General features: G+C 41.2%; 3 protein-coding genes and 4 long non-coding RNA genes across 20 annotated transcripts; 3 read left to right on the top strand and 4 right to left on the bottom strand.

Annotated features, from left to right (window-relative positions):
- Positions 1 to 1,622: 1,622 nt before the first annotated feature.
- Positions 1,623 to 11,538, top strand: LOC311432382. Of its 2 annotated transcripts, XR_014690029.1 has the most exons (5): positions 1,623 to 1,865; positions 4,566 to 4,620; positions 6,250 to 6,410; positions 10,158 to 10,358; positions 10,445 to 11,538. It is a non-coding gene; the product is annotated as an uncharacterized lncRNA (long non-coding RNA). The 2 variants fall into 2 exon arrangements; XR_014690030.1 differs by lacking the exon at positions 4,566 to 4,620.
- Positions 11,539 to 16,424: 4,886 nt separating this feature from the next.
- On the top strand, positions 16,425 to 25,643 carry LOC311432383. Its single transcript, XR_014690031.1, has 4 exons — positions 16,425 to 16,538; positions 16,655 to 16,811; positions 24,639 to 24,709; positions 24,894 to 25,643. It is a non-coding gene; the product is annotated as an uncharacterized lncRNA (long non-coding RNA).
- On the bottom strand, positions 23,532 to 24,338 carry LOC311432384. Its single transcript, XR_014690032.1, has 2 exons — positions 24,020 to 24,338; positions 23,532 to 23,904 (listed from the first exon to the last, which is right to left on the bottom strand). It is a non-coding gene; the product is annotated as an uncharacterized lncRNA (long non-coding RNA).
- A 6,922-nt stretch (positions 25,644 to 32,565) lies between the features above and the next one.
- Positions 32,566 to 61,023, bottom strand: ABHD5 (abhydrolase domain containing 5, lysophosphatidic acid acyltransferase). 2 transcript variants are annotated; one of them, XM_084510791.1, is made up of 7 exons: positions 60,886 to 61,023; positions 44,116 to 44,201; positions 43,486 to 43,858; positions 40,365 to 40,519; positions 37,611 to 37,722; positions 36,873 to 37,059; positions 32,566 to 34,812 (listed from the first exon to the last, which is right to left on the bottom strand). In XM_084510791.1, the coding sequence occupies exons 1-7, from the start codon at positions 61,005 to 61,007 to the stop codon at positions 34,723 to 34,725; spliced, it is 1,125 nt and encodes a 374-aa protein (XP_084366917.1). In that variant the 5' UTR covers positions 61,008 to 61,023; the 3' UTR covers positions 32,566 to 34,722. The 2 variants fall into 2 exon arrangements, with proteins under 2 accessions (XP_084366917.1, XP_084366918.1); XM_084510792.1 differs by lacking the exon at positions 60,886 to 61,023 and adding an exon at positions 45,453 to 45,645.
- A 16,820-nt stretch (positions 61,024 to 77,843) lies between these two features.
- ANO10 (anoctamin 10) lies at positions 77,844 to 201,099 on the top strand. Of its 12 annotated transcripts, none has more exons than XR_014690484.1 (15): positions 77,844 to 77,907; positions 81,693 to 81,845; positions 82,882 to 83,064; positions 84,167 to 84,301; positions 85,685 to 85,804; positions 88,241 to 88,810; positions 90,499 to 90,554; positions 91,725 to 91,799; positions 93,087 to 93,269; positions 98,152 to 98,343; positions 100,510 to 100,638; positions 157,801 to 157,917; positions 194,321 to 194,457; positions 197,441 to 197,474; positions 197,708 to 201,099. XR_014690484.1 is itself a non-coding variant. In XM_084511685.1 (13 exons), the coding sequence occupies exons 2-13, from the start codon at positions 81,707 to 81,709 to the stop codon at positions 194,354 to 194,356; spliced, it is 1,935 nt and encodes a 644-aa protein (XP_084367811.1). In that variant the 5' UTR covers positions 77,844 to 77,907; positions 81,693 to 81,706; the 3' UTR covers positions 194,357 to 196,206. The 12 variants fall into 12 exon arrangements, 5 of the variants coding, with proteins under 5 accessions (XP_084367811.1, XP_084367810.1, XP_084367808.1 ...); XR_014690485.1 differs by lacking the exon at positions 197,441 to 197,474 and adding an exon at positions 197,517 to 197,598; XR_014690487.1 differs by lacking the exon at positions 197,441 to 197,474 and having other exon boundaries at positions 197,708 to 197,792; positions 197,941 to 201,099.
- SNRK (SNF related kinase) lies at positions 199,652 to 240,946 on the bottom strand. Its single transcript, XM_084511680.1, has 7 exons — positions 240,711 to 240,946; positions 228,223 to 228,321; positions 226,170 to 226,863; positions 211,246 to 211,387; positions 208,625 to 208,837; positions 207,508 to 207,642; positions 199,652 to 203,563 (listed from the first exon to the last, which is right to left on the bottom strand). The coding sequence occupies exons 3-7, from the start codon at positions 226,756 to 226,758 to the stop codon at positions 202,345 to 202,347; spliced, it is 2,298 nt and encodes a 765-aa protein (XP_084367806.1). The 5' UTR covers positions 226,759 to 226,863; positions 228,223 to 228,321; positions 240,711 to 240,946; the 3' UTR covers positions 199,652 to 202,344.
- Positions 240,947 to 265,936: 24,990 nt separating this feature from the next.
- Positions 265,937 to 268,663, bottom strand: LOC311431181. The gene is made up of 2 exons (XR_014689299.1): positions 268,423 to 268,663; positions 265,937 to 268,254 (listed from the first exon to the last, which is right to left on the bottom strand). It is a non-coding gene; the product is annotated as an uncharacterized lncRNA (long non-coding RNA).
- Between the last annotated feature and the right edge of the window lie 19,695 nt (positions 268,664 to 288,358).

Here is a 288,358-nt window from a genome sequence, read left to right on the forward strand (position 1 = left end):
ATTGCAGCTGGCCACGTAGCTCCAGTGGTTCCCATGTTCGGGGGGTGTCCCTGGGGTGCTGCTGCTCAGCGGGTGTGGGGAGGTCTCGGTGTGAGCTCCAGCATCCTGCACCTCCCATCCCTATAGCACGCTGCAAAGGTTGTAGAAACTGCTCTGATGGTGGGGATGACACACAATGGGTACAACCCCACAAAATCCCACAGCAACCCACCTGCTTAGCAGTGAGGGTTTCCTCCAGTATTTCATCCCCTGTGGGCTCCCCTGGCTGTTATTGCTGGGTTTTAGGTCAAGCTCGTGGTGGTGATGGGGCCATACAAAGAGGGGTGCTCTCGTTAATTGTTCCTGCGGGGATGGAGAAGGCACCTTGTGGGGTTATAACCTGTGGGGTTATCCTGGGGGATAACCACGCAGCTAACTCATCCCGGATGAGTTGCACGGGGTATGACTGAGGGCTCGGCGCAGCTCCTTGGCGTTAAGGCGTCCCCAGGAGCTGCTGTGCTGCCACAGCCAGGGGCTGGCACAGCCAGCAGGGCTGCCAGCTGCAGCAGAGGCTGGGATGAGCCCAGCGAAAAGGACGGTCTGTTTAACTGCATGCATTCTTCTCGTGGTAGGGAACAAGCACATGGAGGGATTTATGGTTTTGCTTGCTCCTCAGAACATGAGAAAAAAACAAAAACAAAAACAAAAAAAAACAACTCCGATCACTTTTCGCTACAAGTTGTGCCCCTGCAAGTGCCGTTCAGAGCTGCAGTGGATTTCAGTGTGCTTCTCCCCGGAAGGATTAGCTTAGATAAGGCTGTTCCTGAAAATCACTGTCCCGCAGTCTCCGGAAGCCCGCTGGTACAGCGTGTCCACACACACAAAGGGCGAGAGCCTGGCCCATTCACACAGCGAGATAAAGGTGATTCAGAGTAGCACTTCTAGAAAAACCATAAATACTACAGGCTTCAGGATGGTCTGGGTGGCCCTTGTGGCAGCTTAAAATAAGTGTTTCTGGGATCTCTTTTGCAGATAGATATAAGTGTTTCCACTCTCAGCTTTAAGCGGTGAGTTTGCTGTTTTGAAGCTGGGGGAATGCATACTGGTATTATCAGGAAACAGCTTCTGGAAAGCAGGTTTAACCCCTGTGGGCGCATAAACAGGGACGATCCTCAAATACAAACCCTATCATGTTTTCCTAACCCAAGAGAGACAGCCTATTAACAGATTGTTCCCATGTTTCCCGGGAAGCTGAGCAAACAAGTTGATATTTGGAGGAGGGAGACATTTCCTGAACTAGTGGAATTTGTCTCCCCAGTCAGCGTTCCAGATCCAGGCTACACATTTTGCTCTGAGAATAGATACCTCTTGTGCAGACAGAAGCAAACACTCCCTAGGACCGTCTAACGAGATGAGCACACACAATTCCTGCTGCTGCTCACGCCGAGAGGAGGCTCCGTGTACTTATCGGAGACCTTGGCCCCTGTGAGAACTGCGAAATGTTTAGTCATCGCCTGACTGTTGAGCACTCGGGAACACAAAGCCTACCAAAAGTTGTTGAAATAATTGTAACTGTTATTCACATCTTTGGATTTGGCTGCGTGTGAATGTGTTTGCTTTTCCTCCGGCAGCAACAGCAAACGTGGGAGAATTTCATACAGGAAACAACAGGTTTGGGGCTTGTGTTTCCCTCTAACACTGCACAGGCTTAGGAGGAAAACACCGTGAGCCCCCGTGGGCACCACTGCTCCCCCGACAGAGTAAGAGCCTGTTTTTTTTTCCAGTCATGTTTGACAAATGCAATGAGAACACTTTGCTTTCAATCTGCTCAAGCAAGCGATTGCTGCGGCAGTGAGAAGATCTCTTTTGATGGACACAGTTGAAAGGTTAGCAGTGTTTATTGATTTAATAATTCTCACATTCTTTCTTGACAGATTATCTTTCCAGAGACGTTAGCAGAGGCAGTGCCCAAAAATGCAGGAGAGCATCTCCAATACGTTAGGAAGGCAAAGGACAAGGGGGGAAAGTGATAAATCACCCTGGTCCTGACCTATTAAGCCTCCAGTGCAGATTGGGAGATGGAATAGGAAATCCATGTACCTATTTTCTATAGGGAATGTTTATAAGGATGCTGTTTGTGTCGACCTTTCCCACCGAGGCCGTGCATCACCTCGCATCGCGTGTTGGTCGGTCAATCAGCAGCGCGGGCAGCAGCTGGGGAGAGATCTCCTCCACTTACCACCTCCTCCTTTGGGAGCTCACCGACCTGGAGGAGCTGTTCGTTGCCCTTTTCTGAATCAGGGCTTTTCTAGAGGCTGAAGAGTGGGATTGCAACCCTGAAACACACTGGTCCTGAGCAGCAGCAGCTATGAGATGCCAGCAAACACACCGTGGATTTCCCCAAAACAGACCCAACGAGCCCACAAAAGAGATGAGAGCCTTGGCTCTGCCACATTGCTGTCCATTGACAGCTTCTTACCATTTTTTGATTGATTTCAGAGCATCAGAGGGAATTAATCAATGACCCCTCATAGCCCTTTACATTCTGTCAGCTCCTTCGCATCCAAAAAAAAAAAAAAGGTGGGGGTAGAAGTGGGGGGCTCGTACCTTACAGGAAGGAAGCTCCACACATCTGGGGAGCTGAGCAACCATTCTGGGAGCAGGCAAGGCTGCGTGCCCATCAAAGAAGATGCTCATGCCTTTGCAACACATGGGGCCTCATCCTGCTGTCACTGCAATCAACCTGAACAGGTGTACTGGTTTCAGTGGTTTCACTGGTTTGACCCAAAACCACCCAGGACCCTTTCCTGCTGTAGGTTTGCAGCCCGTCTCAACAATTTGTAGCTGACAGGTCTTCAGAACTGGACTGGGACTGCTCCTGAGATGCACACCGTGCCCTCATGGCCATGGGTGTGCCGAGACCTTTAATGGGTTGCTAATTGCTCTGATTGTAAATCAAGACTGAAGAGGAGGTGTTGGATTATGAGCTCCCTGGCAGACAAGAAGATACCAGTGGAACATTTTCGATGAATAATTCAGCAGGCAGGGATGGGAACAAGTCTTCTGTGTACTGGGGGGAAGAAAGCAAGACAAAAGACGAAGAGAAGGGACGACGCCTCCGACATGGGAGAGGCAGACCCTAGTGGGCTTGAGGTTCAGCCCGCGCGTGGTGGCACAGCCTGGCTTTGTACAGCAGCACCCGAGCTCCACGCCAGCCCTTTGCATGACTGCACCACACCTAGTTACAAAATAGTTGGCAAAGCGGAACAAAACCCTCTCTCTCTATAGTGATTGCTGTAACCAAGTGAAAGCTTGCGGGCCTAGATTCCCATGTGGTATAAAATCCTCCAAGTCTATTCAGTAGAAAGAGCATACACAGATCGCAAGCTAGCAAGAAGCCACAAAAGCTAGGACAAAGATCTCATTTGGGGGGAAGACATTAATAGTGTTGTTGTTGCTGTTGTTTTGTACATCGGTTTGGTTTTGTATCAGTAGAGTTGCAAGGCCTCTGCACAGATCTGTTTCTTCAGTGTGAAGAGGAGCCTTTTGCCAGTATGTTTATTTTTTTTTTCTGCTTCCAAACCAAAGGGGGATGTGCAAGTCTTTGTGCAAGGCAGGTGTATTTGCAATGAGGCTGCTCTGGTTTCATGCAGTTTCTTGAATGTGTTAATAATAATAGCTGCGCAAAGGTTTCTCTCCATTTGTCATGGGCAGACCCTGCTGGAGTTAAGATTTCTTTTTTCTTTATATATAAATTCCTCTTACCCCTTTCACCTCCCTTCTGCAGATACAAACAAACTTCACCTCTTCTTTGCCATTGAAAGTGTGCTGTCTTAATTCAATGTTAATAACAGCAAATATTTTTATTAAAAATGCATTCAACAAAGTAGCTCTTTTGATATACCATCTCCTTTCCTTTGCAAGAGAAGAAGTAATTGAGAACACCCATGAGAAGGACTTACATCCAGAAGCCTGCAAATAGAAATATGCTGGTTACTTTTCCAGCGGGGAGATGGGTGATTGCCTGAGCTATTAGAGCAAAGAGCCAAGGTATAAAGAAACAAATGGAAAAAAAACATGCCAGGAGTGAAAGGCTTCAGCCCAGTGTCCTGGACCATTGCTGGATCAATTCCAGGCAAATTTTCCATCCATGAGGGGGTTCAGTGATGCAGGCTGTGGAGGAGCAAACTTACCAGGCTGCTACAAAGCTCTCACAGGTAGGTGGGTCTGTGTGTATGAGCTTTGGCACCAAAGCCTGAGGAATCTGCCCATCACCTACTGCTGAAGGCTCCCACAGCTGGGGCGGAATAGTAAAACTTTTGTCTTCCGCTGTATTTTCTCTACCTATTCAAGTGTGTATCTCAGTTCATGGTCCTTTTCCTGGTTTGTTTCCTCCTCTGCAGTCAAATTCAGGTGTTTATTCATTTGTACAAAACTGTTGTGATATCATTTGACACTTGAGGTCTTAAATCCAGGACGTGGACTTTTTTTTGTTTAGCTCATGTGAGGAAATTGTCCTAAATTCCAAGTGATTTTACTCATAAGCAAGGGCAAAACAAAACCCCACTTCCCATCCTCATTTACAGATACTTCTAAAGAACTTAAAAGCCCAGTAAGACAGAGGCTGGATACCTCTCTCCTGTAAGTAAAGATCCATTTTATTTGGGGAGCCTTTTGAACCAGTGAATCACACCTTGAAATCTTTGCTCTTCTATTGAAAATCAGCCAAGTCGGCCATCGAGTGTTTTCTCCACACAAATTAATGGATTGCTGCAGCAAGATGCGTTGCAATCATTACTCTTTAGCAGAGTGGGCAGCACAGATCCCTACCTTGCAAGGCATGGATGCAGATGGTGGCTGGGGAAATGCAAAGCTTGTACTATGCGGTCATGGGACTTTCTTTGTCTTTGTCTGGAGGCTGATAGGCACCACAAACACTCTGAAAGGCTGCGGGTCAATTTACCATCTCTTTCTAGAGAGTTTTAAGCAGACTTCTTAAGAGGGTGAGGGATAAGCTGGTAAATGTGTGCAGCTGTTGATAGAGCTCACCTCTCTGTTGGTGTCTAGCATAATCTGAGAACCAGTAAGAAGAAGGAGAGGATTGAAATCCAAAGCTTTGGTGCCTACCTGCAGTAACACCATGGTTTTCAGAGGATGCAGGATTCTCACGTCTGCTCCATTTTCAAACACTGACACAACATCCTTTCTTCGTACAGCACTGAACGTTTCCAACATCCCTCATGCTCCTTCATAGATTCATAAAATATCCTGGGATATTTGTAATATGAGTTCCTGCACTGTCCTCAGAGGGTCTCCTGCAACTGAGCCACCACCACTTAACCTCTGTGCACTTGTCAACTCATCCATTATGGCAGGATATGATGCTTGTTAGTGAAGTGTTTGCAGCATGGGGGTCGTTGAGGAGGTCAGAGCGTACCCCCCATTTTCTAGAGCTGGACGTCCTGTTTTGGAGACTGATGTTACTAAGGAACATCATTCTGCTGATTCAACCTGAAAAAAGCACAGCAAAATGGCACCAGCAAAATGTTGCAGTACAGGTTTGAAGGCTTCTTTCAGGTGCTTCTTCATAGTTTCCATCTCCACAATGAGATACCATAGGTTCCATAACATTTTTCCATATGCCAAGTCTTTATTTTCTTATTTCTGTATTTTGAACAGGAAAAAATGCTTTTTTTCTGTGGACACAATGGCCATCCTCCCTTCCAAATGATATGGGACTGAAGCTTCAGCACCTAATTTTACTTCAGATATAAATAAACTGTAGAAAAAAAAAAAAAAAGGCAAAACAAACAAACAAAACCCAAAACAAGCAAGCAAACAAACAAACAAAACCAATATACCCCCTTATTAAATACATCCTGTGGGATATGGCCTAAGGCAATAGGGGACAATCACACACGCTGTCTCAAGCATCTTAAACATACAGAAAAACACGTCTTCGCTGTGGCTGCATCATCTTTCACTGGTTCTGAATTTGAGCTGTTAGAAAAGATTGCCTGTGTATGCATGTTTGCAGAAGGGATCACAGGGACAATTGTACAATAACGAAATATTAAAGAGAAGGCTTGTGTAAAATCTGGGCAATGCCAAAGTATTCATGATGCAAATGATCTTGCAAACAAAGCCCATCTGCTCTGCTTCAATACTTTTCTGACAATTGAGCGCATTATTTATCTGGTCAAATAGTTTTCTGACCTTCCTCTTGCCCCTTTTCCCTGAGGAAATAACCTTGACCTTTTTTCTTTGCAGAGAAATCCTGCAAAGTGGCTTCTGAGAGAAAACTCAGTGGAGTAAGAAGATACACCACACGTGCTGTAAAAGAAAGGTATGGCAAGAGGTGCCCAGGTCTTGCTAAGGATCGCAAAGAGCTCTTCCACTCCTGAGAAGAAATGGAGACGTATTTCTTCCAGGTAAGGCAGCAGGTGGGAAGCATTTAGTAAGAGGAGTAAAGCAATTCTTGTCTGTGTGGGACAGCCTGGGGAAGCAGGGCACAGACGGGGCGATGCTTGGCGTGTGACGTGGAGAGGAGGCAAAACTTGCCACCCTGGCGGAGACATTCATAGGAATATAAAAAGAAGGGGAAAAAAACAACACAACAACACAACACTTTTAGAAGTCTCACAGCTGTTAGCGCTGATCTTGTATGTGACTCAGAGGGTAGACTGTACACTATAAATGGAAATGGGTTACTTACAATTTGACTGATAATGTCTTAGTTTTTGTAATAAAAACGTCTTTTGAAGAAATACTATAGCAGGGTGGCAAGCTGTACCATATGTTCTTTGCTGCAGCTGACTTTACAATACGTCTCAGCTCCACTTTAAACTATATAGCGCTGATTGCATTGTAGCTCCCGTGTCCTCTGCAGATAAAGTTATGGAAATATAATGATTGCGCTTCAGATACAGCCCGGTGCTGCCTATAATATTTCAAATCAGCAGACGAGGGAAAAGCACCTGCTCGCCCAGGCTTTCCCCCTTGTTTACTGCCTTCGGCACCACGGCAAGGAGAGCTTGAAGGTTCCCCAGGGAGAGCAAGCACCAAAAATAAAATAAATAAATAAATAAACACGAGCTGTTTAGTACTTTGACTGTGTAGTACTTTGTGGAAAAGGATGGAGGCCTTGTGCCTTAACACAGGACAGGGACCATAATGAGCCCATGGGTGGAGAGGAGCTTAATGCAGTCATCCAGGTACCTCTTCAAACACGGAGCAGGCCCTGGAGAGTCAGTAGAAAGCACTCCAGCCCTCTTCAGGCAGTATCCTTTAAAGACAAGGGAACACCTTACTGCTAAATATCTAATATTACCCAGAGATAAGTATATATGAGCTTTGCTTAGCAACTGGATACCTGTCAGTCTCTCACTATGGAAATACCAAGGGTCCCCCAACATTTTGACACAACTAGAAAGCCCATCAGGACTTCATTAGGATCTACTCATGGAGTCCTGGGCCTTCCACCTTCACTGAAGACTGATGATTAACCATGAGCAACCACTTAATGAGCTGTTTGGACCCTTTGTGCAGAGGGGAAACTGGGGAGAGGACCGCAGGGAGAAAACCCAGACAGTGCCCTCCACCCTCAAGGAAACCAGGTCTGGAAATGATGGTTGTTGCATCCCAGCTTCATCTCGAAATGGCTTATCCTTTGGGAAATTCCTTGGAAGATCTCCTGCTGCATTTATGGGAATGCTGACACCATTCACAAGAGCTATGGGCTGGCCAGCCCCACCATAATTATTGCCCCATTAAACTTTGATGTTGAGAGAAGGCAGAAGCCATCCCAAATGCTGTGGTGATGTCTCCCAGCAGTGGCTTGCAGGGCCTGGGCTGGCTGAGCCTGCCTCTGCCCGTCTCTGGGCAAACAATCTGACAAGATATCTATCTGCACTTGAAAGGCTGGCTACTTACTGACAATTTCAGGAAAAACAATTTGTTATTTTAAAGCTGTCTGGATGGGGTGAGCCATAGAAAATGGTTGAAAACCAGCTTTTTCCCTGAAGATTTTGATGCAGTGTCTCTGGTGGCTATTTGACCAGCAGGGCTTCCTCACCACTGCTTTGCAAATTATTTTTTAACGTAGAGCTGGGCTGAAGGGTTGTCAGTGCAGAAAGCCTGTTTGTGGAATACAAATGACTCAGTCCTGGGCTGCTCAGGAGCCCCAGAGGCTTTACCAGCCCCATGCCAGGCAAGGGAGCACCATGAGATCAGTGGGGAGCACCAGACATTGCTCTCCAGCAGCGTCAGGAGTCCCCACATTCCCATGCCTTATCCTCTGCACCTTCCTCCAGCACTCACTGCTGCCCCTGTGCCACCTTCTGAGCCAGATCTGGGTAAGTATTCCCCCTGCTGCCTCCACACTTGCTCTGATTTTGTGCAATTTGTCATTTATTTTTTGTGATATTGTAGCCTGGGGATCACGCTAACCTGTGCCAGCCAGGACTGATCAAAACCCCAGGCAGGACAGGGGCTCGTGCCATGTTTTTCCAGAGTTGGCCAAGATTTCCTAATGCCCCAGCTGCAGAGGCCATGTGCCTCCAGAAGGTGCCTGGATGATGTCCCCGCACATTTGCTTAAGGCGTTAGGCACGAATTACCTCAGGTATTCAAAAAGAGATTGCACCAAGGCAGAGGACTTGATCTTTCCGCGTCCTTCTGAGCGAGGCTGCCTTGAAAGGTTATCGTTTAACCCCCACGCTGATTGCAAATCATTTCATATAAAACTAACGGTGAACAAGCAGGAAAAAATGCTGCGAGAGGCACTGAGAGGTAATGGCTTATGCATCGCAATGCTGTGAGCTTCATTCATATACATACACATCAGCCCAAATGCCTTGTACCTACTGAATGCTTTATGGGGTGAGGAACGCACAAGCTAAAGGTTGAAAGGAAAATGTAATACCACATTTAAACAGTGACTTGGGGACTTGTGGAGATAATCCTCAACACTCTGGATGAGAGAGCACAGGAGGGGGTGACTCAGATGTTTGGGGCACTGGTGAGGGGTTGGGAAGGGCAGGGCTCGAAGAGGCAGCAGGAGGAGATGGGTTTGAGGTTGGGCAGGCAGCCCGTGGAGCCAGGCTGTGGAAGGATGTTATAGGAAGAAGATGAGGGGCAGGAGCGCCACCAGCTGTAGCAGTGGGTGGTGAGGAGACCTCTCCTGTCCTCAGTTAAGGAAGCTCTCAGGAGCTCCTAAAACACAGGGAAATGACTTTGGGAGCAAAAGAAAAACAAAGTGTGTAGGGGATAACGCAGCGTGTGTAGGATGTGGTGGGAAGTCATTGCCTTGTCCATGGTTTGCGGAGCCTGTGGGTCAGGAAGGGGACAGGAAGGGGGATGCTCCTCCAGAGTAGGACCACAATGTCCTGGACATAGTCTTGGTGCTGTCCTGGTAAGGCAGAAGTAAAGAGGAAGCCTGTGGAGAGCCCAGTCCTTGAAATGCCTTTAAAATGTAAGACCAAGACCTGAACTGGAAATTACAATGTCAGCAGAGCAGCCAACCCTGGGAGATATTGAGGCTGGTGTCAGCCATGAGAAGGGAGGGACCCAGACCAAGAGAAAATTTCTCTATGGGATCAGGAATGAGGCTGGGCACTCATCCCTCTAGCACATGGCTTCATCCTTCTGCAGCACAAAAAGGAGAGAGTGGGTAGGAATGGCACTCATCATCCAACAACTATCCAATGCTCCCAGCAACACGGAAAACGCAGCTCGTCCAAAGTGCCTGTGGGATCCCAAGCCCTCAGCAGTGAGGAGAAGTGACCACAAGGCCACTTTGTGAGGATGATGCTTTCATTTGCAAAGTAAACTTGTAAATATTTAACAATTAATCTGTTTTCTGGCAATGGCAAAAATGCCCTCTGAAAGAATGAATGCCCATCTTCTAGAGAAGATAAAATAGTTTAGGGACCTACTTACTCTAAGCAGTGAGTCGTTTCTGTCTGTTGTGAGATAATTAGCTGTGATCCACTCTTGATGTGCAGTAGATGTGATTTTATTGCAGTTTGCAAGTAATTAATGCCCATTGCTCACTGCTTTACACAACTAGGTGCACACATTTGTTCTAATATACCTCAGATGAACTATGGTAGGGAGAATAGTCCCTACCATATCAGTATTCATCAGCGTAGTTACATTCCTCCCCAATTTCTTTGACAGGCACACAGGAACCTGCCTAGGCTGGGAAAACAACTCCTGCAGGATACAAATGCTGTTCCAGGCTGCTGTACATTATTATCCAAACACCATTTCTCTCCTCGAGGCTTGTGCCAGCAGCCATGTCTCACCAGCATTGATGGAGCAGCCTCTGGGATGGATGGTTCGGGTCAGCAGAGAGGTTTTGCAGCCACACTGCCAAAGGTGTTTTCCCTGTTCCTTATCCTCAAAGGGAAGGCTCAGTCTGGAACTGACTCTTTTTGGTTAACCACTGCCTTGTGTCTCCCCAGAAAACTTGAGTATCGGGAGGATGGGAGCCTCGTCTTGCATCGCTACCCTCCGAGCTCATCCCTTACAAGCCCTGCCCTCCCGCTCTGCGACAGCACAATGCAGATGCATGTTTTTTGCTCGCTTTCCCATCATTGAGACATCATTTAGTATTAAGACGCAGAGGACCAGGGGCCTCAGAAGCGGCAAGGGAAGATTTACAGCGCAGTTGCTGTCAGTTGCTTTGCTCTAATTAAGTGGCTCCTGCCTCCCTGATGCGGCTCCAGTGCGGTGGAGCTTGACTTGCTGGGCATTAGGGAAGCCTCCCAGCCACTCACTGTTACTAATACCTCTACCCCACTGAAATAAGGCTGAAATAAGCTGTAAAAGCCTGTCATTGAGCTCTCACCCCTTTGTCAGTAGACAGGTGCCTCCTTCCTTGGGTGCCCGTGTCTAGGATAGCACCAACACATCCCATGGGGTGAGGGCATCCGTGAGGAGCAGGATGTGGTACCAGATGCTGTTCCTGTGGGGCCACCACCAACCTCAGGCTTTTCCTTGGAGATGCAGGCACTTCTCTGACTCCTTATCAGAGGGGAAAGCAGGATGCTGGTGGTAGAAGAGAGCTCTGGAGGAGAAGACCAAGGCAGCCATACACCTAAGAGGTCTTCTCCCCATGGCCCCACCTTTCTGGGGCAAGGGCTCCCTCCCCAGTTTGCCTGGAGCCACTCTGCCTCTCTCTGGATTTCCAACACCTGGAACCAGAGCAGTTTGCAATAAGCAATTCATACAACAAGCTCAGCCTGTTTTCTCACGTCAGAGAAATAAGGAACAGGTCATGGTTTAAGTAAACGTGTCTATTAGCCTCAGTTGTCTGAATTATTTTTGATTACGGCTTATTATTTGCTTCTTGTTAACAAATTGGCTGGTGTTAGTCATCAGTGCACATGCCACCTAATTGGCTGTTTGCATCATATGTTGTTCTCCCTGTTCCTTCATTGGGTAAATTAAATTTTATTAAACAGCAGCCTTCTTCCTCTCTGCAGATGATGCATGAACATTTGTAGCTACTTGGCAATTCTGTCGCGAGATAATAAAAGAGCTTTTCAAAATGCCAGGAGAGGAAATCCAGTGTGAATGCTCACACAAATATTTACTTGTGCTCGTGTTTGCGATGTTTTATTGTGTAATGGGTTTAATGATGCTATTTATCAAATAATTGTGATTGCTCTGTTTAATGATTTCAAATTTAACTGAGTAATTTCCAGAAATATCTATCAAAATTAAAAGAAAATTCCAGATTACTAAATGCGTAAGATAGTAGAAATCCTTACAAATAGCTAGAGCTATACGGTGCTCGGACAGCACCTAAATGTGTGTTTGACCAGTACCTGAGAGGAGTGAAAACAAGCTTGGAGGTGCCTCAGAGACAACCAGGAGTTAGTTATAACAAATCTCCACCTCAGCTTGGCAGCTGGGATGCAGTGAAGTGGCTGGCCCTTCTCCAGGTGAGCTGAGCAAAGGCAAGTGCACGTGAGGGCCTGCTGCTCTGGGGCTTTACTGCTCTGAGGCTCTACATCAGGACAAGGCTGTGATACCAGCTATGTTTTAGAAACTGGAAACATTTTCAGGGTTTGGAGATGCAATCATGCAGTTCCCTTGAACCAGAGCTTCAGATCATATGGCAGAAAAACATTCTACTTTAAAAAAGAAAAGTTGCTTTTCCAAACCACAGCAATGGTTCCCATGGGTTTCTCCAGCCACAGAGCTCAGCTTGTGCCACCACTGATGGCTGCACAGGTGTGGCTGTCTCATCCCAGCCCTGCCCTATGGACATAGCCCTAATGTCACCCTAATGTCAGCTAAAGGAAGAGGATACAACACCTGGTGGTGTTGGGGACATCTAAGATACCTCAGGCTTAATGGATGGGCCACTCCAACCCCTCTTTACTCTGTTGAGATCAAGGGTCATGGAGACACTATCTCTCCCACTTCTTTTCTGCTGTGCATTTCACACTTGAGATTCCAGCATACACAGAGGTGATTTCTCACTGCTGGTGTTACTTTTTTTTTTTTTTTCAAAACAAGAGCTACAAGAAAACCCTTAATTCGAGAAGTATTCAAGACCACACAAATGAGCATAGTGAAGCCTTCCTGAGGTGGGCAGCAGCCGTGCTTATCTTGCTTTTCTTAGGAGGGCCTTCAAGGAGGTGTTCCCAACATAGCGAGGATGAAATCAAGTCTCTATGCTCAGTCCCTTTCCCTGGCAGCAGAGGGCTGGACTTCTTCCAGTGGCAATGACTTGAAAAGCTCCATCCATATTAAGTCACTAGGCTGAGAGTGAGGGACTGCCAAAGTCTCCCAAAATCTGTGGGATCTAACCTAGGTCTGTGCAAAAGAAGCAATGAGGACACGTACCTAGCCAAGTCCGAAGGGATGCTTGAGGAGCCTCAGAGCAAGAGACCATCTCCAAAACACCGGAGTCTCACTGAAATCAAGCACACTCAGGTGTTGCAGGATCACAGTCTAAAAATTCTTCATCTGATTAAAATGGAGGTGCTGCCTTCTTCCAAATTGCCATTTTGACTCATACACCAGTTGAACGTGCTACACCAGCCTGTATTTCCAAGCAAGGCAGCAAATGGGCATTCTCAGGCAGTCAAATTCCCCCTCGCTACTTCTGAAGCACCCAAATCTTCGAAGCAAGAAATATTTCTTCCAGCTGTCCATGCATGAAGTTGATTTATGACTAGTTTTCTGTTCAAACCACTGTAATTTTGTGAAATGATAGCAGTATTGATTCTAGCAAGAGTTTCACTTTGCTGAAACTACCAGGGCAGAGGGACTAAATGGAACCTTGGAGTGAATAATATAGCTTTCCACTTTATCAATTTCACCTGTTTTGCTCCCCACCTTCACTTAACAACCTACATCTCTTCTTTCCTTCCTTCTTTTTCCTTTAAGGCACTCGTCTTTTGCTGTGGCTCACAGCTGTACGTGATGGAGTGTATTGTCTTACCTGGGAACTCTAAGCACCAGCAAATACAGTCTGAGCAAGGAACAGATTGCCCGAAATCGCAGAGCTGTTTGTGTTGCTGCATCATGGGAAGCTGGGAAATGGATTTGGGATAGCTTAATTCTGGCCCTGAAAGATGCTAAATTATGGACGTGAATAATGAATTATTATTATTATTATTTTCAGAAGGAAGAAAATATTTCTGACTCAGTTTTTCTTAAGTAACAAGTGAACAAAAGTGTTTGCTGAGGTGAGTGAGAAAGTGTAGGCTAGATTCTGCTCTCAGTTAACCCTGATAGGAGTTAAGACAAACTTTACAGAAGACAATGAAAATACCTGGGCACAAATCTGGTCTGCAGTCAGCAATAAAACTTCTACTAATAGGCAAACACTTGCCTATGTAGGAGAGAAACACAGAGGAGTTTGATGACATTTTTGGACCAGTAACCTCAACAATCCCTTATTTTAGAGAATAAATAAAAATTATAGATTAAATACATGCACATGTCATCCATACTCCTTCTGTGCAGGTGTTGCTATTTTTCCAATTCCAAAGTCAGAATGAAAAAAGCAGGGGATACAGATGCTTCAGTGGCACTATTAATTCAGCCATAGGCACAACGTGTACGTCAGCATAAATCTTCAGTCACCCAGCCAGTTACCAAACTGCTGCTTCTGCATTTGCTTTCTATGCAGTTACTTAGAGAAAGAAATTTCAGAAGACCAGAGGGATGTAAAGGTGTTAGGAATAAATGCCACTCAGAAAAATTAACAACAAGCTAAATAAGACATTTTTCTGGGCACACACTCAGCACAGATTTTATTTTTTGTAAATACCTTCAAGCTCTTGGTATCGAGTCTGTAAATGGACCAGTCGAGGCTCTGCAAGCACATTAAAAGTTTGAGGACTTAAAGGCAAATAGTCAGAAAAAAAAAATGTGACAAGTAATATAAATGGATTTTAATGCATTCAAGCATTAGTTTGAACTCTAACACAGAAAAACCCAGTGTGTGCTTACAATAAGGTTTGCATCTACAGCAGCATGCAAGTCCAGGACGCATGGGTTGAAGTGGGCACATGCTGCATTTCTCCTGAAAAGGAAGAAGGTTCAAGAGCCATTTAAAGACCTAGTTTTACCCATTTTTTGTTGGACTTTAGATTTTTTTTTTTATTAGTGGAAGACTGGGTGTTTCTCATCTCTTTGTTTCATGCCATTTATGACAGGAAAACCACTAATTGAAACTTTCTGAGATCCCACCTGTGAAGGGTAAGCCTGGGAAGGTCACTGATAAGGAACATCCTTGTTAAGGAACCCATAAGGAACATCCCCCAAACCACCCCAAATACCTGGCTGCAGGGGATGTTGGGGGATGCTCAATGAGCACAGCTGCCTCCTCAAAAGCCACACACTTGGAAAATTCACCCCTCCAAAATAAAGCACGTGGTGGGGATGCTCTAGCAAGGGGATGAGACCACCACCAGGCCAGGCGGGGAGGTGGAGGTGGGTTGGTGCCCCCGTGAGGGTGCCCTGTGGTCCCTCAGAGCCGTGGTGGCTGTGAAGCTGCCCTGGGGAAAGGCAGCCCCTCAGCTCCTGGCATGGAGGGAAAACCACATCGTGGTGCAGGAGGGAAAAGACTTCTTGAGAGCCAAGCCAAGCATGAAATTAATATTTCCTTTACATTTTTTTTTTTTTTAAAGGCCTGTAACATGGGAATAAATGTATACTTGAGGTGGAAGCAGGCTTTGAATCTCCTGCCAAGAACAGGAGTGCTTCGGCTGGTCTATGCCTGGCCATGTTAAATAGCACACTACCATAAACACGCCTATTTATAAAGCAAAAAAATGTTGTTTTTTTCCCCCTTCAGCTCCTGCTTCAGAGCCAGCAAGGTTTGTGGGACAGGACATGGACTCTCATTCCTCTCATTTACCCCTGTGCAGGCGAGGAGGGTGAAGCTGTCACATGAGCTCTGCTGGCCTTGTGGGATGGAGCCTAGCAAGATGCCTCCTTCTGGGAGAGAGGTTTCAAGACTAACCAGAGCGTGATGCTCTGCAGTGTCTACTTTTCCAGAAAATGCCATGTTGGGGAACTGGCAGGAGAGGGCAGGTGGGGTGAGGAGTCACCCCATGTGCCTGGAGTCCCATCACACTTTGGTCCCTTTCCCTAGCAGGCTGCTGTTCCCCAGCCCTCCTTCTTTCAGTGCACCCCAGGGCCTTTAAATTCCATGAAAGCTCTTTGGTTTTGGAGAAAATAACAATTAGCAAACAAACAAACAAACAAAAAAGTAGAAAAAGTGAAGGAAAAATTATCTTTGATTGCTGACGTGGTGACGGCAGGACCCCTCCCCTGCAGCAGCACTTAATCAGCCTGCCACTCCTGCCCCCAGCATCCTGTCCCTCCATGCAGCAGCTGCCAGACAAACCAGCCTCCCCAAATCCCCTCATCACCAGCAAATGGCTCTGATGATGGCATAGTGGGTGCTGAGCGAGGCTGGCCCCTAATGAGGGTAGGCAGCCCCACAGGCAGCGCTGGGGATGCTCGGCTCTCGGGCAGTGGTGGCAGCATGCTGCCTGCCCCCTCGTAGCTGCTGGTGGTCTGAGGATGGGGACAAACAGCAGGAGATCAGGGGAAAGGAGGTGTCCAGCAGCACCTGCTAACGGGAAGCTGGGCTTTGAGGTATCATGTCCATACAAGGCCCTATTCCCAATCTGAACCAACTTTTCCAACTTATGGTAGGAAGGCACAACCCTAATGCTTTCCCCTTGGCTGCTGCACCACAAACACCAGCGTTTTCCAGCGACTTGTGGGCACTGCCAGGGTTAGGTGGCTGCCCTCTCAACTTCCCTCGAGGCTACGTGATTATGGTCCCTCAGGATAAACGCCTCCAGTTGCTCAGCAACCCGCACACCAAGATTCAATTAACTCTGATTACAATCACAGGCGGCGCAGATCAGGCCGCAGATCAGCACCCTTGGAAGCACACTGAGCAGCTCTTGGTCCTCCAGAGGAGGATGAGGATGAGGCAGAGGCAGAGGCAGGCAAGAGCTGCAGCTTTCTTCTCCCCTCAATCCCCCGGCCAGGAGACTTTTGCCAGCTCAGGAGGTAGGAGCATCTTTTATGGCAGGAATTGGCCCGCAGCAAATGATTGCTCCCACTTGGGAGCAGGGAAGGAAGTGTGGAGACTCATTACATTTAATGTGATTACTCTGGACTTACAGCAGGGTATGCGACAAAGGAATTTGGCCTTCTCTCTTTTCTCCCTCCCTGCTTTGGCCTTCAATGATTCAAGGACCTGACTGGACCAGCCCATAATCCAAAGGAGCTCTCAGCAGTTCTTTCTTCATCAGGGACACTCCTGGTCTTGTGCAGGCAGAGGTAACATGGCAGAACATTTATAAATCAGCCCCAAATATGGCCAAGTGTGCTGCTTGGGACTGTGGATGTTATGTGAGTATGCAAACCTTGATGGCTAGCAAAGCTTTCCCTTTGTCCGGGACCCACCAGCACACCTGGACCACCTGTAAGATAGCCCCGTGGCACCCCTGTCCCAGCACAGAGCACCCAGGTGCCAGGCACTGACTTTTAGGTCCCACAGCTGGGGCAACCTCCTGCTGGATGTGGCGATGGGTTACGCAGGCCGATCTCCTGGGTGGTGGTGGTGGGTGGCCACCTGGCTTCAGGGGAAGCACGTGGTCCTCACCCATCACTGCTCACAGCTGCTTTTTAGCGTCTGTTTTCTCTCTGTCATGAGTGCCTTGATGTTTCCTGACAATTTCACCTTCCTCTTCCTTGTGCGTACCCAAGGGACAGCGCCTTTGACTCACACTCCCGCTTTGTGATGACGCATCTCAGCTCTGCTGCAGGCTGCTCTGACCACGCGCCTCAGCATCGCATGTCAGATACGCCAGAGCTTGCAAGGATTTGTCTTTCCTTGCCATATTCCTCCTGAGAGGTGCCTTTGCACAGTCCGCCTCTCAGACAGGCTGCTGTGATCTTGCTGTCCTCATAAAGAAGCTGCAAGTCCCCGCTAGCCTTTTCTTAGGATTCCCACAGCTTAAATTTGACTTTCTCTTGTCCCTTGTTGTACTTTCTGCAAACATCTCATAACCCTGTTGGGCATTTTTTCCACAGGAAATATTCTCTGGGGCTTACCTGGAGCTGACCCGTCTCCAGAAGTGCAGTGTTTGGTGCTGCCAGCTCTTTGGTTTGCTCACACCCCTGAGCAGCCTGCTTTAACCAAAGTCCTGCTCTGTGTCTGCTGCTTGTTTTCTGATGATGGAGGCAGCACAGAGGATGCTTGGTCCTTGCAGTCTGGCCATGGCTGATTTGCCTCCTCCAATCCACCCTGTGACTGACCCTGCTCTGTGCTTGTCTTGGAGTGTCTGGAGCCTCCCACCAGGGAGGTCAGGGCACATAGCAAGGGTGGTAGGGTCAAGCTCTTCTTCCACGGAGCTGTCTATCTTGTACCCCATGTGTTGCACTTATCTGGGAGGTACCTCCTGCTCCATGTATGCACAGCCCCCCCATCACAGCATTTTACAGCCACCCAGTGCAGCAGCTGTGGCTCCTTCCTGGTGCTTCCTCCCAGCTGGTTATCAGGCTGCGCATCCTGCTGGCACCCAAAGGTGCCCAACCATAACCAGCCATCTCCTCCCTGCACCTCCGGGCTCAGTCAGGGCACACAGAGCGAGATGCCTCAGGTGTGAGATGCCACCCACGTGTGTCAGCCATCAGCCTGTGTCAAGCCTGTCCTCTGCTTCCCTTTCAGGATTGAGCATCCTCGGCATCTCCGATGCAGATAAACCCAACTTGCAGAATATGAAGGACTTTAGGTCCATTTAAATACTTATTTGCTAACACAAAAGCGAGTGCCCCCGTAATTTAATATGCTTCTGGAAGTAATTGGATAGAAGTCCTTTGTTTCTTTTCCTCCTGTCAGATTCCATTTGTTTAATTTGGCTGTCGTGACACAAAATGACAGAGCCCATGCTCCATTTCTACAGATAGCAAAACTCTGGGATTCTTCTTCCTGTATTGCTAGAAATTTATGTATTCTCCCCATTCACTCGTACATCACTACTGTGGCAGATTACTGACCCCCTTAAGAATAAATGCATTTTAATACAGCTGACCCAGAAACCTCCCAAAGGGGAGATAAAGCGCAGCTCCGAGAACCAGCTGAATTTGCTGTAGCTTAGAGAAGAATCAGAGGAGGGTCTGGAGCTGGCACTGGCTCAGTGCCACGCCGTTTCCTATTAACAAGCCTCCCTCCATGTCAACATTTCCTGCTGCTCAAAGCCATCTCGTCCTAGGCCTGTACCCACTCCTCTCTGGGGGAAAGGAGACTTTTTCACAGGGCTTTCTGCAATATTTTTCTGGAGGCAGAGAGGTAGGGCAAGACCAGGCTGCATCCCTCTGCAGAGCAAGCAGTGGGGCTGTCCCAGAGACCGGGCACGGCAAAATTCAAGGACAGGCACCACTTCAAGCTCAGCGTCTGCAGGGGTGAGAAGGGGAGGGACAGAGCTGTCTGCAGGGGTCGGGGAGGTGTACGGCACGTGGTGCCTCCCGTTGCGTTAGCCTGGCTGGCAACGTTCCTGGCACTTCTCTTTAAAGATCATTTCTCAGAAGAAAGGAAAGACACCATGAAATTGCAGATTCAAGCCTGTTTGGAAATGTGAAGCTGCAGAATGCAGAAAAAAAAAAAAAAAAAAAAAAAATCTTTCTCTTTATGGAAGTCTTTAGATATTTCTCTCAAATTTCATACAGCAAATCTCACTCAATGTTTCAACAGGCTTTTCTGAGTGATTTCTGTAAAATGCAGTCAAGGCCTGAAGGACCTGTTCAGCTCTAAGGACCCTGGGCCAGCCATGCTTGTCTTGCTTAAAGGTTTCCAAGTGGCGCAGTTGGGTTCCTGTGGGTGTCTTCAGTTCAGAGGCAAAATCTTCAGATTATGGCAAGTTGCTGGGCAGAAATTTGTTGCACGAGATGACTCCAGCTACTCATCATATTATTCTAACACCTTCCCCAAGTACCAAAGGCCTTAGGTGCCTCATCTCTGTGCATAACAGAGCTGTCGCTGATGAACTTTCCAGGCGGTGCTGCTGAGGTCCCTGGGAGCTCACCCCAGCAAAGTGCTCTCCATCCACCCTAAGAGGGAACTGGTCTCCCAGGCCAGGCAGTGAAGACTGGGTAGGCTCCTCTAAACCATGATTCCCATCCCTGCTAGGGGGTGAAAGCCAAAAAGGGGAAAAAGAGCTGAGCTTTCAGATCTCAGGTTGATTTTGCAGCATGGGCAAAAAAATGCAAGCAAGCTTGTCTTGTTTGTAGCTGAAGAGCTGCTCTGGCAGCCCTTGAAAGAAAATAAACACGGAGCAATATGGTGTTGTTTGTACAATCAGTTTTCTATGAAATACTTCACTTTAAATGGTTGTGGAGACCTGGATAGTGTTGATCGTGCATGTGAATTCAGGGACTATGCAACAACCAGGGTAATATTTCTGCGAATGCCTCATCAGGGAATAAATCAGGCTACAGAGGAAGATGCATTTCTGAGGGCCGCTATCCTTCTCTCCCGTACAAACAGGCTCACATGTACGCATACATATACATATAAATATGAGAGTTTATTTAGATCCGAGGCCCATTAAACAACCTGGCTTTGAGACTCATGATGAGATTAATCGGGCACGTTAATTACACGTGCCTGAAAATTACTTAGCAATTATACTTGAAGTTACCAAGAATTTCTATGATGAATTACCTTTGGATTTTAATTCTGAAAGAGGCAAGGACAAGGTTAACAGAGGTCTAGTTGGAAGACAGTTGAGCACTAGATAATTATCCCGTGCTTGTATGGGAGCTGCTGTGTATTTCCAACATGTACTGCTGCCATGAATCTTCAGACCTGTTGCGATGTAATTATTTTTGTTTTCTATAATATGAAATTAATTCTGCTTGATGGTTTAGGAAGAAACCATGGATTTGCTCATGGAATCCTAAACCTTTGCAGAAAGGTTTAGGATTCCCTGCTCAAATCCATGGTTTCTTTTTTAATGAGTAGTCCAGAGAGGGACGAAAGTTTCTGAGGTCCTGTCAGTCCCTTGGGTCACTGCAGGTGGCTTGTCCAACTCTCTTTTGCTTAGGCACCAAGAAGTGCATAAAGATTCCAGATGTCAGGCACCTATTTGGGGAATTTCCATGGAACAGGATTAAAACAAATCTGTTTTCAGAAACCGAAGTATTTAAGATCTTCAAGGATGCAGTGTAGAGGGCTGCCACTTGCTCACAATAGCTGAAGTAAGGAGAAGATGGAGGGTTGGCCACCATTTCCCTTGGTTGCCCTCATGAAGGCCAACATGGAGAAGGGATCTCAGCCCTTTGTGCAGTGGTTTCAGTGCTTGCCCTAGGTCTGCAGAGCCTGTCTGGAGGTCTCCTGGTGCTCAGACTGGACCAGCACCCTCCTCACAGCAAGGGACAGGCAGATCTGGGCCTTCGCTGGAGGTACAGCAGGATGGGTTTTGTCTTCAGTGCCCATGCGACGGGAGCGGAGGAGAGGTGGGGCTGGATATAATCTCTGCAGCACTTAAGTTCCCAAGCAAATATCTAATTAGAGAAATGTTTGGCTTCAATAATAAATGAGCAGAATATCAGGAGGCACAAGTACTGGTGAAGTAGCTCTATGGCAAGGTCTTTACAGTGGGGGCATTTTGGGGCCTGCCCTCCAATTTAGGATCTTCATGTGAGTGGAAAAAACATGTGTGCAGCTGCTAAGGGTAGGGCACGACTTTCTTCGCTCTTGCTCTAACAATTTGGATGCACCCATCGGCAAACCTACCCTCATCAATTCTGCATCTTCCTGAAAATGTACTTTTAAGCACCTTAATTGCATTTCAGAGATAACCCTGCAGGCAAAGTGACAGGAAGAGAAACCATATGGAGCAGTTTGGCGGTCGGGCTCTTTGTTTTAAATCAATCAAACATCTGCGGCTAATGTAGCTTTGGGCTGCTCCTCAGGAAACATTAGCCCTATTAGTCTGGGCTGGCAGGAACACAAAATAATATATTTATGGACAAAGCACATGTGCATTACTGCTGGAGAGCAAGCAGAGGAGGAGGAAGAGAAGAACTGTGGTCAGCACTTTGCCTCCTCGGGAGGTCAGCCATGATGTACACCGAGCAGGTACATGGGGGTGTTTCTCGGCCGTGTAATGCCCACCTCCCTGCCTGATGCACCCTCAGAGCCTGCTACACCAAGACAGAAGGGGAAACGCCACCAAAAAGCAGCTGTGCTGCTTCCTTGCTTAAAGGAAATGAGGTGGGATGGCATGGTTGGGTGTGTTGACTCTGCATGGGCAGCAGTGGTTGAGGAGCCCTGAGCAGTGGGGCTGGCCATGGGGTAGTGTCTGGCTCCCCACTGCTTTCCCCACAAGACTGATTTACCCCACCAAGCACTGCTCATCTCTCACAGGACCATGTAACATACAGTGTTCCCTTTCAAATCTAGACAGCCTCCAGGTGGTTCATATCCACATATAATATCCACATCAGTAATTTAAGGAAAAGTATGTCATTGGCATGCTTTGATTATGCCAAAACAAAATGCTGTAAACCCTGGATTCATGGAAATACCTGTTAAGAAGAAAACACAATTATTTGGAGTAAGGAGTTGTGTATTTGGTACTGTTAGACAAACCTTAACTCTGCCCCTTAGTGACACTGAAGCAGTCCTGTAACTATGATATTTTGACCAATATTTTAGTCTGACGGTAGATGATCCTGTTTTCCAAAAAACAGGATCATCTAGTTAATCCCTTTTTATTTTATTTTCTTATATTAACAACACCGGATAGACTTGGGGGTTTGGGAATGCCCTAATAGTGACTTTCCAATCGTTACTAATGTTTTATTCTATCTTTGCCTCGCTTCAGATTGTAATGGCAGATGCATTTAGTATTAGTGCATATGTGTTAGTATGTTGAAAATGTCAGATTTGTACAGCAACTGTGACATGCAAAGGGAATACTACAGTATGAAAGAAACGAATGACCGAGATATGGAGAATACCAGTTGTACTTAGGTCTCTGGTCTTTCGTGACCATGCTCATTTGTAAGCCTTGGCTTTCTTGCAGAGATGCAGAGAACCTGAGCTCCTGGAGCAGGTAACTCATCCCACCCCACAGACCTGCCTGCTGCCCCTCCAGGTTGTGCCGCCTCACATGTCCCTGTGTCCTCTTCCCACCCACATCCCTCCCCGCTACCACTGCACACACATTCCCCATGCAGGTGCCTCCACACCCCCATTGTCCTGCTCCTTTTGCAGCCCTTGTGCTGTTCTGAAACATGTGTCAGCTCCCAGTATTTCCAGTTGCAATGAGGTCGTTCCTACTCCATCAAATACCTGCTTTTTGGGGCAGACGCATACTTCCACCTTCCTCTCCTCTCAGGGATCCATGAGTTGTGCCAGCTTATGCCCCCAGTCATCCCAGGAGGGAGCTTGGTCCCTCATGAAATGGGGCAATCTCTGGGACAGCAGTTATCGCCTGTCCCCTGCCAAAAGCTGACAAAGCTTTAGTTCTCAACAGGGGGGGGGAGGAACACACCCACAGACCTCTGAAAGCCCATAAATACCGCCTGTGAGAAACACTTTGTCTGTAAGGGAAGGCTGGAGAAAAGTCTACACATTTCTTCTGGTGCATTTGTGGGAAGAAAGAAGCCTGAAGACTGCTGCTAAATTTGTCAAAGGATGTATTTTTCAAAGTACTTCTAACACAGGCAAATTATCCAATTTATTTGCAAATTATTAGAAAATTCATCCCCTACTCAACAGAGTAAGTGCTGCAATTCTACCAGAGATCCACTGTATCCATACCAGTCCCTCACTACCTTCTCTAAGCACAGAGAAATACATGTATTGTAGTCACCATCAGCATCTCCATCATGAAAAACACATTGGTTTGGTTTGAACTTGTCCCAGCACCACAAGTGAAGGGTTTCCAGAGGTCATCCAGGTGATTTGGGAAGAAAATGAGGGTCAGTCTGTCCTGAGGCCTGGCTGAGAGGACAGGGAAATCCCTGCCCACTGAGCTTCCTAATGTCATTGAGTGCCTCCTGGGAGGGTGGGAAGAACAAACAGGATGTGTTACTGGGAGGGAAACATGCAAAGGCAATACCCATTTAATATTTATACATTATAAAATATAATCATCAACTCTAACAAAGGGCAGGTTTTTCTTTCATAGTCTGTACTTTGCAGGATCTCCTTTTTCAAGGAAAGGGTGTGGGAGCTTCTCATTGGTGATGAACACAATTCAGAGCAAGGACGACAGTCCTTCTCCATGTCACTGCTTGGCCTCTCCTGACCCCAGTGAGGTGATACTGCAAAAAGGGATTTGGAGATGAGTCGGTGTAACTCCAAGTTTAGTTTGTCCTGTTGCCAGCTGCTTGAAAGACTTCAGTGCTGGACCAGTGTCTGAAATGAAGGGCATGGAAAGATAATTACGCAAGTCCCTAACGGTGAGGAGAAACCAAACCCTTTGGAGTAAACGGCACTGTTTGTTGCTGTTGGAAGGGGAGGTTGTGGTTACCTTTGAGATGTGTGCACCTTACAATTAAAAGTGGTGAAATGGTGGGAAATGTGGTGACCACACGTACTTTTGAAGAAAGCCTCATAAAAGTCCAGTCGATAAATTAGGTGTTGGGCAGACCAGGGGAGGGATGCAGTACTTATGAGTAGAGGGGGTCCAGCTTTTCCAAATATTGAGCCTGTTTTTGGCCAGTCCTGAATGCAAGGAGGACCTCAAGGGGATGTCCCACCACCTTCAGACCTTGTTGGACAAAAACTGTGCTTTTCTCCCTCACAAGGAAAAAGGATGCACAGGGCCCATACCGAGTGACCTTTGGCATGCGGCCTCCTGGCTGGGCCCCCTTTAACTCCTGCCCCTTCGTTAGCATTTCATTGATGAGGCTGTGCTTGGGCTGGCTGTGGCAGCCCTTCTCAAACAGGCGGTGAGGAGCCATGCCCAAATCCTGTGGTGGCTCTCCAGATAAGGTTGCTGATAGTGGCTCTTTGCATCTTCACCCCCACAAAATGGCTCTGCCCCTGCGCGCTTTGCAAAGCCCATTGTCTGGGAGCACAAAGAGCGGCCCTAACCTTCCCCTTTGGTACAGGATCAAATGGCATTTGTTTTCGTTTGCTTTCATTAGGTTCTGTAATTATTAACCTCTCAAAAGGGCTTAGTGAGTACTGGTATGCGACCACGGAGCCCCTCGCTCAGGTAAGGAGCTCCTCACGTGCCAGGGCCTTGTTTGCTCTGTGGCTCCCCTGCCAGATAAGAGACACCCTGGACAATGGGGACCCACTAATCCTCCTCACACCCCTCTCCCTGCCCCCGATAAATTTGATTTGTGCTGCTTTTTGTTTGCCTCTCAGGAGTAATGAGCTCTTTTGTCTTCACTCAGATCCAGGCGGCAGTGATAGGACCCCCGTCTCTCAACAACAGCACGTGCCTTTGGAATAGTGCTGTGGCAGCAGAGAGGAGTATTCCTTTTTAAGCTACCTTTGATTAGGAACACACATTTTCGGAGTGTCGGCCTGCCAGAAATACCGTGTTACACAAGCTCTCCTCACCCAGCCCAGCATCCTTGAGTCTTGTTTTTCCCTCTCAAGGTCATCCTGTTATTATGCAATTGCACAGCCACGGCAGGGACTGAAGGGGTAGAAAGACAGGGGCATTTTGAAGCTCTCCCAAGTGTGCAAGACCTTTGGGACCGTCCTCTTAACTACATTCATTTCAAATAATCTCCACGTTTTGCCTCAATTTGGTCACTTTTTGGGCAGCCCATATCCAGCGTGGGGCACCCAACCCCAGGTGCTTGCAAGCTGGGGCTGTGCCAGGGGGATGCTGTGCTGCTCCCTGAGCCCACATCCCACACACACACACACTACACAGGGCACTGCTTCAGTCTCAGCCTGTGTGCCAACAGGATACATGCGTAGGGATTAATAGCAGGGCTGAAATGGTGATGGTTTTACAGGGCCCTCCACTGACTCACAGGGCAGAGCTGAGCCAGAGATGATGGGGGATAGAAATCAAGGCCCTGACGAGCTCCCCCGCCAATTATCTATTTATTCTATGCACCATATTCTTCTCCTGCCTGTTGGCAACGTGGAGGATTCGTAAATGATGGTAATAAATGCAAAATGACAGCTAATCTTAATTGACCAAAGCTTCCCTCAAAAGCCTGGGTCTCGCTGGCTGTAATGCGCTCTAAATGTAAAAATGTAAGAGAGGAAATTACTTTGGTGCTTTTACTCGCCTTTAATTGCACGGTGTCTGTGCTGCCAAGCAACAAAATCAAAGAGGACCCAGTGACGAGGGGGATTTCTCCCCTGGAGCAGGACCCCTGTGGGGATGGGGCACTGGGGGGGCACAGCCCCGGCTGCCTCCAGCCCTCACGGCTCTGCCTCACAGCACCCAGGAGCAGGGAATTAAGGATGGAGCTGTGCCCCAGGGAGATCCTCTCACCACCCCGGGCTCACAGCACGATCAGACCCCAGGGCCCCAAATTTTTTGTTTCTTGAGTGGGTGGCACCCAGGGCAGTGAAGGATGGGGACACGTGAAGGTGAAGGGTGGGGGGCACACAAGGGTGAGAAGGGAAACAGGGAGGGGACAGCAGTGTTTTTGCAGATCCCCCTGCGCTCGTATCTCCCCTGCCACCTCCCCGCCTGCCGCGCCAGCGGGGCTGGGTTTGCACTGCGGCACTTTCCTTAGAGCATCCCAGAGACTTGAAGCCTCCTCCTCCTCCTCAGTCCTGGCAGCATGACTTGCAGCTTTTCCTAAAACTGGCAGGCAGCCTCAGTGCTTTAAGACGGAAAGAGCATTAACCCCTTCCCACCTTTTCTCCTTCCGTTCCCCCACCCAGAGCATCGCCCCTTTGATTCACCTGGGCTCCGGCAGGTAGGAAGGGCAGGGGAGGAAACAAAATTAATAGGATCCTGCCCTGGCAGCCCCATGGCTCGGGGTGATGGGGCGCAGCCTCATGCCGACAGACTCAAGTTTCCTTGGTCTGCGGTCACAGGACAAAATTTTTGGCATCTGGTTCCCCAAAAGGGCAGTTATTGAGGGGTTTGGGCCGGTTGGCTGGGGGAGGTGTGAAACAGTGGGGAGAAAAGGTTTGTTCTTCATGCGCTGCAGGGAGGAGATGGAAGCAGATCAAAGGGCTGCAGGCTCTGGAGGTGTATTGGGAAGTTTTGATATTTTCTGGCTCTGCATATGGGCACCCTACAGGAGTTGTGCAGCAGGGATCCTGGGTCCCCTTCCTATTTTGCCTGGGGTTTGCAGCGTGAGCATCTTCAAGAACACCGCATTTCTCCATTAACTTTCAGAAATAGACATAAATTATTTCCCCCTGGAAGCTTTGCAGGTACAACAAGCTTCAGGGCGAAATGCATTGCATTTGCAAACCCACCCATCAGCCCGTCTCCCCGTTTTGTACCCATGGTGGTTTGTCTGGGGTGGGGATGAGCCCCTTTCCCTGTCTGGGGGATGCGTCGCAGAGAGGTGGTGGGTGAGGAGCAGGAGGGATTGCAGTGGGGAGGCGAGGCCTGAGCCACCGTGCCATGCTTTCAGCTGCTGCTTCTGCAGACGTGAATCCCACTGCCGCGATTCGAAGACTTCGGATTATTGGGAGATAAATTTAGAATAGATCTGAAAAGTAATTGAGAGCCCTAAAAATATCCCTCCATCCAGAGACTGCAAAACCAGGAGGGAGGAGGAAGGAGAAAAAGTGACTGTGGGCTGGGGGGAAAACAGGAACAAGCAATTATCGGGTCTGGCAGCCACAACAGAGAGCAACCCCACAGCCCCAGGGCACGGTGAGCCTGGTCTTTGCCTGTCCCTCCGAGCTGCCCCTGGTCCCCACTGTGATCGCGGAGCCACCAGGAGGGACCGATGGCAGCAGGAGGAGGGGGACATGCGCTGGCACTGCAGATGTTTGCTGAGTGTGAGCGGCAGGGAGAAGATAAATGCCGGCACTGCCTCGCCTTGTGCCGAGCCCTGCTTTCATAATCTCTGCTTTTTAATATCCTGTTGAGACAGGCTGCCCCTGCATGAGCACCGGGCGGACCTGCCGAGCTGCCATCGGCATGGCCTAACCACGGGGATGGGCACCGGGGAAACATTTGTAGGAGCTTCCCAGCCAGCTACACCCCACAAAACTGCCCTCCCCTGCTCTTGGGATCTCCACCGGCTGTCCCTATTCCTCAGGTGGGACGGGCACCCCCAAGGCATCCCCCTCCTGACGAGACCTGATGCAGCAGAGAGGGTGCGACTTGGCGCGCAGGATGGATGGGGTGCCCTGGGCATCTCCCGTGGGACTGGCACAGCAAATTCCTTTGAAATACCACCACTGTGATTCTCCCTGGGCACTGCAGTGCTTCCTCCTCGGCAAAAATCCCTGTTCTGGAGGGAGTCAGATGTCTGGCAGCATGTGGGAGTGAGGAGACAGCGAGCGAGAGTCTCTCATTTATTTACAGCAGAGTCCCCGACGATTAATACTCAGGACACGGCGCGTTTTCAGCTTTCCCCTTGAACCACGAATCACGCCCTGCTTCTGTAACACGCTGTTTTTTTGGCAGACACTTCCTCCCTCGTGCTGTCTGCTGCCGTGCTCCCACTCTCTAGCCAGAGGAGGGACGCAGGGGACAGCCACCCAGCCCGAGCTAGGCAAGGGGACAGGGGAGGCCACCCTTGCCTGCACCATGGGTACCCTGTCACGCCGGTGGGGCTCCCTCGACCCCAGTTAAAAAATAAAATAAAATAAAATAAAAAATAAAAAATGAATATTCTTAATTAAGCATATAACTCAGACTCTTTGTTTCTGTCACTTTGGGCACAACCACTTTGGGGAGCACTTTTTTTTTTTGTCCTCCCCTCCTGTGTTGGGGATCACCTTGCTGCAGCCGTGGCCCTTCCCTCGGGGGCAGCGGGGTCTGTCCCCACCAGAGCTGCACCAGCTTCCCCGAATCCCTCCTCTGTGGCTCTGTCCTAACAGTGACATGCAGTGGCGGCACGCCGCAATGGAGGGTTGAGGTGCCACTGCGCTCTGGAGCAAGTTGGGAGTAACTCACATCACTCTTGCTGCCTTCGTCTGCCTTCGTGCTACACCCTGCGCCTCACTTCTCCCCATCTTTGGGGTCTCGACACCTGCCTGTGACACATTCCCAAGCAGGAGGGATGAAATCCCTCGTCTTGGCAGGACACGGCGCCCTGTTAGCCCCGAAAGCGTGGGTGCAGCCGTGCCCTGCGCACATGATGGCACGCAGGGCGCGTGCCTCCGCGCTGCTCACCTGCTGCCAGATCGAGCGGCTGGTGTCTAAGCAGCCCCATTGAAACCCGCAATCAAATTACAGGAACAAAACTGGAAGCCAGACTGGAGCCACTTTCGAAGTTGCCCCTTATTTAATAATTCCGTCGCAGCTATTTTTCCTCTTATCACCATTTATTCTCCTTCTGGGGCCGGTCTGTAATAACACAGGAGGTTCATTTGCACTTTCCCCCCCCCTCCAGCTAGTCTTTTTGCGTGGGCTTCATCTCTGCCTTGTGAAAGGGCATCAGGGTAAATAAAGCAATGGCACAGGACTACGGAGCTCCATGCTGATGGCACCACGCTGTACCCTCCTGCTCCACAGCCCTCCCTTTCCCATATGAAAGGGGGCATAAAATCCCCAAAATTCCTCTTCCACCTTCATCTTCTCCCCTGCCAATCCTATAGGCATCCATACCTATAGGGCTGACTTCAGGGGACTGGGGTCTCAGGGGTGAGGGGACGCACGGCCCCAGCTAGGAGCTGGCTTGTGCTCCTGGAGCTGCTGGAAATGGTTTTGTAATCATCTGCCTATTAATTAAAGATGTGACTCGATCCGAGTTCAGATTCATTCACCTGGCTGCATGTTCATCTCTTTCCGGATATTGCCAGGGAGAGAAATAAATGCAGCTCCTCACTAACCTTTTAGCATCTAACTCCATACTGGGTTTAAATCCCCTTAGAAAAAATAAAACTGTAGTCAGCCCGCAACAGGCAAACGCTGCCGTGTGGTTAAGAGTGGCTGTCCCCTAATTACCGCTGAAATCTGTCAGATTTTTTTTTTTTTTTTAATAAAAAAACATAAGTTTATGCAACGTTATGGTGATTCTGCCTGCATGTCACACCTGAATTATTATTATTATTTTTTTTCCCTATACAAAGTGTAGCCCTTCTATACACAAGTGGCCCTAGTGTGGTCAAATACAGCAGCTCGGTGCCCAGCTCCCTGAGTCCCATCTCCCTCCTGGCAGGCACCAACTGGGGGGAGATGAACCCCAGGTAGCTGCAGGCAGTAATCTCCTTGTCAGAGGGGGCTCTCTGCGTGTGGGATTTGCATCCACTGAGCTCTTCAGCCTCGCTTTTACATTTCAGCTTTGAGCGAACGCAAATTTTGCCTTTAAACGAAGGCAAAGCAGAAAGGCAGCTGGATATCAGGCAGGTATTAAAACATCACAAAGCTGGGAAGTGATGGTCCCACCTTGCTCCACATACAGCTCTAGTGATTTACACATGAATGAGGGGAATTCAGAAGCACAGGAATAGATCTGCTAATGCAAAACATGAAATATATGCGCACCATGGGCCTAGCCTTCACTGCCACCACTTCCACCTCTCTGCTAATTACTACCACAGATTATGTAGATATCAAAAGTATAATTTTCTGTACAGTGCCATGTTCTTAAACTACGTAGCAAATGTTTCTAGATCTTCTATTTCTATTGAACAAATATTTTACTGAAATATTTCTGAATTTTAGCTGGTGCTGCAGGCCTTCTTATCTCATTAATGCTCATTATTGTGTGGCAGTCTTGGCAGGTGCAAATAAAAGTGGAGAGAAGGGAGCTTGGAGACAGAAGTAGTAAATGCTAGCTTGCTGCCTGGTCCCAGTGGCCAGAGAGAAAGCTCTGGTGAAGACAAAGATTCATTGTTGTAGGGCAGCAAGGAGGAATTAATTATCTGAGGAGGTACTGCAGCACTTAACTGGATTGCAGATGTTGGCAGCCCAGGGCTTTGCCACCTCCTCGCAGGGGCTCCTATGGCAGCCACAGGCTCTCCCCTGCTCCAGCTCATCATCTCTCACCCACCTGCCCACAGGGATGCCAGCCAGCCTCCCCTCCACCTTGTCAGCTCTTTCCAGCGCTGTCTGTGCCCTGGGCACCTTCCCTGGCCATGCCCCTCACATTTGTTGCCTTCCCAAAAGCCTGAGGTCCCCACCAGTTTTCTTCTCCCGTATCACAAAGCACTACTGCACACACCCGTGTCCTCTTCCAAGCTCACCCACCCCACCACCACCTCTCTCCAGTCACCTTTGCTCACCCCTGGACACGTCCCACTTGTGTTACCTACAAAATTTCCTAGATGAAGCCTTGAAACTTACCTGCCGTGCTCAGAAATAGCAGAATTGGGCTGAGGCTGAACTGGACCATGTAAAAGAACCCAATAAAATGACAGATGCTTTGATGAGCCCCAAGAAACTACCCATGTAAATCCTCATCCAATATCTAGAGCAGAAAACAGTGCACACTAAGGCTATCAGCTGGCATTTGGACTAGCAAAATCCCTGTAGTTACTTCTCTTTACTGCTCTATTGAAAGGTGAATAGGGCTTTTCGTATTTTCTACAGCTACCTCCTCTTTTTCCAGTTAATTTTTGAATAAACCTGACACTGGTGAAGGGGAAGTCCCAGGCATGAATGGCGTACCAAACTCAGAGTTATGCAGAGATGACAGGGAGAAATACCCTGAACACACTCCATACCTCATACCAGTTTGGTCGATGCAGTCTTGTTAAAAGCAAAGGGCTAGAAAAGTGACGTGATGAACAAAGAAACCCTAACCCGTTTCATTCTGCTGACATTTATGGGGAAAACGCATCGAGGAGCTGCCCATTAGCCCTATGCTTCTGGCGGCTCCTGTTGAAATGAATGTTCACAAGAGAGGCACTCCTGAATATGCCTGCCCACATACTGATTCCAGGGGGGGTTATTTATATTTCTTAAAACAGAAGCCTTACAAAGATAAGGTTTGGAAAGAAATGCCAGCACAGTTTTAGTCCAGGTGAAACCAGATGATGCCAACGTTTCTCCTGTTTGGACCCATTTCCAAGCTAACTGCCTACAAATCCACGTTCTCCAGTGGCACTTTACAATCAGGTGCAACAGGGACTTTCTTGTGCTGGTTGTGAATGTTTTACTATTGAGCCTTATCAATAAATTACTTCTCTGAAAATCAGGTTTTTTAGAACTAAAATCTAATCTGGCAGGGTTCAATAAGTAACGAGATGAACTCAGCCATGCAAACAAAATATCACTAAGTTACTTTAATAAATTTTTATCTCAACAACGTTAGGAAGAGCATGTCCTGGAAATTTAGTTAATCTTGGATTTTTATTAATATTTTGGATTCTTTTTGTTATGCCCTGGCCTCTGACACAAAGCTGTCTTCATTGTGATGCTAGAACAGGACAGATCTTTGGGTGTGCTTACGCCAGTGATTCTTGTCTTATTTGACAGCACTCTAATAAAAATAGCACCACCAGCTGACGGTATTCTCCGCAGAACATTTAAGAAAGTGGTCATCACACTGAATCAGAGTGTCTGGAGAAGCCAAGCTTATTACCAGGCAGTAATTCAATGCTCTAGCTTCCAGGTCTTTTCATCATATGCATCATTCTCTGTTCAGCACCTTTTACGATGCTTGTTGCAGTAACTTTATTAGGTTATGCTGCATACAGTAGGATATTCAGAAATTCCACCTTGACTGTCACAGGGGTATCTAATACTGCCTGGAAGATAACCAACAACCTTTTTCTTTATGTATATGATCAGTATTTTGAACGTGCAGCCACTGGTACACCAGTACTTACCTCTTCAGTTAAATATAAGAAACCCTAAGAACATCGAGACATTAGAAGAGAAAGCTTTACTATATTTTAAATGTATTTTGGATGGTTCAGCTTAATGCATTCATTACCCGTCAATTCCAGAGCTTAATTACACATTTTTACAAAAGCAACATCCTACCTTAACATTAACCAAACACAACATTTTAGAGGTGTTTTTATTTTTTTTATTGTGCAAAACTTAAGCAACAAGTAAGTCCTACTAGTACAATGAGCTGAAAAAGCAAGGGATATTCAAAAGAATATTCACATTCAATGTGCAATTTTTATCCCTACTTCCATCTCTTGATGCGGAATCTAGAATTCCCATCAGTAAGTGCTATCTGAAAATGCCAATATCTCACTTCACCTTTTATTATTTGGAAGACATGCAAAACGTATTTTTCCATCAGGCCTTTACATACAATTAGAACAACTGTTCAAGTTGATAAATACAAATTAGACATCGAAAAGGGTGAAAAAAATACATACCAAAGGAATCCACCTAAATGGTGGCATGACTGATAATTTATAGCATACATTAAATAAATTGTTATTCTGATTTTCCATTTGAACTCAAGAATTTAGCAAATAACATAGAATTTTGTTTAAAAATCTGGCATCTTCTAAAGTGAAAAAGTAATTTAATTCAATAATTTATTTTAATTAAAATCTTTAGCTTGTTAGACATCAAGTGCTAGCAGTCGAGGCAGTACAAAGACTTTGATGTTTACATAGCACCATATAGATATACATCTCCTTCAGAAAGAGAGATTATGTTCAGCTGGGAACATAACGTGAGTATTTCCTGAAGATTTTAGGTATCTTTGCCTTCTTTATCATCAATGTGTGCCACAATTAACGTGAGCAAAACTGCACAGAATTCCACTCAAGCCTGAAGACGGTGCTATCGTTAATTCAATTCGCTGTATACAAAAGTATCAGGAATTCTTCAGTAGTCAATTTAACATTCAAAAGCAAATCAATAGTTCCATGTAAACTCTTGGTTAAAAAACAAACCACCACATAATTTGGCTTTAAAGTGACAAAGTATTTTGCTTAATTTAATTTACTAAGCTGGTAAAGAATTAATATCAAACTACATTTTCAAAGAGATGCGGAGGCTGGATTATCTCCAATTTCAAAATACACAAAATATATAACTATATAAAGAAATCTCCAAAACATACAACTATAATTTGTTACAGTGGTATTGTTTGTTCCAGTAATAATCCTTCCTATAAGGAGGTTGCATGCTAACTACAATACACTAACCTGCTGAGTTGCCAATTAGAAAATATCCCTCTGCACCCACCCCACACCCCACCCCAAATTTACTAGAAAGCAGACTAGAAGTTCTAGCTAAAGGAAAAGGGAATTATGCTCACTATCCAGATGAGCATTCCCTAGCCCTAATCAAAATCTTCTTGCCAACTTCTCTACAACTGTTAGATTTAGGCAAGTAACAAATCTTGCAATGATCATAAAGAGTTAAAAATTGACAGAATAACTAACAAGCTATTTTCTGTACTTTAAATCACTGAAATCTACGTATCAAAATATTTATGGAAGCATGAGCATTGGTGTCATCACTGACTCTTACAAACTGCAGCTTCTGTAAAAGTTGCACACATGGAAAAAGATGCCTTGAGATAAACAGAAGTAAAACCCAGCAGAAGAAAGATTTCCCAATATCGAGCCCTGATTCCTTACAAAGTAACACATTTTTCAGTGATAAAGACTGCTCATTATTTTGGCCCTGTCTCTCTCCCAGAATCAGCTTCATAAGCTGTTATCACTTCAATTAAAAAAAAAAAAAAAAAACCACAACCCTGTTAAAATATTGTATATGGAGTTCTGAATTCCATAAATAAAATATATAAGCAATTTCATATTCTCGCTATGAAACATCAACTAGAAAATATGAATGTTTATGAAGAAACAAAATCACATTTTATGTGTTACGTCTATACTGGTATAGATCCCTGTGTTAATGGAGAATTCAGCATCTTTATAGAGTTCAACACACGAACAAAATTCAATTCCATTTTTGAAGAAAATTCCAGTTTAAAAAGTTGTAAGTAATTTCATGTACGGCAGGCCAACGATCTAAAAACAAACCTCAAAGCTGTACAAAGTTTGCTTCAAAATTCCCCATTCCCCAAAAAGGCACTAAGTGGTTTAAGTGTGCAAATGGCTTCTTAGAAGAAGCAGTGTGCAAACAGAGCCTGTTCCATTAGCTCCGCGTTCTTTAATGATTTCCTAGAAAGTATTGCTATTAAATGTTATCTACGGTATGAGTTTCTGAAGAACAGAAGACAGTCAGTCCACGGAATCACAGATATCTTTCACTCTCTGATTGAAGTCTTCAGGCTGATCAGCGTACACGTAATGGCCTGCGCCAAGGATAGCCTAGAGGACAAAGGTGAACAAACAGGTCAAAAGGACAAGCAAGTAATAAATTAATAAATACTGGGATAGGTGGAGAATATCACCACAAAAACAAAACCACTATTACTTGAAAGGAAAAGTTTCTAAACTGAGACTGATCTATTGCACCCGGTGTGTGTTAATGAAGCTAGCAAAATTTCTGCCAGGAGGTGGTATCCTACATCCTAAAAAAGACTGTAAATATAAGGCAAACTGAAAGTCTGTTTCACCTGTTTAATGAACTGTGCTAAACAAGAAGGAAGGACAAAACCACTACTTTTTCAATTGCGCACCTTTCTGAAAAAAAGATTCAGGTAAAACAAACTGCAAAACAAACTTAGAAGAACATGTCAAACCTCTGATTAACGTTCACCCCTTTCATTCTCTGCTCAAACAATTCTGCAAAGTAGTTCTTTAGTTCTTTAAGTGTTTGCATGACATATAATCATTTCTATTCCCTTATTATGAAAATTATATGGAACAGACTAAAGAAGGTACTAGGATAAATGATTAACAACTCAGAGACTTAAATTGCTAAGGATTTCCTAGCCTTTTGGAAGCAGATTTCAGTCCTCCCAATTAACTATTACTGTGTTAAGCAGGGAAAAGTCAAATCCAAATGATGCAACATATGGGGAAAAAAAAAAAAAAAAGAAAAAAAGAATTCTGGCCTATATCATTCCACTGCAACTATGTATAAAACATTAGGGGCTTAAGTAACCACTCACGTGGTGGTTACTGCATTTCTATAATTCATCATTCTCTGACAGAACTGGTATGAAGCAAGCCATAGCCATCCTGCATGGCACTTGATGAGTGTACTACGTACTTAAGCACTAGGTACGTGAGTATTTTAATCTTACAGTCAATCCAAGGTTAAATTTGTATTTAAATCTATTTTTCCTCTCCCCCCATTTAAACACTTCCTCTTAAGTCTTTAAATTGAAACACGCTGCCTTAATTATAGCTAAATGTCCTTCACTTGGAGTACTGCCTTCAAGTCTGGGGCCCCCAGCACAAGAAGGAGCAAGTCCAGAGGCCATGAGGATGCTCAGAGGGCTGGAGCTCCTCTCCTATGAAGACAGGCTGAGGGAGTTGGGGTTGTTCAGCCTGGAGAAGAGAAGGCTCCGGGGAGACCTTATAGCGGCCTTCCAGTGCCTGAAGGGGGCCTGCAGGAAAGCTGGAGAGGGACTCGTTATCAGGGGGTGTAGGCTATTATGTGCTTCTTAATAGTGATTTTTTGTTGTAATATAACTCCTGGGTTAAGCAGCAGTGTGATACTTTCAGATCTGGATATCTGCATTTATGACATGTATCTGTGCTCTTTAACATGTGTAAACAGTTCAGTAACAATGTTTTCTCCAAGTTCCTGCTCTGATGTCAGCTATATCAAGATTATAAAATCTTATTTCAATGACTTGTCGAAATATACCATCAGCATCACATATACATTTCTGCCCGGTTAGGACGAGACATCAGTAAGAAGGCAGCTGACACACAGGAACATTTTATCACCTCATAGCATTGTAATATTCAGTTATCACATCTGACAGATCTGACAATGCTCGAGTTTACTTTAAAACAAATACAAAATAGATATAATATAAATATAAGAAATAAAATAAAATAAAATAAAATAAAATAAAATAAAATAAAATAAAATAAAATAAAATAAAATAAAATAAAATAAAATAAAAGACAAAACTTCAGGTGCTTACCACTGACCACAAAAATTATGTGTATTAGTACACTACAGAAAAAAAACAACCTGTAAAGCAGAGAAGTGACCTTGTTCAAAGATATGATTCAGTTTCCAGTGCTACAGTAAGTTTCTTTCTTCCTCTGGGAAATATTATTTTTTCTGGGTTTTCTTTGACACGCTAACACTTGTTTTCTGTCTCTCCATTAAAGAAATCAGAAGTTATTACCCTGGTCTTTAAATCAAAGTGCCCTCATTTTCACCGTTGGTAGAAAAAACACGCTGATATGATTTAAACAAATCCACACAACGAACTAAACAGCTGCTTAGAAATTGAACTTACAATTGTCTTCACATATGAATTTGGTCTCAGAGACTGGATAGTGCTGCCAGAATTGCCATCTATACATGAACGTGCTCCGTAGACCACCGTGATAGGAATGTCTTGGTCCATTTGTGGAATCCGTTGCAGCATCGGCCTTTTTGCCCATCCGTAAGGAATAGTCATGTTCTTGAAAGCTGTTTCACCACTTCAAGCCATTCAAAAAGGGTAAGAGTAATTAAATTTCCAATGTATTTGCCTTTTCTCTTCTTTCCCCATACCTACCTAGGAATTGGGAGTATCTGTGCCTTTTGGTAATATAGATAAAAGAATGCATGAGGATGGGATTTTTAACTGTTAAGAAACATAGATTTTCAAGCAGTTTTCAACAGCCTTTTTTTTTTTTTTTTTTTTTTTTAAAAAAGAATAAGATACCAAATTCATTATTTTTTTAAAGAAAATCTTTACAATTTAAACCACGATAACAACTTTAGGATTAAAAATAAGTGTCCCATCTCTCAGAATTAAGACATGGGTAATTTAAAAGAAATAACAAATTAGGATAGCTTCTACATCTACTTTCTGAAATCCATAAAAAGTGCAATGCTATTTTTTGTTCAATTAATACAGTAAATATTATAATAATAAAACAAAACAAAAAACACATGCAGACTGTGGCCATGACCATTGGAGGGAGCAGCAGGCCATCAGTAAACAAAAGGCTGACTTCAAAACACACACTAGGAAACTCACACTCACCTGGGTGACTGTACATTGCAGTGATAGATATATTCAGTCACTGTGTTATCATCAAACATCGATGCATATTTTCGCTTGAAATCTGGTCTTAAACGCTGAACAAGGCTTAGTCCTGTCAAAACAGAAAATTAGAGAAATGTTAGAAGAGACAACTTTATCAGACTGCCTAACACTTTTCATTAAAACCCTCCAAACATGCTCCCATGAAACTCGTGGCTAACTTTGATGACTTCTGAACCAATGCTTTGTTACACCACTTACAAGTCTTAGGAAAACACAATAGCAAACAGGAGCTAAACACAGTAATTCTGAAAGACTTTACGTTGTACCAGAAGAGGGGCAATTTAATCCTTTCTGAATATAGGAAATGTTTGCAGAGGGCCACTGCGAAAACAAAAGAAACAAGCAAAGGAAACCAGTGAAAGGACTAAGCAGATATTTTGCCAAAAATTTAGTCTTGCACGATAGCAACACTTTCCTTCTTGCTCTGGCAGCACTGGGTGTGCCAAAAGCATCCAACCTTTTAGAATCAGAAGGCACTGATGAAAAAGCGGGGCTGTTTTTTTCTTTACATGTAAGTTTGTACTCCTCCTACTTATACAACAGTCTCCTTCTTAAGTTAATTAATCTGGGAATTCTAATTTCACCCTCTTCTAATTGACCAGGTGGATCTTTGGGACAAAAGCCTCATGAACGGGCAATCTTAGTCTGAGAATATTATTCACCTCTGAAGACATTTACATCACCATTTACTACTCAAGTTTATAAACTGCAAATACTGTTGTTAATCGGTGCAATCACGATGATGTCACTTCTGTCACCTGTTGCTGACCAAAGGCCTGGCACTATTTATGCAGACCTTGTTACAGTGAGCTATGCTTTTGTAACCTTGAGATTAGACTATTGCAACATGCCCTTCTGTATGCTTTAAGTCAATTTAGAACACGAATACAGTGAAAGAGAAAACAATTTGCTTATGAAACAGAGATTTAAGTCCCAAAATGATGAAGATTTTGCAAACTTTCTGCAATGTGCTCTGCCACCTATATTTTCTCTATACAGATTTCAGTTGCCAGACTTCTGTCTTTTTCTGAAAATCAACTAACTGGAACCCACTCAAACAAAAAAGATCTCAATTCTGCTTCTCTCCCAGGTTTAGGTATCTGCCTGCAGGTTTGATTAGATATCCATGTGACACCACCGTGGTACCCCAAAGAACCCTGTCCGCATTTAAATGTTGAACTTATACCTTTGAACAAGAGCAAGAGGCCTTCTGTTGAGGATCACACAGTCATGCCTGCCCAGCAGTTCAAGCACAAGTGTATGTAGAAGGAAACCTGGGTTTGGTTCAGTGCCTTCATCAGGTTGGGTCTGATGCCTGCACTGCTTAAACTTACCCTTCTCTAAGAACTACGCCTCACCTGTCAAGAATTGCACAGTAAGTTGATGATGAGAAACGTTTTGAACATCTGGAGTGAGAAACTGATGAAAAATTTTGAAAAGCAGTGCCCTCAACTTCAACCTACAGGCAAGCCTAGTTTGGGGATACCTGGACAAGACAGGGTCTGTTTCCACAGCACATTTCTGACTGCATTTACTTGCTATGGGAGACACAACTTCAGCTTTGAACTCTTCCAGCTGGATTGATTTATGCATACATTTGTTATTGGATAAAATGCATTAAATCAGTGCTTATCACTCAATATGCTTCAAGTTGTTTTGTCAACCAGATTAGAAAGCATTTTACTTAAAAAGAAAATCTGTTTGTACAAAACACTGCTTGTCTGAAAAGCTCATTTTGTCATCCTTCTGAAAACAATCGAATATATTAGCATGTTAAAATACACATTCTATAGGAAGAGAGTTAAGAAACAGATGTGGTTTATACAAAGCCTAGAAATGCCACTAGTTCCTTTCAGACTGAACACTAAAAATGATGGAGAGGTAAACAGAAAGTTATAAATAACTTCTAAGGGGTCTGAAGGATGTATTTTTTCAAGCCTCCCCAACAGATACTCCAGTAATACAAACAGTAATAAACAGATTACCTCTTGTCTTCTAGAAGGAATACGTATGATGAATTTAAGATTTGACCATGAACTTCTCCCCACTCCCCGTTATCAACTAAAACTGCAGTATTGTGGTCATCTCTACCTAGTTCCAGTGTTAGGGTATATAGAATTTATCTCTATCTCAGCAGTGCTTTTGAAGAGATGTAGAAATATGAATGACAGACTGCTGCTGAAATGCAGGACACTGCTGAGGCTCACAAAATTGCTCCAGTAACAGGAAAATGGCCGATGGAAAGAACAGAGTTTCAGTTTCTTTAAGCTCTAGCAAAAGACAAATGTACTTACGAGAGACTGCGTTCTAATGTTAAACAAAATTGGAAATCTTGTTTGTCAATCAAACTGCAATTGGAAGGGAAACTAAACGGACTGTGACCGGAGGCAACCAGACAACCTTTTCACAGCAATGCCTCTTTGTCAGGCTTCACCAGCAGATGTCCACATAATCTGTGTCATCGTAGCTGTAGCCTACAATACGTGCTATAAACTGTCACACTAGTATTTCACACAGAAAGATCTTGCCCTCTTGTCCTCAAGAGTTCATCTTTCCTCAAGCCCTCCCACCTTCTCCTCAAACTATATTCTCTGGGGGTGATGCGGGCTTGCAACAAAGCATGTGTTAATGTGGTACCTGCTCCTTGCTCACACTTAAAGCAAACAGTTTTTAGGAGTAGCTAAAACTCACCAAAGGGTCCTGCTATCCTCAGCCCAGCTAATGGGTTAAATGGACTCAGTATAGCTCCTAGTGCTTTGATCCAGATCGGAATTGGTCTTTCGTGTTCAGCATTGTCAGGCCTCTCTGGAAAACCCCATGGCTCCACTAAGATAAGGTGTTTGACCCTGTTGGCAGAAAAGGTTCAGAGGTTGAGAGTACAGTAACTTTCCTTTGACCGAGCCATAAAATTGCTATCTGAGGATGACGCAATCTGTTTTAGTCACTTCTGTCATAGCGGCCTTATTACGTTTCTGGTCCCTTGATGATTTTGCATTTGAATGCTAATTATAAAAGATGAATTTCAACTAATCATATGTAGGAATACCAGAAGCTTGGAAGCTCACGTCACAAAGAGAAATTCAGCATTCAATAGATACCTACTGTCATACACATCTGAGAAAACAGTGAGCCCTTTTTCTATTTTAAAAAAATGACCAAATCCACATCCTTGGTTTATGAAGGAGCAGTTTAATTTGAGAGAAAAAAAGGGGAATTGCACTTGTTTCATTTAAGTAAACATTTAAAAATCTGTCACTCTTTTCCAAGCCATCTCAGATCTCCATTCTAGGAAGGGATACAATTTATCTGAAAAATGAACTTATCAAAGTGAAACTTGATCTGAGCAAAGCAGATCAAAATTAGCAGATGTTTTCTAAATTTATTGATTTGGGTTGATAAAAGCAATGCCTGAGAGACAACTTATAAAATTATCACTCAAAGGAATCTCAGTACAGAGGGTACAGTAGAAGTCTCCCGAACATGTAACAAATCAATCACTTCATGCTGCACGTCCCCCTCAAGCAAAAAACTTATTTCATCTTGATGGATTGGAATCATCCATTTGTTTAATCCCATAATAACACCCACTCTGACAGGACTGTGCTAGATACTGCTGATACCCGGAAAAGTGACTCAAATAAAGTTTTGCATATTTAAGGTGATTTTGCTTGCAAGCTTCAACACTTTACTTTCTTCTTCATGTCTTCCTTCTCTTTCAAAGCCAGGAGATTAGGTATTTAATACAGCAGAGTTCTTAGTGGCTAAAACGATTTTAGAAGTGATTCTGCAGGCTATTTCTGGACCATAATCGTTTGGGAAACCCAAAATCTGTGCTTGAAATAAGGGGCTGAAAAGGATTAAGCTCACAAAGATGTTTCTTGGCTGTCAGCTCAGCCATGAGCGTATTTGCACACAGCAGCAAACAAGAATGGTAACAGAGGATGGGGCAGAATTTAACTATACAAACCCAGCAGGGGAGATTAGAGGCTAAGGAGTGTAAGCCATGAGGGGCTGTTCGGGACAACTAAATATTCTGTGCATAAAGAGTGCCATTAAACACAGCATACACATAAATAAAAACAGAGCAAGCTTTTTTGTCTTGTAATGTTTCTGAATATTTTCCTTCCTTTTTTGCATTCTTCCTTTTGGTAATCAAATCTAAAGCATAAGCTGAGATAAAAGGAGGCTGGCCATGAAAATCATTCCAAAAGGGATAGTCCAGAAGCTGCAGTATTTGAAAATCATAACGCCACGACCATGCAGGAATACTCTAAATGGGAATCTTTTTGAATTTACAATCTCAGATGTCCCACGTACAAATTTGGTACAACACAGTAAATTAATGGATCATGTAAGCCTGGAGAAACAGATCTACTTTCATAACAATATGGATCCAGAATCCCTTAAGCCTCTAATGAATTGTTAGATAATCTGTTTGGAAGCTGTACTATTTTTATCACTTGATTCAGCACTGTCCTAAGATCCTATCAGTCAGTGTGATAACTTGATGGTGTTATTTTCATTTCAGAGAAACATTGGTAATGTGAGAGCACAAACTAAAACGCCCCCAAATTAACTGACCTCAACTTAAGCAGAGTGAAGCATGAAAACAGAAGAGTCACTTTCAATGTAAAACAGCAGAAAGTAGAAACACAGAACCACTTGTAGATATTTCAGAAGAAAGGGTAAGAAACTTGTAAGTGATCCCTAGAAGCAACAACCTGCAGTCAGCTACAAGTTGCTTTACACCCAAATGGATAAGAGCTTTACATCCCTAAGGCAGAGGACCGTATTCATTCAAATTCGGGATTTAGACACAAGCCTGCTTTCATACCTCACTTCTAGCAGCATGTGCCAGCTGTCAACCAGTTGACAGAGAAAGAGACTAAGCGTTTTAGGAAAAAACAGATGTATGGGTTTATTCCATAATCTCCAAGTGAGAGAGCAAGGTATGCATATGGTATCAATTGATGCTAATATAAAGTAAGCTACTTGTTCTGTATAGTATAGAATCTCCCATATGATGTGGAAATCTGGACTTACATTCACATCTTTTAACAGGGGTCCACTATGACTATTAAGACAAAATTAAGGTCATTTCTTGATACAGAACAACCTCAGCTGGTGGGATCCTCACTCAACAGGGCCTATGTAACTAGGCTACATTGAAAAAGAGACAAATTATTAATTTAGAGTAAAAAATGGATTGGCTGTCAACCATGATGTGGTGCAGAAAATGTTGAGGAGATGTGGTTACAGCACTGCTACAGCTGGATTGTTTTTCAAAGGAGAAATATGAAGTGGCACGGAGATAATTTAAATCAAGCAGCCACTAAAACTCTTTTTACATCATCATGCTTGCACAAGGCTGACTGCTAACATATAGGCATAAACTATTTAGGGAAATTAAATTCAGAAGTTTGCCTGTTAGCCGTAACAATGGGACAGTTGACAGAAATATGCCTATTTTTGTCTTAAAATAATAAGTTTGAACAGAGATGTCTCAAACATTCACGAATAAATATGATCCTTGCTATTTAGCCTTGTAACATGGCAAGGGGTACTGAACAAAAACAGTAAAGAAAAGTACATGGAACAAAACGCGCTTACCGTATCTACTTATTTCTACTCTTCTGAAAACAAACCACACAATTAATACTTGGGGCTTAAAATTCATTATCAAGTTCTTTTAAATCAACACAGTCATTTCCTTAAAGATCATCTATAAAGAGACTGATAAAATAAAAACCTGTGCTAACATCACTAGTCAAAAAAAGATAAGGAGTTTCTTCATTCCTTTATTTTTACATACCTCGATGGGTACTTTAGTGAGTAAGCAGCAGCCAGGAATCCACCTAGGTTGTGTCCAAGTAAAATCATTTTTTCTAACCCCATCTCTTTTCTCCATTGTTCTATGGATTCCACAAACTGATTTTCTGCTTCCCGAGCATCAGCGTCGAAGTGGGGTCTACTGCTACGTCCAAATCCCAAGAGGTCGAAGGCATGAACGGTCCTGTTTTCACAGAGCTCTTCAAAATTGAGAGCCCACATTCCAACACCTCCTCCAAAACCATGGAGGAGGACAAGTGGAGTTTTACGTGTGAGGTCTGGAGAGAATGTCAGCGTCCATATTTTATTTCCATTGGCTATATACACATACCGCTTATTGTATGTGCTTGTAATGCCTGAAAAAAGAGTGGGAAAAAATGATATTGCTAGACTGATAAAATATAAAGGACATTTTATAGAAACTACTGTTTGGAATAGGACTTCCATTTCAAAGCTGAGCCTACAGGCAAATATCATAAATAAGGGAACAATGAAAACAGTTCTAAACCTGGTTATTTCATCAATGTAGAAGCTGTATTAAAAAAAATTCCTGATTATGGAAATTGATAGAAAAATTTGTTAAATCTATAAATCTTATTAAAAACAGACTTACATTTTAGCATTTTGTCCTCAGCCTCTTTAAGGTGTAGCAGCGATGTGGGACACCAAGCAGGAAGCCAGCTGAACAGCCATCCTAACCTGCAACAGCAATACAGAATATAAAGTTCCTGAGCAAGACGATCCCATTCTGCAGCATTTGATGTTTTGAAGGAGTTCCTTCTGCTGATCTTAAAAGACCCCATGTATACCACACGTCCTGCAGGACAGGAGTGAGCAGTAGGAAGAAATCCACCTTCCCCTGTCTTTTATGAGGTGGTGTAAGGCTCAGGGGTGTTGTTCAAACAGCACGCTGTCCCTCCGCTGCCTGTCCCTTATCAGGGTGTACCGATGTATCTCCGTCAGAGCAGGCTTCTTCTGGGAACCCGGAGACATGAGTCCTCACCGCGACCCGAGAAGCTTGGCAGGAAATAAAACACAATCGTGGGGGTGTCCAGGCCCCTCTCAGGTTCCCCTGGAAGCCTGCCTGCACATACACCACCCTGCATGAACCCTCTGCTTCCAGAAAAGCAACAAGCCTCGTGCCTGCCAGCCTAACCCGAACTAAGATGCACACACCAAATACATTCAAAAAGTGGAAAATAAGCAGGTTTATTCGAGCAAAGCAAAGCACCAGGGACTTCATTACAGGCTTAGAAACAAAGTCACAGCAGAAAATCTAACGGCAACCTCAAGCCCCCCTAGCAGAAGCTACTTTTCAGCTGTCACTTGCTATCTTTATAGTACCCTCTTGACCATGAGAGCAGGGGAATGACTCAGCTAGCAGCACAGCCTCAGGGACATCAAAGGACACAGCAATTAGGTGCAGCTCTTCCTAGGTGCTATTTTTCCCCCTTTTTCAACAAGGAATACCCTTCTCCCTCCCTTGCCTGTTTTTGAAGCAGCTCAGACTTACTTGCTGTGCAAAGGTTGCTACTGTAGGACCTCAAACCACTCCTCGTGGAGAAGAGCATGAAGACACCAAACTCACGATCAATTTTCTTTCTTTAAAGCTTTTTTTTCCTACCCTGAATTCCTTTCCAATTCATTACAGTATTTTCAGGATTGAATGCTGCAAGCATCAGTCGGACAAAAATTGATCTTAAAAGATTACTAGCGTCCAATTTTTCGGAGCTTGCACAACCCATCAAAAACAAATTTATGATTTTTCCTTCCAAGTTCTTTATCCAAAGGACATTCTCCCCACCCTTCTCAGGGGCTGAGCTATCCCAGCTGCACAGCTATTTACGTTTATGATACAACACAGCAGGGTGTTTGGGAAGGCACAATGCAATCGCAAGCTGTGCTGCATTTAGGGAACATCAGAAAAAAAAGAAATCAAACATAACCTACTTGGTCAAGAAAGGATTCATCATCCAATCACCCATGGCCACTGTTACTCAACGTTATTTACTTTCCTGAGAAACACACGGATGTCTGGCTGGTCTGTAAATAACCTTCCTAAACCCCCGAACGTGGGAAGCACGCTGATGGTGTGTGGACTGAGAGCTGGGCAGCTGAATGCTGTACGCTTGCCCAGATGCCTCCTGCAATCCGAGACCTGAAGAAACTCAGCATCCTCCAGGAACGGTATTCAACTGATTGGCTTCCACATTAAAATAGATATCCTAAAGGGTTAGAAAAGGTATCTTTGAGGTTAAAGCGGGAACCTGCCAAAAGCAACATCACCAGCAAATAACTGTTGAATCTGGGTTTAACAATATCAACGTGTCTGATGTTATGAATTACTCTGGTGGATTACTAAACAATAGTTATGCCACCACCCTTTTAAGCCAAACTTTCTGCTAGTTAGGTGCTGAAATACCCATTTGTATTCATAATTCTTAAGTCAGAAGCATAAAATCCAGTCTCTGTTTTCCTCAAGCTAAAACTGTATGAAATATTTGTTCTTAGGGAAACCACTGATTTAGCAAAGGAATTGTATGTCTGTAACATGTCAACATGAAGACAGTGCAGAGATATGACCACAATGAAATAAAAATGAAATCTACAGCTCACAACCTCTGAATTTAATTTCCCAGTACTAGGGAGCCACCTGAATACCCAAGAAAAATATTTAGAGAATTGTATCAGAATCAGGAAATTTTGGCCTAAGTGTTCACTCTTTCCTTTTGCTAATTATCAGTACTGTTTATAAATACAGAAAGGTTCATTCAGAAGAGACATCACACACATGTGAACCTTGACAAATAAAGTCAGCAAGCTGAAATGCTTAGAATAAAAATCGTGTATGTGTTTCAGTCATTCTGTACTTGCTGAACTAAAAGAGCAAATGAAGATGACTTTCCGTCAAAAAAGCGATTAAGAATTTAGGAAAATATTTAATCATTTATATTCAAGACTTAATCCTTTGTTTTCCCCCCTCCTTCCAACAAATTGCCTGATGTTCTCCACATGCAGAGAACAATGAACTACTTAATTTATTTAATCATATCCCTGCTATAGGCAGCCTGTAGCCTTCCAGAGGTATCATTTATTCTGTACATCTGTGCTAAATGTGTCCTCTAAATGCACACAAGAATGTCAATTGCTTACATGACCTATCATTTTTATTACTGTGATATTAAGTTAAAATAGCTATGTAGCATCAAAAAAGAAGCAATGGCTCTTTCAAGACCATTTGTTCACCAGCAATGTAGATAAGACATGAAAGAAAACTAAGGATTTCAGCTGGAGTTTCACGTTGTTTCCTCACATCTGTTTGGGGGCAGTTGAGCTTTCACAGCCACCTGAACAAGCCTGGAGCACTGGAGCCAGGAAAAATTGGGGGTCAGGAATGGGGTTGATGCCCTGCTAGGGGCTCAATTAACACACGAGTCTGTAAGATGTAACTGACCTCCAGACTTCTTGTACGTATTTGAGGCAGGAGGCCAGAAGGGATGGGGAAGTCCCAGAGACAAGTGTTACATGGCCTTAGCCAAGGTGACCGGCATGAGGCTAAATTAGCGAGACCATCGGTAGTTTATGCTGACAAATATGGTAACAAATACTGAAAATAGCAGCCCCTGGGGGAAATACACACAGATCTTTGATGCCTTGTAGAAGCTGGAGCCACAATCACTCTGCACAGGGGCCAGGCCCCAACTGGTAGTCCTGCTTCTCCGGGTCCATGTGGTGCTGGTCTAAACCAGACTGGGAGGGCTGGAGCTTTGTGTGTGATGTGTGTTTGTGTTGTAGAACAGAAAAATTATAATTTCAGTCACTATCCACTTGCCGTATCTATCCTGCTTACTAAATACATTTCAGATTGTACCTCACTGGGGAGCATGGTGCTGTGTTGCAGCCGTCTCACCCAATTCCCCCATGACAGTCTGCTGTTGGCTTATTTTAATAACAGACAGCCCCAATCACATCCTTATTTGCTATGCAATCAAAAGCAAACAACGGGAAACCATAGCATGAAGTTTAATTAACGAGAAACCCTGCTCAATCAAGCACAACCTTCCTACTTTTAGTGGCAGGCCTGGGTGTCTGTGAACCACTCAGAACAGAAGATTGTTGTGAAGTTACATAAGAGGAAAGAGATCTCTCAAACTAATCTAATTTTTCACTGTTAGGCAACTTGTGGATGTATAGCAGTCCTGCTTTGCCTCACATGGTGTGATGCTAATTGTCTATGCTATAAGTTGACTGATTTCCATGTATTTTGCCAGACTATTTTTTACCAAGCAGATGCTGAGTTAAAGATCTGAAGTAGGCAGCCCTTATCGTGCCACTCCGGTCACCAGACAAGTCAGTGAAGGCCTTCCTCTGGAGATACACACGGATGTTATGGGACATGATGGTCTCAGGGAAGGCCTTCCCAAACACAGCAAGTCATGGCAGGCTCCCAAATATACCACCCTCATGGGAGAAGTTAGATGGAAGCTCCTAACCTACAAGTAGCACACCTGGTGAATTTTGTTGGCATGGAGAGGCACAACCTCCAATACCCAAAGTCAGAAAATGAGACTTAATTTTACAGCTCTTAGCTCCTCCTTCATGTAGGAAATTCTTAAAGCTGAGGGGTGTTTATTTGAAATTGTTCTATACAAGTCTTGGTTGTATTTCTGCTTCCTTGCTCATGAACTGATCACTCTTGATAGTCTGAAAGGGCTTAAGACTTCAAGAGTTCCCAGCTACATAAAAACAATAATAAAAAAGAATTAAAAAAAAACAATTGAGAGGTAATAACTGTACTTCTGCTGTTCCTTCTACTAAGCCTTACAAGCCATGATGGGGAATGTTACTACATTTTCCCAGCTCCAACTCAATATATTATATGACAATGTTCATATTGCACTTTTTGAAAAGAGATGAAAAAGCCTATTCACCCAAACAAGGTAAATCTAACTTGAGAAAATTGTAAAAATCTTATTCCACTCAATGAAGACATATACTGTAGACAAATTTTAGACTTACCTGTCAACTGCAGTGCGCTTGACTGAGTGAATCTCATATGTAAGCATGCTCAAAGTGAAAGTATTAGGATTTAGAGGGTACTGGATGTCAGAGCTAAGGAGGCAATTTTTCATTTATAATACATACTCTGCGTGTACAAGCATAGGAAAGGAAACAGATATTAAAAATAAGTAATGATTACTGTCTGCAGAAATCTAAGGGGTAAAAAATTATTGAATATTGTGTAAAGGGTAATACTTCTTTTTCTTAGCTGCTCAAACATTAATTTGAAACAAGTATTTGCTGTCACAGCTCAACTTAAATTGCCCGAGGGTAACTTTCAAAAGAACTGAGCATCAAGTAGAGGCAGAGGCACAGCGAATGCGACCCACCCATCCACCTCCACGAACTAGGTCAAATCAGATGAAGAATGTGGCAAATAGGTTAACTCAGATAACTATCATTCTGACAGCTAGATTAAACCTATTTAGCTCGGTGAGAGTCGATTATGTGCAAGACCACTGATGGATTTGTGGCCACTTACAAATTTGGCATGCTCCAAAAAAAGCTCATGCAAGCTTCGGTAATACTGAAGGACAGTAAACACTTCTTGTTATGTTGAGGCATGCACTCAGACAGCTGACAGTCTACCTGATTTCTGGCCTGTAAGGCTGGTTTCAAAAATGAAGCTCTACCATATCAAGATGTTCAACTGAATGTTCAACAGAAGTTGGTTGTAACTCTATATAGGAGATATAAATATACGGACAGTCTTCACATGCTCTTCAAGCTCACAATGTAATTACTCCTGTTAGAGTTGTATGAATGTGTGACTTTGAAGGTGTATTAAGCTTAAAATCAGAGGTATTTTCCCCATGCATAATACTGTTGTAGAGTTAGCTGCCATAATCTATGGAAAGCTTGGGTGTCAAAAAAAGGAAAACACAAAATCTGTAAGTGACAGAACTCCACTATATCAGAGTAAAGGAAAGCAATGTCATTTGCTATGTGGTGACTTGTCAAAAATTACTGACCTTCTGAGAGAATATATGCAGAGATCTTTCTACAGTGTTTACGATAAACTTTACTTTTGACTACAAATTTTGAAATTAGTAAGGAAATTAGAACTCCCAGTACTAATCAAAAAAGAGACACCGAAATGTATCAGTGACAGAAGCGTGGAAAATAGTTTCTCATCACAAATATTATCTGGACTTAAAAATTCCACCAGTAGGAAAATCAGACCTCAGCATTTACAACAATTACACAATAACTCACAAAGGACTGAGGGAATGTAAATACCCGAGCAACACAGCTGCATATCTGCTTTTGTCCTGCTCTCAACAAATGAACATATTTAATATTTTTAATTGAATTTCTGCTTAAAAAGCTAAAACACTGAGTGAACTCACTGGTAAATCATTTCAAGCTTTACCCTTAAAGCTTATTAGAATCAAGCTGATCTTTCAAAAACCCTAAACCTCTCCTCTCTCAGAATTAATTCTAGCTATTTGTAAGGAAGAGAGTAACATCAACTAAATGCATAGACTTTGTTATATTGTTTCTGCATAACACTAAGAGGAATGGCATTCTGATTTACAGGCCATCCAGCCAGCAAGATCATTATGAATATCAGCTGATTTGAGCCAGTCCCAAAGTAAGGAGAAGTTTGCACTATAACAGAAAAACATGTGTAAGGTAATGGAAAAACAGCTCAGATTCTCACATTTTTTCTGTATAAAGTATTTTTGAAGTACTGTGCTAGCAAAGGAATTTAGAACTGTTTATTTTATTTTTTTAATCAAAAAATCAAAATTTGGAAAACACCATAACTACTCCCAAGGTTTTAAGTAATTTCTTCACATGAAAATATTTAAGCACTGTCCTTCAATAAAACTAGTCATATATTTAAGTGTCCTGCTGAATTGAGGCTACAGTGTTCAGTGTTTTATGGGAAGAAACCCTAAATATTTGTATATTATCATTAATGCATAAGTGACAGTCAAAATACATCGATAATTAAAAGAACGGGACAGCTACTGTTATGGCAGGTTTCAATATCATTTAAAACTGCAAGGAAAAGCAACCCAGCCAGCCCTTTCAATTTCTATAAAAATACCAAGAACAGGCAAAACAGGAGTGAAAAGGAGCTCCTCATATTCACAATGGGGCAAAAGTTCAATATATCAAATTTAGGGCAAAATGTCAATTGTAAAAGTAAAACAGTGTTTTACTATAATGCTCTAAAAACACGCTGTAATGTGGATTTCATAGGTGCTTAAGTGAAAACACCGAGACTTGGTCTTATTTTTTTTTCCAGGGGAACAGCAGAAATAAGTCTGTTTAACTAAATGTTTTCTGCATTTTCATCAGCATCAGTTGTAGCTGATACAGAATCTAAGAGGTGAATAGCATGTGGCTTCTTGCCTCTTCAACAACAAGTTTTTAGAGCCAATTCCATTTGGGGCTATTAAATTTCAAGCTTACGGGCAATGACCTGAAGCAATACAAAGCAAAAGAAACTGTCGAGGATGACAAAATCAAATATGACTTCATGTGTCAAAATACCAGAGAGAAGCAGGTTTACATCTGGCTAATTTGTGTCTAAGAGTTAAATTATAACACACTCTTACTTTCTCATTTCATTAATTATTATATATAATAAGAGTTTCTTCCTAATATCTAAACCTACCCTCTCTTAGCTTAAAGGCATTGTTTAAGATGGTTTAAAGCCATTCACTATATTCAAGTTCTATCTCGTTCTCTACTTACACCTTGGAGAATGTGCCTTTGATATAAGTTGTGTAACAAATCAGTGAACAAAAATACTTTGGAGAAAAACGTAATAACCTATTTCAAGCTAGTATGTGAAAGAACAGAGAAACATGTTTTTAAAACCACAGTAAACTGAAAAGTGAACTTGAGGACATACAGAACCAGCAACTATTTCCAATTCAAGAAAGTTTTTAATTATGTATTGGAACTGCACATTTCTGGATCATACTTGATAACATTTTTCTGTTTGTAACACAGTACTAAATGACTAATAGTGATATGAAATGTAAAATGCATCAGGCACTACCACTAAAATTAGGATGTCACTTAATCGCTGCAGATTTAATTTTGTGAACACATTCAAGTTCTCCAATATAGCTTCAGTCAAGCCGACCTCCTTTAGCATTTCAACAGCTGTAACCATTCAAAATCCAAGAAAATTATACATGCAACCTAGGTACCAGTATAGGCAGAGCTTAAATCTTGCTTTGAATGACAGCTAGGATGAAGAAAGGTTAAATACGGAGAAGTAAATAAAAAACATTATTAAAGACCAAGATAAATCTTCCTTCTGTTCAAAGGATATGTAAGAATGTAACTGGGAGATACTGATTTTAAAATAAAGGTATAAAGAAAAGGACATTGAACTGACAATAAGAGAAAGTATTACTGATTAGCATGAAAGAAAACTCCAGTTTCCCAATTAAATTTTACAAATTTTAGGAAATTAGGACAATACATTTATCATGTGAAAGCAACATGCTCTGCATGAAACTGAGAATAGGGTGAAGCAAATAATATATATTAGACTTAAACCTTTACCAGATAAAGTTAACTGCAGTTAATCTTCATTGTCAGTCTGTTAAGTAACAAAAGCCCATTTCTAAAATGGGCTTTTTTTCTAAATTGTTTTTTGTTTTTTGTGTTTTTTTTTTTTTTTTTCTAAAAGAAAGACAAAATGCATAGAGGAGTCCACGTGTTAGTCCATCTCTGAGAAGCACCCTGCTCTTGCATTTTCATTCCTGCTGGTGTCAGTAGGAGGTGAAATGGGCGACCTGATGCCTGAATCTCAGGCAATCACCACTACTAGATCAGATATAAAAACTTAGTATTCCTTCCATTTTCTTCAACTATTTTTGTGGCTTCTCTCTCTGTCAGGTTTGTGGAAAGATTCGTCTTTAAAAGAAACTGTATTTTAAGCGAACTAATTATAGAGACCCAGCTGACAGAGAAGCGAGGCAGTTAACCAGTAGATCTATGGGCTAATAATGTGGAAAAAAAGACTAGTGGGGCACGCTGGAGGCTGGCAAGCTTTAAAGTCAGAGGTGCCACTGACAGTAAGATATAATCATGACCTCGGTCGGTTTGGATTTAACTGGGCAGGGATATCTCCGGAACAGGGCTGAGGATAGGGTTTCATGAGTGCGTAACCAATTTTAGGACTCCCTCTTGCAGCCTTTCCTTCCTGTCCCCCAAGTGCAGTATGTTCTTCAGGACTTTAATTTTCTGCGGATGATGCATGCAGTCAGAATCATTCAATCACACCATCATAAATGTATCATCAGTCATACACAATCTATGCACAGTAACTGTTATTGCAAGGGCTGCCTAACCAGGGCAGAGCTTCTGCACATACAGTAGGAGCTAGGTGTAGTGGCCATCACAGCAATTTGAATGGGATGTTCCAAGGACAAAAATTAACTTCTGGCAACTGCAAACATCAGAAGAAAAATATTCCATGGTCCACTTTACAGTCATCGCATGAAAAGACCAAAAAATGTTGCAATCATCAGGGAGAGACCTTGAAGAGCATACTATGATGGCAAGACTCAGGAGCAAGAATTAGGAACATGATAGGGGAACAAGACACCAACTCCTGTAACAAATGTCTATTTACCATTTTGCAGAGATGACAAAAAGACCATATGAAAGTGCCGTGAGTGGGTTAAAAAGGAAAGCTTTTTTTTTTCCCAGATGACATAAGCCTGCCTATGAAGTTCTGTTTAGATGAATGTCAAGCCAAGACATTCCATGCAATTAGATGTTGTGAAACTCCTGGATACTTCACTAACATTAAAATAGAATGTTTTGAAAACCTCTGCATAATATTTCTAGGAAGTGTAATGTACCTCAGGTCCATTTCAACAAGAAGCCCATGGTATCTGGTTATTGCAGAATATTGCTACACTGGGCCAGAGGTAAAAACAATGCATTCCTCATGTACTTACTGCATCTTGAACTCTGTATTCAGAACATTCAACATCAAGATCGCTGTAAAAATTCACAAGGAAATTTTATTACCATTTCTATTTATATCAACAGTGCTACACAGGACTACTGCGTACCGGAATTAACCTGAGAATGTAGATGAGGTAAATCCATAAACAATGAGCATTTGATGGCTATTTTATTGCTTCTGAAGTTTACCACGGTGTTTGAACTCATTTGAGCAACCTGAGCATTCAGGCAGTAGGGTATATCCACAGTTTGCTCTCTACCATGCTGAAATTCAGCCACAGCCTTGCTGTATACCTTACATCACTGTGCCTCCCTCTTCCCCATTTTCCTCTCTGTCTCCCAGTACTGCCTTTCCATTTGTTTATCCATACCACTAACAGTAACCAAGTAATCAAGCCCTCAGTTATTTCCTGCCTCATTTTCTAAGGAGTCGGTATTTTATATTTTAATTTAAAAGCCAAAATCAAACTCAACCTAGAGGAAAATCCTGTCGGCAGCTATAGACCAGGTAGGAAAGAATTCAGGACGCAGAGACAAAGATGCAGATGTGGTGGAGAGGAAAGGGGGGAGCTGCAGTCATGGTAAAGCTGTGACAGGGACCATACATGTAACACAGCTTACCTACCAGACAGTCCCTACACCACTTTGCCTCCTCCTCAGCAAATTCACATCTGATGGAACTCGGCATTGCCACAGTTGTTAAGTGTTTTCATAGACATTGCACGACGCACTGCATTGAGAATTTAGGAAGAAACGTATAAATGAACTGAAGAAAATGAAAACTCTCCCCTGGTGTCCTTCAGATATACGTAACTTTCTATTACTTTCGTTTCATCCATCCACTTACTGATGTACCCATGTTGCCCTTCAGATATTGCATAACCTCACCCTTTATGTACTGTTTAAACCCTACCTGTCAGCCTTCTAACACCCAGCATGCCAGAGGCCCACATTTCAGACCGTCCCCAACTTCCATCACACAGAACAATAACAGAATCTGCAAATAACAACCGCCTGTTACAAATATACACCACTGCCCATCCACGCTCTACCCTATCTTTTGTTTATATCCCATACTGTATCATCCATAATTTAGATAGGAGATGGGTTTGTTTATTTTTCTGTAAAGAGCCATAAAAGAAACACCTATAAAAGACTACCTAAAGCACATCATTATTCCCTTAGCTCCAAGCACACTACACGCAAACCACACTCCTATCATCCAACCTGTCTCTACGTGAGTGTAAATACACACTGAAGATGCACTGCTTTGCTGCTTGCCATTCGAACAGCTACTACGATGTGTTCCTTATCATAGTCACCTACAGTGACTGACTCTGTCAAACTTCAAGAATTGGTATTTGAACTCTGGGCTACCTAGCCTCATTTCTACTCCTTGTAAAACTCTTGGGCACAACCCCTCCCTTCATCCTCAAACTAGAAGATGCTTTTGTTTATGTGACTACACGTCAAATGTTTAATGTGTCAGAAAGACACGTAAGTAACCTCAGAAAGAGGTAAGAATCATCATCATAGAATGGTTTGGATAGGAAAGGACCCTAATAACCATCTAATTCCAACCCCCTGCCATGGGCAGGGACACCTCCCACCAGACCAGGTTGCTCAAAGCCCCATCCAACCTGGCCTTGAACACCTCCAGGGATGGGGCATCCACAGCTTCTCCGGGCAACCTGTTCCTGTGCCTCGCCCTCAGGGTAAATAATTTCTTCCTAATATCTAATCTAAATCCAGCCTTTTTTAGTTTCAGAACTTTATTCCTTGTCCTGTCACTACACTCCCTGATAAAGAATCCCTCTCCTGCTTTCTTGTAGGTTTCCTTTAGGATTTGGAAGGCTGCAAAAAGCCATTGCATCAAATATCCCCTTTTGGACAAGTGCAGAATAATTAATATGCCTTTAGGATCAGTATAACGTACTAAATGCAATGAAGAAAAAAGTTTCTAGAATAGCCTGCCAGCACCAACCTACCCCATTTTTTTTCCTCCTCATTGCTGTATCTTTCTCTTCCTCATTCCAGTACATGGGTGGACTTCCTCAGTGGCAATAGGCACCTGTGCATCTTTTATTACAGAAAAGATTTTGGGGGGTTTATTTTCCTCTCCTTTTTGTCACCTCGTATGATCCTTGGTTTTCTATTACAAGTCATTCAGAGCTCCTTCCTACTCCGGCATTCCTCACCGTATTTTCTCAGTGTCATTCAAGGTTTTACCCTTAAAATCCCCCTCTTTTACCCTCTTAACCTTATTCTAGAGTGACCTCATTTCGTTACACAGCTTCACGGACTCACAAATCTCTCTTCTCCACTGACCTCTCCCTTGCTGTTCAGCTTCTCATCTGGATCTTTCAGCTTCAGCGCCAACGTCAACTCACTCACCTTTCCTCTCATGCCCTCTTCTCTCTGGCTCTCAAGACAAATTATGGACAAAAACCTATCCTGGAAGATCAGAGTTGCAAGAAAACACTCAAGTTATGAAATAAGCTAATTGAAATTTCCTCAACAAACAATTTTAATAAACCACTAAATATGAGGGGGGAAAATGAAGATGCTTTCATAATTTATGAGTGGGGAAAGTGGTTCAGATTCTCTCAATAATGTGCAGAAAAACTGCAGGTTGTGCAGATTCTCCTGGCACAGACAAGATTATTTTCAGAGGGCTAAGCTCTAACTGGGCCTACGAGGCACAGCCCAATTGGCCCAAATAAAATACAGAGCCCAGGGGCAGCACTTCTAACAGACTCTATAAAAACTTAAGAGGATGCCCCAAACCATGCAACCCTGGCAAAAGGATCGCTAATCCTGGCACTTCTCATTTTCATCCTCAGATGTAAGGACTTGAGCCAGGTGACTAATCGACCTAGTAAGACATTTTATAGGGGATTTCTGTCATAACAGATGACTCAGCCAGATAATCAGGGAAGGAGAACGGGATCTTCTACCAGAGGCAATGGAAAGCTCCAGGTGAGCCATTAGAAGTGCATGTTCTTTAGTAATGGGACATCCACATATTATATAAATGAAGCATGAAGTACGTGTAACACACTCTGGGATTGTGTTTGGGCCTGGTGGTGACAGTGGAAACAAGGCACCTGAATGCTGCTTCACCAGTGCTCCCACATGCAACTGGAGGGGAGCCACTGAAAGGATTTTTTCCCTGCTGCTTGGAAAGAGGGGAAAAGACCTTCTGCAGCTCTCTGGAGTCAGCTGGTGGTACCTTTCCTCATGTTGTCTAATACAAGAACAAGTTGCAGAAAGAGTGGGGGAGAAAACCTTTAGCACAGCAGCGTCTAACCTGTGCCATTCAAACCTCTCCATGATGATTCCTGAGGCGATCTCCCTTAAGAATCGTAAAGAAATAAAAACTGGTCTGAAAAGTCACAAATGTATTTCCTGAATTATAAATAGGATGCCCTAAACTTAATATTTTTTAATTGTTAAACCGTGAAAGACAATTCAGCGACCTGGCTGTACCTTGGTGAAAAGGTCCTGACCAAGGCTGTGGTTCCCCAGCAGCCCCATCATCTGCTTTCCCACTAAGCTGAGGGCGCTTGAAAGGCAGTGGGTTAAGTTATAAATGGACCTACCTGAAAAGCCACATCACCACGGCAAGTCCATTACAAGTAACTACTGAGGACCGATGTGAAAAAAACATAAAGAAAATTGAAAAATAAGAAATTATTCCCTAAATGTCTGTCCTAAACACGAGCCAAAGAATCTCTGATAAACAAGGGGCTCCAAAGAGTAGTCAATACCCAATACCAAGTAAAAGAGATGAACAAATCGTCTACTTCTATATTCTCACTGCAAATATATATATATTTTTAAACCTTTTTCCATAACGCTTGCAGGTGCTAGACTTGAAAAGCAGAGCATTACTGTACTGACTTTTAGGTGAGTTTCTTCCCTGTACAAGGACAGTGCACAGACTGCCAAGATCATTTTGCTGCTGTTGCTGGAAGGAGAAGATAGCCCTTACTGTATTTTGCCATCCTTCCCTTTCTCAAGTCTGTGTTGGGGGAGAAGAGATCTTCCTGACCACTGCAGACCTTTCCTTCCCAAACTCATACAAGGACAGGAAAACTAAAACAATCTTACAAATGCCTGAAAACCTGCTCATACACTACATGCACTTTCAGATGAGCACACAAACGCAGTGCAAAAGGCACCAAGCACTGAAGTCATGACTGATAAAACAGTGAAGAAGACAAAACCAGAAGAGGAAGGAAACATCCCTTAACCTCTTCCTGCACACACTTCTCACAGTGCACTTATGTTTTCAGTGTCTCTTCAAAGATGGAAGCTGTAGGTCCCAAACCTGCTGTTACCTGTGTATGCCACAGGACAGGCTGTTAGAAATAGTCTTCTTTCACCAAGAAAGGTAAGAACCACCTGGCTTTCATCAGTCTACCTCTATTTAGCTTGCTTTAGAACCTAAATGATGTAACCAGCAGAAAAATAAAGCAAGACTGAATTGAGAGTAATGTTATGCTTTATGCTTTCATATTACTCTTTAATATATTGGTGTGGTATCACTGTGAACTGTCTTACTAAGAGTCAGAGCTCTATTAAGCTCGATGAATTATTCCTCTTTTATTTCAAACATCTCACTTCAAAACTATAAAAATAATTCTGTAGCATTTTAAATCACATACCGAAAGAATCAAAATGCAAACAAGCTTGAATGGTATTGCAAAAATAATTGTGGTTACTGGTGTTGCAGTGGAACTTACAGCGTATGTTCTTACATATTTCTCCAAGCTGTTATTTTGTGAGGCTAGAGGTCAGAAGCAAGCAAACTGATGTAAGCTCACAAGTGCAGTTGCCCTAAAATTTTTGTTTTAAAGGAAGTTATTCCACTTTTCACAGGGGGCAAAGGGGGAATTTTTGAGATTTTTTTTCCAGATACGTACATATATTTAGTAGCTGCTATTACTAGATATATTACAAGCCATAAACAGTCCTGTTGAATTCAGAGTGAGTGTAAGTGAACCAAACATAAGCAAAAAGGTTGTGGTAGGCTGTTTGCCTCACAGGCAGAAGTCTACTTCTACAGCTTATACAGAGAAGGTTCAGGGCTTCGAAGAAGTTTGGGCATCGTTAGCAGGTGATGTGTTTAAACAAGCGATCACTTCCTTGATAGAGACCAAAATATTTGTTTAGTTCACCTTCTCATTCTAGGTTAGGACAAGGCCGTGAGTATCTTTCAGTCGAAATTTCCTACAAAGGAACGTGTCGCTGCTTTTCTGTTTTCACCCTACTTAGGCAGTTACTAGATTTCAACAAACCAGTTGTTTGCATACGTTGCATAACAAGGTGAGTCACACTATTTTCTCTAGGCAGATAAAATAAACTCTGTATTTATTCTTTGTATACACCTATCGCTAGCAATTTAATTTAGGGCTCTAATGCCATAGAGTAAGCCTCCCTCTCACTGCTACAAAGTTTTTAATCCAAAAGTACTTAACACATTTCACTCATGAATTTCTTCCAGGTCCTGGGTTTTGCTCTCTGCTTGAAAAGTTGAAGAAATGCTGATCGTTAGAAACAGCCCCCCCCAAAAAAAGTGCTAACAACCTGGAGTACTAACATTTCATCACAGCTAATGCACTTTCCGAATTCAAGGAAAAGCATGAGATTTTGTTCTTAGAAGTCTAAGAAGACTTAGAAGTCTTTAATGAACTGGGGGCTTACTCTGAAAGGCTTCACATTAAATGGCCTGATTGTTCAGAAGGGTGACACGGACAACTTCCTGAAAATCAAGTCCCTTTAGAAGCTATCCAGCGGAGTAAGCCATGACAAGAAATTTCTCGTAATCCTCTTTGAAAAATTTAGCCTATGACTCCTTACCCTATGTCCTGATCATCTAATGTTAACAACCCCACAGCCCTGGCGGGCTACTGAAGTTGAGGGCATTTGGCACCACCTAAGCAGCGCTCAGTACCCTGTGTGATCGAATCAGGCAGCTAATACAGTTCAAGCTAATGTGCTGAATGAACACATAAACAAAACAGGTTGAGGCAGAGCTATTTTAAGACTCCTGCTTAGAAAATCTGTAAATCATCGAGAAGAGGCTTTGCAAATGAGATGTATTTTATGGATGCGAATGGATGAGAAAGAACACGGACCCAAGAAGGGAACTGTGGTTACAAATGTACAGTGCTGCAGAAGGTGTAAAAAAACCACAACTGTATGATTAAAAAAAAAGCCATTCTAAGTTTGAGGAAAGGAGGAAAGAGCAGTTACAGGTTGGACTGGATTGCACATTGAAAGAAAAGCCTGCGATGTTTATACTTGGAGAGAGAACAGCGTGCGTATACAGTTGTAAAGGTGAAACGGGGAACCTGGAAAAGATGGATAGTCCAGTTCTGGTCCATCCAGATTGAGTTGGCAGCAGCAAGTCATCTAAGATGAAATATAAACCCACAAAAAAAAAAAAATCAAAAAAGGTCTGCACAGAGAAGAAAACTGAGCACACAGATAGTTTTGGAAGATAAGAGAACAGATGTATCGTATGACAACATGCAAATAGCATCCTGGATATAAAGTTATGAAAGCAGTGTGATTTTCATGTAAGTTTTTAAAGAATTTTAAGTGGAATTCCTCAAAAAAAAAAAACACGTAATTATGAAAGAAGGGAGAAGGAAAAGGCAAGAAGTGAGTTTGGGGTGGACAGGCAATCGGCAGTATGAGCAATACAATACAACACTTGATATTTAAAGGATGGAGAAGGAAAAAAAATGATGTAAACAGCGCATTTAGAGCACATTTAAACATCGGATAGCGGGGGATACAGCACACGCATGACTGGAGCAAAGCCAGATACAGTCTGATCGGGCACTTTCGGGGCTAGAACCGCAAGCTGTGACAGCACAAACTCAGAGCGAGCAGCTCGGGTGTCGTGTTTGCACACAGACTGGGAGCCAGGGCATTTTGTGGTGGGCTCGGGGAGGCAGGGGATGTGTACTGGGACGGGGCAGCCGAGGCGCCGCGGGGCCGGCAGCCCCCTGAGGTACTCCGCGGGTGCGCGCCCCCGCTGCGGGGCAGGGCGGCGGCCGCAGGCGCGTCCCCGCCGCGCCGGGCGCGACCAAGCCGGGCGCACCGCGGGGGGGGGGGGGCGCGGGGCGGGCGCTGCTCACGGGCGGCCGGCGGTGAGGCACGGCGGAACCCTGCTACCGGCAGCGGGCAGCGGGCACACACCGCGGCCGCCGATGGTAGGGAAGGGGCCGGGAGGCTCGCAGAGCCGGGCAGGGCCGCCCACAAACCGCGCTGTCCCCCCCTCCCTCCCTCCCTCCCCGTGCAGGCGCCGCTGTCCCCGGTCCCGCAATGGCGGCGGGGCCGCTCCCGCCGCGCTCACCCGTCGCTGGCGGTCTCCTCCTCGTCCATGGCGGCGGGGCGGCAGCCGGCTGCTGGCGGTGGCGGAGCGGCGGCGGAGGGCAGCGCGGAAAGGGACAGCGCGACGGCGGCGGCCCCGGCCATCACGGGCCCCTCCCTCCTCCTCCTCCTCCGCGCTGCGTCATCGCCGCCGCCGCCACCCCCACCACAGCGCCGCCCCCGCCGCCATGGCGGGCGGGAGCCGTGAGGGGATGCCGTGAGGGGCGTCCCTCTGCCGCTGTCACACTCCTAAATCGCGTCCCCAAGCACCGTGTCCCCAAGCACCATGTCCCCAAGCACCGTGTCCCCAAGCACCATCTCCCCAATTTCAGCCCCTCACACAAAGACAGGAGCCAGCCGCCCCGCTTTGCACAGCCCTGGGTTCTCAGGGGGGTAGTTTGTGGTTGTTGGTACGGATTAAAAAAAGGATGCGCTCCTCAGCAGCATCCAAACCCATGCCATGGGTTGCTTAATTATTCAGCAGTGTGTGAACTACATTCACATTTAACAATCAGCGAACCCCGATTGAAATAAAACAGAGATGCAGCGAGTGGAAGCACTGTTGAGGCGTTTTTAAGCCTCACGTTCTTCCCAAATTTTGCTGCGGACCTCAGGCACTTCAGAAAAAACAGACAGAGCGATCGCTGTTCCTTCAGGTTTCTGAAATCCCGTGAGCGAAGCTGTCACGTTAATTTGGTAACACAAAAGCCGTTCTGCAATTTTAACGCCAGCGATCGTCAAGGTTACACAATCTCAGCTAAAGTTTGTTTGGCTGTGTCACAATGCTGTGGCAATCTAACATTTTTCTCTAGAGAGGTGGGTTTTGTTTTGTTTTGTTTCGTTTTTCCACTTATTCTCTGAAATATCCTACTTACCGAAAATACAAATATCTGTGAATGCAGAACTATATGATTACCACCAACATTTGCAGTGATGCTCCATGGAATTTGTGAAGAGCCTGAAATAATAGCCCTGAATGCTGTTACTTCTTCTTAACTCCAGTGAAATAATATGTTTAAAACCTCGTGAGTAAGATTTAAGCCCTACTCGTGGAACACGCAGGTGTTAGACATGGCTATTTTTGTGATTTCAGTTCAGTTGTGTTTACACAAGCAGTCATTGGTTACACGTATTTAAGAATGTAAATACACAAATAATGCACTTCCACTCATCAGTCTCTTTCTCTTATTTCCTTTCTTGATAGAAATAGCTCAGTTTCTTTTGAGTTGACTTGAATACGTGGATAAATCAGCTGTATTTCTGTGCATGAAGAAATGACTGCACTAAAGCCAATGGAAGAGGGTCAGTCACACGTCAGGTGGCTGATGTGGTGGTGTAGAAGAACGAAGGATAGCTAGATCATGATGAGAAGCAAAGAGTTCAGGTGAGGTTTTCCGTTTTGGTATTTCAGAGAATTTTCTGGACACTGAAAATATCCCTCGGATTCTGAAGGGATGGCTCTTGCCACTGTTTTACTCTCTCACTTCAGTAATAAGCCCCAATGTTCATTTTTAATAGCACTTATATTTGGTCCTTTTTATTGAATTAGTTTGTTGGCCTTCTCTTTAAGAAGAACTATGCTACCCAATGTTGCTATTATAAGCCAGAATTTTATTTTCAGACCCCATCTTGTAACACAGGTGAGATTCCTTTGTTATACACTTTTCAGGGCAAAAGTCTTTTCCTGCTAACATCAGAGCAAAAAAAAACAAGTTCTCTTAGCTGTGAGAAGAAAAGCAATCCATCTGACCTCACAAAGCCTCATTGTCCTGGACTGAGATAAAAGTATCAATCTCCATGCTAGAGAAAGACTCCAGGTGACATTATAGAAGCCAGAGTGTCAAAGCCATCTTGCTTACTCTGGATTTCGAACAGTAACTTTGAGACCATCTATATTAGAGGTTAGTTCACAGTAACTGTCATTGTTCTTAGCTATTTCAGACTTGAGGTTGTACTATTTTCTATGTCAATACACCTCAAACACAAAAAAAATCTGTATTATATATACTACACTTCCAGTCCTACTTTTGATCTAATAGAAGTAGCTGCTTGTCAGCTAGAGCTGACTGTGACAATGAAACATGAAAAGAGTGCAAGTGTTTATCACCCACGATTTTTACAATGACCCACTTAGTATCTGACTTTTCCAAAGAGCATCACAAATAGCTCACTAAAACCTATCTGATCAAAAACCATAAAGAAGGCTGAACAGGCCAAGCATGTACACATGAAGGAAAAAAAATATTGCTTATGCTTGTTTTCTATATGAAAGTGATAAAAACAGCAGCTTGATAAAAGGAACATCATACACTATACCTATTCTGATTTGGTAGCAACAACTACTATGGCAGCCCAGCTCACACCTGAAGGAGTTCCCATCAGTTGCATCCTTGTGGTGGTTCAGCAAATACATAATTTGCTTCCATAAAGCCTCTGCAGGCCCTTTGTTTCTTGCACCCACAGGTGCTTCTTCTCTGAGTGTCCACCCTACATGTTGTCCATGTAGTAGTTCAGGCATGACTTCCAGCTGAAAGTTTGAGCCTTGCATCCCAGGTAGCCCAGGTTGAAAAGGAGCTATGTTTGCATTCAGAGCCCCTGTAGCACCAGTCTGTAACTATGCCCACAGCAGTTGTGGTAGGAAGTTGTGTAACTGTGTGCAGGAGTCAGCTGTGGGGAGGTCAAGAGAAGTTTAAGTGCTTCAAGAAGCAAGCATACTGCAAAGAGGGGTGATGATGAGATTTGTCCTTATTGTTATATTCAGTATCAGCGACAGCTGGGGCCATGACATGCTGTGCTGCTAGCCAGAACTCCCCTCTTGTCACACTTAGCTATGCCAGCATGTGTCACTCACACATGGTTAACCTGAAAATTCCCTCCTGGATACAGGAGTGGCTGGGAAGAGACAAGGTTTCATGTTTTCTGGTGGGTGGAAGGGTGCTGCCATTAGTAGACTGTGTCTACTTGGGTCTGTGTGCTAGCTCTGAGAGCACATGTTGAGACATTTTCAGCTGCATGAGACAGGGTGTGTAATCTAGACAACGCCACAACCTTATTTTATATTCTTCACCTTTGAAAGTGGATACCTGCATGAACACAAACTGGAACCCTCCAGGGCTGCTGGAAAAGTCTGCACCTAGCAAGAGGCTAGTTTTGATTAAAACCAGTAAGAAGCAACTAACTGAAAAAGTCAGGGTGGACATTAGTTGAGGCTGTCCATGAAACAGCAGATCTAGTGATCTGAAGAGTATGAAGAGTAGGATTAATATAAAATCCATGGCATTCAGAAAGGCAGACTTGAATGAACTTGGAGAACTGGACATTAGGAATCCTCAGAAAAAACTTGTATAACAGGTAAAAAGAAAAGGAAGAGTGAATTCACAGGAGCAGCTAGTTATTTAAAGGAATGTTATTAAGGACAAACACAGGTTTTCATTGTGAAGGAAAGTCAGCAAGTATAGTTAACGAACCAGTTTGGCTAAATTACTCAAGAAATAAATGTATAGGGATGGAAAAAAAAAAGTAGGTTAGGATATTAAGGCTGAGAATTAAAGTATAACTGAAGTATGTAGAAACAAAATTCAAAAAACACAAGTATAAAATGGCACGCAACTAGCAAGCAAAATAATAATAATTAAAAAAATCACTCTAGAAACATGCTAACTGTATGAGGTAGAAATGGTTCTCTAACTACCAAGTGAGAAAACTAAAGGTGTCAGAAGGGCAGTGCCTTCTAAGCCTCACTAAATAGATCAGTAAAATCAGGAAACTGATGCAATAACAACAGAAGATAAGATTTTAGCTGCAGCTAAGAAAAGGGTAGAGTACTTAAGTCAGGTATTTTCAGGTTGACCTGAAGTTCCTCTTTTACTCCATCCTAGGGTATTTAAAGGTGTTGCTCACAGAATATCGGTGTCATTAATCAGTATCTTTGAGAAAGTGTGATTGTTGGGTAGCACAGAGGAAGGCTGTAAAGTGACAAGCACAGTGGAGGGGAGGGAAGAGAGAAAAGAGGAGGTATGAAATGGTAGATTAATAAAATTAATTTCAATCCTTAGAAAAACAGTGAAAGAAATAAATGTGCATCCATGAAAAACAGCATAGAGATTGGTAACTGTCAGCAAGAAATTATGTCTCAAACATCTGACTGACTTTATAACCAGATGACCTATCCTGTGGAAAGAGACAAGCTACAGATGCAATGCGTCTTGATTTTCAGGTAAATTTTCATTTGATTGCCTTCAACAAATTAATCGAGTGTGATTTACATTGATCTACAGCAAGGTGCATACAGAGCTATCTGGAAAACCAGAGTAACAGGATGGTGCTCTATCAAACTGGCAATGGGTATTTTAAGTGGGATTGCACAGATCCCACATCTGGTGCTAGTCATTACTGACCTGAAGGATGCTTATAAAAGGGAAAATGCTTATTGAATTCATAAGTGTATCAGGCAGGGAAGGAGTAAGTATGCAGGAGGACAGGGACAGAATATAAAATGATCTTCAATTAGAAATACAAAAAAGTGGGAAGCTATTCAACTGAAACAGCTGCAGACCTAAGCAGGAATAATCAGCTGGTAGGGAAAACTGGTTAGGTAGCAGTTTTGTACAATAGTAACTCTGGCTTTGAGTGGTCACAGACTGGGTGTGAGTCAACAATGGTGTGTTATTACAAAAAAAAAAGATAAGCGTTCTGCTGGGATCTATTATAAGGATTAGAGTTTGCAAGACTTGGCAAGTAATTCTGCTTTGCTAAGCAGTTGTAAAGCTAGTTTGGGGTGTTGTGTGTCAAGAAGGATGTGGACCACCTGAAGAGCGTCTAGATGGGAACAACCAGAATGTCAGGGGGCCTACTGGAAATACTGAATGGTTCTGGACTGGTTAATTACGGAAGAAAAAACTGAGTAGGAGGAATGAGAACAGTCTACAAATATGCGAGAATTTATGACTACGTGGGAATAACCTGTTTTCACTGCCCACCATAGGCAGAAATTGTAACCAGGGCATTTTAGGTTAACCATTAGGACAAATGTTCTTTAAGGGTATAGGTAATGGAAAAAAGATTGCCAGGGTATGGTCAGGGTCTGTAGGAACAGGCTACTTACACATCATGTCCTCCATAAACAGAGATGTCATAGGGGTAGGGGAGCTGCCTGGAGGCAGGGAGGCTGAGAACACGGCTTTCTGAGGACCTGTCAGCCCTATGTTTCAGTCCCTATGCTAACGTCATCAAGGCCAGCTGAGGTGGGCAGGAGTCCTGTCCTCCAGCACACTCACCATCCCACCACGTGTCCTGGCATCCATGCCACCCCAGCTGATAGTAGTTGGAGGGTTTCAGTCCCCTAAAATCCACATCATAATCCCGTTCCTAGTGAAGTTGTTAACTACGAAACGCAGCGCAACCTCTCTGGTGTAATCCTGATCTCATCGTAACCCTGTTGGTTGTAAATAAAAGCTTGTGCAATGTTTTTGGAGTTTTCTTTTTACACAAAGCGACGTTTCTTTTTTAACCTTACAGCTCATGTTGTAATACGTGATTGGTCAACAATCTTCAAACGTCTACCATAGGTAAAGAGAGGAAGTGTCTCGTGGGTGTTGTACGTCATATCTGGTAAGCTCCAAGCCTGAGAATTTCCAGTCATTACTCTTCAGAAATAATTCCATACTGCAGGAATTTTGGTAAAAAAAAAATATGATTTTGAATACTTCTCTGCGCTTGAAATAAAATAAAAAATTCCTAATGTTTTCAACCAGATTCATAAAAATAACAGTTTTCCAGCCCTGTTAAGTCCCAGTTATTTATGTATTCTATGTGAGTAAAAAACAATTACGTTAACTAGTAAATTTTTTTGCTTTATGTGTGTCAAGAAAATATTGAAAGCAATATTTAAAGTCAGTAAACATGTTTGGTTACAACTTTTTAATAGTTGTTTCTTCTTCTGAGGGAAATTGTTCTTTCTTTTTTTGTCCCTTTTTTTTTTTTAATAATAAGTCTTTGGCAAAAAGAAGTATTTCTATTTGTACTGATTCCAGCTGGTAGAAAATAGTAGTAAGTAGCAGTGTAATGGAAAATACTTATCTCCTTGGAGATTGGCTTTTTTAATATAAAGATCACTTTTGTAAGATTAGTAAATGCTTGAACTCAGTTTAAAAATACATTTTTTCCTACATGGTAGTCTCTGTTGCTGGCCAAATTCATCCTTGCAAGTATTATTTAAATTAGGAAACCCAGTGACAGGCAACCCAGTTATGTCTGTGGTGCGCTGTTTTTATTTACAAGGAATGTACATCAAGTCCTATTTCCCCGAAAAGAGGAAATACCAAACAACACGAGGAAGATTGTGTGCTTACAGTTTGTTATTTTGACTTTCTCTCGGTGTCATACAGATCTTGCTTCTCCCTGTGGCTTTTCTTTTTCTGCCTCTTTTTTTTTTTTTTTTCCTTTCTTTCTTCTGTTTGCTTGCTGGGTGCTCATGACACACAGACACATACTGCCCTTCCAAACAATACTCAACCTTTGCATTCACATTCAAACCACAGCGCTAACCTTTATGCCACATATCTCAGTTACTACCCCAGCCTTGTCAAACTTGTCTGGATTTCAGCCAGTGTTTTTAACTGTGAAAGTTATTGATAAAGAAAGACAAGTTTAGCATGATTAGGAAGATCTTTTCTGTCCATTATCTTCAGCAGTGCCCGCAGATCAAAGTCAATGGCTATTCCCAGAGATGGCAAATCTATGGAATGAAGTGATATAAAATATTAAATACATATTTATGTAATCTTAGTGTTCGAAGTGTTGCAGTACATGGCAGCATGAATGCTGCGTTTGTGTCTTTCTCCTGTGGCTGAAAACATGTTATCGCTTCTGAGGAAAAGTTCTTTGTTTCTCCCACTGGTATTTCCCCCAGGACTTCAGGAGCTGGTCAAAAGTAAAAGACTGGGCCATAATCTGCTCTGAGTTATTTTATGTTTCATCCAATTTAATTCTGTGTATTGCAATGGAATTTTTTATCAGTTTCACTGTTGCAACCAAGGAAAGTGCATTTGCCTCAGACGTCTTTCAACTTCAGAAAATGTTCTGATTGGGAATCTTATAATTTCTTTAATTTTTCTTGATGGTGAAGTTATTTCACTAATCTTTCTTTATCTTTGCTGCTGAATATACATTTGATTACTAAATTTAAGTGCTTCTCTTCACATGACCTATTTCTTTTGAGTCTTAATGCTATTTCTTGGATATACTTGCCTCTTCCCTCTTCTATGTCAAGTACTTGGTTTCATCTTGCTTTCTGGTAATTTGGATGATACAAATGGATTGTTATTGATTTTTTTTTTCAGGTTTTTAAAAGTATTTGGTTTGTCTGAAACTTTTGTTTCAGCAGAACTTTGATCTCTGCAGATCTGAACTGGCATTGTCTGCGACTTCATATATAGTATATTCTGTGTAACATAGCGCATATATATATATATTCTATATATTTATATACATATATATTTATGTATATTATGCATAACACAGAACAGCTTGCTGGTCTTGCTTTTCTTTACAATCAGTTACAAAATTAATACCAGTTAACATCAGTTACAAAACATACACCATTACACCAAGGAACGGCCAATCACTATGTAACTTATGGGAATACTAATATTTATAGATAACAAAATTGATATTCAATTTTCTTTCTGTATTTTAGTGTAGCTGCAAGATAATTCCTGGAGCATTGTGTATGGTTCACCTTCTTGTTTTAGTCCTGGGCTAATAAAAGTAGTTAACAAAAATAAACTAAAGCCTTTTAATTTGAGATGGTGTGTTCTTACTCCTGTATGCAGTTTTGCTTATATGAAAAATGTAGAGTAGAGCAAGAAAAAATTGAGGAAGGATGACAGAGGTAAATAATAGCTGCTGTATATGGAGAAGTTAAATAGGTTAGAGCTCTTGTCCTGGAAGAGGGAAAACAGAAAGCAACATAAGAGAGATCCTTAAAGTAATGGATGACATGGAAAAGTAAATAAGAAACAAGCACTCACATATTCTCACAATATAGGAATCAGAGGAATCCTGCGAATCACATAACAGTTGGAAAACAATCAGAAGGAAATATTTTCCATGTGATGGAAATAGCGCAACTTGATGCTGCTGGGGACCGAGGAGCCTGTATTATAAAAGAGGGAGTAGGTGGGGCAATGGAAGTTATCTGTTGGTGACCATCAAAGATAATGACCAGATTCAATCCCCAGCTCAAATAATCCTTCAGGCACTCCATTTATCAACAGCAGTATCACAAGTTACTTGTATGAAGAAGTTACTGAAGGCTGTGTGAAAGAAAACTAATGCATGTGTGTGTTAACAATCAAAATGAGAAACGTGTATACGATCATGTTCTTGATGGGTAGCTTCTTGTGCAAAGAACTATTGGTTTTTGAGGCTGATTCAGAGCATTGCTCTCCCAAGAAACAGGATAAAGTGCCAACCTAACAAGAGAAGCACAAAGCCAAATGAGCCATCTAAACATAGCTGCCTAGTACCATTTTAGTTGCTGTGTGATAGCTCCTGGCTTCCAGTTGTTGCTTCAGTAATCTGCAGATCCATCACCAGTCTTGCATTTTATCTGGCAGCCCTCTGCCAGACGGCTTTGATGTTTCAGGGTGTGTCAGGTGGCAGTCCGTGATGCAGATGATGCCTGTGAGTGCCAGCTGAAGCGTCAGCTGGGAGGGGGCTTTCCTTGACTGTCCTTCAGGTCACACTGTCAGGAGCGGAAGCGTGGAAGAAGCTGTTCCTCACCTAGATGTGTCAGAGCACTTACATGCAGCCCCATAAATATAAATGCTTATGTCCTAGTTACATGGGCTGAACTCAGGGGAAGTAATGCAAATAAATCACATTAAAAAATCAGGTGTGGATGAGTTATTCAAGAGCACGTACATGAGAGCAGATCACGTTGCGTATTTTCAGAGTGCTGTCTGGTTACACTAATCTGGTTAATTTTTACTTGATTTTGATATCTAGTATGGAAAAACTTGAAGAAAGGTAAGCTAAGTGCTAATGTATTATTTCTTCTTATCTTTTAAGGAACTATAATTTCTTTACCATTTTCCTCCTTGTTGATGTTTCCGTCTTATAAAGATGTTAAGATGCTGTTGGAATTATCCTGTATCAGATGTGCGCATTTAAAAGAGCAAATACATGTAAATTTTATTTATAAAAATAAAAAAGTGAGCTAGCTTTATTTTCCACTGCATCCCTCAGAGTTGAATAATCATACATAGTGAATAAATCAACGATTAATGTAACTACCCCATGACAGACAAGTATAAAAACAAACAACAGAACACAGCAACTACAGACCTAGATAACAAATGTCCAGAAATATATTAATATCTAGAATAATCTGAAAAATCTCCATCAATCCAAAAATCTCTAAGAGAACATTATACAAATAATACCATAAGAACTCTACATTTTATGTAACCAATGTTGTTATTATTATTTTATTTTATTTTTGCAAACTCATGACATTGGTTTTCTTAATAAATATCATACAACATTACCTTGATGATACAACAAAACCCCAGGAGTATGCTGAGGCCTCTTGAAGGACAATTTAACTAAATGGGGTACAGATGTCTGTCAAAGGCAAAATGCCATACACCTTTGAATCTTAAAGTCGTCTTTAAAGATGTCAGGTGAAAAGGGATGTGTTTTTGATTATGTTGCTAATGAATATGGAAAAACAAAAACAGTGTATGGGATAACTCAATATTGCTTCTTATTTAACAGTTGTTTAAGCAAGAGACATGGAAGATTTAAGTATACTCACAGCTTATGTTTTCTCTGGCTAGGTGATGCTGATACCCAGTTAACACTGTATCAGTGGTGCTGAGTGGATCGTTACCTTCAGAGTGAGGTACTTTGATTACATCATCTTAATTTTACCATTACTTATCCTAATTCTGCCATTTACCATTTTTTTCATTCTTTTCAGAAATGTTTCAGAGCCCAGAATGTTTTAAATGGGAGCATTTCAAATCTAGGTTAGCATAAATTTCAAACTACCCTGAACTGATAAAGCTCTGAAACCCGCTAAATTCTTGGTGGTTTCTGGGTGCAGCGACTACTTGTGGACATGTGAAGAAATCTCACTGTAGTCTAGAAGAGGGATTTCAGTTCAGAAGAGCTGGCTCAGCTGGGACCCAGACCAGCCCCTGGTACTCTCACTGGGGTTAGGAAGTTGCCAGCTTCGGGGTGACAACGCAAATTCATGCTGACAGTCACCCACTATCTCCCAGGCTTTCCAGCGTGTCTGGAAGAGCAGGCAAGCTCTGTCACAGTTAAGTAGTAAAGAATCATCGTTATTGTCACAGGTGTGGATTTAATAAAGGAAGTAATAGAGGATTTAATCATTCCGTGCCTCAACATTAGCATTCATTTCCTGGTTCTCTGCTGTTAGCATGGGGAAGTGCTGCCAGTAGTATGGTAGCATGGCTTGACTCAGTCTGCAGTCCCATGGGGCTGGGAAGAAGTTGTGGCTTCCTCTGACAGCCAAGAGGTGTACATCTTGCTGACAGTGCTGCTGGTCCACCCCACTGTGCATCCCAGCCCAGGGAGCATGCCTACCTTAGCTGAGCCATGAGGCAGAGGGTTCTTGTCACAGGGCCTGGTACGGCCAAGGTGTGTGCCTCCAATTCACAGCCCTGTGCAACAGAAAGAAGCCTCCATCCACCCCATTAACATATAGGGGATTATGGTCCCATGGGTTCTTGGGCCTTACAGGCAGTCCTAGTGGGATTGCTGCGACTCACACAGCTTTAAACACACCCACTTGTTCCCAGGCTGGACCAAGAAAGATGGTCTGTACCCAGACACCTGTCACTCTCACTGATCTGAACCGAAAACAGACTCTTGTTTATATAACATAACAGCAAAACACAGTTTTATTTCTCCTAAAAAACGAAAGAAACCTCAAATGGAACTTTTTATTCCAAGCTCTGTTCTCAGTACGTCTCCAGATCCACCAGGAAAAAGATTTTTAAGGGCAATATTAATTGTTAATCTTTTCTTGACTTTCACTTGACTTGACATTTGATTTTAAGAATGGAGGATCCTTTTTTAAATTTAATGTTTTGCCTTAGCTTATTTCACTGTAGTACTAGCAAGAAGGAGCAGTCCCTTCTGCAGCTTAAAATGGGGCGAGTACTATATTAGTCTGCAGTTCGATCTTGACAAACACTAGACATCTGCTTCAGAAGGAACTAAATGAGGAGAACAAAAATAGGATTCCTGTTTTCTATCACATTGAATTTCTAATTGCCGATTGGAGATGATTTTCACTAAAATAAAGACTTTTTAAAATTAGGTTTGATGGATCTGAGTGTGCTTCAAATCAGATTATAGAATTATGCACTACAGAAATAAAAGACAAATTAAATGACCTTGATGATAAAAATCAAAGTTTTTTTCTGTACAGACTTACAGTACTAAATTTTAAGTAGACCACTTGATGCTAATAAAGATAATAGGCTATTCTCTAATAAGGTAGAATATATGGGAAAAAAAAATCTTTAAATTTACAAATATTACATCTTTGGTATTTCTGAATGCATGACTGTAGCAGTCAGGTCAGATTAAACATTTATTTCATTTTTAATGAGTACCTAGTGCTCTCCTAAACTGACAGAATATACCATATATCTTTATTACCCCATGCTCGGTATGTTTGATGACACCACTGGGACCCATGGGACTCAGATGGTGAAAAACTGTGCCAGACTTTGTATTCCAGAAGAAACGAGCTAGATACCAAAAGTAGATCAGCAAGTGCACTCCTTTAACAATAGCATATGCACACCTCCTTGTTCTGTCAGTACTTTGCTTGCCAGCCCTGCAGAAGAGATCACAGGCAAAAGATTTTCTCTTTTGACTCATCCACTTTTTCTTGAACAGCTAGAATTACATTAGTGATTGCTTTGCAGTCTTTCACTGATTATGTCAAATGCCACTTTTTTTTCACGAGTTCAGTATTTTGTTCTTGGTGTTGATGGCTTCTAAGGGGAGTTCTGTAATTTTGAGAAGTCCAGTGACTAAGTCCACCTTTTTAGTTGAAAAGAGCGATTTATTCCAGGCTTGTGATTTTTATTTCTGTTTCAGAGTATCAGGGGTAAATGCCAATATGCATCCCCTTCTGAAAATGAAGGGGAAGCTGTGTTTCTGAGCATGTAGATGTAGCATGTAAACTGGACACAACAGTAATAATGACAAGCTTAGGTCATTAGAAATTGGAATTAATGGAAATGAGCTATCTGCAGTTTAACGGGTTTAACAAGTTTTGTTATTTTCCAAGCAATGGTGAGAACAGTCAAATGAACAGATGTACAACTGATACTAGTGGACAGTAAGTAAGAAGAGAAATTATATACAGACTCGCAAATGTATCATACAATGAAACCGTGTATGCTGTATGAAAGGAAAACAGAGTTCAGAGTCTTTAGATTTAAGCTGTTGGACAGCTGTCAAATCTGCAATAGTTTTGCTAGCAGTACACCAGTGCTACAGTCCTTGTCTCACTGGATAAGCCAATGCATCTCCCTGGAGAAATCAATTTATGATGGCTTGAAGGATCAGCTATAAAAACTCACACAACTCCTCTTTTCATAATCAAGAATTCCATAAAAGATCACTTCCCAACTTACACTTCAAGTTCCTTAAAAGTTAGAGTAAAACAGACCTTATACAGTGAAGATGTAGCATATGCATTTTATCTAGATACTTTCCTGAAGTTGTCTGCAAGAACACAAGAGATATTTCATGAAGTGCAATAAAAAAAACCCACGTGCACATCTGGCATAGTTTGGAGCACATCTGGTGTAGTTTGGAACAGCTGATGATATTACAGCTGTCTCATTTTGGTTTGCTTAAAGCCTTACACTGTGGTGGTTCAGCAGCTGACCAGCAGCTGAATTCAGGCACAAGGGGTGAAGGACAACTGGAATCATGAACAACTTCAGCCCTCCCAGGACCATTCATGATTCAGAGCCTGCAGAGTAGGGCTGTAAGGGAATTTATCACCTCGTTATCTTTGGCAAGCGTTACTTTGAAAGTAGTGGCTGGGAAGACTTTCACTAACACAGACTTCCTGAACTTGCTTCTTCCAAACTTCTTGCTTCTAGTGAAAGGCTGCATCAGGTGGTGAAGTCAAAGACTTCTCTGGGGCACGGTCACAGCAGGGCTACCAACAAGTCCAGTTTTCTTAAAGCACATTAAGTTCTGCCATCTGATAACTCATAGCAATTAATCAACTGACTCTTCAGAATTGTTCCCAGCCATGGACTAACAAATAAATCACGCACATTCTGTCCAGGAGGACCGAACTTTGAATCTTGATGACTTTTAATTCACTTTCCTTGAATTCATGTATAAAATATGATTAATATATAATGCAGATTTTTTTTTTTTTTTTTTTTTTTTTTTACCTGCTCTGCCTGGGTAATAATTTGAGAGTGGTTTCTCTCACCTCTTTTAAGCTTAGGCAGGCTGATTTTCTTCTTTTTATGCTATTTCCATTTGGCTTGACAGGACAAACTGTTTGGCAGGACAAACTTTCTGCTCTTTCATGACCTAGTTTGGGATTAGAAACCTGGAATAAAACTAGGTATTTCTAGTCAGCTAGAACCAGTGGGAAATGGAAGAGACGTATCTTTCTTGTACCTTGCAGATTATAATTGATCAGCTTAATTGCTCAGTGTTTATAAAACAAAGCTTCCACACTTTGACCCCAACAATGCTTGGGCTGCCTAAACATGTTTATGTGGAGACTCCTGGCAGGATGTAAAAAATGTGCCAGATATGACTTGAAAAATAATTTCCTCTCCATTTGCAGAAAGGTATAAACATATCATTTTAGTAATATTATATTACTGGAAAAAATCCCATATATTCCTGTATAATCTGACCAGAAAAACAACTGAGGATGCGTAAAATGGCACCAAATCTTACTGTAACAAATATATCAATTGAAACTCAATTAAAAAAAAAAAAAAAAAAAAAAAGTAATTACCATATTAACCCTAAACTTTAAAAGTCCAATAATCCATTTTACGCTCTAATCAATATGTCATTAGCTTGTGAATAGGAAGAATATTTTACTGTTAATTGATCCTTACTTGTTCCAGTATGCCTCTAACCCGAAGTAAAGTTAAATCTTCAGAGGATGATTATTCCTATGTGTGACTTCAGCTAAGAGCCAATATTCATCTCAGTTATGTGGCTGTATGAAGTATGGTTGCCATACCATACCTATGTCTATAGGTATTTGAATTACAAGGTTTGCTTTACAGAAAGGTGCTTACCTTGTGCCAGCTTTCGGTCTTACCCAGCCTTTCTTTGAGCCTATTTAAATCACTAAAATGGAAGAAAATAAAACCAGCCGAAGAGGTAGCTCCTGTGGAGCTGCTAAATTGAATGGGCTCAGAGAAAGATCTGATGGGTGCCTGAATTGGTGGAAGTATGGGGCAGAGCCTTGGAGCTGGCAATGAAGGCACAAATAGAAAGAAATATTAATGTTGGGTACAGATAGCTACTGAACTATACCCAAAATGTGATCACAGTTTCAACCAGGTATAAATGAGAATTTTACTTCACTGTGAATGGCTTCTTAATTTAGTTAAGTACTGTGTTAATTATTAGTCCAAGGTGAAGAGAGACAACCACAGAATAAAAATAAGCTCCTCTCTTGAAATTTTGATGGATTTTCTTTTGTCTCTCTCACTCTTTTTTCCTCTTTTTTTTTTTTTTTTTTAAAATTTTTAATTTTTTTCTACTTTACTACAGCTTATCCATTACACTGTGGCTATAGTCTGCTTTGTGCCTGACAGAGGCAGACCGTGAAAATGCTGTAATCAGCTAACAATCACAATACTGGACTACAGCAACTGATGGACGCAAGCTTGGGATTTGTATTTAACTCTAATTATAGTGCAGTTGGCAATTTAAGGTGGGCAAACCTGATCCATCTTTAAATTAACTAATCCTAATGGAAACAGCCTAGTTACTACAACACAATTTAGTTGGCACAAGGTAATTTGCTTTTGCCATCATGGTCAGTCTGTTTCCACTGCGTCAGCAGTGTACGTGTATGCAGATTACTATGCACATACAGGCACACCCACCATCTATTTATGAATCCTATTTTACTTTGGCGACCATCGGATTATGTGCTAACCTTTATGCATGGTTAGCAGAACGTGAACCTTTTAGAAAGAAACTGATAGTGTGCTAGCAAGAATTCATTGCATAGCAAGAATGTGACACCTAGTGGATAGATGGCATTTGAGAAATATGACAGACTGTCAAGGAATACTGACATTAAATGACCCGATCAAGTAGAACAATGACTTTGCTATCAGAAAATACATTGATTTTGAATGACTCTATGCACAGGGCCAAAGCAATTGGGTATTAGAAAGTCCTTACTGAAAGCTCAAAAGTGAAGAAGGTGTCAGAGAGCAGATGTCAAACCAAGAAGGCCAGAGATCCTTGAAGACAGAAATCAAAGCCTGCAAAGACATTGGTGGATACTGACAGGATGCAGTGGGACCAGAGATTTCCAACATGGAAAACTCAAGAATAAAGTGTTTTTTAAAGAATCCCTTTTGTTAAATCTATGTCCCTGTTATTGCTACATTATTTTTGCAGAAAGTGCGTTTTCATGGTCAGAGAAACTGAGTGGTGAATAAACTATATGGATAGGCCATTGAGAGCTGGACTAGACTGAGACATGGTTTAAAAGATCTGACTTTTAAACCATGTGCTTTATCATCCTGCCCAAATTAGCTGATACTAATTGTGTCTGTTACTGCTCCATGCGGTGTGTAATGCCTGGATTTCAAGTGTTCACATTCTCCATTTTCTGAGGTGCCTTGCTTCAAGGGCTATAAATAATAGAAAGCCTCAGTACCAGAGACATTTTATTCTGGCTACAGAGTATGACCCATACTTTTCATGGTAAAATGAAAACCATTACAAAATTTAAATGTGAATGTATTTCCAAATTTGCTGAAAAGTGTGTGTTCAATAATAGCCAGATGGTAGAAGAAGCTCCTCTGGCAGCTGTTACGTTCTGTGTTAGGTCTATACGCTGGCTCTAAAGAAACTCTAAAACCAGTGTCTTTTTCTTGCAGTGCCATTCTTGTGGACAAGTCCACATGAAGTCGCCTCACAGGCTGCTTTGTTCTGGTCTAATTTTACGCAATAAGCCATTATGAACGTACCCTTAGTAGCTTAGTGGCAGCTGCTATTAGGCAATGGAGTGTGCCCACATGGCATAAGCCACAAAGGCAAGCAACTTGAGGGCAGTGCTTTCTGGACTCTGGGAGACCATTTCTATAGTCATTCCAGATCTGTACATGCTGTACAAACCTGAAGGTATATCTAATTTGCAAAAAACATCAAAAGGCCTTAGTACTATCCAAAATAACAATAAAAAATATTCAGAGAGATGTATTTAAATGGCCTTGGCAAGCCCTGCAGGACAAGGGGCTGCCTATTCAACTGTCCCTGTTGTGCATTTTGTTCTCCTCTGCTACAAATGGCTGTGTTGGAAAGGATCTACATTCTCCCTACAAAAATCTTGGAATCAAAATGTAATGATGTGAGAGTCAGCCTCTTTGCACAGATAACTAGTGATGGGGCTAGAGGGAATGGCCTCAAGTTGCGCCAGGGGAGGTTCGGGTTGGAAATGAGGGGAAATTTCTTCTCAGGAAGAGCGGTCAGGGGTTGGGACGGGTTGCCCAGGGAGGTGGTGGAGTCACTGTCCCTGGGGGTGTTAAGGGGGTGCTTGGGGACACGGTTTTGATGGCGCCGCCTCAGCCCTCCCGCGCCTGCTCCCTGAGCCACAGCCGAGGCAGGGGTGGGCGGGGCCAGGGGGCGGGGCCACGGCTCGGGGGAGGGCGCTCGGCCCCGCCCCGCCCCGCCCCGCCCCGCCCCGCGGATGTGGCGCCGGCAGCCGGCGGTGAGTGGGGAGGGGGCGGCCGCCGCCGCCGCCCGGCGGGGACCGGGGAGGGGGAGGGCGAGGGGGAGGAGCCGCCCCCTGCCCGCCCACAGCGCGGCACCGGGGGGCACGGGGAGGGAGGGGAAGGGAAGGGAAGGGAAGGGAAGGGAAGGGAAGGGAAGGGAAGGGAAGGGAAGGGAAGGGAAGGGAAGGGAAGGGAAGGGAAGGGAAGGGAAGGGAAGGGAAGGGAAGGGAAGGGAAGGGAAGGGAAGGGAAGGGAAGGGAAGGGAAGGGAAGGGAAGGGAAGGGAAGGGGTCACGGCTCTCCCGGATCCAGCTGGCTGCGTCCCGCTGCTGAAACCCTAAATGCAGTGGTGGAAGAGGGCTTCGGCCGCCTTTCGGGCGTTGGTAGTAGGAAAGCTAAAAATAACGAGCGGCGTCCCGTAGCTGCTCGCCGCACCAAGCACGCTGATGCCAGCAATGCTTTGCAATTATCTAATGCTTTTCATTTTTAACACACAGACCTTAAAAAGCCCCTTCAGAAGCCGCGACGTGCACAATGTAGCAAACATTCGGGATAAAATTGATTATGGGAAGTGATACTGCAAGGCGGAACGGTTGTCAAAACGCAGTGAATCACTGCCATTGCGGTTGCAGTGCATTATTGCCAATAACGTTGTCCTTTCTCTGACTCATCCTGCTTGTGCAGATGTGCATCTGAAATGTTTTTAAAATTCTAGTGTATTTCCTTTAAATACCTGCATGCATGGGTTCAGAGCTCAAAATCTGAATGCTGCAGGATTCTGTATATATGAGCTAGAAGGTGAAACTAAGTGGAAGCCCTGTTAAAACTGGCCATGAAAGCATTTTTTGTCAGTCAGAGATGAATAGACAGGATTACTATGGTATGCAAAAGCTTACAGTATCACTACATTACATTATAGTATCACTATATATGGTATATTGCTCAGAAAAGAAAAGCCAAGGAGAGTGTTCCCCCTCTGATGAATCAGAAGGGCGAGCTGGTAACCACAGATGTGGGGAAGGCTGAGGGACTCAACCACTTCTTTGCCTCAGTTTTCACTGCCAGTCAGGCTTCCCAAGCCCTTCATTTCCCTGAACCTGTAGATGGAGGGTGGGGAGCAAAGTCCCACACACTGTAAGTAAAGAGCAGGTTCAAGACCACCTGCTGAAACTAAACAAGTACAGGTCTATGGGGCCTGATGGCACGCATCCCAGGGTCCTGAGGGAACTGGCTGATGTAGTTGCCAAGCCTCTCTCTGTCACATTTGAAAAGTCCTGGCAGTCAGGCAAAGTCCCTAGTGACTGGAAAAAAGGGAAAAAATATCACTCCCATTTTTAAAGAGGGTAGAAAGGAGGTCCCAGGGAACTACAGACTGGTGAGCCTCACCTCTGTGCCTGGGAAGATCATGGAAAAGATCCTTCTGGAAGCAGTGTCAAGGCACATGAAAGACAGAGGTGATCCAAGAAAGCCAGTGTGGCTTTACCAAGGAAAAATCATGCCTGGCCAATCTGGTGACTCACTTCTATGATGGAGTGAGTGACAGCATCAGTTGACAAGGGAAGATGACCAATGTCATCTACCTGGACTTCTGTAAGGCCTTTGCCACGGTCCCACATGACATCCTGATCTCCAAATTGGAGAGAGATGGATTTGAAGGGTGGCCCATTCAGTGGGTAAGGAGCTGGCTTGAAGCTTGCACCCAGAGAGGGCTGGTCAATGGCTCTATGTCTAAGTGGAGGCTGGTGATGAGTGGTGTCCCTCAGGGGATTCTTCTGGGACCGGTGCTGTTTACTGTCTTTATCAGCGTCATAGACAGTGGGTTTGAGTGCACCCTCAGCAAGTCTGCAGATGTCAATAAGATGAGTGGTACAGTTGATACACCAGAAGGAAGGGATGGCATCCAAAGGGACCTGGGCAAGCTGGAGAAGTGGGTCCATGTGAACCTAATGGGGTTCAGCAAGGCCAAGTGCAAGGTGCTGCACCTGCGTTGGGGCAATCCCAGACATGAGCACAGACTGGGAGAACTCGATGAGAGCAGCCCTGTAGAGAAGGATTTGGGGGCTCCGGTGGACAAAAGGCTTTACTTGAGCCCGCAGTGAGTGCTTGCAGCCCAGAAGGCCAACTGCATCCTGGGCTGCATCAACAGAGGGGTGGTGAGGGAGGTGATTGTCCCCCTCTGCCCTGCCCTTGTGAGGGCCTCACCTGGAGTGCTGCATCTAGGTCTGGGGTCCCTGGCACCAGAGGGCTGTGTGGCTGTTAGAGAGGGTCCAGAGGAGGGCCATGAGGATGATTAAGGAGCTGGAGCACCTCCTATGAAGAAAGGCTGAGAGAGATGGGGATGTTAAACCTAAAGAAGAGAAGGCTTCAGGCTGACCTAATGGTGGCTTTTCAATACTTAAAAGGGACTTATAGGATGGAGAGCGACTATTTGCTCAATCAGATAATGAAAAGAGAAGGGGGAATGGTTTTAAACTAAAAGTGGGGAGATTTAGATTAGAGGTTAGGAGGAAATTCTTCACTCAGAGGTGGTGAGGCCCTGGCACAGGTTGCTCAGAGAAGCTGTGGATGCCCCATCCCTGGAGGTGCTCAAGGCCAGGCTGGATGGGGCTTTGGGCAGCCTGGGCTGGTGGGAGGTGTCCCTGCCCATGACAGGGGGTTGGAACTGGGTGATCTTTAAGGTCCCTTCCAACCCAACCCATTCTGTGATTCAATAATCCGTAGTAAATTATGTGAAATACTTAATGAAATACCGAGGATCATGATTTCTCTATGGATCACACAAATAAAGCTGGGTTGTGAAAGCCAAGCTCTGTACTTTGGGGAACAGACTTGGAAATTACTTGATTTCACTCTTGGAACAGGAGAGAGAAAACTGCTTGATCAGAATAGGTAAATCCTTTCTTCAGTGAAATTAATAGCAGAAAAAAAAAAAAAAAGCAAAACTTCTCGCTCTGTTTTAAATTTAGTAAATTCAGTTTGTGGTATTATGGTTTTGTTCTTGTTGGTTTGTGGGTTATTTCTCCCTAAATGGAGTACGTTAATTACCAGATTAGTCTTTTTACACTTCTCCGTTGCTTTATGAAGTATCATATAACTATAATTGTAGAATTGTTTCTGTAAAAATTGCACAGTCAACATAATTGCTCAGTTAGATGATTTACATTATTCACATATAAAGCTGTGCTGGTGCCCAGCACTTTACAGCTGGACTTTGTCACAGAACCACTTGTCCTACAGCTTTCAGCAAGTCATTTAATTGCTCTGGGCGTAATCTATCTATCTGAATGGTAGGTGCCCTCATCCACTGAAGGTGTAAGTTTCCTTGGAATACTTGGTTAAAGTTTCACAAGCTTAACTGAGCAGGTACCTCTGTAAATGTATAATGTATTTCCATTCATAGCAGGAGAAGCTTACACTAGGTAGCTGTTTGGCTGTTGTTGCAAGCTGTTGTTTTTAATGATAGTTCTTCTTTATTACTTTGCTTTTGTTTATTTCTTTTCTTTCCCACCACCCATACTTTGCTATACACAGCAAAAAGTTTTCCTGCTTGGAGAGTGAGACATACATGCCACGAAAAACTGGCAGTATCTCCCCAAGCAACAATCTGAGAGTTACTCAAATGCCCTGTAGTACTATTTTTAGTAGGTCCACAGAAATGAGCATCTGCCACTCTGCTAAGCACAGACACCTGTATCTCACTATGGTAAAGTTTTGCATTCTTTAGGCTGACACCAAACAGTATATTTTTAATAATGGCATTCTTGTTTTGTTTTTGTACTCAGCAAGTTCTTAAAAGATGAAGGAAAGCTGGTCTTCCGTGGATACTCTTGAGACAAACTTCAGGCCTCTGGTAGTAATTGAGCTTGCAAAAGGCACCAAAGAGGAAACCATAGAATGGTTCACTAAAAGAATAGTGGACAAAAAGGCAAATGGAGGTGAGTACGACATGGTCTTGTAGAACACGTTGCAATGGATCGGCTGTCATAATATTAAGACAAGCAGAAAATTAGTTTTCAGGTAACTTGTGATATAAGTAATTACTATTTAGCCTGTCCTACTCCCTTTTGCATTTCTGAAGTTGCTTAATTGGATTTAAGAATAGAATATTGATTTAAGGTCACATGCCTGTTGAAGTTTAGAAGCCTTCCATTTTGGTTGTGAAACACTGGTAACCTCTTGTATTTTTTTTAATCAGTTTTTATATTCATCTTCTACAGTGTGTTTCTCATGTTGATTATGAGAAAGCTGTGAACCTCACCAAAATGAAGATGCATCCCATCTACTATCCTGTCCACCAGCCTTGGCACCATATTGTAGAATGAAATTGAATTAGCAGGAAGCAATTTAGTCTTGATAAATTTATGTTGGCTTTTAATTATCTTTTTGCTAGGTTGTAGATTCTTAGAATATTTCATTAGAATATTTCTTAGAATATTTCATTACTTGTTCCAATATGCTTCCAGGAATTAAAGTTAGGTTAATTTGTTTGTAATACCTCTAGATTTTTTTTCTTTTATAAAGGCATTTTTTATGACTGTTCTAGTTTATATCTGATGGTCGGTAAACTTTCTGTGGCTACAAACTTGCTTTCAGGCCTCTGTTAGGTAAGTCAAGGATGTGTCTATTTCAAAAGTCTCCTTGAAATGAGTGGGACTGTTTGCAGAAGCACTGATTGCTTATGTGACATAAGCTGTACAGGTATAGATCCAAACTGTCCTCATTCTTCCAATTCCTTGTCTGTGAGCACTCCACAGAAACAGTGCTAAAGCAGAGGGTGACCTGCAAGATTCGGAGCACCATTTGGGTGCTGAAAAAGCTTTAATTCTTCATGCCTTTGAAAAGATAAAGCTTCAGTGCTCCTGATGACTAGGTCCAGTATGATGTATGCTACGACACTGGGTTTTTAGATATACTCTTTGTCTAAAAATTATGTCACACTTATTTTTCTCACACTTATTTTTTACTTTAAAGGCGCACAACTTCTGATTAAACCATTGGTCACAGAAAATGGAGATGAAAATATTTATCTGGTTGGAGCTTCCCACTTAAGGCTCTTGCTGGGAGCTGAAAATGTGGGATTGGTGAAGGAATGTAATGATAACTCGATGAGAGCTTTTACATACAGCAGTAGGAAAACTTTCAAAGATTTTGCAGGTAAGTGTTTTAAGGCATCTAGTATCATTACAAAGCTGTGGCTAAAGATTATAATCAATTACACTGTTAAATCTTTAATGGTCTTTCTATTCCTTGGAATGGTGGGAGTAAACAGAAATTGGAAGAAACAAATTCAGAGCATTAGTGAAATTATTATTTTATTGTCCTTTCACGTGGCTTCTGTTTGTTTATTTCTTACTTTATGCTTTTGTGTGTTCCAAACAGTTTCTGATGTAGTATGAAAATTTTCTGCTGAAAGTAAGAAAAAATGGTTGATTAACTTGAGTGCAGAATTAACAAGCAATAGTATATATTAACATTACTTAATCTCTTATTAACACTTGTGAGCCAGTTTTGATGTTTATTGTATTATACCTAGCTGGAGAAAATAGAAATATTTTGTCTTAATATATTTATATATAAAACAAAATTGAATAACACTATAGAGTCATTCAATGGAATTGGGGCATGATTAGTGAAAAAAATAGTTACATTTTCCTCTTTTAATTTGAGGATGCACCAGCACAGAAACATTTCCCTTCAGATGTGCTACCTGCAAGGTGTTTAACCCTTCTCCAGTGCGGTAGTGGCAGAACTCATTTTGTTCTCCAGTTAAGCACTGGAATTCTGGGTTAGTCTTGCTAATACGTCATTGTCTGTTGTGTCTGTTTCAGCACATCTTCAATATAAAAGGTACTTGGATCTGTCTGAACAAATAGTTTTTTTTGGAAGTTGAATTGTTTCTTTGTTGCCTGTTTATTCAGCACTACAATCAAGAAGGCGGCAGTGTTGAATAATTTCTGCAGTATTATTTTTGTGGCTTTGCTTCACTGAAATTATAAAGCCTTGAGAAGTAACTTATTTTCTTTGTTCACTTGGGTCATCAAAAATGCAGTGGCCAGTGTGTGCCAGTTAGAGAAAATGTATTCCTAAGATGTTTATTTTAAAAACCAGAGGTTTTGCTAAAATATATTATTTGGCTGTAATTGTCATGTAATACACATGGATTTTTTTTCTGGTTCTGATCACTTTTGATAACTACTTGTTACAACGGTTGTCTTACTGTGTCGCACGATTTCTTACCACCATCCTTTTTGTTTAGATGACAATCAGAATTTCCTTACAATGTCAGAATGTCAGTATATCATTAAACATGAACTTGAAAATTTGAGAGCTAAGGATGAAAAAATGATCCCTGGATATCCCCAGGCAAAGCTGTATCCAGGAAAATCAATTGGTAAGTAAGGCGGTTTGTCTGTAACTCAATGTCTTGACTTAGGGCTCTATTCATAGCAGAAAAAAACTTACTTTTCCTGCAATTAAAAGAAATCTGTAAGGCATTAAATCACACTAATATTAATCAGCTTTGTTTTTTCAGAGTTCCACAGTGGTGGAACAAGGAGCAATGAATGTGCAGTGTAACAAGAGAAATTCCAAATAGATATTAGGGAAATGTTCTTTATAATGTGGGTAATCAAATATTGGAGAATTCTAGAGAGGTTGTAGAAAGTCTGTTCTGGGATATGTTTAGATCTTAACTGGACAAGCTCCTGAGCAGCCCAATTTAAGCTGAACCTGCTTTGAGCAGGAGGTTGGACCAGATGAATTCCAGAGGGTCATTACAACCTGAGACTGAGACTCCGGCCTTATGTTCTTTTCAGTTGGATAAATTTTAACATATATTGATGTCATCCATAATTTTTATAATTAGTACCCAAAATATTTGCCTTTAAAAAATAAACAAAAACCACCACCAAACTATTTTTAACAGAAGTTGTAAGGGAAGGCCACAAGATGTCATCAAACTAAGCATGTTCCCATTAATGAATAAGTAAGTTATCAGTGTTTCAAGAAACGTAACTAAACATATATGCCAGATGAATTTACACTGGTAATTTTGTATATAGCTGATGTGTTTTTCTGCTTATATCAAGTGGATGTCTATGAGAAAAGGGAAAAACTAATGCGTAACTTCCAGTGCACCCATACAAAAGAAAATTGATGTTCCTTTCAGTATATATCTCAATTGTTTGCTCATTTGTAATTTCCTGAGCAGTTTGCTAATGGTTTACCAACACAGGTAGATTGCTTTCCATAACAGAAATTAAATACAAAATTGTTAAATAAGTGGTTTGTTTGCAAGGGAGATGTGTTGTGATTTATTAATTAGTATAAATCGATCACTCAAAAATGTTTTTTTTTTTTTTGTATCTTTCCCATAAAATTAAAGTGGCTTCTTAAACATTCTCTTATTTTCATATTTTTATTTGACTTGTTATGCTTTTTGTTGCTGAAATGCAGCACCTAGACCTTTTCTGCACAAAGCTACACATCGTATTTCAGTTCTGACCTGTAATGCTTCTTGTTGCTCAAGCAGCAATTGGTAATAACTGCAAACTGATGGATTACTCTTTCTCTTCCAGTGGACAGCACAGTCTTTGTAGGAATAGTTGGAATGCATTCTCTCTATTTTAGATTATTGTTAGCTAACATGTAGGTGTATTTTACTTAGCTCAAATGTTAGATTTATTTCAAAGGAACTCTAGGCTTTATAAGCACATAACATAACCCATTTGTTCATATTAACTTTGTTGTCTTTGGAACTTCTTTTTCCTTCTAGTGAGAAGATTGTTGACCAATGGTATTCTAGTTCAGATTTTCCCGCTGCATGACAGAGAAGAGTTGAAAAAGCTCCGGCACACGTGGTATGGACAAGTCAAAATTGGCTATCAACCTCTAGGTATGTGAACACCCACTCAAGTGGGTGTTCTCCAAAAGAAACCCAAGTGCAGGGTTTCTTTTGGAGAAATTTTCTCCTCAGTTTGTGTGAGAATACCAAAGGTCCTTACCCACTTCTATTCCAGCATTTAGACTCTGTAGAAGTGATAATTGTGTGTGAAACGTAAGCACTGTACCAAGAAGTCAGTTGTTTATACCTTGTAACTTCCCCGTTTACTTGCTACAGTTCACCTCCTCTATTACCTTTCTGCCCAAGTTGCTTTGTTGGCTGATGTTGGAACTAACAAGGCACTTAGGTTCTGGGTAAAGAGCCATGTACATTTTCGGACTTGTTGACATGCACAGTTGATGTCTCTTCATCAAATCCTCCTTGATTCAAAGATAGCTGTAGGATAACCTTTTGCTATAACAACTAGCATTGCAACTTTTCTGGAGTGAAGCTGGAGCCTAAGAGGATATGCAGGCTGCTGTCTCTTGATTCTTAATGGTTTTATTTCTTGTGGCTGCAGGAGGTCTGTGCCATATAGGCCTTTGGTCATAGTTTTCAAGCTAGAGAGGAGGAGAGAGAGCAGGCAGTTCAAAGGCACTGTGATCATCTCTCACAGCACTGAGTTTGAAATTGGCCCATTTTTACTGGTTGGGCAGGTTTTTTTCCTCTTTCAGTGTTCCCTGAGTAGCTCCCTGAAGCAGTTCATGACTTGTGAAATTGGTGGCTTAGTGCCTGCAGGTTCAGTGTCACTAAGCTTCCATCTTAGCAACAGTCTGCATATGACTAAATCTCCCTACCCATCTCAGAGCAGCAAGGGACCAACCCAAAACTGTTCTCTCAAACTGACTCGTGGCAGGAAGGCTCCTCAATGCCTGAGATTCCTGAAGCTATTTTGATTTGTAGGCATGTCAAAAGTGTGTTTACAATTGCTTGATTTAAATTCATTGTCAGTATGAAGACTGTATGCTGTTGCTTGCCAGATTCACTTGAGCGTATTTTATACACTGAATAAGTTTAAAATGAAAATATTTATTAATCTCTTGGTCTGGCAGTTCCTTGAGATTCTTTCCTAAACTATAGAAAGTTAAGGATCTGTCTCGATAATGCCTGCCTCTGGGCTATGGTGTTAGAGGGTTTTCTTCTGTGCTTGTCTCTTGTTTATACAGGACAGGTTCTTCTTGACTGACATTAAATACACACAACATTTACAAGTAAATCCCATGAACTATATGGGATATGGTTACATATATACACCGGTTTAGGCGTCCCTTTCATGTTGTGCATTTTGAGTCTGAAATGATGCTAATGGTCTGCACTTGAGCTGATTTGATAATAATTTTTTGATTGAGAGCAACTTTGGAGCAGTGATTTGGATTCTGTTTATTTGCCTTTCCCTCTGTCTTTCAGAAGCTTATCTGATGGTAAGCTATAAATTTCCGCTGCAGTTTTCTGTAAACTGTATGCTGTAAGAATATTCTGGCATTGCAAGCGAGCTTTTGATGTACTAGTCTTTTATGGAGAGTGCACGTACAGTGTCAATTCAGAGGCCATGATGTCATGGTTCTTTTATTATGCTGGTGAGTACATAGCAGCAGCATACAAGCATAAAGGATCTGGTCTTCCGAGGAGGCAGAGATAAAACAGATTTCAGCATTCTAAACTTGGTTTGCTAGGCATTTCTATATGTTATTATGTGATGCCATTTCTAAATTATGATTGATAATACTCCTCCATTTTTTTGTTAGCAGTAAGTTCAGTGTTTTCCTTGGAGGTAATGTGTCTGTCATGAAATATATCCATTACTACCACACTTTCCAAGTCTTTAGAACACTTGAGCAGACAACCTCAGTGAGAACAACAATTGTGCATTTCATTTATCAGTTGTCTGCTGAAAGGAATGTCTCAGCCTGGTTGTACCTTCTGATGTGTTTAAGATTTCAATATGCCTTTCTATCTATTCCTTTAGTTCCTTGAGGTCTGGCAAAGCACAACTAGTTCTTTTGATGCTGAGCAGACTGAAACAAATTTGGTTCTCAAGCCTGTGTATACCACTAAGAAGCTTCAAAAGTCAGGCGTCACATACTTTTTTTATACCACATGACTTCTGTGCCATCCTAACCATTCATTCATAGATTCTGTTTTTAAGAATATTAGTGTTTCTTTTCCCCTGGATAACCAGTGTTGATACTGTAGGTATTGAGATATTCGACTTCCCTACTGTCTGAATATATGTAGCTACGTGTGTTTATTTAGATATGTCTGTGTTTATATAAGACAACTAATGTTCAAAGTCTTTTGGATGTGGGAGGAGGAGGAACAAAACAGCCATAATGTTCATTGTGTTATTTAGAAAACTGAAACTCGGGCCAAGGAGTTCATGTAAAGTAAGGTTTGATGTTATACTGACATGTATGTTAAGTGTCTTAATTGATTCATTTTCCTCTGCAGATGAGATACGCTGCTACTTTGGTGAGACCATTGCACTCTACTTCGGCTTCTTAGAGTACTTCACGTTTGCGTTGATTCCCATGGCTGTCATTGGGATCCCTTACTACGTGTTTGCGTGGGAGGACTATGACAAATACGTGATGTTTGCCACGTTCAATCTGCTCTGGTCCACTGTGATCCTGGAAGTTTGGAAACGGATTTGTGCCGTGATGACATACCGTTGGGGGACCCTGTTGATGAAACGACAGTTTGAAGAGCCAAGGCCAGGTTTCCACGGTGTTCTGGGTATCAATCCTGTCACTGGGCGAGAGGAACCAGTGTACTCAAGTATTAAGAGACAGTTACGGATTTATCTCGTGTCCGTACCATTTGTGTGCCTTTGCCTCTACTTCTCACTATACGTGATGATGATTTACTTTGACTTGGAACAGTGGGCTCTGGATTATCATGAGGAGAATAAGTCCCACTTTAGCAACCTGATGCTGTATGTGCCCAGTATCATATACGCTGTCGTGATTGAAATTATGAACCGTATCTATCGGTATGCTGCTGAATTCTTAACATCATGGGGTAAGAAAGTTGTTTATATTCTTCCTTTTGCATTGGAAGTGAGAGTTCCAAATGTTTAGGACTTTACAGTTGCAACTTACTTGCAACTGTTAAAGAGCTGGCCATTTTAAATTCTTAAATTTATTTAGTGTTATGAGACTGCAGTTTCGTGTTTGGTTAAATTTGCTTGCCGTCAAAAGGAATGACCCTGCCTTTCTCTTCAGCTTCTCTCTGACTTCAGTGCAGAAGACCCCCTCTCTGATTTAGCTATTTCTTTGGCTATATTAGCCATAGTGTTGGCAAAAGGGAAGAGATGAGATTGTCAGGACAGGAGCTGAGAGGCAGATGGCAGGAGAAACTGTCCTGAAATCTTTAATCCACAACCTGATGTTGTGCAGAGGACAAGGATGTTAAGATAATAGAACAAAATCTAAAAACACCAACTAAATTATCTGAAGAGAATGTTTGCATATAATATACATATGTACTAAAATAAATTTGTATACATTTATATAAAAATAGATGCTGAGATTTCATGTCTCTATCAAAATATTTTCCTCTGGACACTCTAACAAGAAGAACTCCTGGGGCCGCCCTACCTCCACTTTCACCTGGCATATTTTCAGCTGAGATCTCATTTAAGCAGCTGAGGCATAGGTAACAATCCAGGCATGGGAGCTGGTGACCAAAGAAGTTGCAGGGTCTGTGCATTGTGTCACAGCTGCTACTGAAGAAATGTTTGTAGAACCTCTGACGTGGAGTCTGAGGTGTTCAGGGTGTTTTTAAGCACACCTTTTACACCCATTTATCATGAGAACTGATAATTAAGTGAAAGCTAAAGTAAAAATCCTGTTCAGTCCCTTGAGTGCATCTTCCATTTGTCAGGCCCAATTTCATTCCTGCTGTTCTGTCCTTAACAAGGTCCATCGGTGACAGTCTCTCAATTTAGCTATGTTGAGACAGCTCCTGCTAATGTGTTGCCTCCTCATTTATTTACTGCTTATCCAGGACTGTAAAGATATTATCTGACAAAATAGCAAAAAGAAATGGAAAATCTCCCATTCACTTCCCTTTCCTTCCCACTTAACCACCCTTCCGCTAACATCAGCTTTTGTCAGATTATCGTGAATGAACTGAAAAATCTTCACTTTAGAATTAGTAATGCCATCTGTTGAAATTTTTGTACTTTAGACTTGATTTAGAGCTTAGGGTCTAATCTAAAGTCCCTGGAGATGGATAGACGTATTTCTGTGAGCTTTTACAGGTTTTAAATCAGATGCAGTGCTATTTTTCATAATGGACTCCAATTAGTTTTGAATTTTATTTCAGCCAAAGAAAAGTCACGAACTAGTTACATTTTATTAAATGTTAAGAAAAATTGATTTTTTTTTTCTGTTACAAAACAGCTCTACAGAGAAAGAAAGATATTGCAAAAGGTAAAACCTTTGCAGTAGGAAAAACATCAGAGTTGTAGCCAAAAATATGTAAGTCAACACTCTGCATCAGCTTGGCTTGATAATTTAAATGAGGAACTGGTACAATATAAATTGTTTTCCCATAAAACTTTGGAGAAACTATTCCCCTTATATAATTCCTTATATAATTTCTACATGGAGGAAAAAATACCTGTTTACATTTGTATAACAGTGTCTAGTATATGGTGTGTGCTTCTGCTGTTTACTAATGAATCATTTTGCTAATGTTTTTAGAAAATCACAGGCTGGAGTCTTCGTATCAGAATCACTTAATCCTGAAGGTTCTAGTGGTAAGTAGGTATTATAAGGAGTTATTTAAAAAGAGAACTGTTTTTTTTGTTTGTTTGTTTGTTTTTTTATTAGCACTTTCCTAGCATTCCCAGCCTGATTTACGGTTTTGTTCAGATATTTGCATAAATATCTGAGTAAATCAGAGGATTTCTGTTGTGGTTACAGTAACCTCTAGACTGTCCTAGATGTCCTGTTTTACAGTGGAGAGTTTGGTTTTTATTTTTATTGATTGTTTATTAGGATACCGGATACATAAGTTTGTTGTAATTGACATGGTTCTGGCTTCAACTGGGAACTATATATTTTTTTTTCAAGATTCTATGGTAAACGGCATTTTAAAAAGTTCATGCATTAACTTCCATCTGTACTAACATTCAGCCAACCAGTCAGAGGAGACTGGTATACATGTCTGTCATTCTGCTTACATACAGCTTACAGTATATACTGATATATTTACTTTTTGTCTCTGAACAAATTGCTTTTGTGTGTGTGTCTGTATATACTATAAACTGCATAGGAGCAGATTATGTACATAACCAAATGCAATATTGACTCTAAGGAACTGTACTGTAAATCTGGAGAGAAGTTTTATTCTTCTTCAGCACTTGATTAGGATTTTTCAGGTACAATACTGTGACTTATTTCTCATTTTAGAAGTAGGGAATATTTTTCTTGGTCATAAAACTTCTTGAAGTGGTTAAGCATAAAGCTTAATTAACATATATTGAGGAACAGATTACATATTTAGAGAGATGTCATCTGACACGTATTTTGTTAAAGTATTTTTTGGGAAAGGTCATCAGCCTAAAGTAAGATCAATGTGTCCCTTCCATAGCATTACCTGTGAGAAAGTGCCACATTACAATAGTTAGGTAGAAGATGACAGGTATTTCTAATATTCACATTTCGCAATTTGAATGTATTTATCTTTGCATACCATGCTTTAGGAAAGCATTAAGCTTATCTAATGAAAATCTGAATAGGATCAATACTGAAAATTATTGTTTCTGACCTAAATTTTAAAAATGGTAAAGAAATTTATTTTCATAGACAGCTTTTATCTACAGGGAAGCTATTTAGTCAAAGTAACTTTTAGATGATATTTTGTGTTTTTTTCTCAGGACATGAATTTCTGCTTGTGTAATAATAACAAATATTTTTATTTGCAGTTTAACTTCTTAAATTGTTTTGCATCTCTCTTCTACATCGCTTTTGTGCTGTTTGATATGAAACTTTTGAGACAGGTGAGTTCCATAAACATCTAAGAACACTGATTCATCTAGGAAAATAAAAGATAGATTGAAATAGGACTCAGTTTTTAAGTTGTTTTTCTAAATATATGTGTGTATATGGTCATTGTCAAATTTGTATTTTCTTACAAATATGGCTTCCATATTTCATCTGCTCTTGCATGATTGCAGAATCATAACAGAGTAACGTAGAACAATTCTTTCCCTCCTTATCAATGAGTAACTATTTTTAAAATAAATTGATTGCTTCCTCAAGCAGATGATGCTGAAGAATTTTCATTTCCCCTTCTTTTCCTTCATGTTAAAAAAGTGTTGCTCTTTGTAGTGTTCCTACTGAGAGATTCCTGAGGATAAGAGAATGATTAAGTTTGACTGCAATGAGGAATTGAGAATAAATAAAAGCAAAAATAATTTATGGTTGTTAGTTTAAATCATCTCCTGAATTAAAATACATTAAAATACATGAAAAGTAGGTAGAAGGAAAATATTTTTATTCTAAAAATATGAATAAAATAAGAACTTAAACTCTAGATCTCTGTTTCTTGTAAAGAGATCTCTAGCAAAATACCTGTTATGTCCTTAGCTGACATGACATTCATGGTATTTCTTAAAATTTAAAGTATTTTCTTCTTGCTTTTTGCCTTAAAAAGTAGTTGTTTTAAGCTTTTGTTTTGTATGTCCCACAGATCATCCTTTCCTTCCAAGAAACCTTAAAAACTCTTTTTCTTTTTTTTTTTTTTTACTTCTAATAGAACTGTCAGTCTTTTAAAAGAAAAGAACTGTTTCATGGATTGTGCTGTCTAAGCCTGTTTTCTCTTTGTTTTTCCTTTCATACTGGAGGTTTCTAAGCCTTTTGGAATTGCTAATAATCCTATTTTCCCCACTTATTTTCTAAAGCTCTAGAATGTTTATTCCTTTGACCGAAGAAACTTAATTTGTCTTCCTTTAAAGTTCACTGCTTAGCTCTGTTATTAATAAATGGTGTGTGTTAAGTGTGGATCTTTACCCTTCATTGGACTTTCTATACTGTTTCCAAGATACTTACACCAAGATCCACAAAATATTTACTCATCTAAGTCCTATTCAGTTATTTTCAGTACATGACCAAGAATGGGACCTAGAGCAGCTATACTTTTCATTTGCTATTGTTAGTTTTGTTATGCTAGCCTGTTTCTGTCATAGTATAACAACTTGCAGTGTTACTGGAACACACAAAATTGGAAATTATCATAGATTTATTACAGATCTATTAATTTTTATTTATTTATTTTTTTACTTAAGAGCTTGGCCACTTTGCTGATAACTTCGCAGATACTTAATCAGTTTGCAGAATCCCTGCTTCCTTACTGGCTCCAAAAGAGACACATGAAGAAGATGAAGGAACGCATGCATTCTCTGAAGATGGATACAGACCTGTCATTAGTCGAACAAGTCAACTCAGAAAAAGAAATGGGCACCTATTTGGTACGTTGAATGAATGTTGTTAGAATATGTAATTTTTTAGATTATAGGCTGCTGAAAAGCAGCCTCAGGTTAATTGTTAGCTGCAGCATGGCACGTTAGAGCAGAAATAACTGTTTTAATTTAAGAGGTTTGAATACAAGGTAAGAACAGTTTGGGCCCTGGGTGATAGTCATAACGTGCTCTTTAGAAACAAAGAGAGAACAGAGTAAGGAATTGCTTGATTCTCATTATAAAGTCTGATAGCAATTTTTGCTTTTGAAACATTAGATCATGTTCTGTCAGTTCCTTAGGGTAAGGTACTTTTGGAGACTCCCTAGTGCCCACATTCTCTCTTGCAAGTGAAAGCTTGGTGTCTTCTTATGAGTGGGACCTTGTGACTCTTGATACTTACTGACTTGATCTCTTTGTGGTACTTACTGACTTGATCTCCTCCAAATGCAACTTTTGTTGTTTACCAGGCACAGCAAGTTAGGGAAGAGAGAGTTTCCTTCCTATAATACATGAGCATTTACACACTTGCACAAAAGGAAATACATTCTGCTCTACTAAGCAGTATACGCTAGTTTACTAAGAGGTGTACACTAGCTGGGACAGTCTATTAAAATAGAGATCCATATTCCTATCAGTGGCACTACCCACCATTCTCAATGTAAAGATTACATAGCCATCTTATTCTTCTGTTGGAGACTAGGGGTATATTTTTTTATATGTATTTTTGGGTGGCAGTTCTAGTTTAGACATTCCCTTCATTTAGCTTTCACTCCTTTGCTTATGCTGTCTGTTGCTTGTGCTAAGCTATTCTTGCAGAGGTGTAGCGAATCAGGTCAGGGAACTGATCCAGCTGAAAAGTAACTGCCAAAATAAGCCAGCTGTTTCTACTGTGGGGGTGAGAACATAAGAGTGTGAAGGTCGTAATGGAAAGGAATGGGGACTGTTTAAAATTGTATTATAATTGAGGATGATGGGAGGACAGATGTGTAACCATTCCCTAAGTTACAGCATGTCTATTGCGGAAGCATACCTGATATCTTTCATCGTGCTTGAAATAGTCATCATATCCTTTTTCTAACATTTTTTTTTTTTTTTTTTTTTTTTTTTGTCCTAATAGTTTTGATTGTCATTCTGTTAGCTGCCTCTGCTTCTGTTTAACATCGTGTAGAGATTTCTTGTTCTTCAGAGCCTGTTCATGCTTTCTGGCTTTGTCCTAGAAATGTTTCTAGTGGCACAATAGAGGCTGCAGTCCTGGAGCAGCCCCAGTCTTCTGTATTTCTCTCCTATTCTTGATCCCAGCTATATTTCTGGCCATCTCTTGTGCTGGACTTTACAGTCACCTTAATGTTCACAAAGACAACACAAAAACAACTAGGAAACAGTTAAAAGTTTTCTGGGCTGTAGCTGATGTGGACATCAGGCAATGCAACCTAAATATATGGCTGGTTGGCCCAGCAAGTTATTTCCAGCCTCATCAGTTTTGCTGGTGCTGTTGTTTATGCACCTACATGGTCCCAGTTACATCGGCACAAAGGGGTGGGAGTGAACAGCTGTATCGGGAGCTACTTAAACAAGTATTATTGCTGAAAGAGGTATGTATGTAACAGGCCCCTAATCTCCAAGGCACAAGGAGGAGCAGTGTGACATGGAGAAAGGATGGCAAGAGAGGGTGGTTCTGTTTCAGTTTTCGTTTGGCTTTGCACTTAGGCTAGTTAAAACTGCCAATTAAATTAAATTTCTGGGGCCAGAAATGGAAGCAGGTAGAAGAGACCAACCCTTTAGTCCAGTACTACTGCTGGAAGTTCTTGCTTATTGAAAATACAGCTTTGGCATTTGTAGTCTGTCCTCCTAGTTTGGTTCATGATAGCCTCCGTCTGATTCAGCTCATGGCAAACAAGGCAGCCTCAGATTGTCACTGGTTTCCCTTAGTGGTTTTAAGACTTAGCAGTTGTAAGTTCAGTTTCCTCCTCGTCACCACCTGCAAAATTTTAAGATATATTTGTATTGCCTTATCAGCACTGGTAAGTTTTCTTGGAATATTATGATCCCCACTACACTTCTTGATTTAAATTTGTTTTATTGTATTTCACAGACTTGGTGCGGTTCATTACTTGGTGTTTTAAAGGAGTTGACAAAATAAACATTAGTGTGTATGTTAAGGCCTCACAGATTGGCTCACAACTTGCTTGATCAGCTGCTGCAAGCATAGTCACGAGAGCCTTAATGCTGTGTGGCTTATATTTTTACAGAGCAAGAATTATAAGTAGATCGTGTAACTTTTATGTAAACAGTAGAGAACAGCAGAGTTTGAAATCTGTTTTCAAATGTGGGAGTGCAGTGAAATGGGAAGTGGAAAAAATAAATCTTTGCAGTTGAAGAACTATATAAACAGTCCTTTGGGAGTGTTGGTATTTCTGAATTTATATGGGGGGATGGATTTAGAGATGGAGAGCTTGTCTGTCTTACAATGGAGAACACAGCAGAAATCCCTAAGGTAGTGATTTGAACAGGTAGATCAGTACAGTCCAGCACTGTGCCTGCAGATAATATGCCAGCACAGGTCCAAAGGCCATGAATGGCATCAGGCGTTGATATGCGTGAACAAATAAGCTCTATCTCCTGTCCCAGAACCAACTCCTTGGTCTGAGCTGGCAAATACAAAGCTGGTGTGGTGGTTTTGAGTCACATTGTCCAGTGCTTCTTGTGCAGAGCTGCATCTGCACTTGTTATGCTTGGAATAATTTTCCAAGGGGACACAATAGGTCAATTGCAGAATTATCACTTTGCCTTGGGGGTGTCTATTTGTAGCCTCAGTTTCAGCTCAATGCACCGTGTACTCAAAACTTTAAATTTTATTTTCAATATGAATATTTCAATTGTGCTGTACTTGTGAGTAAACAAGCACTAGACCACTGGTTTGTTTGCACGTGTTGAGCTGTCAGCAGGCAACAGTACTTCTAAAATTATGTCTGTCACAAGGGGGAAGCATTTGACTATGTTTTGTAACAGAGGGGCTTAGGAGTGTTGACAGAATGCTGTATTTCAGGCTCTTTGCTTTTCTTTTCCTTCTTTCACTTACTTTTTAATGTTTAATTTTAATTTTTATGTTTGTTTCCTCCCCCTCAAATCTCTCGAGACCTTAACCCGGTTTAAAATGTAAAAGCTTCATTCTGCAGTCTTTTTTTTTTTCCTGCTTCTCTCCTCTAGTTCAATTTTATTCCGAATTTCTTTGTTGATTCTGTTACCTTGATGCCATATTTTGTGCTGCTCCTGTGGCTGGAAGAAGGAGAGAACGGAAGGTTGATAATAGCACAGTTTGAAATTTGTCTTTGACATTGGATCAGACTTCTCTTTTCCTGCATAAAGTGTCATAAATTAAATAGGAGGAAAATACTCTTTTTTTTTTTTTTTTTTTTTTCTTCATGCTCTGTTGTGTTGATAGTCAATGGGTACTGGGCAAGGAAATGAGAAGGGAGCATGAGGAAGCAGAGGGGATATCGTGCAGTTACCAGGAAGAGGATTGTAAAGGGAATCATTGGTCTGCACCCTGCCTGCCTTAACTGGGAAACTGATAGCAGGGACAAATAAATACATGACCGTCACTCCGGTGAGTGATGCTGCCCAAGTGTCCCTCACAAAGACCTCACTAAAATTCAGAGTTCATCCACGAAATTTGTGAAAAAATCTCAATAATTTTAAGTTATGTAGCTCCTCAAGGTCTAGCCTGCACATCAGACCACTGGACCCAGCCGTACTGTGTGGTTTGAAAATGAGCTTGAGTGAGGAATGTAGGTAATGACTGGCTCATGTTGATTTCTGAGCTTGCAGGCTGCTAATGCATCTCTGTTTGCTGGAAGAAATCTCTAGTTGCTAGAGGTGGCATTCAGTTTAATTATCATCAGCAAAAAGATTAGAGAATTGTGTGTTTGCATGGAGACAAAACTAATTTTATATTTCTTGTAATAATCTGTTACTGTCAAGCCCTTATTTTGAATATTTCAAGGGAGAGGAAAATAGCCGTATGCCAATTTAGGTAGTTAATGATATTTCACTATCCTTTGTTCAATGAACAAACTGAACAGAATCCTTTTTAGAGATCAGTTGGTTTTGTTATTCATTTTTATAAATTATTGATGCAATCACAGAAAGCCATTATTGATACAACAAAACTAGTATGTAAATATGTATAATAACCTACATGTGACTACTTAGCATTTAAGTACCCACATTCTTGATTCAAAAATCAGGTGATAGATGCATTGCAAATTTGCCACAATAGGGCTTCTTGTTTGCATTAATTGTTCCTTTCAGACGTCAGTGCTACATCCTGTCATTTCAGCCTTTAAATAGGCAATTATTTCAGACCTACTCATTTTAAAATAGATAAACAATACTAGTGAAGAGTTGCTTATTTAATAACCTGTGTTTCTGGTTAGGTCTTTCACGAGCAGGCTGAAATACTAGGACATTTCTCGTCACAATGCTCTTACCAAAAATGTTCTGCCAGTTTAAATGCATGATGCTGTTTTCCTATCCAGTGCTGTTGCTTCAGTATCTGTTTCACTGAGATAGTCAGGACTGTAAATAGGGTGAAACTGTTTATACAGTTAATTCACATGCTTCACATAAGGGTAAGTAGTGTTACCATTGCAGAAACTGCATGAGGCAAGAGAAAAATCCTTGGCGTTCCCTTATCAAGAAGTTTTGAGTAATTAAGTATTTTCAAATTAACTAGAGGATTTTTGTTCGTTCATTTGTTTTGTACTGCCAGATATACCCAAACTACCTATTTAGCACGAGGAAGCATTTTTACAGTTGTATTGCTAATTCTGCTTTCATATTATTTTTTTTTTTTGTGGGTAAAAGTTGTTGTTTTTGCTCTGTTTTTCAGGGTACTTTTGATGATTACTTGGAGTTGTTTTTACAATTTGGCTATGTGAGTCTCTTCTCATGTGTTTATCCACTGGCAGCTGTCTTTGCAGTGTTAAACAACATCACAGAGATATATTCTGATGCCTTAAAAATGTGCAGAGTTTACAAGCGCCCATTTGCAGAACCCACAGCAAATATTGGTGTTTGGCAGGTAATCTTTCTGTTTCCTTTTTAATCATGTATTTTAAATGAAGTTCACCAAATTTATTTAAGCTGTGTTTGATCATCAGCCACTTCTGAAGTTTAATAAATATTTTGTCATCTTCAGTGCCTTAGGATACTATTGAACTGTGTTGCATTTTGTAGGGTTTTCAACCACACGTTATTTTCAGTTGCCTTTGAAAAGAAAAATCCTATCATTAGTCCCTGTGTGTGTGTGTATGCTGTAGTCCTGTTGCAATTCCAGCAAAGCAAAGCTGCCAGATCTGGTGCTCTACAGCAAATGTTTTTCAAAAATATTAACATCTGGTGCAATCTCAGAAGCATGTAGCTCATCCCATGCAGTTTGAGAAAATTGAGGAATGATAGGTAAATACTTGGATTCCTGAGCCATGCTTGTCTATGCGCTCTTGTGGGTACTGGTGCTCAGGCCTGACTGATTTTAAAATTTTTAGATTTATGTGCAGGAGTAGTACTTTACAGTAAAGTTGTACTCTATTTTAACAAATTAATAGTAGTACTTCTTGGGTTAAGAATTTTCTGTCCTCAGTTGTTTAGCCATACAATTTTGCTAGCACCAAGTAGTTTGGGGCCTGCCAAGTTGAGTACATCCATGAACTATTTCTAACTAAAAATAGCCCTGCAGAACTCCTCCAAAACCAGAGGTATTTCTGATAAAAAGGAAGAATATTTAGTCATATCCAGAGACATTGGCTGTAACAGCAGTAGCCTGATGAGTGTGAAGTAAGCTGGAGGAAATGTCTAGGGGATGATCTGTGGTTTAGTGTTGTTCAAGATTTCTGATAATACATAGTAAAGATGAAGGGTGCAATAAACTAATAGATAGTTTAAGTTAGAGATACTGTAAATGTTGAAACAAGTGGAAGATGAGAGATGAAATCGGGAAACATTGAATGAAATGTACTGTGAAAACATGCAAGCCAACTATTCTGAGCAGTGTTTGTTAGATGTGGACACAGAGAATAATGAAGTGAAATTATAGCAAAAGTCTTATAATACTAAGTCATAAAAATGTAATTTGTAATCTGATTGTGTTGTAACATTTAATGCATTTTCACAGTCCAGTTCTGTGCTGCCAACATCTTGATGGCATTGACCCAGAGGTGTGACCACCAGTTAAATGAGGCTATGGTCATTAAGTCCCAAGCATAGCTGCAGGTATAGCATTTAGTTTTGCTAGAATGGCTTGTTTCAGTCTAGCAAATAGGCTGAGAAATTCCAACGCTAATGCTACAGTCATGAGCTTTTTTTTTTTGGTAGTATAGGTTTTTAAGCAATAGTAGAAATGCAGTTGCTTTGTGAATGAAAAAAAAATGACTTAAGTTTTAGTCATCTGTTTTATGTGGGAAGTTAGAGCATTGGCTGAAAGATATCTGTTAAAGAAAAACTGGAATTATTTTGTCAGGTGAGCTGAACCAGCAGCTTGTTGTCAAAGAGAAAGTTACTGCTGCTAATTCGTTGTGACAATGCTACATTTCAGTATCAGTCTTGCTCATTCCAGAGAGGGCCTTGCAATAAGTAGCCATTATATTGCAAAAGTAATTGTCATGCTGTAGTAATATTTTCAGACGTTTTGTGGGAGCTCTGCTGGCAAGAGCTTCTCAGCCTTATGCAACTGCATGTGTTTAAATGTAAATCTTTCTTTCAACAAATTTCAGCTTGTATAACTGGTTGTGATTTAAGAAAGCTATTCTGAACCATCCTTGCATTTTCTCGTTACTTAACTTTCAGAAGAAACAAAAACAGAATGCTGGGACTATAGTTCCTCCAGGAGTTTTGTTGCCTTTTCCTTTATCTTGAAAGAAATACAGTATTAGGAGTGTAACTGTAGATGAATTCACCATCTTTCATGTGCTCAGATTATGAGTTGTGAAGATACTGCAGGCCTTGTTGTGGTCTTACTGTTGCGTGTTTTTAAGGCTGACAAAGTCTAGTTGACTTGCCAAAAAAAAATATTCTATATTATAGAAATCAAAAGATGAAGGAAAAAAACAAAACAAAACAAAAAAAAAAACACCACAAAATAATGGGTCTTCTGAGCATTTAATGAAGAGAGAGGGAATATCTAGCGCAGTTTGGAGACTGGTGAATTAGAGATAATGGCCATAACTATGAATATATTTGTGTTTTATTTCAGTTGGCTTTTGAAACCATGAGTGTAATATCAGTAGTTACTAATTGCATACTGATCGGAATGTCTCCACAAGTGAATGCCCTTTTCCCAGACTCAAAAATGGACCTCATTCTGACTGTGGCATTGGTAGAGGTAAGTCTGGCCTCAGATGACATTCAAACATTTTAGTAGCAAACAACATGGACGACTGTGGAAATGATGCCAGGAAGATTTTCTTCCCTTATTTTAAAAGGATTTTAGCATTTTCCCAACCAAAGAATTGTTTCAAAATACTGCTTTTTATTTTCTGTGTTTTCATGTATTGTGGATGATATGCCATGCTTTTTCTGTACATTCCCAAGATCCTGTTTATTTGTTGCTTCATGTCTTTAAAGAAGAATTTAATAGTACTGTTTCAAGAAGCAAAATAACCTTATTTTTGTGAAATGGATGTTTCTCTACCTGGTTTGTGACTCCAGCATATTTATAAAAATGTCCTGCATCATCTTTATAAATGTTTCCCATAATGGCTGATCTGAAACAAGTATGTATGATGACTATATGTATGCTTATAATAACATTTGGGCTTCATCTTTTCCTAATTTTATGGAGTAAACACTTGAGTGTCTTTCCTTTTCAGGCAAATGACTGGGCATTTTATATCATAACAAATTGTAGGACTTTGTCCTTATGTCTCTTTCTGTTCGAGTTTTCTTGTATTGCCTTGCTTCAACTTCAAAAAATTATGCTGTTTTAACTTTTAGGAATTCAATTATTTTTCTTGTGGCAAAAAATCTGTGTTGTTTATGTGTAGTTGTTCAACTGAAATGCTTTATAGAGGTGTAGCAGCAGCAGGTAGGTACTGCTGTGTTGTTCTTACAGGTGTTACAGGTTCTGCAATGACTTACGCGCTTGCTTGAAGTTTGCAGAGTTAACTCTAAATGTGAATCACTTGTCAACTGGTTTACTGAAGTTTGAGTCTACAGACAACGAGACAGATTTTTTTCTATCACGTGTGAACGTCTGCATTAACCTCAGTGAAATATTTTAATGTAAAATTAATTTGGCAATTTAAATGCAACGTTATAATTAGTTCATTGCTGGATAATGTATCCAGAGGTCATATCAAAACTGTGTGACTAAATGTAAGCAGAGTGAAGTTTTAATGTCAGGCTGGCTATCTGGTATCTGGGCAGGCCTCTGTTTCTTGGTAGGTATAGGAGAACACAAGTATTTTTCCTCCCCCAGTTTAAGTTCTGTTTGTATGTAATCCTTTACTGTGCTGCAATTCCTGTATTCTAACTTGGAAGCTCTTGGAGTTCCTTTTTAACAGTGCATTGCAAACAAATTATCTATAAATCCTATGGAAATGAGGATTTAAAAAATGACTAAAGGAAAGGAAGAAAGTGTGGAGGGCAAAGGTAAATTAGTACTGAGGGGAGAAAAGACAAGAATGTTGTTTTATATCAAGAAGCAACTTTGGCCAAGGCTACGAATCTAGAATTAACTACACTGTATGAAGGGGCAAGTAGAGACTAATGGTGGATGAGCCAGAGGAGAGGAAAGGCAGCTGTTTGGTTATAGAGCAGTCAACCTTTCTCTTAATTTTTCTGGTTAGTAAAAATAAGCCTCATAATGTTCTTGTCAGAAAAGGTATAGTTAAAAATAGCTTGAATCAAAAGTGTGCTTGATACTTGTATAAGTACTCTGTTATAATCTATCTACTGTTTCTGTGTTGTTATAAACTGTTTATTATCTGAGAAACAGAAGACAAAAAAATGAAACCAAACATAGAAGTCTTATAGTACCCTTTAAGGATGCACGTTTCTGCAGCATAACAAGCCATATGACTTTTGAAATATTGCTGCTTATAAACAATTACAAAACTCTTGAATGTGAAATTTAAAACTTCGGCAGTCTCCTGAGGGACAGACCTGCAGTGTATTTTAAACAATATTTAATACCTTCACAGGTTTCTTTTTGGGAGAATCAGAATAGCATGGGTCATATAATTTTGCAAGATATTTTATAACATAAAATATGAAGTTGCTGGAGTCTAGAAGAGTTCTCCAAAGTGAAACACATTTATATATAGTTTTTATTTCAAAAATCCATATGAAAGTGATTACAAGAAGCATGGCTTCCACTTCTGTTGAAGACAGTTCCATTGTGGTGACAGTTATACATATTCTCAGTTACAGTAAGGAGTTCTTTTTTATCAGTAGTTATGTTGTACATATTTCAGGTTAAAACACTGATTACAAAGGTAGAAGGAAGGAAAGATGAGTAGATGTTGTAGGACTGCAGCCAGTTTCAGCAGCAGCATGGATTTTTGGCAGCTTAAAGAGATGGGTCTATTTTTGCCTTCTTCCTGGGTATTTATTTCTATTTTATCTTTTACACTGGCGTTTTCTTTTATCTGGTACACGATGAATCAGATTAAGAAACTGATCTGGCAGAAGCTGTCTGACCCAGCTCACTGGTGAAAGGGAGAAGGGCAGAAACAACAGTGCGTGGAAGACAGGTTTGCCCTTTATAGTAGTGCTGCAGGTTTGTGCTGGATTTAAATTGTGGAACTTCAGCACCACAGCCTGTTCTTCCTTTAAGTATTGCTTCATGCCTAAAGTAGGAGAGGAGCACAAGTGTCATGCATTTGCGCTATTCCCATGCACCTTTACTAAGCTATATTAATGATTAAATTGTGCACTTTCAGAAAAAATGCAGGAACAGAATATATCACTCTCAGCCTTTAATACAAACCTGGTTCATCTAACGTGCGTCAGTGTCAAGGTAGGAAAAAAATCTGTCACATGTGCCAGGGTGTTGATAGAAGAACATTTCAGATCACCTAGTAGAGATTCTGCACAGAAACAGTACAGATGAGTTATTTTACTTTCTGGTGTTTGCTGCAGGTGGGTGTGAGAATTTTATGGTGTGTTTATGCTATGTTGACAATGGCTTGGCAGGCGGTGTGAAAATGTTAGGGAATAGAAGAAACTTAGCAAACTATATATTCTTTCACATGTTCAGTTGATGGGGTAGCCTACTTCAATCTTAGTTGTTGTTAAATATTTTAATCAGGTTTAAGTAATTGAGATTCCATTTGAATAATTATACCTCTGTTTGATGCAAAGCTAGACAGAAAAAGGACTGATCTTACCAAAGCCAAGCATAAGTAGTAGTAGCAATGTCCAGATTTTTTATTTTTAATTTTTTTATTAAGTACTTGGTAACGATGGTACTAATACTCTTTCAAATGGAAATGTGTTTATGTGGCAACGTCTGACACCGCTCACTACAGATCTAATGAAGAACATGTGGTATTCTTGTAAGCATTCTGTACCAAGCCCTTACAGATTTATGCAAAATAATTTTTCATTAACACCATTAAATCTACTGCTGCCTACACTCTTTGTGACAATACATGATCAAAGTAAGTGCTAATTAAATATAATAAAATATCACGCATTTTGTAATAAATAATAGCATCAAAATAATAACATTTAATAATAAAATAAAAAATAATAAAAACAGTGATCTTTTTTTCTGAACAGTTGACCTATTTTCATCAATCCAACATCTGCTTCCATGGCAACATGATTTTGAACCAGGAGCAGAATCATGAAACTCCCCTCTTTTACTTATGGGCGGGCACTAAATGAGTGAAGCAAGTGCTGTTTTCAAACAAAGAAGTAGGTGTATGTCCTTAAAGCAGCAAACAAGCCCTTATTAACATCCTGTTGAAGTGATTATGTCCCATAGTTGGTTTAGTTCAGGCTCAGCTGTATATGCACACTTTTGTTGTGAACCACAGGTGCAAGGTTGAGCATTCTGAGCAAGCAAATGCCTGTGCTCATGTGAGACTGTTTCCAGTCACCTCTCTCTTCTTGCGCTGATTTGTGGGGGGGAAAAAGATTCGTAAAGAAATTTGGTGAATAGTCAGGGTGTAGGTTAACATATGATATAACCTTAATTCTGCAGTGCTTTTTGCTTTTTTTGTTTCAAAAATTGTTAGTGCAGAACTTTGTTCTTGATAACCATTTCTTTTTAATTTAGAATCTCATAAATTTGAAGAATGTTAATTAATTCACTTTCAGTACTACTCTGAAAGCTGGGTTCCAGAGATCAGTTCCATGTACAACTCCTAGTTGTGTGTGTGTATATATATATATATAAATATATTTTTTAATGGTCCATTGATAGAGGTGCTTTGAAGCAGTAGCTATAAATTACAGGTTTATATCAATGTATCCTGAACTCCAAAAGTAACTCGTGTATTTAGCACTCAAATGTAGTAAACTAATGGAAAACTTACAGTCAGAGGTACATGCAGTTTGGATGCTTTACATCACATAAAGGCATTAGCTTGGAAATGCTGTGTAATAACAGAGGGCCCTTTTGATAGCTGTAGTATAAAACCTGATCTTACAGTCTACAAATAGAATCTACAAATGTGATTTTGGGAATAATGTATAATGCCATCAGGTCTCGTATAGATGAAAATGAGAACCCTAGCATAAGTACATGAATGGGATATTTGTGGCAAACATGGTTTAATAAACAGCCGGGCTATGTGAATTTGATTTGATGGAGTCCTCATAAAGTTTGAATTATTTGTTCATGAGCTTCGTGTGTGTGTCAGTTCTTTAAGAGGTAAGGAGTAGAATAAGAGAAGCAACCTGTTCTTAGGGTTTGTTTTTCTCAGTGAGGAAAAACCGACAGTCCATTTATCAAAGGGTTGAAAGCAGGAATCAGAGCTTGCTAATAAAGCAGAGAAGTTCGTGTTCTTTTTAAGAGTTATAGCTAATCCTAAATCAAAGTGGTTGAAGGGTGCCGCATACCTCAGCTATTCTCTAGCATTCAATTTTATTGTTTTTCTTCATCCTGGTGTACAGTAGAAGCTCTTTTGAGCACTCCTAATGTTACAGCCTCAACACTCAATCAGCCCAGCAGTAAACTTGGCAGTTGTTTCTGAAATAATATACCAAAGGATCTGGAAAACTCTATTAGAGCCAAGCAGTTTGGCTTGTAGAGAGTAGATGAAAAGGTATATTTATCATCTGGTTCTAGGTAGCATCGTTATCTGCTTTCAAGATAACCTTGGGAGTTATTAAACATAGCATCCAGAGTGGAACTGAAAATCTTTTGAATCCATTTCCTAAGCAAAAGCAGTTTTAGGTGTCTTGTTAGCTTCTAGTTTTCCCCTTATAGTCTTCAAAAAAAAAATCCTGAAATGTTGTGACAAACTTCAGTGATTTATGGTTCTTTTAGTGATAAAGCGTGTGTGTGTGTTTATTTTTAAGAAACAGTATGGGATGCCTGCATGAAGTTCAAAAAGGCCAAGTGCCGGGTCCTGCACCTGGGGCGCAATAACCCCAAGCAGAGCTACAGGCTGGGAGAGGAATGGTTGGAAAGCTGCCAGGCAGAGAAGGACCTGGGAGTGATGGTGGATAGTCGGCTGAATATGAGCCAGCAGTGTGCTCAGGTGGCCAAGAAGGCCAACGGCATCCTGGCTTGTATCAGGAACAGCGTGACCAGCAGGGCTAGGGAGGTGATAGTCCCCCTGTACTCAGCTCTGGTGAGGCCGCACCTCGAGTACTGTGTTCAGTTTTGGGCCCCTCACTACAAGAAGGACATGGAGGTGCTTGAGCGGGTGCAGAGAAGGGCGACGAAGCTGGTGAGGGGCCTGGAGAACAAGTCCTACGAGGAGCGGCTGAGGGAGCTGGGCTTGTTCAGCCTGGAGAAGAGGAGGCTCAGGGGTGACCTTATCGCTCTCTATAGGTACCTCAAGGGAGGCTGTAGCGAGGTGGGGGTTGGCCTGTTCTCCCACGTGCCTGGTGACAGGACGAGGGGGAATGGGCTTAAGTTGAGCCAGGGGAGTTTTAGGTTAGATGTTAGGAAGAACTTCTTCACTGAAAGGGTTGTGAGGCACTGGAACAGGCTGCCCAGGGAAGTGGTGGAGTCACCATCCCTGGAAGTCTTCAAAAGACGTTTAGATGTAGAGCTTAGGGATATGGTTTAGTGGAGGGCTGTTAGCGTTAGGTTGGAGGTTGGACTCGATGACCTTGAGGTCTCTTCCAACCTAGAAAATTCTGTGATTCTGTGATTCTGTGATTCTATGATCTATTTCTCAGAAATGACATACATGAATAGCATTATGACAGGGTGGGACTGAGGCGTGGTACCATATAGAAGCCTTCTGCATATGTGGAGCAAATAGCTTTGTCTAGGGTTCAAGAGATTGCAGTTCATCAGATATGCAAAGTACACGTATGTATTGGTAACTTCACGTGGCAAAGAAATAAAAAATGTAGAAAAATACATTAGTGTATTCAGGTATATGTCCATTGACACTAATGGAGTTCTAACAGTGCAAAGGGCAAATAAAACAGCTTAGCATAGAGCAATTTTTTGCTAAATTATTTCTGCATTTGTGACAGAAACTACTTTAAATGTATTAGTTGCATAGTTTCACATACAGAATTGTGTAGGCTGGAAAGGCCCCGTGGGGGTTATTTGGCACAACCTTCTGTTGAAAGCAGGACCCTCGATTAGGTTATCCAGGGCCTCACGAAGCTAACCTAAGGCTCATTGAACACTTCCAGTGAGGGAAAGTCCACCCCTTCTCTGGGCAACATCTTCCAGCATTTAATTGTTTTTATGGCAAAGAATTTACTTTTTTCTTACAGCAAGACAAAAAAACCTCTGAAGCATCTTGTGGCTCATGGCTTCTTGTCCTTGTGAAGAGAGCAGCTCTGTCCTCTCTGAAACTACCTGATAGGTATTGGTAGACTGTGATTAGATCCCCTGCACCCAGCCTGGTCTTTTCGGAGTCAGACAAACCCAGCTCCTTCAGCCTTTCTTTGTATGCCACATTCTTCAGCCCTCTAATCTTGGTGGCCCACCAGCAGGCTTCCTCCAGGTTTTCAGTCTTTGTTTTCCAAGTTGCCAGTGCCACTTGCAAAGAAACGAGAAGAGTGTTTTTCATGTGTGCTCATCTCCATGTATCTTTCTGTCAGTTGCAGTGTGTATTCTTTCTTTGTCCTTAATGTAATTCTTTAATTAGAGAAAATAATTGAAATAATTTATGGGAGCTGTTGGACAACTCTTAACTTCCCTACTGCTGAAATTTTTCATCAATAGTCTCCAGGTATTTGCCTTTCCATCTGCATCTAATTTTCTGGGGCATTGTAGCCTTTTAATACTGATAATGCTTATTTACATGCACGCATGTATGTGCCTCGAGGGCGTTTCATTTCTAGTGTCTGGTTGGAATGCTGCTACTTCGTGTGTATTATAAATAGTTTGTCATTTTTCAGGTACAAATGTAAATAGTGTTTACTGATAAATATTTGATGTGTGGGTTAGATTTCTGTCTGATAGCTTGATTTGACATAAAGAAGTTAACTATAGGAAAAAGCGATTAGCTCTGAAGAATAAATAATATCTGGGAAGCTATGCATATGGTTCTTCTGAAATGTTTAATGATAAGGTACAAATGTTACTGACAGCTTTACAAATCTTTTTTAAGAAAATACTTAGTAAGCATACTCGTCAGGTATATTATTCTAGTAACACAGATATCTTAGCCAAGACCCATCTATGCTTGCAATTGTGATGAAAATAGGCAAATGTAGAAAGATTAATGGAAAAATCTCCTTTATGTAAATTGAGTAATTATTTGGTTCACTGATGTATACATACATGAAATAATTCTGCATCATTTCTAATTCTGCATGTTAAAAAAGGTTAATCCAAGCCACTGGTGATTTCAATTAACATATTGTTTCCATTTACAAATACCTCTACCTCAGTTGGGAACAGCTTAATATACATAAGAAATCAAATCTAAAAGTCCCCCTTTAAACAAAAATATAAAAAATGATGTTTCCGTTTTTAATATTGTACAGAATGGTCATTTGATTTTTATATTTGATGCTAGACAGGTAAGCAACTGCAGTTCAATTTATTCCTTAATGCGCAATTGTGAGTGATTAAAAACAGTTTTTAATATTTTCAGATATTTTAATTTCAAGCTGAAGCCCTGTGAATAGTTATCAGAAGATGCTGGGTAGTGTTGCTGTAACACCTTGCTGGAAGTTTCTAAAGGTTGCTGCAGTATAAAAACTTGAAGTGTACTGGTTTTTCAGTTTGTTTGACAATATTTGAAGAATAAAAATGAGCTCAAATTTCTATGTATTTTATATATGCTGTGCTTAAATTGTAGGTTTAGTTTGAGTGTAAAGATGTCGGATATTTTAGATGTGTTAGCCTTCTTTGTAACAGGGGAACAGATTGCTTCTCAGAGTGTTTTTTTCTCACCTCAGTGAGAGGCTTCTCCTTTCAGACGGAAGGAGGATTTATAGATTTCTCTATTTAAAATTGTATAAAATGCTTGCTGTGAACCAAATTCTTGCGACCATAACAATGAGGTCAAAAAAATGTCAGTTTTGCTGGTTGTCTGTGAACAGGGAATATGTTTAGTTCTAAAATGAAGCTTTATCACAGATCTTTTTATTGCCACCTAGTGTCTTTTTTTTTTTTTTTTTTTTTTTTTTTTTTTAATACTCATTCTGATTTAGTATAAACTTGGTTTTGGTCATCTAGTGGCAAAAGCTTGTCAAAATGAAAACAAACATTAAAAAAAAATCAAAGGTCGGGGTAAGTTTGATGCTGGTTGCATTTCCTACAGAAATGTAAATGCATATTAACATCTATTTGTTCTTAAGTAGTCTGGTAGCTTTTACAAATACAGATTTTTTTTATTTTTTTTTAAATAAATAAATCAAAATGGGCTAGTAGTGTGCTCAAAGACATGGCAAAGCTAGGTCAGATCATAGGACTATCTAGGCCAAATTCTGGCAGAGGCCCAGGGAAGAGTATATTAGTATAGCTAAGTTTGTAGTCATTCTTCCTCAGAATTAATTCCCAGGCTTCAGTGATGTCAGCCTTTTTAAGGACCCGTTTCATTATTGAAAATGAACTGGCCAGAACTGCTTATGAAAGCATATAAGCATTTTTAGAATGGCATATCTACTGTTTCAAAAGACCTTTGATTATTTTATAGTAAAAGCTAGTTAAGTTAGGGAACTACTGTTGATGTACTCCCAGCATAATAAATAATTACCATGGATCTTGGTTCTACTGTTTTTTTCTAGCTTTTTTTCCAATTCTAGATGCTGTCAGGGTGATATAACAGTGGAGGTTAAGAAATCAGTGCCATAGGAAGCACTCTAACTGGAAATGAAATACAAGGACACTTCTCATAGAAGCAGAGGTAGCAAAAGGGGAACCCTCTTCTCTTGCCATCAGCCAGGTGGGAGCAGGAACTGGGAGCTACAAAAGGTATCAGGTTCTACTCAACTGGAAGACCTGAACTTTCAAGAAGGATCACAGCAATATTTTAGCTCATGTGGGGGTCCCTTCAGTAATTGCAGCAGAAATTATGGTCTTCTAGGCATGTACCATTCCTCATGAATCTAACATTAGCTGGTAGTTAGTACTGTATTTTTAAGCCATGGAAGGCTGGATGGGGAAAGATACCTTAGGAAGTCTTCCAGGAAGAGAAAATATTCCTTAACTACGCTAATAAATGCTTCAGAACTGTCAACCTGGAAAAATAGCAGGAAACGACTGGGTAGGAGTATATTTTTTATTTTTTTTCCCTTCTGGGATTGTATAAGGCTGCCAAAACGACAAAACTTCAAAAGGGAAGATGAATAGGGAGCGATTGAAGACGATTACAAGACATTTTAAAGAACCTTTAAGAATCAGACTTTCAGATTTCTTTAAAACCCACTTAGCATAATATTGCCCACAAAGAGGTTTCCTTTCATGGATAAATGTTTCTTTTTCAGCTCAGTCGTGATCAGTATATATGGCTTCCTTGCTGGCAGTTGGAAGTTGAACTATCAAACAAAAGACAAATTTGATACCTATTAATATTCATTATTTACCTTCTACTTGATTGTTTATTAATTGTTTAATGACAAGATGGAATATGAATATTCAAAGCTGCCTGCCTTCACAACTATTCCATAGGTTAGTTTAGCATTTCAGGAAACTGAATTATTTTGTAAATAATGTATTAGCTTATTCAGTTCTTATTCAGTTAAAGTATTTATTTATTTATTTTGCTACTGTGGTATTTATAGTTGTCAATGCAAGCCTGAATAGTGGATAGTGGCATTAGCTAGAGAATATGTATAGCTTATAGGATTCAGAAACCGTATTTCCATATATCTGTGATGTAGTTTGCAATCACATTTTTGGGGTATTGTTCTTACTAGATTTCCTTCTGAGGAATCGCAATGTTCTTCCCATTTCCAAAGTTTAACATAAAATCTTTGACCAGGGAAGTGTTTTTTTTTTTTTTTTGTTTTGTTTTGTTTTGTTTTGTAATTTGAGGATAAATCCAATTTGTTGTTTGTTTCCCTAGACCTCTGAGAGTGAAAATGAGCAGCTCTGAGCAGGTAAGGAAATCCAAAAGTAGAAAATGCAGGGTTTGCATCTGTAGTTAGAAAAGGAATGGAGAACAGAAGTTCAATAAAAATGTCTCAAAATATCAGGAGAAAACCAGTCATACCTGTGCTAGAGCCTCTGTATTGTCTGTTACATAAAAACATCTCTCTTCTGAGAGAGTTGTCATGATGTAATAGCATTGCTTGCATGTTTTCCAGTTTTAAAATTGGAGAATAATATTATTTTATTTATTATTATTTTTTTTGCAATGACTACTGACACTGTTTGGTCTTGGAGTCTTAATTACTTCTGGATCCACTTTTGTTTTCATTTTGCTAGCTGTATTATACACCTACTCAGTGTTGTAGATGCAATTAGTAGTCATTTATTGGGAACTTGCTGCATGAATTCTGGAGCCTTTTGTTAAAAATGAACTAAATTATTTGCTATACTTTTCCCCTTCCTGCCTCTCTTTAGAATAAGTTCCAGAGCATCATTTGCTTTTTAAAATCTGGAGTTATTAAAATAAATAAATAATCCATTATTATTATTATTTAAAGTGTTGAGAACCACCTGACACAGTTAACAGATTCTGGAACTTAAATTGTACAACAAAATGCCTAATTGGACTGAAAAGCTGTTTTACATATATATATTTACTGGGCTCTGAAAACGTTTTATTGATCACAGACTGAAGATGGTCATGAGTCATGGTGTAAAGTAAATGTCAAAGGAATTGGGCTTAATTACTTCATTTTGCACTGTCTTTATCTTATACTGGAAGGAAGTGTCAATCCAGAAAGTCACTCTTACGATCAGAAGAAATTAGTGGTGTGATCCATAAATTTTAGAGGGATTTTTCATTAACTGTGGCAGCGTGCAAGTAGCCTGGTATGTGCTATTTTCTATTCCAATACCTTGAACAGTGCTTTTGATGTCATGGGAGATTGGTAATGCATTGGTAATTGCTAAATTTCTACAGTGAATTTCTACAAAAGATGTAGTTAGAATCCACTGAGAATTCATAAACCGTAATAAGTTTGATCAAGGTTAGTTTTAGTCAGGATTTATCAGAAGATATAAAGTAAGCGTGTATGTCTGTGTGTGTGTGATGGGGATTACAGCTAAACCAATATCAAATACGAGGGCATCTTTTATTAAACTTGAAATATTATCATCATGTTTGCAATACTCGAGTTTCTCATCCCAGTATTTTGTTCTGAAGTTCATAACCATTGCGAATTATTGTGCGTGAAACTTGTTTCAAAATCTAGTGAAATAGGAATAAGCAGTTCATTTAAAAAAGTGTTTAAATTTTTACAATTATATCTTAGCAAATAAAGTTAGTGAGTTCAAGTACTTTCTCGTCCTAGCTTCTAAAAAGCTTAATTTTTAAAAAAAGATGACTACACCAGAAGTATTTTAGCAGATAAAGAATTCATGCATCGTGAAGAGCAGTATGTTGGAAAAATTGAAGTATTAGTTTAACACCAGTTGCATTTGGCAGTTCTGCTTTTCTTCCTGTGTAATTATAGGAACTAGAGGGGCAAGTAGGAGAAATTGAGTATTACAGTAATGTCTTTCCAATGGTTCTCATGCCAGTTCAACAAGTTTGGGGGAATCTCTATATCTATATCTATATATATTTAAAGCATACTAACATGTGTATGGAAAAGATTTGAAGGTTAACTCCTTAGGTGTGAATAGGGAATCCACTACGGATACTGTGAAGTGTTCCTGTTAGTCCTTGTGTTTCTGTTTCCCTCCATAATTACAGGAGACTAAAATTACTTTTAAATTTTGACTGCAAAGAGTACTTAAAAAGCACAGCAGGTAGTAAAAATGGTATGTGGCCATATTCTTCCCCCTGGAGACAGCAGATGGAAAAGTGACACTGGCATCGTAACATTAGTAAGTTTGTTAATTGAGCTTCCTAAGTTTGGGTACTATCATGACCACATAAAAACTGACTTTGGATACGTCAGCATGGATGGGTGGGTCTTCCTTTTTAGGACTTCTGCTCTGGGTTATTTAAGCAGATACTTTAAAGCTCCATGTAGCACAAAATGTAATTGCTGGTATCCTAAATAGTACGGAGTGCATGCTCTCGGGGACTGCACGGTTTTTGTGTCAGTATGGCTGAAATTGCAAGCTGCGAATTTGCTGAGTGGCAGTAGAGCTTTTTATCATTTTGTCTTTCTGTTTTTTATGAATCTCCTCTTCTCCCTGTTTCTGAAGGTGGAGTGAGTAACAGCGATGGCAGCCTGTTCTTCTCTGCCGCCCTCTCTGGTCATAGATTACACTTTGAGAGCTGTAGTTTTGCAGTTTAAGTTGAGAAAAGAAAAAAAAAAAAAAAAAAAAAAAAAAAAAAGTACAGCAATTTTTCAAAAGCCATATGTTGTAAGATATCTTCTCAAGTGTCAGAGTACATACAGCTGTATGATATATTTCTGAAAATTTTAGCTAGCAAAGCTATTTACTACAACTGCCTTTCAAATACAAACACTGTAGAAAAAGGGGGTAGGATTGCGGCTTCCCTTGCAGTGTCGGGTTGTATTAATAATTGCAGCTACATCTTTGCTCAGCTTCCCTCCGAAGACATCCGAACTGCAGAGATGCTGCAAGCGATAGGAGCATAATCTTAGAAGCCATAAAATGAGACAGATACTTCTTTTGGTCCCACAAAGGAATTGTGGCTAATGTGTAAAAAGTGTAAAAAGTTGCTTTGTGGCTCGTTAAAGTTTGGGAGAAGACTTACAATTTCACTGACTACTTCAAACAAAAGAAGCTTCCTGTCCTGTCATTTTCCATTAGTGCATTGTCTAGAGATTTTGCCTTGTATATATAGAATTTATAACACACAATGATAGCATAGTTGTTTTTTTTTTTTCCTTTTTTTTTTTGTTATAAAGTCAAGGCATAAAATGTAAATTCATATTAGATTCTTTGTACCTTACTAGGCACCATCTATATCTATGAAGCATCATTTTGTCATATGTACTCCTACAGCAGACTCCTTTTCCTATAGAAAAGTTCAAGTACATCCTATGTTGTGATGCTCTTTTTAGCATGCAAGAAGGTTTGTCTTATCTTCAGTAACGTGCTGATTCTTCTGACTTGGTGTACACATCTTTCAATGTGTAGCTGTTTGTTTTTCCTGAATCTCGGGTTTTTCAGTAAGCCTATTTCTTCAGTGTATCAGGATTGCTGAGTTCTATTCCTGCTCTTGAGAACACTCGGATTTCTCCTTGCTTGATGTCATCTGCACGTTTTTTAAGCGTGTTTTCCCTTTCAGTCACACAAATTGTTGATGAAACTATTAAACGAGGGTCTGATCCAGCACAGATCTTTGTAGGCCCCCCCAGGACAGTCCTTCCAGGTTGACAGTTGCTAATGATTACTGTTGGAGGATTTTTCTTTCCCAGTCAATTGTGTGCTTTCCTATTCAGCAGGTTGATTTAGACTGTTGTGACATTGAGACTACTATCAATCTTGTCAGACTACTTACATTTACTTTTATTGTTGCTTCTCAACCCACGTTTGAAGTTGTAAACACTTCAGCACTACAGTTTCCTTTGTGAATGGTTTTACAAGGAATTTCAGAAGTGTACGTTAATGTAAAAGATTGGTTTCTAGTTATCTAACAAATGACAACAAAGGATGTGTTATGAGTCCTCTGCCACTGTTTTATCTATGATAAACAATCAGTGTTACATCAAGTTATGTCTGTGTTAAAATGTGTGCGTGAAAGGTTAAAAATCACACAGAAAAGGTTTACAGAGGCCAAAAAGTTAATTATTGGCTCTTGTGTTTTGAGACAAGAACTGTTTCAATTTTAAAAGCTTTTTTTTTTTTCTTTTTGTATGTATGATGCCTTTGGACCATTGTTAATGGAATTAGAATTTGCTGGATTGTTGCATTAAAGGATGAAGGCAAGTATGTGTGTAGGAAGATTTACCCATATTTTCTTATCTAAAATCTATTTTATTTTATTTCAAAACTAGGTAGCATGCTAGTCATCTGTGGTAACATCATATTTAAGAATATTAGACAGTCAAAGGTCTGGCAGTGCTTGGAGCTGATGTACAATTTCAGATGAAATTTCTGATGTGCTCACAGTTGGTAGTGTTTCTGTTTTCAGGTCATATGCTAGAGTTTAAAACTAGAGAATAAATATACCTATGGAAGGGCAAGAAAATCCAGTGGCTTCCAATGAAAAGACCACAAAGCATTCACTTAGGATTCTGGTAATGCTAGTGTGGTGGAGTTTATTACTTATGTATTAGTATATTTCTTAAATTCTTAAAATCTGGAGAATTCTGTGGCATGATGTGAAATCTGTGGAATTATTTTTATATCTTTGTTGACAGTCCTGTTCTTTCTTGATTATGTTTCTGTCCCTGGATTTAGTGACTAAGCCATGCACTCAGGTGTAAGAAAAGTGAGCTTGTCACCTTGAATGGATAGATTTTATCTTGGGGAGTAGGAGGCTAAAAACTCCTGAGTATGGTAGTAGCTCTCGTGATTCTTCTGCCACTAGAGGTCTTATTTGTATAACACTGAAAAGTATGCTCGAGAAGATTGCCTTGAGACAGCTTTCTGGTGATTCGTGTGATCCAAGAAAAACAGAGAACACATATGGAAGTGTGTGACATTGAAGAAATGGGTATCAGATGATGAAGTTAAGAATGTTATGAATTAGCAATTTGATATTGCTGGTTCTTCTAAATTCGGAAAATGGAATGAGAGATTATATCTCAATCTACAATTAGATGTAGAGGCTGATTAGGAGTAAGAAACGATTGGAGAAAATAAATGAAAATATTCCATCCAATATGTTTTTAAAGAGGTTTGCCATGAATCTGAGCTGTGTTTAAAGGATCTCTTTACCAGAACCATGTATGTTTTGACATCAGTTGCATTATCTTGGTTTCTGCTTTTCTTTTGCTTTTCATCACAGATGAACGTTTATTTATTTTAACAGTTTGCACTAACATGGAAGATATTTCCTTGGGAATGTGCTTAATATGGAATGTGCCTCATTCACAGAGCCTATGATCCCAGTGCAAGTATTCTCTGTTTCCTGTTCATAAAGCCTGAATCATAACGGCAGCATATAGCATCTCTTTTGGCACTTTTCAAGAGCCTCTCTTTTGTTTTTAAACATTGTTTGGCAGTTGCTTGGCTTGTCAGTGCAGGATCTGTGCAGACAGCTTTCCTGAAAACTGCTACTAGCTTTGGGGTTTTGCATGCATATGCACTTAGAAGCAATTTTTGTAAAACTGAAGTTGTTGATTTGATTCTGTTCTTTTGTGTAGAAGTCCTGCAAATTTTGTTTAGTGAGTCTGAAGATGTGGAATGACATCTGCATGTTTTTAGTCTGTGATTAGCAGGTATGGAATAATGTAGGCGGTAGGGCTTCACGGTGTTTGAATACTCCTTAGATACAGTGTAAAAAATAAAGTGCATGTAACTTGGCAGCAAAATTGTTGGTTATGTACCAGAGTTTTACTGGTGCTGGTAGTAGTTACACAATGGGGAGTTTAAAGGGAAGTTTGGTGTAAGGAGGACAAGAATATTCCCTTTTAACCCCCCTCGCCCAAACAAAACCAAAAACCTTTGAAAGGCAAATTTGTATTTTGAAACACCCCCAAAAAAGACTAATTGTCTATTTTTTTGTTCATTGATACTTCTCTTCCAGAGGAAGCCACTTCCTTGGAGGTCTAACAGTCCATACTACTGCAAAGCTGTGTTTCTGTGCATATGATGCCCTTCTCATTTGGCATAGTGTCTTGGTGTTGCACTGCTGTGGCAAAACAAATGGTAGCATGTATCGCCTTTCAACACTGACTTGCTTTTAATTGCTGCAGATGATTTTTTTTTTTTCCTTCTTCCTGTTGTCCCAAGTGTCTGCAAAAACTGGACAACAGCGACTGCTCTCACTGAGTGTCTCTGACAGCTGTAAGACCCAGATGCCAAGTTCTGGCTCCCAAGCCTTGACCTCTTCTTTGGCTTCTTGTCTGGTCTTTTGGCTGGCTCCTCTGCCTGTTGCTGTGGCAGCTGCGGAGCTGTCTCTGGAGCCGATAGATGCAAAGCGAGCTCATTCAGATTCTGCTTCATTGTTGGCAGTGCCACTTCTCTTAGACTTAGCTCTGCGAGAAATATCTGTGTAAGTGTATTCTCAAAAAGAGAATTCTCAAATTGCTGCGATACAAATACCGATTTTTAATTTTCTTGCTCTAAATAGAAAGCGTTTGGCTCTGCATTACTCGGAAGTAAAAGTGCTCTTCATATAAACATATGGCACAAGGAATAGTGATTTTCCATCCCTGACATTTTTGTTTGGCACTAGCTTTCTGGATAAAAAGAATGGCAGCACATTCATTGTATTGGAATATTTCAGCAGCTTTGAAAGGAGCAAGTATGTCTGCGAATGTGGTTGAAGAGACTTGAAAGGGATGTGCTTATTAATTTGAAGACCAACATGTATTTAATGTGTTACCTGTTCATGCATTTGGTATGAGCACCTAAGCATGAAAGGAGACTAAGCTGGCTTGAAAGAGGTTCAGTAGTTTCTAGAGGGAGGGGAAAAGGCAAATGTGTGAATACAGACAGGCTGCAGGGCTGGGTAGTGAGCCTAAACCTTATTTCAAGTGACTGAAACTTGTAAAAAGAAAACACCAAGTACAATATTCTCTTTCTTTTATCTCAGCAAAAAGAGAAGTTTTAATGTCCAACAAAAGCGTCTATTGAAATGCAGGATCATTAGAGCCAGATTTACCAGTGAGAAAATACAAATAAAGGACTAATGATCTTAGAGGTGAAACACTGTCTATGACTTCAGCAAAACTAGAAAGCAGGACCAAAATACAATCCTTCAGTGAAGATTACATGGTTGCACTTCGGCAGAGGATGTGCAGGGTTTTAGGAAAAGCTGCTGTAACTAGATAACCTGTCAGTATGTTTATCTGCTTCTATTTCAGAGCGGAAGAGACGGTCATAAATACTGGGTAGAGGAATGTAAACTGTTTCAGAGCATTTCAATTAAAAAGATGAGGGGGGGAAAAACAGGTTTGACCCTAACTACTCGCAATATATTTGAACATAAACATTTGTCCTCAAACCACTCCAAAATAGCTGTGAAATAAACAAAAAGAGAGTTTCAGAAGGGCCAGTGTTCCATCTTGCTGGAGGAAACTGAAAAAAAACAGATACTCCTTATATCAACGAGCATCCATATACATGACAGTTTGGGTACAGATAAGTTGGATTTGGGTAGTTCCATATGCTCGTGTATTTTGGGGACTCAAGGCAATCTATATTATTGTATACAGAGTTAATGTTCTTTGCTCCTGTGAACTGGAGAGAGACAAAGTTTGCCATGTTCTCAGCCTCAGCAGTTTGGAGAGAGAGAGAGAATTAAATAAAATAATTAAAAATTTCAAGATGAAATGTGGATGAGTCATTTCAATACTTGGAGCTCTTCATAATTAGGGAGCATCAGGTGCATAACTGTACAGAGGCTTGGAGGAAGAAAGGGCTAGATCAAAGCTCTTCTGGTTGGAATTATTAAAGCATATTTGCATATCAGTTAATAATTTGCCATAATTTGTACGGGTTCTATTAATTTTCTAAATCCCTCCAGAAATACACACTGTAATTTAAACAAGTAACTCCATACTGTAGCAGCTTTCTAATTTTTACCATTTAGTTTAAACATTAGTAATAATAATAAGAGTACATTTAATACTGTAAATAGGAATGCTGAGATTTTTACTTTAAATGCAAAAACAGTCCCAAACAGATTTAATGTTAGTGATTCACGTCTCTTAACGAACATCAAAATTCTGAAGTTTTGCAGGACTTTGAATGTTATTTTCTAGCATATTTGGATAGTTTTCTTTTTATTGCCAGTTCCCAAAATAAAATTTCATCCAGACCCACCACCCGATCCAAGGTTCCAGACATTCCCTTAATAGCCTACGCATTGATCCACTGACTATTGGAAATCTTTTAATGTGATTCCAGGTTTTGAATCTGTGTTGGTGCATATTTAAATGTAGGTTTCAGTTTAGGTCCAGCTCTGTATATGAAGACACATAACAGAAAACTGCCTTTATTTTGCACAGGAGACATCTTTTTAATGCTGAATACCATAAATGCTGGGCATTCTTTTCAGATTTCTCTTGTATCTGAGATATGAGGGGAATGTATATTGCTTACAGAATTTCCTTTTTCTCTTGCTTTTTTATTACAGTGTTATTGTCTCCCGTTGCCTACCAGAGAGTGTTGGCAACCAATTCTAAATGTATGCTATCCTAATTGTATATAGTCTGTCTGCCACTGTTTTTGTTGCTGTGTTATTTTTTGTTTGCTTGATTTATTTTTTTTTTTGGTCAATCCTCATTCAAACCCTCATCTAGCTTGAAGCCATCCTGGCCTCTGCTAATCTATTTTTATCTGCTAATTGGTTTTCCTGCTGGAGGGAATCACACATTGTAAAGGGAGGTACTGATTTGTCTTGTCCGTGCATGATGTTTTTGTGGCTTGGTGAATTGCCACGTTGTTTGGTAAAAACTGGTTTATTTGAGAATATTAGCTGCAGATACCTTGGATCAACTAAAGTGTAACTGAAGGAAAAATTATAATGCAACACACTTTAAGAATTTCATAATCATGAAGTGAGATAATTGATTGCAGTATGCAGTCTTGTGCGGATACGGGGGAAAATTTTTAACAGAAGGATGTAGTTTTTTGTTTGTTTGTTTGTTTGTTTGTTTTTTAATCCAGAAGTATTTGATTGATACATGTATTCTTGAAATTGGTTGAAATTGGCACAGTCAAATTTCTGTATTTATGAATTAGGGAACTGCACTTGAGGAATGCTTTTTTTTTTTTTTTACCAGAGCCAAGCATGGGGAATTCAAATTCCTCATTTACATAACTTACATTATAGAATAAATATAAACATCTTACTTGGAATTTGATCAGCCTATTCTAGCCAATGTTGCCTTCTTCTCATAGATGCCCAAGGTGATCAGCAGTACTGATTTGTACTCACGCTCGCTTCTACCACCAAGAAGTTTATAGACAGAATTCATTTTTCTGGATCAAGTTGCATGTTTCCACTCCTTTGTCAGAGGCAGTATCACTACTAATCAGTTGTGAGAGCATTTCTATATCTGTAGCAGTCAAAATGAGTTACTTTATATATATTTGCTTATCTAACTTGAAATGGAACAAGGGCATATGACCTTCAAATTCTGTAAAGGTCATCTTGGAATAACTAACATAAAGATACCCCAGTACCCTTGGGAAATTACTGTAAGAAAAAGTAAAGAAAGGATAGAGTTCTGAAATACTTGGAAAATGTATAGTTATCATTAAATGAGGCCCAGTGCAGTGCATGATCCAGGTAATATACATTATGTTAACGACTGTAGGAGTTGCAGAACAGAAGCAATACAGTGAGTTTAGCTAGCTGATACATCTTTTAAATTAAATCTTGAGAGCTGAAGTTCGTTGTTGTATAGAAATAATTTATTACAGACCCTTTAATACACAAGATTATTTTGAAATTTTCTTTGTATTAGAGCCTCGTGTGCAAGCCCTTTTACAACGTATATCTTAGAGATCATGTATTTGAAATGGAAGCTCCATACATTCACCACAAAGTTAGTTATTTCAAATATTGGGTCAAATGCATATTTGACCACTAAAGCCTTCTGTACTTCCACTTTCATTATTGTGATGATATTGCAATTAATATAAATCTGTTTGTTAAAAGTTCTACACAGATAGTAAAGGGTCATGTATGTGGTGAACAGAAAAATGTTTGTAGGGAATTGTATATTGATGACTTTTCCACCTATTTTTCCCTAACTGATAAGCTTTTCTTTCTTTCCCATTTAAATGGGAAAAGAATTATGTTAATAATTCTTTTTGTTTTTTATGTTAATAATTCTAATAAAAGAATTATGTTAAAACTTTGGCTAGCTCAGTTGCATAATGATAGTTTATACTATTCCAAAGTGGTACACAAATGTTTGTTTAAACTGCAAAAAAGTCTGTAAGACAGATGTATAGATTGTCAAGCTGATGGTTAATTAGTCAAGGTTAATAAAAAGGAGAGGTAGTATGTTTACAGCCTGTTAGCAAAGAGAAAATACAGCAAGTGGGATTGCAGAGCCACTTTATAGGACAGAGCTAATTATGAAAATGGAGTTTATAATGAGAAAGATAATTTTATAGTCCAAGTGTGGGTTGTCTCACTAAGATATAAATTGGCAGCCTTTTTTTTTAACTGTATCTTTTATTTTCTGAAGGTGTATACTCCATAGGTCTTCTAGTACTTAATATTTTCTGACTTAAATGCAGTAATGGGTTTACATCAGTAACACTGTTTTGTGGAGTGGTGATTACCTGTGCAAACATAGGACATCTTCTCAAGAATAGGGTTCATGAAGAAAAAAAAGTTAAAGAAGTTAATGTATTCTTAATAGCAGCATGTTCTTTTGGGGCTACTAAAAAATAGTAACTCTATTTTTGTAAACATCTTTTTGAAGTCGTTTTGTCATTTCACACTGATAATTCCTTGTGAAAATCTTACCACGTGAAAAAATGAGTCGGGTTTCATTTGAATTGGACATTTCAAATATTTTATGAAGTACATTTTTGTATATGTTATTATGTTGTAGCAATTTGTTCTTTAACAGTTTCTCTTTTGAAAAACTCTTGAGTTCTTCCTGGAAGACTTTCATTTCTTACTGAGTGACCCCATGCACTTAGAGCTATAATCCCTGTTAACTAGAAGATGTATTGAGGAGTTAGTGACTTGGCTTTATGTTGTACGGGTTCCTCCAGGAATCCATCATTATCTTTACTTGCAAAGTTATGCTGCACAGGATTGTTCATAATCTTTGCTCGGTAGATGGCTGGTTTTGTCTTTCAGCTACAGTTAGCTCATAGTTCTTTTTCCAAAATAACTTTGAAAAGCAGGATGTATAAAATACATAGTGATTTTTAATTTTATAATAAGGACTTTAAAGTTTGTTACAATGCTGCTTTTTATATATCATTGTTCAACTTTTAGTATTGAATAAATCAGAATGTTACTTACATCAACTCCAAAAATAATCTTAAAATGAGAGAGAGACAAAGTTTATCTGGACAAATGCCATTACCTCAAAATTTAAACAGCGGTTTCATTTTTCTTTAGGTTGATCTGATTTGTTTCTGACTTTTAGTCTGAGGAAGCTACAATGATATCAGTATGATTCGGTGCAATGATTGTACCAGTGCACTGCATGGATAAACATTGTGACAGTCCTTCAAAGCAACATAGGAGTATCTCCAAAGAATTATACTGAAGTAACCCTAGCTGTATGAATTCATGCTTTATCCCATGTTAGTGTTACTTCTTGCTTAGACAAGCTCTGAACATTTCTAATGTTGCTTTGGAAGTTGACCTTCCTCCCTGCTGAATTACCAGGATGCTCAGAACTTCAAACAATTTATCCCTGTTTAGTGTTAAGTACTTTAAATTCTTTCTCCATCATCATTTTAACCATATTCAGCTACTTGATCAGTGTTAAAGTTCCTTAGCATTGTTTGGGAAGTGGAGATTTTAGTCCAGATCAGTGGACAAATGTACTTGCATTTGATACATTTATCTATAGGATAATTTTATGGAAGGTTTTTTGAAACAATAAAAGAAGGAAAAAATCCCAAAACGTTAAAACTTTAAAAAGAGAACTTTAAAGTGGTTCTGAAAACTAGTTCCAATTGTAGAGTTTTTGAAAAACAAAGGCAAATTCTTACACTTTTTGTTTTATACCTCCACAGACATAATTAATAATTTGCATTCCTTTCCACAGATGTTTCCCTAGTGACAGGATGTTTGGACTGCAAAAAATAAACTCAATGAAATTTGACCTAAAATAGTTTTAACAGGTAGATATTTATTGTCAACAACGACATAGGTATGGTGCTGGAATAAAGAAAATAATGATTTTGTACATTGGAGAAGACGGAGTCTGTAACAGCTTGAAATGAGTCATCTGAGCATTCAGCAGAGTTTTTCACTCAACATCGAAAGCTTTTTGAACAGTGCACACAGAACAAGATCTATTTTGTTGTTGTGTGGACACACTATGTTTGGCAAGACATGAAAACTAGGCTGCTTATCCTTTGAGTAAATAACACATTTTAAGCAAAGAAAAGTATTTTAATCATTTATGAAAGTAGGTAGTGATCCCACGTACATCACTGTGTTATCTCAGCAGTTGGGAAAATTGCCTAAACACAAATAAATGGTCTGACAAGGGCCAGTGCTCTGTTTCATTTTCCCTTTGCAGGCATGTTTTCTCCTGTGTTTAAAAGTACATGGAAAAATGTATGATGATGGGTTTAGAAGTTGATACAGGGGAATTAATTTATTCCTTCTGGTTATCTGATACGTACTCATTTTATGATAAATGATAAGGTTTTTGTGAACGCTTTTATAATGCAGCTGAGATGCTATTTTGGATCCCAACTGTGGGAAGCAAACTTTGGAAAAATCTTACATAAGCAGATGGGATGTCATTTGCTCTCCTTTTCCTCTGCTTGACACTGAACTGACTCTGTAAGTCTCCTGTGTATACTCAGGAGAGTTTTGAGCCAAATATTTCAATATTTATATCACATACAAGCAAACAAAGACAAACAAAACAAGCAAAACAACAGAGCTGGGAACCCCAATGGGGTTAATTTAGCTGCTCTCTTCCTCCGCAGTTCAGATTTAATGTATTTATATATTAAAACACAGATTAGCCCTTTTATCTCAACATCTAGAAGATACTTTGAGAACAAAATCATTATTGTGCAGGTTTGTCTATTTTTAAAGTAAGCTAATGATGAAACAGAAGTACTAGCTTTGATCAGGACTGTCAAAGTTGTTTTGCAATAGTTGCTTAAAGGTAAGATATATAGTTTTGGAATATGTTGTTAGGATGTGTCCCATGGTGGGGGATGTGCTTCATCCATGTATAGACCAAATGTGAGGGCTTAAAAAAAGTAATTTGATGAAAAGAAGCTTTTTTTGGTCTCTCTCTCTAGCAGTGCTGCACAGTGATCAGGCCTCGGGGAATAATGGATACATTTTCAGTTACGTTTTTCAAAATGTTATGTTTTTCAGAACATAACATTATGTTTTTCAGTCATGTTTTTCAAAATTTTTTCAAAAAAAACAAACGTAGATGAGTATTTCTATACAGTCTCTGGCTTGAGGAGTCCCGAAGCAGCAGTTTACTAGGAGGTGCGCTGGGGAAGCCATCATTATCCACGTGCCTTTTCTTCAGCTCTTTCTTCCAAAGGCAGGATGTCGGATGTTTATATGTTCTGTTCTTCAGTAACACAATAGCATTTATTTTCATAACCTTGGAAAAGCAGCTTTAACATTCTTCTGTTTTAAAACCCCGGTGAAGTGTGCAGGGCACAGGGAGAAGGCCTAGCTGGAGGTGACTTAGGAGGTGAGGGCTTCTCCCACACGGTTCTTGGTAGTCTGCAGTCCAACACAAACTTCTTCAGAGAGTTTTGTTTTAGGCAGGGCAAGCTTCTTTGGCTGAAGGCAGTAGAGGAAAGTTTTCCTGTTTCAGTGTATGGAGTCAAAAGAACTAATTTGGAGTGAAGGACAGGAGCTTGGGGAATGGCCATGCCTCTGCAGGAGTGGCTGTCTTACCCCAAGCAGTGCCATGAGTAGGGAAAGCACAGTGGGTTTGAGACAGTCTGGACACCAAAGCAAGGTACATGATGAGGAGGAAAGAAGAATAATACATAGCAAGGTGAATCTGAGCAGAGGTGAAGGCGTTTTGAGTTGGCTGGGGTGGTTGGAGGATGTGCATAGGATGATATACAGGAGTGTTGGGTTGGAGTTCTTCCCAAAAAGCTGGGGATTTTGTTTGCGTTTCTATACATTTAATAATGAACTCTTTGGAATGCATGAAGTTCCTCCCAAGATTTCAGAAAACAGGCTTTCAAGCCATTTTCTTGTCTCTGGCATCTTTTTGATTTTTCAAACTTTGTTGGAGTGGCAGCGCAGCTGTTTCTTGTCAGATAGTGACAAACTGATTATCCACCCTGTCCATGCAGTCAAAGGGATTAATTCAAGAATGGCTTGTAATAAAAGCTACACAAAGTGCTTAGGGGAATTACTAAAAAAGTGTGTTTTTTACTGTATCAGTGTGTGATCAGCAGTATGCATTGACTGCTTTTTTTGGTATACTTAAGAGCATAAGGGAATGGATGCTAAAAAACTCGACAAGGATACATAAATAGTGATTCAAACAGTTACATATTAGTGGTTGAAAGACCTCTGGTAGGCTCTCCTACTTGCCTGTCTGCAGGAATATTCAATAATAGCAAAACTCGTTCATGATTACATGTGATAACACAATTCCCTCCCACATCTCAAGCTTAAAAGCTGCTTGGTGTAAATATTTTGAAGCATCAAATTGTGCTAGATACTGTTGGATGCATAGCTTAGAATATGTTTTTCTTGTAGTTTGACAATGATCTTAGAGAAGGGGAAACAAAACACCTAGTGGTTATTAAGAAAAGCTGTTTTGGTGTAGGCAAATGCTTACTATGGCCCTCTTTGTTATCTTATAGATGCAAAAGGAGATGAGAAATAATCGCAGTGGAAAGTTTCTTCAGCCATTACTCGGTCACACATCACATGGTTAAATGAAGTTCCTGAGGCTGTGTTTTTCTTGTTTCTGACAACATAAACATGTTGGTCAGTGAGAAGTATACGTATAAGGGCAATCTTAGTTTGCTTTTGAAAGGAAAGGTCCCTTACGATAGTGATAGAAACAGCAAACTGTGCTTTAGAATGCTTGATCATTCCTCCTGTATCTGTAATATCCATATTGTGTAAGGGGAAATGTAAGGCAAGAAAATATATATGGCTTTCTTAGGAACACAGTGAAGAGAGAGGACTGGATCTGCATCAAGTGATACAGATAGGGCTTTGAAGAAAGTGCTGTAAAATGTTCCTAAACTAGAAACGTGGTGACCTTCTACAAGGTCTGGAAGGTGAGACTGTTACTGCTAAAACTTCTACTCAGATAAATATGCTGAAGTTCCAAAGAGAAACCTTTCACATCTTGTTCAGCTACCCAAAATACATTTTCTTTTAAGATAGGCACAAATCTTACAGTGTTTTCTTATATAAACTGAAAATTTCAAACTGCCTTCCTTGTAAACAGCCTTAAAATTAATTTCATGCTTGTCTATCTTTATCAAAACTTTGTGTACAGAGTAGTAACTGCCTCTAATTTTGATTCCTGAATTTTGTTGGGCTTGTGTTTACTTCTTTTTTCATGCTGGAGTTGGACTTCAAACCCCTCTGCTTTCCTTCCTTCCTCTGTTCCCCAAGCTGCCTTGTTTTTTGTGTTTATTTCTGTATACAGTTCTCATATCCTAGCCTTCAGACCTTACCTAACCTGACACACAAGCTCACTTTATGTAAATCTGCAAAGGTCCACTTCATGTGCTGGTTTCTTAGTATTAGGTTATTCTGGTTAGGACTCATTCTGCACGTAGAAAGTTAGAACAAGGCATGTGATAGTTGCCAAAGCTCTGCAGTAGCAGTGCTGACTATTGCTGTATCTTGCCTAAAATTCCTGTGATACTGTCACAGAACTAACTGCGAGTCTAGTCAATGATGATGGAGAAAGAGCATTTGGAGTGGAACTTACATGGTCCATGCTGAATACCTGAAAGGATCTAGGCATTATAAAAAGTGGCATAACTTACTGCTTTATGGTGCATTCCTTAGTTTTTGGTTTTTCTTTTGCAAATATACTACTACTGTACAGACCTTTCCACATTATATATCTACATGGGTACATATGAGTACTCTGAACTTCTATCCTCTGAAGGATAGTTTTTACCTCAGAGCTGTATTGTCTTATTTCTTTGGAAGCTAAAGATTAAGATCTGAGTGAAGTAATTACGACATCAGTTACTCAGGTAAGCAGGCACATGATGTAAGCCAGAGATTCTTGTCTGATATCTAGAACACACCACAAAATGAATTATTTGCTCTCTGAATATTGTGAACAGTGCATGGGCCAAGTAATAAAAATTGCTTGCTCACCTTCAAGCTACAAGTGAAATGGTTAAATGGTAACCATTAGAAATGAGAAACTCTGGATTTGTTATTTCATCGTCTCTTTTAATAGAAAAATAGCACTTTAATTTCCTTTTGTGTCGGTGTTCTGTTTTCAGTGTTGGGGTTTTGTTTTGAAAAAGAGATTGCCAGGCAGAAAGTTGAACAAGACTGAAGGTATTTGATTATTTTAATTTGTAGAAGCGTGTATGTGTTTCTTGCGAACACAATCCATGCTGTCAGCCTGGAACTTCTCTACCTTTTGAGATTTATTTAGACCACTGCAACTACTATGAAACTGCTGGATTGGCAGATGTGGACTTTTTTAGTTTATTTTACCAAAACAGAAGTAAAACTTGACTTTCAGTAATTGCAAATGCAGCTTAAACTTTATTCAGTGTGTTGGAATTATGCTTGTTCTGGGCTTCACAAGAAATTTGTTTTCGCAGATGACAGAACTAATTTTTGCTTTAACTGCCTATGCTATCGATTCAAGAAAAATTAAGAAAACAATTCATTATAGAATGTGTATCTTTAGCATGGGGTCAGTTAATTTAACATTCTTATCTAATATGCTATGAGTGCGTATTAAAATACAAAGTAATTTGGCATAACAGCTAACTTTTGCCTTATTAAGATCTCCGTGGTTATTTTGCAGCTAAGTATGATTGCTTTCTCCTTTTTAAGAAGATTATCTTTCTGTTTCTAAAACTGTATCATCTCTCCTAGCTAAAGATAGAAGGAGAACAATTTAAACTTCTGATGAGATCGTCTGAGGTCTGTTTGGAAGCTTAATAGAAATTCAGTTGATTTTAATTAAAAGTCGATAGAATCGAGTGCATTTACCCACTTTAATGTTACTTGTTTACCATAGGAGATAATTTGCAAGGTAATACCTACTAAGTAATTTAAAGGTGAATCTTGTTGTAGCTAAAAAAGCGACTAGTGGAGATGACAAGATCATCATGGATATTTTTTTAATGGATTCAGCTATGTTTCCAAGAATGAACCACTACTGTACCTGTCACTCACATACTTCTGTCTCAAAAAAAAGTTTGCATTGTAGTTAAATAGAATTCTTAAAGGTGAATAACAGTTAACAACCTTGGAAGGTATATAAATCAGCTTTACATATTTACTAAAATCATATATATCATGCATCCATTTTTGTTACTATTTGTTATTACCTATACATTTAGGGATGTTTTCCATAGGAAAGCTCAACCAAGGTTTTGTGATAAATTTTAAAGAAAGAATGAAGAGCATGGACAAATGTATAGGTTTCCTGATATGAAATTAGGGTCCTTCAGCAGAAAACAATTACTTTGTGTAGAATGATGTGAGCCAAGAGAATTTAAATTCTGATCGTATATTTGTGGTATGGTAACCTCTACGTTTATAAATGAGGATTTACAGACTGTTGATGGAATGGCCTCATAGTTAGTGTAGTTGCATAAATGATTTCTATATGTATAAAAAAGTTTTGCAAGCAAGTAGGAGAAAAACACTACATCTTTACCATAGTTTGTTGTCATTTGGGTTTCAGCTGTGTTTTTTTTAGTAGCATCGTATGTTGTTTTATACTGTGGAGAGTATTCATGTCATCTGTACCATCTGACTTTGTATTTGATGCTTAACTTACTTGTCTGTCCTAACAGTCAAAAGAAAGAGAGGTCCATATCCTGTGCAGTCCAGGTTCCATTGATTGCAAAGAGGGCATATTGAGTTAGGTGTTTATTTTTAGGTAATGCAGTGATTGATAACTATTGCGAATAGCAGTGCTTGCCTTCCTTCTTTTCCATTTGAATCAATATATAGAGATGAGACTTTTGAGATGCATGCATTTCTATTTTTGTACAACTCTGCAGTGCTGTGTGACATTAAAAGTACAGCTGAGCAGTTTGATTAATTGCCATTGCTATTGTTTTCCTAGATTTTGGTAGTTAATAAAATGTAATAGAAAATGTTGGTTGTAGGCGTTGTTGGTAAAAATACATTGCTTCAGGAGACCCCAAATTTCATTTGAAATGAGATTGGTAGAGACAGCAACTCCCAGCTTTGTGCTTGACTGATAACATGTTTTTCTTTAGCACTGGTAATGCATATGCCAGTGTTTAAGAGCCCATTCCTAAGTTCGTGGCTTAGAAGAGAGGAGAAATGGTTACTGGAAGATCTAGGTCCAGATGGGGACCTTCATGCTGCCCCAGAACCAAAGATACTCCAGTGCATAGCTGGTAGTTATCTTAGTCAAGAGAAAACAATTAATAAAATACCTTGCTTATCGAAATAAATGCATCTCCACATCTGCATCTGCACGTTGGCCATTTCTTGGAAGGAAATGATAGAGAAAATTCTGAAGTGTGTTATGTTTTGTGACTTCAGTGCATGTTTACAATGCTCTGCTGCTCCAGATAGCCCAGTGTAAACTGCTGGGGCTGTGTAGCAGGTAATTTATGTGTGTGTTAGATTGAATTTCTACATTACTAGTGGTTACAGTTTATGAAATGGTAGTAAAACAACCTAAGGATAAAATTAATGAACATATGGAAAATACATGTAAGAAAAAGTGAACAGATATTATCTTATTTTTTATAGTGGTATAAGAAAATGAGCCTGACTTTTAATCCAGATGGAAAAGTAATAATTCTAGTCTATTTAAATAGTGCATAATGATTACGTGGGCTAACTGCTGGAAATTTGCAATAAAAATATCTCCAAAGGATTGAATAGTTCCAGATGTTAAATCATTAAGTATGTGTCTCCTTTTATACTGTCATTTTTATGACCAATTTATTCCATAAACCTGTTCTTGAGTTCTGAGAGAAGCATAGACAAGAATAGCACAGACTGGCATGAACCTGAAATTGAGAGAATTTAGAGGGATCCTGTGGCACTTCATATATCAGATTCTTTTGAAATGTTTGAGTGATCCTCCTTCCATTACCCCAAGAAAAATGGAAGAGAGAGGCTAAAGCTATTCCTGAGTTAATTTACTCCCATGAAGGTTGTTCTTAGTTACTTTCCTGTTCTCAAAGTAAGCGTGGCAAGTCTTTTACAGTTGTGTAATGCCCCTTATAATATAGAATAGAATGGATGACTCAATCTCATTACCCACTTTTTTAAAAGGAAAAGATATTTCAGTTTCCCATAGGCATTTTAAGGAAGGTCAGTGATGTCTTTATGCAAATTCCAAGTCTTGTTTTCAATGAAAAGTTTCTATCTTCAGAAAAATCTGTTCATGGAAGCAGCTTTTAGAAATTATAATTTTCATTCACAGATGCTTTATTTCCTATTCTTGTTCACTGTCAGGATCTTCAGTTCATCCATGACAACAGAGTCACATTTCCCAGGTTAAAAATAAAATACCTTCACCAATTATAGCAGCATGTAATACCACCTGAATTCTGGTAGGGAGGTCCAATCTTTTCAGTCTGTCTTTTTTCCTCTCTGATTACATCTTGAGATACATTTTTGTTTGTCTCACAAGTTGTTTACTGTGATTCCAAGTTAAGGAGCTGTTTGCATTCTTTTCTTCTAACTGGTTATATTTATCTTATTTTGTTTTTCAAGTCCCTTAGGCAACTAGCTTGACCTGCTTGCCAGTTAATCCCTTAATTGGGGAACTGAAGAAAGAAAGGACATCTTGTTTATCTCATGTATTTTAAGGCATTTTGGGAACTAACATTAAAGGTGCTTATTCACTTGCATTTTCTTCCTCCTAAATATCCTTTATTGCCTATTTTACTAACAAATGTTCGGAAGTAAATTGGAAAATGTTGGTTCCCTTTGCTTGTTAAAATGCATTTGGGGTACACCTAAATATTTCTAATACAGTAGCATATCATCTGCATTAAGCTATGTGAAATGTCAAGTGTTTTCTCACGCTACCTAGCCCCCTTACACTCCACATGAGCACTCCTTGATATTGTGTGTGTATGTTAATGTTATATGAATAGGTGGAATTTGAGCCTGGACCATTTTCTAAATCCCTCCAAGGTAATTTCATCTCAGAAGGGCTGTAAGGTATCTTCAAGAGATTGGTATCTTTTAAAATGGTTTGATAAATGCACCTTTGTTTTGTTATTTTGCCTTTGTCTTGGTATTCAGCTCTTCAGTAAGGGGTGGCTATCTGTGCTTGAGTTCACAGTTCATTCTGTGAGGTGTTTTTATCTTCCACAGGAGTGCTCTCTGCAGGTTCCCTGTCCTTTTGTTGAAGATCTTTTCAGATACTGTGAGTGCCCTTGTTACTTGTAAGGGGAAATTAGAAGAAACAAAACTGGCCAAAAAAGCCCAAACCAACAAACAAATAAAAAACCACAAACCACACCACTTCCATTGCTTAATACTGCCAGTTTCAAAACAAATCTCTGAAATTTTGCCACTGAGTGCTAAAACCTACTTAAGAATTGATGTGACTGGACATACAACTCATCTAAAGAACTGACTTTTCCTGAATTGATGCAGCACAAGGTCAGCTGTTTTTATTCTCTGAACAGCAAACAAAATTCTGCATCATCAACTTAATTTGTGATAACAGGATTGTTAGGTCCTGCATCTTACTGAAAAACTAATTATGAAACATAAGTGAAGTATTAAACTTGTTTTGGAGCCATTTACTAGGAGACCATATGAATTCTTAGTCTGCTTGTTCATTCAGTGGCTCCTTCCTACTGTCATCCTTTTCAGTCTGTTTTCATTGTTTCCAATGTCAGAGAAAGGACAGTTTATTTCACTGTTAATTAGATGATTTAGGTGTCTTTTGAAATGTAAAGAGTCTGGTTTCAAAGGGTTCTTATTTATTTTTATGAGTCTTAATAGCTGTGGTTTTTTTCATTCTTCACTTTGAAGTTACAAAAACATATGTTTCATACTGATGGCTAATTCTTTTGTTAGCACCAAAATGCTACCCTGCCAGGACAGTTTCTGCTCTTAAAATGGAGGATATTTCCTTCACTATACTACAGTAAATGACAAAGGTTGTTTGAGAAGAGTTTGCAAGGAATTAGCATTTTTGCAACTTGCATTTTATGTTGCTGCTTTTTGAAGAGTGTACCTGCTAACGCTGGGAATGAGTGTGCAGGATTTGGTTTGTTGATATAATGGAGTTACAGTAGATTTCATATAAATTAGAAGTAAAATGAGATGACTAGAGAGGAAATTGAATGATCAGTGTTCTTCTTCTTGTAGTCTTCTGGGACTCAATTTGCCATGTAACACAACCTCTTAAATCTGACTGTCAGCTAAATAAAAATTCAGTGAATATGTGATACGTAGATGAATGTTTTACTGGATGTTTTCCAAAATATTAGTCCAGGTCTGCTAAAGATGGTGTTACTTTTCTGAGTTTTCTTTCGTGGTTTAAAATCAGTTCTCTGCCTTATGTTGGTCAGCTTCTGCAAAGTATTTTTTATAAGTATTTGTTTATACGGCAGTATAATACTTAATAGTTTGAACTACTTATCTATGGTATTTTGAACAGAGCAGGGTAAGAGACCATCAGTAATAACACCTTACATGATGCCAGGTTTCCTTCGTAGGCTTACAAGATTGCATGTTTTCAGTCCTTGCTTTTTAAAGATTTGGTAGCTGAACTTACAGCTTATAAGCATGTAGCACACTTGTACAGAAATTGTAAAAAATGTGATCCTTGGTACATTGTTTCCAGCATAAATAATTCTTTCTATTTAAGAAAAGGAAATCACCTATTTGGAATTTGACTTCCTACAATTTCTTGTCATTAGTTCTTTTTCTTTGCCTCTAAGTTCAAGAGCCTTCTTTTGCCTTTGATATCTCGTTTACATACTTTAATCAAATTACCCTTTAATTTTCTCCTAAATTAAAAAAGATGCTTCTTTACTTTGTCTCTCTGATCCTTTACTCATTCGTATGATTCTTCTGCAAGCTTTTCTCAGTTTTTCGGCATTGTTCCTAAAGCAAGGAACACTAAATGTGTTCCCCCCCTCCCTGAAGATTAAAGTATGTGGATGTTTGTTGTCCTGCAGTCTGCTATGTTTTCACTTGCAATTTTAGACATACTTAGCTAGCTTTATTGGTTTAAAACCTCCTGCACTGTGTATTATTTTCTAAATAGAGTAACTCTTGCAAATAAAGTACTTTCTAACACAAGCCTGAAAAAGATGTGGCTTTGCCAGTATGGGTCTCACAAGTACCAGAAGCAAAGTAATTTCACTTCTTCTCCAATTCCTCTGTTTACAAAGTACAAGATTAGCCTTGGTTCTCATGCTGTCCAGGGAATAATATTAAACTGATTACAAATCAGTACCCAAATCTCTCTTGAGTTACAGCTTCTGAGGACACTCATCCCTTTGTACCTGATCTCTTTGACCATTTCTAGGTACAGCATTTCACTTGGCTGCTCTGAAGTTTTATTTCTTGGCTGCATGCAGTAAATGAAGAGATGAAGTTCTGCACGAATGCCCAGTTTTCTTCATAATTTATCACTTGCTAGTCATCACAGGTTCTTTTTTTTTCTTTTTTTTCTTTTTTTTTTTTCCCAGAAATTATTTAACTTTTCTTTCAAATTATCATCAACTGAACATTCTCGTCAGTACTGTGCAGTCATGGTTCATGTAGTGCTGCAGACAAGGTACAACCATACTTGGATGATCTCTGAGCTGTATCACGTGTCTGACTTTTAAGCCTATCTAATTTATATCGTTCTGGTTTATTCTATTTAATCAAAAAGTTGTGTAAAAACAACTTTTTTATGCAAAATCAAGTAGTTCTTGATTTCAGTTCAGATGGTTCAGCCTCTTTTAATAAGCTATTGTATGATCTATGGCATTTTTCTTTTCATAATTTTGTATTTAACATTAACTTGGAAACTCATGTTTTCAGAAGGTATAGGTATTTTATGCTTTTTATCAACCAAGTTTTATGTTGTCCTCAAAAAACAATATCTAGTTCATATAATGCTTGTTACGGCAGTGCAGGTTGATTGGTACTAATTCTTAATTATTAGCATTGACAAGAATTTCTGACTCAGGCATAAAACAAACAGTAATGGTATAAACTTTCAGTGTTGGATTCTGTGTCTGTGTATCAAATCCTTCTTGGCTAGTATTATGTGTATATCCATTCCTTTTGCTCTTTTCTAGGTTGAATGATGTGCCATAAAACAAATGCATGACTTGGGAATTAAGTTATTCAGGAAACTGAGTTGTGACTGTAAATACATGGAAAAAAAATGAATATGTAGCAGAAACAATACCTGGCCTAAAAATAGAGACCATCCCAATAGAGACAATCTTCTAATCCTTCCCTTTGGCATTTAGGAATTTGCATACAAGGGGATGATGAGACTGAGAGTGGTATTGTAGAGTGATTCTCAGTGATTAGTAGCTCCTTCCTATTGTGCTGGCCACATCAAGTTTACCTTTATAACAACTGTGCCCTGCAGTGTAGGACTGTAGGACTCTGTTAAAATTTACTGATGTAGTCATCGAATGTAGAGTGCTATTGACAAGTAGTTCTTGATTTCAGTTCAGATGGTTCAGCCTCTTTTAATAAGCTATTGTATGATCTGTGGCATTTTTCCTTTTGTAATTTGGTACTTAATATTAACTTGGAAACTGCTAAAAAACAAGACTACACTTGTATTGAAGTAGATTATTGAAAAGTCAATAGAAACACAACAAAAACTGAAATGGCTGGTAATTGTCAGCGTAAATTTATCCATCATCTGGAGCCTGTTATTTTCTCAGAGATAATTGAAACAATTATACTGCAGTGTGGGGTAGGGAAAGCTTACCCCAAGCCCTAGAAAGCAAACAACCTCCCCCTCCTCAGTTTTATCAGTGTTCAACTACCAGAATGCCCACTGTGTCAATGAACAATAATTTTGAAACTCTATTTCTCTTCCATGTGAAAAAAAAATGAGTTTGATTTAATGTCAACACACTTCAAGAACACATTACTTAACTATGTGAAGCTACGTCCTTCAGACATGAATTAAATGAGCTTGTAGTATGCAGGTAAACTGTATCCTGTCCTTTTGACTTGTGTTTAGAAGAAGAAAAATAGTTCTTTTTTTTTTCTTTTTCTTCTTCTTCTTTTTTTTTTTTCTGCTCTCTGGTAAATAGCTTAAACCCTTTGCTCTTTGCTGTAGCAGATATATGTGCAAATATAAACAAATGGCTAGAAATGCAGCACAGTGAAGTATTGTTCAGAAGCTCCTGTATGGTATTAAAACTACTAAAAATTTTTAAAAATATGGTCAACTTCTTAGGAAAGCTATTCTTTATATTTTGTATTATAGGTACATTTGCATTCTTCACCACCATTTTTCATTAGAGTGATAACAAATATGGTTCTGTCAATAGCTCAATTTATTCTGTGCACGCAGAGCAGCTCTGTCTGGAGGTGGCTACTCGGTGTCCCAGTAGGCTCAGAAACCTTGGACTAGCCTTTTTTTTATGACAGTGAGATCAATGCTGTTGTTACAGCTGCCAAGTGTGTTTAATCTCTAATAATGGCAACTCCATTATTTACCAAAATAATTCCAGAAGCACACTGTTTAAGGTATTATTCGGTAAGACTTTAGAGGTTTGGTGGGTTGCTGAACTTAAGGGAAGAGGAGGAGGGTAGCACTTGCTAAATGAAATGTCTAGACTCCTGTCTGCAGGAATCAGTTGGCTCTCACCTATTTGTATATTCATAACACATATTTCAGCAGCATCATTTTTCTCAGTTGTCACTTCATGGTAACAAAGCAGCAGCAGTTCCTTAGACGTGGCATTTATAACTACCAGAGCAGCAAAGCAAAACAAGCAGGCATTCCCTATGGTACTGGGCTTCTTTTGCCTTTCTGAATGAAGATTGGGACCTTCAGCTTCTTAAATATATTCTCTAAGATTGAAGAGCAGAAACATCTACATACTTCAGTATATTTTCACTTACTATTTTAGACACTTCAGTTGCTTTATTGCTGCACTGTAATATTTCCTAAATACAGTAACTCTGTCCACGCTGCTTGGCTGTGCAACTCCTTTCATGACCTATATGGCTGCTAGTCAGCCTTGATGGGCTGTGTTTCCTCCTAGACATTATAGATGTTGATTCACAGGGGGCACTCTTACAAATACATTGAAAGCACCTTCTTCCCAATAGCGTTAATACTTCTTATGGTGAGGGGAAGTAAGACAAACTGTTTTGAAATGTGAACTGCTAAAATAATTTCAGGTGATTGATACCTGTATGCACAATGAATTCCAAAAATGCTCAGTGGGTTATATCCCATGCGTGTGTTTTGTGGGTTTTTTGTTTCTCCCTCTTTAATATTACAAAATTTGTGTCACGAAGTATCTGTGACACTTGAATAATACATAAAGATTATTCTCTGTTAATAGTGTGTCAAGGATTTCGTTTCAGAAAGGCCTAATTTGTATATTTACTCCTCTGTTACAAAACAATAGAGTAAAATGAAATGGTCGGTTCTAGTTCTTATCAGGAGCATTTTACTTTGCTGGTAAACACATGGTAATGATTGTAATGCAATATTCCACTGGAATAAAAGCTCCTTTCCCTGAATCTTCCCTGAGCAAAGCCCAGCCTCCTCTCTTTAAGTGTGACGGTTCCAGCAGATCATGATATTAAATTTGAATTGGCTTAAAAAAAAAAAAAAAAAAAAAGGAAACCTCTACTTTATGAAGAGAGGGTCAAACTTCCGTGGCCCCAATAATTCTGTTGTATGATTTCCCTTTTGTGAAAACCTATCAATTCCAGTTTCATTTCATTATGTGTGAAGATTTTGATTCCGCTACCAAAAATATCACTGCTGCATATAGATGTTTTTAATTTCAAGGGTCAGGTGTAAGATTAAACTTTCAGTAGTAGTTTGGGATTGCAGTAGAATATCAAATGCATTGTAAAGTTTGGAATTGCAAGTAGAATATCAAATGCATCAATTATATGGATGAGTATATGTGTATCAACATAGGGTGTTTTTATAGTTAGGAAATAAGTTGGTTTTGTTTCTTTCTTTTCATTTTCTTTTTTTAAATCCTTGAATTACAAAACTTCATAGAAATAGGACTGTAAAGTGGATGTGTCCTGCAAGGCAGTTATTTTGACCTGTGAGGGCAGAGAAGCAGAAGGTATAATTTGAAGCGAGAATTAAGCATTTCCCATAATCTATGTGCCACCTAACCTGAGTGCTGGCCAGAAGGGCCTGGACAGGTGACTTGTATTCAAATTGGTCAGTATTTCTCTTCATTTTAAAATAAAGTTAAAAATAAAAACATGAAATGGAAGTGTTGCTAACAAAATAAATAAATAAAATATTGTTTTGATCTACTGATCCACAGAACATCACAGAAATTTTGTAAAAGAGTACAAGTAAAAGTAAAGCAGCTAATGCAGTACAGATTCATTGCTTTCAGAAGTTTCTGAGAGCAACTAAGATCCCTGTGTTACAGCATGATGACAATTTTTGGTTTTCCCATAAGTTTTTCAGTTACAGAGTTCTTGGGAATCTTTATTTTGGATGCTTAGAGCCTCCTCTGTAGCTAGTAAATTTTTGACCAGAGGACCTTCAGATGATGAAATCTGTTTTTCACCTTTCATGTTCTGTAGAAACTATTTGACTCACGAATATCTCTATCTATTGTACTAGTTATAGCATTATTTACAGGGAATTGCAGCTGAACCATTAATTCAGCTTCAGACTAATCAAAAGAACCGGAGCCTTATGAGAATCAGAGCTTTTCCTTTTTCTGATTTTTTTTTCCTCTTTGTAATTTCTAGATTTTGGAGGGATGGCTCTTGAGGTACTGTTGAAACATGGCTGGGGCATTAACTTTTGTTTGGCTTTTCTAACCTGTAGTTTTGTAAAATTGATCTAATGAAGATGTAGTGTCTGTCAAATGGAGATTAGTCTTCAGCACATGCTGGGGTGGAGTGCTGACAGTTTAACTAGCCTGAGAGGAGTAGTGATTTATTCGTATGCTTCCAGAGATGGGAAGAAGACTTCACAAGAGGGACAGGAGGCAAATCTGGTAGTAGTATAGCAAATTAACATTTAGCAATGTTCATTTACTATAGTAGGCAACCTTAGGAGTCCAGGACTCTCATCTTTCTTGTTTGTTGTGTTCTTGGAAAATGTCTGCCCCATGTCTGCTCACTGCCTGAGTTTCTTGAACTGAAAGGTAGAGTTAATGGTTGTTAAATGTAGAAAGCAATAACATGCACATGCGGATGTGATACAGCATGTATGTATGTTGTCAACTTCAGCATGATTTCTCACCCACTCTTGAGAAGGTTTTAAGACAAGGCTCTGGTCCCTGCAAAATTCAGGTGAGCTCATTCATTTTATCCGAAATGACCAAGGACTAATTTGTTTTCAGTAGGATGTCACCTTAGATTTTCCTTGAGCACAGTACTGTTGTTTTTTTTTCCCCATCCATCAAGGACAAAGTCATGGAGTTAGAAGTGGCTTCTTGCCATGTTACCTGGTTCTGACTTCTGTAATATTTTTTAAGTGTTTGCTTTTGTGTGTGAGATAAATCAGACCATAAATATATGCAATTGTTTAAATAAGTAAAATGAAAATAAGAATAAAAATCCTCTCCTCAGTTTTTCTGGAAGAGGGTGAAAATATCTTTGCTGCATTCCCCCTAGATTGGCAGAATCTAGGGAGGAAGAAGTCCTTTAGCCCAAAAGAAGTCTTAAACAGGAGGAATGACTCAAGATTAAAATGAGCAGTAGACAAAATGCTTGGTTTTGTGATACACAGTTAAATAACTGGAGCAACATGCACTCCTCCCTCCACCCCCCATTTGTTTGAAAGGGGTGGAGGGAAGGGTTAGACAGTCCATGTGTTAGTGCTGTGGTATCCAGGTTACAATACGTTATTTTTAGCTGGGTTTAGAAGTTGCTTCCCCGTCCTAATATGCTTTCTTTTGTTAAGATTTGTCGCTGCTGATGGTACGTACGTGTTTAGCTGTATCGTTAAAGGAAATGTACCGCATAAACAAGCAGCTCAAAGGTTTTGTTATCCTTAAACATTTGCTGGGGCTGAACAACTACCTTGGAATTAATTCTAATAAGTTGTGTTTAAGTAATAAATTAATGCTTGAAAAATTTTGCAAGTGAGAGCTTAACTTACATTTAGTGAAGAAGTAAAAGCCTAGAGCAATATATTTCTGCATATTGTGCATGTATGAATTTTTAAAGCTCTAACTAGACTGTGTCCAGCAGAGAGAGTAGGCTTCTATCAAATTTTGCATGTAACTCCTGCCTGGAAAAACTGGCCATCGTCAGTTTGTTTCTTGTTGACTACATTTTTACTGTCAATATTCTTATTTGATAGATTTAATCGCACATCATATATTCAACATTTTCTTAAGTTCAACAACTAAGGAAACTTCTGAAGATGTTAAAGCAAGCAATCTTGAAAATTTCAGGATCATCAGTAAATTTTAAAGTAAAAATAATAAAATATATATATATCTTAAAAAAAAAAAAAAAAAACAAACAACACAACAGCTTCATTAAAACACTTTTAAAAACCTTGATAAGCAACACAACAAATACAACATAATGCTGTACATTGCTATAGTTCTGGTAAACCAGAAGATCCATGTGTGTTAAATCTGGATAGATGCAAACTGAATTTATATACACTTGAGTAGCTTATTTATTTTATTAGACTTGAGTGCTGTTTGTTCAGTATCAGGTAGTTAAGGTGGATAAAATATTTTTGATCATAGTTTACATGTTAGAGGCTTCATGTGTACCTCGTTGTGACTTAAGACTGGAAAAAAGATTTCATTTGCAATATAGGAGCCTTCTAACTGGATCCCACAGGAAGGTTGTTATTAGCCATTTGTTTTGCACCATCTTTTATTCTTTCGAAAGAATCACAGTTATCTTTTTGGAATTACATCTCAGTGTGGGGAGAGCCTAGACTTACGGACTGGTATTTACTGTAGAGATTAGGATAGACAGAAAGGAATTTACTCATTAGAAGAGCGGGATGGTTCACTGAGCTCCTGTCTCATAGGAATCCTATCGCACTTGGGTAAAGCTGTGGTTTGATTCATGTGAGGCGTGGTAAATAGCGTTATAGTCCCAGATTTTATCATTGCCTGATGATGTGCTCATACTCCTCTGAGATCTACTCGTGTGTAGACAAACTTAATATCACAGAAAAGTTTTAAGATTTTAAAGCGGCTTTGCACTTCTTAAGGGGAAATGCGTTCTGGATACTGTGTCCTCAAAGCTTGCATTGAAGTCAGGTGGAGTTACTTGTATAAGTCATCAGTGGTCCATGCATGCAAGGCTGTGGTTGCATTTGATTTTCTTATGGTAAAGATAGATTTTAAAAATCTGTGTTGGGGACTGTGCACGTCTGAGAAGGTGCATGGCAGAGAAGATGAGATGAGTACTTAAAAGGTTTATCTTGTATTTTTCTCTGTGCCTGTAGTTGAAAATTTATATATTTTTATTAGTTTTAGTATTTTCATCATACTGAAAAAGGCATACTGAAGTTTTAAAGTAACTTAACTAGAATTCAAATCTTCAAATATTTATTAAAATAAAAGTTGCAATTTTTTTCCCCTCTGATAATTCAGTGAAGAATTGTAGATATTTTTCTTTCCTTTGAACTTTCCTGGGCCATGAAATCTCTGTCTTTTCCTTGTTTAAAAATTCTCTCCAGCTACAAATTTTATATTGTTTAAGGTATAAATAACTTCTCAGCATCATATGAACTAGCTAGGAGCTCCATTTACAGAAGCAAATAATCTGTAATGTTTCCAAAATTTATGGAAACAGTTGAGCAGGCCAAGCCTAGAAGAAGTCTTAGCTTTGACTTTAAGACCCTTCTTCTTTTCTTTCTTCATCAAAGCATTTGTCCATTTAAGTACCTTACTGCCAATACTCAAAAAGGGATTTCCACTCGGTATTGATCTTTAATATAGACAATACTTGTAGCTGTCATTATTAATTCTGTTGTCCTATATTCATTTTCATATTTTTAGATATTTCTGTTTGAGCTCAAATCTAGCATTCTCCTAACAGGACCTAACAGGTCCTTCTGTAATTTTCCAGTGTTCATGACCTTGGTGCTCATATCAGAAACTGGGCTATGAGGAAGAGTGTGTCTGGCTGAAACACATGCTTCTGAAACTATTTGTGTGAGAAAATAATGAAACATGTAAATGAAAGCCAATTAAAACTATTTTCCTGTGTAGTGAATGCTGTCTTTAATTTTTGATATGGAAATTAATGTACTTCTAAATTAATTCAAATTGTTGCACTCGGCAAACAATAAGATGGCAATGTAGAAAGAATTTCATTTTACAGCTGGATGTGTGTTCAGATTTTTATTTGCATAGAGTCTCTTGGAACACCTTTTTTTTTTTTTTTGGTGGGATCTGCAGTATTAGGTAAGACAATAAGCATGACAGGAATAATTTAGTATTTCTGAAGTTATTGGTAAAACCTCAGGAGAACTCCTGGCCTCATTTAAAAGAGTGCAGTGGTATTGGCTTATTGACCTGAAGCACTTGAAATAACTGTCTTAAGCATCTCGTGCAGAGGCTGGATTCTCCAGCTGAACTATCTGGGCACTGGAGTAATAATGTTATGGCTAATAATATACAAATGTTAAAAAAAAAAAAAAAAAAAAAAAAAGGAAAAAAAAACCTCAGTCTCAAGAAATAGAAGAGTCCTAGAACTAAGGAATGTGACTAACACTGGCCTAATTGTACATCTGGGTTCTTGAAAAGGTAAGAGTTATCATGAAATGGGAAACTTTAGAGTTCAATGTTTTAATCTAGGCTGCTCTTCTGGTTTGCTGCACAGCGTTGAGGAAATCGATTAACCTCAATTCTTTTAGCAATAGAGTGGGGAGAAAAACATAGCTCTTCTATAATGGATGATGTGAATAGTTTATTTTATGATGCTAAGTGATGATACAATGCTAATTGCTCTTCCAGTTTGAGATGGCGTACAATCTAGTAGATAATGAAGAAATTGGGATTTGAGATTACTGAAGCCTAATGAAGTTTAAAATGTTCGTGTTTGACTTGTTGATGGAAAATACTACAATGAAAATATCTGAACATATTCTCAGTAGTTTCAGAATACCGCTTTAACCCCAAATTTCTTTCTCCATTGTGTAAAAATAGAAATAATTTATCATTTTATGAGCATTGGTCCTGCAAAGGTGAGCTTTTGTGTGTTTGCTCTCATGTAGTTTAAGGAGTGAGTTTTCTTGGCCATGTAACTGAGAGAACTATTCAATCAGGAAAACCAGGCTGGAAGAGTTTGTTGGTGTGGGGCTCACACTAGGGTGATGCAACTTCCTTTTTCAGCAAGCAAAGGCACGTATTTCTCCAGCAATAAAGTAGCCTGCATAGCTGGGTAGCGGTGAGGGAGATCCAGCAAGCCAAATGGTCTGTATATGTTGGGGAAGTGAATGAAGTCAGTAATTTTCCTGTATACAAATAAGGAATAACTTCAACCCAGATGCTTGGAAACGGTGCTTCATTCCTGAGTTCTCATTTGAGGTGCACATACAAATGTTTGCACTGTACCAGAAGGTGAGCTAGGATCTTGGTTTACAAAGCCACGACCAACATTTTCAAAAACAACATACGAATTCATTTAAAGACCTAGACTTCACAGTTAACCACTGGTGTCCAATTAGCATCACTCAGAAAGTGTCAGGAGTGGAAAGGCAGAACTGTGTGACACTTAGCCAAATGGAACCACAAGGTTACTGAGGTTACAGTGTTTCTGAATGATCTGTATGGCCTTTTGTTGCTGTTAACTATCCTTTCATTCCTAAGAGAGGCGTATTACTGCATGGGACACCATCCTATATCTTATAACCTAACAGTGTATTCAGAATCAAGTAACTCTTCTCTGGAGTTTTTGTGCATGCTGTTGGGCTGCCTCCATTCAGTGTCTGATATCTTACCTTTTTTTTCCCCTCTGTCATCTGGAGACTTCTCCAACTGTAAAGGATGCAATTAGCATTTTAATGGAGAAAAAAAAAAAAAAAACACGCTGTTTATTTTAGTGACTTTTTGTCTTCAGATTTAAAGTTGACTTTTTTCTTAGCAAATTTAGTTGTATGGAGAAGGATGTCTGAGTTAGTGAAAATAGAGAGGTTTGTGTGATGTTATTTTATTTTTTCCTTGGCAGAAGGTGGAAAATATGAAGGAGTTTGTAATTTTATCCCCTGGTAATGCAGTGGTCATTAATCAGAACAGAATAATTTCAGAATGACTGAGCACATCAGAACATGTATGAAAATCTTTCCTAAGACATTCTCCAGTCCTATAGTCTCAACATCCTTCATCTGTACGAAAGTAGTTCATAAAGCTTCTTGTCTTCCTGTCTTAAATCTGCTCTCACAGAGGTGCAAACAACATCACTTATTGGCTCAGCTCTGGTCAGCGGTGGGGCCCTTACCTAACATGGGGCAGCTTCTAGATTCTTCTCACAGAAGCCACCCCTATGGCCCCCCTGCTACCAAAACCTTGCCATGTAAACCCACTACACCTGCTGACCATCTGCAATCAGCAAGGGTCATTTGCACCGTGTAAGTAGAGCTAGTGAACAAGGGAGCCTAAGCCTACCCCATCAGGACTGGAAACTGTATTGGGAATCATTCCAGGTAAAAACAGAGCTAATCTTGAAAATGCTGTTGCTCTATTTTAAAACCTTGCTTTTATGGTAGAGTATTGCACTGTTGTAAATACTTTTATATACAAGAGATTACTTGTCTTTGTGGGTTAATAATATCACTTCATTTCCAGTGACGGAGTCTAACCAGTCTTACTTTCAGAGAACATATTTAAGTGTTGTATGAGAAAATACGTATTAGATTTGAAGGAAATGATGGTTGTCTTTCTTTTTATTCATTTCTCTTCATTTGAGAGGAGAGTACGTATTCTGAAAAAACAGATTCACACATGTAACGTTGCAAACATCTTCAGAAAAGTGTATGGTTTTAAATTAATATCTTTTTTAAATGCTCTTGCTGTGCAAATATCAAGAAAGAGAAGAGACACACCACACTTGAGAACAAAATGTGAGCCATCACCCTAGCCTAGCCAAAGCAGTGCTTCCTATTTCTAGAAATTCTTATGGTAAAGTAAGAATTAGAAAGTTTCAAGCATTATATTTGTAGTAATCCTAGATGCTAAGCTGTTAGTACCTGCTGGTTGGAATGGGCTGGGATATTGCTGTGTGGGATGCAAATGGGTGGTCTTGTCCATCAAGTAGATGCACAGATGGGTTACAGAGTGGTGCATTATTAACCAAAAATTTGGGAATTACCAGTGTGAATGGCTATACTCTTACTCTAACATCGGTTATGGAGTATAGAGTTGAGGGCTCTAGAGGCATAGCACCATAGGAATGTTGGCCCATAGCAAAAAGTATTACAGTGCATTTTTAAAGGCAACATGTTGAGAACTGGCTGTGCAAGTTCCAGATTGATGAGAGAAGCCCAGTTATTGATCCTATTAAGTATATCCTGTTGCTAAAAGCACACAAAAGACTTGCAGCAGCAAGTCCACCTAGAGATAACACGTTTGACAATATTCTAAAAGTATGAAGAATTTATATTAAAAATAAAAGTCAGTTATATATATTTAAGCTTTAAAAAAATAAATAAAAGGACAAAAAATTGAATAGGCCATGTGAAGCTAAGACTGCTGGCATGCTGGGGAATAAAAATAAGGGAAAGAGAGATTTGAACTTTTAACCCAACCATGGACAAATGAAATTTGTGTCCCTCTAAAAGCAAAACATTTTCATAAAGGTTACCAGTCCTAACAACCAAGCAAGTCCTTAATGAGATCAAAGAGTCAAACCTCATAACCAGGTAACAAAGTACCTCTGGTCAAGGTCACTGTATTGTGTTTGTATTGTAAAACTAACCTTCGTTGTATGTCACAGTGGAAAAAAAAAAATAAAGAGACCTTACTGTAATTATATTATCTCCTTTTAGAAATCTGATTTTAGATTTTTCAAGCATGTTTGTATTCACTTCAGGTGACCAAAATTACAACAAAAAAAATCTCAGTTTAAATGGTTTCAAAGTCTTAGTGGTCAACTTTGAAGAATAATGATGGTAAAGACTGACATATATCTTCAGAAGAATCTGGAGTGCTTCTGGCCCCCAGATGTTTTTGTTTTAAACCATGTTACTTAATGCCTTCTTGTGTGTGTGAGAAGTCAGGTAAAAATCAGTAAATGTAGGATGGAGAAATGCAAAGTTACTTAGATCAATTGAAAACATCCCCTCCCTCCAAGACAACAGGAGAAAACCTGCAAACTTCTAAAACCCTGACTCAAGATAAAATACGGTGATATACATGTGTAATGTGTGTAGTGATACAATATGTGAAATATATGAAAAAGTCAGGTAATAATAATAAAAACCAAAATGCATTAACATTTAAAAACAGAAGCAGTACAGAGTTTGACACCTCTGTAGTTTACATTTGGCATCCCTGCATTTCTGAGGAGGCTCTGGATGCTTTTCAGGTTTGAGGTGACAGGATAATATGCTTGTTCCCACTGAAAGTGAGCAAAATAGTGTAACTTCACCCTGTGTCTGCTGACTAATAAAAACATTGTTTCTGGCTTGAGAGCTAGGTATCTGTGATGCTAAAATGATTCATCATAGAAATTGATTTTAAATTGCTATTTATGGTGAAGACATCTTGTCTAACCTGTTCAGTACTATCAAAGAATGGTAATGTTCTTCTGGGTTGAAGGAAAAATATACTCTTTTTTTTTTTTTTTTTTTAAATACTTGTATGTCATGCTGGAAGGTCATACTTTTGAATATTGTTGAACTGAGAATTTTTTTTCCTGCTTATGTTTGATGCATGCTGATACTTCTCCCAGTAAACCTATGAGATGAGATGTAAGGAAAGAAGTGCCAAGTAGCAAAACTGATTTATGAGCCTGTTATCTGACAGGCGTTCAACCTTTTAGGATTTTGTGTGGCAATTTACTATGTTAGAAGATAATTCTTTAATCATTATATCACAGAAAAGCCGTACAACCTCAAGTACTGCCAGATCCCTCAGACATCCCAGGACAAGATCTTTTATTGTATTTTTTTAAACCTTCTGGAATATATGGGAAATATTTCTTTTACACAAAAGAATGTGTAAAGAACAATTGATCAAGGAGATATGTGTATACATAAAAGTTCAGGTGAGAGGTTTTAGGGATTTCTTTCTCAAATAACAGCTCTGAAAAGAAAGACAATTTTGTTCATGTTTTGGCTGTTTGCTGTGCTATTAGTTTGTTTCTAGCAAAGATTCCTGTGACTGAGGGAGTCTGTTTAGATAAAAGATTTGAATCGAAGGGCTATGATCTTCACTTCTCTAAACATTTAGACTTTTTTTAAGATAGGAATTGCATGACTTTATCAGGAGCATCTATTTTTAGAGGTGCTGACCAGCAGCTCGCCCCAGGAGTCACCTTGTCACCTCAGGAGGCAGCAGGCCTTGGGGCTGCTAAGCTGGCCTGCGTTGCAGGTTGGGGCCAGCAGAGCTGCTGGAGCAGTGGGGAGCATCACAGCCAGTTCCCCAGCACTCTTCTGTTCCCAACAACAGCCTCACCGCGTGCATCAGGCTTGCTCAGTCCTGTACATTTGCTCGCTTTCATCTTTCTCCGTATGCTCCTCTCATTTTTCCAGAACTCACCTTAACCAAACCCAGCACAAAAACGAACGGCGTTTTTGCTGCATCTAGAAGCGGACAGAAAGCCACTGTAAAATGCGTCTGGCATTTCCTTAACTCAGAGAAGAAAGAGGATGCCTTTTCAGTCTGGTTATAAGGAAAATGAGTAAACATGAGCAGGCCCCATATTCAGGAAATAAATATTTGCTTTTCATCATTCCATCTGCCCAGACCGAGGCCTGGTTCAGAACTGGAGGTCTGTAGGATGTGTGCTTCCATTGTGCCATCTTCCTGGCTTACAGCAGGGCCAAATCACCGAGACTAGGTTACTCCTGTCATAAAATCCTAGAATCATTTAGGTTGGAAAAAACCTCTAGGATCATCCGGTCCAACCTTTAACCATAGCCATGTCCACCATTAAACTATGTCTCTAAGCTCTACATCTACACTTCTTCACAGGTTTCTCTAATTTCCTGAATGACTTTTGAAAGTGAGACAAACAGCTGCTTTCAGTACCACGTTACCCAATACAGGTACAGATGGTTTCTTCCTTCAGTCCCTGGGCCCCTAAGATTGTGCAACATCACTGATCAGCTCTGTTAATATTTGTCTCTGAAAAGTCTCAGCTTTCTACCTTTCTCTGCTTGCACATTATGTTGTAGTAACTCAAGGACTTGTTCAAGTTTTAGCACTGGTCCAAGATCTTGTCTGGCATCTCAGGATTGCCTATTTGACATGCTTGAGGCTTCTTTTGGAGCCACGTTCAGGATTCCTACTTAATTCATTTCAAATTGAACATGGCCTCCTCAGCTGAGTTCATTTCAGCCAGAGGATGAGTCAGCTTCAAGTTTTTAGCACATAGGAATAATCAGCTGTGATGTTTCATAGCAACAAAGTGATGCTGAGCCCTTGCTGTAAGTTGACTCCCCAATGGCCTCACAATTCTAATTGAAGCTGTGAGTACTGCTGTTTTCTTTTTCTTTCAGCCTCCCGAGCTGTAGGGAGGTGAGAAGTTGTGCTTGCTGCATGTTGTCAGAGCTGTTACACCAATGAGATTAAACTTTGTTGGTTTTCTTCTCGTACATCAGAAATCAGAACTGAGATCAGAGCCTCTTGAGAGCCCCTTCCTGATTCAGATGTGATGGTTTTGGAGATGTCCTAGATGCCCACTGAATTTGTCAAGGAGTAATTGCTGGATTATCCCGATAGAAGTTGTCTGCTTTTGAATAACAATACTACATGGATGCAGCTGTATGTATCCGTCCCACTGTATAGGAGATTATTGCTTTCTAGCCCGTACGTGCGGTTTCACATTTTGACTTCTCAGCTGATGGAATGACTCGGTACCCAATAGCAGTACTTACTGCTGGTGAACACAGCTAGCTTTTCCTCTCTTCCACTCCCCATTTCCTCCCATTTTTCTTCTGGAGTCTACACCATAATATGAGCTTCATGTTCATTAAGAATTTAAGCAGTTCTGGAAGCATTTCATAGCCTGCTTTTATGGGAGTATATGAAGACCTACAGCTGTGAGATAGGTGACCACTGGAAAAGCTTGATTGTATGAGTATGACCTACAAAAGGGATCTGCTTTAGCAGCAATGATTCATCTCAAAGCAGATTTGGCTCATAGCTAAAGGTTCTCTCTTCATGAGCTTGAACAAACCAGGTATGTTTCCAAAAGTTCAAGCTGGTCAGCAGCTAAGGTTAAACTCAGGGCTGTGCTGTGCTGCACAGATCTGCTGTGGCCATGGAAGTTGACTTGAGAGCTGCATGGCTGCCTTCCAGCAGCTTTGATAAAGGACTCTTTTATAGCTAGGGCAGGTACTGGTGGTCCAAAAGAAACAAAATCTTGTGTAATTTTGTGAACACCCATTCATGGAACAGACAGATAAAGAGGGCTTCAGGACATAAAGGTTCGTTTTGTGTTTTTTTTTTTTAAAGATACGTTTTTTATGCAAGCTTTTCAGGAGTTGGCAGCATATCCAAACACCTGCTGCAATGTTTAATTAAAACACTTCAGCTGAATGGAAAGCTTCTCTTCTGACCTTTATTGAAAAGCAAAAGGATTATTTAACTGCATTGTTCTAAAAAGGAAAAAAAAAAAAAAAAGACAAACCAGAAACACAAAACCCCCAAACCTCTATTTTTTTATGGGAAAAATGCAAGTGATGAATTTCCAATATGAAAATTGTTAATTTAATTTTTCCCTACAGAATACCATTGTTTCAGATTAGCTAGTTTTATTGTACACATTTCAATTAATTTGATTTCATTAAAGTTGCACAGGAATAGAGAGTGTAATTAATCTGCAGCTTACTTTGTGATATATCACAATCCATTATTTTTATCTCATGACTCATGGCTATGACATTTTGTACATTATTTAGCATTGCATGATTCACCTTTTGGTCCAGATGAAAAAATGTGCTGTGTCCTGCTAAATTTACCTAGAGCTTCAAACAGAAGTAGAGTAAAATATGCCACTTAAAATAGGACGGAAACAGAGAAGAAAGCTGTGAATTACATTTAAATTATTAGTCACCCAGTGAAAATGTGTTTGCACTGTGGTTAAATACCGTGCTTTGCTTTAAATGTGTTTATTCAGATAAAATTCTTATCTTGGTGTTGTGAGGTGAGCAGATTTTTTTCAGGAGGAAGAATTTTCTTGTGAATCAGCTTTGAAAGCATCATAAGACAGTTGTATGGAAAGCCAGGTACTTGTGGGAGAAATAAGGAAATGTCTGTAAATAAGAAGAGATTCATTTAATCGGGTAACTTACTAGTCACAGTTAAAGGTAAAAACTTGAATGCACAGCATCTCTGAAAAACAGCTGGCTGAGATAACTTTTTTTTTTGTGCTACATACTCTCAAGGCAATTAACAATAGCATCAACTTCAATGTTTAAAATAATTTAAATTCCAATGTAGATGCAACAGCAACTTTTCCTAGCATAAATTGAAGAAAAATGTCCAATTGAAAAGTCTGTTAATTAACTCACAATATCCAGAACCAGCCTGCTTTTTTGGGAAAGCCATCTGTAAGGTTCATTAAATACTGTATTTACTTTCATATGTGTACAGTTTGATAACTTTGAGCTTGTCCAAAACTCAGCTGGGAGATACCTGTCCGCTTTGGCTTGGACTAAGGCAAAGGAGGCTTGAGGCAGGGCAAAAGAGTTTTCAAGGACCCTGGTGCCTACAACAGGTGACAATTTCTGTTTAGCACTGAATTGACTTACACTAGTTTTAAACCATTGGCAAAAGTAATGCTTTTTACCTCCTTATTGATGCCAGGTCATCCGCTTGTGCAATGGATAATGAATTTGAGTCCTGACAAACAGAAATCCTCTGAATTCTGACCATAACTTGCATTTTTTTCTTTTTCTTTTTCTTTTTTTCTTTTCTTTTTTTTTTTTTTTGGTGGAGAAAAATGTATGGCATAGAGGTAGAAAGAAGTATAAGTTTTGTAGATTAATAGAAAATAGCGAACTTTTTTTTTTTTTCTTCCTCAGTGTGGAACATTAGGGCATTTTGACAATAAACTATACCTGTCAGAGTGGGAGCCTATATGTAATGCTAGCAATCAGCTAAGAGGCACTTCATAAGGCTTGATATTAATCATACTGTCAATTTCAATTCCATGGGCATCCTTCTTTCCACTTTTTGCTTAGAATTTATTTCAGAGCACGATCAAAGCTCTGCTGTTCATTACATTCAGCATTAGCTAATTTGGCTTTTGGCAACTCTTATCCCAGTTCCTATTAAACACTATCCATAAATTGAGATAAGGGTTGTGCCAAAACATTTCAGGATTATCAAATGGTAGCACAGAGATGGGTGCATTATCATGCTGCTTTAAAGACTGTTGGGTTACTGTAAAATTAACCATTAGCAAATATTTAAAAGCTCCGAGACAAATTTACACCTACAGCATTTTTTCATGTCTTTGGAATTGATTCAGGATGAAAAAAATGGGAGAAAAATCATGTCTTAGAACATTTCTGAAAGGCTCATTTGTGTACTTTGTATTTTTATAGAGAGCTTGTAGGAAATAGTCTTGTAAGCGTGCTGTATCGTACTTTGCATCACAGAATATGCTGTGTTTATGAAACAAGATTATTAGTGTTTGAGCTTATGTACCTGTAAGTGTTTTTCCTAAGTCACAGTCAGTTGGAAGCCTTTGTATAAGGGTGATATCACAAGATCTTTTCTTTACAATCTTTTAGTATTTTAATTCAGCAGGTGTTTCCAGAACCTGCTTAATGTTTAATTTCTAGTGATAGATCCGAAAATGGCAATGTGCAAGGCTTACGTATATAAATAAAATTCCCATTTTACCAGCCTTTATTCTTCTTTTTTTCATGCTTCAGGGTCTTGGGAGGAAAAACAAACAAACAAAAAGTCTTCTGAAAGTAGGCTTAATGTTTTCAGTGTAAAAGATCTATAAAAAGGCTGATCAGCTATGTAAATACTGAGAAGTAAGGAACTAGTGGCTTTATTGCAGTGTCAAATAAGTCAGGGAGAAAACTCCTATAGATTTCAGTGGCAGAGGAAAGGGCCAGATCTGACTCCTCTTAAATGTCACTGCTGGAGAAAACTGTGGAGGATTGTTATGCATCTAAATCTTCCCAAACAGACCAATACAACTGGCTACCACTTCAGTTCATTAGTTAGACCAAATATGATGTAGAGCGGCTGTGGTTGAAAAGCTGGTAAGAAATAGTCTATAAATAAACAGGAAATTTTGTTTTTAAAAAAGACTGAATTGGTAGAAAATATAATGGTGCCATAAGAGGGGAAAAAAACTACCATGACTATCCAACTGATCAGATTGCGTGTACTTTTCAGCTTCACTTAGCATGTGCCTTGGTAGAATATACTTAACAGGTTGCCACTGATTTATGTTGGAAGTTGTGTCTGGCTTAAATTCTTCCTAAGGCTTTCAGAGAGCAGGACCAAGTTCCAGCAGGCATACTGGGTTGCTTTGTTTGCTTTCCAACTGGGCTCTCTTTTTAGAAAACAGGAACTCCAAAAATACCCAAGGGCAGAAGGGACCGTCCCTTGCTCACCAGCTCCCTCACCAAGGGATGACGCTTGAAATTTTTTTTTCGTTTTTCTTCCTTTTTTTTCCTGCTTTGTTTCACTTTTTGCTTTTGCTGTTACTTCCTGGAAACATGAATAGAGAAGGTTCCTTACAGATTATTTTTGAAATCTTTTATGTGGTCTTATCTGCTCAAGTCCCTCGCTGAGGAGCACTGGTCTGGAATTGGCTTATTTTCAGTAATGAGAGCTATGCAAAGCGATTGTAGTGTTTAGAATAAATTTGCTTCTTCTGAAAGAAACCAAATCAATAGTCTGGAGGCATAAGGCCAAGACTTGACTGGAAAAGGGTTGTGTATCAGTGCTGCTAGAGACCAGTGCTGCTGGTGTGTGTTTAACAGGAACAAAACAAAGCCTGGCTCCCGTGTTGTGTAGCTTAATACTTTTTACGTGATTGAAATATGCCTCAAAGCTGCATATTATGCCTGGTGCCTTTTTCAGTGTAGATTTCTACTTGTGATGTTTTATAGTGGATTGGTAATAAAGTACAGAGAAAGATTTCTGCACTAATTAAAGCAGTTGGAGAAATGTAAATGTGCGGACACAGTGCAAGCCAGCATTCATCTCTTAAGACAGGTGGATTTAGTACATGTTGCATGGTACCAGCTCCAGAAAAATGAAATACATGTTGTGATTCAGCTGTTGAATATTAACACCCAGATTCAGCAAATGACTATATTATTTATTAATCTTCCAATTTTAAGCACGTGCTTAAATGTGTTTTTCTGAACATAAATGTATTTACAGATATGCTTAAAGCTAAACATAAGCTTAAATACTCCGTTGAGCAGGACTCAATTTCAGAAATGTGCTGGTACAGATGGTAGAAGATGTCTGATCTGGTCTTACCTTTCTAATGGTCTGTCATAAATGTTGCCACCGAACTCTCCCTGCAGGATGCTTGTTTCAGTTTGGAGTTTATGCATTTTACACAAATGCCTAGTCCTGCTTACGAAAAGAGAAAATGCATATTTTTTTTTTTTAAATATAGATTACTGTTGTGCAGAAAAGATGCATTGCTTCTGTGCTTTGAAGTGGCAGCAAGCAGGCTGACAAAAGGCTTACTCTGATCTCAAGAATATGCTTTCTGATGCTCCTAGGAGAAAACTGCCCAAACATGGTGAAGATCTAAGCTGAAAATCATTGTTTTTCATCATCGTCTGAAATATCATTGTTTTATGTGCTATGTAGGGACTTAAAGGAGCTCATCAGGTGTAAGTGCATGAAAATTTCACCTGTGCTGAGCATATTCCAGGTGAGAGCAGAGATGGATGTCACCGTGTTAGTGCTAGAGTGGCAAGAGGAATTAAGTCTGAGGCAGGATGATTGCACTTTGTTCTTGGTGTTTCCCTTGAGTTTTGGCAGCAAGGAGGAGAAAGCTTACAGTCATGGAAATGCAGGAGAGACGGGTTTGCTGGTTTGGAGATAAAAGGGATAGATGCAACATGCGGATTGTGACAGGCATTTAGGTTGTAAATGTGTCCATGTGTACGTCTATGGGAGCAGAAGACAGTCTGAAAACTGAATGGGAGAGGTAAAGAAACCTTAAAATAGGACAAACATGAAATAATGACTTCCTTTTGTGTCATCCAAACCTCCCAGGAATTTGAACGTTTCTGTGGGTAAAATGAAATTTTGAAGGGAATTATCAGAGGTTTTTTTTTCCCCACTAAGATTCTGCGTACAATTTATTAAAGTTCCTTAATAATATGGGATGTGAGGTTTTAAAGCAGGATTTATCAGAGCAGCAGAAGAAAGGCCTTTCTTAAAGTCCCTCAGCTGTGATAATTCTATTCCACCAGTGGGACTCTAATAAAGCTAGCTCGGACTAAAAGTGGGAAGGAAAGTTTGCTCATGCTTTCTTTTTATGTATATTGCAGAAATATTTTCTCATAAATTTGTTTTATTGCTGTCTATTAAAGACAATTTAATTTAATAGGACTTCCTGAGCTCCGTGGAAATTTTTCTTTGCCTGTATTGCTCCCTTGACAGAATGATTTTTCACTTCCCTTCCTCATTTTTCCTGCTCTCAGAAGGATACAAGACTTTCAAAGCTAAACACTGTTGCCATAGAAAGAGGTAAATTTATTCTTTGGTCTCTTCCTAGTCTTTGATCTTGGCTTAGTTTAGTGTCAGCATACTGTGAACCAGAGTCCTAGCAAAAAATCTAATCATTTCCATGCATTCTGCTCTGACAATAGCACGGTCCTGCAGTGATACTTTCCTTCACGTTTGCAAAGGCTTTTTGTATAGAGTCATTCGGGTTGGAAAATACCTCGAAGATCATCAAGTCCAACCTCTAACCCAGTACTGAAGTCCACCACTAAACCATGCTATGAAGTTCTACGTGATTTCTTGAAGACCTCCAGGGATGGTGACTCCACCACCTCCCAGGGCAGCCTGTTCCAATGCCACACAACCCTTGCAGTGAAGAAATTTCTCCTAATATCCAATCTAAACCTCTCCTGGCACAGCTTGAGGCCATTTCCTTTTGTCTTACCACTTGGCTCCTGGGAGAAGAGCCCAATCCCTAACTCGCTACAACCTCCTTTAAGATAATTGTAAAGTACAATGAGGTCTCCCCTGAGCCTTCTCTGCTCCAGGCTAAACAACCTCAGCAGCTCTTCATAAGACTTGTTTTCTAGATCCTTCACCAGCTTCCTTGCCTTTCTTTGGATGTGAAATAGTCACATACCAGTAGAGGACAGAGGCTCAAAGTGATGTACCGTTCTCATATGTTGGCTCTCGTGTAGAGTTGCTTATCTATGTGGAGTTGAGTAACCACAGACCATCGCTTCATATTACATAGTTCTAGACTGGGCTGTGTCCAGATTTCTGATTTTAATTGATTTTTTTGGGGTAAATATTAGGTTGTAAAATAGGCTTTTCTTACAAAATGGTTTTGAAATCCTTCCCAGCTGACACTTGGCATGCGCTTTATTGACTAACCAGCAACGAAGCTACTGCTTTTGTTCTTTTTTTCCTTCTTTTTTTTTTTTCTTCAGTTGAGTAGATTTTGACAGGAGTTGCTGCAGTCAGACCACTGCAGAAATCAAATTAGCTGTTCAAAATTCCAGGAATTTAACCCTAATTTGCATTTTTTGTTTTAGAAGAGACGGGCTTGGGGACGCTGCTCCAAAACACAGCTGCTGCTTTTCCTCCTGTCAGTAGCTGCACAGAATAGAAAAGTTCCTCCAGCTCTCCGAGCACCTGGCACGAGACCACAGAGAGTTTGATAGTACCGAGCTTACCAAGGGGGGGACTTGTTGCTGTTTTTCTCTGTGCCCACTTGGCAGATTGAAAAACTGGAGGGGACTTTGCTGCTGGCATCAGGGAGCTTACAGCTTGTGTTAACGTTATCCTGGGTTTTGCTCACAGTGAAATACTCCTCTTGAAATTGTTTTGAGGGGCATGTTCTTGGAAACAACGCTGGGTTTTGATGGCTGCGGTTAGAACTAGTGGTTGTTTTTGTAACCTGCTTTAAACAAATGCCCAAACCAGCTCTGAAGAAGTTTTAGTATTGGACAAATACGTTTGCACTAGTTGTGTAACAAATTTGGACAAGCTTAAGTAGTTTCTTCTTGTAATATATTCATACTAGTATTAATGTAACTTTATGCTGTGAAGGAGAAATTTTTGTATATTCTGGCAACTTATACTGTACTTTTAAGACATTTATTTTTTTAAAGCAGATGGTTCCCTTTCCTGGATCTCATATACAGAAATGATACTAAAACAACATTAAGAAATCCGTACAGAATATGAATGATAAAATGAATACAACTACTCATCTCCTTACTTCTTTCCTCAAATTCTCTTGAATAACTGCTTACGTTTCCTTAGTCAAATGGCAGTTCCAAAATAAAATATGAACTGTTAATAAGTTAGATATATTCTCTTTTAAAGAGGTTGTATGAGTCATAGGGCAACCAAAAATAATGACTGTTCCCCATCTGTATTCTGTCCATCTAGCACTCTCTGGCATGAAGGCTTTCTGAATGGGAGGCTCTGCCCTCGTGTTATTTGTTTTTTAAGGCTACCAGTTGTGCTAGCATGAAAACAGACTTCTGGCAAACAGTGTCAAAAGCAGTTTTCATTATGTGTGGATACCAGGTCTGTTGACAAAACAAATGAAAAACCTTTGGAGTACTGCTTACTGGGCTTTGTTCAGGTGATAGGATGATAAAACTCTTCATTTGCTAAAGCAATTAAAACACATTAGTCTCCTAAATCTTCTATTAAAAAAATATATATATGTATATATTTTTTTTTTGAGGGTTAGCTGCTGCGTTTTTTGTTGGGACACCATTAAGTTGAGTGGGAAAAGAAAACTTTTATATGAGTAGGAGAACATTTTACTGTTATCATGCCTTTTTTTTAATAATATGGTATTGCACATCGCTTTACACAGCAGACGTGTTAATTGCTTCATTAACCTCTTCATCTGTATTCAGGTTCTCATCGATGATGTTTTACTGTCACATTAAGTTTCAGTCTTCCTCTCAGCTCTTCAAATTAGTATTCCTTGCACTATCCGTCTGTTTTCTGGGCCTGCTAACTTTTTTCTGTTATAGATTTTCAAAAATAATTTTATGTCTGGCTCTTCATTAATCTCTTTTTGTTCTCTTACTTTGTTCCTGTTATCTGATTTGTTATTGGAATTGACTAATTTAGAGTTTCACTACCACTGCTACTGGATCTGTAGTATTTTTGAAACTTTCTTGCTCGCCTAATTCGAGGATCTTGGGGATTTTTGGTGCATCAAGATCATATAATTAAGCAAAATATTTTTCGGAAAAGAAACAATAGTCTTTTCTATTTTATGAAAATTTGGGGCAATTTGATAATTAGCTCAGACATGCAGTCTACATTTAGGTGTGTCTGAGTACCATCATCATGTCAGCGGAGCCTAAGCCGCTCTTAAAATTAAGCATGTATGTTATATGTTGCCTTATGTTGCTCAGCATTTTCTCAACTAGGGGCAAGCTCCTGATTGCAAAAATGCATCATGCTGTTAGCTCAGCCATTGATAAAACAGGATTTAATCATTCTTGCTTAGGTAATAGTTAAATATAACACATGAAGAAACAGAACCATTGACTTGTATTCAGTGAGATAAGGGGAATGGTGCACATTGAAGTGAAATTTAAAGGCTGGTTGGGAAGCACTAGGTTCAACAGAAATTCATACACATTTTCTCATAAATAATCTTACAATATTTTGTGACAAATGATGACTAATATGGCATCTTAATTTCAGAACATTTCTCCATTTACTGGAAAGTTTCTGTTCATGACTTTGCCAAATACCAAATACTTTGCCAAATACTCAAATACCAATTTGAAGATGGTATTAATTTATTGTGTTTTATTCTAATCTGATCTTTAGGAGTGTTTTTAGATTTTAATAACTCTTTAAATGCAAAAATTCTGGGTTTGTTCAACATTTTTAGAAAACGTTTCTATCGTTTCTATTATGGCATGCACATGCATATACGTGTTGTTATAAATGTGTATAATTCTGTGTAATTATATGTGGTTTTGGTGTGTTTAAATGTTTATAAATGACTATGTGCTGGGTGCCATAATTCATGTTCTATGCATGAATAAAATGTTTAAAAAGCTGTTTATCTGGAATCAAACACAAATTTAAGTTGAAAAGTAAGAGTACATAGTGAAAATGGGATTTTTATGAAAATAAACTAAACAATATATGTGTATATTCAAATTATGGATGACAGTAAATAGAAAAATATGGAGTAACTGAGCCTAAATATTGTTATACTATGTTATCTGTGTACTTGTCACAATAAATCATTGTTTTTATATCTATTGCTAACACTTGGAAAAAGTATTATACTATTCTATCCATGCTTCAAACTCTATTGAATAATATTTTTCTTTTTACTTTTTTTTCCAGCACTTGCTGCTAGCAATAAAGTTTGTCATGGCATTTGTAATTCCCGATAAACCAAGAGACATCCAGATTAAACTGGCCAAGTTGGAATTTGAATCTCTAGAGGCTCTCAAACAACAGGTAAGGGTAACTGACTTGTACAGCAGTGAAAGGTTTTGATGGCCTGAAGGAAAAAATAAATTAGGAATATTCTGCTTTAGCTTTAAAGAATAAATACATAAATCCCCAGATGTTGAAATTCCTTTAACATTGTATAAAACATATCCTTTGTGTGCTCCAGGTGCAGCTGTTAACCTCCTCTATTCTGTGGTACTTGTGTGTAATTGGCAATTTATTTTTTTTTTTAAACATCTACCATAGCTTCTTGTGACAAAGTGATCTCTCAGTTCTGCACAAACCAAATCTGCAAAGAACATGCTGCCTTTTCTAGTTACACACACCCAAAGCCTCATGTGGTAGCAGAACATTACTATTGAGGTCAGCAATGTCTTCCGTAATCAGCCATAACAAATAAAACCCAAACTGAAATTGAATCTAATGCCTGATAGTTTTGTTTTGCCTTTCTCTAGTATTTTGGTGTGAAGTTACCAGGAGCTAGTCGTGGATCACATGTACTCTTTAGATGATATTAAAAGGAGCAGGGCTACAATTCAATTTTAGATGTTCCTTCTCTGTTTTCATTTTGTAAACAGGCAAAACTAGGTCATCCACAACAACCTTAAGCTCAAGTGAATACAGTCACCTTTGGTTATAGCATACCAACTGGAATATATACAGAGTCTCTTTTAATAAAGAAAATGTGTGTCAGCAGTTAGGACTTTGTCTCCTACCCTTGTATCTGTGCATTCATTGAACTAATGTATGCCTGATCCCAGGTTCTTCAGGGTTTTGTTAATCCAATAGCGAAAAGTTGGTCTCAATTTCAGTAAGAACCAGAAGCCTGCAAGAGCATTGACTCATTTTTAAGTTCCTTGGTAGGTACTTCAAACATGAGTATCTACCATCACATTTTTACATTTCCTGTAATTGATAACTGTTGTGTATTTCATAGAAATGTGAAGATTTGGGCTTTTCTTCTGTTGTCTGAATTTCAGTACAAAAATCCTGCATTTTAAAGTAATTTGTGGGCAGTGCAAAAAGCTACTGAACCATTTATTTTGGAAGCACATGTTCAGGTTCTTCCTCTTGGTACTGAGAGTCATCAAGGTAATCTAAAGCGTAAGTCTTTCTTTCAAGGAAAGACCTACAACAAACAAAAAAAAAATAGAAAAAGCTGTTTAAAAGAACAGGTATGGGGCAAATGTCTGGGGCAAATGTGTTGTGACATGCTAGAGAGAAACTGGCTCACATACTTTTATGTAAGTGTGAATTACAGCCCTCTTTTAATGCTATCCAGATATGCATGCCATGGTGTTAAAAGTGATGTGTACTTTTTCAAAGTGTTAGAATACCACTGTCTTGGGATGTAGCTATTAGAAGAGTATTAACAGTATCAGACAGTAAATCTCTAAGATGCTGAAGTAGATTATTAAGCTCCATATATAACGTGTAGAGAGAAAATCTCTTAATACTTTTGAACAGATGTATTGATTATGTTTGGGATCCTTACGTTTAGGCAGTGCAAGCACTGGTGAAAAATGCCATAATTAAAAACAAAACAAAAAAACCACGACATTTTATATTGGAATGAATGTCTACCATTTTGAAGTTCTCAAACTTTAGGTAAGGAGGGTTTTTAGGAAGTTCTGAAATGCTTCTTTTGAATATTTCTTTATGTAGTTTGTGTCGAGACTGTTGAAAGGGACTGGACTGTTGAATAGGTTGTAATAACTTGATCTCTTTTGACAATGTGATATACTGAATGTATGTGTTTGACTTAAGACAAAATGCTTTAACTTTTCTGAATCCAAACTGGGAAATGTGTGCTACATCTGTGGACTTTGTTTCAGATCTTCCTTTCGTCCTCTAGGGCAGGACTTGTTACAGGACTTGTTAGACTTCTTTTATTCTTTTTTTTTTTTTTTTTTTTTTTTTGGGTGGGGAGCAGTAAATAATGGGAGCATACTAACAGAGGGTTAAAGAGAATATGGTGAAAGATTATTGGAAAAAGAGCAGGAGCACTGTGATTCGCAATCCCTAAAGTTCTGTCTTCTGTGTTAAGACTCTTCTCCCCTTGCTTCATTGCAGTGCTTGTCTCTGTTGCAACTATTTCTTGCAAGTGCAGAAGCATGCCATGCTGTTTGGTCTAAATCCAATTTTAAGGAAGAGAGACCAAATATTGGTGTGCCTGCAAGCAGCAAGGGAACGCTCAGCTAATTCTCATGTGGTTCAGGAATGACCATGTGTGTAGGTGAATCCCAGTGCTGTAAAACCAGTGTGACGACGCTGCAGCTTTTCAGGGCAGTGTTCTAGTGACATTAAAAGCTACGTGGATAAGCAGTTTGGTTTCTGGACGCAGCTTGATGAATAGACAAAAGGGTCCAACCTCATGGTTGGAGATGGGTCAGCAATCTATCCTTACAAAAGATCAAGTTCCAGAAACACAAGTAAACCACACATTAAACAGCGTAGCTTTTATTTGGTGGGCTAGGTTACAGTAATGCTTTCAGGTACCATGAGACCTTCCCAATATTACTGTCTGCTGACAAAGACAAACATTAGAAGGAATACCTCCACTGAAACCGGACCCAGGGAAACCAAATGAGAAACAAATGGATGGAAAGTAATTATTCACGCAGTTGCATTCTGAGCATGAAATACTGAGAGAACTCTAACAGGTTTTATTATTGTTTTTCAGGAAAAAAGAAAGTTTTAAATAGTGGGGAATGGTGTATCTCTTCACAAAGTGCAACTACCTAGACAGAATCAGTATTCTGAAAACAAAAGCTTATTGATATCTAAAAGAAAAAAAGGAAAAAGAATTTTAAATGGTTCTTTTGCATTGAAAGTCTGAATTTTCTGAATTAGATAAAGAGGCTTTTCCTTACAGCATCTCTTTCACTATCTCATCAGAATAAACATAGCACTGATAGCAACAATAAAGGTAGATATAAATATTAGTAAAAGAGTTCACTTTATCAGAATAACTAGAGAAGAAAAACAAAAAAAAAAATCATTGATGAAGCTTGAGCAGAAATGCAGGTGTGGAGGGAGCCAATCTATGAAAAATTCTGTTATCTCTGTGCTCCAGCTTCCTTCCTCAAGGTGTTCTAGCACAGTGGCCAGCCTCTTTTAACAGGAATACCTTTTCCTTCTGCTGAGTGAAGTCTTTCAGCACCCCCCCTGAAGAAGTGTGTCCATCTGTTCACCTGTGTCCATCCTGCTGGCACTAATCATGTTGAGTATACACCAAGCTTGAGTCTGCTGGCCCATCTGGCCACTGTCCTGTGGGACTCCTTAGCTTCTTTGACAACACCCTTCTGTAGCTCAGAACAGAAATGCTTCTAACTTAGGGCTCTTCTGCATTGGGCAGCATCTTTGCTGCTGCTTGTACCACTGCAAGCTGTTCTTGCAGAGCTTTCCCGCTTCCATGTCATATGCCTCCGAATGTGACTGGGGGTGTGATGGCCAACATAGCTGCTTGAACCAGCAGTGAGCCTCAGAAATGTCTTTTTATAGTGGGAGGAGGAGGAGATCAAGATCCTTTTTTTTACTACTTAACACAGAACATGAGTTTTTAGTGCTTAACATCCTGCTTATTTATCTTGCAAAATGGGAACTCATTCAGTGTTATAATTACTAGAATTAGAGGGCTCAAAAAGGAGGATGCGTAGCTTCAGGACTACCCTCAAAACACTGCTGATACTAAAAGCAGAAGCTTATTCGGTGCTTGCTGGCAATGCTGAGCAAATGCAAGCCTGCAGGCAGTCAGGAGAGACAAAATAGCAGAGATGAAAAGAGTTCATCCAACTAGTCAAAGATGTGCAAGACAGCCAGTCAGAAAGCCTGGTGAAACTTGAGCTCAAACGATGAATTTCAGTTAAAACAGAATGAGATGAAATAAAACACCCACTTTGTTTTAACCTCCCAAAACCTTAAAATTATATTTTTGGGAGAAACATTGCTAATTTTAACGAAGTCTCATTTTTCCAGCAAAAATGTGTGGCTAGTTTACTGGTTTGTATAATCAGACACAACTCACAGATGATGTTAAAATAGCACCATTGCTAATAATCGTTTACTGGTTTGTTATTATAAGAGCCCAAACTTATTAATTTAGCTTTGCAAATGCAGCTTCTCCCCCACGAATAATCAGAATGCCTCCAAACATGTCTTACTGTGCCATTTGCATGCGGTTGGTAGCTGCAGGGATATAATACAAGTGTAATGCAAGATTCATTATATTTTCATAGCACATTTTTTTTAAACATAGGGAGACTTGCACCCTATAGGAGAACAAGCTGTCTTCACACATAGTTTTGCCAGTGTATTTTAAACACGAATTCCTTAATTCTGGTCCTTTCTTTGGAAATTCCATTTAATGCAAAAGTGTGGCAAAACCAAAATAAATGATGATCCTTCAAAAAAAAAAAAAAAAAAGAAAGAAAGAAAAAAGAAAACATAATTAATTTGATGGAGAAGGCTTTGTGTCCCCATTTGTGACTTTCCAGCTGACAGTGAGATGACACCGTGTCTGCCTGGTTTATAGATTAATTAAACTTTTGAGTATGTGGCCACTGAGAGTCAACTGTATCAGTACAGACTTTTAAATAAATATGAGAATAATCTGATGGTAACTGATACCTTTGCTGCTTTTGCCTTTGAGCGTGCAAACAGTACCCCTCCCGGGATGCTGGTGTAATTTCCTTTTCCAGCAATCCATTTGTTCTCTGTGACTGTTTCCAGGGTGAAATAGTCCATTCAGTTATGTTTCTGTAACAGCCAAGCCACCCTGGAAAGGTAACTGGTTTTGGCTTTCTCACGTCCTGAGCTGGAGCCTGCTGCTGGAATGAACATCAGTCAGTTTAGTCCTTGTTTTTTGCCTGACATCCCGGATCATTGACAAGGAGTGATCTCAAGAAGGAAACCTGGAGTAAGGGGATAGGATAAAACTAGGTTAAAGTTGTTCCTACTAGTACAGTGCTGCAGTTAGATCCGTTCTTCAGAGTTTCAGAACCTGTGGGGGACCCCAATTACGTATGAACTGGTTTGAATACAAGGGGAGAGGCTGTTTCACTTCCCATACAAATGAGAGTGAAATGCGTGGTGAGACCTGATTTCAGGAACTCTGTTAACCAGCTTTCAAAAGGACATTCGTGTGCCTGCACTTACAGACTTCTGCATAATGGCTGTGCCTATTGCTAAAAAGGTGAAGGAATAGAGCAAGAGACAAAATGAAATCTCATCTTGTCAAAATTACTTCAAAAGAAAAGAATTCCAAAAGATTGTACTTACCATGATTGGATAATGAAATTCTCTTTATAATACTCAAAAGAATTTGAGGTGATTTTTAAGCAAACAAAGGAGTATTGGTTGCAAAAACTGCTTCACACCCCCAGTAAAAAGAAAATCAACTCTTTGTTATATTTTTTTTTAAGGTGGCTTCTCTGTCATCCTGTCTACAGGGAAAACTCTGTCTGAGACCAGCTGGAGATCAAAAGCAGTACACAGAATTCCTGAAAGAGAGTCCAAAGAAATAAAAGAGGGGGTGATGTCCATGTGTTGCTAGTGATGATACTTGTTCCCTGACAGTCTCTGCAGATTCTGCACAGACTGATCATGGCAATTCTAAGAACAAGTTTCAAGCGTGATACATGTTGTGTCTCCAGCCACTGGGCTTTTATTCATCTTGAACATGGGAAGTCTCAATGCCTACGGGTGGTGCCGTGAATACTCATGCTTTTTATTGCATGAAGAATAGCACCCTGATCTGTATCTGCCACATCACTGGGGTGGTTTACAGGCACACCAATTAAACAAGTCTTTGCTATATATGTATTGGCAATTTTTTTCTGAAATGATGTGTAGTTTCTTGTCTGAATAGCACAAGAGGAGTAACGTTGTGTTTTATATGCATAAATTTTGTTTAAATTGCACAATGTCCATAAGTAATACACTGTACATAAGACTTAGTAGCACTTTTTTTTTAATGTTAGAGTAGTTCTTATACAGAGCTTTCAGACTTTGAAAGCTTCTGGCTCTTGAGGAGTCTTACTGGGACACCCACCTGGCAGGCAGTGCAGGTGACTGACTCTTAGTCAAATTACTGTCCTAAGCTGCTCAGGTCCCACAGCTGAATAACACACTGCATTTGGGCTTTTGCTTGGGGTTTAATGTTTTTGATAAGAGTATAACATGGCCCAGTGGCTGTAATTAGAAATTGTCTGCCTACATGAAGTAGGTATCATTTTGTATTTGTGAAAAGAGATGGATGCTGGACCAGACTAGAAATGGAGTGTATCAGGAACAGTTGTATTGGGTGGAAAAGAAACGTTTATCAATTATCAAAGATGGCATACAATATCTACCAGAAGCCACAAAAAATGTCAGGAAGGAGCAGAAAAACATGGCAAGTAGGTGTTGTGCATCCTCCTAAAATTCTTCTACTTTCCAGTGAATTTTCTTAGCTTTGATTTCTAAGCCAGGTGCAATTTGCTTGTATTCTTTAGTGGTCTCCTATTCCTAGAAAAATTCTTTAGCTTTTATATATGAGAGGAGGGGTTTGACTGAATTATCATTGAGATCCTTTTGGCTTCTGGAATCTGTGAATTTGAGTTTCCATAACTTTATTTCATGGGCTTTGTGGAAAATATGACTGCCTGATTTACTTTTATTAATGATACTTGCAAATTTCCTTTAAAACAATGAGTATACTTAAAACTTGTGCTTCAGGGTTTTAGATAATTCCTTTTTTTCCTATGCATAAATGGCCAAATAATGTGAAGTGGCTGAAGTCTTTCTTGGAAGCAAGGTTACCTTTCTAATAACAGTGCGGGAGCCAGACAGATGACTAGATTTGGGAAAATTAAAATTGGCAAGGTTCTTTTAGCTTTTGATCTTCCACTATGGCATGCTGCATGAATCACTTTTCCTACTCTGTTTCTTTCCACCACGGGGCTGTTGCCCTGAGCGTACTTTGGTCTCTCATTTTCTTTTGTGGTAGAGTTGTTTAATCTGCCAAAAAACTGAGAAGTCTGAGAACTTTCAAATAGGTAGTTATCTTTAGATGACATATGCAGAAGTTGGTGGTGATTAATCTCATAGCCTGTTTTGTTTTTGAAGAATGCAGATCCATTGTAGCACAGCATAACAAATAACATTTGGTTTCTTTTTAAAAACCAACCAACCAACCAACCTAAAGTCAGGTTTATCACATGGGACTGAAGCACTTGTAAGACCACCTTCCAAACTCTGGTGACTTTATAGTAGAAGGAAGTATTGTATTGATGAAGAAAAGTTTATGTCGCTTAATATATTTGGGTATCTTCACCTGTTACTCGTATAAAATATTATTTTACATCTAAAATATTAATGGGTTTATAAATATAAATTAATTATTCCATTATTAACTATATTGGCTTTTTAGGCAGTTACATGTAGAAGAGTCAGGCCTTTGTTTTATGACGGATGGACTCAAGTCCTAAGTGGTTGTGTCTTTCTTCTGTTTGGGATTTCTTGGGTTTCAAGGGGACATCTTGGTTATGGAGTTGTGGCAGCACCTCTGTAATCTACAGCCAGATTCCTGCAGCCCACGCTTTCTGCATAGGATTTGTTACATCTTTCCTTTGTAACTACTGCGTGCCCTTATTTTCTTAAAGGCATCTTTATAGTCACAATAGGCAATTTTTGAAAAGTTCAGCTAATTATAAGCAGCCACTTTTCCCTGGAGTAGATGCATTTAAAAGTTACCATCTGTTTACTCGTGTATTGTGTGCATCATGTTTTCCAGCAAGCATTAATCGCAGTGGGTAGCTCTGAGGGCAGAACTGTTGCACTAAGATAAACATTTGAGAGTCTGTTTTAATGCCCAAAGCCTCTTAGTTTTTTTAGGCCAAATTATCTTACATCCTCTGTCCAGTGTTTCTGGGCATGCTACAGTTAAATGCTACTTTCTGAATTCAAATTCTGTGTTGTGGTTTTGTTGATGAGTTTAAAGAGAGGTAATCTCACAATTAAGGCCCCAATTTAGATGACAAGATTAAGATAGTACTTCTACTTGCTTATAGCTGACACTTAAAGAAAATGCTAGTTGTATTATACTTACAATATTACTTAATACTTTTTGTTATAAGTCAGTGTAAATATAATAATACTGCTGCAAAAGGAGGATGTTTTGTTACATCAGTGTGCTTTTGCTAACCAGAATGTGTGATTTCAATTAATTTACATTTTTAGTTTTCTGAAAAAAAATTTTTTACAAATTCTGTTTTCTGCGAGCTGTAAATAATTATAAGCAAATATAGGAAAAAAAAAAAAAGTATTGTGTACTGTACAATTACTCTAGAAAAGACGAGTAGAACTTTCTGAAGAGCAAAGTGTCTTGTTTTTTTGCATTGATACCAGTCAGGAAACATAACTTGTGGTTTTCTAATGTTGGCTCTATTTGGAGGGGATATAGATGAAAATGTCAGAAAAGCAGAAGCTCTTCTGTTTCAGCTGTTAGTCAGTGCAATGCCATTAGTGTACGTAATCAAGGGAGGTCAGAGGTTGTTGGTAGTTTTTTTTTCTTCTGAATATCTCCTTAAAAGCCAGGTAGTGAGAGCTGGAAAGGAAGAGCTGTCGGCTCGTCAAATATCCCGGCGATCACTTGGCTGTCACAGTATATGGAAGTTACATAAGGTGCATAAGCACGTTACATAAGGGCTCCCTGGTGCTCGGGGTCACTGGCTGTTCTTCCAAAACCAGCCACCACTCGCCTGAAGCCAGCAGAGAAACAGAGAGCACGCTTCAGAAATGTGCATCGAAATTATTTCTACGCTAGTAGCAGCAGTTTTGCAGGAGGTGTACATACGACTATATTCAGCAGAAATAGAGTGACATGGAAGAACAACAAACTCAGATAAGAAAATAATTGAATTTTGTTTTGACAAAGTGAATATCAGTTTAAAAGAGCAGCTTAGATACCTTGTATTGCAGAGGTATATACTTTTAAATATATTTTTCAATATATATTTTCAATACTGTTTGAAATGGTCAGGAGGTTTTAGGCCCAGCCGGAGGGACTTGTTATTCACATACAGGCCAGTTAAGCATTTCTTTGCTTTTAATTTGGAAAAGAGAACTGCAGCTCAGCTTTTGTTAGCTTTTTTGATATTGCTAGTAAAATCTTCTAAAGATTTAACTGGACTTCTCTTGCAAAAAGAAGTATAGATATTTCTCTAGGGGGGGAAAAAAAAACTAAGGTGGGAAAAATCTGCAGAGGCCTTTTTAATTCATCACGGTTTAAGAGCAAGATCAAAAGGTGTTTAATAATGAACCTTTTCCACTTGGAGAAGCACATTTTAATGGTAGCAGTAAGAGCATGACTCTCATTCTTTGGTCAGATAGCAGTAGCACCTTCTTCATAATGTGCCAGATTTAATTTATATTACGAGTTAAATGGTTGAAATCACTGTATCCAGTAACTCTAACAAGTAAAACAGATGATAGCTCTACAAGGTGTTCTCCTCTCCTTAAGTTATTGGAAAGGTTTGATTCAGACGTGCAAGGAGTGCTCTCTTTCATCTCTTGGCCTATCCTCAAAATGTCTCTCAAAGGTGGGGGAGATTCAGTTCACAACCTTCTTGTCCATGAAACAAAGAACAAAATTTTATGGAGCCTGACTTGCTAAGTGAAATGCAGGCAATTCTGCCCGTTGGCAGTCTCATGTTAACCACTAGCTTCCTGTGAAAAGCACTTTCTGCTGGGTCAGCCTGTTGGCTGGTCCTGCAGCAAGCACGGCTTTCCATTACCTCTGTGAGGGAACATTTGGCCATAGGAAAGCAGCCCATTTTCCTGCATTAGTGCCACAAAACTTACAGGTTGTCACCTTGCTGTTGTTAGGATCTCATTTACTAGTTTGTGACTCCTTTTTTGATTTGCTAGGGTGGTGCAAACTGAGTGTTTTCCTTGAGGAAAATACACAAATCTGTTCTGACTTCCTGTGTCTAGGAAGATTGCCCCATGAAACCAACCTGCAGCCTCTGTTCTGCCTAAATATAACATTTCATGCACGCCTCCAGTGCACGTGATAACTGATGGCTGGTCACTGAGAGAGGGGTCTCTGTGGACAGTTAAAGAAGAATAATTATTTACCTGTTGTAATAAGTAATGGCTTGTTTTTCAAGGTGTGTAGTCTAAGTTCATCTTACAATGCACCCAAATTCTTAAACTTCAGAGTTTAAGGTCTTGCTGGTTCCTTATTGATACAGAAATGGGGAGCTGGTTGTTCCTTCTCCAGCTGGGACTCAAGGACAGCCATATCACATTATGGGTGTCAAGTGTATCGACAGCAAAATCCATGCAATATAAGTTAAAGAACCAGGTAAAGGAAAATATTGTGTCCTTGGTACTCAGTTTGTGGGTAAATAAGGGCCAAACAAGTTAAGTCCATGTTCTAGTTCTGTCCAATTTGCAGCCAGACTTACCTTTATCTGACAAAAAGAGTCCCCAACTATTAAATGTAATATATGGAGACTGTTTGGTTTAAAAATGGTCTCCTATTCATGCCCTAATCTGCCAATTTTTGTACCAGTTTTTCTTCTTATTCTGTCCAGTGTGCTTTATTCTGAAAGGATGTTTGTCTTTATTCATTGTGTGCGTAGACTCTATTGATATTTTCAGTTTTGCATTCCTTTGTTTTACTTAATGTTTATGACCTCCATGGGAAAAGACATTGTTAGGCTGTAACACAGTGGGTTTCATGACCCTGGTGTAATAAATGTACTCTTTGCCTCGTTGCAGTTCACCCTGAGCTCTAATTGGTTGTTAGGAATTTTTGAAGTCCCTATAGAGCAAGTGTTTTGAAAACATCCATTTATTTGCCACTATGAGTGGTCCACAGCTCTACACGCAGTGACAATGGAATTAATCCAGGGAAAGAAACGGTCTGAAAAAAAGTCATTTAAGTACCCATGCTAGCCTTGCTCCATCCACTAGGCAGTTTGTTTATATTGATTTTATTAGGAAACAAACAAAGAACTGTGGAATAAAAGAATCTGTTCTGAATTGCACTGTTCACTCATCACAATATTCAATATTTCAATAAAACGTTCGGGCCTCTCAGCTAGATTAAATTGTATTTACTTTACGCTCATTATACACACATTTTGGTTGTAGCTCTCAAAATACTCCCTTCTCAAGGCCTTCATTTCAATGAGAGCAGAATGTTCTGATGTGGAAAGAAAGCCTCCTGAAAACAAAATTGAGTGTTCAAACCTGAAATTCAAAGTGGAGGGAGGTGGAGGAGTGACAGGAAAGGTAGCTGCAAATGGCATGCTTCTAAGACATGCCTTCATTTGATTTTTAATTTTGCATTGATACCAAAATCAAGCAATTTCAGTGTCTTCCCAGTAGAAAAATTAACGAGCAATTCCTGCCATCATCTGCTGAAGTGTTAACTCTGAATTTTTTCATTTTTGTTTGAAGTGCATCTTTATTTTTCTCATGTGCTGACTCCTCTCTATGTATGCATGTCCTTGTACACCTGTGTGTGCTTATAGCTGTGTCCATAACCTTATGCCCTTTATTACTGTTTTATTGTTTTTTTTGTAATTCTGACTTAACCTGTCAGTAACAATTTTGATAGTAATTGTGATACTGAATCATTCTGCAGCTGTTTTATTCAAATACTATTTATAATTTCAGGCTTTCTTTAATATTTGTGAGTTGGTTTTTGTTTTGCTCCCCCCTTTGGGTATATATACAGCCTATGGTCTTGGTACTGCAAAGGTTTATGTGGAAACACAGCTTTATCTGCATGGGCTGTTCTGCCTCTTGTAAAATAACCTTCACTTGCATGTGGCTCTGAGACAGAAGTTCTGCAGTTTGACTAGAAAGGCTAGGCTGGTCATGTGAAATTTTTTTATTATATTTGGATAGATTAAGCCCTGGAATATTGTTACAGAGTCTGGTTTAATTTCAGTGGCTGAGAGTAGAGAATGCAGTTGTAAGAGGGCCAAGCCAGTGTCTTGTGTTTTCTTTCTATTTTTTTTTTTTTTTTCAGCTGAATGGAAACCACAGTTTCTGAAGCCTGGATGGATGATGAATGCTATGTGGTTGTGCTTTGTCACTATTAAAAGGGAAAAGAAAAATAACTTTACAGAAACATTGTGAATCTGTAAACCGTGTGAGGCAGTCCAATCTTATTTTCCAAACATGGCTCCAAAATAATAAGAGCATCATTGCACAAATGCAACGAGCTTGATACTTGTACTGCTTTGAGAAGATGCATGCTACTGGATTAAAATTCTTGCACTTCTGTATGGGAAAGTTGTTAGCTGCTTTGGCTGTTGGACAAAGAACAGCATTTCTGTACCATCTAAGGACAATCCTAATGCCTGCTGTATCCACGTGCAGATATTTGCCATACACCCTAATTTGTTGAGGTCAGCGGGTCGTTATACAATTCAGGAGCCTCTTGCTTGTGAAGAAGAAAAATTATTTTAACAGTGTAAAAGCGTTGTAACTACTTGGAAATATTTGCATAGCACTAGCATTTTGATACCGTGGCTAATATAATTAAAAGTAAACAGAAGCACAGTCTCTAGTGAAAGCAAAAATCCTCAGTGCTGTATCTGCACAGAATATCATATAGGCGTACTGGTAGAATTTGCTTTAGATATGCTAGTCTGTCCTGCTACTTGAAAAAGATAAGTTGAAAAGGTTTCGTCTGAAAGATAACTCAAGGTTAGGTTCCTGTTCTGAATTACAAGCCATCTATTCTGGCACCTACCCCCTCTCTGTTAACTGTACACGGAGAATCTAGAGACGAGTCTCCCTTAGGGTAAAGCATGAGTATCTGCACGGAGAGATGTTTGCTAAGAGCTTGGTCCATAATATAAATCCTGCTTGAAAATGAAAGCCTTTACATTTTGAGCAAATAAAGGACGAAATGAGATCTGTCATAATTTAATTAAGGGTGAATAATGGGGCGTATTAACACAAGGCTGAATTTAAGTTTCAGAAAACGTGAGTATCATCCCTATCAAAGGTCCTGCTTTATGGTGTCTGCTTGTGTCTTTCATTAAGCTGTATTTAAACAATGTGGCCTGACTGAAATAACTGACTGGAATGTCTCTTCAGGCGGTACTCCTCGTTTTTTTTGCATGCACTTTATCTAAACAAACACAAACACACAAACTGTATGCATTAAAATAGAGCATAGTTGGTGTTTTTTTTTGTGTGTTTTTTTTTTTTTTTTTTTTCTCCTTATCCTGTTTGTTTTATTTAGAAATATCTTGGTTCAGTTTACAGAATGCTAGGACCAGAATTATTTGTATCCACGTATTTGCTTGTTTATGCCTACGATCTTTTCATTTTCACTTTTGGGTTTGCTTCTTCTATTATCATAAACACCTTACACAGAAGGGAAGTAAGCAAGTGAATTTCATGCAGAGGAGCACACGAGAATGATGGAGTTTGACAAAGAGCAGTGGGGAAAAAAATACAGGTACACTCTTGTCAGAAGAACAAACTGGCAAAATAGATAACAGCTATTACAAGCAAACTCCTTCAGCTCTAATCTTAAGAACTTTTGTACCCATGGCAGGTATAAAATTAGCAATTGGGATTTTGTCTTCAAATTGACTGAATCCCCTTAAATGAACAGGGTAGAGAGCAGGCTTTGTTTCCAAGGCAACAATCGGCTGTCATCCTAAGGACAAGAAAGGTGCTTAAGTGACAAGGTTGGCTTCGGAGAACATCTTACTAAATGTAGATTTTTGCATTCATTCAAAGTACCTGGAGCTACAGAACTTTCCTGATGTGCTGTATAACTCTCAATACATCTTTGCTCGGTCACGAGAAGAGCTCACTCCTACAAAGTACGTACCCTACCCAACACCATATTCTAAATATGTTGCAGTTCGTGCTGTGTGTCTAATTTCTCACTGTGACTACTACAGAAGACAAGTAGTGATATCTATAGCTAAGATTATCTAACACTTATTACATTAAAGTACAGTATTAGAGCAAAAATTAGGCTCTGGAGGGTGTGGAGAAAAAATAACAGGTATTTCAACACATCTAATCACCATTCGTTCTAATGAACAGCTCTCAGTCGCCCCAGAAGATATGATCATGATGACTCACTAATGCCTGATCAGGGTTTTATGCAATGTCCTTTATACATCAGAAGTGATTTTTTTTTATTTTTTTTTTTTCCTGTGTACTTTACAGATGTTCACGGAGAGCTATTCATACCTGTGTGACGACATGAGAGAACAGTGATTTCTGAGAGAAAAGCATGCTAGCAAAGAAGCAAAGATAGCATTTCCTTGGTAAAGGGGTGAGAAGAGTTAGCTTCTCCATGCTATAATGGAGCAAGTGGATGAGGAGGACTTTATTACAAAAATTCTGAAAGTCAGAAGAAGTTAGTTTCACGCAAAGGAATAGTAAGCCAGAGAGAAAGATTGTAAAATCGAAGAGGCAAACTGGAAAGATTGTTTTAACAATGACATTTGTGTTTTTCCCTTCCTTTCCCGTCCCTTCCCACCCCTTCCCTTCGCTTTATAAGAGAAGGGGGGATGAATGCAGGCATAAAGACTCAGAAAAGATTCAGCTGATGGGGGGGACAAAGCAATATGTTATTGGGACAGGTTGCAAGTTTGTGAACGATTCTTTGCTCTTTATTTAGACATTTTATTTCATGAATGTGCACATTAAAATTCTTAACACGTTTTGGAGGTTGTCTAGCTTGTTTGTAAAGTGAATGGTAGATTTGGAAAATAATGATCTTGAGGCAGTTGAATTTGGAAGAAGTGGTTTACTAAATAATGTAAGTACTTCTGCAAATCCTTTGAGACAGATTTTTCAAATTACAGTTTCTAATTCCATGGAAATATTAACTTGAAATTGTAACCTATTTAATTCTCTTTATGCAGAAAAGATTGGTTTGTTTGGGAGGTTTATTAATCAGCAGATATACATCTCCGAGAGCTATCATTGTAATAATTTTGAAAGCCTCAATTGTTTTCTAAAATACAGGTATTAAAACCTGTGTAGCGTTCCCATTGAGCCTAAAGAAATGCACAAATCTGTTTCACTTCATTACTTTTTACAAGTTGAGAAGCACAAAAGTCTTCAGCTGCAATGAGCCTAACTCCATTAGATTCAAGAGCCTTGTCCTCCCAGGAGATCTAACCCACAGTTGCTTTTTTTTTTTTTTTTTTTTTTTTTTTTCTGTGATGTTTTTAAAGACCTAACACTGAGACAGTCTTAATTATCAAAACCAAAATGGGGACTGAAGGCTTGTAATGGGATACAGTCATTTTAAAGTGAGGCACAGGTGAGAAATAGTAAACCTAAGGGAACTTGCCAAAACACAGTTCTGCCCCTTGTGCTCTGGATCCTTATTTAGAGTTGCAGTCTGATCTTATTTTTATTCCTACCTCCATCTGTGATAAGTTAAATGATAGTGAGTGAGGCTGCTTTACCTACATTTGTTTTTATTTTTGCTGTTTCATGGCTAAGCAAATTCCTTCTGTTTAGAGCCTGACTGTTGCTCCTTGATTTACATGCTGTTTGCTATTCAGGATACACAGTTCCTTCTAGAGTACAGTCGATACTTAAGCAATGTAAATTAAGAATCACCTCATTTGCAAATAAATGGTAGTTCTCCGTAACTTGGATCTTCAGAATTGTAATTGTACTCACCAATTTTTGTTTCTGTGGTGACGCCCTGACGTATTCTGAGTTCTGAAGGTAGGGATTTTGCAGAAATAACATACAAGAATTAAATCAAAAACCCAACCAAGATTTTCAGAAATGGTCTAGCAGATTAAGTGTCTGACTTCCACTGTATGTCACTGAAAATTAGGTGTGGCCTTTGGAAACTATTGAGGAGTTCACCTTTCATTTCAAGGCTGCTTTAAAAATTGCATATAATAACTTTATTTTCCCCTGTTCTTAAGATTTTTCACTTTACAAATTTAGTATTTTACTCGTTGCATGATATCTTAAACGTTTCTCAACGGTAGTTAGCAATACTTACTAAATAATATACCATCTCTTTATAAGAATGTACTAGAGATTAGGAGAGGAGGCCTTCTGTATTCAGCCAGGAGCCTTTTATTGTTGCATCGAGTAATCTAGTGGCCAGATACAAAACAAAATCAATTATATTTGTTATCTTTAATCTTGAATAATTTAGATCAGACTGGTTAACACTGATTTTCAGGTGTATCTCTTCTGCGGCAGTCGATGCAATCCGGGTATTACTCATATCTGCAAAGAACTGGCAAGATATTCACTTAATATAGTAAGTGAAGTACTATGTCTTCAATGTTGCCAGAACAACAACTGCGGAGAAGAACTTATTATAGTGGTCTCAGAAGAGACAATGCATGCTTTTGCATTCCTAAAGCTAGCTGAATAGATCTTTTATGCTAGAATTGTTTGTAAGTGCATTCTCACTACAAATCTTCTTTTATTACAAATTTCTTCTATTTTGTAAGTCATACAGTGTGATTGTTTGTACTATAAGGAAATCAGTAAACAAAATACTGAACTACTTTAATCCTGGGAGGCTAAATTCCATAGTAATTTAGATTGTGATGAAGCAGCTAGATGTTTAATATACTCTTCTGAAATGTTCTGTAAAAGCTGCTTGTCCCCAGTGATCTGTCTGGCGCTCATCAGGTACTGCATTTGCTGAAAAAAATAAATGGTTTGAATAGGAAGATGCATAATTATTTATTGAGGTTTGCCATCACTTGAATTTACTATCTATGTGAAACATGAAATGCATAAAAAAAGACAATGCTCACTTCTGTGGCAGTCTTTCTGCTATGCATATACTATACTGTAAATTATTTTTGTAGCTTTTTATGCTTTTACATGTTTTCAGAAATTTCAAAGTTGTATAGTAAAAAGGTTTACAATAGCTTCTAAATATAAATAAGCTTAAAAATAAATCCTGCAAAACCGCAGCAATCCATTTAATAAAATACTCATTTTTGTAAATGCACCGAAAAGAGTGGGTGAAAATAGTGTGACACATCATGTGGGCTTAATCTATTTCGTATAAATTTGCTGTGAAAGCTCTAGTTCAATATAGATAATGTGCAATCTGTTCTAAACATCCAGTTGTACAATAAGGGTAATTTGTGGGAGACAGTTATGGATCTCAAGAGCCCTTTCATCATTCGGAGTATTGAATTAATCTCCTCCTAAATGCTCATTCAGAAGGTGCCAGAAGACTGCTCTGTTTGGTTGCCATGGCAGATATTATTCTCCTGGCTCCTTGGAGAGCTAAATTTCTATAAACTGTGAGTGTTCTCAAGTTTATCAAAGCAGTGAGCTGTAGTTACTCTGATTTCTGTTGTTGCTGTTGACAGTTTCCTTCTGTCGTATGCTTGCTTTAATTTTTTTAATGTTCTAAACTTTTTTTTTTTTTTTTACCTTGCTTGCTCTCCGATAGAGCAATAACTTTTGTTTAGAGACAAAAAGGGAGAAAACTTATTTTGCATGTAGCCTCACAGTCCAATAAATCAGATAAAGCTAAAAAGAAATCTGAAAATTCAATACCTGTGTGCTGAGAGACTAGTGAAAATAACAGAGCTCTCCGATAAACGCAGGTTGTAACCAGGGAAGGGAATGAAAGGATTTTTCTCAAGTGTGCATGGGGGCAGATACTGTGAAGGCAATTGGCCCGATTTCTTATACAATAAACTTCAGCTTCATGTACTCGTGTTACCACAGTCTGCTTTAGCAGAGCTAATGAAGCCCAATTTCCTCAGGATTTATGTTCTGTCTTTCCTGAGCCTACGTACAGCTGTGCATACAGCTTGATTAAACACCTGGCAGCCGCTTACTGCCTAGCAGAAGGGGTTGTGTTACAATTGTGCTCTCAATGACAGGGTGCTGATTTGGATTTCCCTTCCTCCCAAGTAACTAACTTTCAAAAATAAGGTCAAAAAAGGTATTTAATATCCTTCGGGCTTCTGCAAATTGATAACTTTTGCTGAAATTGGCTGCTAGCTGGAAAGTTACTTCATGGTCTCGCCATGGCCCCTGCCCTTTAAACACGTGAGCCAGGTAACTTTGGGGAGACAAACTGTCACCGTGAAAGCTGCGTCTTTTAGGACACAGTTGGCCACGACTGAAATTCAGACTCTATCTTGAGGTTTAAAGAATTACTTAATGTTTATTCTGTAGTAATGCATCCTGTCAATGCAAGTGCATCTTTGTGTCGTGTTGTTTGCTTGTCCAGATGGATGCACATGTGCTTGAAGTTCTTGGGCTCAATACTTTTTTTCTTTTTGATGTTTGGTTACTCAAGATAATTATACTCAATATAAGCCTGTCACGAAGGAGACTAACTGGATAGCAAGTGATCACAATTTGCAAAGAGCTACCTGTCGGTACTTACCCAGGTACACACATCAGTGTTCATTACAGTGTCACCCTCAGAAAATTCTGTAGTCCTGACATCTGAAAAGTAACCTTAGTGCTTGCTGCTGTGTTACCACACTCTTCAGCTTAAGAAACATCCAGAAGCAAAGCTGTTTGTGGCAGTCCTGCTGAAAGACTCGAATCTAACTCCTAGTCAACTGTGAATATGTGGGAGGAGACTGCTTCAAGTCAGTGGCAATGTGAATGATTGTATGGATGGGCATCGAAGGGAGAAAACCATTAATAATTGGAGTGTCAGAAATGTTTTGTCAGAATGCAGATTTATCATCTACCTTCTTCAAAGCCTGTTTTAGTCAAGCACGAGGAGACAGGGCATCTACAAGCTCTAAGGGGGCTGGATGAGCTAAAAAGTATTCGTGCTGTGCTTCTTGTTATGAATATGCATCCTCAGTGCAAAACTGCATAATGATAGCTGGTATTAGCCCTCCTGGAAGGTGGGATTTGTTGTGTGCACAATGTTAAGAAAATATTATAAACAAACCTGAGGGGAAGGCAAATATTTAGAACTCAAGAGTAGGATGATGCATCATAATGCACTCAAAATGGATCTATAAAATACGTTCATTACGGTTGCATTTCCTCTTTAAATCAGATTTGTTCCTGGAACAGGACTGGGGAGATGCCATTCTGAACAGAACCTACACGTAGTTCAGACTGCCAGCAAATCTGTCGTAGGCCATCTCATTGAAACAACAGCTGAACTATTGAGTGATGGAAGTGTGAAGTGATTAAACAAAGACAAATGAATAAAAGAAGGTTAGAGTGGCACTAATACGAGATTATTTCAGTGTGAAGCAAAAGAGGAAGTATGTTAACTGGATCAAATGTTGCGTGTCCATGAAGGATATTTTTTAACATGAACGTCTGTAAATGTCAGCGTACAAATAACCACACGTCCTTTTTCTCATTGTCCTGTAGTGCATCATGAATGCAGTATTTCTGCTGGATTTCAGGTCTCATGCTTCTGTAGAAAAGCGGGAAGACACTTGGGTAGTGCAGGAGGCTCTTTGTTCAGAGAAAGATGGCTGCGGTCAAAGAGCATGTCAGTGTTTAATTAGTACACAGCATCCTTATCAGTTAGCACAGAGAATATTTTAGATTCTTATTGCCTAGTGTGTGGTTAATTCAATGTATGCTGTGCTGTACAAGCAGCAGTAAACATATTTTTCCAATCTGAAAGTGGCCATTTTTGATTATCCATACAGAGGAAAGGATGTTCTGTTTTAAACAGATTATAAAGCACTAAAACATATTCTGAGGTGCTTTAGACAGTAGACATCAATGGAGTTCCCTTAACTTTCTCTTCCTGAAACATGTGTCAAACTGAAGTGTTTGATGTTTTATTTTTGTCAAATCAATGCACCGTTCTGCTGGGAAATTTTTAAAATCATGAGGTATGCTATAGTTTTCTACAGATGGGCATATATCTGCATCATTGCTTGCAGTATCGGACTCGATACTGTTCTGTTAAGGAAGCAGTATTATGTTGCTGTTCTGTGTTTACTTTGTTAGGTAAGAGACTGAAGTCTTCAGCACTTAGAGAAAAAATTTGTGAAAAACAAATTCATTTATGTGAACACAAAGTGTCATACCATTATATAAATAACTGGATGCTTACACAGAAGAGTGTGTCCTTCTGCATGTACCTCTCAGCCTTGTTTCTCTCTGCTGTGCAATTACGTGAACTACAGGTAGCATGGCATGTCGTGAGAGGTAGCTGATATGCAAAAGGGAGCCTTGCTCGGAGCAGGGCTTTTGGTGAGATAATGTCTGTGTGTTTCTGGGAGGCAGGCTGTCAGGAAGGTTCAATGGTACTGCTAGTCTCTGCATACCAAAGCATGCTTTTTGAGATGCCAGCTCACATAAAATGGCTTAGAGAAGCCAGGAGGAAACTACCTGACAAAAGAAATACGGACTCTTTTTAAAGCTTTATTGTATTTTAAAGTTTCAGTAAAATGCATTAAAATTAAATGGAAGAGCAGGACTGGAAATGAACAGAATGTTTTATAAGTTCAGGTAATACGTGATATTCTTCTGCTTGTTTCTATTGACAACAAGCAAACTTGAGAAATTTGTTTCAAACCATTATGCTCCTCTGTAGTTTCCTAGGTCATTCAACCAGTAATAGGTGTTCGTGGCTATATTTCCTATGAAATGGATTGCAAAAGGAAGATTTGCTTTCCTAGCAAGCATTCGGAGAATCTAAAATTTAGAGTTTAGTTGCCCTGTTTTTCATCTCTGTTTTATTTTTTAATATTGTTTTAATTCTTGAGCCTCTGTTTAGAACTGGATAACTGGATACCGAGTCTGTGAAATTTTGTTTTAAATTGTTTTTAGCATTGTCTTAAGGTGATGTGTTTTTTGTTTAAGATGGATCACTCCTGGTTATATATAAACGAAAGGAGAGGTAAATTTGCTAAATAGATGAGCTTCTTGCAGCTCCTTGTCCTTCCTGTTTTTTCTGATACATGCCATCAAATTAATCAGCCTGTCTCTTGAAAAAGGCTTGGTCCCCTTAGCTGACATTTGATAACTAGCAGTGAGGTGAAATCTTAATGAAATAAAAGATAGATGGGTTTGGGTTGATGGAAGAAGTACTATTGAGCAAAGCTAGAATATAGCTGATCTGCCAAGTTGAGAAATTGTGGGTAACTTATGCTCACATGCGGTAAGAAGACACCTTTCTTCTGCAAGTGGGGCACGCCCAGAGTTTCCCTTACTTGTTTTTGTCTTGGTGATGTTGAAATTATCAGACCGAACCATTAATTAGTTCATACACTTTCTTCTCTGGGAGCGATCATTCCTGTTGTTTGTGTAAGATGTGTAAGAAACTGAGGCGAACACAGTTAAAACTTTGGAATAACCATTAATAGGAGCGATTGCTTACTTTCTGTATCAGTTAGTAAGAATTAGGCTTATCTCATCAATCAGGAGAATTTGCATACCTGGTTCCAAAACAAGATGACCTTTAATGCCTCTGTGAAGGCTCCTGTTTGTCACATAGAAATCTCACACAAGAGCATTCATAGACATATTTAATTATGAGTTGGATTTTCTTGTCTTTCCCCTTTTTTCACTGATGAGCAGAAATCAAGAAGAGATTCACTCCTTCAGTAACATAAGCCAAAGACTTCTTTTTAGTGGAACTCCTGCAGGTTCCTTGAGAGAACGTTTAGTTAAGGTGTGACCAGCAGGGCTAGGGAGGTGATCGTCCCCCTGTACTCAGCTCTGGTGAGGCCGCACCTCGAGTACTGTGTTCAGTTTTGGGCCCCTCGCTACAAGAAGGACATCGAGGTGCTTGAGCGGGTGCAGAGAAGGGCGACGAAGCTGGTGAGGGGCCTGGAGAACAAGTCCTACGAGGAGCGGCTGAGGGAGCTGGGCTTGTTCAGCCTGGAGAAGAGGAGGCTCAGGGGTGACCTTATTGCTCTTTACAGATACCTTAAAGGAGGCTGTAGAGAGGTGGGGGTTGGCCTGTTCTCCCACGTGCCTGGTGACAGGACGAGGGGGAATGGGCTTAAGTTGAGCCAGGGGAGTTTTAGGTTAGATGTTAGGAAGAACTTCTTTACAGAAAGGGTTGTGAGGCATTGGAACAGGCTGCCCAGGGAAGTGGTGGAGTCACCATCCCTGGAAGTCTTCAAAAGACGCTTAGATGTACAGCTTAGGGATATGGTTTAGTGGAGGGCTGTTAGCGTTAGGTTGGAGGTTGGACTCGATGACCTTGAGGTCTCTTCCAACCTAGAAAATTCTGTGATTCTGTGATTCTGTGTTCTTCCAGCATTGTGCTTATTCCCATGTCACAGAAAGTTCAGTGCGAAATCAAGAAGCAAGTTCAGCAGACGGCAGTTTCAGTGGGATACATTTCTTTTATCAAAAGTTGATAAGGCTGCATCAGTCCACATGCTTGAGTGCCTGGGGTACTTACCAAAGAGGTTTTATCCTGTTTGGTTACGCAGACAGTCAGAACCACTGCTAAAAAATACCCTTTAACCTGGAGTTAAAGATGCACAAGAAGAATGAGGAGTATGGAGCAGTTAGCGTGGGATGTATGAAGGGAAGTTGTGATGTTGGCAGCATCCCTATTTCTCTTTTCTGTTAACTCAGAGGCTTCCAAAGGAGGAGTCTTGTCATCTGCATAGATAGCGTTAATTGTCCGTACGTGGGACAGGAGAAGGCCTGAGCTGCTGCTGCTTTGCTGGGCCAAAGGTGGTTTCTGCATTCTTGAGAAGAGTACAAGCACAAACTAGTAGAAAAGAACAGAAAAACTGGAAAATGCAGGTTTTGTTCTTGTATGCCTTCTACCTACAGTCTTGCAGCTAGAGAAGGACAAGGAACAATCATCATACGTAAATCTGGCAATTTTTCTGCTGCTCTCTTACAGTTTGCTGTTAGGAAACTCATACAGAATACCTGAATTGTTTTTTTTCAGTAATAAATAAGAGCTTATTTTTACTCTTAGCAAGAAAAGAAAAATACTAGGTTTTGAGGTATTAGGTTAGTGACCCAGTGGGTATACTGGTACATTAAAAAAGGCAAAATTTGCAATAAAATTACCAGAGTAAAAGTTGTTATTGAGTTGGGAAGACAATAATAGAAAACCAACAGCCTGTTACTGAGCTCTGTAGCTGTCTCCCTGTAAATAAGATTGAAAACACAAATTATGCTCCCCCAAAAATTAAAAACATGACTCAAATTAGATTTTAAATCACCATCTACCTCCAAAACGTCTTATATTTTTTTTTCTATTTCTCTTATTCTCCCAAATCTAATCTCTCTTTTCTGACAGGCTGTGACACATAATATTCTAATATCTTGTGACAAGGACAGTACAGACAGAGACTGAAATTGCTTACTCAATAATCTTAGGCTATTCCTTAAAAAGGGAACACTACCACAGGTGTTGGAAATGGAAGAAAAAAGAAATCTAAGTATACACAGAAATTACGGAGAGATTTATACTACAGAAAGGTAATCAGCCTGTAGTTGCAATGCAATTATATCAATGTGGCATCGATTTCTAGTGTAGTGTTTCAATAAGAATAGAAAGTCCTGAGGTGAGATCAGAAGGGAAATGTTGTTTGCGACCATGGCTGTCCTTAAAAATTGTTTGTATTGCCCCACAGGTTGTCTGTCCTGCCCAAAGTTATTTCTGTTTAAAGAGACTTTGGGTCATTTTGTATATACCAGGCCTATGCCGAATTTCTTTGTGTGCTAAGTCTTCAATTTTATTTGTCATTTTTTACTGGATGTCTCCCTTTTAATTTATCAATAATGAGTACATCTCCCTTCAGCTCAAACCCCTACACTCAGCTTCTAATATTGAAAAGATTTGACAGTTCATTTTCTCCCATGCATTTTGTTTTATAAATTTCATTTTGTGCAGTCATGCCTGCCTGAGTAAGGAATTACATGAGTTTTGAGACTCTTAACCTCTTGTTCCTCTAAAACAAGCCTGAGTGGACTGCCTGTGGAAGGGTTGCTGTAGAAAGTTGTGCAAGAATTCAGACGTAGCCCTTTTTATTCACATTGTAAGTATCAATAAAACAATTCAAACAGTAAACGTCAATAAAACAGTGACATGAATTCAAATGATGTGCAAATAGTTGCAAAAAAAAATCAGGTTGTACAGTTACATGCGATATTATGGGTAGAAAAAATGGACTATTCCAGAAAAATTTGCAAATTAATTTTCCTTTAGTCTGGAAAAAATATTGTTAGCAGGTTTGTTTCCAAATTTCCTTGAGTGTCAGAGCACTAAAAATAAAAGGCCATGTTTTCCTCTGGGATAAGCTTAATTTTATAACTTCCCATTTCTCAGTTTCGTGTTGAGCGTTTGTTTTTTTTTGTTTGTTTGTTTATTACTGGTGAGTAAGGAGAGAAGCAGAATAACCCTTTCCATATATGATAAGTTCCCTTTTTCTGGCAGTTTTTCTCCTTGCCACGCCTAGTTGTATGTATTTTTTGAAACTATTAGTAATATTTTTTAAATTTTCTTTTTGTCTAAATTAATATTGCTGAGAACATTGTATTTAATATCCCATTAATATTGTTGAGAACGCCCTTTTGCATATAAACATTTTACTGGAACTGCTCATAGTTGTGGACCTAGCATTGTTAAAGTCTTCTTTATTTGCTTCTATCTTTGCAAGTATGCTTTCTCCTCTTTTCCTTGTAGTATGTGTTGATGTGTACATATAGACAGTGTACAGGAAAACAGAATGAGATCTGTGTGTGCAGATGCTGTTGAGTTCCTTTTTGTAGATGCATTCTCGTTATGGTGTGTTGTAAACCACAGCCTACAATTCCATTTTTTTTTAATGGATATCCTCTTTTCTTTTGATATGGTCCCTTAAACCAGTAATAATTACTGTTATTTCCTATTAATAAGGAAAATGATGTGCTCTGTAGTGTGTGAGAGGTGTATGCTATAGATTCTTGAACAAATCTTTCAATGCAATTGTGAATTATTATTTTTTTTAGGAAAGGATGCAACTGGCTGCCATGCATTTTGCAATTCTGTTGATCCTGTATGGAATACAGAATTTTCACTCTGTTTGTACCAAAAAGGAAACATAAGCACACGAGCACTGACATATCAAGCTCAAAGTGCAGAAAATGGATTTCTCCGCCTTGTTAGTATTTTGTAATTATTTGTCCTGTCCCAGCTTGCTTTTTTGATTTGCCCTGAAGGATCTGCGGAAATGTGTGCTCACCACCCATCTTACACTATCACATAAATTCACAGCGAATTAACTAAGTGACTCAGTGGATAATATTAACTCACTTCAGTGATGCAAAAATCATATGATGCCTTAAACATTTGTTTAGAGTCCTTTGACAGCACTTACTGGAGTGTTTTCAAAATCTGATTTGTTTGACAGATGTAGCAACCTATTTTATACAGGTCATCTTACAAAATTTATAAGACAGAGTACATATTCTGACAAGTGGTAATGTTGTGCAGCGTTTCTATAGCAATAGGACACACTTGTAATGTATTACAACTAATGTGGTGAAGAGACATTATTCTAGATATTTGTGGTTGCATGCTAGAGAATATATTTGTTGTTGCGACAGGTCGAAATTGAGAAATAAGCATGTGATGGGACTGGTAACCCAGGATACCCATTAAAGCACTTTACAATGTATAAGAAACATTTCCAAGCAAAGCCTCGAGGTCAGATAGAATTAAATTAGTGTGGCAATTGAACATGAATCACAATAGTTAATCCCTCGGTGCATGCTGAAGCTGGCACCATTTGCTCTGATTTCCTCTGAAGCAAAAGCAGGTCGCTCTAGAGCAGAGGCTGGACTCAAGCACTACGTATCTGCCCACCACATCCATTTCTTGGCTTTGTTTCATCTCGTGGCTTTATCCAGCCCCCCAGCACAGCAAAGTGGGGCTGTGCTCACTTGTTCCTCCTCTCCTTCCCACTGCTCCTCAAAAGCAGGGTGGGAGCAACAGGAGGAGGCAGTTCTGCCTGCAAGCTTGGCCCTTACCTGCCGCAGGATTTAGATGCAGACGTGAGCAATTCTCAGTTGAAAGAAGTAAAAATCAAAGGAAGAGGGTGCAATTAGGACAGCAGAAAACGACAGGGAATCAGCAAGGGATATAGTGCTATATCCCTTAAATCCCTATAAATCAGCATATCTGCAGATCATTGTTTATCTTCCTGTTACAAAGCTGCTTAAATGCCCAAACTCTTCAACCTGGAAGTAGTAGCTATCATATATCTTTAATTTCCTATATCTCTTTATTGCAGAATTATTTCATAAATCCTTGCTTACAGATAAAGTGATTACTAACAGGCATAAATTTTGTTAGGGTCTCTAATAACTACACCAATAGCTCTGAAAAAGGGGCCTATGGAAAGAGTATCTAGGGCATTGCAGTACTGCACATAGGCACACTGAGGTAACTCACAGGGGAACACAGTTGTTGTAGTGAAAACTGCAAGCTTCTCCAGCAGAGCACTGCATCGCTTCTGAACAGAAAGGTCACCAACCTGTAGCAAACAGGCTTCCTTCCCACTGCTTTGGTGGAAAAAAAAAAAAAAAAAAAAAAGGAAAAGGGGTTTGCCCACTCATAACTTAGGAAGTGTAAGACTTGAAATTCTGAAGTAAATGAGAACTCTATCTTTTGCTAGGTTGTTTAAAATTGCTAGAGGTTAGCGAAGTCATTTTATAAATATTGTGCTATCTGTAATTTAGGACCATGTCAGCTGTTGTAGCTTAGGTTATTTGAAAGAAATGCAGAGTTATAAATTACCAAACCAACATCTTTTACTTCATTTTCAAACTGTCTGCAAGCTATTTCAGAGCTTATTCTGACTCTCACACACGCTTGCCAGGCAATCTAATGCAATTCTCTGCGAGTAATGGTTCATAACCAATTGTGCATCTTAAATGAAAATGGAAAGGTTGGCAAGCCATGTGTGTCCTGTGTGCAAGTGTTTGTGTCTGCATATGGGCTGTGAGATGAAGGGTGTCTCTAGGCCAGGCCCCAAAGTGGCAATAAGCAGGTGCCTAGGGTAGAGTGAAGCGCAGGGCAAATGTTTTTATTTCCCTGTAATATTTTCTGGTCCTCTGCCTGTGCTCAGTTCAAGAATTTCCTGAGCCAGATCAAGCCATAAACCTACCATAACAAATTCAAGTATTGACCTTATCTGGGTACGTGTATGGACTTATCTGGACAGATAGGTATTGGCATAAATATATTTTTTTAAACCAAAGTCAGTGCCTATAACTGATCAATACTTATGCTTAGCGTGGTGTTTAATTAATGGAAAACAACTTGCCTCTTTCTCCTTGTTTCCAAGGGATGGGTTGATTGGCAGACAAGGCACTTGCCTCATCGCAAGTATCTTTGGTGAAAAAATTAATTGTGTCAGTTGTGCTATTCTGAAAGTACTGGCAGAGGGACCTTTGATACACTCTAAATTTGTAGAACTGATTTCCTCATAGTAATAATAAAGCTATTGTAATTAGCAATTGGTTTCCAGCTTAACATTGACAATTTTTTTTACTGGGCTGTGCATAGATAATAGCAGAGATCCTGCAAGAAGAAAGCTTGTCTTTGAAGAGAAATACAAGAATGAAAATGCTGCTGGAAATGATACAGGCAGGACAAGAAGCTAGGGCACGGAGGAAAACCAAATTGGGTGACCTGGCAGATCCTTTCCCTTCCTGATCTTGGAAGAGATCTTATCTATCTCTTAGGCAGAACTGAGAGCAGTCCTTCTTCACCAAATAATTTAAATACTGAATAGTTTCTTTAAACTCACTTTTCATGCTGTTATGGCAGATAAACTGAAAGGCAAATTCCAGCTTCAAAAAGAACGCCTTAAAAAGAATGATTGCTTTTGCTACGTATCTACCCAGCACTTGGTGTGAAAACTGTATTTCTAAACACATGGTTTATAATTCAAGTATATTTTAATGTTTTGTGTTTATACTGCTGAGTTGTTCGTTTTCTCTAATATCATCTGACATGGGTCTCAGGCTGAAGTTTGCTGCCTGTTGCAGGAGAGATGGAAATTTTATACTTCTGGCATTTTGCTTTGTGTATGGCAGCACAATAGAGCACAGCCATGTGTCCTCCATATTACCTGCTTTTTATATCAAATTTGTCATAGAAATTTCCCAAACCAGTGCTGTAAGTTGGGTTGGAGTCCAATCTAGATTACTTAAGTAATTCCCTGTGTAGAGAAGCAAACTTTGTTGTTGTTGTTATTGCTCTTTTTTTTGGAAACTGAGTAGAGCTGTATACTGATACAGAAATTTACACATTTGGAAATAAATGTGGGCCCAGGTAGCCACCTGGGCAGGCTTGGGATAGGGACAGGCGTGCCCCTGTGCTCTCTGGGCCAGCTGCCGCTCCAGAGGGTGCACAGGGCCCCAGTGCTTTGGTGCCTCCCTGTTGGGCTTTGTGTGCCTGGGTTGAAATGTTTGCCATATCTGTGGTCAGAGAGCAATGGGGTTATAGAGTATTCTTTGCCTTTTTCCTTAGTGTGGGGCATAATTCATTGAGAGAGACTTTGAGGCTTTTCACACAACCTATTCCTTGCTGCAGCGAGGATTACAGAGGCGCATTAGTGCTCTTAATTTCTCCCGTGTTCTCTTTTGTGACATTAAATAGTTTAACTTTGTGCCTTTTGCCTCTGGTACAACAGAACTTGTTAAAGGCTGTTGGCAAAACTTGTGTGGGTTTTGGCTGCGTACCACTGGAATAGACGTTATGTGGAGTCCTCTGGGCCAAGCCCTTACTATGAGGTTTTATGCACCAGAGGGAGGCTTGTGTCTATAACCCAGCAGGTCCTTTCCAGTCTTCAGTCCCCAAAATGGAAGCACAGAGCTCACGTAGCTTTAGTCTGAAATTCATATTCTCTCGGCAAGCAGTGTAGTCCCAGCACCATCTGCGAACTTGCTCGCTGGAGCAGAAGCAGGGCCTGCAGGGTGCAGGCCACCATCACCTCTGCCGCCGGCCTTCCTGCAGACCCTGGGTTCACCGTGAGGCATGGCCAGCACAAAGCACGTCACGTATGAGGTAAATGAGGCTATGCTGAGCAGGCTGCTGCAGCTAGCAGAAAGCTAACTGAGCTGTCTGCAATAGCATTTCGGTCTCAGGCATGCCCACGGGTCAGGGCTTCGTGCACGGAGGCCTCGGTGAACTCTGCTGTCAGCAGGTGAGTCGGTGCTCGGGGCATCCATCCAGCTCAGCAGGTGAGATGGGCAGGCAGGGGGAATGGTTCGCTTCACCTATCTTCTCCGTTGTAACTAGCAACTGCAAACCGGTAATTAATGCTATCCAAAAGTCCCGAGAAACACAATTTTATCATAGCTCACTGCAGTAATCCAAACGCTGTTGACGTGCTATTAGCCCCGTGACAAACCTCGCCCTTAAGCTGTGGTGAAATCAGTTTGACACAGGTCACAACATTAATGAAACGTATGACTGACGGGCACGCTTCTCCAGTGACCGTGCAGGCCATCCCTCTGCACTGAGACACAATCAAGGTCACGTCGCTTTGGATGTTTTTGCATCATTGCTTTCTCAGCTGGTCAATAGTTTGACTCCAAAATCTATTGACTGGCAGCTTACTGGGCGAGAGGGGTAACTGCATAGCCTAAAGAAGAAGAGAGCACTTGTTGGGGTGTTGTCGTGCTGTGGGTACGTTCAGAGCACGTGCTCTTCTTGGGCGTTTAGTCGTAGTGGTTAGCGTTGTATATTTCTTTCACTTTGCAGCTGTGTAGTCAGAAATGGTGAAAGAAGTGAATTTTAAAAAGTATGAATTAAGATAAAAATAATTCAGGTGTTCTGAGGGTTGGAAGAATTCTTAAGATATACTTTTGAGGACACATTAGATAGTATCATAGTATTTTCTTCTACTACTATGTCTACGTTTTTGTACTACCTACTGAACTAAGATTCAGCAAAGGGTGACTAATGCAATAAGAATATTGTAATGAGGATTAATTAATACTTTGCAATTTAAATCAGAGACAAATATGAAGTAGATCAGAAAAAAATCTTGGAAAAATCTACTACAAATGGGGTTGCTTTGTCTGCTATGGCTCACAGTGCTATTAATCACACAGTACTCCAAAGCACATATTATGTGAATCTGCACATTTTCCCTGACTCTGCACTTACTAATTTTCCAAACTTGCTTCATTAACAGTAGCTTTTTGTACTTGGTATTCTGTTGTGAAATAGGCATGCATAAAAGGGAAGAAGAGAATTATTTTTGGCTCTTTGCTACTACCTGCCATTTGTCATAGCAGATTGCCACTCAAGATCTCTGGAGTGCAGACATACCCCTCTGTCATGAATCCTGTGGGAACAGCATGAAAATCTCTCAGCCTGGAAGGGACCTTGGGAGGCCTCAGGGCAGGGTTGGTGCTGAGTTGAGACCACGTGCTAGACCTCGTGCAGTCAATCAGTATCATTCATACATGGGGGTAAAGCCCGACACAGTATTCCAGATGCAGTTTAGAGGAGAATGGTATTTGCAGTGGTCAGCAACTTTTTGGTCCTCAGAGAGGATTTACAGGGTCCTTCTCATGAGAGCCACACAGCTCAGCATTTGTTTCTTTGCCTGTTAATCTTCCATTTAAAATTCTTCCACCTCCTTATCAAAAATCTGCATTTTGGTTGGTTAATGTGTATGCATTTTGTTGTTTTCACTAATTTGGAGCATCGCAGGGCCCTTGGTCTTGGCTCTGCTAAATAAGAAAGTTGTCAGATTGTTCCTAGAAGTCTCAAAGAACAAATCTTTCAAAATATTACCTAACCAGGGGGGAATTGTGTTCTGGAAATCTTTCAAGAAGACATCAGGGTTGTACTGGGTGAGTTGCTCAGAATAAGCATTCAGTGTTATATTGCAGCTCTGTGGTGTAACACAGAAGTCCTGGGACTTATACGTGGGAATTTCTATGCTATACTAGTGCAGAGGTGTTTTCTGCTACTCTAAACAAGCATCAGTTCTCATCTCCAGTTATGGCAATTGTACCTTAAGAAGTCACGGAAAAATGTGTCTGATTCAGAAATGAGGCACACAAGTTACCCAGACCTGATGCCCTTACGCTCTGTTCCCTGCAGTGTCAAATGCCATGTGCATAAACCTTGAGGGAAGGTCCATGCTTCTAGTAAGTAGTTACCACAACCTTCCAGCGTTATACTCAGCAATAACAAATTTCTACTATATGAGATTTTATACTTCCACACAGAGTAAATACTACACATGGAAGAGTTGGACTGAGTTTTAAAGTAGGTGTTAATTTGCCTTTTCTGTAATTGGCTGGCACTTAAATATTAATATTGATAATGTTCTTGCAGTTGTCATGAAACAACTCAAGACCCAAGAAACTGTCTTTGTTATGACTTTGTACTGTTAGGAAAGAATAATAAGAAAACGTGATGGATATAAAATAAAATTATAATTTGATAAAATGAGAAAGATATCCTGTAGCACCACACTTTCTTTAAGCAGTAAACTGCTGGTGAGCCATTTCACATGGTGAATACAGGCAAAGCAGAAGATGGAGTTGCTGATTTGATACATCTGCCTTTAGGTCTTCTTGCATTGAACTATAGGGCTACTTGTGTCTGTTCACATATACAAACGTGTATGTTGAGTATGCGTATGGAAAAGCACCATACTGGTGAGTCATTAAATACTGGTTTCGTTAATTTTTAATTTTTAAGTTGTTTTCCTTGAGTTTTGTTTGAATTTTCTGGTTTTTGTTTCCATACCCTGCAGAATAATTAAGAGTTGTTAGGGGATGGCTTGCCATGAACAAGCAGTACTCAAATGCAAGAAATCAACATTAAACAGCAATGAGGAATGTGAAGAATGTCAGCCTCCTGATAAACCTGTTTTTTTTTTTTTTTTGTCTGTTATTTTATATAAATGTGTGTGAAATGAGCACTGATAATGGAAGTGCAGGCTTATCTGTACCGTCCTCTAGCGTGGAAAGCGGAAAGAAGGTCACAGATGTACTTGTGAGATAGGGCTTGTGAAACGACACGTTGTGGCTTCGGATGTGCCCAGCACAGCCCTGCGAGGTGGGAAGCGCTGCGTACCAGGGCGTGCTGCCTGCAGGGTCTGCACGTAGGTGTTGGAAATGAAGGTGGGTTCCCGTAATGAGGATTGCTTCTGCCCAACATTTCCAGTGAGGCTGTGGCTGGAACAAAACGCAAGCACTGCCACTGCTGAAGCCCTCAGCATCTCGAGTGCTGTGGCTTTAGGAGATGTCTAAAGTGTCTTTGTGCATTTCTGTTAGTTTGCAGCTGGTTCTTGCACATAGCAGTAGTGTTCGTGGCACTAAGCCACACATTTAGGCTTCTGTAGACCCTCTAATGGGAGAGTGACCATCGCTGTTGTTGATCTACAACCAGGATTCTGTGCATTAAAATTTATTTTGTGTTTCTGGTTGTAAACACACAAAGAAAGTAGCCTGACCTACAGGCTTGGTGTGCAACTGTGGGAAAGTATCTGCTCTGTTTTATTAAAGTATTTTCAGAAAATTTGATGTTGAAATGTGGTGAAATCTAATTAATCGGTAAAGCCTATTTGTGAACCTGCATTGAAGAGCTTTTGCTGTTTCTACTAAAAGTACTGCTTAATTATGTTACACATCCTGTATGAAAAAAAAGAAAATTAAACCTAATTTAAACTTAATGAAATGGAAATAGCAAAGCTATTGGATTACAGCAGATAAATATTTTGAGCGATTCCGAACAGCAGAATGTTAGAATAAGCTACACCATAGCCCCCTACACACACAAATAAAGTAATATTAGTTTAAAGGTACTCCCAAATTATTGCATCTGTGCATGCACAGGCTGCTAAGAGTTTTGCTTAAAGCAGGGCACAAAGTTATTGCGGCTGCACCCGAGGGAGTCGTGTCGGTAGGTGCTGCGTGGCCAGCCCTCGTGCATCAGCTGCCTGCTCTGCAAGAGGAAAGCACGAACCTTTTGTGAGTAGCTCTCAGCTGGCGGTAAAGGAGGAGTTGTTCCCTGAGCTAACTCGTTCCTGAGCTGTGCAGCTGCAGGTGGTGGGGGTAGGTTTTGGATACTGCTCACCTGACGGGTGTTTTTTGGTGTCATTTCATATCCAGTAGGTTTAAACAATAGATGTAGAAGCTTTAAATTCCTCTTGCAAAACCCTTAAAATAATACTTACAGCTTAGAAAGGAATGTTTTTTTGATGGAGAAGTTGTAACTCGGTCCCACAGGCTTGTCAAAGAGCCTGTTGGGGCCATCGGGAGAAAGGTGACCATATTAAAAAAAAAAAAAAAAAAAAAAAAAAGTGCCCGGTGAGTTCCCTGTCCACTATCAGAAAAAAACACGCTCCCTTTCCTGGATGTCGTCCTAGAAAAATATTTTCCCAGCAAAAGAAAAAGGAGCGTTTCTTTTCACAGTGAAAGAGAAGAAAATTAAAAAATTCTTCAGCCTGAGCTTGGCAGAGAGTGCCATTGTCTAGCCGTGCCACCCCGCCTCGTTGCCACAGTGGTAGCTCTGAGGGAGCCCGGTGCTGCCAGGTATTGTGAAACAGGTCCTGGCATCGTGGCAGTGATTAAAGAAGAGATGAAATCGGCAGCTTTGGGGGCTCTCGCTTTGCTTGTGATTCATTTCCTGAAATATGGGAGCGATTGCACTTGGCCTGCTTTGGTCCGGGCTGTTTGTGCCATGGCAGCGTGTGAAGCTATTTTAGGAGCTTTTCTGCTCACTGAAGAATCTGGGAAATTTGTTTGTTCATCACGTGGATCTAAAATGTGCAAGCTGAAGATTACCAGGATAAAAGAATACCAGCATAAGATTAGTTCAGTTAAAACGAGGAGAGCCTTCAGAAATAAATGGCCGTAGTCCCACTTGCACAGGATCTTTGGACAGATTATCACCTAGTCCTCATTAATACTCATGTGCTGCTTGTTTTTTTTTTTTCCCCAGAATTTGTTGAACTGTGCAGAGAGTAAAAGTTGCAGTTTTCTGCATTACTCATCAATCCCCATGCAAGTCGAACAGCACTCAGAAATTAAGAAATCGTTTCCAAAAGAAGTGAATTAGGTTTGAATCTGATGAATCGTGAACTGAGTGAGGTTGTTGTGTCCTGCATCTCCCTGATGTTTTCACATCAGGGATAGAAGGCACTGTAATAATTAAAGGTGCTGTAGTTTTACACAGAGATTTATTCAAAGAAGTGAGCCCGGTCGCAGAGGAGGAATCTGTATTCCTGCATTTAGCCGTGTTTTTTTTCTGCCCTGTTGCCATGGAGAAGCATATAAATATTTGTATCACAAACTAATTTTACTTCTCTTATAGGTAGCATGGAAATGCAGATAAAAATGGTAAAGAACAGTAATTGCAGGTGGTTTTATCATGCAGAGCAGTGTTTTGGAATGGGTTCGAGCACGGACCCGCAGCAAGCGAAAGTTAGAAGGTGATGTGTTGAAATCTGACATCTGTATGCTTTGGGGTAGAAATTGAGTGAAAGCATCCATTGTATTTGCATTTTCCCCCCTTTTTCCAATTTTTTGGATAGTGTTATTAGGTGTTTGTCTTTCTGCTAGCCTGTTTACTAAGCCATTCATATAAAATCAAATACAAGAATGAAAGAAAGAACTTTATTTCTGAAGCGTGTGTCCCTAGCACCAGTGGGTGAAGGACACCGCTGCTCAGGAGAGAGAAGCTGCATAAAATCATTTACCCATACGATCACTGCACGTTTTTGTGTGTTTTTTCATTCCTGCCTGCCACAGCTCCTAGAAGAAGGCCGTGGTCTTGGACACCAGCCTAGGGACTCTGGATTGCAGCAGTGCTGTGCTTCTCCTTGTCTTCGCTCCTCACCTTGTCCTTGGGGTCGGTCCCTGTCTGGTCTCCTCCCTTTGACTTTATCTGACTATTGCCTCAGTCTTTCCCTTGGGGGAATTAAAGCCTCTGCAACTATTTCTTAGCATACCAGGTGGTTTCCAGCCTTCCAGCCATTGAAAGACCTTTAGCTGATAACCAGTGACGTCTGAGTGCCTTCTCTGGCAGGGTTTCAGCTCAGCTCTTCTTGCCGCTGCAAATCCTGCGTTGTGAAACCTCCTCCTTAACACGAAGCTTCAAAGAGCACCTTTGGTTTCTCTGCTCGGCAGTTATTTTCGATACCTGGAACTGTTACTCTGGCTTCTCGTACAAATCTCTCTGGTGACGTCCCAAGATAATGAAAACAAAACCAGTTAACAACAGGGCTGGAAACAACGCGTATCACCTGAGCAGTCCTCTACCCCTTTACTTGTACCACAGGATGTTTTCAGGCAATTCAGCAGCAAAAAGCTGGACAATACAGAAAAAACGAACAGCACTTAGAGCTGAACGTTCTTGCAGTGGGAAATTGGAGGCAGTGTTGTGTCAGTAGTTCATTGACCTTTTAAGATCCCTTAGGAAGTTAAATATTTAAGGCTAAATGACTACTATGATTGTTGTAAAAAAAAAAAAAAAAAAAAAAAAAAACTATTTCTACAATATTCAAGATTTCACAGTGAACTAACATTTTACATCGGTAAGAAATGTACCTTACAAATGTGCACACCGCGTGGCCAGTAGATAGATTAGCCCACTGACGAAAGAATATCTGCTGTAACAAGGAATAATTAACATATTTTTAATTCCTTTTGTGTCTGAGATTGTCATCGCAGCCCTTCATTGCCATGAGCGCTTTGCTCATCTGAAGTCATCTTAAGGAACTATCCTGTATTAAAACAATCAAAATAAAAAAATAACTGACAAAATAAAATAAAATCTGTGATTCCAGGGTAAGTTTTTGTAATTCCAGCTTGGTAGATTTCTTCCTAGAAGTAGGATATCAGTGGTCTGCTAGTCTACCTGTGCCTGGTGCCGTTGTTGCGGTAGCAGCCAGCGCTGCATACAGCGAGGGGATGCGATCATCGGCTACCCTGTGCGCAGGCATAACCGGGACAGGACTCAGGGGGCTGCAGAGCAGAGGTGGCAGTGCCAGCTTGTAGAGTTTCATGAGCATGGTTATTGCCTAGACTGGCAGAGAAGGGTTTCAGTACAACAGTAATGTCCCCTGGCTTTTCATTCTGCTGTTCTTAAAGCAATTCCCCCTGGCCAGGAGGAGAAGTTTTTTTCTGTATCTGTTGGGCTCATTAGTTTCAGCGTGAGGAGTTGTTATTCATCACGAAAAGAATTAATTAACACACAAATTGCATTATCATTTGCTGAATTTTTTGATGGGAAAAGCAATGCCTTTGTTAAAACTATTGTTTATCAAAGTCACGTGTGACAGACTCACGTTTTTATTTTTAGTTACCAAAGCTCAAATTATTTTTTTTTGTATAGCTTCATTATCTGGTTGTCTTCAGAACTGTCCTGCTTTCAAATTCCGCCGTTTCGTTTAATTCATCCTGCTACCACTCCATTTAATGTGCTTTTTTTTTTTTTTTTTCTTTCTTACTTCTCTCACAGCAAATGAAACTTGCGGCTGAGTCACTGAAGGAGTAAACACGAAGAAACGAAGATGACTGCAGCAGTCACATGGACGTGTGGGCACGTCGCGAGCATTTGTTTGTGATGATCACAGTGTGCACTCTACCATATATTCAGTAGGTGGCACCTGCTTGTGTGATACGTGGTAAATATTCGCTGCTTGATGCTGTAAAAAAAAAAAAAAAGGTAATTTATCCTATTCTCCTTGTTCCTTACGTACAAGGGTTTGTGAAGCTAACACTAAATAAAGCACTCCAGCTTATGCAAGGTCTGGCTGAAATCTGCCAGACTCACCATACTTGAAGTGATTGAAAACAGATCTGGTGAATAAGCATCCAAAAGCGAACTAGAGTTTTCAACTGTAACTTTGTAAAAGAAAACAGAAGTATAAAGGTAGGCTGGTGCTGTCCCTTGGGCTTACTGCCCCTTTCCTTCCTTTGTTATGATAGCTAAACCTCTCCTTTTTTCAAAGACTGCTTATTAGCTATTTTTTGCACATAGCAAATTAATTTAAATGTTTTATACACTACATAATGAAATACACGATTATTCCTTATAGGACCTGAGAAATATTAGAACATAAATATGATAAGGTATGCTTTATACAGTCCTGCGTGCTCGTTACCTAAGTAAACCTGACTTAAAGTCTTCTCAAAAGCTGGGTAAAAAGCATTCAGTGGGATACAGATTGCTGATCAGTGATTTATGAAGATGAAGTGGCAGATAATTGTATATTTATTTATTAATTTACGTTAGCTTTTGGTGTCACTTGAACTATGGCATTGTATTAATGGGTCTTCTGGTTAAATGAACTAACAGAGAAATTAAACTTGATACACTAGTACTCATATATGTAGCGAATAGCTCTTTTTTTTCCCTTGTGTTCCACAAAAAAAGGTAATTTTCCTAATATTTCATTGTTTTCTGGCAGTAATAGGACCAAAATCCCCCCAGCCTCGGACAGTTTATGTTCTCCAGCTGTGACCTTCATCTGTGGTAGATATAACTTAACTTTATATGATACTTGCTGGAATGGTGTGTGGAAAAATCTGTCACTTCAATTAAGGTATTTGCCTGCTTGGCACATTTCAGATTTCTGCCACAGGGCCCCCACAGAAGAACAATACAACTAAGCCAAAATAATGTATTTTGTCTGGAGTTTGAAATTAGCATTTATCAAAATCTGCAAGTGTGACCCAGTAAGAAATGGCTCGATTCCCTTGGGAAGAGGAGCAGAAACGTGCTACAGCTGCTGTCTCCCTGTACTTGCTTCTCCTACCATGCAGCCCCCACGCTGCTGCTATTTCGGAGCGAGCTCTGGGGCTGCTGCTCTTTCACAGCCTGTGCCTGAAGCTGTAGCAGGGCTGTGGCAGCACATAGGGAAGCTCTGCCCCGGGCAGCCAGCAGGGATCTCTGAGGGGTGCACAGCTCCCCATAGCACTGTAGAGATCCCCAAAAAGATGTATTTTGAGGAGGGGATGAGCATATTCTCTGGGAAAACTCCCTGGCTTTGCAGTTTGTTGCCCACTTTAATCTCAAGTAGCTCACATTTGTTAAAGTTATACTCTCGCTGCCTAGTCGGTGTGTTTGAGCATGTTCAGGAGAAGAATCTGTGGGATGGGTTCCTGCTGGAATATATCCTGGTGGGTTTGTGGCAGCTGTTTTGAGGGGATTCTGCTAGGACTGCATAATTTCTGTTAATTTGTGCTGGTTTAGGAGTGTGAAGTGGGCACGTTTTTGCTGGTAGCGACTGTATCAGGTATCTGGAACAACTTTCCAAGATGGGTTGGAAAAGGAATCAAGTCCTGTCTCAACTGTAATCACGTGGAAAAAAAAAAAAAAAAGTAATGACTTGTGCAAACTGACCTCGTGGCTGTCTGTGTGGCCGGTTCATTCTTCCCGTTTCCTGCAGACTCGTAGGAAAATCTGCAGTAAGGTTTAGTACCTGGTGATGTAAGAGACACTGAGCTGTTGCCCTTGCCTTGGGGAAATCCCTTCACTTCAGCTTAGTTTCTGTACCTACAAATGGAGATAATGGTGTGCCTCAGGTGGATCCTGCACCTAAAGCTAGGAAGTGTGGAGGAATTATGACCTTCCATAGTTTGCAGCGTAGTTCTCCTGTTTTAGCATCACAGCTACTCTACAAACATGGTAGAGCATTTCTGTCTTAAAGAGCAAACACTTAAGTTTGAGTAATATTACCTGTATAATGCAAAGTTATCTTTTGGCACCAAGCTGAAATTTAGCTCCTCTTTTTCTGCCCGATGCATTTTGTCCTTTTACTGGGGCTGTGCTGTGTTTCAGCCTGTTCAATAGATTTTTTTTTTTTTTTTTTTCCCATTCACGATGCCATGTTTTCATTTCTCATGTGAAAGGAAAAATGTTTCTGTCTGCGCTTCTGACTGTGTCTGTGTTATTTTCCTTCTCTGTGCTGGAGATGCATTTGTAAAAAAAAAAAAAAAAAAAAAAAAAAAAGTGGAGAAAATGGTAGGGATGAAAATTGCTGACAAAAATCTGCTGTCAAATGAAAATATGGGGAAAGAATAAATAAGATATTCACCAGTGACTGCCGTTTGCAAGCTGTGTAATCTGTTTCTCTGTCCCTAGTCTGGGTAGCTGCGTGTCCAAGGCAGGGGAAAAGGGGAATGCGCGCTGAGGTTCCTCACTTGCAGGCCTTGAAGACCTCCTTGCAGGCCTCCTGACTCGGAGAACGTCTCTCTCTGCGCCCCGCTGCTTGATATAAAACACGTCTGTCAGCAGAGGCGTGATGAGGGTGATCCCAGGCAGGGTGCGAGGCCTGTCAGCCCTTCCTCTGAGCTCCCAGGTCTTCAGCTGAGCCTCGCCCAGGCCTCGGGCTCTCAAGCTGAGTGTGTGTGGAGAGGGAAACAGATCCGTCTCTCCTCACCTCCTCCAGCCCCGCATTTCTCAAGAGGGAGTACCGAGAGGGAAGAAAGGGGAAGATGTTACACAAGAGCTCGCTGAAATTTACTGCTAGGGAGGGCTGACATGGCATGTCTGGAGAGCCTAGCGAAGTCCTTACAAAAGGCCCCTGCTTTTCAAGTCCTCTAAGGTGCCAAATCTACGTGCATTTTTCCACAGGACAATTCTTCTACCACCTGGGAAAGTAAGTAGGGTAGGTAGGAGTGCTGTGTTTTTGTTTGTTTTTCTCCTCTAGTGTAACAGGCTTCAATCTGTCAGTAATTCAGGGCTCTGGACTCCTAGAAATTGATATTTCCAATACATGCAGATAGGCCAAAGTGAGTTAACTTGTAATAAGCTGTAACAATTTTGGACTTAATGCACAGACTATGATTATCTTTTTTAAGAATGGGAAGGGTAAAACGTCCCCAAACCCTCTTTCCTAAGAAGGGTACCCGGCCCTCCCTCAGGACGGCGCACGGCGATGGCTGACGAGGGATCCCGCTGGCTCGAGCGGCAGGCAGCGGAACACGTGAGTCAGAGTTGTGCTTCCCCAAGTACGGGCACATCGAGATGTTGTTACTCAAACACTTCGTACTGAAAGCAAGTCATAATTCACAATTAGTGACAGACAGCTCGGCTCTGATTCATCCGTGTAAACTGACTTAACCATTAAACAGGGGATAGCAAGAGGCTTCTGTTGCAGCGTTCCTTGCTGATACGGTCCCACCACCGTTTGTACTGACCCGGTTGGATGCTCCCCAGCAAGGTAAGGTCTCAGCTACAGAAGCCTGCAGGTACATCGTCACGCAAGGAGCTGATCATAAAGCACCACAACATTAATTGCATGTAATTACACAGCCCGTTGAATGCTGTTAACCCCCGCTAATGTGTTCGACACCATGTGGCCGTACTGTCTCTGGTGAGGATTTGGGTTACAGGCGCAGTTAAGGATCAAGCTCTGAACTGCCCCAGCTCCAGGGCCCTCACCTTGAAATGCTTTTCGCTGTACCTTGAAAGCAAACAAACAAACAAAGTGTTAATCTGCGAGCTAGAGGTTAAGGCACAGATGTTTTCAAGCGATGACAGCGCCAGCCCGTGCCTGTATTTGAGTTTAGGTATTTCAGTTGTTCTCCCAGCTCTGCACTGACACACTTAATTTTAGCCCAAGCGTTCAGGAGCAGATGTTTTCCAGCACATGGCAGCCTAAACACTGCAATGTGGGCCTGGGCTGCACAGTGTACACTGTGAAGCAGTTGCAGTAAATAAGGGGAATTAACTCCTGGCATCCTGCTACGTTTGACAGCAGAAACGAAGCAGGAGTTTATGTTCAGAGAGCGCTACGTCTTACAGCCTGGTTGTGTGGGTTATGTGCTTTGGGTGCCAACAGCTTTGTTGTAAGGTGCTTACCTTTTGTGCCCAGCGCCAGCACGTCCTGCTGGTTAGCCCTGACGTGTTCCAGTGCTGATGTTAGCAGCTGCTTTTGTACTATTACCACGTTATGTTACAGAGAACAACAGTACCAGTCAAGGTTTGGATGAAAAACACGTTCTCTGCACTGGTGAAACATCAAATCCCATACTTCGTTACAGGAAAATCAGTTTACACACCACCTCCGCCCATGTGGCAAACTGGTACACAACCGTTTTGGCTAACAGGAAAAACCTGAGACCAGTGCAGCACCTCATTTTTCCCAAGTGACAGCAGCAGGGTGGGTGAGGTGGCCCTCCCATGACTTCATGGACGTGCACATGGCTAGGGCTGCTCCCGCTCACTTGGACAAACATGCAGTGAGGTATTTTAACTGAGATGTTGAAACCCAAGGTATTGTAAACTGCAGAGCTGCCAGACACGAGGCAGAGAAGCAGCAGCTAGCTGACCTAGGTTTGCTACGATGGGAAGCTGGACAAGTTTATCGTAAATGTTCTCTAGGTGCACAGTAGCTCATAGAGTTTACTAAACATTCAGCCCTTTAAATCCTTTTGAAGTTCTGCCTAAGAAATAGCTACCTTAACCTTTAAACAAAAAGCTAGTTTAGCAGATGCGAACCAAGACACCCTTTAAGCACAAATTAACAATTTTCAATTCACCTTTAAGCCCAAATTGACAATTTTTAACTATGCGAGAGAATAGTACCAGGTTAACCGAAAGTTTACAAATAAACATGCAACCACACATAAAGTTGTATTTTTTCCAAAGCAACTGCGCTCCCCTTTCTCCTATCCCCTATTTCAACGTATCGTTACGCGAGGCAGGGCTCAGCTATGTTCAAGTGACCACTCAGCATCAAGACCTCCTTCCCAGCCAACGCGTCTCCGGAGGTCCGGCCTCCGGTGCACTGCACCGTGCCCACCCGGAGTAACAAACCGCACGGACATGCGAACCGTAGGCTCTGCGTCAATCAAGGTATTACTTTTATTAACTGGATTTTCCATTTCTGTCACACACCGTGAGCTTTTGTACAATGAAAAGCCAAACACTGCCGGAAGCGATAAGATCAGCTGCTATTTCGGTACCCTTGTAACACACACACACGCACACACGGATTCTTTCTTGGTGAGAAATGTTTATATTTCTGTTCATTAATTCCGCTTATTTATACTGCTACTCTTAAAATTCTGTGTCAAGATTGTCACATCTTAAATACAGATGAAGTTGCTAGAGGTACATTTTTATATATTTATATATATATACACACATACAGAAAAATACAAGACTAATTGTTTTTCCACAATATTTAATTTATACACTACTGTAACTATATGCAACTTTTAAAGACACGTTAAGGGGTACAAGAAACTTGTTTACTTGCTCTAAATAATAGTTTGGTCCAATATTATCTTACTGTAGTGGTTATTCTCGCCCTTCCTTGTACAGGACAACATAATACAACGTACACCACATGCACAATCATTCACCTATCAACAACTGGATAAAGGACACCACTCAGACTAACATTTGTACACCCAAAGGTTCAACCAACCATACACAGCTAATAAGGCTATAATACAACTATGCAGCATAAATGGTCAACACTGCTGTTCTAAAGTGAGCACCATATATACATTTGTATATAAAAACATTGGAAACAAAATACACCTGGGGTTAGTTAAAAGGTGCCATTCCAAGGCTGTACATAATATCAGGAAAGAGTATTTACAATACTTGGAAAAAAAGCTGCAACAAATAAGTTTATTGCCAATGCCCTTTATAAACTTTTCTCCTACTTCGATGTTACGCTCACTGTCCGTGAACCACACATCTTATTTCTGGCCCTTTATAAGATCCCTGCTCAAAAAATTTCAAGCAAATATGTTCTATGGCTTCACCCACACGTCTATCCTTGCAGTTTTTGATTTATAAATATCACGCTGACTAAACTGCAACTAGCTCCTAAAACTAAAAGTAAAATGCTTATCATTTGCCTTGTTTAGGATGCAGGATGTAAAATCCCTGGCTAGGCTAGCCAGTAAGAATACCCCATGCAATTTAGACTTTTTTTTTCTTTCTTTCTTTTTTTTTTTTTTTATACTAATTAAGGAGAGCTGTCATGAACTGTAGAAATTAAGACCAAGCATAACGCAGTTCTTTGGTGCTCTACTCACTCTACAGTGGACGTGAAATGCGTCGTCTGTGACCATTCTGCAATGTGACAAGATGCTCAACAGTGTAAACTTCTCTCAGCCATCCGCTGTCTGGCCAGGGCGCTGCTACATAACACCACCAGTTTTACTAGCATTGCTCAGAAGACCCAGTGCACAGCATGAAAAAATAAAACATTCTTGCCCTTCCCAAAACTAGGAATCTGCAATATATTTCATTCTAGATAATAAAATTCCACAAGTTAATTTATCTGGTCAAAAGTATCCATTTGTACACAAATACTCTAAATCAAGACCTTGTCATGGCAATGGGAAATCCAACAGAAAGGCAAATAGCTGTAAAATAAATACTTTGCTCTAAGCTATTTTTACGGACTTTATGAAAAAAGCATGATTACTGAGGGAAAATAACTGGCGCATGTATGGGGAAACAGCAGTATTTTAAGAGTTAGACTTAATAATATGAAAAATGTAAATGGCAATAAACTTGAATCCAATTACTTAAAGGTTTTCCATCCCTTATTGCCTTTTGAAATCTCAGGGAGGCAGGGAGAGAGAGGGAGGAAGGCTTAAAAGGTAAAAAACTAAAATACTAAGTGTCGTGATATACTAATAACAAAAGTAATTCATACAAATACTTTATTCTCAGCATGTAAAAACTCAGAAGTAGACTTAATAATTTACCTTTGTTATATTAAAAAAGAAGATTGTCTGCTTGTAATATTAACATATTTCTATGGGAAAAAGCTGCCTTACAAATCTACTTGCTTTTTTTTTTTTCCTTAAAAGCAAAAACCAAAAAAACAAACCCAAACAACCAAATACAACTGCCTCTAGCAAAACAAGATCTTTTCAGTTTGATTTTTGAGCCACAACTTTATCCACATTATAGGTTAAGACAAATAGGTGTGGGTTTAAAATCATATTTCAAGATCACTAATTTTCAGTGCATCTTTGCTTTGTACAAGCCTTGGAACATCTGAAAGCTCCCAGAAGAGTTTTCAGCATCAAAACATTATTGCTTTGGTTCTGTTTCAGACACATAGAAGTATGCCACATATCACGTATTTTAGATATCACAGAAGGTCAGAACAAGAATTAACATTTCACAAGCAAACAAAAGCTTCTCTCTCTAGGTTAAGTGCAGAACATGAAACTTCTAAGTGCTCCATTTACATTAGGATCCAGATAGTCATTTTAATTTAATCCAGATCTTCCATAGTAAAATTATAAATGTAAAAATTACACAATAAAATATTCTGGTTTGTTGAAAAAGAAAAAACGTATTGGCTAGCAGCATGCAAGGACCATGCATTGTCATACCATCAAGCAAACACAAAATTAAAGTGTAATAAATAACTGCTCAAAGCCCACTTAAAAATCTTAAGACAACAAAAGGGGGTTCGGTGACAAGGTGTTCACAGCTCTGAACAGGAAGAATGATGCTGTCAAGTAGATCGAGCTATCAAAGTCAGGCCGCCGTCAAATGACATGACAGCAGCTGGTTTGACTGGAGGTACACAGCAGGCCCTCCTTTGGGTTCCGCTGAATATTCACAGATATCGTCTTTTCACAGAGAGGTAGTTGTAGCACGTTATTTTTCAAGTTCCTGTTCTTTATCCGTTCCAACTCATTTGCCGTGTCTGACATGTGGTCAGAAAAAAACTTGAGGCTGCCCAGCGACGAAGCCGGGTTTGCGCTCCCGCTGGAGCTTATACACATTTTCCACGTGGATTTCTCCTGCACTTTTACACTGGAAAAGGACAGAGCGTTTTGAGGATCAATAATGTATTTAGTGCTGCCGTGAATCTGTGAGCCGAGGCAAAGGCTCATTAGCTTCAGGCTTTCCACCAGTTCCCCTGCACTTCGAGACGACAACTGCAGCGAGTTCCCAGACCCAGCGCACCTGCGAGTGGAACCCGAAGTGTTGTTGGTGCTGCCGCCAGAGCCGCCGGAGGGACTTCCCCCGCCTTTGTTGTTATCCCCTGGGCTCGTTTTGTCTACTCCCCCGCTCCCGTTGCTTGGTTTGCTTTGCCCGCCGCCATCTCCTTGGCTGCCTGGCGGCCCTTCGCTGCTATCCCGCCTGTGCCAGGAGTAGGTGAAGCCGCTGTCCTTGTCTAGGCGCCTCCTGCTTTCTGAGTCGTCGTCGCTCGTTTCGGAGCTGCTGCAGCTGGAGCCCCGGCCCTGGCTTTTCCTCCTATGGTAGCGCTTGTGCACTGTGCTGGGCGAAGCAATGTTCATTTTTAACCTGCTGAGCTTTGGGGGTAAGTTCTCATCCATGTCGAACTCATCATCGGACTCGCCCTCCTCAAAGATCTGGTTGAGGACTGGCGCGCTCTTCCTTGAAGTGAGACGGTTTGTAACCGAAGGCTTGCGGCGCAGAACAACTTGAGTAGAAAGAGAAATCGGTTTCTTATCTTCCTCATCCTCCTCCTCATCTTCTTCTACTCTGAACAAGCACTTCCGGCCACTCGTAGTGGGTTTTAGGCTCACAGGTGGCACCACTGAAATTGCCGGTCCAGCTAACTCGGGGATGTCTTCTTTTTTTGCTGCGTCACCGAGGGCCTTGCTTCTGTGACCATTGAGGACATTTTCGGCCGTGCGAGCTGGAGACTGAGGAACAGTCGCGTGGGAGAGAGGCGAAGCCGTAAGGTCATCCTCCAGATCCTGGGGTACATCGATTTTCGTTGGCCAGGATTGCCTGCATAAACAAGTACAAAAGATAAAAGGAAAGTCAGATCGCGGTGAGCATGTAGGAACACGTAAGAAAATCTATGATCTATACAAGAAGAGCACAAGCACTGCCACACTGACTGGCCTGCTGAGTTACGTGTTTGTAAGGAGCAATACTGAGTTACTGAGAAGGAAACGTGCTCAAAGAATGTGCGTTCCTTTAGAAATGCTGCTATTTGAAAAGAACGTCGGAGGCAAAGTTTAGAAATTGTGTTGGTTACAGTCAAATGAAATCTTTAAAGAAATTACTGTTCAGAAAATGAATTAAGCAATAGAGAGCTTTAAATAATTGCCTTTCCAACAAAATGATCTGAAGCAGGTATAGATACAGGAAGATACAAGGTGATTAATGCACAGGTTGAATAAAAGTAGTTTGCAACACTACTACAGCCTGAGGTTTTTGTTATTTTTTCCCCAGTACTCTTAATATAAAGATCGGGTTAGAACTAACACAAGCGAAGGCAGAAGAAATATGTAAGTCAGAAGAAATATTCCCCTATTTTCATTGAATTTCATTCAGACTAAGCTCTGTTCTACAAAACCACCTTTGATTTCAAACACATGAATTGCGATCAAACATTTATTTAACCTTAACTCAGCAACTGGAGTAATCCATTAGCATGAATTCAGATCTTAAATTGCTCAAGACCATGACACTTGAATAAACACAGTTCAAAACGTATGGCTGTGTACTGAGCATTAGCCTCGAATCAAAATCATCAAACATCCTGAGCTGGAAGGGACCCACAAGCATCGTGGAGTCCAACTCCTGGCTCCACACAGGACCACCCAAAAAATCAGGCCGTGTCTGAGCGCTGTCCAAACACTCCTCGAACTCCAGCAGGCTCGGTGCCATGACCACTTCCTGGGCAGCCTGTTCCAGTGCCTGACCACCCTCCACGTGAAAAACCTTTTCCTGATACCCAGCCTGAAGCTTCCCTTCTGCAGCTTCATGCCGTTCCCTCAGGTGTTAGTAATGAATGTAACAAAGAGGTGACACTAGAGAGTAAATCAGTTTTACAGTTAGCAGCTGATGTCTTTTATCTTTAGTATCTAAGCCAGAATATAATGATTTATACTTTACTTTAAAACCTGAAATATACTGGAATTTTCACATCATACAGAATGAAGAACAGAGACTGATGGTCTTTCCTCTCTAGCTGTATTTTGAAAGCCTAGTCCGAAAGATGAGCACCTTTACACTGAATAATTCACTTACTTCATTCAGTGTAAGCTCCACATTTCTTATGGAGAACGAGAATTTTTTTCTAACCACTTAAGAGTTATCTTTAATTTTTTTTATGAAGTTTGCCAATCATCACATAACTTTGCATAACTAAAACAATCCAGCACAATGCATGAAAAGCTGTAGCAGGAGACTTCTCTTTACACGTGGTTAGCATACTACAAGACATTCCCAAGGCTCCCTCTGGGACTGCTGGATAGAAAATGATCCTGAAGTATGAGATGCCCGTCTGCAAAAGGTACCAAAATTTTGGGGTACAAAAATCCACCACCAGGGCCAGGAGCTGCTGGTATCCTCTCACCTATTTACCCCAGAGCGCAGCTTGGCCCTGAGGGAGACAACCCAGCTGGCACCTCTGTCCCAAGCTTTCCAGCACAAAGTGGAGCCTCAATTTGGGGTCCTCCTAGGTTTGAGAAGTTGGCATCCTTCCTGAGGCCCCAGCTGGCTCCAGGAGTGCTGGAAACCACCAGCCTGGGTTTCTGAGGACTTGTGCTGTGGTGGGTATTTGAAACACAAACAACTGGCAGTGATTAGCAAACAGGACTTAGGTAAATGAGAAGCGTAACTGCAGAAGCGACCAAAAATGAAGAACTGAATGTTTCGAGCACGTACAGTGCTTTAAGAACAGGCTGGTTTGTCAGCAAAAAGGCAGCGAGTTCTGCGGCTGTCACAATAAAGAGTAAATATAGTATCTAAGAGTGCTGCAGTTTCCAGGCAATAAACCTCCTCACTACAGTATGTGTATCACACAGCAGCCCCTGTTTGCCTCCCTGCTTTCCCCCACTGTTGTTCCCAGTAGGTCTGAGGGGAGAGCAGGCCAAAGGAAAGCTCCAGGTTGCAAGTCAGTTGCTTGTGTTGGTTTGGCTTTAAGCTCTCAAAATAAAAGAAATGCATTCCTTGTTATCTTTTCCATGAGGTCACCCTAGATAAATCCTTTGAATTTAGAACCATCCTGAAGACGAGTAGCCTGAGTGCTACCTGGGCCTATTAACAGCAAGAGTTCCTCATTTTTTGTGTATGGGCTTGTCAGGAAAAGAAAATTCGTTCTTGGGAGGCTGGCTTTAACCACTCCATTCAGTGTTACAAATTCATCTCAAGATTCAGATTCAACAGACTTATTTGTCCTACTTCCTGATATAACTAGAGCGGCTGTTTTACTGAAACAGTGACACCAAGACAGGAAAAAAAAAAAGAAACAAACACACAACACAATTTAGAAGCAGACTTTGCAGTTTTAGAACCCATTTGTAACAAGAGTTTGTTTTTTATAGATTAAAGGTAGTTGTACCTTTTATCAGTTAGGCCAAGTCAAACATGGATGTGCACCAGAAGGGAACCACAGCATTTATGGCCCCTCTGTCATTCCTATTATATGACTTCACGTGTGGCATGAAAGCTGCACAAAGAAATTTTGGGATGGATGAGCCGTCTTGTCTTTTTCTCTGCCACATCAGCAACGCTGAAGGTAGGCAGCGACTCTAAACATCAGCACAAGCACTTAGTATCCTCTCATTAAGAGATTAGCTGCCAGTGACTGTTACCATTGCTAATAACAGTTACCAGTAATATTTCAACAAAGCCTAAAAAGCAGCTTTTTGAAGAGATTGGAGGTTGAAAATTAATGGAAATGTCTCAGTACCACCTCCATCTTCACTGGAAAGATTGTCAAGACGGGCCAGTGAGGATTCTTCTCAACACCAGCAATTTCTGGTCCTAGTCTAATACTTACCCAGCAAATTAAAAACAAAGTATTTAAGAAAAATAACTGCTCTAAACCTGCCACCCCCTATATCTGTGTGCAAATAAACTATTCACCTTATGAGGCTTTTTGTTTTGTTTTTAAGCATATGCTTCTGTAACTGAAAGTACGTGATGCTTTGATAATGAATTGAACAGCAAATGGACTGGTTGAACATACCAATCACCAACTACGTGGCAGAATCGCTCTCTCCCCACTTTTGCTTTACTGTCTGCCACAAGCTGGAGCTTTGAAAATTCCAGGGACCTTTACTATAAGTGTTTTTAGCAATCCTTTTGTCAAACTAAAAATTCTATGGCAATATCTTTAAATGGATGATTAAAGCAATTATTTCAATGATTTTCCTTAGATAAGAAGCACATCGAACTACATTAAAAATAAAATAACACAACCTAAGGATGTTTGCTCTAAGCTTGATTTAGGGAGCGTTCAAGCCCATGAAGACCAAAGCTAACAACTAAACCTTAACATCAAGTTCAGCATGATTTCTCATCTATTCCTAATTCCTCATCACCACATTTAGGAATTATGCAACTGATTTTTTCCAGGAATATTGCACACACTATTTTTATGAGGAACTGAAGGTCAATGAACATGCCTCCTCCTAGCAGGTGGGAAAACTTACTACCTCAAATACAGACTTCAAATTCAAATCCTTTAGTCATATCCTGAAAATGGTAAAAAATTAAAATATTGGTAGCTGATTTCCAAACAAATTCGGAAGCACACAGAGCACTCTGAACACACTTAAAAGTGGCAATGAATAAGCATGTTGCAGTTTTTCAAGTAGTAGTGCTTGTGCAATTCAATAACAAACCAGCTTCAAAAAACAAAACAGAACAAACCCACCACCAAAAAAACATCATCACCAACACAGAAAAACACACTTAGATTCCTAAATTCTTACCTGAACTGAGCTTTGATGTTGCTAGGGCTTGCAGATCTGGTCTGAATTTCTTTCTCTTGTTTTTCTCGCAGGATCCTTTCAGCTAGTAAGAAGTAAGTAGCAGTGATGTGATTGTATTTGTTAGTTTCCAGTGCCCTAGGGAAAGTACAAAACAAAACATGAAACAAACCATACATCAGTGGCTTGCTGAAAACTGGACATGCAAGCTCACGTATCGCTGTACTTCTCATAGCAGGAACAGCACATGAAAACAGAACTGTGTGTTTTTGATGTTTTGACAAGAGTGGCTTGGTCTTACTAAAAAGTAAAGAGCCAACAAGCCTATTAATTTCACTGTGGCTGAATGGGGATATTTTTAGGTTATCATTCAAAAGAAAATCTTCCTTTATTGAACCCTTGAAATGATAAAATTGTATTTCATTAATGTTATGCACCAATAGTAGGCTTTCCCATTGGCACATACAACCAAAGTATTAACTTTTATGTAACTGGATGAAAAACCTAGGTTGTTTTAGGGTTTTCATATTAACTTTACAATAAAATTAAGTTTGTAGGCCAGGTTAAGCATGAACAAATAGAAAAAAAAAAAAAAAAAAAAACCAACAATTACTTATGGAATATTTTAGGGTTTTGCAGAAGAAACTATGCAGCTTTCTAGCAAGCTCACTCGGTGACAATGGCAATTTTGCAATATCCAGATAAAAGAAACAGTATTTTAAATTACAAAGTTTCAGGCATACCAGAAGAGCACTAAGGGAAAAAATGCTAGAATTTATCACCTCTAAATATGCATGAGAACAGACTTAACTAACTAGTCCAGATCAGAAGCACAAGTCAAAGCATGGATTTCAATGCAGTCAGGTTTGCTCGAGATTGCACACTACTACAGGAATCAAACACTACTCCAAAAGATTTTCTTCAAGTTTTGCCTAAGGGCAAACTGGGTCTACTTAAGTATTTCTCATCCTAGAATCCTCTTCGGAGGAGCAAGATTGTAATATTTTGTTAACTGAATGGCTTGGTATTTTAACACTGAAACACCCAGCCTCTAATGAAATCCTTTAATCAAATGCAGTGACAGATGCACAAAATAAACCATACAAGATCGAGAACTTACTCCACGATTGTATCTCTGTCTGCTATATCACCAAGAACCATGCGCTGTATTATGCTGTTGTGTTCCTCCTCAGACAGATTTTTGTATGACACTAGAGGAATATTGTACTTTGTTGCTGGAGAAGGGTCGACTCCTTGGAGCCACGCGTGGTTTTCAATCTCTTCCAAAGATGCCCTTCGCTTCGGATCTCTCTGCAACATCCGTGTAATCAGACTGTGAATAAAAAATAAAGCTAAACAAAATGCACTCACGTGTTTAAACAGCAGCCACTGTAAGAGCAACATTAAGAAGAAATTTTCTACTGTCAGTCCAGAAAGATCCTTAGAAATGTCTACAGTAAACAATGGGAAGAGAACTTTATTCTCAAAGACATTTCAAATATTTCTGAGCTGAAACTATTTATTGAAAACTATAAATAACATAAACACTATAGTTTTCATTTACTATGCTTAGATTCTTCCAATTATTTTTTAATAGGTTTATATGGCAACTGTGACAGATGGCCTACAGGCTGGTCTGCACAATAATAGAAATATAATTTTCTATTATTGCTGCTGTCAACAGGACTATAGAATGGCAAGATAAGTAGATATGTTTTGTTTTGAAATAGCTATCAGACACTCAATTCTTCAGAATCTGTGAAAGGACAGGGATCTGTTCCACACTTAGAGAAAAAAACACTCTCTGGGATGATGAAGTGACAAACTAATGGGTTGATATTGAGTGTTTACAAGTGTGGGTAGGGAAATGCATAAATTCCAAGAATAAACAGAGAAAGAAGACATGATTAGCACTACTAGCTCGCTATATGTGAAGTTTCAGTGTATATCATGAAAAAAAGCTTTGGGAAGGTATTTTTGGTGCTGAACAATGAACTGAACATGGATGTAACAGTTTTGATGCCAAGGTTTTGCTGGAACTTCATTGCTTCAAAACACAGAATGAAAGTTCAGCAGTTCTTACATATGGCTTTAGTTACTCCACTGACTACATTATACCATGCAACTTCAAAACTGCAAGGCCACACAAATCACAGAGGTAATTGCAATTTTATTTTATTTTGGTGTGAGATATAGGGAATTAAAAATGGAGGTTAATCTGAACTTCTTAAAACCTTACTGTAAAAAAACGAATGTCATGTATATAGTGTCTGTGATCTCTGCCTTTACCAGAAGGAAAGTTCAGGTGAGACAGGGGAGCCCATTTCCTTCAGTTTTATTAATATTGCAACAGATAGAGAACCAATTATGCACTTCATAAAACTTTTTGTTTTTAAACTACACCTGTACTAAAACACCTGTAGTAAAGTGCACCACAAATCCACCATGTGTGCCTCCTGCTATAGGCTTGCTTATGCGCCCCAAAACACCATGAATGTTTCCACACAAAGCAGCACATTTAGGCAGTCTGAGAGCCATTTCCCTATGAGAGCCTAACCCATCAAGCACTTTGGTAACTGGCAGTAATTGCTGATGTGCCACATATGGGGAGCAGATCTACTTGGGCCTTTAAGCAAATTAGTGTTAGCCAATATATTAAGCAAAAGGATACAAAACCCCAGTAATTTCTTGGCCCCAGCACCATATGCAGCATCTCAAGAGATTTGATAGAATTCACTAATGAGAGCTTTTAAAAGCCCTTCCTGTATTGTACTTTAAACCTATCCCTTTATGTAAACCTCCTCAAGCTGTCGAGAGCACTAATAGCAGCTTTACCATAATACCAGAAATGTCAGACACTACAAGACATGAAAACCAGCTATGGCATCATGTTATGTATTAGATTCCTGGACCACATAGATGACAGATGGAGAGGAATAGTCAGTATGATCAGTTGTAACATCCATTTCCTTCCACGCCGACTAACAGAATACTAGGTCCTGCTGTAGACTTTTGACTGGACAGAGATGCAGCTGGGATATATATTAAAAGGACTAACGACCTCATTAACCCATCATCCTATAGAACATATCAATACTGGACCATATCAAAAAAAAAGCTGCAGTGAACACTGCAGAAAAACATCGTATCAAAGTGAGTCATGATTCCCAAGTGGCATATGGTATTTGCAGACAGATTATTTTCCTCCCGTGATTGCCTAGAATGTTGACTTGGAGCTGCAATTTCAGTAGGAGATGTGCAAAACTTGCTGTGATATTCTCGGCTTTTGACAACTTGTATTTTGAACAGAAATCTACAGGAATCATTAACTTTGTCACCTCTGCCACAAAATTCTCCAAACAACACCTTGTCATTTGTCCAGCAGGAATGGTGGCCAAAGCCAGTCAGTGGTGAGTAGCTTCTCTGATCGTTTATAAAATGAATGACAACTGAGGGACATGAAAGAAACACTGGATAAAATCAAAATAAAGTTTCAGAAAAGTGTGGAAAAAAACCCTACTCTCAATAAGCATCATGGGATTAACCTTTAGTAAAAGCAGATGCAGGAAATAAAAAAGTTACACTGCTGCCCAAGAAGCTACTCAGTTGATATGAAGAAATACTAACAACTAAGCAAAAGCAGTAGGCACAGTAATTATTGTGGTAAAATTGTATGGGGACTCTCAAAGATAACGAAAATCCACTCCTATGAATGCTTAAGTTCTTTAGCACTCTACTTACTCTTTACATTCTTTGGACACATGAGGTGGCACGGTGTATTTGCAGTCCATTATCATAGTCAAAGTTTCACTGTCGTTTGCTTCTTGAAATGGTGGTTGTCCACACACCAACATAAAGAGGATGACCCCCAAACTCCATATATCTGTAAATACATAATTTAAAGTAACTGTTGAGAAAGCAGACATAACTACCATCAAAACTGTGAAGTATTATTAAGATACGAATATAAATAATACGACTAAGATAAGTAACTAATTAAACCATTTATGTAAAGCTATATTCTTACACATTAAGGGCCAATCATTAAAAGTGTGTTTTGGTCACTGTTTTTGTTGTTGTTGTTGGCTGTTTGCTTTTAGAAATCCATCAAGTCTTTAACAAAATTAACAGTGATCTCCATTAGACTCTTTTTTTCCTTCCAATTCCTGGTTTTGTAAAATAAAAAAACGTTTAACAACTTCCTTGGTCCCCACTGAAATGACATATGAAAAAGAAGCACTGTTGGGCACGAAGCAAGTTGGTTTCTACTTGCTGTAAAAGCTAACATTTAATTCAAATCTTTATTAAAAGTTTGCCTAGAAGAAAATATTTCAGAAGTCTCTTTGCATTCAGTACAGGAAGCTTAGATGTTGTCGCCTAAAATTTCATTAAAAAATATCAAATCAAATCTATGCTCTTAAACTTCAGATACAACTCCATGCTATGGCAATTTCAGCAGCAACTTTGAGTCTTAAAGCCTAGCGCTTCATAGATCTGTACACGGGAAACCAAACAGCTGAAGGAAGATAAATAAAAAAGCAGAAAGCTCCTGAGGGAAGGGCGGTGGTGGCTGGCAGTGGTCACAGGAAGCAGAGCACACCAGCTCTGGACTGCAAGCAGCTGAAGGGTGAACCGCACTGCTGGCCACCCAACTGCATCTTGCTTTCTGGGGCCTGCTCAAAGCACTTGACGTGCATTTAAAGCTGAAGGATGGCTACAGCTTTATTTAACAACGTAAATCACGCACATGCATCCATACAACACTTATTTTGCTGGCTACAACCCATACTTCCTATGGTTTAGCTGAGAGAGAAACAGGAACATTACCGGGTAATTTCCTCCAGAGCTCTGATTTGTACTAAAGGTAAACTCAAACAATTATTTGATTTCTGTTACACTGCTTTAGGATCTCAATCCTCAGCAGCCAAGAAGTTTTGGTGCATTATCTCTCACCACATAACAGATAACAAAACCTAGAAAACGCGCGTTCGTGCGTTTCTATAAGCAGTCATCTTTCGTGCAGCAACGCCCTTCCTAGATTTTTATCTTTCTCTGAGAAACCCATGTTGTGGCACAGCCCAGCCCATCTTCCAGCTTTCTGTTTAACACTACCCCCCCCCCAACTAAAATGCTTCGTGTTGCCTTTCTGCAGGAAGGATTTGAGGAGAGTCCACAGAGCATTCGTAATTACAGACAAATTATGTTTGCTATACTAAAAGTACGCTGGCTAAATTTAAGCCGGGAGAAAAATACTGGGGAGGGAAGCGAAATAATTAAAGCACAAATTCCAAGTCAGCACATAAAAAAGTTCAAACAGAAGGAAGAACGGAATAGTCAAAGAGACCAGCTTAAAATATCACAGGAGTCCCAAGAAAAGGAGAAGAATCGCGGTAAAACAACTACATTTCCATGAAATCGCCATATATAGGAAACTCCAGTAGGCCCTGAAGTGTTTCAGCCTCGCCGAGGAGGCACTGAGCATCCCTGCGCGCGTTCTTTTAGCTGGCAGCATCCATTCAGTGTTCTGGTTTGCACACAGAGCAGTGACACAGCGTACTACACACCAGCTGTGTGGTTGGCTTTTCTTGGAGAGACACATGCTGGGAGATTTCACTTCGGAAGGATCTGTGATGACAGCTACTGCTTAAATAACTTGGGGAGAACTACAACATGTATGTACAGTCACTTTGTAAAGAAACAAAACTTTGCAGGAGCAGAATCCAACTCATCCTCTGTATGCAAAGAAAGAGCTGTAGCTTGCCCTAATGTCACATCCAGTCAGCTATCAACCTGCTGTTTGCTTTAAAAAATAAGAGTAGTTACTGATTGTGCAGCACACAATGGAGAGCTCTGCATAATTTCTTCTATTAGTTGCTGTATCTTGCACTTCATATCCATAGGTCTTTCCAACCTGCTAATGGTGAGATGAAACATCCTACTATTTTTCATACCACTGCATGAAAAATGCAGATTCATCATCGTGAAATATCAATCCTGCAATGAACTGCTCCTGTGTTTCATTGCATCATGCATTTTGTGTTACTAAAAAGTCATCACGTGTATGCAGAGAAACATTTTGTTAAACTAAAAACGTGCTTAAGACCTTTTGTTTGATCTGGTCACACAATCCAAGTATTTTATACTCCCAGCGAAGAGTACCAGGTTGCCAACCACCTCTTATTCTCACACACTACAGGCAAATTCACTATTAGACTTTTTCCTGACAAAAAGTGCATTTTGTTAGCCTGAGAGCATAGCAGGCATTTTTCTGATGCGGCCAAGAAGTAGTACCACGCAGAACCAATTACATGGCTTTTATTTACACCCTATTTTTACAGCTGTGGCTGAAGGTCTTCAGCCTCATGGCATCTATGCTCATGGCTACTGAGATGACTCTGCTCACAGCATCACAGACAGTGGAGAAGTCTAAGCAGACCTGAAGTGTGCTAATAATTATGAAGCGAGACTGCAATGGAACAGCGTGCCTAAATCAGTCTAATCTGTGTGTGAAAACAAGAAGAAAACCACTGGAAGACTTAACGTGTTCCCTCCCTATTTTAGTGCAGACTGTACCAAGTCACAACAGATGTCATCTGGGAGTCATCTTTGCAAGCCCTCCAGAATCACATAATGGCAAGTGTCTCCTCGTATAGCCAAGCTAAGTGCTTGGATGGCTGCAGGTGTATAAAGAGGAGACATTCAAGACGTCTGTCCTGTCCCCTCATATGTAGCCTCACAAATCAAGGGACATCCTGACCTGTTCTCTGTACCAGTGTAACTACAGCCAATCACTTGTTTGAAACTCCAGGTGCAACTAAGCCAAACCCAATCAAACAACCCCTCAGAAGAATAAGGCAACATCTTTAATGAGGTTCTCTTTCTGACAAACTGCAAGCTGACACCTTGTTAGAGATGCAATGGGAAGCACGCAGCAGCTTTCATCCCACATGGAAATGAGTAACAGAGGATTGCAGAAATTTATTTGATACTCTTTTCTGAGTGGTGGTAGTAGTAGTGCTGTGTCCAGCTGTAGGCTCCCTGGTATGATGAAGGGACTGGAGCACCTCTCCTAGAGGAAGGACTGCCAGGCACTGGCACAGCTTGCCCAGGGAGGCTGGGGGATCTCCCTCCAGAAGCCACCTGGACACGGTCATGGGCAGAAGGCTGTAGGTAACCCTGCCTGAGCAGGGGGGTTGGACCACTTGAGCTATCCTGAGATTATGTGATTTCCAGGAGGCTTTTTGTAAGGTATAGGCTCAGGCTCAAAGTACCTCCTTGCAGTATTCAGCATCAACAGGAAAACGGAGCTTCTTTCTGCCCATCAGAACCAGCGCATCTGCAGGTGTTTGAGAAAACGGAAGGGTGAGGCAGCACAGGAAGCACCAAAATAGTGTCAATAATACGAATGCACAACTTGAACGCACCATTTAAACCAACATGGGGTAATTTTACTCAGCTATAAAAATCACATTTTTCACTCCTCGCACCAAACAGTGTAAAAAGGATGGCCCTAAGTGTAAAGGAAGTGGTTAAAAAAATGGGAGGGAAACATTAAGCAAGTTTTCAAAGTAAATTGACTAAAACCACACAAAACCTGCACGAACAATGGAAAAACAGAACTGGTTTGTAAGAACTGCATCATTCACTGGTGTTTCTATCACAATTACTCAGACAGCTACACGCAATCTTAAACAAGGATGTTGGCTTGCAGATTTCCAGCATCCAAATCCAAGATGCTGAAACCTTCAGAGCATATTTTCCAAAATAGGAGGTGATACTCACATATCATTTTGAAAGACTTAACAGACCAACAATTAAATGACTATATAGTATATGTAAGAAATGTTAATGTTTATACCTGGTTTATTAGTCCTAAGTCATTCTGTACATGTAAAAAACTCAATTCTGTCTCTGTGCTTTCCACTTTCCTCCACTGGAGATCCATAAATGTGTATTTTTCAAACAACTTCAGAAAAGTATACAGCAAAAAAGTTTGGAAAAAAAAGAAAGCACGTTCTTCCAATAAAGACACGGAGTTTGTTGTCCCTTTAATATAATAATAATACATTTTGAAAAACTCATGGTTTCCAGAATAGCACCGTTTGGCTAAGACAGAGGCAAAATTTAAGGTCTTGAAGAATAGCTGTCTTTGAGACATTAGTAAGAGTTGAATCTGAGATTATTTTTTTTATGGTGCTTGATTACAAAATTTTAGTGTTTCCCCAAATGATATACCAAGTCACACAGGAATGCTCTACCATACTGCTTTGTACTGCTATAATCAGAGCTCCTCTATTATTCATTCCTGTTAATTATGAGAGAAGTGTGTTCTCTGGATCCCAAGGAACCTAGGGAAGATGGAAGCTGTTTGAATGCAACTGATCAAGTGTTTCGATCAAAGTTACTACATTGTCCATTCTTGTGCTGGTACCCTGCTATTGTGAATTCCTGTTCACACAGGAGGTAGAGCAAAAGAAGAATAGGTCCTGTTGCTGGGGGGACCACTTTCACCAGCAGAACAGGCAACCTTGATCTTTTATTTCTGAATCCCAAAAAGCGCTCTTGCACTGCTACAAAGGGAGAAAACAATATCAAACAAAGTGAAAGCATCAGTCAAGACTTCATCAGTCAAGACCTACTGCTCTGATTTTGTCAAATGCACCAACTTTGCCAAGACAGTTGTGCATACAGATCAGAAAGATGTTGGGGCAGCAGCAAATTAGGAGCCCGACATCTCATCAAAGCAAGGTTTCCAGAAAGAACATCTGTTATTAGACCCACTAGTAACTTGGGAAAGAAGAATAATAACTCAAAGGTTTTAGGTATAGAAGCTTTTCTTTAGATCTCCACACACTTTTGAAAACATACTTCAAGGGTGGCCTTCACTTAAAGAAGAAAAATATTCTTAATTTTATATAACTTGGCTCAACTCAAAGGAAAAATCCCAGCTAAGACAGGTTACTGTTTGCACATTATTAGAAGCTGCAGAAATACATTTAAAAGCAGAGAAGAAAACACATCTCTAGGTAGAGTGGCACTAGTTCACCAAGGGCTTGCACAAGCAGAGTCAAAATACCCCAAGGAGAAGACAGAACTACATGGCAAGGATCTGCATGTAGAGCAACACTAGTTGTTTTTTTTTAAACCTGTTACATGAGTTACACCAGTAAAATAAAATCCACCTTCAGTTCAATGTAAATATAGTTTTTTAGTTTTATAGTTTTTAAATATAGGTATTGCAGTAAGTTTACTAACAGGTAACTTAACTAGATAATGGAGCAGGGTGGGGTTTTTTTGTAAGCACAACTTGGCTTTGGCTAAGTCAACAACATTTGTAGCTTACATTCCTTCATGCTCCCAGAGGTCACCTAATTTACTCTCTCCAGAAAATGGATGCAAAAAATAGAATTTATGCCTGAGGTGTTGCATGCCTTTAGCATATTTAGGTGTAAAACTTCAAGTGAGGGTGCTGAAGGAAGACACATGACTCTTGTGCACTGCAGTTGCCAAAATCAGGGTCTCTTTCAAAAGCACAGTGAAGATCTTCAGATATGAATTAGCCTTTAAAAATCAGGCACTGGGAGCTTGAAATTACCCTTGCCATGTCCTGAATGAAATGAGAGATTAGCCTTTAAAAGCATTAGCTAGCTAACTGCACTGGAGGATATCTGATTGTTTTGAAAGCTGCTAACTAATGTTGCTCAGGAAGGGGCTGTTGAAGCAGGATTCCCAGAACCATGACAACCAGGGCTGTGTACACGCAACTTCCTTACATAACACGAAGTCACTGCCATGGAAACCAAACCACGTCACCGGCTGCCTGTGCGACGCCTGTCCTCACCGCCGGGCAGGCAGGCAGCTGTTTTGTCCAACGAAGGATAGCCACGCTCATCTGCATAGCCACCGAGCAGGGCTTCAGCATTTCGGGCATTTGTTGCCTTCTGAAGTTCATGATTTAATCCTAAAATCAGCACTGTGGATTTCAGAAAGTTACAGTTTACAGAGGATCCTTACAGCTTCAGTCAGATGCTTGTCACTTTTTATGTATGCTCTGTGAATTTGTGATCGTCAGAAGCTAAATTTCCATGCCCCTTTTGGAACGGGCAGATTTGCATTTAGCTACAGAAACCGAGTCCATTTAATAAAGTTGTTTACTTCAGACCTGTAGTGGAACAAGTATTTTTTCCAGCTTACACAGCACATATTGTTCAGTTGCTGAAACAGACCTTTCTGCAGAAAGCCTGCTTCTTCAGAAATATGAAATATAGATTTAGTTGGCTGTTAAAATAAACACTCCAGTGACAGCTGAACATCATAGTTATCTTCCACGAGAAGCCACTTCATTCAGTAAACAAAGAAACTCAAAAACCAGCTTTTATGGAGAGGATACGAATGCTTACATGTTTATTTTGCCACTGCAAAGGTATCTACAGCCTGTGGACAAACAAAGGCTGGAAATGGGCCCAAGTGCCAGCATCAGGGACAATTCCTGGTGACATTAGTGTCCTCACCACTGCTGCTACAACCTCGTCAGAGGAGGTTTGTGGGAGAAAGCCCAGTCCGGGGAGACGTGTTGAAGATAAGCCTTGAATGCTGATAATTCGAGGCTCTTCCAGTACCATGTTTTTTTTTTTTCTGTGCAGCGCTAAATGTGAAAAACTAATGTAAAAACCACACACATCGTTGCACTCTAGGCATCTTCAGGGTTAGACAGCAACTGGGCAATTTCTGAAGCCTGTTGTTTTTAATGTGGACACAAACCCTCATCCTGAACTACTTTATTTGGGTTGGAATTTAGGAATGGAACTTCCAGTGGGCTCAGGAATAGGTCTAGACTAATAATTCACAAGGATAACAGTGGTAAGCGTGCTTGCTACAAACTGAAATTTAAGATTTTCACAGCACAGGCTATGGAAAACAGAATGGAAACTCACATTTGTTACAACTTCAGATCATTGCCTGAAAAGCCAAAACATAGCTTCAGAGTCAAAGTACACAACTAACACTGCAGATAGATTTTTATATGCTTAGTGATAAAAAATTACACACTATAATAAAGGGTAAAGCTTGGGATCATAATGCTAACTGGTTGAAGGGTGCCTGTTACATCAGTGATATACTTGTGCTTCAAAAGGATAAGAGAAGTATTTCCAGCCTATGATAAAAAGCTTAGAAGATTTGCAACACATCCATTAAAAGTCAGCAGGAAAACAGTACAGAATAATCCTATGTTAGCAATATCAACATTTCTGTGCACCACAAGTACTTCTACACTACTATATGCACAGGCAAATCTGGAAGATGATCAGACGGGACAAAATATAAATTTGAAGAGTGTGGGTAAGGAAGAAAGATTATATTTTCTGAGGATATTTAATTTTTAGTGTTTGAAGTATTCTCTAATTCTTTAACTTTTCATGAAAAAGACTCTGAATAAGCTCACACACTGACCTCTCCAGCTTCCAGAGATGCAACTGTCTGTGGCATCACCACAGCATTCAGCTATTTTTTCTTTAGTCTTTGTAAAATGGGATTTATTTCTCCCTTGCAAAAAGACCGAGGCAGAGATCATCTGCAATCAATGCCAACCTTTCCAAAATTTACAGGCAGAACTGTGTACTCTCCCTGTCTTAAAGCACTACAAATCCAATTAGTGCTATTAGAGCACAGAGCAGACAAGAGAATCAAGAGAAATCTTTTCCTTCCCCTATCCCTCAAACAAACAAACAAAAAAAAAAGAGCTTAAATACCAAATTGCATTTAGCAAATTATTTTCATAATTAGCTCATCTGTCTGATGAAACAGTCTGTTCTATATGTTATTTTATTTGACTAAGACATAATCATCAGTAACTGGTCTTATCTTTGGAAATGATTTTTATTTTCATTCAGCTTGGCAACTATTGCTTATTTTTTCCCCTCAAAATAATCATCTGCGTTTTGCTGATTGCATGAAACTATTGAAGACAAACTGTTGATGTTCTTCATTAACAAACCAAGGAAACCCACACGAACAGTAAAAGGTTTTACTGCACACACGTCACTGCCTTTACTCCAAAATAGCCTGTTTCACCGATTCATCAGTTCTGCATTTAGAAATGCATCCTCTCTTCTGGTTTCTGTTGCTTAGCCACATCTCTGAAGTTACTGAATCTACAGTAAAAAAAAAAAAAATTAAAACCAAAATCTGCTTGAACTTTCTAACACTACCACTCCAGAAGAAAGTTAGCCAGGGTAAAAAACCACAAGTATAAATAGTTAAGTCTATACTGAAGTCTATATAGCACATACAACTTATATACACATTTCACTGCATTGCTTTAGTACTTATATATCAAAAAACACAAAGACTTATGATGCCTATGATATCCTTCATACTTTCCAATCAACTGTACTATCTTTTCCTCAAGGTTTTAGCTGTACGTTGCATAATTTATGCTTTATTTACAAAAATGAACATCTTAGTACAGCTCGGCACATGAATGATTAAACAAGCAAAACTCGAGCATCTGGTTTGTAACTCAGTAGTACAGCACTGATTTAGGTCCCACCAGATCCGTGCTGCCAAATTAGTCAGTCATGGGCTGAACGTAAGTAATCTGAATCTTTGTTTGCAAGAGACATGAAGTGAAGCTTCCAGTCTTGTGGAGATCGTATTTGTCATAATGGATTCTTTCTCCACAACAGCAGTTTGAAATATTGTGAAAACAGTCCTCCTGTGAGCACGGGGAGATGACTAAGAAGCATCTCCTTACTCAAGCTGCAGTTTAGTTGAGGCTAGTAACCAAAGTCTATCTTGACAGCATCTCTGTACTTCCACTTGGGGAAGTTATTCTTTGCTTCATCCAGCAATTTGTGAATGCATTAAAGGACATACATTAAGTCATCCAGAATGGAATACAAATTTTATTTCATAAATATTAGGCAGCGTGAAAAATTGTAAGTCATATGGATTTACTGAGAAGTTATCATAACCACAGACTTGCACCCTTTATTATAGCTCTGTCACATCGTAACTTCACTTCTGAATACAAGGCTCCTCTACCTGTAGCATAACCCCCTGACTAATTTGAGGCACTGAAGTAATTTTCTTGTCAATAAAGCAATTAGATTGAGGGGAAAAAAAAAAGCAGAATCAAAGTTAGAATCAATGTATCACCTAAAAATTGGACTCCCCTTTCATTAAAAATAAAGGTTACTAGCTGCATGCTGGCATGGAACAAAAGTATATTCTTTGTTCACATGACACGAGCTTGCTAAAGATTTAAGCTTTCTAAACACACACTACAACCAATTCTCTAAATTAGCCCCTTCTGAGAAGTACAAAAAGCTCATTTCTGCTCATTTTTTCAAATTTGACTCATTTCTTCAGCAGTGCAGCATGAGGAGCACAGCACTGCAGGGAGAAGGTAGAGCAGCCCTGGCCACTAGCACAAGAAGAGCACAGACAGCAGCACTGCAACACACAAGGTGCTTGCATCAAGTCCTGTTTTGCTCCAAAAAGCATTTCAGCCTGAACACTTAGAACATGTTATTTTCCTGGAAAAAAAAAAAAAAAAAAAAAGCAATGGCAATACTGCTTGATGAATGACCCCCATTTTCAGTCAAATGAGTTTCTCTTGCCTGGAACGGGAAGATAAATGAGCTAGACTGAGCTGATCTAACCTAAACTTGCTTCACACTAAAAGGGGGCAGGTCCTATCACCTTCCCCCAGAACTCTGGATGCTCCCATCGCTTCCTTTGCGTCAGCTCTTCCACTCAGAACAAGTGAACAAGCCACTCCATTTGCTAACCTGGTAGAAGTTAAGCCTGCAGAAAAACGTAGTCTTCTGCCAAATTAGCTAACCAAATCAGCTCATCAAATGGTCAGCAACAGAGAGTGCAGCACATGAGGAGAGGCAGCTCTGCACTGATGCAAGCTGTACCAAAGGGGAAGCCCTCCTATGCTGGAAGCAGCTACTTACTATGGTATTTTAGCTTTCTGCACCATCAAACCTTCAACAAGCTCACTGTATAATGTATCCAACTACCAAAACACATTGCAGTGTTACATTAAAAAAGGGGGTTTCAAAACAAAACAATCAATGGAAAAGAGTTTTTGCTGCTTATTTCTGTAAAGCCTGGCTATGATCCAATTGTGAACATACTAAAATTCCAAAAAGCTGTCAAGTATGTGGAGTGATTCAATACCACGTACGGTTTACAAACCTCTTACTATTTTTTTTCCCCTTGAGTCAAGTCTGTCAAATCTTATATTCAGCATTTTTATAGGGTAAGAGGTCACTGTACACAGCCACTGGGCGTTATGCCTACATCAGCCATTCAGTTTGTGAATAAAGTGCTATATGCATGCAGAACCACCAGGACTAGCTCCATGAAGGCCAGATAAGGTCACCAGGATTAATTAGCAATGCTCAAGCACCACGTAAACCTGGCTGGAGCTCTGAAAGACCAAACACTCCGGGAAAATAAACTTGAAAGAAGGCAGCAAAGCAGATTTGGACTACAAAGTCAACTGGCACTGAGTTTGAGTAACTATAGTATTGTTAGCCACGTGTTTTTATGAAGAACTTCTTCCCCCATCCTCTTTGCATTGCTGTGAGGACAGGACAGCCTGCAGCACTGTAGGCACCATCATCAATTATTCACTGCTATTTGTGTACTGCAGCACCATTTTAGAGGCCTACGCTCAACTATGCTAAATAAACAGTCCCAGTCCTACCATCTGAATTTGCACATTTCTCATCCCCAGAAGGCTGAATTTACTCTGCAAACGTTGCCATGCGTCTACAAAATGAATACCTGGCTACAACAAAATCCTGCCAGAAGCCTCAGTGCCTTCCAGAATTACTGTAGCCTACACAGCACTTACCATTGGTAGAGAGTCCAGGCAGTTAAAGGAGATCTCGCTCTCCTCTGAAAGAACCAACTAAACTGAAAAGCTAATTGAACAACCACATGGAAAAGAGTCGATTTCTGCTTATTTAATGATCCGATCTTTGCTGATGCTGGTAGAGAAATTAAGTGGAAGTATTACCAGAGGAATGCCCTATTCTTCCTCATCTGTAGCTACTTTTCACCACTGCTGGGGTTTGCTGGATCGCCACTGCCCCAGACAGAATGGCAGTCTTATCTAAAGCAATCCATCTATTTGATTTATCAGATTAACTTTAGGGGCAACACGAGCCCTCTCACTTTTCCCTGACTAGAACAAATTTTAACCAAGTGTGAAAACAACATGGGAAACTACAAGCAACAGAACTTCTCATTATCTAACCGAGCTTTTTGGAAAGCCCTGAGAACATATGATCATTACCTAATACTCTTCTTGCATCACTTTAACTGCAGCCTTAAACACAAAAGGAAGTGACAGACCTAAATTACCTAGGCTCTTTTTCAAGTGTGAAAGCTTTTAAGTAGCTTCACAAAGGGGAGATTAATCTCTAAACTAGCTGAAACAGTTACTTTTCATAAAGCAAGCTTCTCCATAATATTAAGCGTATAGCTTAATAAAAGGATTGCCCTGAATATTTCAGCTCTCTGTAGCAACAAAGTGTAAACAGTTTTTTTTAGTCATTCTAATATTATCCAAGAGACATGAGAAAAGCCATTTTTGTCACAAAGTCTCTCGCAAGAAACCTACATACTATTTTTTCTTGATACATTTTTTTAATGACAATTTTACATAAATGCAAGTGTTTTTTTTTTTTTATTATTAAATAATTATCATGAATGGAAACATACCCAAAGATGAGCAGAGTATAAGCAATTTTTTTTATTATTAATACTTTGGCATTTTAGTAAATTGAGTTGGTTATCAAGTGTGCAGATGCTTGCAAAGAGGCAGGATCATTCGGTCACACTGAGAAAGCATGACCTCCTTTCTCATCAGCAGCCAGTTTTAGATTGGTCCAGCTATAATGTAATTTCGTTCTAACTGGCGAAATCACTTTGTTATTGTCAGTCATTATTCTTGAAATATGAATAGCCCAACAGCTGAACGAGTTCACAGCACTTTGACACTATTTCAAGCTATATAAACACACCTTGCAAACTACTACCTCAACAACTTGTAACTGATATAACTTCTTTTAAAAGAAGTGTCTAGTTCTGAATTTATACATACTTGTAGTCCTCTAGCAATGACCTCATCTTAGCATTACAGTTCATCTTTAAAAGTTAAAATAAAAGTTTGCACAAATTTATTTCTCAGTTGCAGGACTAGTAATAAATTCCCCAGACATGTATTCTTGTAAGATTCTCCAACTACAACTCTATTTGAACGAGAAAAAGAGGGGTTTAAAATTTGTTTTTGTTTTTCTCCACAATGTTTGCATTAAAAATATGCAAATAAGTCATATTTAGAAACCTTACATGGTGTATCTTACCTTGTCACCCATGGTTAGAGGGGAATATTCAGACCGTTCAAGGTCATTATCTTACTGGCAAATCAGAGTGAAAATATGAACTATCAAAGTTTACTGTAAATACTGCCCTGACAACCCTTTCGTAGCGCGTTACAAAGTGGTGAAAACTGCCTCTAAGAAAGTAAGAAGTACTGCAATCTGCTGACAAGGATATTTTAGTACCTAGTAACTGGGACTGTACACTGAGGAACAAACAAAAACTGCCCAATGCTAGGTATTTAAATATTCTGGGAATTAGAGCTTAACTAGCATTACTAAACATAAGCTAGAAGAAATTTGTTTTCAGTTAACTTCTTCTACTGTGCATATCAATCCATCATCTATAAGACAGAGGTGGATCCATCTACCAGTCTATCAACTGATTCAAATCATTTTCTTCTAGTACTATCACTTCGAAGTTTACCTAACTGCTTACAGATTCCTCTCAGAAACATTTTGTGTGATGTCACCATTCTTGCACTTATCATTAAGAGGTCCAAAGTGTGCTTCATTAACTACAGAATTCAATTTGGACCATCTGGTCAAAGCTTTTAGGCTCAAGGCAGATTTAAACTCTTCAATTTAGCTTTCCAAGATAAGGAGAAAATCTCTCAAAGCTAAGTATCAAAAAGATAGCTCTTCAGACAAACCCTAATGTTTCTGTATTTCAAGTAATGCCCTCAAATACAGAGCTGAATAGAGAGATTACACTACTTTACCATTTATTTCTAAAAGTAACCCTCACAAATGTCATATCTGCATTGCAGTTACCATTTATTCAATAACAACAACTTTTTATATGTAAAACTGTGCTAGGACAACAGATAATTTATCATCACGGAATACGTAATGCAGCATCAAAAGTTATAAACTTGAAAAAAATATCAGAAGATGACCACTTAAAGGTAGCATCCCAAGTTCCCATGTCTTGTTCAGACCTTCAAAAAACACAAACCTATTCTAAGTTCCTATTCCTCCCAAGTCCCCATCCTCCATGGATTAACTGTTCTCACCTACTGGCTACATGGTTTTAAGGAGCGAGGATACATTAACCTATGTATAACCCAATTCTTCCCAATGCCTCCAACCCTCCCCCAAATCCCCATACACCATTTTTCTTCTAAGCATTTTCAGTCAGGCAGGAATATCAGAATCTCAGGTTTTGGCTCATCTTCTGAAATTTGACTGCTACATTTTTCAAGAAATAATCCACAGAAGTATAGAATACATAGAATAGAGTATCTAAGAAATGCATTTTCCCCATCTAGTTTCAGAGGCCACTGCAATCAGTTACAATCACACTTCAGAAGATTCTTAAAAAGACCTAAAAACACTGAAGAACTCAGGAATTAGGATTTCTGTTTTGCCACTGATAAAACCAGAACCAACTCTTCTAAAACATTTGACTTCAAGTAGAAATAATTTTTCAACTGTAGCATCAACATGGATTTGCAAAACCACAAAGACATGTCACATTCCTAATTATAGCATATTTGAGAAAGTACTTTCAGGTCCAGAAATCCTATAGTAAAATATCTATTCAAAATTAGAAGCCATGAAATGGCATTCAAAAATTCAAGCAACAATGGTAAAATCTAATAACTAAAAAAAACGTTAAGTATAAGGCAAGAATGGTATTTCAACAGTGTGCAGGAACACCTTGTCAGCATATAAAATTATCTGACCCTTTATCAAGTAGCTTAACAAAAAAGCAACTGGAACTCACTCAGTATTTCCAGTTCTCAAGCAAGAAAAGGACAGAGGGAATCGGGTGTTAAAGCTCTTGTTAATTTCTTGTCTCCTCGTTTGAAAGCTAAGTCCTGCTTACTGCAAATAGATTCCTAGCACCTTACAGCAGAATATGTAAGCAGTAAGAATGTCATTCTTACATGGCTCACCTGAACGACAAACTTTGTCTGGGAGGATTTTTAAAAAATAAACACTTTTCAGAAAAGGAGATATGCCCTCTAACGAAGTACAAACATAAGCATTGCATTCACCTTGCTATAGAAGTCATTTCCAACAAACGCAATCGCATCAGTCCCTATAAAAAGAACTTCAAGCATTTTTTGAGAATTTTTGAGTATCTCCTCTAAATAGAATTAATCCAACACTAAGTCATCTGTAATTTGAGTGATAAAATATTAATTCTTGCTGATTAGCTGGCTTCCACATATGGCATTCTCTTGAAACAGGAAACAGAGTGGTACATGGTGGTACTTAAATTTAGATTAACAGTTGAATTCAAACAGGACATACCCACTGCTGGTGCGTCATACTCATCCCCAAGTAAAATTTCAGGCGCAGAATATGCAAGAGATCCACAGCTTGTGGTGAGCTTCTTTCCAGGCTGAAATTTGTTGCTGAAGCCAAAATCAGTTAATTTCACAAGTCCTTGTTTTTCAAAGAAGACCACATTCTCTGGTTTTAAGTCTCTATGAACTACATGCAGTTTGTGGCAGTACGATATAGCGTGAACTATTTGAGCAAAGTACTTTTTTGCCAGATCCTCATTCAGACCTTCTTCATGTTTCATGATGTAGTCAAACATATCTCCTCCATCGCCCAGCTCTAAGATAAGATAGAGCTTCGTCTGGGTGTCAATCACTTCATACAGCCGTACAATATTGGGATGCTGCACTAGTTTCATGCATCTAACTTCTTGAAAAAGATGTCCAGTAGCTAGAGTATCCAGCTTGGTCTTGTCAATTACTTTTACTGCTACTTTTTCACCTGTGAAGACATGTCGAGCAAGTTTGACCACAGCAAAATGGCCTCTGCCCAAAGTTTTATCCAAGTCATACAACCCTGCAATTTTTCCATCATATCCTCGTTTGAAGCCCGCCATTCTGTTTCAGAAGATGAAATAATGTTTAAGCTCTTTGGAACTGTGATCTTTTCATATAAGAGTATCTGATGCAAATAAATAGTCCATTGTCACTGCCAAGCACACCTGAAAAAAGAGACAAGATTATGTACAGGTATGAAAAAAAAGCAAAATTGTTATTCTGTAATTCTTTTAAAGTTACACTGGCATGTTATTAAAATTACTGTAATTATTATAGTTTACTTACAAAATTCTTCAGGAGTTTTTGCAAAGGGTTTGATAAGCCACACTGTGGTGACCAACAGATTTCTGAAGCCATACTATCAGTATGTTTGAAGAAAGTGAGTTTCAACAGTGCAATAATGAAAATTTCACCAAAGCTGGATGGCATTCATGTTCTTGAACGAGAAACCTTGCAAGCAACACTTAAAATCAGCACTATAAAGACAGAGCCAAAACCTACAACTTTTCTGGCTACTTTAGAAATCAGCTGGGCAGCACGGAATATTGACCAGAACATGCTTGATTTATTTTAGATTTTGGCATACTCTTTTGTGTTGCAGCATGAAACAATTCTCTCCAATACAATGTTCTGAGGGCATGACTTTGGACTTTCACCTTTTCCCTTTTAAACAACTTTCTGTTTAACAAAGCTCATACTGACATACAAGAGTAACAGAATGAAATCTTGTATGTAAGCTTAAACACTAACAATTTACACTGTAATTACTGCAAATGACCAAAGCTTTACAAGCTGAAATGAAACATTTGGGTTAAACACACTTTTAGTGCAAAATATATATATTTCATATTTTGACTAGAGTTATAAAAATTGGTGATAAGAAGGTTGTATATAGGCTGCCTATGTTCAGCACTCCTGGGAATGAATCAGGATGAGAGGAAAAAGAACAGGAACAAAGCAAAAACTCAGGAACTGAGTTTGTGCTGAACTCCTGCTTACTACTTGATCTGACAGTTAAGCAAGCAAGGTCCAATTTAAAAAACATTCACATTCAAACCCGTTTTAGAAGGTTTTATGTCTCTCTGACATTTTATTTCACACAGAACTTCCCCAAAACTTTTCTTACATCTTTAACTTAAATTCAAGTTTAACAATCTGTAGTTATCAAAAAGCTAACCATTCATCCCACATTGAGTACAAAGCAGCTAGAAATATGAAAATTACATGGCTTATTGCCAACTCAATAAAACACAGAAAACACAGCTCTTTATATTTTTTTTTTCTTTAGAATATATTTTCTCTGTTTCAAAATGGAACTTCAAAAAGAAAAGCTCTGAAAAGGAAGCTGGCAAGCCAACAGCCCCTGACATTAGCTATTCTCAAGTCAAAAATGTAAGCACTAGATTAAAAACACTCCCTGCTAAACAAGTTATTTCACAGGCAGTAAACTAATGAACCTGGTTTCATATGGATTCAATTACAAGGGGGTCCTGTGAGGATTCTCTGATGTTTAACAAGCTCACCTTACTGCTTCTCTCAGCTGGAGTCATGGTATAACCTCTTCTCTATCCAGCTGTCTATTTCCACAAAGTCCGTGGGAATTCAGTTCAGCACCTCCACCCCTGTAAAATTTGAATGAAATCAATCAACTTCTGAAACCTCACAACTGAAGCAAAGAACAGAGCAAGTGCAGCTATTACATAAACATTGCTGGTGGTTTGTTTTTGTTCCTTTTTTTTTTTTTTGGGGGGTGGGGGGGGAGAGGGGGAGAGGCAGATGAAGGGGAGAATATTAATCAAGCTTTAAAAAGAAAAAAACTTCATTGGCTTGTGTTACTGTAGCTTTCTACTCAGCTATTAAGCACCACGCTTCCAATGCTCCTACAAAAAACAATTTTATTTCACTTACAGATGCCATAGCATGAAAAGCTGGCACTGAAGTTACAAACGAGTTTTCTACACATTAATTTTTTCTATTGAAAAGTTGGTTTGGATTTGGCTTCGCAAGGTACATAAGGGCAATAGGCACCCATAAAACTAGAATGAGTGTCCAAAACTTAAGAGCAATAGTAAAAAAAAAATGAAGAGTTTCCTAGGACACTTGGGACACAGTCATTCAAATCTAGAGCCTCCCACTGGAAAACAAAAACAAAAGTCTATTTTTCAAGTCATGCACAAAACATTGTCTCTAAGACACACCAAGTTTATAATACGCTCTCTAACCCAAAGCAAACCTATCCTTATTCATGCAGAAAGGTGAAGTACTGCTTTGAAACACACACCACATATTGCAGCACATACCGCATACGTGAGCGATTAGAACGAAACCTCATAATACACTTGATAAGCATGCCTAGAGAACTCCCCTCAAAAATATTAGCCTTCCTGTAGCTGCCAACAAACATGGGCTTCTTCTCAGTCTACTTTATGACCACCTATTTGGGGGGGACTTAGATCAATGGGAAGGTAGAAAGGAAGCAAATGTAACCCAGAAGAAAAACTCTCCAGAAATACCTGAGGGGAGACTGAAGAGAAGAAACAAGAGAAGAAGGGGTTGTTCTGTTTTTGTTTTAAAGCTAATGCTCCAAACAACTCCTGCTCAATACCAGGGGAACCTCTAAACAGATGTTGTCGCAATACAGCAAAAGAATAACTGCACAGAATAGCCCCCACTGGTTGGGAAGTTGTGTATCAGGCTGAGATTACTGAGTCAGGGAGCTTGATTCTATACTTATTCAGAGAAAAACAACAACCTTTGTACTTTTCTAACTGCCCTTCGTGGTATTTAAATCACACACCAAGGGGTTTCTCTGCACACAAGGGCTTTAAAGGACTGAAGCTCCAGTATGGTTGGGGTATCTGCTTCCCAATACATCCCACATCACTAGCCTTACAGAATTTCCCCTACCAACTGAAGCGTATTATATCATCCCAGCTTTATTCCAGAAAGTACAAAGCTAGATGAGAATGTGCTACATTAGACCACACATTGAACAGTTTCCCATTAGAGAACGCACAGGGTAGAGCAGAGGACAAGAGCAAACGTAACAATGAATAATGAAACCCTACTTATCTTTATCAGATTCAGAAAGCTTCTTTACAGATGTTAATAATGCCTGATGGATTCCACCCCCACGCATACAGTGAAACCAGGCAGGTGCTTTATTAAAGCATGCAATTTCTTAGCATCAAGAACATCCTGCAGCAAGTTGTTTAATAACTTAACTATGGGCTTTGAGAAGAACCACTTCCTCTTGTTTGTTTTCAGTCTCCTGATAATTTGTGCATCTTCTCATTAACTGTCTGTCCCCAAACCAGAACTATCATATCCTTATTTACCTTGCCTGAAGCAACTCACAGGCTTAGCTTCCTTCCTAGCTTCAGTTCAACCTTGTCAAGTCCAAGTTTGTCATTCCTTTTGCAGAGGTCATTCCATAGGCTTTAGAGGAAGGTGAGAAGAACCCTAAACATTTTGTGTTTTGTTCAGTACTCCTTCCTTAGAATTTCTTGGGGTTTTTGGTTTTTGTTTACACTGCTGCTGAGTACTCACAATGTTTTCATACATAATGCTTTATTATAATTCTATCATATTCCATCATACTGACCTGACCCTCAAAACACAGGCTAAAATGAAATAGTCCATCAACACATGTAAACATCCTAATCTGTATGAAACAACTGGAAAACTCTGCCTCACCCCACTGGACAACTCCAGAGTCTCAATCCTAAACAGACTGCAAGTATTTTCAAAAAAGTAAAACTAAAATGTAAGAACCATCTCTACCACACCTTAATCCCTGCTTATAGATTAAAGAAAAGCAAAAAAGAAAATTACAGAGAATCTTTTTAACTGCCACTAGGACATCACCCGTCCCCACGCAAAGCTGTTTTTACCCATAATGAATCCTATACTCAATACCTTATGCTTAATTATTTAACAGTTTTAGAACCCTTAAATTAAAGAAGTAAAAGCTGTGTCGTAATACAATAAGCAGCCATTTGCTATGTAATAGAAGCTACCAACCCCACAAACTCCAGCGCTCAACTTATTACTGGCAGAGGGAAGGGGATAGAGCATATCCAGGCAGATGTCACAGAAGGTAACTTGTCTGAATTTAAGTATCTACAACACTCAGCTGTAAGGAGAAATTTGTACATAACTACTTTGTTCACTTGGCACATTTTCAACAATGTTTGTACAAACGCAACACGCAACTTATCTCTAAATGACAATACAAATAAACATTAACCTGCCAACAAAACCCCAGCAAAAATCAGTTAAGTTTAAGCCACGGAGAAATATTCAGACAGTAATCAATAGGAGAAAAGCTTACAGAAATGGAAGCTAAAATACACTTATTAATGGTGCAGTCCCATTAGTTGAAATTAATGCAGATTCATTAGCAGTTTAACATAAAGGCTCAGTAACAGACCAACTAACTCTTAATTCTGTGGGTTTAAAATAAATCTTCAGAGATAACGCTCCCACAGCTGACCACAGGGATGCCAGACAGCCAGTTTGAAGTAAAGATACCAAAAGTAAAACTTTTTCAACAGGAAGTGGGTACAAACTAATGGATATAGTGCATATGCATACAAACCTTAAATACAATTTAAAACCTTAAATACAATTTAAATATGCCAATAAAAAGACTGCAGTTCTTGTATCAATACTTTTCAGAGCACTGACTGTTGAAACGTAAATTTTCCTTTTAGCACTACCATTACCTGCCAGAGAATGGATTTCTTTCTTTCAGCGTCTCACTACAGTCAGAAAGCAGAATTTTGATGGTACTTATGGATCAACTTTTGGTCCAGTTACCTAGATACCACCTTTAGAACTGAAGCCAGCTTCTCTTACCCTTTCGTTCTTTTTCTTGCAGTTGTCTCCTTCGTTACACCAGTCAAGTTCTGGGGGCTAACTATAAATTCAACCACCCAGCGCTTCCAGAAGAGGGTTAGTTTAATCACAGATCATTTCAGTGATCCAGTTTACAATGTGACCTCTTGCACACTTTTACCAGCACAACTGAAGAAGCTGCACACTGCAGCAGCCGATAGAAAGCAAACTTCAACCAGACATGCTTTGCCAGCAAACCAAGCCACAGCCAGAGAAAAATATTTGAGAGCCAATTATATCACAGAAAATATTTGCCCAGGTTTCTTTTAATTCACGTCACTTTTTTTTTTTTTTTTTTAAGTTCTTTTGTTAGCATTTGGGTTTTCTAGTCGGTGAACTTACTAACCGTGAGCAGCATTTAATCCAGGTGGCTAATGTTTTCAAAATGCAGCTTTCCCTAACTCCGCCAGCTTTCAGCTACACCCCTGATGCTCATTTCATGCCATGTAGACACATACTAGTTAACAGATTCAGAACGGATCTGTCTTTCCACAGATGTTTGTAAGTTGTCATCAGAAACAGACCTGAGGGTGCTGTCTGACAGCCAGCTGAACACCAGCCAGCAGCGTGCCTGGGTGGCCAAGAAGGCCAATGCCATCCTGGCCTCCGCCAGAAATCGTGTGGCCAGCAGGACCAGGGAAGCGAATGTCCCGTTGTCCTCTGTGCTGGTGAGACCACACCTTGAGCACTGTGTCCAGTTTTTTAAATAAGAATGATAGTGCCTTGCTCTCGCATGTGCAGGGAAGAGCAATGAAGCTGGGGAAGGGACAACAACTGGGGTTGTTCAGCCTGGAGAAGAGGACGCTGAGGGGGGACCTTGTTGCTCTCTACAACTACCTGAAAGGAGGCTGCAGTGAGAAGGGTGCCTCTTTTCTCAAGTCACAAGCGGCAGGGCACGAGGCGATAGCCTCAAGTTGCACCACAGGGGTTGAGATTGGACATCAGGACGAATTTCTCCACAGCAAAGGCGGTCAGGCACGGGCACAGGCTGCCCAGGGAGGTGGTGGAGTCCCCACCCCAGGGGTATTTAAGAGATGTATGGATGTGGCGCTTCGGGACGTGGCTCAGCGGTGGATTCTGTATATCCCACCTCACAAAGTACTGCAGTTTCTGTAACAGAGATTTGCAGCAGCAGTTTTGTAATATCACATGCATCTTATTAAGAGACTTAACAACGGTACCGTGATTCAACCATCTCTGAAAGTGTATGAATAGATCTAATAGATCTGTTTAGAAAAAAAAACACCAGTATGTTTCAGAGACATTAGCTCTTCTTTAAGCAATTCATCCTGTCCATAAAGTTTCCATTAGATTATACATTACAGGCAAGACCAGCCTAGTTCATCTTACCTTAATGTCTGTATTAGCTTCTAACTTTAGAAAACAAAGATTCAAGGCTCCATTTCAACAAAATGCTATAATATTATCAAAGCAAAAATTTCTCTCCATTATCAGGCTAACAGACATGAAACCCGAAGTAATCTTGACTGGTGCTCATCTCTCCAGCGAGAGACCTGTCCCCCTTCATGGCAAATGGAGATTCAATCAACACAGATAGGAGCCTGTGATAAAACAAATTGCGCCCTAAAGCAGATAGCTAAATAAAAGAAATGAATCATTTCTTAAGAGCACACATTTTCATTTTCTGTACCAGGAGCTTAGGATGAGTAGTTCTGTGGATGTATACATTATACACATCCACCAGACAGATTAAATAAGTTTCACCGTCTGTTTCTCCTTTTGGCCTCTTTTGTTTCAGATAACTAAATAACTGGTGTAATGCTGTTATTTACTAAATAACTGTATGTCTAGAATAAGTCTTAGATTGCTATTCTACCTAGAAACCGTAAACCAAACTTTGGCACAAGTTGCTCACAGGGATCCAGAAACAATTTTTTGACTCGGAAAGCAACTTACTTAAACTGTTAGAACCTAAGAGCGTATCACAGGAAACATCTCAGTACACAAACTGGGCAAGTTTGATTTTCCATGTTATTTCACTATTTCCTGCCAACATTAATCTGCCACCCTATGGTAAGAAACCTTCAGAGCCTAATCTATGAGGCTCTGAAAGCCGTCCACCTTTGTGACAGTGTGATCCACTGCTTATGTGTGAGGATAGCGCAGTGTGCCAATCGCCTTTCCTTTCATACAAGGGAAAGCCAACACGCTCTGAACAGGAGCGAAGCGCTGCGTGAGTGAACTGGGAAGAACGCACCTGCTTCGTGCATGTCACATGCTCCAAAAACTGGTCATAATTCAATTCCTCCACAGTATTTGAGACTTTTTAAGCCTCGTTCTACCAGATGTGTCTTGACTCTGAAAGGCACACCATGGGACGTGTGAACTGGAGCACCTGCAATCTGCCTTTGTCTCCACACAGGGGTGTCACGGCCCAGCAAAGCCCTTCCTCCCCAGCTTTCCTGCCACCTGAGCCTTCCCAACTACCAAAGATACTCAAAGAGATGGCAGCAATCTGTGCCTGCCCTACAGCCAAACACTGCAGATCCAGCACAGGCTAGGTTTTACAGCTGAGCCCTAATATACACATGCTGCACCACAGCATACAAGCACATCCTCCCCTTCACTGATGACAAACCCCATAAGCTCTCCCGCTCCTGACAAGTTCCTCAACACAACACTAGGGCAGATTTCTCCGAGGTGTACATGCCTTTATTTTGTTTTCATATTAGGCCTCATCAGCAGCTCCCACAGCTGCAGCATTCATCTCACAGCACTATTACTAAAATGTCAAGACAGATCAGCAAATCTCTCTACCATTCAGCATGGCTATACCTAAGATGATGAGCAAAGGTAGGAGTTATCAAGTAGCTCTATGATCCGAATATAAAAAGAAGTCTTAACCTGCATTAATTTAATGGTATACCCTAGTTTTAAGTAATTTCCAGAATTTTGCTCTGAAAAGGTACGAGAATTGCCAGCTGTTAATTAAAGTTTTGCCAGTAAGCATTTATGAAGCCTGAAGTAAAGAGTCAGTGCTTTATTATTTTAGAATGCATTGCAGGAACCAGAGCTACTGAAGCCCCTCTCTCTCTCTTCTTAGATTCTACACTAGAAATAAAAAACCAGAAGGCTAACAAATATGCTTCAAATCTAAGGCCCATTATTCAGTGAACAGCCAGATGTGTTTGGCAGGCCAATAAGCTTAATAAAAAAAATTGCTCCTGGACCTATAAATAGAAGTTTTTTTGGGGGCGGATATGATGCATGGGTGGTGTGTTAGTGTTACAGATTTGGGAGATATACGAAGCATACTAGCTTATTATTTTTGGAACAGAAATACAAGAACCTGCACGACCTGAGAATTGAGAGCAAGACACTGTGATTCTCCACCTCTCCTCCACTCTTTTGAGACCCCACCTGCAGCGCTGCGTTCAGCTCTAGGACCCCCAGCACAAGAAGGACGTGGACCTGTTGTATAGAGTCCAGAGGAGGCCATGAGGATGCTCAGAGGGCTGGAGCACCTCTCCTGTGAAGACAGGCAGAGGGAGTTGGGGTTGTTCGGCCTGGAGAAGAGAAGGCTCTGGGGAGATCTTAGAGCACCCTTCCAGTGCCTAATGGGCTACAGGACAGCTGGGGAGGGACTCGTTGTCAGGGAGTGTAGTGATAGGACAAGGGGTAATGGACTTAAACTAAAAGAGGGTAGGCTTAGATTAAATATAAGGAAGAAAATCTTTACTCAGAGGGTGGTGAGGCAATGGAACAGGTCGCTCAGAGAAGCTGTGGATGCCCCATCCCTGGAGGTGCTCAAGGCCAGGCTGGATGGGGCTTTGGGCAGCCTGGTCTGGTGGGAGGTGTCCCTGCCCATGGCAGGGGGTTGGAATGAGGTGATCCTTAAAGGTCCCTTCCAACCCAAAGCATTCTGTGATTCTATGATTTGAGGCAGCTCCAATGCACAAAAATAAATAAAAAGCTTAAAAGAATATGATGCAAGATAAAAATTTGTTCTTTGATGAATGATCTCATTCTTAGGTGAGATATTCCCAAAGTTTTAGATCTACAGATTGCCATCAACCCTCCTATTTTCCTGAAGATAAGTACAGTCACATCAAACACGGTAAGTTTAAGCTTTCTTCTTTCACATGGGCTTACAAATGAACGGTAAATGGTTTGCAGAACACCGGGAAACAAAGGCTTGACAACTGTGCTGTAGAAACTCCACAATACAGTTGATATCTTTGTAAAAATCATTTTCCATACAGTCAAGTGAACAAAGCTACTGGATCTAAGTTAGTCTTTCAAGGCACCCAATTTAAAAATTGTGTCTATTTCTTTTTCTTTCACAAAAAGGAGGCAAGAAAAGAAATGCAGACAACACTGAAGTAGGTATGCATTGCAAAGCAACGGCAAGATAACAGTGAGAGCATGACTGTGACCAAAGGATAGATGCCAAAGCTATTAAGGGGACAGCTGTGCTAAGAGTGATCAAACTAGGACCCACAGACAAACCATCATTAGTAACCACTGGCAGTGGTCCCAACTGCCTCTAGTTGTGAGATGTTTTAAAAGCCCAAGATCCTTTCATAACCATGCTGATAATAGCTACAGTTCACCAGGCACTTTCCGTTTCTAAGAGGAGGTAATACACAAGACAAATGCAATCTGCCCTATGGATTTGAGAACTCAGCAATAGCTTTACAGCATTTAAAGTCTTCACACCAGCCACAGCTGCAAAAGCAGCTCATTTCACAGTGCCTGTTCTCCTCTTGTGCCTACTCTCAATGTCCAGCATGTGGCTAAACAAATAGAGAAGCAGTCCAAGAAACGCTCACCACCACCTCGTTCACAAATCAGGTGCTTCAGCAGTACGGGCCACTTAAGATCCAAAGCCACTCTTAAAGTATTACTGCAGAAGAGAACACCAGACCTTCCCAAACGATCATCTCCTCTAAACTGCCTTCTGCAAAGTAGCACGGAAAAGCATCTTTAAAAGGACTTGCTCCAAATTTCCTATCTGCTAGTACTTTTTTTTTAATCTTTAAAATCAGTTTGAAAACTTTGTTCCAAAAGCGTGACATCAGGTTATATAATAAATTAGTTTCACTCAAAGTTAGCCCTTTTTGCAGTAACTGTTGAAAGAAAAAATACTCAGCTATTGGAAATTAACGTGAACATCTTAGTTACGGATATTCATAAGCCTTTCCAATCAAGATGTGATATCAAAAGTCTGAAGATCACAGAAACCAACAAGCTTTTCACCTATCTTCCAAGCAACAGAAGGAACTTGTGACAGGTAGCTGGTCTCCCGAGCCCAAGCAGCCAGCTCTCCAGCCTTGATAAGCAGTACCCATTTAGCTTCTCAAAGGCTTCAACATGCTAAAGCTCATCATGTCCCCCCTTCTCTTTTTCCATCATTTTTTTTTTCAAAATTAACTAGGAACATGAAACTGATTAAGAAATTCTTTGCGTATCAGACAGAAGTCATTATTGTGATTCATGATGGTATCACTACCTTTTAGACAGGATTTTTTTTTTTTTATCGTCATCATTTCCAGAAAACCTACCGCTGGAAGTTTCTTTAAAAAAAAAAAAAAAAAAAAAAAAAGAAAAAAAAACGTAACATACAGACAAGTCAAATTTCTATCTCACCAACCTGGACTCTTTGAGAAAGACCTACTCTGTGCTCAAGACCTCTCAGAACTGTTTCACTCTTTTTAAGAGTCTCTGCATTAAGTTTACCAAATAATTTTCTTATGCTAGACAACAGAACAAAAAACATGAACAAGAGCTCTAAATATCCCACCAGTAATCAATGAGTAATTAAAACATGAAGTCATTTTTGAACAAGTTACCACTGATTTAACACCTAACATCAGCTTTGTTGTTTGAACTCGGAATCACAAATGTGATTTTGATTCTGTATCAAAGAGAGGAGAAAGCATCAAACACTAGCTCAAATGTTACGTATTCAGATGCAAATATATGTGTATTGTTAGCATCGAGTATAAGCAATGATTTCTATTAAATTTCTTAAGAACCATCTCTGAACTCAAATGCCAGATAGGTGCCTTTGTTTGGCATTACATCTGATAACATAAATATTAAGTACTTCAATTGACTTCATGCTGGCCTTTTCCATCCAGGACACAAACTACTTGAACAAACAGCACCTAGCCCAACCTATAGTTCCAACATGCACGCCCCAGCATAGTTGCAGAGGATCACTGTACAACAGAGAGATTGGTTGTCTCAGAAAGCAATCCCACACTATTTCATATTTTGCAGCCATGAGAACTGCACGGCCCTTTCTCCTCACAAAGTTCTTACCATTGGTGACTTAATCAACTTGGGTACTAGAACTCTGCCAGTGTAAGTTATCCTAGAATTGTGTGTGAATACAGTTTTTCAAATCCTCTTAAAGCTCTTACATAACATTGTTATGTGTATTAAAAACCAGCTACCTTACGTTATTAGAGAAGCTGCAGCATTCCAGTTAACTGCTGGAAAGTACTGTGGGAAGGAAGATGTGCAGGACTTCATGTGTTACTACAGTTAACAGCTTATGCAATTTAATATTAGTATATTCATCATAAGCTGCAGTTCATCGCTGTATCCAGGAGGCAGTGTCCCTGATCTGAACCATGTTTCACTGTTATGTTTTTTTTATATGTACTTTAAGACATAATTAGAAAACTGTACCAAGTAAAAACGGACAGAAGTTCATGAAGAAGTTTTACAGACAAACATTTCAGTGGATTTTTAAAAGCTGACGAAATCTAAGAAAAGAAATTCTTTATTTTGTGAGAGATTCTGAGAGGGAAAAAACAAGCTAGCTACACCAGGATCCTGTGCCCTTGAAAGCAGGACAGGCAACAAAGCAAGACAAAAGCACTAGTTTGGCATTACTGTTCCTAGCAGGATAAAAAGAACAGTGATATACTGAAGGTATAGACTGCAAAATTACTCAAATACTGTATTAAAGGCAGAGAGGTTGAGCCGGAGAGGAGCCCAGGTTGTCCAGAACACTGCACAAGGAAGCTGACTACTGCAAGTAGACGGGTATCTGCAAAAGCATATTAACGTGCAGCCTTAACGTGCTATTTAAAATAATCTGAAAGCAGACTATGCATCTACAGTGCAACAGGGAACAGTGACTGTGCCACACCACCCACACTGCATGGGAATATTAGTTCTCGTAGCAAGACAATTCAGGGAACGTCAGTAACCTGTGCAGAAATTTCTGTATCCAAAAATACACGCAGAGCAAGGCTCAATCTGTACCTTCCTGCTTCCCAAGTGAATAATAATAATAAAAAAAAAAAGTTTATCCCTAAGTTCATTTAAGATATCACTTCCCCCTTTCCCTATCTTTGTTAGAAGCCTCGAGCACGAACCACCAAATTCACTCAAGGCAGTCAGACAGAAGTAGAGTCAGCCACCTTGTTTACCAAACACTGCCCCAGCATTCAGCTTAGCTTCTCTTCCCAGTCACCTGAAACACTGCACCACCATTCCACCCCTTTCCTGGCCATTTAGAATATTCAGGAAAAGAGTGAGACCAGACTGGACTTTCTTCCCCTTAGCTGTGACTGGTAACTTCTCAGAGCTGGATTTTTCATCCACCAGAACTAAAAAAGTCAAGTATTAGTCTATCTAAATTAATATTTCAGCATTTGGCAAGGTAAAATTTGATTGCATTAGTTAGCAATGACCGTTAATGCTTGCAAGCTTGTTTCATGTTCCTTCTTTCTAAGGGTAAGCAACTGTACAAAAATAATCATCGTCTCAATTCCCACTTTCTGAGATGTACTTAAAGGTATTTAAAAAAAGAAACACTCATTAACCCAGTTTTTAATGGTGCATGCCTTGCAAAAACTGCCTAATTCTACCCTAGTAATCATTTGCTTGTAAACACTTCCATATAGATTTTATTTTGCTGAGATTCATTAAACTGGTCCTTCCCCAGAGCCCGGAGATCTAAATATACTCATCATAAACAACTCCAAAAAGCAGCCTATATGACTAAGTAGTGACTGCACTACAGAGGGCAGGAGTAAGCAGATTTGCATGCAATTCATTCATGCTAGATGGCTCGAAGTCATACAGTACAATTCAGCTGTTCCAGGAACTGCAATGGTACCATTGAGGAAACCACTTCTTTGCATATCTCCTCTTAACTAGCACTTGAAAGCAAGAGGGTCAGTCGGAAACTACCTGTGCAAAAGCAAAAGCCCAAAGCTTTTTTGGATTTCCATACCCCATGTAAAGCTTTTCTCCTTCGCAGGTGTTCCGGCACCACTTACCAATAAAAATATCCGATGTGAAAATAGGTCACATATGTCCCCAACCATCCCCCGGCCAACACTGGCTTTTTCCCTAGTGGATGCTCTCCAACACTTTATTCAGCCTACTTCCAAAAAACACAAACGTGCCACACTCATCTGTCCTTTAGCCATTCCCGAGCCCCTAAATCCACCTCAAACATCTCCAAAAGTCACCTCCCATGAATTCAACCAGCGCAGCACCATCTGGATGCTGAAACCCACCTGGCAGAAAGCACAAAGACCTCTCCGGGACTTACCTACATTCCCCAGCCCCTGCTTACAGTAACCCGAAGGCGGTTCAGCGCAAGTAAACGCATTGACAGGACGAGCACTGACAAAGAACAAGGGGACGCTGGTGTCAGGGAAAAGCCAGCAGCAGCAGCAGCCTGCATCCTCCACAAACCTGTTGGCTGAGCACCTGGCTCCAGAGGGGCGAGATGCACCGTCATCCCCCACCCTTTAACCGGGGGGGGGGCTTTATTTTTAATTTCCCCTTAAAGCAACAAAAAAACGAGGCGGAGATGAAGGGGGGGGGGGAGGAGAAAGGACACACACACCCCAACCCAAACTGCTTTCCCGGGTGCCCCCACCACAGGGGGTGCCACCACAGGGTGGGGGTGACCCCACAGGGGGGTGTCGCCGTCCCCACATCCCCTCCTTCCCCCCCCATCCCCATCCCTCTGTCCTCCACCGCAGCGACCTTCGAGGAGCGGCCCCCGCCGCCCCCCCCCCCCCCCCCGTGTAAGGGCCCAGCCTCTACGGGCCGGGGGAGGCGAAGGGAAAGGGGTGAAGGGTGCTGCGTGTCCCCACCACCACCCCAAACTTACTGCCTCCGCCGGCGGCGGCGTCTCCTCGGGCCGCCGCGCCCCGCGCCGCCCCCCTCATGGGCAGCGCCCCTCGGGCCCGCCCGCGGCGGGAGCGGCCGGGAGGCTGGGGAAGGGCTCCGGGACGCCTCAGGGTGTGCGTGGGGAGGGCTCGGCGGCGAGAGGAAGGACGGAGGGACGGACAGAAGGACGGACAGACCGGGCCCGGCGCTGCGGCGGCCGCTCTGAGGCGCAACTGACAACAACGGCCGCGGGGAGCCGTTGGGGAGGGGAGGGGGGCGGGGAGGGGAGGGGCAACGGGCGGCAGCGCCAGCCCGAGAGGACGGGGCTGGTGCGCATGCGCGGGGAGGGGAGGGGAGGGGAGGGGAGGGGAGGGGAGGGGAAGGGAAGGGAAGGGAAGGGAAGGGAAGGGAAGGGAAGGGAAGGGAAGGGAAGGGAAGGGAAGGGAAGGGAAGGGAAGGGAAGGGAAGGGAAGGGAAGGGAAGGGAAGGGAAGGGAAGGGCAGGGAAGGGAAGGGCAGGGAAGGGAAGGGAAGGGAAGGGAAGGGAAGGGAAGGGAAGGGAAGGGCAGGGAAGGGAAGGGCAGGGAAGGGAAGGGAAGGGAAGGGAAGGGAAGGGAAGGGAAGGGAAGGGAAGGGAAGGGAAGGGAAGGGAAGGGAAGCCGCACCAGCGCAGAGTAGAGCGGGACAATCACCTCCCTTGACCGACTAGCGATGCCGTGCTTGCTGCACCCCAGGATATGGTTGGCTCTCCCGGCTGCCAGGGCACACTGCTGGCTCATATTCAGCTTGCTGTCAACCACAACCCCCAGATCCCTCTCTGTGGGGCTGCCCAGTCTGTATGTAAAGCCAGGGTTGCCCCATCCCAGGTGCAGGACCTGGCACTTGCCTTTGTTAAATTTCATGAGGTTAGTAATCACCCAGCTCTCCAATCTGTCCAGGTCTCTCTGCAAGGCCTTTACACCCTCAGCAAAGTCCACAACTCCTCCAAGTTTAGTGTCATCAGCAAATTTGCTCAAAACACCTTCTAGTCCTACATCCAAATCGTTCATAAAAACATTGAAGAGGACTGGCCCTAAAATGGGGGACCCTTGAGGGACCCTACCGGTGACCATCCACCAGCCAGATGTGGCCCCATTTACCACAACCCTTTGAGCCCTGCCTGTCAGCCAATTGCTCACCCATCGTATGATGTTTTTGTTTAGCTGTGTGCTAGACATTTTGTCCAGTAGGATCCTATATGGATCCTACTACAGGCCAGGGAGGGAGCCTGGCACATGTGTCAGAGGGAAATAGCTGTACATTTAATGTAACAAAGGGCAGGGGAAAACCTTCAGTGATTGCACTACAGAAGTGCTCAGGCTCCTCAGTGCTAAAGGGTATGAGCAAAGCAATTGCTCAGAATCAGGAATAATGCAAGACTTTCCTCCAAAGATCAAGAGGAAAAAAAAAATCTTTGAATAGCCAGGGAAAGGAGAGACTTTAAAGTGGTACATTGCAAAGTGTCCCTTTCTTCAAGTAGAAATGGCTAATCAAGGTATATGGAGAGAGACAGAATACAGGGCATCATTACACTGAAGCCCAATGTTAAGAAAAATCTTTGGCAATTGCCACTCTGTTTTTTCCCATGCTTTGACAAAATTCAGGTGTCATCCCTTCATGAATGGCCAATGTTACACTGCATAGCAGGGGCTATTGAATTAACCTGGAATTTCTTGGGTTGAAACCAATCATTTGTGAATAAACTAAACCAGCAAATATGGTTTAGAAAGCTAAACTGAAATAGTGTGATCATAAGTAATACAAAGGGCCTCATGATTTCATATTTTAAACTTTAAAAATAGAAATAGGAAAGTTATAGGTCAATATACTGGGTTGTGTTGATTCCATCAATGCTTCCTAACAAGAACAAGGATTTTTTCACTTTGTCATCTCTTAAACCATTCAGTAGGTCTGATTCTCCCCTCTTACACCAATTTTACACCAATAACACGCAGTTGATTGCTGAATTTACAACACAGATCTGATGAAAGAAATTGCAATAGCCAGCCCATCATCCCTGACTGCCTGATCACCACTGGTTTCTCAAGTCTGTACGGGTGTGCAACATGCACCACTTGCATTTCTGAGCCTGCCACAGCCAGACCAAGCCTAACGTTTACTGTTCTGTAAAGTTACATCTAGATTCTTTCTCACACTTTCTAGTTTAAAAAGCTATAATTTCCACTTGTTCTTCTGTATGTTTCACTTGCATTTTGGAGAAGGCACGTTCTTACAAAGACTACATACATATGAAAGTTATAATGATTCTTCAGTTCAGTGCTACTAACTCTCCCTTTACAAAATATTTTGGCCTAGAGGGCTTGTATTTCTTAGAAATCACATTATCTGTTGAGCTGCCACATGGGGTATCACACTCAGATGTACTCAGCTTCTAAATCACTCGGTGCCTTTGTGTGCTGGCTTATGAGGGAGAACAGCTGGGTGGAAAAGGGTACGTTTGCAGAAAATGTGAATATTCTCACCTGCGATACTGCTGATGTGAGTTACTGTACTTTGGGTCACTACTATATAGTGAGATGGAGTCTCTTTCTCTGGAGATACTCAAAACCCACCTGGATGCCATCCTGTGCAATGCGCTCTCGGTGACCCTGCTCAGCAGGGGGGATGGACAAGATGATCTCCAGAGATCCCTTCCAACCTTGGCCATTCTGGGATTCTGTGAATGAGTCTTTGTAGCTGTGTATGTGTGAGTCTAAAAAGAATGAGAAGGCCAAGGACAAAACCTAAGGGGAGATAACAGGGACTGGAAGGAGTCTAGCAGATGCAATAGCTGAAATTCAGCATGGGCTAGTTCGCCTTTTTCCAGGCAGGTTGTTTGCTGCTGGGGTGAGACCAATATAATTCCTCCAACAGTCTAACATAAATCTCCTGTCACATATACAGCCACTTATACTGGGCTTTGTCTTCAGTGGCACAACCTTGTTATGTTTTTGCGAGTGTTTTTCGCAGTGAAAACTTCATTAATGTGATAGCTTTGTGGCTGTGAAGTCAGACAAGCTGCAGCTAGGCTGCCAGGGGAGGTCAGGACCATACTTCTGCTTTTGTTTGGCCTCACCTGGTTTACCTCACAATAAAAGTGCAGTGCCTTGTCTCCACAATGAGATAGCTAATACGCATTACTTGTGCCACAGTAGAAACACACCTCATCCATCAGTCATAGCCTGCCTGTATTTATCTAGGCAAGGTGACAGCAACAGCCTCGAGTATCTGAGAGGTTGCTCATGGTGTGTATGCATCCAAATCAGACCAGACAACATTCCTCTTTGCTAAATCCCAGTTTAGTCTGCTGTAGAAAGAAAGTGGTGGATGATATTTGTTTTTATAGAAGACTTCCTGGCTCACACTGGAAGGAACCTTATTTTATGTAGGGTACTAAAGGTGTAAGCCACCTGGGAAAAGCATGGAGTATATAAACACATACGAAGTTGTTAGTCTACTCTACAATATGTGGAGAGGGATGTGTTTTTCAAAAGATGAATCATGACAGTTCCCCTGTTTCAAAAACTAGGCTAATATTTGATGTAAATTATTTTGCACCTCTCCAATGAGAAGTTTGAAATGCAAAGCAGTGGAAATTTTGAGGATGTCTCAGTGTGAGTGAGGCTTATGTAATGACTTTGGATCCACCTTTGTCAATCTGTCTGTTCTCCCTAATAACTCCCGAACCCACTGGTTGAATCTGAATTAAAGGGGTAGATATCTCCAGAATTACCTGTTTTCTTAAGTGTCATGAAACCAAGGCTGGGTACTGGGGAGTAACCCTACCTGTACGCCCTGTAAAGCAAAAGCTGCAGTGTGAGCTCACCCTTTATTAGTCACAGGAGAATCCGCATGGATAAGAGTGGCTTTTTCCCCTCAGGGTGGAAAAAAGCTTCAGTCAAAATTCACACTTCATTAGACACTGGATAATCTGAGCACGAGGCTCAAATCCATAGGCCTCATTAGCTCCTTTTCATTATTAAATTATTAACAGTTTCCCTGACAAAGCAGAACAAAGCAGCTGCCTTTGGACAGATACAGAAGAGTACGATTTATACTGAAAGTTATGGAGGACATTCAGATATTACATTTCTTAATAGTCTCAGTGCTTGCATTTGAAAGTTTAGTACGTTCTTATCGTCAGAATAGCTAACTCAGGTTTCTGAGGTGAAGCAGAAAACTGCTACCAATGTCCAAAGGAGTCACATGCAGTCTCCTTTCTGAAATCAAAGCTCAGCTAGAGTTGAGATTTGCAAGGGATCTCAAGGGCAAGAAGAAGAGCTTCTGCCACAACTTTAGCAGTTAGAGATTGAAAAAGGAAAACGTGGGCCAGCTCCTGAATGGGGCAAATGATCTGGTAACAGTGGAAACAGGTAAATAAGGCTGTGGTGCTCAAAGCCATCTTTGCATCAGATACACTGACAAGGCCTCCTAGGTCTACGTGCTTAGGATTCAAGGAGAACGGCCAGGAATCAATGAGGATCAAGTCAGTGATTACCTGGGAGAACTCAACCCATAAACATCCATAGGATCAATTGAGCTGCATCCAGGGGTGCTGAGGGAGCTGCCTGATGTCCCTGTGGGGCTGCACTCACCTTTGAAAGATCATGGAGACTGAGGGAGGTCCCCAGTGACTGCAGAAAGGCAAGATGTACCCATCTTGGAAAAAAAAGCCCAAAGGGAAGCTGTTGGCTGGCAGCCTCACTCCACTCTGCGTGGAAATCTGCATCCTCCTGGGGCACGTCTGTTGGCACAGGGAGGAGAAGGTGTTGGGGGACAGCCAGCGTTCCTTAACCAAGGGTGAATCACGCCTCACCAGCCTGATTGCCTTCTATAATAAAATGGCTGGATTTGTGGATGAGGGGAGAGCAGGAGACATCATTTGCCTTGGCTTTAGCAAGGCTTTGGACATCGTCTCCCACAATTTAGTATCCAAATTGGGACATTATGGAGTGGACAACCACATGGATAAAAAAAATCTGGTTGATGATAGGGCTCAGGGGGCAGTGGTTCAGGGGCTGTACCCAGTCTGGAGACCTGTAACAAGATGGAGTGAAGCGATTGCCATTTCTTGCTCGGTGCTTAGGCCACATCTGGAAGACTGCGCTCTTCCACCATCGCACGGTTGGTTGCTCCATCATGCTGTGGGTCTTTCCAAAAGGTCTCTCCTCCCTCCAGGAAGGAGAGAGGGGCTCAAACACAGCCTGCACCGGGTGAGGAGAGGCCCAGAGGAAGGCCAGGGGTGCTTCAGGGCTGTGGAGGAAGGAGGTGTGTGCTTCCTGCTATGGGTGGAGAACACCAATTCCCGCTGGTGCCAAGGTCAATTAGCAAGTTGCTGCCCATTGTGAAGGAAGGACGTATTGTGTCCCTTCATCCCCTGCTTGCTCGTTAGCAAAGCAAGCAAGCCAGCTGGCGACACAAATAACACAGGCAAGGATGGAGGAGACAGGGGTTGGAGGCCCTTGTAGTGAGAGGAAAGTTGGATGCGGCACTACCTGACTTACTCTGGGCAAGGGGGACAAAAACGTTGGACTGAGACCCAGCGTGAAGCTTCTCTGAGTCCTGGTGAGCACAGAAGTAGTGCAGAAACTTTCCTCTGATACCTTCCCTTCCTGCCTTTCCTCTGATATCTTTGTCCCATGTCTAGCCCCTGTGAGCTGACGACACAGTTCAAAAGCTCCCGCTCCGCTCAGGAAGGAACAGGACATCCAAAGAAAATCGGGACTGGGAATGGTGAATGAAGTCAGCTCTGATGTGGCCTCATAATACCTCAGCTGGAAAGGATAAAAATGTATGAGTCTGGAAGGGAAGGTAGAAACACAAGGTCTGTAGACATGCCATTAGTGTTTTAGGTGATAAACTAATTAAACATAGTAAAGTTAGGAGTGGTTCTAAGGTGGGTGATTTGCATTCCATTTCACTTATGGTTTTGGGCTTGGCCCAAGTTATTTAGGGATTCCCAGTAACAATTCCAGGAGAGCCGGAGTGGGAAAAAGTGAGTCAGTCCCAGAAGAAAAAAAAAAATGTCCTCAGTGCTAACATATACCTTTATAGTAGTCAGAAGTGTTTTTTCTTCTTCTGTTCTGGAAAAAAAGGCCAGGAGGCCTTTGTGTGGGACAAAGTGCCAGGTTTCTTCAAGCAGGTGTCACACTGGCTGGTGAAGACTTTGCACAAACTGGATTCTCAACATTTCCCATCCACCTTGCCAGGGTAGGAGAATAAAGAGAGCAGCATTGACCTTGGAAGAGCTAGGGAATGCAGAGCTGAGAAAAATTGTCCTTAGACTTCTGGGGAACAAATCCACAGTGAGAGGCTCTCTGAAAATAAATGGCAGAAAGGATTCTTTAAATTTCTTCATCAAGTATGGGTTTGGAATGGTAGGACTTGCAGAAAAGCAGCCATATGCTTGCTGCTCCAATAAAAAGGTACACAACTAATTCGTGTTAAAATCAAAATTAGAATTGTGATCATGTGACAAATTACCCAACCCCAACGTTTACTACTGAAGCATAAGTGCTAATGGCTAGGATATGACCTATATTCCACAGTGCCACTCTAACAGATGACATAAGACCAAAAAAAACAAAGGTCTAAAAGCTTTTTTTACAGTATTATCATTGCTACTTACTTTTAAGTCTGATCAAATATACATTACCTACTAAAGTGTCCTTAGGAATACATACCCCCAATTTAACAGCACTAGTTCCTTCCACACACTTATAGGAATAATTAATTGCATGCAGCGCCTGTAGAAAATAACACGATGTAACATGGAGACCTGTAGCTGAAGACCCGTAAAGCTACATCTCAGCAGTGTAATGCCACAGATTTAAAAATAAGCAATTTCTTGGAGGGAAAGCTTGAGAATTGCACCTTTGAGGGCAATTGTAGTCATGGAACAGCAGTAATCATGTTTTACACAGCAAAATGCGTTTCCATGGAATAACTGATGTTCACCTAAAAGGGCAGTGTTGCAATTTTCACAAGCACAACATCTTAGTTTTGAAATGTTTCATTTCAAAAATTCATGTCAACAAATGTTTTGGCGGCATGTTGGTTCCTTTGTTTTTTTGTGGGTTGTTGGCTTCTTTTTTTTTTTTTTTTTTGAGGGGGTGCTGGTGGTATTCTGGTGAATGCTGCCCTCAATACATACACATCGCTTATACTCCTGAAGGAAATGCAGTCAAAATGACCTCTGCCAGTGCAGTAAAAACAAATGGTTAAAGCAGCGTGGTTAAATTCACCCTGTGGACTGAAATGGGAAGGGCACAGCCACTTTCCAGTGTTAGCAGATTTTAAGCTACACAGTCAAAAGAATTCACAGCTCCAGCTCTGGCCTGCGCTTCCCTACGAGCACTACGGAAATTGTATCCACCTACATCTCATCTTCAATCTGGCCCGTGTCTTAAAACCCAGGAGACAGTCCTATTTTTATTTATTTATTTATTTATTTTACTTTTTCCTCAGGCTTCCTTTCCGTACTCGGTCTTCCTTTTCTTTAGGTGGACTGGGAAGAATGCTGTGCATTTAATTTATCAGATTTCTGATTTTCAAAGTTGCTAGCAGATGCATAGAATTTCTCAATTCAGGCCGGAAAGAAAAAAAAAACACACACACACACACTTTTCTTATAATGATTTTGCTTTTGACACTAAGTAGGTGCACAAGAAATTGAGGTCTCTGTGAGAGATAAAGAAAGGAAAGAGCCATTTTCGCAGCAAATGTATCTTAGAAGAAGGAAAGTGAAAAATAGAAATGAGATTTCAGAAACCTCTGGTTTATAAGATCTGTCATATAATAAAGCAGTTGGAAACTCAAACAATGCAAAATAACTATGCTCATACAATGCACCATTATTTGAACAACCAAGAAGTTTACTGTGTTTTAGACGATCTTCATACTGTTGCTGGCAGCCTGGATATGTTCTTTAACATTCTTCCCATTTAACAAAGAGAAACAATATTAGAGCCACATTTTTCAAAATCTCCAGGTTTAACTCAAAATGAAAGGCAAACCCCAACATAATTGAATGCAGAACTTTAAATTCCATTTCCATGTTTAAACAATGACATTCTCTTGCTCAACCACTGGTAAATAACATTTGTTGCCCATTTACAACTAGGGTATTAAAAAAAGAAATAGGATGTCGTGGTTCCTAATTAGAACATTCATTTGAAAGCGTTGCCAGTCTTCAAGATAAATGCATGGCTTTCTCTGTTTTCCTACAGTAACTATTTTATAGCTGAGATGGATGTGTCACTGACATCTCTGAAACTATGTCGACATTTACTTGAAGTCATACCGAGCCCTTTCTTGCAAACAGTCCAGCTGAGGATCAAAGGAGCCGGATTATTTGAGGACTGAAACTAAGCAAGTTATATCAAGAAGCTGCTGTTCTGCTTGTTCTCTGTTCCAGAGGACTACAATTAGTCTTTCTTTAGACTCAAACCAGGAGAAATTTCAACTCCCTTCACTCTACCAGTTGGAAGACTGGAAACTCAAGGAAAAAAAACAATCCCTTCTTTTTTAGTTCTGAATTTTGTTTCTCTCTGATAACTGCCTGCAAAGCAGTATTGTGCCATGGCATTATGACCACATTCATTTCAGAAATATTTTAGAAAATGATTGAGACTATTTATTTAGTACTGCTATAACGTGTAAGTGAGTCTGTATTACTCACAGTGAGTATATGCTTTGCTGTGTTTAATCCTCATGTCAACGCAACCCCATTATTATAAATCAAACCGAGGATTTGACAGACTGCTTCAGTCACATCTTGCTCACTGCTTGCTGTAGATGTTCGCTGGAACATCTACAATGTGCCGTCTGTAAAATGAACAAATCCCAACAGATTATTTTACTTCATTTAACAGCTGAGCGCATCCCGGTGCAACATCAAAGATGTTTTACCTTTTTTGTTTTCACTAATGAACTTACTATCATATGCGATATCTGTGAAATTATAGTGGATCATTAGAAATGTATTTAAAACATTTATAATTCACTAATACGTAAGCTCTTCAAAAGGAACTGTACAATCTTATCGGCAAGAACTAAATACTCTACTTAAGAGGCACATTCCTTATCTGCTGTTTGAACTAAGAAAGGGTGGGGACATTTCTCAACCAATCACCCATTTAAAATGTTTCCAGATGGAATCACACCTGATGGTTTTACACTTCAAAGTGTAAATTACTGCAGTGAAATCTATTTCATAATGGAGCAAAACAAAAGCAAAACTAAACGTACACCATTTTGGCCAGTAATACATTCTGTCATGATATCTTTTCTTTCACACATCCAGGAACTGTAATGGGGGCTCGACTTGGAAAAGGTTTCTTAAAGACACCATTTTCTCAACATTTGTTTTAAGTTACTCATTGCATGTTTTATTTTTATTTTTTTTTTACTGCCTGTTTTAAAATTACTGGTCTGTTTGTTTTATCATGTCTCAAGGAAACACAAGCATGTACATGTAATAAAACTGTTATGTTACTTGTTTGTGCACTTTGCATGCTAGCTGACTAGGCAGGCAATTATGCTAATCTAACTGCTGAACGTATTTATGACGTGCTGGAGTTACAGCCACACCTGTCTCATGACAAGAAAACAAAGTTTAAGAACAACAGCGCTGCTTAAATCCGTGCAAAACTTCGTAGGAAAGTTCATAGCTGGCAGACCCTTTCCACTCCAAACACCCCACTCCCCAAATATTTGATCTTTGGGATGTCTGATCCAGAAATCACTGGGGAGGACTCACTACTGAGTCACAGCCAGTATTTTGAATATTGCTTTGACTACTTCGTTGTCTTTGGGCGATCCAAGGGCTTGTTCTAAGAAGGGAATTTCAGGGAAATGCAACTGGAAAGTTCAGTCATGTCACACCTCCTGTACTTTCATGGGAAAATCCGCTGTTCTGCCCTTTCTAAAAGGGTCTTCATTTCTTGTGGTAAGAGATAAAGGATCTGCAAAGGATTGGGAATCATGCTGCCAAGGAGTGCAAAAGTAATGGTTTTCTTATCTTTATATTTTGTGTGAAGAAAAGCTGAGAGAGTTGGGCTTATCCAGCCTGGATAAGAGAAGGCTCCAGGGAGACCTTCCAGTATCTAAAGGGAAAGCTGAAGAAGGACTTTTTACAAGGGCATGTAGTGATAGGACAAGGGGTGATGGCTTTAAGATAAGAGAGAGTAGGTTTAGATTAAATACAAGGAAGAAATTCCTCATTCAGAGGTTGGTGAGGCCCTGGCACAGGCTGCCCAGAGAAGCTGTGGATGCCCCATCCCTGGAGGTGTTCAAGGCCAGGCTGGATGGGGCTTTGGGAAACCTGGTCTGGTGGGAGGTGTCCCTGCCCATGGCAGGGGGTTGGAAAAAAGTGATCCTTAAGGGTCCCTTCCAACACAAACTCATTCTGTGATTCTGTCATTTCCTATTCTGCACCCAGGTCAGACACACAGTCCTGGCACTTTCCTGAGCAAACTGGCTGAGAATGGGGCTTGGAGGTGCTGAGATACAGAAAAAGAGCAAGTTTTAGGGGTGGTGGTGGTAAATTATATCTCCCAAGAGATGCTAGACTGGTTACCTTGCCTAAATGTCAGAGGAAACAGGAGAAGTGTTGGGTCTGTAGGCATCTCCTTTTGTAAGCACCTTGGACACGCAGTCTTGCCCTCATGCGCGGTTACCTCAGGGCTAAACTCCACATAAATCTGGCTGCTTGGTGCCAACCACTGGCAGACACAAGTGCCTCTGTGCTCAGTGCCCTGCTCAGACCCCTGGAATAATTGCTCAGAAGCTTTGGGGTGTCAGCCAATGGGAAACAGTAGGCACAGGGATTTAGGTGGAATTTAGGCCAGCAGAATCTGGGACTAAGATCAATATTTAGATTAATTGAAGGTGTTATTCACCCCTCTCTCTCCCCCATTTCGGGTAAAACAGCAATCAGTCTTTTCATCCTTCTAGAGCTCCGAACATTTACGTAACATGGAACAAAGATACCCCAACCTCCTTCAGGCTTCCCACAATCAGTCCTACCAGCTACCCCCCGGACCCCAATCACATACGGCCTAGCAGCGGTGCTCGGGGCACAGCTGAGTGTCTGTCAGCTGGCCAGGCTCGCACATGCCTCGGAGTGCATCTCTGGTTTCCTAGGGAACCTCTCCCGGCTCCTCTTGCGATGTTCCAAGGCGCCCAGGAGACATTTCATTGCCGCCACTGTTCATGGCTTGGTGCGCCCCTGAGTAATCAGCACATCAAAGGGGCATTTGCATTTTTTATATTCTTAAGTTTCTAAAGCGGTAAAATGAATTGCTGGCTGTACAAAGCTGGTCGTTCTTCTAGCTGTAAAACTCAAGAGCCTTGCTCAGAAGCCTCGAAATCGTACCTTATTCCTCTCACCTACGCTGCCAGTATGGGCTGCTGACTGGTACGGCTGATTTCCATCTTATTATGTTGACTGGCAGGCCACCATTCACCCGAGAAGCTACCCATGATCCAATTTATTTATCTGCTACTGTTCAAAACTAATTATTCCTCAAAGATCCAGGTCTCTCACAGCCCCTATTTCTTGTCATCCTGCAGCTGTAACAGCTTACCTCTTCCTTTCTGTGGTAGGCCAGCAGGCTGAACTTTCTCCAGGGAGTCTTTAATGGATACACAGCATCTTTGCTCAAGCACAGGCTTTTATTTCTTAGAAGAAAAAGAAAGGGGAAAAAATAAAAAATAAAAGATCATTGTTTTTTGGCTTAAATCTTTGTAAGCTTTTCTTTCAAAACAATATATTTGGTAGAGAGCAAATACTTTTAGGAAAGCAAAGGTTTAATTAGAAAATTTTCAGTCAGCCTTCACATGTGTTCACTCATCTGTCTCTAGAGACTCCGAGCCCCCTGTCACAGATGTAGGCTTGATATGCACCTTATCTTGTCTTCTCTACACGCGCTGGTCACAGATGTCTGAATACTACATTTTCCATGGCAGGCTGAGGCTTTAATGCTTTCCCCCGGAGGCGAGATAAGAGCCAGAACATGTGTAGAATGCATTACAGTTTCATTTGCAATCAGCGATGTGTAAAGTTCCTAAAAGTTGTCGACACTCTTATGATATATTCTATCTCCATTAGTGGGAGAGTGGACAGGGATCCATGGTCAGATACGATTTTGTTTGTGAAGAACTTCTTTTACCAACCCAGGACCGTTTTCTGTCACTTCTGTCTCCTGTAATGAAATACCCAGCCTTATCGTTTTCCAGTCTTATTCTTCTTTCTTATCATTCATATTTAATGTATTTCTACCTTCTATTTTGTAGCCATTTACATTTTATTGATTCCCAGGCTCAGTTTACAAGTCAGTGATTTATTATCTTTCCCTTCTCTTTGTGCTGACAGAGAAACATCCCTATTTTTCAACTTCAGATTTAGTGGGAGGCAAACATATTTGTGGCTGAAAATGTAAGGTGTGCATTTAAGGTGTGCATGTTATGAATGCTAAATGCTATTACGCAGATTTTAAGAAAAAGAGAGATGGAAATTCATGGTTAAGGGTGACACCCCAAGAAAAAGAGGCCCAAGAAAGTTGGTATCGGTGTATCAGCCACCACTGCTTAGGGGGCTGTGCAGTGTCTGACATAAGAGAGGACGTCAAGGGTTCAGGTCAGATTTTGGAAACGTAGGTGCCAGAAGGTGAGTATTTGACCCGGGGATGAATTTAAGTGCCTCTGAGCTCAAAAATAGCATAGAATGGCATCTGTACCCAGAAATACAACTTTTTATTTAACTTTACCTTGCAGCTGAGTTGCCGCAACAAACTGGTCTTTGGGCTACGTCTCCAGTCAATCCAGGAGCTGCAGGCTGCTTCCCTCTTGCTAAGCTGTATTTTACTGCAAGCAGCGATCTTAGGAGATCAGCTGTTGGTTCCGTCTTGAACAGCTTGCGCAGGATTTGCTTACCACATCCCTTTTCTGCTGTCAGAGAAAAGGACAGCACACAGACTGGGGCTCAAAGCAAAGGAAGGGCACTCGCTGAGGAGCTCTCAGCCTCGACACTCGCTCGAGGCAGTTTGGGGGCTGCGAGGAGAGGGTGTTGATGTTCAGGACAAGCTGCACGTCTCTTTTATTTTCCCTGGGGTTTCAGAAAGGATGAGGGTGACAACCTGACAGCATTCCCTGATGTGTTTGAAAGGACTTTTATGCCTGGGCCCCAGAACACTGGGTCCACAGCCTTTGAGCATGCTGCAGCACTTGCCTTTTTCACAGCCTCCCTCACACGTTCCTCAGCTGCAGGCTCTGTCTCTGCCCTAGAAGAAGTGGGACTTTGTGGAGAAATCCTACATCCAAGGCCCACAGCTGGCTGACACCCTCTTTCTTCTGTGTCCTTCCCTCTGCTGGCCCAGCAGCTAAACCAAATCTCTCTGCTCTTCCTGATTCCTCTCAAGTCCCCCTGCACCTCTCTAAATCTCTCTAAGTCTCTCCAGCTCTGCAGTGTTTAGGATCCCAGGTTAATACCTAATCTCTTTGCCCTGCTTCTAGTGAAAGTCTCCTCTCCCAAGCATCCTCCCTGCAAACCAGCTAGGCAGGGATATTTTCCCCACGTCTCACTGCGCCGTTGTCTGGTGTGGTGACTACATCAAAGGAAGCAAATCCATGGGTGGATGAATCGTCACCGAACCTGACCCAGAAATCTTAAAATACACTGCCACAGTAAGTGGGGCCCACGTGCCCATTTGTTCAGGCCTTCTTGGATAGCAGGAAAAATGTGGATTTTTGAGCTACAGGGGGAAAAAAGGGAGAAGATTCCTTAGGCACCTCAAGAAGGGGAAAAAAAAAGAAGACAATAAACTCAAGGCACCGCTGCTCTGTTGTTATACGAGGTCACACTTCACTATGCATGTGGATAAAAGACAACACAGCTTCCCACTTCCCATTCCTGTTCTGCACTGCCAGGTTAATTGTTGTCATTGTATTCCCCACAAGAGAAGCCTCAGCAGTGGTGCCAAATAAACCAGATTAGTGTTCAGGGGCATTTGCTGGAAGTGATGCCAAATCCATTCTTGATCCTAATTATATGAAATATGCTCCAATAATTTTCCACAAGGTGAATAAAAACAATGCCAGAACTGCCGCTTTCACTAAAGCTCAATTAGGAGGCATTCACTAATCCCAAGGCATGTCATAGCTCCTTCTCTGCAATTATATTCTGCTTTTCATAAACTGATGTTTACCTAGAGAAGATGAATATCCTTATTCCTGGCACTGGATGAGGGTGATATCGGGAGAGAGAGAGAAAAACAGAGACAAGACCTGGCCCGCATCCTGAAGTTAGGCGAGCTGACCTTTGGCTTCATTCTCCACAGAAAAGCTGTTGTGTCTTGACAGCTTCAAGCAGCACAGATATGAGATACGCTCTCGAATACAATGTTCATTGCCGAATCTAAAAGAAGAAATGAAAAGCCACTTAGCTTAGAAAATAAAATCAGATTAAACCAATTATCCTTTGTTGGCCGTGGAACATTTCCCGTAGTGTACAATGCTATGTTCTGCAACGAATTTCCGATTTCATAATGACAGATTTGCTGCAACTGACAAATAAAGAAATATGTTTCAGTCATTCACTACCAGCAGTTGCAAATTCAGAGTTTTGTTCAAACTATTGGAAAACCTCATTGTAAAATTGAGGGGCATTCTGCCGGCATATAAGCATAATGAAAAATGTTTTGATTGCCTTTGAAAAAAAAATAGAAATTCTTTACAGCTGACTTGGAAGAGGATGGACAAACACAGTTACCAAACCAATGTGATAACAAATTATATTCATAGTCTGTAGTTGGCTTACAGAATGGTGTCATCTTGCAGGATGTCTGAAGCACAGAACATTTTTTCCCTTTTCCAATAAAACTCCAGCTTTCTCTGTTTTAAGAATACGTGACTTTCCCGTTCTTTCTTCATGCCTTCACTTTGGGGGGAAAGTCTCCCAACACCAGAGCTATGGAAATTAACATTATGTTTCATGTCTTTGTTTACCCTCTTCCAATTTTTGAAGTTTCTTCCACCTCCAGAACTGCTGGAGAGGCTGTATTTGTTGGTTATCTGATACCTTTGCTAGCCCAAGCTCTGATTTTCGGGATCACGTAATGGCTAGTGTACGACAGAGTGAAACCTAAAACTTAATGACAACAACAAAATTGTTCAGGTGAGTTGGTGGCTTCGTGGTGAAAGCATTCACATGCTCACAGTGCACTCTGCAGCTGCCAGAATTGATCTCTAAACTTCAGCTGCTAGTTGCACCGCTATCTCCATCACTCCATCCTCCCCCGTGGGATAATAGAGTACATGTGGATTAAGGAAAAAACAGACCCACTTCTCTCTCCTCCCCACAAATGCTGGGTTCTGGTTGCACTCACCCACCCCCAGCACTCCGGCAGGATTTGGGTAAGCAGATGACACACAATAGCTTGCACCCGTTCAAACTGAACTGCCTGAACAGAGTATTGTTTTTCCCTTGACAAGAGTCCAAGAAAGATTTCTATTACTCGTTTTTATACCAGGAGTAGGGACAGGAAATGGCTCCTTCTCTGCTTGGAGACTGGTCCCTAAAATCCCATGCAACATCCAAACCCTTATAAATGCACCGCAGGGGTTTACAGCTGCGGCGTCTCCTGGTATCAAAAGCGTCAAGGCTTTCTGGGTTGCTCCTGTTGTGTTTTGTTCTGCTGACCACATTATCTCCTAATGCAAAGCAGTGCCCTGTGTTTCCAGGAGCTGCAGCGCTGGAAAGTCGCCAGCAGCTGGGCAGAGCTGAGGAGGTGATAAAAGAGGGCTTAAAAGGTCTCCTGGGGGAAGCCTGAAGGAGATGCACGGGAAGGCTTGAGCATGAGGGGGTTGGACTGGGCTCTGTATTCAAGGGCCCTTGAACTGCCTGTCTGCCTTCCTCACCACCACCGGATGCCCAGGGACTTCTAAAGCAGAACAGTGTTACACCAAGGGAAGCTGCATTTAACAAGGACTTGGGGCCTGGGGAGTGTTTTTTGTTTGGTCGGTTTTAACGAGTTGTTTCAGGACCAGATACGATCTAGCCCTGTCTCTGTATTTCCTCAGATTTCTCACAAAATGTTGACTGGAACGTGGGAGATGGGGGATATTTATAATCTATGGGCTGAGCCTGAGGAATCAATACTGGATCTTGATGGAAATACAGGTTTCAGGGAGGAAGCTGAGAGAGAGAGGATTTGGGGAGAGGCTGTGTGATCAATGGACCACCCCTCGCTAATGTTCAGGGGCTTGTGACACCCAGGCCTTTTTTTTAACAGTATGGATGGATCAGTGTACAAAAAAAAGCCAGAGGTGGGAAACAGCTCTGTGTCAATCCAACCTGGGGGACAGGCCCATGGCAACCTAGCAGCGAGTTGCATGCATGGAGGAATGCTCACTGTGGGATAAATCTTCCATCCCATCAATATTCTGCTTATTTAGTTAGCTACTGGTGGTGAGGCTGATCTGGAATACCTGCATGCACAGAAAGCAGTATCAATACGCTGCGGGATGGTGTTAGAGGAGCTGGCCAAGTGGCGTCGTGCGCCTCTGCAAACTGCATGATGCAACTTGCCTGCGCTCGGCTTCCTGCAGGCTGTGCTAGAATCGGGGTGAGAAAATGTATGCAGGCATGAGGCGAAGCAGTTGCAGTAAGCATGTTTTCCATTGGAGCAAATGCAGGTGATTAATAGAGCTGAAAAATGGCCTGGGACGAGCAGGCTGCTGTCTCTTCCCAGTGCCAGGAATGAACACTTTCTGTTTGCTGAGATGGAGTGTGTATGTCAATTAATTACCATTTTTCACTTAATTGTACCTTTCCCTAAAGAAATTATTGTGCAATACAACCAGAACTCAAACTGGGTCTGTCACTGCTGAGAGCGTAACATTTGCAATTCCTCCTTGCCTGGTGTCCCATGTTTCTTCAGGTAATGGACAGAAGCACACAAAGGGGAACTCGAGATAGATGTCTCTGCTCCCAGACCTCATCGACTGGCACTCTGCTTTGTTCTTATTTTGTCAAATCTGCTCGGTGTGATGCTGATGGTTTCGTTAGCCAGGAACCTCGGTGGAGCTTGCAGAAACCTGGATGTTTGCATGGGCTGCGCGCTTTCAGTGTGATGGGAACTAATGGAGGCTGTCTTTGCATCTCAGAGGTCACTGGTTGTGATTAAAACCCTCCTAATGAGGAGCTCTTGCAGGCCCATTAAAGAAATGGCCCGCCACGAGTAAGCCACTTTTTCATGTTGCAATCACCGTGTTCATTTTCCTGCCCAGAAAGCAGGGCTCTATTTCTCCCTTCAGCAGATGAGGCCTCAGATTGCATGTTCTGTCACAGAAATGCATTAGTATTCATTTCTGTAAGGACACTTTCTCCCTGAAACTTTTTGAGCTGCAAATGTACTCCGTGGGCCAAAATCGCTCTCTCTTATTGTGCCATGTCCTATATACTCACGGTGCCAGAATTTAGCTTTCTCTCCCTAATTCTATTTACCTGAGCACCCGTCTAAAGAGTGGGAGCAAATAACTAATAGTGTGACGTTCCCTGCAGGATACCTGGTGGAAATAACATTTGCTTTCTTTCTAATAAGCAGCAAAAGTTGTTGGAAGAAAATTAAAGCCTGGAGCACTCTCGGTTTGGTTGTTGCTGTTTCGAACTATTTTTGAATCTCCGCTAACCTTGGAGGACTTCTCAGAGGAACAATTGCCTAAATTAGAATATCTATTTCACATGAAATATTGGGAAAGGAGAGGAAGGGTTATATTAGCTCTTTCATTAGCGCTCACTCCCAGGGTCTGTATCCCAGCCTGCAGCAGAAATGTCAAGAGGAGCAGCTGCTGCAGCGCACAAGCCAGCAGAATATTTCCATCGCTGAACGAGGCGAGGGGGGGCACGGGGGAAGCTGAGCGAATTGCATAAGACACAGACGCTGCGAAGTCGCAGCGGAGGGCTGTGTGTCAGCGGAGATTGAGCCGAACCCTTTATCCGTCCCTTTCCAGAGATTAAGCACTGTTTTCTCCACAAAACATCAAGGGGATGTTGCTTTTGGTGCCAAGCGAGCAAACCTCTCACCCTGTTATGCTGCTTAGTGTTACCAAACAAGTCCCGAAAAGTGGAGCTAATTCACAGCAAGGAACAGAGGATGGGCTTCTACGTGACATTTCCTACACTCAGGTCTCAGCCGTTCCCAAGCTAGGTGGGCCGTCAGCAATGTTATTAGGATTTATCTTTTCTGTAGTGTATTTCTGTGGCTGCACGAGGACAGAATCCAGGTCTTCCTGGGAACTGTTTTGCCTAGTATTTCTTCAAATATTGCTTAACAGTAACACATTGTACTCGTAAAGTATGTGAAAGGGCGGGGTTGTTGCTATGCCTTTTTAGTCGATGTCAGCACGTTGGACTGGTGTCTCACTGTAAAGCTGTCATGGTAATATGCCAGGCTTTGAAAAAAAAAAAATATTAAGAAGAAAAACACTGGCACTTAAAAAGGCATGCAAAGCTCATAGCAAATCTCTGTGCACGCTCACTGTCGGTACATGCTTTGTTCCATCCCTCAGTCCTTCCCCCAAACTGGTACAAGGATTCATTAATAAACAACCTCCAAAGTGGAAAAAGCAGGCCAGTATGTGGTCTTGGGTATATTCGCAGGCTTTCATGTGACAGAGATACTGCTTTTGGGCAAACCAGGCTGTGGGTGCATGTCTTCTTTTGGCCAGCTTAGGAGGCCACCACCTGTAGCTCCTTGTTAGCTCCCCACATCTCCTCTACGCAGCCTGGTCTGATGAGGAGTAGGTTGCCCGAGCATTTCCTAACCCCCTTGGGCCATTTGATGAGATGAGTCCTTTTGGCAGGAGAGCTTGGCAACATTTACCCGAGCACCATGGACTCCAGCGTGGAGGCTGGGGCAGAGCTGGGGCTGGTAATTTTTTCTTTCACCTCAGCCACTGTAGGAAGATCTCCTGGACCACAGCAGTTGTGAGGCAGAACATCAGTAGAAGGACACAACTGCCAGGGGCTAGAACCATATCCACAGCCATTTACAGCCTAGCTCGTGGAGACTTATTTATGATCAGATGATTTTGCTTACTGTTTTTAATTTCCTATTGGGTCTTGGACTATGTTCTAGGTACCTTGACCCCTCCCTGTCTATTCCATGTGTAGTAAATATCCTCACGGAGCTGCCAGGAGCCCAGTGTTACCCATCCTACTGTGCAGGAGCAACATCTAGTAGGAACTTTTCAGTGAACAGAGTGAATTTGCTTGGACTAATTCCTTATCCCGACTCAGGCTTGCTGCGCCACATCCAGCGTTACAGAGTCATCACCACAGCACATGGCTATCGCTCTGTGTAAAGTCCTGGTGATTCATCGCCAGGTGAATGTCATAGGGCTTTTATTTATTTATTTATATCTACGTTGGAGATAGCGGTGATATATCTTTGCTGACCAATAAACGGATTACTTTATATTCGCTCTGACTGCAGAACTGGGAGGGACAGCTGGGCCTTTTGACTGTGGTTCCACACAGTCTCGGGCAAGCAGGTGATAGGTGTTTATGGTCCACAAAGGTCCATAGAGCATTCATTTTCCCCACGCATGATCTGTCTTTGGTATAGATTAAGTTGTTTGTTACTGTAAAGTGACTACCTAAATAGATATTAAGGCTTAGAGATGACAATCATTTAGCCTGACTTCCTCATAATGCTCATCCTAATGCTCATTCCTGCAGTGGAGGAAATTAATCTTTGCTATTAATATTGTCTATTACAGCTAGAACCCAGATTGGTCCATTTGCAGTCCTTATTAAATAAGGACCCCTGCTGGTCCTTATTAGATAGATGAAGGACCAGACTGAAGTTCCTTGTTACTTAAATGAAACACCATGTTTAGCAAAGCTGTTAAATCACAGCTGAAGGCAGACATCTTGATGAATAAATCAGCATTCATGAATAAATAATTGACAAGAGTGCTAAAATGGGATTCTCGTCTTCATGCTGTCTCTGTCCTTGGCCAAAAATTGAGACAGCCTGTGTCAGCTGCAGCGGTGGCCATGTAGGGTCAGGTCTCCAAAGGTGTAGACAGGACTCTAGTAGGACCAACAGAAGCATCTCAGTCTGTGAGGGGCTCCAGCGCTTTTGTTTGCAAAGTCTCTAATGAGTTAAGGAGCTGGAATGAACCTTCACTAGCATGTTTCCCATAGGACATCTAATAACGTGAATCAGTATGGCTGTGGGACACATTCACACTTTGATCTAATAGTTAAAGGCTCAGTGTCCCATTACCAGTTCGTTCCAGGCGGCCGCCTTCCCCTGTAATCGTGCTGGTTATTCACACCAGTGGAGCTTTCATCAGGCAGCCACTTCCCAGGACAATTATTTCCCAATTTGCATTACGAACCCAAAGTAGGTTATGAATATGGCAGCGTTTTTGTGTAGATTAAAAGTTTTAAGAAGAGTGACGCTTGTGGAGGACTCTTTGTGGTTTGGGAGCACAGTGTGCCTGTCCTACCCGAGAGCAGAGAGGAAAGGCTTCCAGTGCTGAACTCCCATGGAGCTTGCTCTGGTGTTTTTTGTCTCCTGCCTAAGCACCACCCGTGACCCGTAAGAACCGCTCCGGCGTGCCATCTTATTTTGCTAAATATTTAAAATACCTGTGGTTATGGGGAAGCGCCAGCTCCGAAATCTGCCACTTCAATAGTACAAGTGGTTTTCAGATGCTGGGGATAAGGGCGCAGCTGCTCCGGGAGCCCCGAGTGCTGGTATTCCTAAGAAGTGCAGCCAGCCCCTTACAAGGCCCTCGTGTCTCGAAGCCGCAGCAAAGGGCAGGGGCCGCTGCCACCCGGGAATCAAAGGCTGCCAGTCGGGCGGGCAGAGCCTTTGCAGCACCCCCGGTATCGACACAGGGCTCCGATGGGACTAAAGCACTGCCAAGCTCTTGTTGTTGCTGTGTTTTTCTGCCCCTGGCCTCACGAAAGGCTTCCCAAAAATATCAGTGCTACTTGCTGTGCGTGCCGGGCCAGCACGTGGCGTAACACGCGGTCCTCTGGGTTTGTGCAGTGTAAGGCTACTCTCGATTTTACTGGCCCATAACTTCGTTAGGTTGGGAAGGACAGAAAGCAAATATTTGCGTGCTATAAAACCAACAGGCACTTTGTGTATAGTCCTGGAAACTGAGGCGTTCCTGGAGTTCAGGGCAGGCATCTGCCCGAGCATGCAGCAGGCCAACCATGTGAGGCATGTAAAAGCCACTCGCTAGCATCAAACTCCACAAAATATAGATGTTAAATAGATGTTTCAGACCCAGGCATGCGAAAGGAGCAAGCACACAGCATCAGCATCATGAGGAGGAAGAGAAACTACGTAAAATTTGTAGGGAAATTTCTAAAAATCCTGTGTTTGGGTGAGACGGAGCTAGGTATCTGGATGCTGAACCAGCCTGACAAAGCTAGCAGTGGCCGTGCTCTGCAGCCTCTGCCACCCTGCAGTCTCCTGCTCATCACGACTGCTGCAGCAGAACTTCCCCTGACAGCTCCTGACTCCCTCACCAAATCTTGGTCTCTCTCTTGCCGAGTGTCCCTGCTTTATTTGGGGCATAAAGCACCTCCCCAGGACAGAACCTGTTGTTTGCCTAGCTATGGCATGTGTCTAGGATGCACATATTTGTACTCCCTTAAGAGAGGAAATTGTGCCTGGGTTTCCTGTGTGGTGGAGGAGCTTCTTGAGAGTAAATCATTTTACCTATCTCTGGCAGCAGACAAGCTACACCCAAAAATGTGGGCAGCATCCTGACAGGACACAGGCAATGTATCACCTCTGACCTTGCTTTTCCATCACAGAAGCACCTAAATACTGGGACTGGGGCATTTGGTGGCACAGATGCCGCGTGGTGAGCCCATGAGCCACCATATCAGTGTCTTTTACACATCTTCAGCCATGGGTTTGCTGCAGATGACACTATGTGCACGTGAGGCCACAGGAAGACATTTGGCTTCATCATGCTCTGTTCCTAAGTGATGCTAAAGCCGGCTCCAGGCTTGCCAGATCCCTTTAGCTTAGAGACCTACACCAGCTGTGCAAGCCTCAGCGGGATTGACTTAGACCTTCTTCAACCTTGAGGAGCCAGTTTTACTGCAGACATCTCGGGAAGCCTGTACTAACTAAAAATCCTCCTGTTTAGCCTTTTAAAGGAATTTCAATACATTGTTTTTCTCTTGGGTATAAGATGCTTATAAGGCTTCTTATAACTAATTTCAGTCACTCTAGCATTATAAAATTGTGGTATATATTTTTCCCTTCTTCTTTTATTGCCCTGAAAGGCTTTTGTGTGTGGTTTTTTTGCTTGTTTGTTTGATGGTACCTGCACCTCTGACCTACAGATCAGGCATTCTGGACTTTTCCGTGCCAGATTTCAAGGGGGAGAGGAAATCTGACACAAGCAGAAAAACCCAGCACTGAAGATTTTGCCATCACCCCAAAAAAATGCCAATATTGTGAAGCATAGTCCCAGAGGAAGGTTGTGCTCATCCAAAAATTCTTGCAGGAAATGTTATTGTTCCCTGCGAACTTAAACAGGGAGAAAAATCCCACTGCTTTTATTAATGTGCACGCCACGCGGTTGGCAAGGGCAGATAAGAGAGCTGCAGGACAGTGTTTGTTTAACAGAAAGGTAAGCTAAAGTGGGATTGGAGTTCACGGTAATCAGATATTCACAGCTCCCTCTGACCCGGCTCAGGGGCCGAGGAGCTCAATGAGTGCCGGGTGCTGTGCACAGCAGGTAACGCATCTTGCCCAAGTAATCCCCCTGCCCTGAGCATTTTCTGGAGTGCACATCCACAGCTGATTGCACAATCTGCTCTAGGGAGCCCATCACCAGCTAGGTTTTTCCTTGAAATGTTTGAAAAATGTTTTTGATTTTTTTTTTTGGTGGGGGTACACATTCTAATATTTTCACATATTCTAGTCAAAACTGTGCTTTTCTAAAACATTTCCAAGGTGTTTTTTTTTTTTTTTTTTTTTTTTTTTTTTTTTTTTCCCAAGATTTCCATTGACTGCAGTAGGCTTTGGCACAGGCTCTAACTGTACCAAACCTAGGACTATAAATATAGATTCCCAAGGACTTGACTGGAGGGAGTGACAGATGTATAGCTTGACTCTGAGATCTTCCAGGGCAACATTTTCCAGAAGCAAAAATGAGAATCAGCTGCGTTAAATTTATCCACACTTGGACTTCTTTGGTACGTGCAAGAGGAAGTCGCTGGGGAGCGGATGACTTTTTAATCTGCAAGTAGTGCAAAGTTTGCGTGCTGTCTTTGCAGTTTATTAAATTCCTTGGGTAAATTTTACCTCTGATGCAACGTATATAGAACATCTTCACAAGCTAGAAGGGAGGATCGATAGCGTGCGGAGAGTCGTTCGGCGCCTGCTCAGAGCATTGCAGCGTGCTCTCCTGACACAGTTTTGAGCTTGGATCCGTATGGCCAGTCTTGCTTCTGATGATGGGTGCCCCCGGAGGACCTGATCCAACCCCCCTGAAATCGATGGAGAAGCTCCTCTCCGCTTCCAAGGCTTTGAAACCAGGCGTAAATGCATTGATCTTCCACTGACACCGGGCTGCCTACCAGAAACCTTCTTGCTCTTGGGATGTGGGAGGACTTTTTTGTTTGCTCTGGCTAACAGTTTGAGAGCAGGGCTGTATTTTTCCCCATTTCTGGTGACATTTGGCTGTGGAGGAGCATTTCGGATGCAGGCTCTCGGGTAGCAGAGTGTTCTGCTGGCTCCCACCGCAGCAGGCACGGAAATGCGTGTTTGGAGGGAAGTCCTGATTAAGATCATCAAAGCGTTTCCTTTTTTTGACTCGAACGGTCCTGCACAATGCAAGCGCCACAAGCCAAAAAGCACGAGTCAATGCTTTAATCACCAGGAGAGGTGTTGGGCGTAGAAAGGAATCGCTCATTTTTCAAGGCACGCCGGCAGGGAGGATGCTCCGTGCTGGCCCCGTTGGCTTTACACCTTTTTATCAGCACCCACCCGTGCCCAGACAGGATGCAGGGGAGGCAGGACATCGGCTTGGCCCCCTATGGATGCTCTGGTGTTCGTGTCAGTGTCTCGCATTGAGGAGCCCTGGAGCCTTTGCTCTCTGCCACCGCTTCTTCCCCTGCCCAGTGGCTGATGAGAGGAGGCTCCGGCAGGCCGGTCCCACAGGGCTTTGAAGATGAAAAGGGACAGAGCTCACTGATTAAACTACAGGGCTGACACACCTTTGCAAAACCTGTACTTTAGTGCTTCCAGACAAGCCAGAGAAAGCGAGCACCTCACCAAAGAGCCCAAGCAGAATACCCTCATCCCCTGGTCCTAGACCAGTGCCTTTATCCCACACAGGTGGCTGGCATCCCTCAGATCCTTGGGCCTTGTCACAGTGCCATGGGACAAAGATGCCATGTGCTCATCTGGCCAGGCAAGCAGCCGGGCAGGAGGGAAACTCATCGCTGTGTTCCTGGGCCTGGGTTTGAGACAGGGGCTAGCACCCAGAAATTGTTCTGCCACGGCCTTGTTATGTGGTGTCAAGCATGTTATTTACTCTCTGAGCTTCCTCTGCCCATCTGCTTTGGCACAGGAGGGGTGCAGGATGAGAAATCTGTTACCGAAAGGCCAGGCTCATGTTTTTCAGATATAAATGGTGCAATGATGAGTATGGAGCGGAGGGAGGAAGGGGGACTAACAGGGCTGCACGTGTCCCTCTGAATCCCATGACACCATCCTGGACATCTGGTTTCTGACAGTCTGGTCACAACCATGGCCGCCCCCTTGGGGACCATGAAGTTTCTGGCCAAAGAGATGAGAAGTTGGGCTTAAAGAAAATGCCACAGCTCTTGGCAAAGTACCCTGACCTTTCATAAGTGGTGCTGATGTGGTGAGCAAAGAGAGTGCTTTGCTGGAGAAACTGGAGCTTTAAGGAGGGGGTGAGGAGGGCTGTCAGAAGGCAAAGACATGGAACAAAAAGAGGCCTTCCAGATCCGAAAGGCACAAAGATGAGAGTGGGATACCACAGGGATGGGGCGGCTGGGTGGGAGGTTTGGGAGGGCAAGGAGAGCTTGGGGCACTGAGGAGGAGGAAGGGTGGAGGAGCACAACTCGGTTCCTGCTGGACGTGTTCAGACCCCACTCTAATATTTCACATGGTTTTGATATTCATGTACCATGGGCTTTCAGCTGCTCAGGGAAAATAAGTGTGGTATAAATGTAAGATCATTATTCACTCAGCATGTCAACTTGTTTAAATTTCCGTGAGGAGAGCAAGTATATTATGGTATTGTTATCCTATGCAGGGAGTTGTTCATTTTTAATTATAGTTCATGAGAAATACAGACTCTTACGATGTGTCATCTGCTCAAACAGATATATACATCTTCGGGAAAAATAATAGTGCCATGAAATACCATTCTTACAAGGTGCCAGAACAAAGCTCATGTGCACATCCCCTCACACTCACTGGTAAAATAAACGTAGGGGACTAAACATAGAAATGTATCCCACAGATATGTCTAGCAGCTAACCATCAATCAGCGGGACTGGGCTGTGCAAATCCCTCGTGTGCCTGTATGTAAACAGATTCCCCCACACCCCAGGGCTGACATTCACGCATAAGGGCACGTCTCGTGTTTCCTGATTTGCTTCCTTCTCCAGCAATCAGCATCCCTACATTTGGGAAAACACAACGGGGAGAGAAACCGGGAGCCAAAAAAGCCCAAGGTAACCCAGGGGGGGCTCTTCCTGCCCTCCGCAGGTGTTGTTCCCATCACCTCGCTGCTGGCTGCAGAAAATGAAGCCTTACCATCACCCTTTGTCCCACAGGCAGCAATTTTCTGCTTGTCTGCGGGAAATAATCCTCTTTTAATTTAATTATTCATTTTTCAATTATTTAAGGTGGTACTCTGGGATAGCAGCAACGCTTTTGGTTAGCTTTCAGATCACCGCCGCCTCAGGGAGCAGAGCCCTGGGATCCAGCTCCTGGGGAAAAGGGATTCTCTGCTTTCCTATGGGGAGCTCTTCCTCCTCCTCTCCCTGCCATACCCCTTGGGACATTCCCACACCATCTGCCAACCTGCCTAGGTCCCACGGGGGCTTCACCCTGCCTGGCTGAGGCCAAAGGCTCAGGATGAGGATGGCCGAGTGGAGCCTGCCAGTGCTGAGCACAACCGCTTCAGCCCTTCCTAGGGAATCAAAGTAGATGCTGGCCCTCTGTGGAGACACTTCATATTCTTTACACTTTTCCATTCAGGCTGATTTTCCATTGAGATGCATCCGTGTTCATTCCTGAATGACATCAGCTCTGATCCGAGGGGCAGGAGTATAATTTCATCAGTCCTAAAAGGTTATTGCATCAAATAAATAAATACATTTGTGCAGTATTGAATAGGAAGAAGTTTAAAAGAGAAGAGGCCATTTCTGCTGCCACTTGCACATTTTTGATAGATGCATCCCCATTCATTTCTCTGTAGCTAATTTTGTTTTATGCCTGCCTAAGTGAGAGCAGAGTCAGGCCTTCCTCCTGCAGCATATAGAGTGGGGAAAAAAATAAATCTATTTTTAAAGCTGAAAGCCTTTCTTGCTTGTATTTATCATGTGTCACTTTGTTGGCAGAAGTGGTGTAAATGGCACATAAAAGCTAAATTAGCTATTTATGGCACTGCTCATGACCCTAATATCCGCCGTCACAATAGCGGCTGGGCATTGCTTGGGCAGCAGAACTAATGAAGCCTGGATTCCTCTGCAAAGATAAGAGCTAATCCTATTCACCTCTTCCACACTAAAGCCTCTAAACAGGTCTCCTTTTTCTTTACGGATGCCCATTTTTGCACTCCTCCTGGATATTTAATATCTCTAAGCTCTCTAGTCCGCTGTGAAATTTGGTCGACCCCAGCAAGGGATCCAAAAGTTATTATAGGAGCAACAAGATAAGAACAAGAAAAATGCCCAAGTCTCCATCTCAGCAGCAAACACAGCTCATAAAGGGGTCTGAAATTCCCTGCACGAGGTGGCAGCGAGGCAGATACCAGGTGGCACAGGCTGCGGGGTGCATCCCCTGGGCCAGATATTGCTGTTTTCTTCCTCTAAGGGGGGCTTTTCTCAGCCTCATACGGTGACCCGGCTTCTCTGAATGTCACCTTAGCACTGCACGAAGAGCTTTGTGTTATTTATTTTCATTCACCTAAGCACCATCTCCTCTTCCTTGCACCAGCAGCGATGCCCCCACGCTGAGCAGACAAGACGTGGTTTTCCACTTCTGAAGGTGAGGACAAGGCGGAAAAACGAGCAGTCCAGCAGTTCACCTTTGGTCCTCAGGGTGATGATGGGCTGCTCCCCTTGGGCATTCTCAGCAAGACAACGTTATGCTTCTTACCTCTCCGTTGCAGTAAATCCATTGGTAAAATGTCTCACGAAGACATCCTGTCCCCCATCGCAGGAAGAAGTTTCCCTCCAGCTAGGAAATTTATTCACTGAAAAATTGAACGGGAGAATAAGATTTCCAGGGAGAGCCTGCAGCTGTAATAAAGGATTATTGCCATTTTCTTAGGCCACGTGCACAGAGCCTGGCAGGCAGGTAGGAGAAGATTTTGTGTGCTCCAACCCCCACGCCCAGGCTAACTGGGTGCAGAGACCCTCACCTGCAGGTGACAGGTTAGCTGGAGCTCCTGCAAGGCTTCCCGACACCAACTGAAGAAGCAAGTTGGCAGTAAGATGTTAACCTCAGACCACATCTCTGTTTCCCAAATTCCTGACAAGGCTGATAGCCAAAAAGCTCAGCTCCCCATCAGCAGGGTAGAGACAATAGCTCCTTTTTGGTGATAGCACTAAAGGATGCCACACACTCCAGGTGCTGGGGGAGCCATACAAGTTCCACAGCCTGAAATAAATACAAAATGCTACAATTTAAAGGCTCTTGTCTTTCAGTTGCTAATGGCTTAATTAAACAATAACATTTAACAGATGTGCTTTTTCTCCTCCAATAATTCACTCCATCTGTGTCAATATAACTAGGCCCAGATTAGTGCATCAAAGTGTAGACGTGGATGTCTTACTTCAGGTTTTATGTATTAATGCGCATTTGCATATATATTGTTTCATCTTGTGAAGAGATGAATACCTCCATAGAAGGAGATATTGCACACCATGGAGTTTAAAGAGCCTCTCTTAGTAAAGTAAGAGCAAAAAAAAAAAAAAAAAAAAAAAAGCATAAATCCAGACAAATAGGCAAATACAGATACCTTGAAATGAAGCACACATGGGCACGTGTATATTGGGGGTGTTGGATACTGTATTACACAGTCTGGGATGTTGAGAATTTGGCGACCATTTGTTTCTGAAGCATTTTTTCAAACTTCATGTGCTGAGAAAAGAGCTTGCCTTGCTACATGCGGCAGCACACAACCACCTGAATCCCGAGGCTGGGGGAATGGGCAACCTGGAGGTACCCACGGAGAGCTTTGTTGTTTTATGGAACAGCTTTAATAGCATTAGGGATGAGCATAGCTCTGCTGATTGTTATTGTTATTACTTTAAAACACCCTTACAGGAGCAAAATGCTTTCTCAAAGACTCCAGGATGCCGGGGAGACCTTGCAGGCTGTGACCCAGCTCTCACAGCAAACCCACCTCCCTCAGTCCCCTGCTTCCCAACACCTCTCAGGTCCTGTCCTGCCCCACAGCCGGGATGTGGCTGCCCTACAGAAGCTGTTGTTGGGGCACAGCCCCTGTCCCCTTCATGGCCATGAGATCTTGTGGCAGCAGACACACCTGGGGATGCTGTCCCCGGGGAGGCAGAGCCAGTGCTTCACGCTGCTGGCCACTTCTCATACTGGTCTTACTGGAGCAAACCCCGGTGCTGAGTTCAGATGGGGGATACCCAGTCTGGACCACTCGCAGGGCTGGATCCCTCACTTCTCAGCCATCTTCCTTGTAATGCCCCGGCTATGAAATCTTATGAACCGAGTAGGTTACGTGTCTTTCCCCTAATTTAATTTAGATTAATTTCATTTTAATCAGTCCCTCTCCTCAGCATCCTATTAACCTCCCAATGAACCCTTCCTATGAGGGGATTGGGAAGGGAGGCAGGCTGCATCTGTTAAAATGTTAGCCTGCTCTTTAGGTTGCAAAGCATCAGGCAGTAGAAAAAGCATTGACAAGCACCACACGTGGTCAGGGGGACGGTGGCTGACCGTGCAGTGTGCCACCTGATTAAAAACCCCAACCAAATTCAGCTGTCCTGAACTGGCCCCAGAGGTAGCACCTGCCTAGGTAATCACTGCTGAACATCAGCCACGGTGTCGTCACAGCGGACGGCACGGATGGACAAGGACGGACACGTTTGCCACTGACGTTATTTCCCAGTGCTTTTCATCCCTTTAAAAATAGCTATCTAACGAACGTGTCCGCTGGATATTAAAAGAATAGATATTTCTGAAAATCGGCGGTCTCTGCCAGCGCTCTCTGGAAAGCTCGTGTGCCATTTGGCTTGGCTAAACTTGCACTCAGCCTTTCCAGGATTTCTGTCCTGTGTGAACAGCTGATGCGCTTGCCACAAGGGCTGTTACCCAGCCGTGAATAGGAGGAGAAGGGCTTTGCATTATCACAAATAGGATGGAGTGTCCTTCACCAAACAGCCTTTCTATTAGGAAGCAATCTGCATTTGGGCGTGGAGAGACCAGTGCTGAATACATTATTTTCCTGCTCCCCGGCCATGTCTCTTCCTTACCTTTGAGTCAAATTTCACCTTTTTCTCCCAAGTAATCCCCATTCTCATTCAATTCACCATCAGCTTTTCCCCCATCACCACCTGCCTGCCACCCACAACCTGCCCAGTCCTTCCCAGTGCTCATGGCTGTGTCCCTTCTGGGTGAAGGGGGTGCCTCGAAGCTCTCCCCTGACTCAAGGTCACCCACCCCCAAAACAAGACAGCTGGAGCTACAAGCAAGCAAAAATCCCTTATTTTCTAGATGTGGAGATGTCCATGGCTCGTACAGGAAGGACGTCCCTGTGTCACCAGCCCACGGCCTGCCACCACTCACCACGCCAGTTGGGTGAGGCAAATATCCCTTGGGCACAGCTGAGAGCGACTCTTACCTGTCCAGCCAGAAAGTAGTGTCAGTCAATGACTTCTCAGGGGCTTAATTAAACTGTAGGCAAATGAGTAAGCTACCGTGAAGCAAAACATCCTCTTCCTCATTGTGGTTATGCAGGCAGATCTCAGGAACGAGACCTTCCCTCCCCACAGCTGTGTGCGTGGCAAAAACGTGTAACTTGGGTTATTTCGCCTCCATGCTCGCATACCCAAGGTGAATGCACGTGGCTCGTACAGAGCTTTTTCCTGAGAGCAATCCCCATGAGCAGAGGTGGGTCTGTGGGCTCTACCCTGACTCTGTGGGGACCCCGGGGCTGGGAGTGTCGGGGTGGAGACCCCAGGTCCAGGCACTGACACAGGAAAGGGCAAGGGGGCTCCCCGAGGACACAGTTATCGCCACCAAGTCACCGAAGTTCCTACATGCGTCTTAACATATGGTCTTGTTTTCCAAAGGCTTCTACCTAGCCCAAATTTGGGAAGATTTTCACAGGAACAGCAGAAGGCACACCCCAAAGGCCTCTTGCACCTGCCAAATTTCACAACTCTGCTCCAAACCACGGAAAAACAGAGCTCGGAAAGGTCACTGATATTTTTAGCCTTACTCAGTAAGGAAATACAGCTCTGCCTCGCGCTCCCCCCGCATTCCCCACCGCTGCGTTTGCATTGTTGGCCAGCCGCAGACACATTGCACAGGGGAGCGGATGGCACAAAGATATTAGGTTCCTATAGGCTTCGGCAGTGCCTCCCCTCTGTCACTGCATCCTCAGTGGTGTATCCCTGCCATACATCAGCACCTCGCAGTCTCTGGGTCTGTGAAAAGGACCCAGGGCTCTTTGGTCTGCCTGTGAGGGGGATGTAGCCACCAGAAGAGGGAGAGATGCCCTCAGTGTAACTTTGTAGATGTTGTGCAAGCCATCTTCTCCTGCCTGGTGATGGTGCCACCTGAAGGGTAGTCAGATATTTGGGTGAGCCGGTGTTAGATAAAGGGTCCTCCAATATCTCTAGAACCAAAGGATCCTGCTAAGATACTAGCCAAGCAAGCAATATGTAAAAAGGGATGCCTGATATTAGAGGAACATAATTTAATTGCAGCCCTCAGTATAAATACAAGCTAATTACTTTCTCTCTTTAATGACCTATCACATTTTATGTGGCATATAACATCCTGAGAGGACATAAAGCATGGCACGCAGGCACGAGGCCATTAAGCCAACGATTTATTAGCAGCATCTGAAGGATGGAGGTTTTGTGCCTCTGAGTGAGTCCCCCAGAGACCCTGGGCCACCAGGGCCCAGCCAGGCAAGCTCCCACGTCCCCTGGTCCCCAGGAGATGATCTGGGTGCAGAAAGCCTGCCAGGAGGCCGAGAGCATGAAACGCCTGCAGGCCCATCTCCGTAGGGTGTGCAAGGCCTCAAAATGGTGATTAAAGAGCTCTGCAGCTCTGGTGAGTCTTTAATACAGCAGCAGGCAGGTTGGCAAGCATTAGGAGAAGGAGCTGGGCAGAGGGCGAGGGGCGTCTGAGCACTGGGTGGTGCAGAGGCTCTGCCAGGACATCCGAGGGTGTTAAACTGCTGATAAGGCTCCTGCCTTGTTGACATCTCCTGGCCTTCAGACTGTATGCTCAGCTGTATGCTCAGCTCTGGGAGACCGAGTATTTCTTGCTCACACGTGGCTGGCCAGGTGTCGCTGCTCCATGACACCCTCTCATTGTCACCCCTGCATCCAGCAGCTCCTGTGCCACCCACAGGCATCACCGGTGGGGATACGAGGCTTTCCTCTGAGAAGTCAGGAGAAATATTAGCTGTGATGGAGACAAAGCAAACAATCCCTGAAGTGGTCTGCGAGCAATACGCAGAGAGAAGGTGATTCCTCTTTGTGATATATTTTAAGAGGTAGATATTAAGCAGCTTGTAGTTGCTTAATTCAGTTCAACATTGACACATTGATTTTGTGCCATTCTGCTTTCTAAGCCATTGCCGTGCAATGCCAAGCAAAGTGTGTTGTTTTTTTTTTTAATCTCTTTCAGCAAAATTTATCGTCTCATCAAAGGCACCTAGGTAGTTTGAGAAAGTACATTTTATATTAAGCGGTGTGGGTTGGCATTGTTTTCAGTGACCTCCTTTAGCTGGCTGAGCACCGTGCCAGCTGCTGCATTATTTGGGCTGTATCTTATTGCACTGCACTGGTTTGAGACTCAGCCCGGTCCTGCCATAGAGCCCTGAAGCAGACACGCGACAGTCGTATCGGCTTATGCAGAGATTACCAGGATGATTTCCATCCTTGTAGTTTCCTCTATTTATTCCACTCCTAATCCAAAATAAAATAAAATAAAACAATTGAAATGTCCTCTGGAATTAAAAACTCACTTTAAAAGTGTATTTTGGTTTAGCTGAAAGGCTTTCAATAAAACAGTGGATCTGTGATGTTTAAATAAGACCAGAACACTTTTTTTTTTTTTTTTCCTCAGTTTGCTTACACGAAGAAAAGCATATTTTTATCAAAATCAATACAGATTTGACTTTGTGTAAAAGGGCAATCTCTGATAATAAAGTGTTTAGCCAGAACATTTTTTTATCAGCTTTTCTCAGGACAAGCAAGAAGACACAGGGCAATGCTTCCCAGGGTGCTTGATGCCACCTGAGGTCCTGGTGGACCAGCTGGCCCCATCTTCTTCCTCTCCTTGTGTGGTTGTACCTTATGATGGAGGAAAATGTTCTCTCTATACATTTATTAACATTTTGTGCAGAGGTAACATCTCTGCCTGTGTCTCCATTACAGCCACACGCAAAACCTTCTGTTTTCTGTTCCTCCTGCGTTAAAAAGACCCCGAAGTAAGGGAGGCAAAACCCCTTCTGTGTGCTGCAGAAGATTCCTGATGACTTTTTCTCAAAAGCTGCAGGCACTCCAGAGAACATTTATCATCCTGTGGCTGGGGCTGACGGCCTGGATGCTTGTCTCCTTGACGACAGACAACATCCAGCCCCGCATCCCACCGCCACCACCAGCCTCGGGAACCTCTCCTCCCCCGGGGCAGGAGGCGAGGAGCCCGGGGACAGGCGTCTGCCCGTGGGCAGCCCACCTCTGCTACCCCAAAGAGGTCTGAATATCCAAAAACCGCAGCAAAATTAACTTCCCTGCTTTGCAGAAAGGCAAAAACTCGGTGTGGCAGAATAATTAGTAGGGATGATTAAAGGCAAAGATTACACATTAGCAAAGGAAGATAAGCACTTAATTTCCAGCCTTATTGCATTCGTTTCAGACTTGAATATTGGTTCCAAAGGTAGCTGCAGACATATTTGCCTTTCTATATGTATGTACATAATATACATATGTACGATTACAATCTCCTGCCTGGCTTTAATAATACACTTAATTGCTTTCTGGCCCCACCTCAAGCTGCCTAAATTCATTTCACAGAGAAAAGATTATTTGCTGTTGGCCTTTAGCAAATAAATTGTCTGCCACCCTCAATCTGGGTAATAAAAGGCACTGCATCAGCCCGCTCACCGTCCTGCGCCCTGCGTCCGCTTCCACACAAAGTGCAGATGACAGCTGCTTTCCTCGTGCCATCACCAGCAAATTGAGCGAGTGTGCAATGTAAAACGTAAACCTGATGGATTTGCTGAGGGTCGTGTTCATTGTCTTCCATTCCTGCTGTTGTGACACTAAATAAATTGTTTGCATATGACATTTGCATTACATATTACACCTACGTGCCATCGTTTCCAATGCCATACATTATAATGCATAATAAATATACAGGTGCAATACTTGGAGCTACTCGGATGTTTGCATATATGCATACTTGCACACAAAAGCACCGATGCACACGTGAAACGCACCCATACGTCCAAGCTATGGCTGTAGTTTGTGCCCTTCAAATCAATAGACTTTTCCCCTGAGTGTTCCACAGCTGAGCACAAATTGAAGTGGAAAGGGGAGAAGACACATGAAAAGAAGGAGGGACTGATGTTCAGGTCATGTTTTTCCATCTGAGCAGGAGCTCCTGTTACGGCATTTTTCCTTAGGGAAGGAGGCAGAATTGACCAAGGAAGGGGGGAACACAGAGCCCTTCACTATGGCTTTCACACGGGGGACTGTGGGGATGCAAAAGGTCCGCAGTGGTACGAGTGTAGTGGCCAGGCAAATCCCAGAACATCAGGTGTGGGGTGCAGAGATGAGAAACACATCGTATGCTTTTAAAGTAACCCAGTGGGAGGAAGGAGATACTGAAGATACCATCATCTCCTCCTTGGGGTGCACACCGCGCATCTGTGCTTATCCTCACTCACGGTGGCTCTGAGTGCCTTTGGTACAAGAATACAGGGCACTGAAGCTCCTGGGCTGCTTTTTTTTTTTTTTTTTTCTTTTCTCTGTCTCCCTTTTTTTTTTTTTTTATTTTTTAATCAGGAGGAAGGGGTAGGAGGTGACATTTTTTTCCCCTGATAAATATCAGGCACATTCCTCATTGCACTTACCAGAAAATAAGGACAATGCCGGCAAATGTCAGTGCAAATTTTGCCATAGCCTCCTTTTGTACCCATTTTCTTCAGCTCCCCATTGAGTGAGCAGCCAGAAAGGGCATGAAACAGTGGGAGGTGGGATGGGAATACTGGAATACAACATGCGGCAGAGAATATTGATGAAGGTTGAGCCCCGATGTTGATACAGAGGAGTACAGGATAGCTTCTGCGTGTGCTCAGTCCTCAGTGTACTGCACAGCTGGTCCTCATTCAAAGCCAGTCGGATACCAAAACATATGGGGTATTGCTGGCCAGCCTGCCTCAATGATGGTAAAATATCCTTCCTTGTTCAAGCACTGCAGAGTGGGCAGCTTCTTGGTGGCAGGAGGTAGGAGCAGTAATTAAAGGAAAGTGAAAGACAGTGATGTGCTCAGGGACTGACGGGTGGGAGGGGAGGTGTGGGGGCAGCAAGGGAGCCCTGCAGGAGCAGGAGGAGCTGCACCCCCCTGTGCTTGCCATGATAACCTCAAGAAGAAGAAGAAGATGAAGTAGAAGACAAAGATGAAGAGGTAGAAGAAAATGAGGAAGAAGGAGAAGGAGAAGGAGAAGGAGAAGGAGAAGGAGAAGGAGAAGGAGAAGGAGAAGGAGAAGGAGAAGGAGAAAGATGAAAGAAGAGGAGGAGGAAGAGGAGGAGGAGGAAAGGTATTTCAATATGTGGTTGCCCTCTAAGGTTGTTGGCACAGGATGTTGCGAATGCCAGGAGCAGCCTAAGGGGTCGGAAAGCAACCTAGCAAATTCAAGAGGGAAGAACCCTTCAAGTGCTGCCGCACACAGGGGCATCACGGTGGGATCTCCCTGGGGAAGACTCACTGCACACCTGTGCTTCTCCTACACCCTTGCTAGGGATCTGCTCCAGGCCACTGTTTTCTTCTCCTTCAGTCGAATGCTCTGCTTTGGCATTCCCCCTTGTGCATGTGCCTGGTGAAAGGAGAAACTGGGGGGACTGGGGACTTCCCCTCTGGCTGCATGGGTCCCACACTACAGGGTGGCCTTTGGACATGGAGGTTTTGCAATGGATATTTTGCTTTTTGTGAATATTGGGAGCAGCAGTAACTAATGGCAAGTCTTAAATAAAATAAATAAATAAATGCGAACTTCGGTGTTTCCCTTTTGGGGTCTTAAAATGCCCTTGCATTGTGCAGCTCGATGACGCTTTAAAAAATGTTTCATGAAAGCTGTCTGGCACTGCTGCAGCTCCCCAGTCCTGTAGCTCTGGGCTGAGAAACACAAGCACTGCAATGAACCCTGCGCTCAGCTGAGCTCACACGTACACAAAAATAGCAGCCTCGTAGCTGTGTGCTCAGACCTGCTGCCTGATAACAGCAAGGAAGTTGGTTTTAATTTTAGAGGTGCAAATTAAACCAGATGGGAACAAATTGTGAGCTCGAACCAAAGCACGCAGGTGAAGCTCCCTGAACATCCCAGTGTGCAGAAGGAGAGGGCAGGCTGTGCCGGCTGGGGTCCCGCTGGGTGCTCACCACCACTACCTGCACCGTGCCAGCGTGGAGAGGAGAGCAGCAGCTCGGGCACCAAAGGGGGGATTCAGGATCTTTCAGGTCTCCTTGAAGCCTTTGTCTCCCAAGAAAAGCAATTTTTGCATCCATTTCTGTTGGAGGAAGGCTCATACCGAAGCTCTAGGTGCATGTTTGGGTTTTTCCCCTAGCATGTGCTGTGGCAGCATGCTGGGTGCAGGTCCCAGGGATGGACTTGGGGGATGGTTTATTGAGGTGCTTCAAAGAGGCTGCTTGTGGATGGACTTGCTTCTGCGGTTCCCTGTTAGTGCTGAGAGCCTCCTGTACAAGTGCAGGGCTCCCTCAGCTCATAACCCATCGATAAGCTCTCAAAGCCCATTATAAACCATGTCAGAGGAGGTGCAGGCAGGTAAGCTCATCCAACCCTAAAAGCTCCCAAAGAGAGCCCCCAGGATGCTTTTTCACTGCAGAAGCCGTAGGCATCACCCCATTAAGCGAGCAGACCCACAAAGCACAGATGTTTCTGGGCACCAAACTGAGACACGCCGTGTGCAAGGAGAGAGGAGACCATTTCCACTTTATGCCTGATAAATTGTTTTATTAATCTTGATGATTCACAGGGGCAGGCGAGCCCTGGACTGCAGGAGACAAAGCGCAAAGACAGGCGGTGCGGAGGGAAGGGAAGTGTGAGGGGAGTGAGGAAATAAATCTCTTAAAGAGCGAGGGTTTGTATATGCAGCAGGAATAACATTTCAAACCTGCAATAACACACGGCATTAGACTGAACGCAGCGTTCGGGCTGCTAATATATCCAGCTGTCGCGTTTCTTCTATATTTGTTTTGTGTGGAAGGAACGCTGTCAGAGAGCCCAAGCCAAGACCTTCAGGTTTATAAAAATATAAAGGTGTTGGTCTTCTTCTTTTTTTTTTTTTTTCTTTATTTCAGTAAAATATAATGCCTGCTGCTTTGCTTAACCATTCCTTGCTGGGTTTGGGGGTGGAAATGCATTTGATTTTTCTGGTGCAGGAGAACAAGAAGGTGACAAAGGACACGCAGGGCACCAAGCACGAGCCCGTGGCACTGCTGGTGGAAAGAAGTGGTCACCTCCTGGAGCGGGGTGAGGGCAGGGATCACATCCATGGCTTTAGCGAGATTAGCCCTGGTCTTGGATAATTTTCTGCCTATCTTGAAATATAGTCTCCTGGCTTGAAGAAGTTCAGGCTTATTTTTAGGCATCAGGGGTTGTTTTTTTGTACCCCAAAGCACTCTCTGGGACTACAAACAACAAGAGCAGCTGGAAAGTGCTGGTTTGAGGTTTGCTTTGGAAAAGCAAAGCTTCCCAGGGAGCTGGGGAAGTGTTTGTCCACGTTTATCAAGCAGGGGCAGTGGGGGGAAGGAAAGCCAGGTTTTCCATCTGCACGACTAATGGTGATTATTTGTGGTGTTTAAAGGATTAAAATAAATATATAAAAGGTGTTTTTTCTTCTGGTTTGAATCAAGGCTGGATCCCTTCTGAAAAGCCAGGCAGTATCTCTGTCAGGACAAGTGAGCATTTGTCCCATGCTGGGGGAAAGGTGTCAGGGTGACACCGAGGAGAGGAGAGGAGAGGAGAGGAGAGGAGAGGAGAGGAGAGGAGAGGAGAGGAGAGGAGAGGAGAGGAGAGGAGAGGAGAGGAGAGGAGAGGAGAGGAGAGGAGAGGAGAGGAGAGGAGAGGAGAGGAGAGGAGAGGAGAGGAGAGGAGAGGAGAGGAGAGGAGAGGAGAGGAATAAGGAGGAAATCCTGTCTCTACCAGCAGATCCCAGAACCTCCCTCTGGAGTAGCTACAGATCCTGAGGAAAACGGTGTCACAAGCCACTTCCCCTTGGACCGAGAAACAATACCCTTGTGCTAAGCCCCTGCCGCATCCTCGACTGTGCTTCAATGAGCGTTGTGAACAGCAAGACAGCAGCTTCCCCTCATTTCCTAAAGAGCTCGGTAACCTGCCTCAAATGCAGGACCCAGCTCAGCATACAGGGGATTTACACGTGCTGAAAATCCAATTTCAGAGGGTTTAAGTGCGTGCTCATTAGCACGTGAACCTGGGGGACGGGATTGTTTAACGCGGCAGTCTGTAAAGCCCTGGAAAACGCTAAGGGGATGGGTCTCGTTGCACTTCACACTGGCATGAAGGTGTTATGGTGTGTGTGCTCTGGTGCTCTGCTGAATCAAACCCAAGGAAAGCACTTCATGTTGTTGTGCTCAGCACCTTGTGGGGTGCTGCTGAGACTTGGGAAGATGAATTGCTTATAGGTTCAGAGAGCGTGCCTTGCCATCGCGCTGGCACCTGCGTAACAGCGTCACGGCAGCAATAGTTAAGTGATAAAGCAGCGGCTTGAGGTAGCTGGGCAAGAATGAATAAATCCTCATAATTGACAGGCCGTAATAACAATAAATACGCGAGGAGTTTATTTCTCCCTCTACCCAGTTGGAAAATGACTACATGGGAATCCTCGCCAGCAGCTGGGCCTCTTCTAAATGATTACCAAGTCAATCCGCTCTGCAGCCTCTGCCAGCTTCGGCATCTCAATAATTATAAAGGTACCGCGAGGGCAGATGTTTCCCCTGGGAAGCTCTTTTCCCTCCTTTCCCACAAATCCTACAAATCCCTGCCCGTCCACCCAGGCGGTGCATGGCGCATGTGATGGGTCTGTCCACAGCCCCATCATGTGCCATTAGCTGGGGGTGAAGCAGCAGCACGCTCAGTCCGGTGGCTTTAATCCCCTTATCCTCTTTCCTGCAGGTGCTCGGTCACCTGGAGGCCAGGAGGGATGAAACACCCAGCCAGGCTGGGCTGGGGAGCAGCCTTCAAGACTTTTCCCACCTGAGCATGGAGGTAGATCATACACAACATGGCCTGCTTTGGTTGCTGCTACAACCATGTGGTGTGCAGTCCATGCTTGCCACCTTTAGAGGGATTTTTCCCCTTCTAAGCAGAAGATTTATGACCACGCAGTGTTCTGGGTTTGTACAGAAGATAAACAGAGCACCTGGCTTTGGTCTCAGCAAAGCTCAGCCCTCGTGGGCCTGGTACAGAGCAACGTGTTAGTGCCATTGACGTTGCTTTATGCTTGGCCGAGCCATTTGTGACTCTGATCTTTCCATCCACGTGTGGTGCCCGAAGGACAAAAGCAGCCTACCTGCTCCCCTTCTTGGGGAGATGTGAGTCCCTTCAAAATGAAGCTGCCAGAAGTCAACCAGAGGGGGGCTGGCTCATCGAGACAGAGCTGCACGTAAGGAGGTGATGTGGCTGAGCTGTCTGCAGCCACCTCTGACCCCCAGGGCCAGACCTGCACTGGCAGACAGGGGAAAATCAAGGGGCAAATGAAGCAGAGCAGTCACAAGCCCCACACCAGACCCATAAAAAGACTGTAATTTGTCACGGCTCCTAGGTAAAACTTTCTACGTGCCTGCATCCTTCCTAAAGCAACGAGGGACTGGGTGAGGCAGGAATCTCCTCATTTCCCTTTCCTTGTCCAAATATCCTTTGCCCCAGAGGGCTGCACAATGCCTGCCCGAAGGACAGCTGGATCGCATCCATGCGTGTGCCTGCGCCACGCGGCGGGGAGCTTATTCCAGAGCAGCTGAGTGACATAGGTGCTGGTGTCGTCTTGCAAGCCTCGTGCTCCCTTGAAAACCTTTGCTCGGCATGACCAAAGGCCTTTAAATATTTTGAAAGCCACCCAAGAGGCACATCAATATTTGGGTAGAGCCAGCCGCGATTTAGACAAATAAAACTGCTTACAGGGACTGTCAGAGACGCCAGAGATCAGCACGGGGTGACGTCTCCTCTGAAGGCTGCTTGTTTGCTCCTCTCTCCTCCTCCCTGCATGTCCCTGCAGAGGAAAGTGTTGGCCAGATCCGTGGATGTATTTTAGGGCCCTTGGATATTCCCAACCAGCTCTCTCATCCCTGCTACCTGCTCTGACCAACACCGTGCTGAGGGCTCCCAAAAAAAAAAAAAAAGGCTCAGGACGAACGAACCCTTGTGTTTGCCCCCAGTTCGGGTTTAAAGGGAATCGCCTCCTCCTTCCACGATTTCATTGTCTGTTATTGTGATTTTTTTTCTTCCTGTGCAGACAGCAGCATTAAGCCCGCTAGAGGATGAATGAATAACAATGAGACCAGGCAGAGAGGGAATACGGAACACTTCTTTCTGAAAGTTATAATGAAAATGCCTACAGGGAGGTGGCACACACACACACACACACACACACACACACACACACATAATATCCAAGTTCACGGTGTTTTTTAGCAATTTTATATAGTAATTGGCTCCTCTCTGTCAGAAACGAAGGCGCAGCTTGAGCCCAGAGCAGTGGCACAGCAGGAGCACTCGGGAGCCGGATGCAGCTTTTGCTGGGCACTCCGAAATCAAGGGCTGTTTCTAATCACAGGATGTAATATTTGGGTATTAGAAGACTTGGTTCCTTGCTGGCAGGGAAAAGAAAGAAGGACCTGTTTCTGATGGCGGGCAGAGAGAAATAGAGACAGCTCCTGTCCTGTCACCAGCACTGCATCAGCCAGATTGTCCCTCCCAAACTTTCTGTTTTCCCTCTGTGTGGCTTTCCTCCCTGAACTTCCCCAAAACCAGGGGCCCAACAGGACCTGCCTCCGGAGGTTTTCATACCCTGAAATGTGACAGAACCCTTGTCCAGCAGTGCCAAATCCACAGTGCCTGTGTTTAGGGGCAAACAGCTGGCTGGCCCGCGGGGTCTGGGGCTGTTCCTGGGTCTCCCCCTGCACCCCTGCCTCTCGCTTCTCGCCGAGCACCCTCCTGCAAGCCCTGCTCACCCCGTAGGGCCGGGCACAGAACAGCAACAGGCTGCCAATGTCCTGCAGAAAACACCTTTTGACAGCCAAGAAATGCCTGTTGTGCCCCCTTTTTCTGGCTCTTGTGGCAGCCCTGCTGCGGGGTGCTCTGCACCCGCAACCTTGTGCATCCCTGGGAGCAGACAGCAGCGAAATCCTTCCTTCTGCCATGCCCGAAAACCTTGCTTTCCCTTCATCTTCACTCTGAACTGCGTAATCACCCGAGGGCCGAGCAGATTATTTTTTTGGCACGATAAAAAACTCAATGCTGCCCTCTGCCAGAAATGCAGCAGTACTGGCCTTGCATTGCCTTCCCTTAATCCCCGGGTGCTGTGCGCTCTTTCTGTGGCACTGCTTTTTGACCACCAGCACCTCCCACATCACACACGAGTGTGCACATCAAGCCAGGGCAGCTCCCCCGGCCCCATTTCATCCGATGAAATGACGGCGATGAAGAGCACCCCTCGGCCTCTCGGGGTCTGCTAACCAAAGGGGGACTTAAGGAAAAGAAGACATATTACTGCCCAGGTATAAAAAGGGGGAAAAAAAGGAGAAAAAAGAGAGAAAAAAGAGAAATTGTGCCATTTTATTGTGTTTATTGCTATTTATTCCCCATGATGGAGCATGCCTGAGACATTCTCTCCATCGCCATGTCCCACAGGCAGGTGAGTCCCCATCCCAACCTGGTGATGGCCGTGGAGGAGATGGAGAGGGCGAAGAAGGGATGGAGATGGCCACTAATGCACATCCCACACCTGGTCTTTATCCTTCCCTCTGCCTGAAAAGCCCATGGTGTGCACCAGGGGGTGTAACCAAACGGAGCCAGCATCCTTCCCCCACTGCCCCAGCTCTTTCAGTGCCGACCCAGAGAAGATGCAGGGCTCTGGGCTGGATTTTCCCCGGCACTGACAGGGAAAATGCCTAACTTGGCTTCATGGTGAGTCACAGAAACTGCAGAACAGCAATTCACCGGGGAAATCAAAAGCAGTAATTAAGAGAACAGAGTAATTAAAAATGCATCCTGAGAGATCCTGTACGTGACACTGGTGCCAGACGGAGCCGCTTGCCGGGTGCGAGCGCTTCCTTTGCCCATCACAGGTTGCATGAAGGCTGGGAGAGCTGCACCCACAAGTTGCCATGGCTACAGATGCTCAAATCTGGGCACTAGGATGAGTCTGGTCCCACTCTGCTGGACTGTTTAATTGACCCTGGTCTGGAAAACTTGAAAGGAGGAACCCCAGGAAGTCTTCGTGTATTCAGGGGTATGAAAGGAGGCAGATTTGAGATGTTTTAATGTGTGCATGCTGTGCAGTGTGTGGGGAGGAATATGTTATATTATTGGGCTGGAAATGGAAGCAGTCATTATGCAGGCCTCATTCCGTGTCCAAAACTTCTGCTTAGATTTGCTTATGTTGCCTCCTCTCCTGATAAATGCATAAGAAACCACCAAGTGTTTTAACACACTGGTGTTTGCTGTGAATGGAAACTGGATTGCGCTGCCTGAATGGATTCCCAAGGGCACACTGAGACACAGACATGTTTTGGGATGGTGATAGTAAAGTTTCTTGAGTCTACAGACAAGTCCATGGGCAGGAGGAGGCTGCCTGGGTCTGTAATAGCAAATAACTTACCTAAGGCCAGGAACAGAGCTGGGTCCTGTCTCTAGCCCTGAGGCTCCCACCTGCTGTCCTTGCCCCAGGCACCAAGAGCAAACCACACTGCTTTTGTGGCAATGGGGGGCTCTTTCCCTGTCCTCGAGCACACATACACGTGGGATGAGAATATTAGGTACTCAGAAAAGTTGCTTCTTGCATGGCTGTGGCTCCTGGATGTGCTTTAAGTCCTGCTGAGGGTGCGTGGATGGAGGTGTAGCTTGCACTGAGCTACGTGTCAGAGGCAGGCTGCAGGGGTGCTGCTGCGAGGGGAGGCTGGCTCTGCAACAGGATAGCTGGTGCTGCTCCTGGGGAGAAGAGGAAGCTAAGCAGCAGCCTTGCTGCTCAAAAATCAGAGCTTTCTTTTGCTATTAGAGGTGTTTGATTCAAGTGGTGGCTACATGGGCATTTCTCTGCGCTACCCGGCCATTTAATGGCATGGAGCACTGAGCTTGGTGCCAGCGCTCCTCACATGGATTTTGGTGCTTGGATTGACCTCGTTCGTTGCTTTTGTCAGCTATTTGAGACTGCTTTTCCCTTGAATTGCTCGAGTATCAGTAGGGGGCATTATTGCCTGTGGCTGCCTGCTCTCAGAGTGCTGCCTGAGATCTCTCACACTGCTCTAAAAACCCTGCCCACGGACACGTCGAGTGGCAACCAGAAAACTGAGCTCATTTCCATGGGTAACCCCAACAGGAGTTAATGATCCCAGTACGAGAGCCACAGCTGAGAGACTGGCACCATCATAGCCACGTGTTAAACCTAGTTGCTGTTTGGATAAATCTGTAGCGTAAACGTGTCTACAATGCTCCCGTCAGCAGTCAGGATGTTTAGAGCTCGGATGACTTTTGTGTGCACCTTCTTTTCTAATCTAAAAAGGAGCAGAAGAAGAGAAATATAGTCTACTGCAAATTAGATTAAAGGGTGGGCACATGTCTCAGAGTTTACACATAGGATAGTGATTGCAATTTTACTTTGGAAACACTCAGGTTTTTAAAAAAGAAGAGATCCATTCAGTGTCTCTCCTCTGGGCAGGTTTTCTTTTGCAGATCTTTGACTTAGGAACTAATAAAATAATCTTCAGACAGACTCTAGCCGTGCTCTGCTGTGGGCTTGTGCTCTGGATAGAGCTAATTCATGTGCAGAGGAACTAGCAGAGGGATCTGTGTGCCTCTAACACCCTGAAAATAGGACTAACGGGGGCTCTCTGCATCCTCAGCTCTGAGACCATTAAGAGGGGTGAATTTCAACCTAAAACTGCAATTCATCTTCGAGCTGAAATGTGATTTTCATGCTGTGGCTTTAATCAATAAAGATTTCTATTAGAGCCACACGAATGAAAACAGAAATCCAATACTTCTGATCTTCCTGGAGTCGTTGTCCAGAACATCTCATTCCCTGGCCGTAACCTTGGGTTGCTCTGGCTAAAAGGACACACTGCGGGGCAGGCTGAGCAGATGGCCCCCTGCTTCTTTACACAGCTGTGTATCTAGCCAGGAGCCACTACGAAAGGGCTGGGACTATTTCTGCTGCATTTCCTTCTCTAAGGAACAGCTCAGCCATCCCCTCCAACAAGCAGCAAAGGCTGTTCCTCTCCTCTATCCCTGTTACCCTGTCTGATCTGCGGCACGCAGAGGGAAGAGGGGCAGAGGACTGTGCTGCTGGGGGCACCAGCCTCATGTAGGCAACGCCAGCAGGAAAAACCCTTCAGGGTATCTCAGCTGGTGCTCTTTCCAAGAGAGGGGCCAGCAACATCTGACTTGGAAAGAGATGCGAGGAAACCCAGCGCTGCTGCTGCAAAGGGTAACTCTTGTCTGGGACCACGAGGACTTGCAGCTTCTACACGCTCTGAATGGCACAGGGCTGGTGGCTGTAACGCTTGGCTGTCCTAGCCCTCCATCTGGCAATGGCTTTTTCCAGGCTGATAATGAAGAAAGGCAATGGTAAAGCCTGGGGAATACTGGGAAGCTGCAAACAATTCACAGATGTAAATCAAGCTCTGGTGGAAGAACCCATTTCCCAAGTCTCTTACTGCATCATACGAATAATTACTCACTCCTGGCAGTGTTCTCACCTGCAAAGCACAGAAAACAGGAATCACACTTCCTAAAGAAATCCAGCACTTCGCCTTAAACAATCCAAACCCACTTGCAAGGAACCAAACGTTTGGGATGTCACACCAGCTGCCAGCTCTGACTTCAGTGAGAGCATCCCTTTACAGGACCCAGCATTTTTGTCTGTGGGAAAAGGATTAAATGCATGTCACCAGCATCCTGCCGCATGGGCTAATCACTGCCCTGATGTGCAGATGTGCTTTGGATGCCACCTTCCTCACGCTCCTCGCAGCAGGTTGCTTGGGTTGGCTGTGAAGGAAATGGAAAGAGACCCAGTGGGGGCCTGAAGCACTGCGTGGTTGTTATTACCCACCTCACTCCTCGTACCGTCGTGTGAGGCGACGTGCCTCTGATATTTTTGTGGATATCCAACGCAGTTGCTATCCGTGGAAAATCAAAGAACCAAGAGGAAAGGTTTAAAATGCACAATTCTCACCCAAACGCCCCGAAAGGAAGAGCTTAATTTCCTACATCATTTCAGGCGTGCAGCAGAAGGTGACCCCATGGAAATCATTTTAATAATGGAAGCGAGATGGGATGTGGCATCTGCAAGTGAGGGAGAAGGGGGAAGGCAGCCCGGGGGCTCTAGCTGCTTCATCTGGAGAGGATTTTTCTGTCGGCACAGAGCATGGGAGGGGAAGGCTGGGTGTTGTGAGAGGGGGAGAACGATGCTGTCTGAAAGCTGCCCTGCCTTCCTGTGAGATGAACGCAAGGAGCCCAATTCTGTGCCCCAAATACACGGATAAACATTACATGTTTAGGCTACAAGAAGACAAAAAAAAAAAAAAGAGTGCCCAGGGAGCTGTTGCCTTGGAGAGTCCCCATCCCGTACATCTTGTGCATAAATCCTCCAGAAAACAGACAGGTGCTGAATTTGTGTTACAGCCTCGGGGTCCTGCGTTCCCAGTGGAGTGGAGCCTTGCTGTTGGACTTGTTTCCATTCATTTCACTGTGTTATCTGAAAACTGAGCTCCTAGCAACATAGGCTCCCGGAGCAGGCAGACTCCAAGGGGAGGAACCAGCTTTAATAACTGGCATGGGCTTTAGCTGCTGGTAGCCCTTGCAGCTCTCTCTTCTCTTACAACTCCTACAAAATCCAGGGCTGGTGCTGAGGAGGGCACGGTTCTGGTGAGCTGTGAGCAAGGTCACTTGAACGTGATGCAGGCTTCAAAAGCAAGGATTGGTAGTGGGCTTGCTTGCATCTGGCTGGCCTGGAGCAGGACCAGCTAGGCAAGGACAGCTGGCTCCACCTGCCCCTCGTGGCCTGGCACTCAGACGAAGGGACAAACACAAATCATTGTCGTTTTGCCTCGTGGTCATTAAAGGAAGGTGACAAATTCAGGCTATGGCTGGCGTGCAGGGAAAATGCCCACATCCGACAAACACCATGCTGCTGCTGTCACTGCTCAACCATCACGTGAAGTGGGAATGGCCATCTTCTGTGTCTGGACCTCAGACCTTTGCTATGGAGGTGTGAGACACAGAACTGCTTTCCTTACCCCTAAAACAAAATCCTAAAAATAGGTAACATGCCCTCAGAACTGTATGTGAAGGAAGGATATCCCAGCTAATTAGAGCTGCAGAAATCTGCATGCAGATCTGCAGCAGAAGCACTCTTAAAAGGAAGTCACAAAATTATCTCCTGAGCTCAACCAACACCAGACAGACTCAGGACTTCAGATGGGTGACCTGCAGGGGTCAGATGGCTGAAGGGAGGGTCTCCAGAGGACTGCTCAGCTCAGTGATTTTCAGATGTCAGCAGCTTAAGCTCCAGACTGTGAACCAGTCTCAAACCCAGTGACACGGCCACCTGCTCAAACTGGGCATCCTAAACATGTTCTAGCAGCAAGCGATAAATATTTTTCCTGAGAGGTACAGATGGATACCTAGGAGCCACAACACAGGCATAAAAAAAAAAAAAAGGAAAGCAAATATTCTGCTAATCACAAGTTGGCACTGCTAAAAATCCTGTCCCTGAAGAGCTCATGAATAAAGAGAAGGAGCTCTTAGGAACAAGAGAGCGAACGTGTGAAAGCAGAGGTGAGCCCTATCTTTATTTGCTATCACCAGCCTGAAGAGTTAACCACTTCTTTGTTTTGGTACAAACACTTCCATGCAGAAATAAAGGAAACTACCCCTTGGTGAAGGCTTTGTTTCATTAATTTATTGAAGAACAAATGCCATTGCAAGTTATCGCTCGCCTGTGTTGCTAGTTTTGTTTCTCTAACAGCAGCGAGAGGTCCTGAAGGCCAGCTGATACCTCACCTTGGCACTTTCAGCAGCGACATGTAAGCAATTTTTCATTTAGTATGCAAAATCAGGTGCTTAAAGTTTGGCAGGGACGCATTGGCAGCTCTGAGTGACTCCCTTATGTGTATAAACTGGAACCAGGCTTTGTGTATAAACTGGAATCAGACTTTGTGTGTGAGCAGCCTGCAGGAAGTGGGAGCAGGAACGGATGGGACACGGTACAACCCACGTGCATGGCTAAATTATACCTCCTGATACGTACACAAGGAGGTCAGCCCGGCTGTATCAGCCCAGACCAAAGGTCCACATCCAAGCAGTCAGCCTGGCTCGTGACAGCCTGGCGAATAAACCACGTGCATCGCACATTTACAGCAATGTCTCCTACCCCAGAGCAACCCTTGTGGGGTGCACAGCCCCGTGGGCGCCTGTCCCCACCTCAGTGCTCCACATCCCGGTGTTGTCATCCCAAACGGGCAGATTTCAGAGCACCCGAAATAGCGAGGCATCACCCGTTCAGTCGCTGCGTGACGCGAGGTGCTAATAGTGATGAATCCTTCCTACCCAGACAAGAAGTGATTGATTTGAATAATTGCCTGGGAATATTCACATGGCACTCAAACAC

This window comes from Aythya ferina (genome assembly GCF_964211825.1).
Source record: "Aythya ferina genome assembly, chromosome: 2".
NCBI lineage: Eukaryota > Metazoa > Chordata > Aves > Anseriformes > Anatidae > Aythya > Aythya ferina.

Excerpts from the sequence above, each read along its gene's own strand:
- SNRK (XM_084511680.1), bottom strand. The coding sequence starts at position 226,758 with ATGGCGGGCTTCAAACGAGGATATGATGGAAAAATTGCAGGGTTGTAT. Across the intron at positions 208,838-211,245 it reads GTGTCCAAAGAATGTAAAGA|TCTGATTACACGGATGTTGC; the intron begins GTAAGTAGAGTG and ends TTTTATTCACAG. Across the intron at positions 207,643-208,624 it reads GACAGAGATACAATCGTGGA|GGCACTGGAAACTAACAAAT; the intron begins GTAAGTTCTCGA and ends TACTTTCCCTAG.
- ANO10 (XM_084511681.1), top strand. The coding sequence starts at position 81,707 with ATGAAGGAAAGCTGGTCTTCCGTGGATACTCTTGAGACAAACTTCAGG. Across the intron at positions 88,811-90,498 it reads TGAATTCTTAACATCATGGG|AAAATCACAGGCTGGAGTCT; the intron begins GTAAGAAAGTTG and ends TAATGTTTTTAG. Across the intron at positions 100,639-157,800 it reads TGACTGTGGCATTGGTAGAG|CACTTGCTGCTAGCAATAAA; the intron begins GTAAGTCTGGCC and ends TTTTTTTTCCAG.
- ABHD5 (XM_084510791.1), bottom strand. The coding sequence starts at position 61,007 with ATGGCCGGGGCCGCCGCCGTCGCGCTGTCCCTTTCCGCGCTGCCCTCC. Across the intron at positions 43,859-44,115 it reads TGAGGACAAAATGCTAAAAT|GCATTACAAGCACATACAAT; the intron begins GTAAGTCTGTTT and ends CTCTTTTTTCAG. Across the intron at positions 34,813-36,872 it reads ATTCATATGTGAAGACAATT|GCTATCCTTGGCGCAGGCCA; the intron begins GTAAGTTCAATT and ends TTTGTCCTCTAG.